This window comes from Spermophilus citellus (assembly GCF_964194105.1).
Source record: "Spermophilus citellus genome assembly, chromosome: 14".
Taxonomy (NCBI): Eukaryota; Metazoa; Chordata; class Mammalia; order Rodentia; family Sciuridae; genus Spermophilus; species Spermophilus citellus.
The window spans coordinates 51,852,366-52,140,723 of record NC_138194.1 but is presented as its reverse complement, the minus strand read 5'-3'; the positions used below and the strand labels follow the sequence as shown (position 1 = coordinate 52,140,723).

The following is a 288,358-nucleotide window of genomic DNA, read 5'->3' as shown; positions in this document are numbered from 1 at the left end:
AGGGATGCCTAGTCTCTGTAACATGGACACTGATTCTCACCTGTACATCCACAAATCTCTAATCCTCTCCTCGGCTTCCTCGGGTTGTCCCTTGGCAGCAGCTTTCTGCAGGGCCCCAAGTGAAAAAGGGGGAGGGTCCATTCTTTCCTTCCACTTTCCCTACAGCCACTTGCCCTCCGCCCTGGTGACCCTTCGAGTTCCTCCTTTCCTCAAGGAAAAAGAAATGAAATAGGCACCTTGAACCTGATTGTCCAGTCCTTCTGTTACAAAAGCATCCAAATACTGGCTCGTTGACGGGGTAAGTCAGTAGTCCCTTCAGAAAAGGCCAGAGGGGACAGCTATACCGCACCATGGGTGACTTCTCATCTCAGCCTTAGTTCCTACCCCTAGCACTATCCCATAGCCTCAGACTCCCTGGGTGAGGGGCCCAGTGGGCAGGTTTCTAGAGCTGGGTTCTTTTACCACAGCACTATTAGGGGCTCCCACATCCCAGTGGAAGTACAGCCATGGCTTCTACCTTTACCCACAGCCCCAACTGCTTCCTGCAGCCTCCCAGCTTCCATTTCTCAAGGCCAGAATCAGGCTTCAGTCTCCATGAAGATCAGGTTCTCCTAAGAACCCTCACTTTCCCCCTCCACCCCTCATGATGATGCTGAGATAGATGGAGAATCTGCAGCTCAGGCAGGCCAGCCTCCATCCAGGGGGGGAAAGGGCCACAGGTCTGGCTCATCTCTACTTTTGACTCACCCTGCCACACCATGCTTGGGATGGAGGCGAATACCTTCTGCAATGCACACAAAGAAGGAAAGGCAGACCCAAAACACTTTTTGCTCCAAGGACTCCATGCAAAATTCTTTAACGAATTTATCTTCAGCCATCTTGCCTTTTCTTTTATAGCCTGCTGCGGGGTGACAGGCCGGGCTGGTTTTACTATCCCATAATAAGATCAGTGTGTATTTGCCTCATCAGCACTTTTGGTTCTGCTATGGCTTGAATGTTCATTTTTCCCTTTAGAAAACATGTTGAAATTTCATCCCCAATGCAGCAAAAAGGTGGTGGGCCTTTGGGAGCTGACAGAGTCGTGAGGGCCCACTCTTGTGGAAAAGGCTTGAGTTTGAAGGGGTTGAAGCACCCTTTTGCTCCATTATCCTTTCTGTCATGTGAGGAAACACCTTCCTCCCCTCAAGGGGATGCAGCAAGAAGATGCCACCTTGGAAGCAGAAAGCAGCCCTCACCAGACATGAGGGTTGGCACCTCAGTTGTGAACTTCCCGGCCTCCAGAACTTCATTTCTGTTGTTTATAAGTTACCCAGTCGATGACATTTTGTTATAGCAACACAAGCTAACCAAGCCAGGACCTGTGTTAATTTCCTATTGCTGGTGTAATAAATTACTATAAATTTAATGACTTAAGCCAGGCTCACTGGTGCACACTCATAACCCCAGCCACTTAGGAAGCTGAGGCAGAAGGATCACAAGTTGAAGGTCAAGCCTGAGCAACTCAGTGAGATCCTGTTTTCAAAATAGAAAACAGAAAGGTTTGAGGCTATAGCTCAGTGGTAGAACATCCCTGAGTTCAATCCTAGTATCTAAAAAAAAAAAATCCTTCACATATAAGACAATGGTGAATGGTGAGTTATTTGTATAAACTCCATTTACTAATAGTTGCTGCAGCCTCCCAGCTTCCATTTCTCAAGGCCAGAATCAGGCTTCAGTCTCCATGAAGATCAAGTTCTCCTAAGAACCCTCACTTCCCCCCCCCCCACCCCTCATGATGATGCTGAGATAGATGGAGAATCTACAGCTCAGCCAGGCCAGCCTCCATCCAGGGGGGAAGGGCCACAGGTCTGGCTCATCTCTACTTTTGACTCACCCTGCCGCACCATGCTTGGGGTGGAGGCGAATACCTTCTGGAATGCACACAAAAAAGGAAAGGCTGCTGCTTTTTATTTCAAAATCCTCTGCTTTAAGGATTTTTAGAACATTTCAATATTACAACTTGACAATAATTTAGAAAAATGAATAATTCAGAAAGAAGAAAAGTTGTTGTCTTCTATTGCTCAGCAACTAGATTCTAGGGCACAACCACAGAAACTTGAGTTTTCCAGCCCAGGCCTGTTGGCTCCTCTTCTACTGGGAACTATGAGTTTGTGTCAGCCTTTCATCCAGACACACAGAGTTACCCCTTAAAAAACACACATTTTCCTCCCGGGTTGATGAATTTCATCTTGTTTTCTTACTCTGGGCCAGTAGTGATGGTGGAATTCGGCACTAATTTCTGTCTCTGGTCCTATTAACAACAGGCAGATACTTCCAGAGCAAAGCAGTCAATTTAGCTTATCCCTGTCATTGAGCTCTACCTAGAATTACTACATAGCAAGGATGGTATAGAACCAGACAGGCACCATGGGCTTTGTGGACAAACATAATTGCCATTAATGTTTCCATCTCCCAAAGCTATGGTCCCTTCAGGCCACTATCCGTGTGTGTGTCTGTCCACCAGCCTTGCTGGGAGGCAGTCAGGAGCTGCACGTATACCACTAGAACCAGTTAGAAATCAGCTGGAAAAAAACTCCACTAAGCCTCCTTGAGGTGGGGATTTAACATTTGCAGGTGTCAAATGCTCTATCGATGGCACTCTCAAAAGAATAGGGGACTCTTAAAAACCTCATTTTTTGGACTCACCCTGGCAATTCAGGTGCTACTTTAACCATCATTCTAGAATGAGGCAGTGTATCTCCCTTTCAGTAAGTTTAAAAGGAGGCTGAAAGAAACCTCCAGATAGTCGGATTAGAAGACATTGGTCAATTTTTGGCCATTAAAGCAACCAAACATCCCACCCACCACCCACCCTCACCCCATTTGCACACTTACTGGAACGTCTTCTGTCCTTATAGGAGCCTTTTACTGTAAAGAGTGGGCTGGCTGGAAGGTGAAGCTGAGGTGGCCCTACTCTTCCTCTGTAGCTAAGGAACTGGGTGTGAAACCCATCAGATGTCTGCTTCTAGGGCTCTGACCCTTCAGCTTTACCTTTCAGCAACACAAAGATGAGGTCACTTTCTCTGCAGGCACAGGGGAAGCACATTTCTGCAGCACCCCCTTGTCTTAATCCTATCTCTGAGAGTCTGTGCTCTTTTTTTCCTGACAGTCCTCAAGGGCCAGACCTCAGCTTCCCTGCCAATCTCCATCCTCAAGAGGCCCCCAAGGCGCTCAGCCTCCATTGTGGACTGCCACCAGGAGTCCTGATGGACACAGGAGAAGTCTGCCCCTCAGACCATTCGTTCCATCTGCAGGGTTTACAAAAATTGAAGCTGAAACCTGCTGTATTTCTTTTGAAAACACACCCTTTGAATTTCACAGACTTCAGCTCTTGGGATTCAGAGATGTTCAGATTTTACATATTTACATCTTTTTCTTTCAGCTTCTGTAGTTCAATAGTTGATGGGATTCTGCTGTAGCATTAGCTCTGTTGTTATGTTACCTCCAGGCCACAATCTAAGTAGATTGGAAATAACTTCCATCTCCTTTTTGAATTGGGGAAAGTAAATAGGGAGAAAACAGGAGATGACCTAGTCCAACAGCCTAATTTTATAAACTAAGAAAACTTTTCTTCTTAGGAAAAGTAGGAAAATTTTATGTGAAGACTGAACCTTTGCACCAACGTCCTTCATGTCTTCAACTGGAATTTTAAAACAATGTTCTTATCTCCACACTAGGAGGTCTGCCTCAAATTTAGTTATATTGAACTTTTGAAAGAACCCCAGGTTAAGTTAGCTAATATGTGTGCATGTAGACTCAATCATTTTTCACTTAATTACTAGGCTGTTTATTTACAGTTTGTATAAGGTATCCCCAGCTCCCCATGCCACCCACCCTAGCAACCCCAGCTACCCCAACCTCATTTCACCCAACCAAAATAGCTATTCCTCTAAATCCAAATCTGATCATATTGTTCCTCTGCTCAAATCTTGTTAGCTCCTTATCTTTGGTAGGCAGAATAATTGCCCCCGAAAGATGTCTATGTCCCAATCCCCAGAGCCTATGAATACATAAGATTGCTCATCAAAGGGAGAATTAAGGTTGCAGATAAGATTAAAATTGCTACTCAGCCAACCTCAGTATAGAAAGATGACCCTGGATTATCCAGATGGGATCAATCGAGATACAAGGGTTATAAAAGTAGAAAAGGGAAGTAGAAATCAGAGAGAGATTAGAAGATCATATACAGTTGACTTTGAAGATGGAGGATGGAGCCACTTCTAGATGCAAGTGGCATCTAGAAGTTGGAGAAAGCAAGGAAATGAATCTTTTCTCTAGAGCCCCCAGAAAGGAACATGGTTCTGTTAATACTTTGATTTTAGTCCAAGCAAGACTTATTTTGGACCTTTAACCTCCAGAACTAAGATAATAAATTTGTGTTGAACTAAGTTGTTGCAGCAGCAATATAAAACATCAAGGTCTTCACAGTGATGAAACTTTAAGTTTCAGCCTCATCTGCCCCTCCCACTCTACCCCAGAGCCACGCCGGGGTAGTTCCTCCATGCTCTTGCATGCACTCTTTGTCTTTCTGCTGGGAATTCCTGCCCCATTTTCTTATTTAGCTAATTCCTACTCATCTTTCTCAAATACTCCGAGAAGTTCTCCCTGATTGCTTCCTGAATGAACATAATACCTGGGTATAATCTTGGACATGAAGTTAAAGCACCCAGAGGTATCAGGGAGGTTCTATAACACAATGCCCTCAGAGCAGATCTTCCTCAGGTGGGTGGAAAATGGACCAGCAAAGTTAAGTTTGCATGATTAGAAAAGTGTCTTAAATCCTATACTGACAAACCTTCCCCAAATTGGCAAAAATGCACATTTCTCAATACTGCTATGAAAAAGAGGAAAGACCCTGACTTCTCCTTCTCTGAGACACAATTCCTTCCTCCCTCAACCTATAGTATTACCCAAAGTCTGTACCTCCAGGACCAGTCCCACCCCTCTCTCCCTACAGGCGATTTCCTTTAACTTTTTGACAAGAGGCAGCCTGTGTTGCTTTCTATGGATTCCAGATGTTAGTTGGAGTAGCCTGGCCAATGAGCTACAGATGATGTCAGTTTGACTCCTTTTTCCATGCACTGCAGAGGTTCAAAGTCTGCCCCCAATTTTTTCATTTATTCTCATGGTCCCTGGTAGCTCTGACTCATGTCTCTGCAGTTTACCAAGACACCTAACTATTCTGCTTTGATCATTGTGTGTGAAAGCCCAAGGGGGTTCAAGGTAGCATGTGACATGGGTCAGCTATTATGAAGACCTTTCTGCAAGACTAAGCCCGTTGGGCTGATGAGCAAATAAAGGCCATTCTTAATAGGAAAGGAAAGTTAAAGGAAATCACCTGCAGGGAGAGAGTGGTGGGACTGGTCCTGGAGATACAGACTTGGGGTAACACTATAGGTTGAGGGAGGAAGGAACTGTGTCTCAGAGAAGGAGCTGTCAGGGTCTTTCCTGCTCAGCTTCTCTGGGCCTGGTTTCAAAGTCTCAGGAAGCAGAGCTGTGATGAAAAATAAACAAACAAAAAACCAACTGTGCTTTTAAGGAACAGAGTGCAAACAAGCAGTATTCTGTGGCCTTAGCCATAGAGAAAGACAAACATGGGAAATGTTTGCTTGCTCTTCATACAAGGCCAGTGAGAAAGAAAACAGATAGAGCAGGTGTGCCTGGCTTTAAAGTAGCAAAGGAAGCCACATAAAGCCCTGGTGAGGGCCGCCTCAAAAAACAGAGAGGATCCAGAGCAGTCTGAGAACCTTGTGGAACTTCTAGAAAAGACTGGGGCAACGGAAGCTGCACTACCATGAGTTGGAAGGGAAAGATCTTCATGGATCTCATGCAACTTAAGGAAGTCATTCACAGTGTTTGCTTCCTCATCATGCAAAGCCAGGTGGGGACTTAACTACAGGTGTTCACAGAATGGTTTCATAACAGCCCCCACTTTGTGAGAGAAACATGGAGAGCCTCAGGAAAATGAAGACATCTAAAAAACAGCCTTGTAGTCAAGGAGATAGGGGGAAAGCAAAGGCCCAGACAAGAAGCATCAGCCACTTCCAAAAGGATAGACACAGATCAGTATAACAGAACTGAGAGAGTGGGATGAGGGGAACCTCTAATATCTATGGTCCATTGGGGCTTTTTGTTTGTTTATGTTTTTGTTTTTGTTTGTTGTTGTTGGTTTGTTGGGTTTTTTTGTTTTGTTTTGTTTTGTTTTTTTAACCAGGTAACTAAGACAATTCAATGAAGGAAAGAATAGTCATTTCATAAACAATACCAGAACAACTGATTATCCACGTGTCAAAGGATGACATTGGAACTATTTGACCCCCTGTACAAAAATTATCTGACCTTATATCTGAAAAGTAACTAAAAATGAACTGAAGATCTCAGTGTAAGAACTACAAGACTCTTAGAGAAAAGTAGGTATCAATTTTCATGACTTTGTACTTTAACTAGATATGACCCAAAAGCACAAGAAACAGTACTGTGGATGTAGGTCAGTGGTAAAGTACTTGCCTGACATGCTCAGGCACTGGGTTTAATACCTGTACCACACAAGCCACAAAGAGAAAACAAATGAATTGGACTTAATCAAAAGTCTGGGGTACACCCTACTTGGGAGACTGAGGCAGAAATATCACAAGTTTAAGGTAACCCTCAGCAATTCAGTGAACCCTGTCTCAAAATAAAACCTAGTACTACCAAAAAAAAAATTTGTTTTCATTTTCTGATTCAGAAGTCATTATCAAGAAAGTGAAAAGACAATTCACAGAACTGAAGACATTATTTGTTAACTACATAACAATCAGGGACTTGTAGATAAAATATAGAAAGAACTTTTACAAAAATCAGTAATAAAAACTTTTTTAATGACCTTAATAAATGAACATATAAGCTAGACACGGTAGCACACGCCTGTAATTTCAGCTGCTCGTAAGGCTGAGGCAGGAGGATAACAAGTTCAAAGCCAGACCCAATAACTTAGCGAGGCCCTAAGCAACTTAGCAAGACCCTGTCTCAAAATAAAAAGTAAAAGGGGATGGGGATGTGGCTCTGGGGTTAAGCACCCCCTAGGTTCGATCTTTTGTACCAAAATAATAATAATAATAATAATAATAATAATAATAATAATAATAACATATTTGAGGAAATAAAATATACAATTGGCCAATAAGTACCTGAAAAATACTCAGCATCATTAGCTATCAGGAAAATAGAAATCAAAATTGCAACAAGATATCACTTAGTACCTATTAGGATCCTCTAATGAAAAAAAAAAAAAAAGGAATATCAGTATTATTCATAACATCCAGTATCAACAATCCCAATACATATTAACTGATGGACAGATACATAAAATATAGCAATAAAATGGAATATTTTCAGCGATAAAAAGGAGTGAGGTTAGTAAAATATGCTCCATTACAGATAAATCCAGACATAGTATGCAAAATGAAAGAATTCAGTCACAAAAGGCCACATATTGTATGACCCTATTATATGAAATGTCCAAAATAGTCCATTTGGCTTATAAAAGACAATCTAGGGGACCCTAATCTTTATAAAAATGTTCTATATTTTTGCTGTAGTGCTAGATACACTAGCCTACAAGATGTCAGCATAGAAGGAAATCGATAAAAAATTCATACAATCTCTCAGCATTAATTCTTAACTCTAATTATCCCAAAATAAAAAGTTTAATAATAAATAAAATGATATAATAATAAACTCCCCCCCAATGAGCAGATGAAAAAAAGGGGGAATCATAGTGTACAAAAGACAAAAAGCTCAAACTAGAAAAATTTAACTTAAGCAACTGAAACATATTATACTTATTTCTCACTAGAGTATGAATAAAAATATCCAATCAGTTAGATAGAGAAACATGAGGTTTAAAAAAAGAATTTCTAAATGAAGAAAAATTGAAGAACAAAGCAGCAAAGTTATAGAGCTAATAAAACTAAAACAAAATAAAAACTGAAGAATCCCAAATTACTGAGTGAATACAAAGTTAAAAAGGCAATTGCATAGAAGACATTGTATATACTAGATAAACGTAATCCAATACAAGAATGATAGATGTGTGTGAATTTGAAAGTCCCCAAAGATATATTCCAAGATATAATACAAGAGAATTATCTGAATTTTAAGATATTACTGAAATTGCAGTTAAAAAGTGATATAATGTTCCAGGGTTATTTAAATGAGAATATCAGTATCAAAGTTTTCCTAAGTATGCTACAAACTTTAAGAAACTCTTAAGTAAATACTAGGCAAAATAATCACCTACATGGAGGAAAATAAAGTTGATTTCAGATTTGCTGTAATGTCATTCACTCACACACACACGCACACACACACACATGGTAGGACTATGGAGTCAGACTTGCTCTCTATAAAATATGACCCTGTATACATTTTACCCCAGACGAGTAAAAGCAATAGAAACTACAAAGCAGAAGACGGAAATCAAATTTATGTCACAACGATACGACAAAAAAAGGAGCTCATTTTCTAAAACTGTAAGTCATATGAAAGTAATAGTGAGATATGATAAATAGTGAGATATGATAAATAGATATGATAAATAAAATATGGATATGAATCAGCAATTATTTTTGTGTTCAAAATTTTACCATAACTCTACATGGTTTATGAAGATAAAATTGATGTTTAGCAAAGTTAACATGCTCTGAATCATACAGTTAGGCCCTTAATTTTAAATATATTCTACCCAACTCGGAACTAATATCTGCTTTATAATAACATGTAATCTTATATCTAGATGGAGAGATTACACACAGTTTCAATATTTTTCTTTCTGTTTATTTTTTTCCTAAAGTTTTAATAATGTGGCTTTAAAAAAAAAAAAAACTAGTGACCTTTATGCTTTTTCGTATTTTCTACACAAACAATAGTATAATTGAAAATAACAGTGTAAGTTTTTTCTTCAAAAATAAAATAATGCTCTTTAAAGATTCCCACTAAAGTTTCTTTTTTATAGAAACGATATATACTTTGTAATCCTTGGAATTTTAACCGTCTTGATGCCAATATAGCAGTTGTTATGATTGGTCATTTCTTAGCTTAGTACATACATATAGTTTTTCTCACTTCTTTATTCTTTTGGTGGGGAGGGAGGTTAAATACAAAATAAATACAGCAATAATATTCGCAAATTCAGAAACTAAATTGGCTATGTTTAACTAGTCTAGACTGTTGCAGTCTGTTTGTCGGAAATCTGTCTAAGCCTTCTGTCTTTTTTTCTTTTTTAAGTGAGTAATCTCTCTCTCTCTCTCTCTCTCTCTCTCTCTCTCTCTCTCTCTCTCTCTCCCCCCTCTCTCTCTCTCTCACACACACACACACACACACACACACACACACACAAAACCACTACTCTTGTGCAACCCAATGAGGCTGCATGGCTGAAATTCCAGAGGGATCCAGGGCTCACCCTGACACAGGGCAAATACCACTCTCAGTGGATAAAAGTCTTTCCACATAGAATACACCCACCATGAGTCTAGTCAGAAATCAGGCTTCCCTGGAAGGAGACAGAAGATCCACACATGAGATGGCAGACTGAACCAGCGCTTCCAAGTCTCTCGCCAGACAAGCAGCCTCTGTCTGTCAAGTTCCTTGAACTTTGAGTAACTGGCTGGGGTGCCAAGCCAAGAGCTCGGCCAAGTCCCTAGCAGAACCCTTTTCTCCCCACCCTCCCCTCCACCTCCAAGCCAGCCAGGAATCAATGATGAGGAACCTGCCAATTTTCTGTCACTTGGAGTGTTTCCAAACTCAGGATTGTATTCAGGGAACCAAAATCCAAGAGGCCTGTTTATGAAGAGCAAACAGGACTTTTTTTCTTCCTCTTTCAAAATATTGCTAAAAGAATGCCTGAAATGCTGTAAGGAAATCGCATACTTTAATTTGTCAGGTCAGCAAAAGTGGGCAGTGAATGAGAAAATGCTCTTGTGAGCTGGTGAGCTTTTCTTCCTTCCTCTCCCTTGCATGTATTTGTGTTGGGATAAAATTGTCGTTAAACAATTTCCTCTGACTCAGAAGTTTTTAAACATAAAGGAACTAAAAGCACAGTAATTTTTTTCCCCACTTGGGGGTTGTCCTCAGAAGTCACTGAGAGAGGAGAGAGTAGGAAGTTGAGAGATTTAAGATCCCAATTGATTTTAAAACTGAGGCTTAAGAAACTGCCCCTCAGAAAGCAGTGTGGAGATTCCTTGGAAAGCTGCGAATGGAACCACCATTTGACCCAGCTATCCCACTCCTCGGTTTATACCCAAAGGATTTAAAAACACCACACCTCAGAGACACAGTCACACCAATGTTTATAGCAGCACAATTAACAATAGCTAAACTGTGGAACCAACCTAGCTGCCCTTTAGTAGATGAATGGATAAAGAAAATGTGGAATGGCATATTATTCAGCATTAAAAGAGAATAAAATCATGGCATTTGCAGGTAAATGGATGGAGTTGGAAAATATAATGCTAAATGAAGTAAGCCAATCCCAAGAAAACAAATGCTGAATGTCTTTTCTGATATAAGGATGATGATTCAAAATGGGGATGGGGGAGGGAGCATGGGAGAAATCGACAAGCTTTTGATAGGGTAAAGGGAAGGGAGGGGTAGGGAGCGGGTATGGAGGTAGGAGGGACAGTGGAAGTAATGATGAAATAATAATTTCAGACACATATGAAAACACGAATGGTGTGACTCTAATTTGTGTTCAACCAGGGACACGGGAAGTTGTGCTCTATTTGTGCTATATGAATTGAATTGCATTCTGCTGTCATATATAACACATTAGAATAAAGAAAATTTTAAAATTAAGAAAGAAAGAAAGAAAGAAGAAAGAAGAAAGAAAGAAAGAAAGAAAGAAAGAAAGAAAGAAAGAAAGAAAGAAAGAAAGAAAGAAAGAAAAGAAAAGAAAAGAAAGAAACTGCCCCTTGGGGCTGGGGTTGTGGCTCAGTGGTGGAGTGCTTGCCTAGCATGTATGAGGCACTGGGTTCAATCTTTAGCACCACATAAAAATGAATAAGTAAAATAAAGATACTGTGACCATCAACAATGAAAAAAAATATTTAAAAAAGAAAAGAAAAGAAACTGCCTCTCATACCTAAATAGGAGATACAGTTACACTTTGGTGATTCTAATAAGTATTCTATTGTGTCAGAGTCTTCTAAAGATTTCACAGTGTGGGGCTGCTGGTTCCCTCTCCCTGCTCCAGGTTTTAGAGGGGATTCTATATGTGATCCCTTTGATCATTCCTAAGATGAGACAAGAGCTAGCAATAGTCTTGGGGAAAGTGATGATTTTTACCAGAACCAGAGCTCAAATAACCTTGCTCTAACATTTTGAAAGATCAAAAGAAATAGGCTTTCTTTCTTAGATGTTAAAAAAAAATTCATTTCTAAAAATAAGAAAAAATAATTGGATACTTAAATCACCAGAGTCCTTTGTAACTTTAGTCATGGTGAATGGTTGAAACTCTTCCCTAGTTTATAAGAACTTCAGTTTCCCTAAAATTTGGTTGTGAAAGCAAAAGTGACTGGTCAAGTGGATGCACCTGGAGTTAAATTGAGTCCCCAGTCAATGGGACTTAAGATCTTTCCTGAGTTCCCTTCACTGTAGCACCGCCAAGGATATTCCCTGCTTTCATGACTGAAGAGATATTTCAACCCATGTTCTTTATGGGGAAGGAAAAATTTTCCCTGAAAAAAACAAACAAACAAACTTGGTTTGCATAGATACAACTCTATCTAATACAAACACAAAAGAAAAATATTGCTGCTACTAAGATGAACCCATTAAGTATCTCATTGTAAATCATATAACTCCAATGGCTTGCAAGAGAGTTTAACTTCTTGGAGGTATGGCTTTTTGTCAGTGTATTGAAGTCAATAATCTTTGCATTATCTCAGTTGCTTTCTCAGAACAAAGGGACAATTCATACCAGAAGAGCTTTCAAGTCTCTCTGCTTATTTGTATAACCCAAATATAAGCTCATCTCTTGTGGCCTCATCTCTATGTTCAGCTGCCTGGTAGGAATTAAAGAGCATTGGGATCCTAGCTTTCATCTCTCTTGAAACCCCCCCTGCCCCCCCAACCCAGTTCTCTCACAACCCCCCAGAGCGTCTAATATGCAACATCCAAAACTGTCTCAGAAAAGCCCACCAGGCGTTTCTCTGCCCTTTCACCCTGACCCTATTTCTCTCTCTCCTTTTATCCCACTTTCTTCCCACCAACCCACCCATTTCTCTAGCCTGCTTTCCTTGAGCATTCCCAATTCCTTCTCATAAACTATCCAGAAACCCAACTGGCAAGGACTCTCAATTAATAATTGGAGACCCAGTTTTGGAAGAAAATCCATGGTGGGGTAAAGGGTTCAAGATGGAACCTGGAAACATTGGCCCATAAACAACCCAACCCACTGGACTTCAAGACAGAAATACAGCTTATAAATACAGCTATCATTCTTTATCCAATCCCAGAGTAGCTACTCAGGTTTCTTTAGCCCTAGCTACTGAAAATCTGCAGTTTATTTTCTCTTCCCAAGGGAGCATTTGCCTGAAAGAAGTTTCTAAGTACCCTACCTAAAACAGGGCCAAAGAGTAAGATAGCTATGAATTGCAGGGATCTGTTATACTCAAATATTATTTTTTCCTCCCTTTCGTTTTGACCCCAAGAATTACAACTTTTCCCTGTGTGTAATGTGTATAATCACTCCTAGCCTAGTGTGGCCAGAATATTGGGGAAGGGGAAGTGAAGGAGGATTAGGAATGAAATGGATATGAGAAATAGGTGACTTCTCATGAAAACGACCCAGAAAGCCACATTAGGCTGCAAAACTGGCTGCTATGGTTTGGATGTGAGGTCTCTCCCAAAAAACTCAAGTGTGAGACAATGCAGGAAGTTCAGAGGAGAAATGATTGTGTTGAGAGAGCCTTAACCCAATCAATGAGTTAATCCCCTGATAGGGATTAACCGAGTAGTAACTGAAGTGGTAGGATATGACTAGAGGAGGTAGGTATTGGGATGTAACTTTGGGGTATATATTTGTATCTGGAAAATGAAGACCTCTTTCTCTCTCTCTGTTTTCTGATCATCATGTGAGCTGCTTCCCTCTGCCACACTCTTCCTTCATGATGTTCTTCCTCACCTCAACCCCTGAGGTCTGTGGATTGAGACCTCTGAAACCATGAGCCCCCAAATAAACTTTTCCTCCTCTACAATTGTTCTGGTCAGATTCTTTAGTCACAGCAACAAAAAGTCTAACTAAAACACTGGCTATGGCTAATTATTCTTTCACTCTGAACTCACACCTTGGAACGTACTTATCAAGAATATTCTAGAATCAGAGCTGCTGCTGGACAGAGAAAAGGTCAAATATTGCATTCTTATTTCCTGAAATCTACTACACTACTTAGCAAATGTGTCCATCCTAACCAAAGTGCCCCAAGAATGCTTTTGTATTTCACTCAGAAATGTTTTTTTTGGTTTTGTTTTGTTTTTTAATGAGGGAAGCCCTTGATGTGAACTTGGGTTACTTCAAAAGGTAGAACTTTCATGCTGCACTGAATTCATTGACCTGATTCTTGTCACAAAATATCAGCCATCCTATTGACTTTAAGTGGGCTTTGTAGAAATTATCTCATTGCTTAGAATTTTGCAAAAAGGTTGCTATAACTTTCCCTAATTTAATACACTCATGCATGCACCTTTTCCATCCACATCACCTCTTCTGTGTCCTCCTACACAATTCCTGGACTCATTCCTCAATACCTGGCCTCCCAGGCTTCAACTTATTTCTTTCCCACTAGCTTTTCAATCCTGACTTTTTGGACCCTCTTTCTATCTTCTCCCAGGTTTCATACCTGTCCATACCATCAGCGACAACAATTAGCAGTGCTTACCATGTAATTTAAGACTGAAAACTCCATGAGGTCTGTTACCAGGATCTCTCTCTCTTTTTTTAATTGTGATAAAATACACATATCCAAAAAAAAGCTTACCATCTTAAAGTACACAATTAGGTGGCACTTATTACATTCACAATACAATACAAATGTCACCACCATCTAGTTTTAAAACGTTGTCAAAGTTTAGAACCATTTAATTTTAGAACATTGTCACCCCCAAAAAAAAAAGTCCTGTACCCATTAAGGAGATAATTCAATCATCCACTCTGATCAGTCCCTAGAAACAGTGATCAATTTTTAATCTCTATGTATCTCCCTATTTGGGATATTTCATACATATTAAATATGAATATGATTCAACATTGTATGGTTTTTGTGTCTCACTACTTTAATACAGTGCAAAGCTGCAAAGGTTTGTCCATGGTCTAGGATGGTAAAGTATATTATTCCCTTTCATGGCCAAATGGTGTACCATTGCATGGACATAACACATTTTGTTTGCCCATTTACTAGTATATCAACATTGGGCTTGTTCTACCTTTTAACTATTATAAATATTACTATGTTCACATACATGTGTTTGTTTGGAAGACTGTTTTTAATTTATTTAGGTATATACCTAGGAGTAGAATTGCTGGGTCATATGTTAATTCTATAGTTTACTTTTTGAGGAACCACCAAATCTTTACAGAAAAGCTGTACCATCTCACATATGCATCAACAATGTATGAAGGTACTAATTTCTCCACATCCTTACTGACACTAGTCATTTTATCTTTTTATAAGAGCCATTCCACTGGCTGTGAAGTAGTATCTCATTGTGGTTTTGAGTGGTACTTCTCGGGTGGCTGAAGACATTTGAACATCTTTTCATGTCCTTTTTGGCCATTTGTGTATCTTCTCTAGAGGATAGATGAGTCCCTTCTCAATTTTTTAATTGGGTAGTTTGGTTTTCTGTTACCATAATCTAATTTTACAAACAAGAAAACTGAAGCACAGAGCCATCAGGCCATAGAGCACTCAGGCCACAAGAGGAGCAAGTGGCAAACTTGAGATTTGCACCCAGGCTGTCTGGCTTGAGGGATCTGAGTCCTGTGCTAGAACTCCTTGTTACACAGATTCCTACTTTCTCAAAATGGCTGAAAGGAAGTCTACATTGTCACCCCAAAATCTCTGTCCAGGAGGACTGGTCCCTATTGTTTTAAAAATCACCATTTAACTGCTTATATTAGTTTTTCTCTGGGTTCATCTGGTGGTCTCCTTGATGGAAGGGAAGAAACAATTGATATTTGCCATATCTTTTTCATGGCTCCATGGATTTTCAAAGATAGTACAATTTTTTTTTCATTTCATGCTTATAGCAACCCTGGAGGTGGACTAAAGACAGAAAAGTGAACTTTCATGATCCAAGCAGAAAGCAGGAGCATTTGAACCAGGACCTAGACCCACATGACTATAAATGCTTTCTTTCAAAAAACACACACACTGCCAGAAACACGGGGCTATATACCCTCTGGGTGAGTGGGCGAAGGCCTCCTGCAATGGCAGTGTTGATCTGTTGTTCCAGAGTCAAAATCCTCACTTTAGGTTGTTGTCTTTCATTAGCTATAATGGTCTAGGCCAAGTTCTAACCTAAGACTTGGTGTTCTCGTTAATGAGAAAAAAAAAAAACATTCACAAGAATATAAAGTGAGACCTGTCAGACCCTAATAGTGCTCAGCATAAATGTAAGATGGTAATGATGACCATGAGGAAAAAGGATGGTTTCAGGGGTAACCTTTTTCTGGCCCACTTTACTGCTGAAGTCTGCTCCTACCCATGGGCTAAATTGTACCTCCTCTGTCAGGACCAAAGGAAACACATCCCTGTTCATAGGAAAAATATCATCAGTGGTTTCCAAAGAGCAAAAACATTCCCTGAAAATAAAGAACAAAACAGACAATCTAGTGTCTATGCTTCAAAAAAAAAAAAAAAATCCAAGTCTTGCTGATCTCATTGCTAAAGGTGGGTAAAATGAGAAATCTGGCTCTGATTCAAGCGAGCAAATTCGATAAAGAAATTAAGCGGATGGATACAATTAGGAGATTAAGCAGAACTACCTTCTATAGAAGAGCTTTGGATTCCTCCCCTACCCATGACCACTACCACATCCCTCCTGGGGAATGGCCTATCTGGAACCTGTGTGAACCTACTGATTTATTTGGACTTTCTCTCTTTCTTTTTGCTTGGCCAGTTTTGTTTTTTGCTTGTTTGTTTGATTTAACCTTCATGCATTTGACACTTTCAAATCAAGGTTTCCTGTATAACACTGATGTTCAGTTGTGCTGGTATACACAAGAAAAAGGGGTCCATAATGGTCAACTGGGCAACCAGAAACCTGAGTTATTGCAATTGCTTAAGCCTTGCTGGGTCTCTTATTCCTTTACATATAAAATGAGTAAGTTAAATGTGGGCATGTTGGTGTACACCGGCAACCCCAGCTACTAGGGAGACCAAGTCAGGAGGATCCCAAGTTTGAGGCCAGCCTAGCAATTTAGCAGGAGGCCCTGGATTTGATCCTTGGTACAGGAAAAGAAAAAAAAAAAGGAAGTTGCATTGAATGACCCAACAGGTCCCTTACAAAGTGACTGATATGATTTTCATTAGATCAGGACTACATTGTGGATAACTAGGAATAATCAACATCCAACATGATACATTATATTTTGATGGCTCTAGAAAGTAAGTAGTGAGGGGTTGGATATGGGTAAAACCTTGGTGGAAGAGGTTTAGTATTTGTTGGTGAAGATAAATATATGCAAAATCCTGCTAACTTAGGAAGAGAAGGCTACAAAATGATAATTTATTTACTTACAATGGAGAGCGAGATTAGCCCAACTTGGGAATGCATTTGCTGTTTAGGTTGTGGCTGTGGTTGCTGAAGAAAAAAAGCTCTAAAATGCTTTGGGGGAATCTAATTTGAAAGAAACAAATGGATTACATTTTCCTAATTTAGCAGTCAGTTAACTGTGACTCATCCTTCTCTCTCCGCTCATGTGACCAGGATAGTAAATACAATATTGACAAGAAAATCCAGCCCTCGGTCGGCAGATGCCAGCCCTCCTCAGACTGAAGCTGCTGTTGAAATGGGCTTGTTTCCTGTTTTCTTTGCACAAACCAAATTGCAGGGACTGTGCCAGTGTCTATTATTGTGTCCGACGTGAAAAGGGACTGATTGCTAATTTCTAACTTATGAACTGCAAATATTATGGGGAACACTCATGCCTGCTATCCTCTACTGCTTTTAGACAGGCCTAAGTCGCAGTGAATAGAGATAAATGGACGCTTATCCTCCTCCGATTCCTCAGATGATCTGCCCATACTTTGGAAAAATCTCATTCAAGGTTCATTTTTGAGCAGCAAGAACTTTGAGGGAAATGAGTGCAGGTTGAAATCCCAGCACGGCCTCTTAATGGCTGTGTGACTTTGGAAAAGTTACTGAGCTTCCTGTTTCCCAGTTTCCTCATCCATTAATGAAAAGGAAAAATGTATTTCTTCCACACAATTGTTGAAACTAAATAGTAATATTTTAAAAGCATTTTATAAGCATTGTCTCTGTTGAAGAATCCCGAGGTGGTAACTACCTCCAGCATGGCTAACATTCCTTGGTGTGAATTGTAACCAGGGTAACAATACAAACACATCCCTATCATTGAAAGGGACAGAATACAAAGACATGCACCCATACAGTAGAAAGCCATCGAGCTCCCTCCACTCCCTATAGGATGGCAAGGAGGGGGTTTTATTTACTCCTGGAGAAAGCATGGAGTCACTGTGCTTTGAACCAATGCTCTCCTAGGGAAGTTGATATTGCTGCATTGGGGCAATGAGTTGGTAGTGCACATACACAAAGGAAAGCTATCAGTCATATGTTTGGGCCAAATATCAAAGCACACCAGGAAGCCCTTTATACCTTACTGATGTGGCTCCTGGGCTCTTCCATTGTCTAATGAAAGAGTTGATCCTGGAGTTGCAATTGACTGAAAGCATCCACAGTCAAATTGGAGATACTTCTTTTCTCTTTTCCTTTCCTCTCTCCTTCTTCCCAAACATCTTTCATGATAGCCTTTCGTAAAGGTCAACTTCTGGACACTGATGATTTATATTTGGAATTCAAGAATATGAAATCTTCAAGAATCTTTTAGGAACATGCAAATACCACCATAACAAGTAATAGTCACACCCTAGTGCTGGAAGGAACGTAAAGAGAATCTAATACAACACCCTTGTTTTTCCAAATTCAAAAATGAAAACCCCACAAGTTTCTGTGATTGGATTAAAGCTACCCTCTGAGATGGTGGTGGGGGTAGGAGATGATCCTAGCTCTCCTCAGATCCAATCAATATCATTTCTTTCCCTTGCCCATTCAAAACCATCAACAGCTGTGAATACCCGTGGGAGACACATCCATGCAGGAGACACCGACCCTCGGACCCAAGAAGGGTGGGTGAAGCTCTGCCACATTTCTGGGACTGAACGCCTCGCCACCCAGCCGGGGAGTGTGACTGGGTCACGTGTAAGGTTGGTCTCCCACACTCTGGGCTCTGGAGAGAGCAAGCTCAGGAAAATTACTGCCATGAGAGGTCCTATGCAGTGAGGGCTGCCTAAGATCCTTGGTGGTTAGAAGTAGAGGAGACACTAAGAGGAAAGGGAATGAAAAGGAGACACGAGATGGCCACAAAAATGTTCTTTATCACATTTACATTGCCAATTCAAATGTATTTCAATCTGGATTCTTCATAATGTACAACAGAAATGCACCCCATGCTAGTTTATGTTAAAGATAATTTATTAGGGCTGGGGATAAGCTCCATGGTAGAGCACTTGCCTAGTATATATGAGGCTCTGGGTTCAATCATCAATCACACACACACACACACACACACACACACACACACGGTAATTTATTATAAAACTACCAGAAGCTCAGAGAATTGGCAGGCATTCGGGCCATTCAAGGGCAAGCTCTCAGGATCCCCAGCAGGAGTTACCCTGCTGGTGGGCTGCATTTCTGTTGGAGGATTCACTGATACCCACCCACCACATCTTCATGTCACTTACCAGTCAGGGTCCCAGAGAAGAACACTGATTGGCCAAACAGATCACCCGCTCACTTGCTGGCTCTGTAACTTCCCTAGGAGGAGGCGGATGTTGCCCTCCATCAAGACAACAAACTATGAAGAAAAGGCAATTTCCCCAACTAAAATAGGGGCTGCTGTTTGGATGCTGGACAGATAGCAAGTGACAAGCAGTCATTAGAGGCTCCTCCCCAGAGTCTGAAGTGAAGTTTATAGTGTAGAACACGTTGAGAACATGGATAGGCTGACTTGCCAGAGGAGTCTCCTGGGAGAATTCATTCTGAGCAAAAAAGACCCAGACTCAACGAGGTCAACCAGGGAGCAAGACATCTTAGTGGGTAGACAGGGAAAATGATTCCAGATACAGGAGGGAATCTGTCATGTGGTTTTGGGGCCCTGGCCTGGACCACATGCACTCATATTTGAATTGTATGGACAGCAGAGAAGCTGTAAATGAAAGGTGAAAGAGCTTCTTTAATATTTTTAAGAAAACTTGAAAACAATAGCTCTAGGTGTCAGAGAACCAGGGCACTAGAAGCACCATGAGGATATGACAGGTGTGAGTCCTTCTTCCCTATTTTGCCAATGACTGTTGTAGGGACAGATGAGGCAAGGCACCAAAGATATCAGGAAACAGTTTTATTTGGCTATAGCCAGGTTCAGAGGGCACAGCTTTTGCTGTACTCAATCAATTCCCTGAACCTTGAGTTCAGGTGGTTTCAGAGTTTTATACCCAGCATGTAAGGGGAGGGGCTTCATAGTCTATAGAAGTTCACATAAAGCAGCTTTTTATTTTACTGTTCTGGATAAGTTAACCCTTCAAGGACAACACCTGAGAAGGGGAGAGCTTCTTCTCCTCTTTCTTTCCTTCCGCTGCCAGCTGTTACCATGGAACCCAATTGGTAACTTATCTTAGAAATGTAGACATCTCCGTGAAGCCCCAGCTCAAGGCTAGAAGCCTTGTTTACACATTTCTACAAACTACTCTACTGGATACATGTTTGTGAAAAACGAGTAAGGGGGTGTCCAGCACCTGGAGTGCTGATTTCTTCCCGGCCAGCGGCCAAGTAAAACAGGGCAACATGAACATTGGAAGTTTGTCTACATTGAACTCTTTTGTAGAGACTCGTTTGCCGACAGTCCTAAAATCAGCCATGGTGAAGATTTCTGGAGTTAAGACTTTTCTGTGGAGAAAGGGGGTGCCACTTCATGACCACTGTACAACAACTCCCTTCACCCACCTCAGTTAGAGGGACCCTGCAGAGTAGGCACAGCTCCCAGCAGGACATATATGTGAGCCCATGTGTTCTACCCCTCAGTGACCACTGCCTGTCTGTGCAAGTGAAAACACAAGTTATTGACTTCCAAGTTGTTCATAATGTGACCTTGACCTTGTTAGAATTCTCAGTCTGATGATGCAAAATCCAGTATGTTCTCCAAAGCAAACCCCTGTGGAGGGATGAAAAGCAGAGACTAACTAAGATGTACCAGGGGCTTCCCTTTGCCCACTAGCTTGAGTGATCTTGAGCAAGTTAGAGAATGCCTTTGACATTCCATTTCCTTGACTGTAAAATGGAAACCTTAATTCTATGTGAAGATTAAATGAGATGAAAGGTCAAATTTAGCCTAGCATACAGTAGCACTCAATACATGCATGATAAATATCTAAATAACAATAAAAGTACCTGGAATCAAGTCTACTTACAAAATATTATAAAAATCTGGATATACATATGACAAAGAAGAAAATCCAAAAGATTAAAGAGAGAAAAATTTAAAAATTCTAAGATCATGTAGGGGATGAAAAGTCATGTCCATCATAAAAGGTCATGGCCATTGCCCCTGCAACAAAAAACAGGTTAAAAAGAAAAAAGCCTAATAAATTGATCCAATGATAGTTTTATATAATCCAAGAGCCTTCAGATTAAATATCCAAAGACCCAAGGTAAACAATTCATTTTGATGGTTAGGTTCTATAAACTATAGACATCCATGTAGACATGTGATTGGGCAAAAAAGGTCATAAACTAATGTATACACAGATTTTGGAAGCCCAGTCCAGCAAGGCTGTCTGTTCAGATTCTGGTTGGCCTCCTGTCTACATTCTTTCCTTCCAGGTATGGAATAGGGAATCTTAAGATCTACAATCAAAGAAGGTCAGAGAATTTGTTTATGGCCAGCTCTTACATAGGGCAGGAAAATTAAAGTAATACTATTAGGATATCTGGCTTTGAGGAAGAGGGTTCTGCTTTCTATGATCCATCTGCCTCAGTGAAGAGGAATTCTAGTTTCTATGGTTGACCTGGGAGAAGGGATGAGATAGGAGGACAGGAGAAGGTCAAGGAGTAATTGTTTCTGAGGACTTTGCTTTGGGGTATCATTGTTCTGATCTCCAACAATTACCAAACTGAACCACTGGCATATTTTCAGGTTTTAAAGTAATGAGCGAAGGAGACATTTAGAATCAGACAATTGAAAAGAGAAAAAAAGTTCCAGACGATAGTTAAATTACTAAACATATAACAAATTCAAAATGGAGAACATACAAAAAACATGTCATTTAGGAATACTTGGGGGGGGGTCTGTTATCTTGAACATCTTTGCGATCAGCGAAACAGAGATGCAGGGAGACAGCAGGCTCAAAATCAACGCATCTTCACAAGCAGACTGATATTCAAAGAGGAATGGAGCAGAAGTCTTTGTTAATCATAATAAAGAATTTGCTGTATTCAAATGAAATAACAGCAAAGTGGAAATATGCCAGGGCAATACCAGTTTTCCAAGCAGGAATAAAGGGAACGCTAGGAAATTACAGAGCCTTCATCTCAATGTCTGTAATTTGCAAAATAATGGAAACAATAGCGGGGTAAGTTTGCCAAATGCATTTACAAATGAGTATCATTCCCTTTAATCAAGCTAGAGATAACCAACAAGACTGGATGGAGGATGGGGGACTTATAAATTTCTTTTTTCTTGATGGGGCCTGTGACACCATTAATAATTACATGTGACTTATTTGGCTTCAATGTCCAGATCATTTTACATAGAATTTACTTTCTCATGTGCTTATTAAGGAATCGAACAAGAGGGAAAGTAAAGCAAAGGAAGAAACAAGGTATTAAGTATTGTCTCAATTAAGCGGACTCTTACTACTTTTTTTTTTCTTAATGCCAAAATGTGGCATAGAGCTAAAAGGGCATTTAAGAAATCACATAAATTATCATTTTAGGATTGAATCAAAACCACCTAAGGTAAATTATTCCTAAGGATCACAAGGACAGGTTGTTCTCTGTACTCTCTCACTGTCTGCTATTTCACCACTCTTTCTTAGAACACCATTCCTAACTGAAACTTTGCTGCAATTTAAGCCTGTTTCCATTGCTAGTCTTCAGCAAAGATATTGAACAGCCTGACCCCTCTCCCCAACACTAGAAAACCTGCATTCAGTTCCCACTGACATAGTCCACAGGCTAAATAATTTTTCCACTGGTTTTATATTAATCAATCTAACTTAAATACTTAGCTTAACAGCAGAAAAGAGTCTTGAGTTTCTAGGAGATAGACAATCTAGGGAAAATTGGATCAGACCTGGGTTCAGTAGCATGGTAGTGAGCAAGATCCTTCAGCCTTTGGATTTCTGATTGGTGTCGCTGATAATTAATGATTTTCCCAAAGGTTTTCAATGCCCAGTTAGTACCTCCTTGGAAGTTTCATGCCATCAATGTCCATGGCAGATATAAGAACCACTGTCTGCCCTCTGTGGTTTATCTCCTCTCTTGATGCTTCACCCTGCTTCATATTTGAGTCATTGAGTCACTGAGCTTAAAATTTTACACACACATACTCACACACAAAAAAGAACCTTTTCTATCAGATGGAAATATGCTCATCACTACTACAGATCAGTATCTCCAAGCCTGCTCTGTAATCTGTTCTCTTCTTTTCAATCTACAAACATATTCAAGACTCAACTTCTAAAACCCTCCCCAAACCCAGCATCCCATTTTCTCTCTGCATGTCTTAAAAAATAAGGGTCAAGATGCAATGACCTTCACTCATAAGTCCACTTCTTCTCATTCAACCCTACAACTAGTCTCCCATTACCAACAATGCAGGGAAATACCTTGACAAAAATTTCCAACTTCCATATCTTTAACTAAGCTTTTCTAGTCTCCCTTTGGCGATGGATACTTTCTCCTTTCAATTATGAGATCCTCCCTTCTCCTGGCCTATGTGCTTTACCAGTTAATCATGTTACTCAAACGATCCCAATTGACTGTGGTCTGTCTTGGCTTCTTCTGTCTTCTCTGCTCAGGAGATTTGAACTTCTCCCTTGGCTCTGACACCAAAATTTGGGAAGATTTCATATTTGCATTTCAGTTTTTTCTTCTCCTGCTGACGTGTACCCAACTGAAAAATCCCATTTAAGTGTTCATTTAAGTGTTTACCTGGAATGATTTTCTTCTCCTCTCTTTCTGACTGTCCCTCTTCCTTTTCTATTCTCTCTTAGTTAGTGACATCACCATTGACCCAGTTTTCCCATGGCAGAAACCTGGGATTCATTCTGGACTTCTTCCTGTTTTTCACCTGGTGCATCCAACCAGTTACAGGTACCCTCAAATTATTCCCCAAACCCTTCTTCCATTCAGCTTCTCTTCTTCCTCTCCCATGCCAATCACTTGCCTTAGGTGCTCACTTCTTGTCTGAATTCTCATGACCACTTTCTGCCTGGCCTCTCTACATCTAGCCCGGCCTCCACTCTGCCAGTCTTCCATGCTCCTGCTACAGAACTTGCTCTAAAACTAAAACCTGATCATGGTCTCTCCTTCCAGCTGTCTTTCATAGAGCACCCCCTGTCTGCTTAACTGCTGTCAAAGGGACTCAAAGCCCTTTACAGTCTCACATGGCTGCCTTCCCCTGTGTCTCAGCTTCTCACCTCCAGCAGAACCACCTCATCTTCCAGCTATCATTCTAAACATAGCATTTACTTTCAGCACCACGTATCTTTGTACCCCAACCTCATTGCCTAGAATATCCCTCAAAGCCCAGATTAGATGCCACCTCCTCCACAAAGACTCCTGAGACTCTGTCCAGGTGGGGGGGAGGTGGGGGGGTCATTAATCACTTCTCTTTTCTGCCTGTGACTCCTTCACATACTTATGCTATTGACTTAGCATTTCACCCTGTTAATATTTGTTGATATGTCTACTTCCCCTTCTGAACTCTGAACTTCTTGGGGATAGAGTCCAGGCATTTATCTTTGTATTTATCTGAAAGGTTCTTGGATATAGCAAATGAATTGAGTTAAATTGAATTGAAGACAAAAAATATTCTGCAGAGTACTCATGGATGTGGAGGGCCGTTGATGTATTTGCCTGATTCCTGCTTAGTATGTGAGTGATTTGATGTCTGGGACTAGTTTGTGTGTTTCAAGCACCTATTACAGTGTATAGTACATAGGAGATATATGAGTAAATGTTTGCCAAATAAATAATGGTTTGGATAAGTGTTATAGATTGGTCCCCGTGTGGCCATTTTTTAAATCTGCTTGGTCACTGCATAAGAACATGTTAATGGATGATTACTTATTATTTTTAAAACAGCAACAACATCTGGGAAGTATGGCAAGCCAACACCCTTCTTTGGGAACTGTGCTAGTAACTAACTAAACCTATAAGGGTCAGCCCACACAACTAAGCCCCTGCCCCAATTTCAAGCCTCAGCTGATTCAGCAAGGAATCAGTAGGGGTGGGGCATGGGTGGGTGAGGCACAGAGCTCTGGGCTGTCTCTTTGAACTAAAAGATCAGGCAAGGTCCATGTTGGGGTTCAGAGAGCAAAAGGTAATGCAGGCTTGTGAAAGAGACAGAGAAAGAACATGCACGGATAGGAGAGAGGGAAAAAGGAGAGCAGGAGAAGGAGGGAGGGCTAGAGAAACACAGAAAGACAAAGCAGAGAGAGTCAGAGACAGAGAGAGAGAAAAGAGGTGGGAGAGGGAGAAGAAAAGGGGCAGGGAGAGGGAGAGAGAGAGACAGGGTTTCTTGGGCCAGGTGCCAGTCTTTCTGAAACTTAGCTGTGCCTCCAGACTGCTGGTCTTCTACACTACCCTGGGTCCTACTGAAGATTTCCCTCCATCTACTATTTATAGAACAGCCAATGGTTAAAAAAAAAAAAAGCAAAAAGCACCTCAAATCTAGCAAGTTCATCAGGACTCTTGTATAATCTCTCCACCTGCCATGTTCCCTCTGGCTACAGAGCCTTGGTGTGTGATATCCCTTTCACCTAGAGGAGACTCACCCACTGGCACCCCAGATCCAATTGCTCTTTTGTAACATGGTGGTAACTTTACTGATAAGATGCATTGATTGCCTCTCTGCTTAAAAAATGTCTTCTGTAGTTTTCCAATAATGCCACTCAAATGCTTAGCACAGTGCCAAACACACTCAATGGCTTGCTGAAGGAAGAAAGAAACAAAGTATCAAAGTCACTGATAATGTTCTTGTTTCAGACTTTCTGATAAATCCCCAAATACCTGCTTTGACTCATTCTCCCCAGAGATTTGTTCTTTCAGGTTAATGAGCATCTTCTAGGTATGTTATCATGCACACTTTCAAGCAGGGTCAAGATTTCTGTGGTGCTCAAAACACTGTACACAAGCAGGTTTAGATAGCAGAAGGGAAAGAGAATAGCACCAAAGCAAGCTTCTTCAAGCTTACTTATGAGAGAGAGAGAGAGAAGGGAAAGGGAAAAGTAGAGGTAGATAGAAGGGAAGAAGGGGAAAGGAGAGAAACCATAAGCATTGAAGTTAGTTTAAAATTACATAACTAAATTTAAAATCACACCAAAATTAGCATATGCTTCCTTAAGGAGTTTACAATCTCCTTTTCACTAGCATGCCAAAGAGAGTTTATCCTTTTCCTCCCACACACAGATATCGAGTGTGACTTGTTTTTTCATGATGTTCTGGGAATTCAAGTCCAGAGAAGCATCTGCTACTTTCTCCTAACACCACCATGAACCCTGCAAGTGCACAGCTGGCCACCTCCCCATGAAGCCCAGCCATAGGGTGCTCCACCTGAGAGGAAGAATGGGAAAGAAAACAGAATGTGGGGCTGGAATTGTAGCTCAGTGGTAGAGCACTTTCCTAACGTGTGTGAGGCACTGAGTTCTAGCACAGCATAAAAATAAATAAATAAAAGAAAGGTTTTGTGTCCATCTACAACAACAACAACAAACAACAAAGTGTGTTTTCCCTGCCTCCTTTTAATAGAGTTCCAAGACTCACCCCATTCACTGAGTTGAGTCCCCATCTCCCTCACAAAATGAGGTGTGTGAGTGTTTGTGGGAATTTTCACCCATGTAGAAAAATGTTTACATTGCTGTATCTCTTTTCATCTCGGTACGAGAAAGTAGTACATCCAAAGAAAGCACTAAAATACCCATGTGCCTTCCAATGAGATCAATGAATTCCCTTTCCTCCCTCTGAATATCTTAAAATTTCCCCAACAGTCTTCAAGCTCTTTCCTTCCCAAGGAGAAACACTGCCTCCCCCCTGGCCCTGCATCCTGGGACATCCCCCCATCACCTTTGTTAATGACTTCTCTACTCCATAATGTTGCTTGGATTAGCTCTAACCCACGGTGAGAACCACGGTGACCACTGCCTGGATGATGTTATCCACTGTGTTCCCCAGGTAGTCGATGCTCACTTAATTGGTTTGCAGTTTACCACTTGATATTTACTCATAATGTTAATATTCTTAATTGTGCTCAGGTGCTTATTTGTTTATTCAGAGCCTGATGACCTCAAGGAAAAGAACATTTGATTCAATTCAATTCAAAAAGCATTCACTTCAATATAGCACTGCCTGAAACATGTGAGGGCATACTGTGCACACAAAATAGAGTCACTGCTGAGAACATGTTCTAAAGATATGAGACACCATCCCTGCCTTGGACATATTTATAGACACCTAGATCTTGAGGAAACAAATTAAATATATATTACATAAACTCATATGAATTGATATATACAAATATTTATATATTCATGTATGTATTTGTATATATTCATATACACAAAGCAGTCCAAGTGATTTTAGTTGACTTGTAAACGTATATATGAATGTGTAAAGTGCACATGTATCTATACAAATAGCTACAAGAAGAGGGAGTTGGAAAACCTTCCCCGGAAGGGCCACATATGAGCTGGGCTCAGATGATAAAGAATTCCTCAAGGGGTGGAGGAAGAAATTCATTCTAGGTAAGTGAAGAATCCCACAAAAGGTAACAGGAGGCATACAAAATGTGAGGTTCTGGGGAGCAGCAGAAGTTGGACATGAGTGGATGTGGGGATATGTTTTAGTGAGAAGCTACAAAATGGGTACTAACAGACAGGCTGGGACAAGTGCCTTTGTTCTTTATCCTACAGGCAATGTGAGCCTTGGAAGCCTTCTCAGCAGAGGGAAAATCGGAAGAATGTATGTTTCAGCAAGATGAAGCACGCAGCATTTGGAGGGTGGTTGGAGTAAGTTGTTTGTGGAAATCTAGAACAGTCTGAGGATTGCCAGGGACTAGACGGCTGATAAGCTGAATGTAGGCAGAGACAATGTAGGAAGTGGGAGGTGACTGAGGGGCATCTTAGAGAAGAATGAGCAGAAGAACTGTGGAGTGGGGTCTAGAGCAGTTGACGGGTGGCCCCTTGAAATGGTGCCTAGCCTGCTTATCGACAGAATTCCTTAATCTTGTAGAACCTCTGGTGACTCCGTTTCTGCACCTATTATGCAGGAGTAGCACCCTGGTTTTGTGGGATCTGAATCTGAATTAATTTTGAGAGTCCTCTTAGGAAAAAAAATTTCAAAATTGGTTAAAAAATGAGCATACATTTAGAATAAAAAATCACAAATCTAGAAAATGACACAATAATTTTGTTGTCACTATTACTACCAGACACACTTCTCCAGTATTGTTTCCTTTTCTATTGAAGTCAAGTTATATAACATGAATTTAGCATTTCAAGGTGGATAGCTCAGTGGATTTTAGTACATTCATTATGTCATGTAGCCTTCACCTCTATCTATTTGCAGAACATTTCCATCACCATGAAAGAAAACTTGTCCCTCTAAGCTATCAGTCACTATTCCCCACTTGCTGATCCCCTGAGACCACTAATCTATTTTCTGTCTCTGAATTTTCCTATTCTGGAACATTTCATATGAATGGTTACCATGAAATATTTGGCCTTTGTATCTGGTTTCTTTCACATAACATAATATTCTCAAGGTTCATCCATGTTTTATCTCTAACACTACTTCATTTCTTTAAAAAAATTGTATTGAGGTGAAATTCACATAACATAAAAACTATCCATTTAAAATGAACAATTCGGGGCTGGGATTGTGGCTCCGAGGTAGAGCGCTCGCCTAGCATGCTCGGGACCCTGGGTTCAATCCTCAGCACGCATAAAAATAAATGAATGGGATAAAGGTATTGTGTTCAACTACAACTAGAAAAAAAATATTTTAAAAAAAACTAAAATAAAATGAACAATTCCATGGCATTTAGTATATTCTCAATACTATGCAATCACCACCTCCATCAAAGTCCAGAATATTTTTATCACACTAAAATGACATTACACAGTTATTCCCAATTTTTCCCTTTCTCAGTTCCTGGTAACCACCATTCTACTCTCTGTATGGATTTATCCTGGATATTTCACATAAATGGAATCATACAAGATGTGACATTCTATGTTGCACCTCTCTCACTGTCTTGGGGATTCATCCATATTGTAGCATGTATTCATTACTTTTTATGAATGCATAATATTTCATTGTATGAATATACCACACTGTGTTTATCCATGCATCTGATGATAGCCATTTAGGGATTTTCTGCCTTTTAGCTACAGTGAAGAATACTTCTGTTAACATGTATGTACATCAAAATTTTGAATATTTGATTTCAAATCCTTTGGGTGTATTCCTAGGAGAAGAATTGCTGGTCCTAATATAATTCTGTATTATACATTTTGAGGAATTACCAAACTGTGGTTCACAGTTTTACATTCCTACCTGAATATACAAAGGCTGTAATTTCTCTACATATCCACCCTTGTTTTGTTCCTTTTTTATTATTATTATAGCCATTATAATAAGTATGAAGCAGTATGTCATTATCATTCTACCTTACACTTTCCTAATAGCTAATGATGTTGGACATATTGATATGTACATGTAGCTAATTTGTATTATTGTCAGAAGAAACATCTTCTCAAATCTTTGCCCATTTCTTTTATAATTATTTTTTAGGTGTAGTTGGACACAATACTTTTATTTTACTTATTTATTTTTATGTGGTGCTGAGGATTGAACCAGCACCTCGCACATGCTAAGGAGAGCTCTCTACCACTGAGCCACAACCCTAGCCCCTACCCATTTCTTTTTTAAAAATTATTTTTGTTTAGTTGTATATGGACTCAATGCCTTTATTTGTTTTTAATGTGGTGCTAGGATCAAACTCAGTGCCTCACACTTGCAAGGCAAGTACTCTACCACTGAGCTACAACTCCAGCCCAATCCCTTGACCATTTCTAAATTGTCTTTTTGTTGTTGAGTTATATGAGTTCCTTCTCTATTGTGGATATTTGACTCTTAATATATACATGATTCTTGAGATGGTCTTTTTAATTTCTTGGGAGTATACTTTGACATTATCAATTTTTCTACTTCCTGCAGATCATCTGTCTAGTTGTGATAGCCATTATGGAAAGTGAAATATTAAAGTCTCCTAAAATTACTGTTGAGTTGTCTTCTTTCACTCTCTTAGAATTTTTTATCTGTTTTTAGGTGTGTACATGTTTATAATTCTTATGTCTTCTTAATGGACTGACCCAACCCCCCCACACACATTATTATTATTATTATTATTATTATCATCATCATCATCATCATCATCATATCATGTCCTTTTTTGTCTCCAGTAACACCTTTTTTCATTCAAATCTGTTTGGCTTTATGTAGCCACTGAAACTTTCTTCTGTTACCATTTGTGTGGAATATCTTTTCTCATTCATTTATTTGCAACATATTTATAACTTTAAATCTAAAATGAGTCTTTCAAGTTGCATATAATTGGATTGTGTTTTTAAATCCATTTTGACAGTTATTAAGAGAGTTTATTCCACTTAAATTTAGTGTAATGCATTTTGTAATTTATTTTCTGTGTGTCTTATACCTTTTTTATTTTTTAACTTCTCCATTATTTCCTATGTTAAATAGACATTTTCTATCATACATATAAATTTGTTTGTCATTTTCTTATTATATTTTTAGTTATTTTCCTAGTGGTTGCCCTGGAAATTTAAAATTTGCCTCAATTTATAATAATTTAACTAAGATTAATATCAATTTAATATCACCATGTCAAATCTTTGCTTCTACATAGTTCCATTGTCTCCTCTCCCCCACAAGTATGTAGTTGTTACAAATTATATCTTTACATATTATAGGTCTGTCAGCACAGATTTATAAATATTGCTTTATATTATCTTTAAGTCAGAAAAAAGAAGTTATGAAACAAAAAATCTATATATACACTATCTTTTATTTTACTCCTATGTTTACTTTACCAGGGATATTTATTTATTTTTTGTATGGCTTTTAGTTACTATCTAGTGTCTTTCTGTTTTGTTTTGTTTTGTTTTGTTTCAGCCTGAAGAACTTTAGCATTTGTTCAAGAATAGATTTGCTAGCAATAAATTGAGTTTTTGTTTATCTAGACATACCTTAATTTTTCTTTACTTTCAAAAGATACTTTTGCCAGATATAGAATTATTGGTTGACTGGTTGACTATTTTCCTTTAACCACTTTGAACTTATCCCACTGCCTTTTGATCTCCATGTTTTTTTGATGAGAAATCAGCTGTTAATCTTGCTGAAGCTTTTCTCAAGGAAGTGGGTCATTTTTCACTTGCTCTCAAAAGACTTTGTCTTTGCAGAACTTGATGATAATATCTCATTGTGGAGCTCTTGGAGTTTGTCCTACTTGGAGTTCATTGCAATTCTTGGATGTGAAGGTAATGTTTTTTTATCAATGCTAATTTTCTGCCATTCTTTTTTCATTTTTTTCCCCTTTTCTCACTTCCTCTTCTTCTGAGATTAGCATTATGTATACTAAAATGCCCCATGGTTCTCTAAGGCTCTATTAATTTTTTACTTCACTTTTTTTTTCTTTTGCTTCGAAGACTGCATAATCTTTAGTTGACCTATTTTAAGACCCTGATTCTTTTATCTGTTCAAATCTACTGTGGAGCTTCTCTGGTAATTTTTTTTTATTTCAGTTATTATCTTTTTTTCCACTCCAGAATTTCTTTTAAAAATAAAACATTATCTTTTTATTGATAGTCTCTACTTGGAAAGACATCATTCTGACACTTCTTGTTTTTTTAGATATGATTTCCTTTAGCTTAAAATAGTTTATTTAAGCATCATTCTCTAGTAAGTTCAATGTCTGAGTCTCCTCAGGGATAGTTTCTATTAATTTCTTCCACCTCTCCCCCGCCCATACTTTCTTTTCTTTGCACGTTTCATAATTTTTAATGAAAACAGGACATTTTGAATACTATAATGTGGCAACTCTGGAAACCAAACTCTTTCTCCCCGTGGTTTATTGTTGCTGCTGCTCACTTTAGTTATTGTTGTTTGTTAATTTAATGATTTTAGGAACAACTTTGGTAGCATCTGTGTCCTTTGTCATTTGTGGCTTCTGAAGTCTCTATTCTATAAGATCAATAGTCAGATAATAATCAAAGGATGATTTCCTTAAATGCCTGGAGCCAAAAATCTGAGCAGATTTTTACCAAGAAACTCTGTGTGTGAATTGGGAGCTGCCTTCTACCCTCAGCCAGGCAATTTTCAATTCTGCCTTAGCGTTTACTTCCTTCTCCTACAGAACCTCAAGGTCAGCCAGAGGTCAGAGCTTAGGGCCTTATCAGGTCATTCCTAAACAAGCATGCCATTTCAGAGTCTCAGGAACATGTGTGAACTTTTCAAAACTTTTACAGAGATCTCATTTCCCAGACTTTCCTCCCAAACTTTTTGGTTTATGCCAATTATTATCTATCCCTTCAGGCAGTACCAACTAAAACATTATCTTATGCTTTTGACAAATGCCTCCCTCCCTCCCAGTAGCTTTTAAACTGGAACTGTTCCAAATCAAGCGCAACAAAGATAAGCCTTTTGAGCTGTTCCTTCATGGAGCCACTAGATAAGTTTTTTTAAAAAGAAAATAATTATAATTATTTTTAAAATGAGGTCCATTTTTGCCCCTTCACTATTTTGTTTCAGGAATGCAGACATTTTCTTCAGGGCTTCCTTGGAGCTGAAGTATGAGTTAAAATGCCACAAAGCTATCATTACTGAGGTTTGGGTTCCTTAAATAAACATTCCTGGTGGCTGTAAGACTTTAATTAATTTCCAGAGTTCTAAAAAGTTGATTCCGATAGTTTGTTTTTTTTTTTTTTTTTTAGTCTTTTCTTTGTTTTTATGAAGGAGCAGACTGAACATGGAGTCCCACGCTCCACCCTTTTTACTGATGTCATTTCTTTCTGTATTGTTTTTGGTTACTTCTCGATATGATAATGATTTTTATAATACAATTTTCCATTGAAATAGTAGAAAGATAACCCAGCTTTTCCTTAAGTATAGTTGATTTTTTAAAAAATTTACTAGCTGGGCATGGTGGCACATGCCTGTAATCCCAGTGGCTCTGGGAGGCTGAGGCAGGAGGATCACAAGTTCAAAGCCAGCCTCAGCAAAAGCTAAGCAATTCAGTGAGACCTTGTCTCTAAATAAAATACAAAATAGGGCTGGGGATGTGGCTCAGTGGTTGAGTGCCCCTGAGTTTAATCTCCGGTACCACCCCCCCACACCCCAAAAAAGAAATTACTGACAGTTTAAAATTATTTCTGATAGCTGATGTACAATATCATATTTACAACCTCCTCCAGCCCTGCTCAGGCAAAGCTTTCTTGATAAAGCCATCCCTGGAAGAACCACAGCAATTTGATCAGAATTGATATGGTACCTGCAGCTAGGATCTCAGCAGCTAGTTAGGATTGACCAGGCTCTTATGCTTCACCCCTACTTCTCCCCTCACTGGGCCAGTCCTGGGGTTAAAAGATAAGACATATGGAAAATTGGGTCCCAGTGCACTATGTGAAGGATACAGAGCAGCCTTAGTTTCCATCCTTCCAAGGATCAAAGATGAGGTCCAAATGCTCCCAGATAACTGTCAAAGGCAAGTTTTCACAGGAGACCAGGTAGATACAGAGGTAGGGCTGTAAGGTGTGGAAATAAACAAACAAAATGCTCATCCATTGATGACTGTATAAACAGAATATGTTATAGCCATACCTTGACATGTTATTCAGCAACAAAAGTAACATTCTGATAGATGCTACCACATGGATAAACTTTGAAATCATTATGCTCTGTGAAAGAATCCACTCAACAACAACAAAAAAACCCCACATACTATATGACACCACTTATATGAAATGTCCAGAGGGGGAAACCCTACAGAAACTGAAAGTAGACAAATGGTTATCTGGATTTCAGATACTAGAGGCAAGAATGAGAGGAGACTGCTAATCTGGGGGAGGAAGAGTGGGGTATGATAAAAATGTACTAAAATTAGATTATGGTGCAGGTTGCACAACCTGTGAATATACTGGGGGGGGGGGAAAGCACTGAATTAGAGAGTTTAAATAGGTGTATTAAGTTCTGGGCTGGGGTTGTGGCTCAGTGGTATAGTGCTTGGCTAGCATGTGTGAGCCACTGGGTTCGATTCTCAGCACCATATATAAGCAATTAAATAAATAATAAAGGGCCATCAATAACTAATAAAATATAAAAATAAAGTAAAAAATAAATAGGTGCATTAACTTAGGAACATGTGAGAAGCATCCCAAGCCAAGGCAGTACTCCTGTCTCAGGCCCATTCCAGAGCTGCTACTGCTTCTCCTTCTCTCTGCAGGGTGGCACACAGCATGGGACGGGCCCTGAAAGTGACAGGCCCTATAGCTTCAGCTGCATTAGCTCCTTGGAAATTCCTTTGGATACGCCCCAAGCGCCCTCCTTTCCTTTCCCTTCCCTTCTCTCTTTCTTTCAGTGGTTTATTTCAGGATTCCCAAACTTTTTTAAAAAAGAAATGTCAAGCTAAGGTTGTAATCAGTGGTAGAGCATTTGCCTGGTATTTGTGAGGCCCTGGTATTTGTGAGGCCCTGGTGTTTGTGAGGCCCTTGTATTTGTGACAGGTTCAAGCCCCATCACTGCAAAAGAAAATAATAATAATTTTAAAATAATATTGACAGATACATACTCTGTTAAAGTAACCATGTCCTCTGTCCACCCCGCACCCTGACCCCACCCCGTCACTGCTTTCTGGCTGCCATGAGGTGAGAGCTTTGCTCTCTCACACCCTCTTCACCATGATAAGGCAGAGGCCTCACCTCAGGCCTAGATCAATGGAGCCAAGTGACCATGGAAAGAAACTTCTATGAGCCCAAATCAATCTTTCTTCCAATTTATTTCTCTCAGGTGTTTTGTCACAGTGATGAAAAGCTGACTAACTCACCATCTTCACTGGGTGGGAGCAAGCTCACGGATTAAGCTGAGGGAAGGTGAGCAGAAGGTGCCCAGGGCCATAAAAGGAGGAGTGACATTTATAACAAGTGTTAACACAGGAGCTCCTCAATTTAAAACAACCCAAATCAATCAAACCATTTTTTTTTTTTTTTTGCTTTTCAATCCTTTTATTATACATCCCAAAAGTGACAGTGATATGAAGGGCAATAGAAAATCAGTGTGACCTCAGAAGCAATCAACCTGAAAGACTCCTTGGTAATTCTACCTGAGGGATACCTCTTTTATAGGATTCCCCTCAACCATACCTGTAGCTCAGATGTCCCCTTCCAACATGAACTGACACTTCTTCCTGATTTTCCATGGCCACTTTCAGCATAATGTTATACATTTTCTTGAACCATTTTGCTTTTGGTTAAGTCATGGAAACTTACAGAACTAGAACATTCTGAGAACTCTGGTGAATTCGAATTCTGAAGGGAGGAGCAGAGTTGGTCATGTGCAGGTTCTGTCATCAGCATCACCATCATTTATGTAGAGATTCTGAGGCGGGGGTTGGGGAAGACATGAAAAGGGTTTTTGTTGTTTGGGGTTTGGGCTTTGTTGTTGTTATTGTTTGTTTGTTTTTGTTTTGTTTTGTCAAGAAACTCACCACTCAAAAGGATATTGTACTATAACAAAACCTGCCAGCTGATCTCCAACTCTGCTTCACATTCATCCTGGACAGATTCTATTTCCCAGCCTGGTTTATTGTTAGGGGGTGATTCTTTCACCGAGGCCAGTAGAACATGGGCTGAAATAATGTGTATCATCTCCAGGTTTATCCCCTACCAGACCCACTGTATTCTTTTCTCTTTCCATCCGGCTGTAATGGAAATAATTTCTAGGGAAACACGAGCAGCTGTAAGTTAAAGATATTAGAGCCAAAGCCAAAAAAAAAAAAAGGGGGGGGGATGAGATTCTATATGGCCCTCAGAAGAATGCCCACATTGGACTATTAACACAAGGGAATTTGGGTTGCATTGGGCACTGCTGTTTGGTAGTTTCTCTGAATCTAAGGATGCCCTATAGTTGTCTGCTTTTCATTACTATCACAAACTACCAGCAGCAGTCTAACTTTGTTTTTAAAAGAAGTTTATTTAGTTCAAATTCTTTGGGGGAGACTAAAAGTCTCAATAACAGAGCACTGGCTCTGGCAAGGGTCCCATGATAAATGATGAAAGTGAACATGGGAAAAGAATCACATTTCTCTCCTCCCCTGCTTCCCACTAAGGAGTAGGGGTTGAACACAGGGCTAAGCAAGTGCTCTACTACTAAGCTACCTCCCAGACCCCAAGGATCACATTTTGAAACACAAGAAGCCAGGGAGCCTGGAATTCCTTAATCCCTTCCTAGGGAGCATTCCCAATGACATAAGGATCTCATATTAGGTCTCACCTTTTAAAGACCCTATAATCTCTCAATACCCTTGGGACCAAGCTGCATCCCATGAACCTTGGTGACCACTGAAACTGTAGCCAAACTATAGGCTACCCTAACTAGCACAAATGAATTTTAAATAAGCCTAACCATATAAACATTTGTTACTATATTACAGATTACCCCCAAACAACATATATTCATTATCTCACATTTTCTGTGGGTCTGGGATTCAGGTATGACTTACCTATCTCTAGTTCATTGTAATCAAGGTATCAGCTAGAGCTGCACCTATCTCAAGGCTGGGCTTCTGGGGACTTCACTGCCTGGGTCATGCCCCTAGCCATTGGCAGCACTTAGTTCTTTGACAGTCATTGCTCTGAGGTCCTTGGATCCTGGTCGGCTATTGTTAGCTGAAGGCATGGATTCCTTCCCACCAGGTTCTCTCCACCAAGTAGCTGACCACACAGCTGCTAGCTTCCCTGGACAGATGAATGAAGAACCAGTGAGGAGGCTAAAGACAGCCAGAGTCTCTTCACAACCTAGACACAGAAGTAACATCTCATCACCTTGGCCATGTTATGTTGCTAGAAGCAAGTGGCAAGGTGTACCTTTTCTCAAAGAGATGGCATGTCATTCAGTGGCACAAGTACAAGAGGTGGGATGTACTGAGGCCATTGTAGAGGGTGCCCACCTCAGTTACCTTGCGTGATTCTTTATTCCTGAAGATTTGTAGAAACATCCAATTTTTAAAATGCTCTAAAACTGCACTGTTCAATATGGTGGCTATTAAAATTAAATTAAAAGTTGGATTTCTTAGTCACATAGTTACAAGTGCTCAGGTGCCTAGTGTCTACTATATTAGTGAGGGCAGATAGAGAGCATTTCCAACATTGCAGACTATTCTATTGCAAGAACAAAGCAAGTGAATAAACAAACAAATCCTTTCTTGAAAAAGCCAAGTTTTTTCTGAGAATTGTAAAGCAACAAACATTTGTTTTCTGAGGCACCCAGACTCTTTTCTGCCTGTATTGTTACCCATATTGTTTCTCTGTGTCCTTTCAGGAACTTAGTTTTAACCAGTCTCTAGCTGTCCTGAAAACCTACTCTCAAGAAAGAAACACATCACACTAAGGTATAAATGGCTCAGTTTGTGTGTGTGTGTATGTGTGTGTGTGTGTGTGTGTGTGCGCGCGCGCGCGCGCTGGGGATTGAACTCAGGGGAACTTTACCATGGAGCTACATCCCTAGCCCTTTTAATTTTCTTATTTTGAGACAGGGTCTTGCTAAGGTGCCAAGACAGGCCTCAAAGTTGCTATCTTCCTGCTTCAGCCTCCAGAGTAGTTGGAAATTCAGATGTGTGCCACTGAGCCCAGTTAAGTGATTATCCTTTAAAAAAAATATTTTTTAGTTGTAGTTGGACACAATACCTTAATTTTATTTACCTATTTTTATGTGGTGCTGAGGATAGAACCCAGTGCCTCACACATGCTAGGCAAATTCTCTACCACTGAGCCACAACCCCAGCCCTTTAAATGATTATCTTTTAATCTCATTATTTCCTCCAGGGTATTTTCATCCTGACAAGAACAACTCAGAAGCAATACAATTTTAATTGTGGCACTTTAGATATCAGCTCCACTGATTGGGATGTTCAATTTTATTTATTTGTTTGTTTTCTTTTGGAGGGGGTGCCTTTGGAGTCTCCTGAATGCTTTGAAACTTGAAACATCCTTTCTGTAATGAAAATACTTGCCCCTAATCTATCTGGATTTTTAACTTTGGTGTGCACATATGATTTTTTCCTCAAAGTAGAGACTAACCTGGATCTGGATGTGTTTTAACTTAGCATCAAAATGTGCAAAAAATTAAGCTGTCTGCACGTATTTATAACCAGGGATCCAAAAGTCAAGTGAACTGCGTTAAGACATTTAATGCTTAGCTTTTCCTCCTGGAATAAATGAATCTGTCATTTCACTTGTTTGCTCCAGAAAGACAGCCTTTCAGTCACAGAGGCGGAGCAGAAGTTCTTCTGACAGGGAAGACAAAAAGTACAGAAAATGACTCCGTTGGTCAGTAACAATGTGATTTTCCACCTGAGCTCACAGGCCCATTCTTGGAGTCTGGTGCAGAATATTCACCTCCGCGCGACTGGAGCAGGGTGGTTGCTGGTACAAACGTAATTTGCCACATTGTCTCCATGTGATCCTTTGGAAGCAGAGGGAGCTGTCTCTAATGACAGGTCACAAACATTCCCGACTAAGGCTCCTTTGCGCCTGCCTGGGCCGGGCTGGGCGCTGGCAGCCTTGCCATTCAGGCGCTTGTTTTTGTTATGGAACAAAAGCCTCACTCCCAGCTGTGGCGCCAAAATCTAGCTCGCACTGTACAAGTAATTGACAGCTCCAAAGCTAGGCATCGCGGAGGCCAGGATCGCTCCTCCAATAGCAGTTGCTTCTCCCTGCGAGCCCCGCTTGTTTACAGGCAGCCTGCTGCCGGCGGGAAGGAGGCGACGGGGAAAACCAGGACCTGGAATGGCTCGGAGTGGGCGTGCGCCCCAGAAGGAAAGGGAAAGTGCAAGGAGGCCCGCTGCCAAGGAGGAATCAGCCTGGAAACCTCCAGCCGGCCAGCCGCAGCAGGCACGTTGGGAATTTATTCGGTGCACTCCATTAGCCTGCAAGAAATTCCCCCAGCGAGTTACTCCTGAATCGCATTAACGTCTCTGTGATTATAGGGCGACCAAGTAGCAGAGAATGTGTCCCCTTCACTCTGACTCTCTAAGTCCTCAATGCCTTGTTAGGTGCTCCGGGGTGACACAAAGGTGAGAGAAACTCAAGGAGTAGATGGCTTAAATGTTAGAGATGTTGATTGCTCCCTGCACATCTTCAAAGCAAAGTGTCATTATGAACATCATTAAAGCGGGTTTACTGAACTTCCGGATCCAGGGGCTTAAACATGGATGTGTGCCTGAGGAACTTCCGGATGCTGCAGCCTAAACATGGACGCCTGAGGCACTTCCGGATCCTAGAGCCTAAACATGGACATGCACTTGAGGCACTTCTGGATGCTATGGCCTAAACATGGATGTGCGCTCTAGGAACTTTGGATCCGGACACCTAAACATGGATGTGCACCTTTGAAACTACTGGATCTGGATCAGGGGCCTAAACATGGAAGCCTGAGGCACTTCCGGATCCTAGAGTCTAAACATGGATGCTGAGGAACCTCCGGATCTGTGGGCCTAAATATGGACGTCTGAGGAACTTCTGGATCCTAGAGCCTAAATATGGCCGTGCACCTGAGGCACGTCTGGATGCTACGGCCTAAACATGGATGCGCACCTGAGGAATTTCCGTATCCGGGCACCTAAACATGGACGTGCACCTTTGAAACTTCTGGATCCGGATCCGGGGGCCTAAACATGGATGTCTGAGGAACTTCCGGATCCAGGGGCCTAAACATGGATGCTTGAGGCACTTCCGGATCCGAGGGCCTAAACATGGACGTGTCCCTTGAACTTCTGGGTCCTTGTGCCTATAAAAGGCAGGGCGTGACTCTCAGAAGGGACGTGGCCCATGAAGGGGAGCTGAGTATGGGGCCTGTTGGGGGACAGACTGAGCTGTCACACCCTGAATTTGAATGTGACGGTGGCATCACTTCCCAGCCTTCCCCTGGGTGTCACTTCCTCCCCTTCCAAGCGGTGCCGGGGAGGAAGTGAGACTAGGTGTAGGGGCCAGGCCACTGTCTTTCTCCTCACTTAGCCAGGCGCCCAGCCCGGCTGGGGATGGGGACGTCTTATGACACTAGCTGCCTCCTACATCCCTGCCCCAGGACCTCAGGGACCACAGGCGGGGAGACGTTGACATGATTCTCCCCTGGACATCGACCCTCAGCCCTGGGGTCTGCCCAGGGAGAGCTCTGTCTCCCAGAGGGTCAGGGGGCCCCTGTGACCTGCTGCTCCTTACCTACTGTCATCCTGGGCGAGCACAGGTCAGGACACTAGATGCTACTGAGAGTGACATCTCCTGGATGGGCGGCTGGGGACTTTGCCTCTGTTTCCAGGCCTCAGATACCAAATGATCCCTCCCAGAGACAGAAAATAACCCCACACTGCCCAAGATGTATTTTTAAGCTTTGGATTCTGAAATTTTCCTGCTGCCACCTTCTTTCTGAAGCCAGTTTTTCAACAGAGACAATATTCCGGGGGCGGGGGGATACAACAACATGGAGTCAATCAAACCAAGCTGACACATCTGGTCCTCCAAGAGAAATCTGGATTGGGGGGAGAACAGCCATTCTCAACTGGAAAAATAGTGACGTTCCCTGGTCCTTATTTTGTGTAAGAAAAATAAATAATCTGATGTTAACTTATCAAAAAAAAAAAAAAAAAAAAAGAAAAAGAAAGAAATCTACAAAGTACCCTTTTCATCGCATCTAAGCAAGCACCAGTGGTATCTTCTGTTTTGTTCTTTAGTCACTGCTAACTTAATTGTCAAAAAGGATTTTTACTTTGACCCAGGTGACATCGAATCTCTGTGGCTCGTTCACTCAGATCTTTGACGGTGACAGGGTGACTCTCATCTTTACATTCCCAACATGTCACCTGACCTAGATTTAATGACTAAAAATGCTATGACATTGTTGTTTTTGTTTTATTAAAACATTATAAAGAAAAAAATAGGGTTTATTAAACATTGAATTGTGCGTACTGCTGTTGTGTACTGATCTGTGTTAAGTAAAAAGAACGTGTACATGCCTTGGGTAGCTAATAGATTAACATAGCTAGGGGAGATCCTGGAATGTACTTTGCAAAATGAATATGCAAGATCTATATCGGTTATAGACCAGGCAACCTAAAACAGATTAATGCCTGATCAGTGGATAGTGGAGTACCTAGCTTGGGGGTGGGGAGCGGGACTAAATGACTTCTTGGTTTCTGAGTTGGAGGAAGTATAGCTCAGCGCCTGCATTGCAACTCTGGAGCCTGCCCACCTGAGCTCCTTCATTGATTCTTCACATGTTGATTTTATGATTTTTAGAACAAAAAAGTGGGGGGGCTTCTATGAGTCTCTGTTCTTTCATCAATAAAATGAAGATAATACATCTAGATAGACCTGCTGTGAAGATTTAATGTGATAATTTATGTAAAATGCCTGGCACTTAGTAAGCATACAACAAACAAATGTGGTTATTTGGTGCCAAAATATGATAGAGAAATTTCTGGAAATCATGGTATGGTGATAAGCCACCAAACCATTTCCTCATGAAGAGGAAAGCATTCAGGACAGTATATCTAGCACACAGTGTTAGGCATCAGTTAGTGTTGATGCTGCTTTTGCTGCTCAGCACATCAGACAAACACAGTTCCTGCCAGGTACTAGTTATGTTTCTTAGTCTCTGTGCCTTGGTTTCTTTATCTGTGAAGTGGCTATAATAACAATACCACCAGTAGTACTACTGAGGGGATGGAGTGAGAAAATTCAATGTGAAGAAACTGGCCCTTGGCTGCACTTAATAAATGTCACTATGATTATTGATGCTTTCAGCATCTGATGGAAATTAGAAATTATGACTTGGTGGAAGACTATGTTCTTCTCATGGTATAATGTAAGGACAGGAAGAGAATGACATCCTTCTTAGGAACATGCCCCGTCTTTCTTCTGTTTCCTTTAGAGGAAGATGGTATTTTTCCCATAAGAGATGGGTCTTCTTTTCTTCTCTGGGCTCCTAAATTCCTTCCCACTGCCACACAGGACTCGGCATTCTAACATCAGCCAGACCTGGCTTCTCTGTAGCAATACTTTTCTTAATTTTTAATTTGAGATCTTTGTAGATTTGTATGACTTACAAAAAGTAACACAACTCCAATAACACTGTATCCAGCTTCCTCCAATGGTAACATCTTGCTAACCATAGTACAGTATTATAAGCAGGATATCGACCTCAATAAAAGCTACCTTATTCAGATTTCATCAGTTTTATATGCTCTGTATGTGTGTTTAGTTTTATGCAATTCTATCACACATGTAGATTTATGTGCATTGCAGTCAAGATGCAGGACAGTTCTATCACAAGATATCTGACGTATCTTTTACCCCATAATGTCACTGATACATTCCCACCACCAACAACAATTTTCCAGGAAACATGTTCCTCCTGAATTAAAACTCACTAAGAGCTTGCTTAGTCTATCACAAATAAATTCTGATGAACAGTAACGTAACTGTGGAATGGGTCATCCCCTAAGATAATGGCATTCTCAGGAGAGCTTTAATGATTGCATTTTTGGGGAATGAGCCAAAGGAGAATATCAGGAAGTAAGATGAAAGAGAATGAGGCTCAAAATTATCACTCAATTTTAAGTTAACATGAAAAATGTTGGGAGTAGAGAAAAAAACAAGGAGTCCAAGAGCAGACTGATTCATCCAAGTAGAAGTCACAACAGACACAACACACACACACCCTTTCAGAATGAAAATTCTTTCAAAAACTTCTTCTCTTATTCAACCATATTTCATTGGAATAAATAAGAAATCTTTCTGCAGCTGAAGGACTGGAACTCATTCCTTCTCCTTCTGTATATTCTAGGGCAGAAGCTTAACATCAGTCAAGGCAATGCCCTGGCTTGCATCTGGGAGGCAGAGTGCTCCTGGATTGTATGTGGTGAACCCCATCTTTTTAGGTCTAATGATCCTGACACAGTCTGCAAGTTGCAAAAAGCACTGACTGAAAGCTTGGCAGAACATGTTAGTGAAAAGCATTTCTTTTATGAATTTTGACATAATTAAAAATGCAGAATATTCCCCAAGAATCCTCCATCTCTCCTAAGACCTTTATTTCAGAGTCTGGTAACTACAGCATATAATCCTGGGAGTGGGGAAGCAGAGGTCTTGGTCCTCAGTTGATTCATTATAAGATTCTTCTGGCAACAGATCCGAAGCACAATTCTACTGGCTTTTTGTGGTAATACTGGCAATTGAAATAAGATAAATGTATTGGGAAGAGAAAGGTGTGAAGAAGCAGCCCTGCTGGAGGAGATGTTTGACTCAGATATTTTTACATTCTAAAGGTGGGATATGTGGACCAGCAGCACCAGCACTGCCTTGCAACTTATTAGGGTGTGGATTTTTCAATCCCACTTCACACCTTCTGAATCAGAATCTTTAAGGTTGTGTACCATTAATCTGTAGTTTTAAAAATTCTCCAGGAGATTCTAAAGCATGGTAAAGTTTGAGAGCAACTGGATCCCCCAACAAAAAAGATTAAAAAATAAGAGTGTTGGACAACTAGAATGGCTGATCATTCTTATCAGAACATAGACTAAGGGTCGAGTACCCTTTAAGATTCTAGAAAGACATATTTGAGCACCTATAAATGCTCAGCACTCTTCTAGGGACAGAGGAATAAACAAGACAGACAGTAACTCAACTAACTGCATGGAGTACCGATAATAAATGCTCTAAAGAAAAAAGCATCAGATTTGGAGTGCAGTTTTAGTAGGCTGGTAAGGAAAGTCCTCCTTAAGGATTTGTTATTTGAGCCGCTGCCTGAGTTCAAGAACTAGTGGGTCATGCTAAGATCTGGAGAATAGGCATTCTGACAAAGAGAATTGTGGCAGTGAACAGGAACATGAGTTTGGTGTGACTCAGAGATACTGAGGAGGCAGTATTTCTTCTCACTGTCAATACAGTGGGGGAGAGGACAGCAGGTTAGTGAGAGGTGGAATGGAACTAAATTGTACAGGGTCCTACAGGCAGGAAAGGAAATTTCTAATTCTCATGAGTGTCATGGAAAGCCATTGGAGGCTCTTGGACAGGGGAAGGACATAGTTTGTTTTATTGCAGACAATTTGCTGCATAGAAGTTTCCCTATGTGAGAAAAAAAGTAAGATCAATGACTAGTTAGGAGGTTAGTCAGCATGATTATGGATGACAAGCTCTAGATGAATATGGAAATGGAAAAGGTCATGAGATTGGTCAGATTTAGGATATATTTTGCATATCTGAGACTGGGAGAAAAAGAGGAATCAGGAATAATTTCTGTTTTAAGCTACTGGGTAAAGTTTTTTTTTTTTCGTGTAATAAAATGAGTGAAACTGGGGAAGGAATAGGCTTGAGGAAAAAAACCAAAAATTTTATTTTGGCCATGTTAAGTTTAAGATGTCTACTAAACATGAAGAGAAGGCTATCACATACACGAATCTGCTATTCAGTAGGTAGATCAAACTGGACTTTATTACCTTCTAGTATATGTAACTAAATAATACAACTATTCATTAAATAAGCTATAAATATGTAACATAAGCATTTCATAAAATAATCGTCTAAGTTTGCTTCCCCCCCATTCTTACCCTCCTGAGTCTATTTTATTTAATTAATTAATTTTTTTTTTTAAAGAGAGAGAGAATTTTTTTTAAATTTTTTTGTTTGTTTTCAGTGGACACAACATCTTTGTTTGTATGTGGTGCTGAGGATCGAACCCAGGCCACACGCATGCCAGGCGAGCGTGCTACCGCTTGAGCCACATCCCCAGCCCCCTGAGTCTATTTTATTCAAACTTCCTGCATGGGGCTTTTGCATCAGTACTTTCCCATCATTGGTCTTCTCACAGTTGTCCAGAGCACATCATCCTCACTTCCAGATTGAGCTGTTTGACTTGCAGCACTTTTTGAATCTGTGTATGTTGCCTCTGGGTACTTTATACCAACAACAAGAAATCCATTTACAGCTTGTGGTCTCCACACCCAAATCACACCATCTTGTTTTGAAAAGCGATATGTAGAATTCTTGTTTCAGTAATGTTTTAGTCAGCTTTTTTTGCTGCTGTGAGTAAAAGACCAACCAGAACAATTTTAGAGGAGGAAAAGTTTATTTGAGGCCTCAGAGTTTCAGAGGTCTCAGTTCATAGACAGCAGGCTTCATTCCTTAGGGCTTGAGGTAGAGCAGAACATCATGGTGGAAGAGAGTGGCAGAGGAAAGTGGCTCACATGATGATCAGACAGCAGAGAGAAACTTCACTCACCAGATACAAAATATATACCCCAAAGGCATGTCCCCAATGCCCTACCTCCTCCAGCCATACCCTACCTGCCTTCAGTTATCACTCAGTTAATCCTTATCAGGAGATTAATTCACTGATTGGATAAAGGCTCTCAAACTCCAATCATTTCTCCACTAAACCTTCTTGTATTGTCTCACACATTCGCTTTAGGGAGACACTTCACATCTCAAGTATAACAAGTAACATCAAGCAATGGTGATCCCTGGGAAAATGGCCAATCCAACTTAAATTTTTTCCTCTCTGAGTTTGCTGATTGCATTGAGTTGCCTATAAAAACATTCCAAACTATCATTGACAGAGATTGCATTCAACTAATGTGTCTCCTTCAAACAACATTTTATTGTCCAAAAGTAAGTATCTAACAGAGCACCTTTGTAAAATGAGAGAGGCTATAAAATCCAAATAAAAAACATTTCCCTCTCTCTTGAAAAATGATTTTTGGAGATAAAAACATCATGTATTCCAGCATGAATGGGTCAAAGCTGAAGATCACTGATACAGAACATTTGGGCCTTGGGACTCATGCCCATCTTCTGCAACTGGGGAAGTGCTAAGGCACTTGAGGAAGAATTCTCAGTCATCCTGGTGTATTCTGGCATTGAGTTCACCGTGAGTGCAGCTAAGATAATGTAACCCAGGGGATGCAGGAAGGAGGCTGATATTGCTTGCTTGGGTGCATAATCAGAGTGCCTTCAGGCACATTGGGTTGAATAGATAAATGAAGTTGGAGTGTTCGCTTTTCTTGGTGCCACTGACATCATGGTTTCTGGATTGAGAATAGGAGAAAATGTGACAACAGGAGAGTCTCTTCATAGATCACTTAACAGATTCTTGATTCCCCTCTCTCAGGATTGTTGTTCCCTTGCAATATGCCCTGATGACAATGCTGCTGCCACTGTTGAGTGCTGCCATTACAGCAGCCAAAACCTCAGCCCACAGCACAAGAGTTGTGGTCAGAAGTGAGACTAGCCTGGGCCCAAAACCTCAAATTGAACTGTTATTTTAATGAGATAATCCCTAGCGTTGCAATTAATGCATTCTCACTCCCCCAACCCCCCCTCAGTGGAGTTCCCATACTCTCTCCACTGTCCCTGTACCTTTGCTCTCAAGGTCATCTCTCCCTGGATGTCCCTTCTGCCAGTTCATTGTCTGGCAGATCTCCACTCACTCAGCTCCAGCAGGATCTCATCCAACAAGACTTCCTTGGGCTACCCTGGGTATCTGGCTACTTCCTCTTCCATGATTCCCTAATTCCTCTGCAGATAATGATTGTACCCATACCACAAGAATTTTGTAATGTGTTCATGCAGCACACTCCTGTTAAACTGAGGGACCTTTGGCATAGGAGCTGGGCATAGGGTCCACCAAAGACCTTAGGACCCTCAACATTTATTCAAGGACAAGTGTTCAAGGTCACATTTTATTTTATTTTGTGCTATTATATATTATAATATATAGTAACATACTTAATATTGTATAATATACATAATATATGTCAAATAATATGATATATAATATGTATTTTGGGGATTGAACCAAGGAATGCTTTACCACTGAGCTATAGCCTCAAAGTTATTTATTTATTTATTTATTTAGTCAGGGTCTTGCTAAGTTACTGAGTCTGGCCTTCAACTTGCTATCCTGTCTCAGCCTCCTGAGCCACTGGAATTGCAGGCATATGCCACCATGCCTGGTATTTTGTGCTATATTTTTAAATTTGGGTCTGATGTATATCCCCTCCATGGAAGGAGACCATAGGTATGGCCACATATATGTTGTCATTTGAAAGATGTCATAAAGGGTTCTCAGCCTTCAAATGTGATATATCCTCTGATAATTGATTTGAATCTCAAATTACTCCATTAAAAGTTATCCTCTCATATAGATTTCTCAAGAATCCACTGGCTATCTACAAATAACCTTGGGGAGAATAAGTCATCAAGTTCAATTCTTCTTAATATGCATAGGAATCACCTGGGGATCTTGTTAGACTTCAGATTCTGGTGAGAGTGGGAGCAAAGGATGAGGTTCTGCACTTCTAAAACATTCCAAGTGATGCTGCTGATGCTTTTTGATTGCAGACCACATCTTGGGTAACAATGGTCTAGCACGAGTCCTTCTCACTTTGGGTGTTCATCAGAATCACCTGGAGATCTTCTCCAAACAGATTGGTGGGCCCCACTCCCAGGTTTTCTGATCCAGTAGAACAGAGTTTGCTTTTCTAACAGATCTCCAGATGCTGCTGCTGCTGCCCTGGTCCATGGACTGTACTTTGAGAAGTACAGCTATTTAGCCAATGTGTTTTTCTCCACTCCTGAGAGAAACTGGAGACCATCACCCAGTGGAAACCCCACCTGTGGGAGCTAATGTCAGCTGCTCTTCCATCATGCTATGACTTGGTCTGGACCTATTCTGCTACTATTCCATTCCACTCCCATTACAGGGGCCAGTGCTGATTTCCATCACTCTATTTGAATTCATCAGCACACCCTCTCATTCACAGAGCAAATAGAAGCCCTTTGATTTGAACTAAATCAAGTTCCTGGTTGATCCACTATGTACAAAAATATCAGCATCACATCCATTCGAACCCCTTTCTCGTGTAGGAGACAAGTAAATGTCTCTCTGCCTGTGCAAAGGCATTCCGTCTGGGCCTGGGTCACAGGCCTGCTTCCCTCAGAGGTCTTCGTCTTCATTTATCCCTTTCAGTTCCTATTTCTTCCACATTTTAATTATATTTAAATCTTTCTTGTCTTCAATTTTTTTTTCTCTTTATCCTGCCTACTTTACTCCTTCCTTTGATAGTCACATTTCTAGAAAAGAAAATCAAAATCTGAAATGTATACTCATTACTTCCTCAATTCCCGGCAACTCAAAGAGGCTTTCATCCTCGTTAGTATCACCACCTCGGCACCAAATTTGTTGGCAATTTTCAGTACTCAATTTCAATTTCAAGGCACAACCACTTTCACAAATGTCCTTCTATGGTAATGATTCCCATATCAATCGAGATCCAAGCAGAAAGATGCTTGGGTAGAAGACGATTAAAAGCTGAGAAAATAAATAGGGGTATTGAGGGCATCCAGAAAATAGTAAGGACAGGAGGCTGCTCCCCTCCTAGCCTGGAAGAACAAAAGGAAGAGGTAAAGCCATCATAGCCAATGGCTCCTGTGACTCACAGAAATGAGCCATTGATCTATGTGGCTCCTCCCAGCTGGAGGAGATAAGCCCAGTGGGAAGTCACCCCAAGGGCACGAAGAGGGGAAGAAATTCCTTGTGTTCTGCTTTGCTAAATCCAATCTCCCACTAGTGCCTCTCTTTGGCCAAGTTCAGCTTGCAGCCCCTGAGAGGGGAGCCTGGGAGAAGCAGCCTGCAGAGGTTAGCAAGTAGTGACAAAGAGCAGAGGGTGGAGGGGTGAGGCACCCATCTGATGGCAAATAGGCTGAGGACCAGCACTCTGTGTGTATGTGTTCGGGGGAGTTGGGGAGTACTGGGGATCGAACCCAGGGCTTGCACATGCTAACCAAGGGCTCTACAGAGCCATACCTTCCGCCATGAGATCTACCTGTTAAGCACCAAGAAAGGATTATACATATCAACGTGGATGCTCATGAACAATTTCCTAATGGCACTGTCTCCCACTAAGCCTGCTTCACTACCTCACTGACAAAGTCCAAAAACTTCCATGAGACGAAATCACATAATTGTTCTTGGTTCCTTCTTTGCTGGTTCTGTCCACATCCTGTTGGCCACCAGGTTTTATTGATCTCTGCTTTATATACATTTCTCAAATCCATGCTCACCACCCTCCACTCTGCTGCAGCTTCAGTTCAGACCCTCCTCACTCACCCAGGCCAAGGTAAATCTCCCGAACTCTGTGACCATTCCCTCCTGGTCTATCGCCCATGCTGCTGCCATAATGACCAAGGTAACATGCACATTGAACCATGAATCTCACCTGCACAAAATTCTTTAGAGTTTCGCCAACAAGCTCCCAAGTCTTACCAGGAAGGGTAGGTTCTGACTCTCCCATAGGTCCTATCAGAGGGACCATTTCTAACATTCAATTTTCCCTTCTTCAAGGAAAGAGAAGGATCAAGAAAAGAAAGTGCAAAAGACCCTAAGATACACAGGTTAGCCTCAAAAGTACCATGGCCACATTTTATGGTATGATATAAAGCCGGAAACAGGGTCTGCCTCATGGGCATGAGACCTGAGCAACCACCCAGGGTTTCCTGCTTGATTCTTTCCTGTCTCTGTCTTGAAATTTAGACGAATTTAGGAGGTGGGCATGCACCCAGAGCCTTCTGAACACAAAGCTCACATTCTACTACTGAGCACCCCTCTCCCTGAAATTCATGATAACGTGGAACAAGGAGCCTTCACATTCATTTTATCCTGGACCTCACAAGTTATGAAGCCAATCCAGCAGGAATATCTACAGACTTGAGAAACACAGCCAAATGCTATTCCAAGTGATCGACCGCTCAAGTATTTGAGCTATAATTTGAGTATAACTTTGGATTTTATAATCCAGAAAATATAAGGTATGGAATGACTGTATAATTTATGAAAGGAATATAGAGGTTTGAGAACAAGCTGAACATGAATCAAGAATGAAAGAAAAGTATTTAAACTTATCACTAATAGAAGAATAATATAGAAGTAGTGTTTTTGTTTTTGTTGTTGTTGTTGTTGTTTTTAAAGATCTGAGAGCATAGCTCAGTGGTAGAATGGCCCTGAGGCTTGAACCCCAGCACATCAAAAACCAAACCAAAACAAAAACCCAAACCACCAAAAAACCTTCAAGAGACAACATGGGAGTAATGATCATGTGTGGTAACTGGAACTCTTTCCTGAAAACCTATTGGAAAAGATCTAGAAGAAAAAATATATAGGACTGGGGCTGTAACTCAGTGGTGGAGCGCTTGCCTCACACATGTGAGGCTCTGGGTTCAGACCTCAGTACCACATAAAAATGAATGAATAAATAAAGATATTATATCCATCTACAACTAAAAAGATATTTTTAAAAAAATAACAATCATTGTTTTTAATCATAACTAGCTATTACTTCTCTTCAATGAGAATTACATAAGGGAAAATGGCCACTGAGGCTAACTAGAAGAAAACTTTTTGTTTATTGTGGATGATTTTATATAGCATAGTAAGTTAGCAAAGAAGCAAAACTATTGCTGTATTTTTCTTGTTTCACATTCTTTGTTTCTTGTTTCTCTTTACTACTCTTCTCTTTCCTTCTCTTAATTCTGGAAAGAGCAAGTAAAAGCAGTATTTACACAAGATTTTGAAATTCCAGTTAGAGAAAAGGTCTTGGAAATCAGCTTTGGCCTCCATGTGCCAAGAAACAGCAAGATGTCAGGCGAATTCAAGAGCTGTGACTGGGTATATGGACAGGGCCACTGGAGGTGTGGGGATAGTGGAATCTGTATTCAGGCATTGGTGGGACAGACAGCTGCACAATAATGTTTACAGAGATGACAGAAATTGCAAGTCACTTTTGCATTCATAGAGAAAGAAATAGAACATTATTGAGACTGCTACGCCCACCTTGTGCATACTTTTTTTTAACACTACTTCTATATTGTTCTACTATTAGTGATAGATTTCCCTGTCTGCTTTAAATCCCTGTCTTTCATTCTCAATTTGTGTTCAGTTGGTTGTTCTCTATGGCCTCTCTTTGACTTGTAGGCAGTCATTCTGTGTATATTGTAGGCCAGAAAAACAGTCATTATACCTACATAGATTTAAGGAAAACTCTATATCCTAATAAGTAGGTGAGCCCTGAGGAATTTGTATACTCCTTACAAAACTGTCTCACTCTCATTTTTTAAAAAATATTGACAGGCATAACAACAACAAAAGGAAATTTATAACTAGGTTTTAAGAAATCCCAGAGGCATTTATATCAGCATGTTATAATGTTTCACTATAGTTTATAGCTTTCAAGACTCTCATAATAGGTTGCTGGGGTTAATTCAGGTACATTTCCCCTGGAATAGCTTGAGAGTAAAATAACAGACATAAGAACTAAAATGGTGCAGACAAAAATAGCATTAGAGGCAAAAGGTGCAGGTTAGGAGGTTTTGATATTTAAATCACCCTCAAACCTGAAAAATTGCCCAGTTGGAAGTCTGATGGAGGTTACAAATGAAAATTGTTAAATGTAAATTTTGAATTAAAAACATTGTGTTTTTAAAACTAAGTAGGTGGATGAGCAAATACATAGTTGTGATAGTTTGGGTTTGAATTTACAACAAAATATCATATATGTTATTTCTATTTTCTTAATTAGCTCAATCACCTAAAAGTGGATCTGCAAAGTGGAAAATGAGTTGTGGAGGGTCTGTGCCTGCACTGAAATATAGTAGCCATCAGCCACCTAATTTTAATTAAAATTAAAATGAAATAAAGTAAAAGCTTCAGTGCTCATTCACAGTGGCCACATTTCAAGTGCTCCCTAACTACAATGTGGCTAGCAGAGACTATCATTGTGTAGCCCATGTATGGGTCATTTCCATCATTGCAGAACACACCAGCAGATGAGCCACATGTATGTCCACATTTGTATTAATACATTAAAGGGACTAGGTTTTGCATTTTGGAAAGCATTGCTTACTAGAGATACTATTATAATAATTTTTATTATGCAAGAATAGAAATACTTCCATCAAGATGAATGACTTAACTAAGGGTTATTAACTAAAATGCAGACAAGAAGGCATGTAGTCTTGCAAGTTCAAATCAAATCTGAAAACTGAATTTAAGAATCTTCCCCAGGAATAGCACAGCCTTGTAGAATGGGGAATTTGTAATATTAAATAAGCATATAAACAAAATAACAGTGATTTAAATGAAGACTCTTTGGCCAGAAAGTTTTTAAAGGAAACAGGAATGGAAATAAAATAATGAGGGATAAGTCTAGAACAAGACATTAATACAAACATTGGAGGAAACAGTGATAAGAATTTGCAAATACAATCAGTGAATAAAGGAAAAAGAAAGGCCCGTAGGTAAATCAAGAGATCTGGGGAAGAAATTATGAAGAAATTTAAAGATAAACAATAAAGCTAAGGAAGTATTTGCAGAATATATGACCATAAAGTTTCTTTTTTTTTTTTTAAATTTATTCTGATTTGTTATACATGATGGCAGAATGCATTTCATTTCATATTACACATAGAGAGCATAATTTTTCAAGACAATGATTGTACACAAAGTATTTTCAAACCATTTGTGTCTTATCCATGTACTTAATGGCAAGAGCTCATACAAGTGGATAAGAACCACCTTTATCAGACTTATGGATGAAAGATTTTTAAAAAAAGAATTTGCAGAAGAGGAAAGCAGAAGTTGAATACACAGGGACCTTCTTTTCTTCTTTAATGATCAAAGAAATAATTAAAAACAAAAGGGGATTTGTGGAACACTTTTGGAAGTAGCACATGGAAGGAAAGATGTAATGAGACGTGATCAAAGTGAGGCCCAGGACAGAATACCAGCCATTGTGCATGGCTATCAGGGGTGAGCTGAGGTGACTTTTTCAGAGCGCCACGTAGGAAAAACCTATCAAGAAAATGTACAGGTGGATCGAACATGGCCGCCGGCGAGGAAGCAGCGATTCCAATGTCTCCACATTAACGGGATCAGAAAGACCCATTGGAAGAGCGGCAGTCTACCTACTGAGGAACTTCTAGCAAAATTCTGTTAAGAGGGGACCTGCCGGGAATTGGTAGGTTTATTAGAAGTGTCAGTTTGTCCCAGACAAGTGGATCTTGGCCGGCCACGCGGGCGCGGAGGTCCAGTCCCGCACCCACTAGCCGCTTCTGCGAGCGGCGTGGCCCGCCTGAACCCGCAGACGGCACCCGCCATTCCGCCGTCCCAGGAGGCCCCGCTCTCGCTCAGTGAACGGCCACTCCACCCGCCCGGATCTTAGCCACGCGGCTGCAGCTGCCCGGCTCTACAGGCAGCCCCCAGCGGCCCAGCGCAGCGAGAAGTGTCCCCGCCTGGCCCAGCAGACAGCCCGTGCCCTCCCGGCTCTACTAACAGCCCCGCCCACCCGGCGAACGCCCCGCCCCCCCAGACAGCGTGAAGGGAATCTAACCAACCCTTTACGAAATAGCGAACTGGGAACTAAAACCAGAGATTGTGTCAGACCAGAGACAAGCCAGTTCCACCCCTCCCTTCGGACACTCCGGCAAGGAGCCAGGGGCCACCATAGCAGAGAGGGGAAGTCACCAAAGTTCGGCCAAAGAGATTCCTTCCCAGCGGAATCTACTTTAGCAGGAGTGTGACTCCCACCCACACCAGATACAAACAACCGGGAAACTTCAAAATCTCTCCGTGGGCGTGACCGTAAGGGCCAAAGGACTCTCGACCCCCAACTCCCCCTACTGCCAGTGATGAGGGCGTGACTGTAGGGGCAGAGGGAAGCAGAGAAGACTCCCCACCCCCAACTCCCCCAGCCGCGAACTGAGAGGGTGTGACGGTAGGGGCGGAGGGAAACAGAGGACACTCCAGACCCCCAACTCCTCCTACTGTCAGCAGTGTGGTTGTGACTGTAGGGGCTGAGGGAAGCAGAGAAGACTCCCCACCCCCAACTCCCCCAGCCGCGAACTGAGAGGGTGTGACGGTAGGGGCGGAGGGAAACAGAGGACACTCCAGACCCCCAACTCCTCCTACCGCCAGCTGTGTGGTTGTGACTGTAGGGGCTGAGGGAAGTAGAGGGGATCCTCGACCCCCAACTCCTATTACCACCAGCAGCGACACCAATGGTCTTAGCTGCCAGATTCCGAAGGTGTGCCCACCAAAGGGGTCCGGAAAAATTAAACAATTGACTCCCGGACCACAATTCCACAGCACTGGGGCTTAGATGAATGACAGCGAGAGTGCTCAGTAGTTAGGGAAATAGAGCACTCGGTGGGGCTGAAAGTGTAACCAAATCCTTGGGGAACTGCCTCCGGTGAGCAGGACCTGGCTGGCTGGCAGGAGGAAGGGGAGGAGGGGCCATAGAAGTGAAACGGCTCTGGACCAACAGGATTGAGAGACTCCCAGGAACCGCCTTACAGGGATTGCTGTTGACACATTGAGGGCAAAACTCAGCCCGGAGGGCACAGCTTTGCCTACGGGAAGAGAAGAAAATGGATCTCTAAGACCTAATTTTATTTCCTATTTCATTTTGATTTTTTCTCTCCCTTTTCCCTCTCTCTCTCGCCATCCAAGTTTTACTGCTCTTCCCATTCTCCTCTATGCTATCTATCTCCCTCTCCTTCTTTCTTTTCAAGAGCACCTACCTTCCCCTTCCCCCCAACTTTCATCCCAAGCATTACGTCCTCCATTTCACGTAACTGTCTGAATACAAACAGGTGTGCGCCCTCCCCCCACGCCTGCAAGGTAGCCGGACCTGCAACCCACCAGCAGGTCAGGCCCAGCAACCTGGGAGTGGCAGAGCCGCCCCACGCGCCTGCAAGGTAGGCGCACCTGCTACCAACCAGCAGAACAGGCCCAGCGGCCTGCCGATGTGGTAGGCACAGTGCCCCAATTGGAGGAGGAGCAGAGCCCCTGCCCGCGCCTGCGCGGGAGACTTTGCAACTATACAAGAGTAATACAAATATATAGGGGGAAAATTCAATAACACAACAGTCTCAGTAAGCAGAAAGAAACACGAACAGTATGAAGAGACAAGGAAAGAAAGGACCACAAGCAATGCAGGTCAACTCAACGTTAGAAGAGGTAATATCTGCAGCAGATGGAATGTCAGATAAAGAATTCAGGAGATACATGCTTCAGATGATCTGGAGTCCCAAGGAAGACATTAGACAGCAAAACCAGACAATGAAAGATCTCTTCAACAATGAAATACATAAACAAATCCAGGAAGCAAAAGACCAAGTATACAGGGAGATAGAGGTTATAAAAAACAAACAAACAGAAATCCTAGAAAGGCAGGAAGCAATAAACCAAATTAAAAACTCAATTGAGAATACTACCAGCAGAGTAGAACACTTAGAAGATAGAACATCAGACAATGAAGACAAAGTATTTCAACTTGAAAAGAACATAGACAGCTCAGCAAGACTGTTAAGAAACCATGAGCAGAACATCCAAGAAATATGGGATAACATTAAAAGACCAAACTTAAGAGTCATTGGGATACAGGAAGGCACAGAGCTCCAAACCAAAGGAATGAGCAATCTATTCAATGAAATAATTTGAGAAAACTTCCCAGACTTGAAGAATGAGACAGAATCCCAAATCCTAGAAGCCTATAGGACGCCGAATGTGCATAATCATAAGAGATCCACACCTAGACACATTATAATGAAGATGCCCAACATACAGAATAAGGAGAGAATTTTAAAAGCTACAAGAGAAAGGAAGCAGATTATATTTAGGGGTAAACCAATCAGGATAACAGTTGATCTCTCAACACAGACTTTGAAAGCTAGAAGATCCTGGAATAACATATTTCAAACACTGAAAGAAAATGGGTTCCAACCAAGAATTGTGTATACAGCAAAATTAAGCTTCAAGATGGAAGATGAAATTAAAACCTTCCACGATAAACAAAAGTTAAAAGAATTTGCAGCTAGAAAACCATCTCTCCAAAAAATCCTCAGCAAAACATTACAGGAAGAGGAAATGGAAAATAACAATGAAAACCAACAGTGGGAGGTAGGACAGTAAAGGGGGGAAAATAATCAAAGAGGAAAACAAACCATATTCAGTAACATAAATAAACAAATATGGCTGGAAGGATAACCCATATCTCAATAATAACCCTAAATGTTAATGACTTAAACTCACCAATTAAGAGACACAGGCTAGTAGAATGATCACAAAACATGACCCAACAATATGCTGCCTACAGGAGATGCATTTGATAGGAAAAGACATACATAGACTGAAGGTGAAAAGTTGGGAAAAATCATATCACTCATATGGACTTTGGAAACAAGCAGGAACGTCCATACTCATATCAAATAAAATAGATTTCAAGCCAAAGTTAATCAAAAGGGATAAAGAGGGACACTACATACTGCTCAAGGGAACCATACACCAATAAGACATAACAATCATAAATATATATGCCCCAAACAATGGTGCAGCTATGTTCATCAAACAAACTCTTCTCAAGTTCAAGGGTCTAATAGACCACCATACAATAATCATGGGAGACTTGAACACACCTCTCTCACCACTGGAAAGATCTTCCAAACAAAAGTTGAATAAGGAAACTATAGCGCTCAATAACACAATTAACAACCTAGACTTAATTGACATATATAGAATATACCACCCAACATCAAGCAGTTACACTTTTTTCTCAGCAGCACATGGATCCTTCTCAAAAATAGATCATATATTATGTCACAGGGCAACTCTTAGACAATATAAAGGAGTAGAGATAATACCATGCATCTTATCTGACCATAATGGAATGAAACTGAAAATCAACGATAAAAGAAGGAAGGAAAAATCATGCATCACTTGGAGAATGAACAATAGGTTACTGAATGATCAATGGGTTATAGAAGACAGTAAGGAGGAAATTTAAAAATTCTTAGAGATAAATGAAAACACAGACACAACATATCGGAATCTATGGGACACATTGAAAGCAGTTCTAAGAGGAAAATTCATTGCATGGAGTTCATTCCTTAAAAAAAGAAAAAACTAACAAATAAATGATCTCACACTTCATCTCAAAATCCTAGAAAAAGAAGAGCAAAATAACAGCAAAAGAAGTAGAAGGCAATAAATAATTAAAATCAGAGCTGAAATTAATGAAATCGAAACAAAAGAAACAATTGAAAAAATTGATAAAACTAAAAGTTGGTTCTTTGAAAAAATAAATAAGATCGACAGACCCTTAGCCATGCTAACGAAGAGAAGAAGAGAGAGAACTCAAATTACTAGCATACAGGATGAAAAAGGCAATATCACAACAGACACTTCAGAAATACAGAAGATAATCAGAAATTATTTTGAATCCTTATACTCCAATAAAATAGAAGATAGTGAAGGCATCGATAAATTTCTTAAGTCATATGATCTGCCCAGATTGAGACAGGAGGATATAGACAACCTAAACAGACCAATATCAATTGAGGAAATAGAAGAAACCATCAAAAGATTACCAACTAAGAAAAGCTCAGGACCGGATGGGTATACAGCAGAGTTTTACAAAACCTTTAAAGAGGAACTAATATCAATACTTTTCAAGCTATTTCAGTAAATAGAAAAAGAGGGAGAACTTCCAAATTCATTCTATGAGACCAACATCACCCTGATACCTAAACCAGACAAAGACACTTCAAAGAAAGAAAACTACAGACCTATATCTCTAATGAACCTAGACGCAAAAATCCTCAATAAAATTCTGGCGAATCGGATACAAAATCATATCAAAAAAATTGTACACCATGATCAAGTAGGATTCATCCCTGGGATGCAAGGCTGGTTCAATATACGGAAATCAATAAATGTTATCCACCACATCAATAGACTTAAAAATAAGAACCATATGATCATCTCCATAGATGCAGAAAAAGCATTCGACAAAGTACAGCATCCCTTTTTGTTCAAAACTCTCGAAAAAATAGGGATAACAGGAATATACCTCAACATTGTAAAAGCAATCTACACTAAGCCCCAGGCTAGCATCATTCTGAATGGAGAAAAATTGAAGGCATTCCCTCTAAAATCTGGAACAAGACAGGGATGCCCTCTCTCACCACTTCTGTTCAACATAGTTCTCGAAACACTGGCCACAGCAATTAGACAGATGAAAGAAATTAAAGGCATAAAAATAGGAAAAGAAGAACTTAAATTATCACTATTTGCAGATGACATGATTCTATACCTAGAAGACCCAAAAGGGTCTACAAAGAAACTATTAGAGCTAATAAATGAATTCAGCAAAGTGGCAGGATATAAAATCAACACGCATAAATCGAAGGCATTCCTGTATATCAGCGACAAACCCTCCGAAATGGAAATGAGGACAACCACTCCATTCACAATATCCTCAAAAAAAATAAAATACTTGGGAATCAACCTAACAAAAGAGGTAAAAGACTTATACAATGAAAACTACAGAACCCTAAAGAGAGAAATTGAAGAAGATCTTAGAAGATGGAAAAATATACCCTGTTCATGGATAGGCAGAACTAACATCATCAAAATGGCGATATTACCAAAAGTTCTCTATAGGTTTAATGCAATGCCAATCAAAATCCCAATGGCATTTCTTGTAGAAATAGAGAAAGCAATCATGAAATTCATATGGAAAAATAAAAGACCCAGAATAGCAAAAACAATGCTAAGCAGGAAGTGTGAATCAGGTGGTATAGCGATACCAGACTTCAAACTATACTACAGAGCAATAGTAACAAAAACAGCATGGTATTGGTACCAAAACAGGCGGGTGGACCAATGGTACAGAATAGAGGACACAGAAACCAACCCACAAAACTACAACTTTCTTATATTTGATAAAGGGGCTAAAAGCATGAAATGGAGGAAGGATAGCATCTTTAACAAATGGTGCTAGGAAAACTGGAAATCCATATGCAACAAAATGAAACTGAATCCCTTTCTCTCGCCATGCACAAAAGTTAACTCAAAATGGATCAAGGAGCTTGATATCAAACCAGAGACAAGGCATCTGATAGAAGAAAAAGTTGGCTACGACCTACATACTGTGGGGTCGGGCTCCAAATTCCTCAATAGGACACCCATAGCACAAGAATTAACATCTAGAATCAACAAATGGGACTTGCTCAAACTAAAAAGTTTTTTCTCAGCAAAAGAAACAATAAGAGAGGTAAATAGGGAGCCTACATCATGGGAACAAATCTTTACTCCTCACACTTCAGATAGAGCCCTAATATCCAGAGTATATAAAGAACTCAAAAAATTAGACAATAAGATAACAAATAACCCAATCAACAAATGGGCCAAGGACCTAAACAGACACTTCTCAGAGGAGGACATACAATCAATCAACAAGTACATGAAAAAATGCTCAGCATCTCTAGCAGTCAGAGAAATGCAAATCAAAACCACCCTAAGATATCATCTCACTCCAGTAAGATTGGCAGCCATTATGAAGTCAAACAACAACAAGTGCTGGCGAGGATGTGGGGAAAAGGGTACACTTGTACATTGTTGGTGGGACTGCAAATTGGTGCAACGAATTTGGAAAGCAGTATGGAGATTTCTTGGAAAGCTGGGAATGGAACCACCATTTGATTCAGCTATTCCCCTTCTGGGTCTATTCCCTAAAGACCTAAAAACAGCATGCTACAGGGACACTGCTACATCGATGTTCATAGCAGTACAATTCACAATAGCAAGACTGTGGAAGCAACCTAGATGCCCTTCAATAGACGAATGGATAAAAAAAAATGTGGCATTTATACACAATGGAGTATTACTCTGCATTAAAAAATGAGAAAATTATAGAATTTGCAGGGAAATGGATGGCATTAGAGCAGATTATGCTGAGTGAAGCTAGCCAATCCCTAAAAAACTAATGCCAAATGTCTTCTTTGATATAAGGAGAGTAACTAAGAACAGAGTAGGGAAGAAGAGCATGAGAAGATGACTAACATTAAACAGGGATGAGAGGTGGGAGGGACAGGGAGAGAGAAGGGAAATTGCTTGGAAATGGAAGAAGACCCTTAGGGTTATACAAAATTACATACAAGAGGAAGTGAGGGGAAAGGGAAAAATAATACAAGGGGGAGAAATGAATTACAGTAGAGGGGGTAGAGAGAGAAGAGGGGAGGGGAGGGGAGGGGAGGGGAGGGGAGGGGGAATAGTAGAGGATAGGAAAGGCAGCAGAATACAACAGACATGAGTATGTCAATATGTAAATCAGTGGAAGTGTAACTGATGTGACTCTGCAATCTGTATACAGGGTAAAAATGGGAGTTCATAACCCACTTGAATCAAAGTGTGAAACATGATATATCAAGAACTATGTAATGTTTTGAACAACCAATAAAAAAAAAAAGAAAGAAAATGTACACACCCTTTGACACTGATTCCATTCCTGGTGTTAATCCTGAGGAAATCCTAGGAAAGATGGATAAACTTTCTGTACAAAGGTTGGCAGCACTGTATTTAAATAGCAAGGCATGGTAGAACCACAGCTCAGCTTGACAGAATATTCTGCAGTAAAAATTATACCATGAAGACCTTTTACTCTTTGTTTTAAAGTTAACTATGGAATATTTGAATACATTCTTTTTAAAAAGTAAAAAACAAAAATAAACAACAAAGAAAGTGGGAGACATCCTTTGCCTCCTTCTCCAAGCCAATTCACCACCCCAAAGGCTGGTAGATAGACCATGAACATTTTCTCATGGATCTGTCCTTCTGAAATCACACTGTGTAGATGTATATAGTATCTTTTGTAGGGTGTTATTTTAATCACAAATGAAATCATGGTGCAAAAAGTATTCTGTAACTTGTCCTTGTTACTAAAAATGAGCCTTTTCCCTTTTAGCACACAGCAACTGCTGAGACTCTCTTTAGTGGCTGCATAGTGGGTCACACACTGCCAAAGTCTTCTTTTTAAACAATTACCCTGCTAATGAATATTTATACTACTTTCAATATTCTACTTTTAAGCCAGAAGCAATGGTGTATGCCTATAATCCCAGTGACTCTAAAGGCTGAGGCAGGAGAATCGCAAGTTGGAGGGCAGCCTCAGCAACTTGGTGAGACCCTGTCTCAAAATTAAATTTTCAAAAAGGGCTGGGGATGTAGATCAATTGTAGAGCACTTGTTCATTATGTGTGAGACTGTGGGTTCAATTCCAGTAAAACACACACACACACACACACACACACACACACACACACACATACACACACACTATACTCAATGCTGCAACAAGTACTCTCTCTATGTTCCTTTGACCTCTTATATCAATTTCACTCCAAGATGGATAGCTAGAAATGGAATTTTTGCTTCAAATGGCAAGTGTATTTTAGAACTATGATAGACATATACACATGATAGATATATACAATGCATTTCTACCAGTGTGATAGGCAAATATTATATCTAATTGTTGTAATAATACTGAATTATTTGCACTTTGCTGCATGTACTAGTTATTGGTTTAAATTTGCAAATATCTTCTAACCAACTTTCATCTTTTTTTTAAAAAAAAAAGGGTCAAGATCTCTCTCTGTGGCCCAGACTGTCCAAACTCTGGGGTTCAAGTAATCTCCCTGCCTCAACCTTTGGAGTATTTAGGCCCACAGGTGCACACTACTGTATCCAGCTCTCATTTAGAAACCTTTTTGTGAGAAAATGTGAAGGTTATTTGGTGGGGTGGTGGTGGTGGTGGTGGTAAATTTATCAGCCTTTTCCCCTGACTCTGATTTGGTATCCATTTTTCAATGGTTGTCATTCCTTAGAGGTCGTAAAAATATTCATGCACATTTTCTGCTAACAGTTTCATGATTTATATTGGCCCTGCTAACTCTAAAATTCATCGACAAATTATGTGAGAGAAATGTTCTCATTATAAAATTAGGTGGAAAAAATTAGGTGAAACAAAAAAAGATGATATGTTGAAAATAAACATAGCAAAACAATTATGTGGTTACCTTTGGGTAGGAAGATAATTTCTGACTTTTGTTCCTTATAATTGTATGTTTCAGATTTTAGACAGTACTGGTTATAACTCATAGGAGCCTTTTATATTCTTTGCCTGCCCAGTACAATAAACATTTTTTTTTCTCCTTATATGGTTTAGTGAAGACCACTAATCACAGCAATTCATACTTGGCCATAGGAGTGGGCCCATGACCCAAATTGGCTCTGCCAAAGGTGGCAGAGCTCTCCTGTCCTGGCCTCAAGGCTTATGGGTCTGTGCCCACCGCTGTGGCCACCGCTGCCTGTGAACCTGGGTTTAGTTGACCAGATAATGAAACCACACACACACATACGTGTGGCAAGAGAGAGGGGGAGACACACACAAACCAAAGACCAAGCATTACTTACATTACAACCATCTGTGGTTGAGTTACCTGAGTTTTTAAGTCCCCCTTGCTTTTTTTTTAATGAGTAGGATTTCATTTACTGCTACCAGAAAGGACCTGTATGGGGAAAAAAAAAATCAATAGGACAAGGAAGATGGAAAAGTTTTAAAAATATAAAAATATCATTAAAATACCATTAGTAGGGAATGATTATGCATCTTGGGTTGAGCAATCTCATTTTTTTCTATTCCTTTAAGAAAGTTTTTTTAAATATAATTTTCAAGATAACATGAAGATTTTTAAGCTGGGACTCAACAGAATGGAAGCCAATCCAGCTGGCAGAACAGGAGATGAATCACCAAAATGACTTTGTGTGTAAGAGATACATTTGTCTAGATAGGTCATGTTGGCACTTGACTGAGAGAAATGATCCTTGACACGTAGCCGAGTATAGCATACAATCCTCATTTTGTGGAAAGGGAAATTACTACAATAGTATAACAACTTAGCAACTACTTGATGTGTACCCATTAGGCATCTTATTTTTTTCCATATTTTTATTGGTACCTTACAGTTGTACATAATGTTAGGATTCATTGTTACATATTCATATTTGCATATAATATAACAGTGTAATTTGGCCAATTTTATTCCCCAATATTTCCCTTTTCCCTCCTATCCTTCCTCCCCCTGTTACATTTCCTCTTCTCACTAGGTGTCCCTTGGATTTTCATGAGACCTCACCCCCGCAACACACACACTTTCCTTCTCTTTCCTTTTTCTTCCCTAGCTTCCACATTCCACATATGAGAAGAAACATAGGATCCTTGACTCTCTGAATTTAGCTTATTTCACTTAACATAATGTTCTCAAGTTCTATCCATTTTTCTGCAAATGACATAATTTCAGTCTTCTTCATGGCTAAATAAAACTAATATATATATATATTATATATACATATACATATATTACATATACTTGTATGTACATATATGTATATACGTATATATATCACATACATATATATGTATGTATGTATATGTGTATATATATATACATGTATGTATATGTATATATATATATATATATATATATATATATAGAGAGAGAGAGAGAGAGAGAGAGGCAGAGAGAGAGAGAGAGAGGCACCACATTTTCTTTATCCATTCATCTACCTAGGCTGGATCCATAGTTTGGCTATTGGGAATCATATCGCTATAAACATGGATATGCATATATATGTATCACTGTAGCATTATAACTTTAATTCCTTAGGATAGATACCAAGGAGAGGTATAGCTGGATTATATGGTGGTTCCATGCCACACCAATTTCCATGGTGGTTACACTAATTTACAATTCCACCAACAGTATAAAAATGTTCCTTTTTCTCCACATCCTCTCCAGCATTATTGTTTTGTATTCTTTTTTTTTTTTTGAGAGAAAAATGGTTTTTATTATTTATTTTATTTATTTTTTATTGGTTGTTCACAACATTACAAAGCTCTTGACATATCATATTTCATACATTAGATTGAAGTGGGTTATGAACTCCCAATTTTACCCCAAATGACTACCATTCTAATTGGAGTGAGATGAAATCTCAGTGTAGTTTTGATTTGCATTTCCCTAATTGCTAGTGATGTTGAACGTGTTTTTTTCATATATTTCTTGGCCATTTGTATTTCTTCTTTGGAGAAGTGTCTGTTCAGTTCATTTGCCTATTTATTAATTGGGAGATTTTTTTGGTATTAAGTCTTTTGAATTCTTCATTTATTCTGTATATTAATCCTCTGTCAGGAGAGTAGCTAACAATGATTTTCTCCCATTCAGTAGGGTTGCTCTTCACATTTTTGTTTCCTTTGCAGAGGCTTTTTAATTTGATGCCCATTTATTAACTCTTGACATTATTTCCTGAGCTTTAGGGATCCTATTGAGAAAGTCATTGCTTGGGCCTCAATGTTGGAGTGTTGACCCTATGTTTTCTTCTAGGAGTTGTACAGTTTCTGGTCTAATTCCTAGGAATTAACCTATTTTGAATTGACTTTTGTGCAGTGTGAAAGATAGGGTCTAGTTTCTTTCTTCTATATATGGATAACCAGTTTCACTTGTTAAAAAGGCTATGCTTTTGGCTGGGCATGGTGGAGCGTGCCTGTAATCCCAGTGGCTTGGGAGGCCGAGGCAGGAGGTTCGAGAGTTCAAAGCCAGCCTCAGCAAAAGTGAGGCGCTAAGCAACTCAGTGACACCTTGTCTTTAAATAAAATACAAAAATACAAAATACAAAATAAGGCTGGGAATGAGGCTCAGTGGTTGAGTGCCCTGGGTTCAATCCCCGGTACCAAAAAAAAAAAAAGGCTATGTTTTCTCCAATTTTTTTTTAAGTTGTAGATGGACACAATATCTTAATTTTTGTTTATTTTCTTATGTGGTGCTGAGGAGCAAACCCAGAGCCTCAGGTGTTACAGGCAAATGTTCTACCACTGAGCTACCAATGTATGCTTTTCACACTTTAGCAAATATCAGATGACTGTAGATGTGTAGGTTTATCTATCTTCTATTCTTGTCCCTTGGTCTATGTGTCTATTTTTATGCCAGTATGATGCAGTTTTTATTACAATAGCTCGATTGTATAATTTGAAGTCAGATAAGTCAGGTATTATGATGCCTCCAGCATTTCTTTTTGGGCTTAGAATGGTATTTTCAGGTCTTTTATTCTTCTAAATAAATTTTTTAAATGTTTACATTTTTTTTCTAATGCAAAAAATGTCATTAGCATTTGATTGGATCATCTTGAATCTGTTTATTGCTTTTGGCAGTATGGCCATTTTAAAAGTATCAATTCTGCCATTAGGTATTTTATTAATGAAGAAATTATTAGCAAAATAAGTAGTAGCAAGCAAAAGCATAATTTCATAATTTCTGTACTTCCAATGAAGCAAAGAGAGTCATAAAATTAAAGGTGACATTCCTGGGAACAGAGATGACAATCCTAAGACATAGACAACATGCAGAATTCACTAGAAGAGATGTTCACAAACATATTACATATTACATGAATTCATTCAATATACACACCTGCACTGGCATATGTGGTTCAATCTGTGGTTTTTAATAATGGGTAATTGGCTTACACTGAAAACATACTTCAGGTTGATATAATATGGAACCTAAGAGTTAAAAGACCTTAAAGAGTACATCTCATCCATTTTAGAGTTGTGAACTCTGCAGTGATCAGGGGATTCAACTAGTGTCCTATGGGAACTCAAGGCCAAAGTCTCTGGAAACTCAGTCTGGTATTTTTTTTTTCCTCTCAAGTGCCAACATGAAATGACTGGTAAGGAAACCACAAAGGTAAAATCACACACACTACACCAGAACTGTAAATATGTTAGAGAGAGAGAGAGAGAGAGAGAGAGAGAGAGAGAGAGAGAGAAATATCACAGCCCTGTAAATTCCAGCGACTCAAAGCCAGACTTAGCAACTTAGCGAAGTGTTGAGCAACTCAGTGAGACCCTGTCTCTAAATAAAATACAAAATAGGGCTGGGGATATGGCTCAGTGATTGAATGTCCCTGGGTTCAATCCTTGGTACCCCCTTTCCCCTCCAAAAAGGGCTGGGGATGTAACTCAGTGGTATAGCACCCTTGTTTTTCAATCCCAGGACCAAACAAACAAACCAAATAAAACAAAAACCAACAAACAACCCCCCCCCAAAAAAAACTTATTAAGTTAATTTGCTCATGGAAGAAATGCCTGTCTGTGCGGAAATTTCTACTTGACTCAGACAGGCTTTCATTTGAGGTTTGTAATAGATGAGCCATTCTCTAAATCTTCATCTATTTTTTATACGATGGGGTGACAGTCATCATCTGAAGTCACTTTTAGGTTTCCCAGAAGTATGGAAAAATGAACCTAATCTTACTTTCATAACCTTCTTAAAGGGCAAAATTTCACTTTTAGTTTTAAAATAGTTTTTAAAAGGAGTCACCACTATCAACAAACCCAACAATTTAAGTTCCATGAGGACATAAAAGACTATCCATGGGTGGGTGAAAATGTGCTCTATTTCTGCCCTTGATTATGGTAACATCTCGTGAGTTTTTTTTCAAGATTATTATTTTTCTGAAATTTAAATTTAAAAAAAACTGAACAAGTCAAATGAAGCCTGATTTTCCAGTATTTTTGAGGCTTAAAACTCAAAGGTGAATCACTGAGGATCAGGAGACAACACACATCAGGCAACCAGTTCTCCGTGGTTATGGGTGACATTTATTCCAAAGCCCACTCTTCTTCCTCATCAGTGCCTTTCAAACTGAGCAGCCAAAGCAGGCCAGACAGTAGAGGAGGGTGGATTCTACCCAAGGGAAGAAGACAGAGTTCACTGCTGCAAGTCTTCATCCAAATTTCACATTAAGCTCCATACCATTCTTTTTTTTTGGGGGGGGGGGTAGGTTACTGGGGATTGACCTCAGGGGCAGTCGACCACTGAGCCACATCCCCAGCCTATTTTGTATTTTATTTAGAGACAGGTTCTCACTGAATTGCTTAGTGCCTTACTTGTGGTGAGGCTGGCTTTGAACTCACGATCCTCCTGCTTCAACCCTCTGGACTGCTGTGATTACAGGTGTGCACCACCACGCCCAGCTCCATACCATTCTTATGCTTGTTTTGGTATAAGAAAACAAGCACCCTCCACTTCCCCACTTCTGCTCTATTTTTTTTCTCCAAAGCTTATTACCTCTATGAAGTTATATGTTCATTTATTGTCTTTGATTGATTGTTTCCCCCTGCTGTCCCCATGAGGGCTATCTTGCTCACTGCTGTGCACCAAGAGGAAGATCTGGCATGTACCAGGACTCAATGAATATAAGTGGAATGAAAGACGGACTGTTTTAGATAATGATATGTTAAACTGACTTCCCTGGAAGGAGCATCTTCTTTGCCCCATGGTGCAGAGGCACACCTGCTCATCCTTGGTGGCAGGTGCTCCTAGTTTGGGAAGATAGACGTGCTACAGTTAGGGAATGTGGGGGAAAGAAGTGACAATGATTCCTCTCAGTTTTTTTTGGCATCATATTCTTGACTTCTGAGTCCATATCATGAGTGTAGTGTGTCATAGACTGAGATATTTTTTTCTTGACTCCTGATGAATTGGTCATTCAATTTTTATTTCCCACTCAATGTCCTCGGATTCCTTTATGGTAGGATTCAGTGGCCTGCACTTGCCTGGATAATGCTGTTCTCGCTGCCCATCTAAATCCTTGTGTCCCTCAAAGCTCACCTTGGGCCCCATCTCTTTTGTGACATTAGCCTTCATTTAATGGCCGGACTCCCAAGATCAATTCTTTTTTCTCACTCAGGGGGCAGCCTCTGTGTCTCTGTAGAGTCGGGGAAGGATGTGTAGGGGCTCTGCTGAAGAGGCCTGAGAGAAAGAACAAGCTGATTTCAAAGCATAGACGGCAATTTTGAAAGAGCATAACAGTGGACCATCTCCCACTAAACCACAAATACCAATCACTGACACTTAACTCTGCCTTTTCTTTTAGTTCTCAGGAAAACATTTGCTTTCTATCATCTATAGCACTTTCAGACACAAAAATCATTATCCTTGACCTGACCAGGGCCTCTTGACAAGATATGGCTGGGCTCGAAAACACGTTTTGCTAGTTCTTGATATTTCCAAGCTTATTTAAAAGAGGGTTCCCTGCTATTTTCCAAGAGTAGCTGGTACTACCTTATTTACACATACTGTCAATATACTTAGTGTAAGTCCTTACTTCCACTTGTGCCCAGTGCTTTTCTAAACTGCATGTATTAATTCATTATCTTCCAAAACAACTTTACTATTATACAGATTCTGTTTGTATCCCCATTTCACAGATAAGGAAACTGAGGCATAGAAAGAGGGTGACTAAGGGCTGACACTGTGAGCCTAACTTCCCAGCCCATCTGCCTCACACCTTTGTTCTCTCCCGCCACCTCCCTGTGCCTATCTGCTTCCCATGCCCGCCTGACCTTTACTCTTTGTGTTCACAGTAGATCCAGATTCCTCTCTTCAATGAGATCTACTGTCTCCCAAATCAACTAAGCTAAGTTTCTTTCAATTATGATAAGATCACTTTAGGATTATTTTGAATTCCTTGCAAACACTTACGGATATTGATTTATTCACTTCTTTGCTGGCCTCTGCTATTTCATGCTTTGATCAGAGGCACACACATTTCTTAAAATGCTCCAACCCTTTTCACTCTCTAAACTCCTGAATGGAATATTTACAAATGGAAAGTTCAACCAGAAAATGCCATGATCTGTGTGGGGTTTGGAGAATATGAATCCCATGGTGGTATGTGAAGTGGGGCAAGGGAGGGTACGTGGATGAGAAACAGGATTTTTGTAATTTAGAAACTTTCACTTTTGGTGTCATGAAATGCTGTAAGAGCTTTTGGGTATGGAAAAGAAGGGGTGGATTCAAAAGGCATTTCAGAAAGAACAATAAATTGGACTTGTGGGCAATTGCTTCTAGGAATCAGGGAGAGAAGGGAGTTAAAATGATATTGCTATTTTGGGCCTGAATGATTATAATGAGTGTCATTACCTGAAATAGGTGTATCAGGAAGCTACTCTGATTCATGGAGAACAAAAAGTTCATTTTAGAATTTTGTCATCATTCCTCTTCAACAGTTAGAAGACACCATAAGATAGCATGTAATGAGTCCTCCTTTAAGGGTCTATCAGGGCACCTGATGTTAATGTTAAATCTCTAACAATAATTAGCATAGTGTGAGGACACCTTTTACTCTAGCCTCACAGAAGTGCCTGCCAATGTATTTGATGAATTAGATCATCCCCAGGCTTCTTCAACTGAGGTGATTTGGGGGGTATGATTTGAATGTCAAGAGTAGGTTTACTATATGGCCTAACTCCAAACAATAGTAGATAGTAAAACTCTTCATTGTCACACCTAAAAATCCTCAGAAAGTGGCCAAGTTGTTCATGGCAAACTGATTATGTGCTTGATTTCTAGGCTTGGTCTTACTTCATGTTAAATTTTGTGAAGTAACAAACATCTTGAACTCTCCCCCGGTGTGTTTTTTCAAAGGCCTGGACGGTGCCAGCAGAACCTACAGATTGAATGGTGAGAGCAAGTTTTCTGGGAGTTAGTTGTTACAATCAGCTACTCAGGGTAGAAATGTAAAAAGTCAAAGCTGAATGGCTTAGACTTAGCAGGTCCACAAGTGCTCAAAGGCAAGGCCTAGAATGGTGTGCTCACCATTGGGAGATGGGTAGACATTGACAGAAGAGTGTTTCAAAAATTCAAAATGACTGAAGATTCATGCTGGCAATTGACCCCAAACCTCAGATTGGCACACTTTCCCTCAACTTTATGTAAGCTCAGTGTAGTTGCCAATGCACATTAGTGACCACTAAAACGACTTTCAGCAAATCTCTACATTCAAAGTCTAACTTGACCGACCACCTTACTTCCAACAAGTCTGTCCTCCTTCGTGCAGAGTAAGGGGTTAAAGGTTAGCCCGGGCGTATGTGCAAGCTGCTTCGAAGGGCCAGATTTTTGGAGACCATGGGTAGGAAAGCTAAATCCAGTCCGGGTTTTGTCTGAACGGGGGGGGGGGGGACCGGAGGGTTGCGAGGAATGGCTCGAGAAGAGGGGGGCGGTGGTGGAAAACACACCACACAAACAGCTCGCGCCCAGGGACGGCAGCGGTAGGCCCGGAGCGCGCGGGCGCAGCGGGCCGGGAGAGGCGCGCGCCGGCCCGGCCGCCGGCCGCATGGAGCGCAGCGCGGCCCGCGGCTCCCGGGCGGCGGCGGCGGCGGAGGCGGCAGCGCGCCGCTCGCTCACACCCACCCCCGCCCGCGGCCGCCGCGCCGCCCCGCCGTAGCCGCCGGCCGCCGGCGTCCCCGCGGGCCGGTCCAGCGAAGGCGGCGCCCGCGCCTCTGCGGCCAGTAGCAGCCGCAAAGCCCAGGGAGGCGGCTCCTGCAGCCCCTCGCCGCCCCGCGACCCGGGCGCCTGCAGCCAAAGCCGCCGCCTGGGGAGGAAGAGGAGGAAGAGGAGGTGACAAACTCTCCGGCTCCACGCCGCGGCCCGCAGCTCCGCGCTCAGGCATGCAGGCGCGGCGTCTAGCCAAGCGCTCCAGCCTGGGCAGCCGCCGCGGGGGCGCCGCGCTGCAGCCGGCTGGGCCGGCGTCCGCGCCCGCCCAGGAAGCAGCCCTGCACGGACTCCCGCCCCCTGCCCCGGGCCCGGGCCCAGTCCTGGAGAGCTGGAGGCCGCCGCTGCCGCCGCCGCGCAGCGCCGGGACCGGCCCCCCTCGGGCCGCTGGAGCTGCCGCCTCGTCGCCCGTGCTGCTGCTTCTGGGGGAGGAAGACGAGGACGAAGAAGGCGGGAGCAGGCGGCGGAGGGGACTCGGTAGGGTGGAGGAGAAGCCCCGAGGGGGCGCGGAGGAGGAGGATGACGAAGAGGAAGACGAGGACGAGGAGGTGGTCGTCGAGGTGGTGGACGGCGACGACGACGAGGAGGATGGCGAGGAGCGTTTCGTGCCCCTCGGACCGGGTCGTGCGGTCCCCAAGGGCCCGGCCCGGGGCGCGTTGAAGGTGCGTGCTGGGTGCGGTGGCGCTCGTGGGACTCGCCGGACCGGGGAGGGGGACTGGCCTGGGCTCCGAACCCCAGGGCGAGGCGCCTGGCTGAGGCCAAGGACTAGAGACCCGGCCGGGAGGGGTGTGTCAGGCGGCGCCGGCGGCAGCGCGGGGCAGAGCGAAGGAACTGTCGATTTGCTTGCGCCTCGGGGCCCCCTGCACCTCTCCCAGGCCGCCTCTCCCGCTTTGCTTACAGGCCGGGTCGGGTTTCTTGTCTTGTGTGGGTGTGAGGAAAGGACACTTCTCCAGGGTAGGCAGGGGAACTTGGAGGTCGGACGAGGTGGGTGACGATTTGCGCCTGGTGAGGACGGGCGAGGTGGGTTGGTGGTGGTGAGATGTTTTATTCTTCCTAAGGATGCTAGACTGAACCCTTCTTATTTTGAGGACTATTCAAGCTTATTGCAACTATCGAGCAGCTTTTCTTGTCAATCTCGCAACCCCTTCCTTCACCCGAGAACAATTGTTGATGAGTTTCCATCGCAGGCACTTGTGAGGGAACCGGTAAGCCCAGTGCAGCAAAAAACAAGCCATTGGTTTCCGCATGTATTTTGCTAGCAGCTTTTGGCATTGCCCCTCGTCTCCCGTGTTTAAGCTCGACCTGCGTTAGCATTTTTCCCCCTCAAAATTGCAAAGAAGGAAAAAGGAAATCGAAAAGTGGGGAGGGGGGCAGTTGGAGGAGAGGGATTTGGTATTTAAAATGGATGTGAGTTTCAGCTGAGAATTCTAGCGAAGTCCCCCTGTGCACTGAAGCCCCAGGAGATCTTTCCGTTTGTGTATCTTCAGGAGATAAGGGGTTTATTATTACACAACTGACTGGCTGGGCTTTCAGGCATGCGATTGGACAAAGCCAACCACGTTGAGGTTCATGCACCGTGTATGTTGCTAAGAAGTTTTGAGGGCAGCAAGTGGTAAGCGATGAAGTGAGCGATTTTTCTCAAGAGTGGTTCTTAAAATCAGCTGAATAACTATTTCTTGGGAGTTTTCAAGAGGTATTTTCAGAGGAAAAAAGACAAACAAGTGAACTTAATAGAAACTAATTTTTTTTAAAAAATCTTTTGATTCTTGCCCCCCACCCCACCCCAAAATGAAAATCAGCTGCTGAAGCATGAAATAGTATTTCCAAAGAAATGTTAAACATTAGCAATTAGAATAGGCTGAGAATAGATGTGGGCACAAATTTCTTTCCCAGACCACCCTGGAAGTTTGATCTCTGAGAGGGAGAAATGTTCAGCAAATAGTCATTTGGGATGATAGTTTTTGACAGCTGCTTGTTGGAATCTGGACTGTGATCACACTCATTACCATGGTCTGCTGAAAAGCCTGTATTGTATGGCCACAGGATATAGCTGGATTTGAATTAAGTCACATGGTATCAGTGACACTGAATAATAAGAGTAGTGACTCCGTAATATTTTTGTTCAGACATACTGAAAATGTGTCTTGTGGTTTGAATAGTGATTGCACAATTTATAATAGAAAAATTAACAATAACTTATGCTCTGTGATCAAAGCAAATTCAATGTAGGAAAAGAATCAACAGTATAAAAGCAGAATATCTAGGGTGTGATAGTTGACATTATCAAAAAAGATTTTTTCACACCTCCAATTTTTAAAAATCCATTCAAATTTATAACATTGCTTGGCTCACAGCTTTTCAAAAACTTATATAATAAATGTGTTGAGATATAACTATATTTTTTTCCTTTTAAAAACAATTGCTTTAAAGACATTGTGACACTCCATCTGAAGAAATTTTGTATTGGAATATCACAAAGAATTTTGTTATAATGCATATAAGAATGCAAACAGGTTCTGGGGCAGAAGCTCAGTGGCAGAGTGCTTGCCTAGCATGTGTGAGGAGGCACTGGGTTCAATCCTCAGCACCATATTAAAAAAATGAACAAAATAAAAGTATGTTGTTCATCTACAACTATAAAAAAAATTTAAACCAGAATGAAAACATGTTGTATTCATGCATTCATTTGTTCAACACATATTTATTGAGCACCTACTGTGTGCCAGGCGCCATTGTCAAACACAGTGGAGAATCTTCCTGATGCTCACATCTCATGAGAGGTGTCATGACAACAATCAAAGATATAATTAAATAAGTGAGCATATGTATAAGCATGACATGTGAGGATTTTGATGAGTGCTCTGAGGGAAATAATATCTTAGAGTTTGGGCTGGGCTGAAAAGAGAACATGGGAATCTCTCTCTTAGGAAGGGACATTTGATCTGAGATCTAGGATTTGCTTGGGGGGAAAAGGTCTTTCTAGGCACAAAGAATCGCAATTGCAAGTCTTGAAGTAGAAAGGAGGAAGACAGGACTGTGGCAGGAACTTGGTAGGAAGGCAATATTTCACAGAAGCAGGTCTGGGTCAGCAATATAGAAAAGGTGGGCCTTTTTGAGGTCGAGTGTGAAGTCTCTGGAAAGTCTTTGGCAGTAAAAGCTTACCAGGTGATTTGCATGTCTCAGATCATGTTGTGTGAATAGAGAGCAGCAGTGGAAGCAGAGAGATCAGTTAGGTGGCAATGGCTGCTGCGGTCCATGAGTGGTGAGGACTGCTTGGAGTTAGAGGACAGCAAGAGTGGAGTTGAGATGAATTCTGCATCCATTGTGAAGAGCAGCCTGCCAGAACTTATTGATGGATTGGGTGATGAGGTAAAGGAAAGGAAGGTAATCCAGGATGAGGCCCTGATATAAAGAGTGGTTAGTTGTGCCATTCACTGAGATTGGGAAAACTGGGAGAGCAAAAATCAAACGTTTTGTTTTTGACATCTTAAGTGTGAGATGATGATTCTTCCCTCTGAATGAAGATTGCAGTTAGGCCAGTGGCTGTAGGATGTGGAGCCAGGAAGAGGTCAGGGCTAGAAAGAGAGGTTTGGGAGCCATCAACATGTTGATGTCATTTAAAGCCCAATGCATAGGTAGTTCCACTGGGCAAGAGAAGAGAACCTTGAGCAGGTGCTGGGGCACAGGATGCTGTAAGTTTGGGTCTAGGAGAAGCCAGTGAAGATGGTTGACAGGCAGCATCCAAATAAAAAAATATAAAGTCCACTATACCAAGAGAAGAAATAATTCCAAAAAGTGGTGTGTAATGAACCTGTTGAATATTGCAGGGATATTGAATAAGAAAAAGAGACTTTTTCTTATTCAATATGGCACTTAGGGTTATCCTTGAGAGAGGAAGTTTATGATATGACTAAAAGAGCTAGCAGCAAATGGGAGGTGAGGATGTAAGGGGATTTATGAAAAAAAATTTTGACAGGTTTTCTTGGAGAACAGAGAAGGAGGGAATAGGTAGAGGGCCTATGTCTAGGTTTGTTTTTATTGTTAAAATGAGATGTAATAGACTGTAGTGACTAGAGCATGATGGAAATTATCTAGAAGGGTGTGAGTATATTAGTTTTCTGTTACTGTGTAACAAATTACCATAAAGTTTTTGCCTTAAAGTAGTTCTCACAGTTTCAATGAAGTAGGAGCCTGGTGTCAGCTTAACTGAGCCTGCTGCCATCAGTCTCACAAGGCTGAATTTAAGGGGTTAAGTGGATTGAGTTCTCATCTGGAGGTTTGACCAGGGAAGATTTCACTTTCAAACTTACTCGGGCTGTAGGCAGAGTTCATTCCCCTGCATCTGTAGGACTGAGGGTCCCAGCTTCTTGCTGGCTATTACCTGGAAGATGTCCTTAGATCCTGGAGCCTCTCAAACTCACCCTGTCTGTCCTGCAGCTATTTGTCCTGTGGGCTTCAGTAAGGAGAAGCTGGCAAGATGGAGTCTTCCATAATACAGTGTAATTGCAGATTCCATCATCTTTGGCATATTCTTTTGGTTAGAAGTGAGTTGCAGATTCCACTCACACTTAGGGGAGGGATCATACAAGGTCCTGAATATCCAAAGATGAGGGTCATGGGTGATTACCTTAGGGAGAAACCAGATATGCAAAGAGGAGAGGAGTAATTGCAGAAGGAAAGTTCTTGGGGGAAAATAGGAGAAGAATCTAGAACCCAAGTAGAGGATTGGCCTTTGGATTCTTCTTCCATTGAGATGGAGAGATGGTATAGAAGACGAATCCAGATGTGGGTTTATTTTCTATATTAGATGATATTGAGATGAAGTAGTACTTGGTGAGTAGCCTCTATTTTCCCCATGCAGGAGAAGAGGAAGGAACTAAGGGTGAGGGATATTTGAAGTAAGAGTTGAAAGCATGAAATAGTACATGGCAGAGCAGGAGAGTAAATATACTAGGGAGACACACATAGAGTTGCCAGACAGTATCAAGGACCTATCCAAGGTTTGTGGTTCTGCATTTGTAGTGTAAGCAGTCTGTCTGGGTATGTGATTTTTCCCAACATTCTGTTGCCTCAAGCATAAATAATCATAAAAATAATCCCAGCTAATTTTTATTAAGTGCTTACCATGGCCGGTACAAGTTGACGTGTGTAAACTTGTTTAAACTTCATTACATCTCCATGGATATCTGTGACATAGCCAGTCGGTATTATTGTTATCAGTCTTATTTTACAAAAGGCATAACTAACTTACTTGAAAATGCACAGCTGTTAGGTGGCAGAGCAGCAGTTTGCACCCTGGGCAGTCTAATTGCAGGCTGGCACCCTTGTGCATTACACTGTGTTGCCTCCTGTAGAGAAAGCAGAGAGCTGGGTTCAGCAGGGGCATGGTTTCACCAGGTTGGTGAGCAGTGGAAAGGAGGAAATTGTCAAGGATGTGAGTATGTTGATGGGATATGGGATCTAAGAATAGTGAGGACAGGAATGGGTGGGGCGAGAGATGGTGAAGACCTCCTGGATCAGTGAACTGGAGAAAACAAAGGGTAATCCGATAAAATCAATAAAACATAGGAGTGAAATACATGGCAATAGTTTCCAAAGTACTATTAAAACAAGTATTTGCAGAACCTCATGAGACAGGAACTGTACTAAATATGTGAAGAAGGATCTTAGGAGAACTTCTGACTTGAGAATCGGCATGGCCCTATTCTCCAAGAAAGAATACTGATTTAGAGGTGAAATATCACACTCCAGACAGATGGCCACAGTGGGAAGCATAGGTTTGCATCTATAGCTGGGGATTTTAAATACAGCCCTTGAACTTCCTCATATGTATTTGGCATTTATATTGCCCATTCCTTGCCCATGGTTGAGGGAAAAAAAGAATTGATGCTACCAAGTATCTGCAGTTTGTTGATTTATTATATTAGTAGACACTAATTTAGGCATTAAATGAAATAAAAGAACAACTTTGTATTACATGGTTTTCAATTTCTGAGCAAAGAAAGCTATACATTTATCCGCCTTGATAAGATTCCTGGGTACATAACACTCCTCCCCATGTGTCCCCATACCTGTTGGTCCCTTGTATGAGAAATATTAAGTAGCACAGTAAACACTACCTTCAACTACAGTTTAATTAAAAACAACAACAACAACAACAACAACACAAAGACCCTGTCAAATAGAGGACAGATAGAATAATAAGTTGCTATTCAGTGAAGGCAAAACAGTAAGGGGCTAAGATAACAAGGCCTACAACTGTGCTCCTCAATAGGGCATTAGCAGTTTAGGAATCAGAACCCAAGAATCTACAGAGAACATTATCATTTTTATGAAATGATAATTTGTTGGTTTAAGAAACTTAGGAAAAACCTAAACAAAAGACTGCCAAAACTCCTATCAAGATTTCATTTATCAGCCTGGGAATGTAGCTCAGTCGTAGAGTATTTGCCTATCATGGTAGGGCACTGGGTTTGAGCCCTAACCCCTATACCCTTCCCTCTACCCCCCAGCTCCCACCGAAAGATTTGAAAAGCTGGGAAAGAATGGCTTTAAAATTAGGTGATAATATATCAGAGCTCCCACTTTCAGTGCTCAATAAATATTAATCAAATGGAATCTGCTTCCTATATGTCAGGACTTCAGGGGTGGTTAGCACATCTATTAGATTATCTCTTCAATATCAAGTGACTTTAAGGAGCCTTTGGCAGGGACTCTGCAGCAAACACTGCATTCCAATTTGCTAACAAGTATGTGTCTTGCAAATGGTCTGTCTTGTCTCTTTCTTGGCTCATGCAAAAGGCATATGTGTAAGATACCAGACAGAGTTGTCATTCATTGAATTAAGGCTGCTGGAATTGGAAAGGAAATAGATTATCTAGTAATACAAGCCCTTTGCTTGACCACTGAGGGCACCCAGACCATGCAGGGTAGATAGAATGCTTTGTCTAGCTTGGGATGGAGTGCTAGCAGATTAGGTGGGGCTCTACTAGTGCACTGCTCTACTATCCCCGAGATACCACCCACATTTTTGGGGTTAGTTCCTTGTGCCTAAGAGCAATCTGTAGTTCCCTCCCTGAGAGCTGTAGATAAAGAATCATAATTTTCTGAAATGTTCCGGCACTCACTGCTTATGAACTTCTACTTTTGGAATGCTTGTTCTTCATAAAGTTTTTCAGGTAGAGGCTGCCTTACATGTGGCTGTGGTATGATATGTGGGACCCTATATGAATCCTACCTGTGCCTGTCCCCTCGCCCTGTGAGAGTTCCAAGAAACACATAGAGAATGGTAACAAATTGGAAAAGAGCTGCACTTCCTTGTGAGCCAGCATCCCTGATCCCTCTGGTGGTGCTCCCTGGCAAATTTGCCTAGAAGACATAATTAATAGTCAAGCACTAACTAGGATCTCTTCTCTTTCAACATTATACTATCAGTTGCATGGAATGTCCCATAACATAAACATTAGCAAAAAACAAGAAGTCAAGCTTCATCCTGAATCTGCTTATCCTTGCCTCTTTGAAGGAGTCAGAGAAAGCCACAGCCCTGTGGCTTCTGGGTCTTTAAAAAATCTGGGGACTCTCTTCATCAGTATCCATTTGTCAGATTAATGTGTTCTCCGACCTCAGGAGGGACTTGGAGGGAAAAGGAGTGGGAGCCTATTCTTCCCTCCTCCAAGGTGCAATATCCGAACCTGTGATCTGTATGAAACAGTCTTGTCACAATGACTTGATGTAATGCTTGCAAAAGCCAAAGAAACTGGACCTTTTAGTTGCCCTGTGCAATATCATTTTCAGGTACATGCATGGTTTCCATTAGACTTTCTGAATACTTGAAAACTTCCATAACTAACCCCTGGCTTAGCAAATCCATGTTATTGAAACAAGGATTATTTCCTCTGGGTTTTCTGTCCCTGTTTCTATTTACTTTCTTGGTTAGGAGATATTTATTGAAGGCCACTTCTTACAGTGTTTCTGATACACATGTGGGAAGCAACAGAGAATAAGGGCTTATTGTCATCTTCAGGGGTCCTGTAGTCTAACATAACAGTCTTGCCAAATTGTATAAATATTCCAAGTCCTTTGTCTTCTTTTCCTTTAATAAGATCATGATGAGATATTCCCAGACATCTCACTGGACCACCACAATTTGAGATGTAACTTTGACATATACCTTACAACAATTGCAGCCAAACAATCTATATGAAGACAATGATATGACAAGACCAGGAGGTAATTCCTGGTTCACCAAAGAATAATTTTAAATCACTGAATTGGCAAATAACCTATTTACTGTGTGAAATGGAACAGAGTATAACATTGAAATACGTGGTAGTGGAATTAAGGTGATTAAGTTCATACACTTCATTGAAGATATTATTTTGGAAAATCTAGAACTTATATGAAGGATAGAAAGGTTTGGCTCTAAAATTTTGAAGTAGAGAGTATATTTGGGGATTAGAACTTTGCAGAAGCATATAAGAGGGGTTCATTCATATTGCAGGACACCACAGGGCCTTGAGATGAAAAGGAGGTGAACGTGCCACCCTGGTATTGCCCCAAGGGCTGACTTAGCATGGTCTGCATGCTTCACCCAGAGGTTGCAAGGAGCATGCTTGCTTTCCTTATATTCTTGTCATAATGGAAGGTAAAACGAAAGTCATATCTCGGTAATTGAGACTAATTGGGTGGCTAGTGGAAATAAGTGAATGTCAAAAATACTCCAACATTTAAAATTAAATCCAGTCTTTTGAAAGGTTATGTACCCTGAAATATCATTTGATAAAACCTGTGGTCAGGATAATTGACCTTCATCTTGGGCTTATTGGTAAGATGCCAGAGAACAGGCTTGAGTCAAAGCAAGGGATCCCACCAAGGTACCCCTACCTCACTCTCACCTCTTTGAAGATCAAGAAGCTAGGTAGGGGAAGGGGTTATGGCTTAGTGGTAGAGTGCTTGCCTAGCATGTGTGAGGCAATGAGTTCAATTCTGAGCACCACATATAAACAAATAAATAAAGGTTCATCAATAACTAATAAAAATATATTTTTTTAAAAAAGTTAACACAACTTTAAAAAAAGAGAGAACCAGCTATGTAGCACAGGCTCTGGGTTCAGATTCTGGCTTCTCTATCTGCTAGTTCTGTGGCCTTACCAAGTTACTTAATACCTCTATGCCTTAGTGTTATTTAAAAAATTGGGATAATATTATTCCCTCATTGGTAATTGTTACTAAATATAGCCCAGAGATCTACCCAAATTAGACTTGGATGGCAGTTTATTTCCTTTATGGTTTTGGAGAGGATTTATTTGAAGATTTTGTTCAAGAATCCCAAATCCTTTAAACTTTTAAAAAGTTATTTTGGCTGTTCCAGCCTCCTCCCTGTTTCATGCTCTCGAGGTATTTCAGAAAGCTGCTTCCTAAAGTAACTCCATTCATCTGAACTCCGTGGTATTCCATGGTAATATGCAGTGAGCTTTAATCTTCTCTTTCAGCTCAGGAGGCTGTGAGTCATTTATCTACTTGTGCAAAGAGGACAGAGACATTCCATCTCCTGTGTTCATCAGTCTGTTCAGACGATAGTATAGCTCTTGGTGTTGGAGAAAACCTGGCTACCATCCAAAAGGGTCGAAAAACGCTCCTACCCCCACTGAACATTGCTGTTGAAAGCTGCTGTGGGAATAAAGTGATGTCCCCTTCCACCTCTGCCTTGCATGTGACTGAGGCTTTCTAGGGTATGGGCTTGATCTTCCCATCCTCCTTTGCACTGGTGTCTGGGGCATGGTCTCTTGTTTGGAAAAAAGGGGGATTTGGGGGGTAGAAGAGGATAGGCAGCCCAAAGTGTGTCTACTTCCACTATTAAAGGAGATGTCCAAGGAGAGCAAGGAAAACTCTGTGGCTAATCAACATTGGGAAATTCCAGTTAAAAATAGATAAATGTTGGTTAAGTTATAAAATATTTCAAACAGAAAATTAGAAGAGTAATATAACATCCGTAGACCTATAGAGAAGTTACCATATATTCAAAGGGCCATTTTGAGTTTTTAGGGTGCTGAACGTAGGTTGTGGCATTTCCATATTTATTGAGCTGCAGAGGCTTCCCCAGATCCTCCAGAGCACCCTTCCTTTGGGAAATATTTTGGCTTTCCAATTCCTCTTCTCAATGGAGGAAGTTGTGGAAAGCGTCTCAGAGCTTGAGATAAATAACTAACATAGTCTCTGCTACTGGGAAACCTGAGGTGGGATGGTCACTGAAGCCTGAGCCAAGGAGGTTGAGGCCAGCCTGGGCAATATAGACTCTCTCTAAACAAACAAAATGTGCTAAGCAAATGTTCAAAGCACTGAGAAGAGTTCAAGTGTTATTAGCGGGCCATGCAAGCTTTGAAATATTTTTCCTCATAAAGGTGATAACTTCTTCAGTATCAACTTTCTAGAACAAGGAATATTTCATGTGGTAGATTTTCACTTGTTTAGCTGTGAACACTGTTCTCATGTGTGAAGTTGAGAAACTAGTAGGGAGCTCTGCCTTCCCTTCCACAGACCAGGCTCCAACCGTGGGTCTAGTGGTTGAGACAGTGGGAGAAGTGTGATCATAACAGAATTACAGAGTGTCAAGGGAGCTAAAATCCACGAGGTGTTCATACCCAGGAAAGTGTGTTTATTAATCTGTTTTTCACATTCTAAAAGAGAAATGATTGAAAGTGCTGGGACAGCCTAAATGAAAAGAATATTGAAATTTACTAGGATATTAGGATTGACATAGCATCGGTCAACAACACTTTTTGACTTATTATAGATAACGGGGTTAAGCATTTGTGAACACTGAATACCATGTCTATTAGGTATTGTTAAACTATATTTCCGTATTCCCCAGCATTCAGTGCATTACAATTTAAGGAGGGTTCTCATTACTCACCTCATTTGACCCTCTTGATAATCTTTTCGAAGGAGGATATCATTATTTTCATTTCATAGTTGAGGGAAATAAGCCTCAGAGACAAATGGGGCAGTTTCTGCAGAAAGAAATATATATGAGGTAATTTTATATCAAATGACATAGATATTTGTCAAACATTTCAGAAAACAGTTGGGACCAACAGATTTAAAAAATAATTGGAATTGGTACCTAAGCAACAATGGAATTTTAAGGAGAGAGGAGACTTTATTTTGGAGTCAATTATAAATTAAAACAATGTGAAATACAGTTTTCATAGGTTGTCACAAATGCTTTCCCGTAGCTTGTAAATTCTTTGCAAATCGGCTGCAAATGCTTACTGAAAATCAAATTCTAGTAATTTCTATTAATTTGAGTTAGGATCCAAAGTTTAAAGAAGAATTTTGCTTTTGAAAATGTTTATAACTAGCAGGTTTGTGTACTTCCAATTCAAAACTGATCTCACAGAATATTAGAAAAATAATGGAAATATTAGAATAGGATCATAGAACTTACAGAAACAACTATGTGAAGAATGTCTACTTGACGTTCTTGTTTCATCATTTAATAATTGTAGTAAAAGCTCTCAGAAAAGGGGAAAAATGGACACCTGAACTGTGTAAAGCCTGAACAGTTTCTTGGGGGTGGGGTGGGGAGAAAGAGATGCTTATGGGAAAGGGAAGATTTGAAATTACCCAAGAGTAGGGGCTTCTATTTGCATTTCTTGTTATCCGAGTATTTGTTGGGTGATAATAGGTTCTGAAAATGTGCTTTTAGTTGTCTGTTGAGTTACAGCAGTACTTTACACTCTTTATTCTTATTCCAACAGAGATCTCTTTTCCAGTATGTGTTTCTCTCCATTTCCCATATTGATTTCTGTATTTGATTTTTTTTTTCAATCTAGCACAGAGGTTATTTGGGGGAAATTATTCTTGCTTTAGAAATTATAATAGAAGTAATATAATTTTCATTGTTTATAAACTATGCCTATCTATGTGTTAAAATTAAGATGCCTCAAAGATCTTGGTTAAGTTCAGTGATAGATTGATAATTCATTTATTTTTTCCTTCTACCCTCCTTTCCTTTCATTCTTTCTTTTGCTATGTCATTCAATTACATGGCTGTTTCAATGGACAAAAAAAAAAAAAAATATTCACCAAGCTCCTAGTCTTTGCAACTAGGACACAGAGGAGAGTCAGTCTTGGGGAGGGCCCCTGTTCACATTCTAGTTGGGGGGACAGTAAAATTTCATGGTGGTATGTTACAGAAAGAAGATACAGGTTGGAAAGAGGAATCAAGGGTTCTGTCTCAACTATTTCAAGTTGAAGATACTGTTACACCTGCAAGTAGAGATGTCAGGTAGGCTGGAGTTTTGTGGTGAAGACAAAGCTAGAGACAGAACTTCAAAAGTCACGGCTCTCAGACAGTATTGAGAGTGTTAGGATTAGATGAGAACACCTAGGGAGATCATGTTGGTAGAGAAGGGAAAGTCACCAGGCCTGGGCTCCAGAACACTTCAAATGTAGTGCTCCTCCATCTGTGTCTTTCTCTCAGCAACAGGATTGTGATAGAATTCACCAATCCTCACTGTCTCCTTTAAGGTATATCATTTAGCACTCTTTATTACAGTCACAGTTGTGCAGTCATCACCGTAATCTAATATTTGAACATTTCTTTCACCCCTAAAAGAAGCCCAGTGCCCACTGGCAGTTACTCCTGCATACTTGCTCTAAATACTACGGACTCACAGCTGCACTGGTGTTTTTCTTAGTTTTCACTGCCAAGAAATCTTGTTTATTCATTGTGTTTTTTCAGGAAGCTAAAACAGAGATTAGAGGTTCAGCATGTGTGGAATAGGGGATATGAGGAAAAAGAAGAATCCAGTCCAACAAGATCAGCCATCTGATAAGTCTGCTCCAGTGATGGAGTCACCATAGCCCAGGGGGACCGGTCTCCTGCAGTTCAGGAATCAGAGGACAACAGTGGGTCCTTATTTCCGTGGGTCCTTGAATTTCTTGTAAATTCAAGATAAAGCCTTAGTTCCTAGTAGTAACTGTGGAATTGAATTACATCCAGTCTACATCCTCTTAGATAATCTCTGGTTACTTTGACATCAGTTTCTAGCATCACAGACAAGTTGCTGAATGAATTAGGTAGACATTCTTCTTTCCTGTCTCCCACTTCTAGTTTCTATAGGGAAGCCCCCTTTCCTACCACCCACCCCTTATTTCTCTCTACTCCAGGATTGAGAACAGTATCAGAGTTGCCTCATACACAGCTAGCAGTGAAAATGTTTGACACGAATATAATAAGGAATGGACCTCAACCAGAGAGGTATGGATAGGAAATGAGAGCTAGAGAGTTCTTAATTTATTCAGGTTTTTAGCATTTACGGTACCCCAAGAATTAAGCACGTTGATGTTTTGGCTAAGACCAGGATTCTACTTTTCAGGACAAAAGATCTTAGTCCAAATAGTAAACAGGGAAGGAACATCCTGAGAGTACAGATCAAGACCCCAACCTGAGAAAAGATGCCCACAGTTATATTTAGATCCTTTGCCATGCACAGAATCTTTTGACAAACATGCTTTGGTTACCTTTCTTTCAATAGAAAAGGAAGTTTGCAAACAACAAATGCCCTAAAACAACATACAAAAGAACAGCATATATGTTCACACAAACTAGACTACATACTTGTGATGTTTGACAAAGCTCAGAGAGATCCTGAAACTGCAGAAGACTGGACCCAGGATCAGATGCACATACCCTGCTGTATTCTATTTTATTTGCTCTATTTCAACACTAACAGTGATCAACAAAGTAGGTTTGCCCTGATCAAACACATTGTCAACAGAACCCTCCCTTTTCTACCTTCTCCATTGGCAATCTGAACAGTGGTCCTGGTACCCAGAGGAAGCTCTCGTTTAGAGTTGTATCAGTAAACCACGCAGAAGTAAAGGGTTTTGAAAAGTAAGAATTCAAGATTTTGCTTCAGACATGCATCCCAAACAGCATGGAAGGAGTATAGAAGTCTTAGTCTTAAAATAGTGCTATCCAACACTATCTGGAGATTTTTATACAAACAAATGTGTTATTGTACTCACATATGCAAATGCATGTACACACACACACACACACACACACACACACACAGAGAGAGAGAGAGAGAGAGACACACACACACACCCGTATGCAGCATAGGCTTAGCATGATCCAAAGAAGAGTGTTTTATTTTTTAATTATAGATGGACACAATGTCTTTATTTATTTTTATATGGTACTGAGGATCGAACCCAATGACTCACATGTGCTAGGCAAGCACTCCACCACTGAGCCATAACCCCAGCCCTGAAAAGTGAGCCACTGTCCTAGAAGTAGACATTTGGGTCAGAAGTCCTTATCTGTATACATATGTACCAGCCCCATTCTCCTTGTTTCTCTGTGACCCTTTCACCAACCATGACCTCTTTTAACCTCTCTTTGTTGCTTTTCTTATCCTGTTCACTTTTTTAGTCCAAAAAAAAAAAAAAAGGTACAAAAAGGTAAAGTTATAGTCATTGTGGGGGTGAAAGTTTCTATTGTGCAGATGTGGAGCTGCCACTGACTTATCCCTGAGATGCTCACGAGGCTGAGAACAGAGTGTAAAAATGAGAGCCTCTCAGATTATTGTACTGAAAAATACAAGATCAAAAGTTTAGGGGCTGGGGTTGTGGCTCAGTGATAGAGTATTTGCCTAGCATGTGTGAGGCACTGGTTTCAATCCTCAGCACTACATTAAAAAAAAAAAATCATAAAGGTACTATGTCCATCTACAACTAAAAAAAGTTTTTTAAAGTTTTTATTAAGAAAATAAAGAAAAACTTAAACTGTACTATAAATATCATTTGTATGTATTTAGTGTTGTTGGCATCCTTGGGGAAGCATTGTCCAGAGTGGAGATATAAAATCGTGATAGGCCAGAATGGCATGGAAGTTAACCCCAGGCAGCAGGCCTACAGCTGTTATCCCTTTTTCTGCTATCACAATCCATTACTCTGGATAGTTCCTAGAGTCCTGCATCAGTAGTGGGTTGTGATGGAGATAAGACAGGGAAAAACCCTGACCTGCTGCCGATAGAGTCCCTTCTGCAAAAAGTTTTTGGAGAAGCTCAGTTTGGTCTCCTGTTTCATCTTTTCAATTCGGCATAAGACATATATCCATCCCTCTTCAGTAGGAAAATAAGCCCTGCATGTTGATGTGTGCCTGTAGTCCCAGTTACTTGGGAAGCTGAGGCAGGAGGATTGCTTAACTTCAGGAATCTGAGCCCTGTCTGGGCAATGCAGTGAGAATGCACCTCTTTAAAAAAAGAAAAGAAACAAAAGGAAAACAGAGACTACTTTCTTTCCCTAGAACCTTAAACCCATGATCAGATAAGAGCTATTTCATAATGTAAAAAGAATCAATTTACCAAGAAGACTTGTGTCCTGTTATTTATCTCATTTTAAGTACTGGGGGAGCTTATCTTGCCATCCTGCCCTCCTGGTTCTCTGTACCCACCTATCCCACTGCGCTTCCTTCTATGTTCTGTGACTAAGAGAAGAGGGGAGAGGGATTTCAGAGTTCATGTTTTGTTTTTTTCTTTTTAGCAGTAGGACTTGATACCTTAGATTTTGAAAGAACTGAAAGATAAATAAACTATGAGGTTTTGTTTTTTGAGGGGTGGGGTACCAGGGATTGAACTCAAGGGCACTTAACCACTAAGCCACATCCCCAACCTTATTTTGTATTTTATTTAGAGACAGGGTCTCACTGAGTTGCTTAGCCCTTCGCTGTTGCTGAGAATGACTTTGGACTCATGATCTTCCTGTCTCAGCCTCCCAAGCCACTGGGATTACAGGAGTGCAACATTCTGCCCAGCTGTGGTTTTGTTTTTATAAATTTTTAAGCTTCCTAAATATTTATGCATCTAATAACAGTTTCAAAATATATTAAAAGTCCACATAACCAAAGAGAAATAGACACATCCACAATTATAGTTGAATGTTTTAATTTTAATTGCAGTTAGATTTCTTAATTATTAATGGGACTAGTAGCCATAAAAAAATAATACTATAAGCCAGGCCGGTTGGACCACGCCTGTAATCCCAGCAGCTCTGGAAGCTGAGGCAGGAACATTGCAAGTTCAAAGCCAGCCTCAGCAGTTTAGTGAGGCCATCAGCAATTCAGTAAGACACTGTCTCTAAATAAAATACAGTAAAGGGCTAGGGATGTGGCTAAGGGTTAAGTGCCCTTGGGTTCAATCCTGGTACTGCCCCCCACCAAAGTAATACTATAGAATATTTGAACAACATTGTCAGCCAACTCATTTAATTTATGGAACACTACACTGAACAATTTAAAAATAAACATTCCTTTTAATTGTACAACAAATATTTGCAAAGTTACATAATATACAAAGGGAGGGGGCAAACCAAGCCTTACCAAAGGCTTTGAACCACGATGGAATTCAATTAGAAATAAGTAACAAAAATGTAACTGAAAAATTCTCTAACATTTGAAAAACAATATTTTCTTAATAATTTAGTGGATAATGAATAAATCACAGGGTGCTTAGGAAATAGCTTTATCTGATACCTGCAAATGCAGAAGTTGTAGAAGTTAAATTAGTGCTTAGAGGGAAGTATATCACTTTGAGTCAGTTATCTAATCTTCCAAAGGTGGTAGACAAAGAAGGTGAAGGAAATAAAAATGATATGGTAGAAAATCAATGAAATATAAACCAAACAAACAACAGAGGAAAAAACGTATGAAACCAAAAGCTGATTCTTTTCGAAGCTCAATAAAGTAGGTAAATCTCTAGCTGTACTGACTTTAAAAGGCAAGAAAACTCACAAATTGCCAGAATCAACAATGAAAGAAAGGACAGCCTAGAGATCTTGCAGACTTTAAAAGGATAATTAGGATTTATTACTTTATGTTAGTAGGGAACTCCATGGCAATAAACTTGACAAATGGGTTAAACCGGCAAATTCTTTGGAAAACATAAATTAACAGAACTGATCATGAGAATTAAAGGCTATCTAAAGAACTCACCATCTGTTAAACAAGTGGAATTTATAATTAAGTACCTTTGCACATAGGCCTGATGGCTTTCCCAGGGCAATCTATCAAATACCGTCATGTACCACATAATGGCGTTTCAGTCAACACGGACCACATATATAACATTGTCCCAGAAGATTATATTATTTAGTGACATTGTAGCTGTCTGTCTATATGTTTATACTCTAGGATGTTTGCACAATTACAAAAATCATCTAATGATGTATTACCCAGAACATATTACCATGCATATTAAGCTGTGAATGACTGTACTTAAGATAAAATAATAAAAATCTTACAAAAATCTTTACAAAAAAGAGTAAGATGATATCCTTCCAGAATGTTTTATGGGACCAACATGACCTTGACACTAAAATCATACAATGACAAGAACATTACAAACTTTCATGAGTGTAGATAAAACACTAAAAATACTAACAAATTGAATGTAGCTATTAAGAAAATTTATAATTTGGTATGACCAATTTTTCCCCCAGGAATGTAAACTTAATTAAATCCTTAATAATCATTTGATGCAAATCACGGTATTAATAGTTTAAAAGGGAAAAACCATATGATTATCCCAATAGGTGTAAAAAAAAGCATTCAACAAAGTTCAATACTCATTCCTGATGAAGAATGGTACAAGGTTGTAATCCCAGCTACTCAGAAGGCTGAGGCAGGTGGATCACAAATTTGAGGCCAGCTTTAGCAACTTAGGCTCTCAACAATTTAGTGAAACACTATCTCGAAATCAAAAAAAGGAGCTGGGATATAGCTCAGTGGTAGACTGCCTCTGGGTTCAATCCCCAGTACCTCCCTCCCCACAATGGCAAATCACAAATAGGATATAACTTCCTTAAAATTATACATATATATAATCATATATGTAAAATTATATATGTATATATAAAATTATATGTATGTATATATACCCTACAGCCAGAATACTTAATAGCAAGATGTCATTTCCTCTATCAATATCAAGAAAACAAGGAGGTCTGCTCTAATGCTTTTATTCATTATTGCCCCAGAGGTTTTAACCAATGTGATAAGGCAAGAAAAACAAAAGGCATAAAGATTAGAAAAAATGTAAATAAAACTTTTTTTTTTGCAAGATGGCACAATCATATGCAGAGGAAATCCTAAGGAATCAATAAAAACTAAAGTGAGATATTAAAAATACCATTTATAATAGCATTAAAAACTAAACACTTCTGGCCGGGCACAGCGGCACACTGTGCAGCAGCTCAAAAGACTGAGGCAGGAGGATCATGAGCACAAAGCCAGCCTCAGCAAAAAGCAAGGCACTAAACAACTCAGTGAGACCCTGTCTCTAAATAAAATACAAAAAAATAGGATTGGAGATGTGGCCCAGGGTCAAGTGCCCTTGAGTTCAACCCCTGGTATCCCCCTAAAACCAAACCAAAATAAAAAACAAAACTCTAAACTCTTCTGGATAAAATTAATGAGGAATGTGTGATTTCTGACACACTAATAACAATAATGTGAAAGTAATGAGTAAGAAGACCTAAATAAATGAATTGATATGCCATGTTCAAATAGGAAACTCATTGTGGCTAAACTGTCAGTTCTCTACAAATTACTTATAGATTGAAAATCGCAGTCAGAAATCTCAGATCTTTTTTTGTAGAAATAAGCTAATTTTAAATGTATATGGAAATGCCAAATAACCATAATCTTTGAAATAATTTTGAAAAATAACAATTTGATGGGCATGATGGCACTTGCCTGTAATCCCAGCTGCTTATGAGGCAGAGGCAGGATGATTATGAGTTTGAGGTCAGCCTGGGCAACTTAGGCCATGTCTTACCAAAAGAACCCAATAACAACAACAACAACAACAACAACAACAAAACCACAGAATGAAATTTGAGGACTTACTCTACTTAATATCAGGACTTACTATATATTGATAGTAGTCTAATCAATGTGAAACTGGTGCTACAAGATAAGGAAGTAGATTAGTATAACAAAATAGATATCCCAAAATAGATCCACATTGGAATGATTTGCCAAAGAAAGTCAGTGAAGTCTTTTCAACTAGGAGTCTGGAAAGACCATTCATATGGAGGGGAGAAAGAAAGAACCTCACCTACCCATGATTTGCACCATGTACAACAGTTACTTCAAACTGTATCATGGATGCAAGTGTAAAAGATAACTTATCAAGTTTCTGTAAGAAAACAAAGAATATCTTTATATCCTTAGGGTAAGAGTTTTTAGACAAGCACCAGATAACACTAATTATAAAAGAAAATGTTGGTAAATTAGATGTTATCAAAATGGAAAACTTTTATTTATTATTCTAATTTTTATATATGATAGCAGAATGCATTACATTTCATATTACACATACAGAACACAATTTTTCATATCTCTGGTTGTACAGAAAGTATAGTCACATCCAGAATTAAAAGCATTTACTCAAGAGATATAACTAAGAAAGCAGATTAAATAATAGATTAAATTTCCTCTAGTGTTTCATAAAGGGATATCAAAACATTTATTTAATGTTTTCTCTTGTACTAGCTACAATACTGGGTGCAGAGAATATGCTTTTGAACAAGAAAAGTCATAGTCTTCTTGGAACATCAATTTAGAGGGAGAAGTAGTCAAATAAGCAATTATAATGTGAAATGAGAACTGCACAAATAGTGAAAGTATAGGATACATAACGTCGTTTTCATTTACAAATGTGAAGACCTGTCAGTGGTTAATAATTTGCGAACTTGCAAAGCCGGTCTCAGCTCAAATTTTCTGCCTTCTTGCCTGCCATTTGTTTCTATCCTGGTAGGCAAAGGGACTGGAATTTTAAACTTAAGCTTAGTGGCTAGGATTAGATAGTAACTTATATTCTGATTTCAGTTTACTATGAAGAGAAGTGAAATTGTAGCTATTTAAAGAAATTTCACTTTAATGTTGCTGTCTTACAATCCCTGTTTGAAAGTTAGTTTTTTCAAACAGTGATACCAATGTCAAAGTTAGGCACGTTTCTCTAATTATATTTTCTTGCAGAGCAGATCCCAGTGAGTTGAGAGCCCTGCTCAGGCAGTTCCTCTCATCTTTGCTTTGCTAAGTATTTTTAGTGTCTTTTTAAGTTGGTAAAGTTGACAGGAAGGCACTAGGGAGTAGAAGCAGAGAAAAACTTAGGACTCATAGCATATCTCTGGGGAGAGGAGCTTTACTCTTTAAGGTAAACATGTAACAGGAATGAATGCTTTTGTCCTTCTTTTTACCTTTGGATTCATGACAGCAAAGCATTGATTGTGCTTTGTGGTTTTTACAGTGCTTTGCATTCGTTAGCATCATTTCACATCCATAAGGAGTATAGTTCTTATAATCCTTACAGTTATTATTATTTCAAATTAATCATGAGGCAACCAGGGCCATAGAGTTTAATGACTAGTTCAAGATGATTGAATAAATGACAATTTAAAAATAATTTCTTTCTAAAATTTTTTCTTTATCTCATCTTCATTTTATCTCCTTTATTCATCTTCTTTCTTTCTTTATTTGATCTGCCATGTATTTGTAGAGTTTCATGGTGATATCTTCCATCATGTAGAGCCTTTTTGGGCGGATGGGGCAGTGCTGGGGTTTGAATGCAACATGCTAGGCAAGTGCTGTACCTCTGAGCTACCTCCCCAGCCCAGATATCTTCTGTTGTTACTCCTCCTGCTTAGTCTCCTATTTACTCATGTCAAACTCGCGACATTCAGCTGGTTTTCCAGTGATTTCCAGGCCATCATCATCATTGTCTCCTCTTCCCCCAGGAAACACCTATTGATTCCCATTTTGTATGGTACTAGTACCCAATAAAAATACTTGGTACAGAAGAGGATGCTCAATAAATGTTTGAATGAATGGAAAAGGAAAGAACAAACGCTTCATTACATACATAGACTCTGATAATGTCCTCTATTTCCTTTCTTCCCTGTATTTCATTTGTTACCAGATCCTGCCTATTTTTCCCCACTGTGTTTTGTTCTTTTTTCTGAAATTACACACTCTGATTCCTGAAGTCTCCTCATTGCTTCCTTTTTACCTCCATTTCTTCCTCATTTAAGCCTGTTTTCCACAGAACTACTAAAATAATCTTGGGTTTTATGTAACTTTTTCTTATTATAGAAGCAATACTTGTAGAGCATTTTAAAGACCTGGTAAGGAAAAAGAAGGAACTAATAATCCTCTGGAGTTTCACTCATCTTTCAGATTTTTTGCTGTGTGTATTCTTCCAGACTACAATGGTGATGTCACTTACATAGAGAACACTGATTTAGCAAACTCTGTTCTTGGTGACTACCTTAAAACATAGACAAACAAGCTAACAATGCTCAAATAGCCAAAACAAGTGCCAAAATATAACTTGTATACTTAATTCAAGTCAGAAAGCCTTTATTTGGTGCTATCGCATGCAAAACTTCATGCTAGACACTCTGGAGGCTCAAAAATAGAAATGATTATTAATTCTTAGGAGTTCTTAATCCTGTGGGAAATCCTGTGGGAAACACAAACCCAATGCCCTGTTGGCTCTTTCCTAGGACTCAGTCCCAGCATGTATGGTTATGTGTTTTCTTGGCACAGAGCAGATTAAAGTTGGGAATTAGCAGGAAGTGTGTAAGTCCCTTCTACTAACATCAGTGTCTAAGAGCAGCAAGAGTGAAACTGTTGATGAAGGAAGTAAAGTATATATCATTAAAATTTTAAAAATATGCATACATATTTATAACACCTTTTGAGTCCATTTAATGTAATGACAAGTAACTTCTGAGGCCATATCATTAGGTTACAGTTCAGTGACATTTCCACAATGGTGATCTCACGCCACTAAGAAGAGTTTTCTAGGCGCAATGAAGAGGCAAAGAAGCAACTAATGCATTTCAGAGAAAAATCACAACAAATATTATTAAAGGGGTAGAAACTTATTTAATTAATGATTGATATGGCATATACGTATTAATGTCAATGGGATTACTGTACAACTCTTTCTACCATAAGTTTGACAGCACAGAAGCTCACTCCCAAATAATTGCATCATTCTCAATAGTTATCTTATGGTTCTCCTCAGGAAAGCCCTCTTTTGGTTGCCTGCCCTTCCTATCCTGGTATGGATCTAAAAGATCCAAGAGATAATATTCTAGCCATAGTGTCCAAAGCACATTGGACATTATTTCACTGGATCCCTTTCTTCCCTGTTGCTCTCTCAATGGGATTGCTACTTTGATTCATCCAGGACGAAGCAGGTTATGTTGCTCACATGGCTACTAACCCGATCGGATCCTGAATGAGCATGCATGTTCTCTCTTAGGCCTCGCTTTCTAAAGGTAGAGAGAGGCTCATACTGGGTGAGCTGAAAATATTTTTTAAAAATAATAAAATAAATAAAGCTTTAGCCTTTGTCATTGGCTTGTCCCATTTTCCTATGCCATAAACAGACTTGCCTTTGAATTCCAAAAACAAAGTAGTCCAGTGCAGCAGGCTGATGACTAGAGCTGATGAGGAATCACCAGAAATCTTGCCTATTTGACCTGTAACCAGCTGTACCAGGCATTTCCCCATCATCCCCACCTGAGTTCTTTTGCTCAAGTAAAGGAAGAAAACATGGATGAGTTCTGTAGTAAGGAGCTCAAAAGTGTCCTGGGAACACAGAAAAGGGAAAGTTAACTATGTAGGGGAGTCAACGATGTGATAATTAAAGGTTGAAAAAGAGATAGTAGAGAATGAGGTGAATGGTACTCAAGCATCCTAGCAAAAAGCAAAAAAGAGATCCAGGAATGAGAAGGAGTCTGGCAGAAGTACAGGTGGAGGTAGGGAGGAGGCAGGATTATTGCCAGATCTGTGTCAGCCTTATCATCTTTGCCAGGGACATACTATACTAGTGTCATGCATCCTGTAATATGCACTTCAGTTTTATCGGGAAGTTTTATTTGGGGATGCACATATTATGAAAAATTTTAAAGTGGGATTAATATAAATAAATAAACAAGAAGCTGTGGAAAGGTGATACTAGAGAAAAATAACAGCAGACAATAGAAAGACAAGTTTGTGAGGAATATAATCCCATGCAACCTGTGTGACATAAAGCAACCAATAGGGCTATAATTTTAAGAAAGCAATCCATAGTAAAAATGATTATGAGTATCTGTTGTTACATATAGGAAAAGCAAATACAAATAAAGGTACAAAACCGGCAAGCATACAGTAAGTTTATGTGGAATCCTAAAAAAAAAGGCATTGTAGCATATGAATGTAATAAAATATTTCAGAAAATATTGATACAAAACAAACTTCATGGAATACCAATGTTATGCACACAGTATGGTTCAAACAAATATTTTATTGGGAGCAACAGAAAAATTGAATTTAAATCTTCCTTAAGAACCTATTTTTCCAAAATCCAATAAATAGCCTGAAAATCCACCATCCTTGTCAGAATCCAGGTGATGTTCTTTGTTTCTGGAATTCACAGCAGTGTAGATTGAGTCAGTGGCACATGTGGAACAGGGCTTTCTAAGTCCTTTAGAATGTTTGGCTGTCAAATTTATATTGCTGATCTGGGACTGAGTATTATATCAATGCCTTTGTCACCTTTGAGCCACAGGTTACAGTGGTAATAAATTTAAACCTAGAGTCTAAAGGATGTACAATTCACCTTAGATGGGTTAGATTTGTTGTGTATGGTTTATTTCTGTGAAGAAAAGGATCTGTATTTCTGGGATGTTTTGTGCTTCTGGCTTACTGCAGGGACAGTGTATTTGTAGCAGGGGGTGGGGGTGAGGTAGCATGGCAGTGCTGGTATCCTTTATGGGTCACCTTTACATCACTGTAACAAATGCCTGAGATAAATTAACAGACAAGATTTGTTTTGGCTTACAACTTTGGTGTCAGTCCATAGTTGATTGGCCTGAGACGAGGCAGCACACTGTGCAGGGAGCAAAACTACTCATCTCATGGCCAGGAATGAAAAAAAGTGGAAGAGGAAGGAGTTGGGGTCCTACTATTCCCTTTGAAGGCATGCCCCCAATGATTGGAGCCTTTTACAGGTTGTAACCCCTTCCAGTAGTGCCAAGCTGGGAACTAAGCCTTTAACATGCAAGCCTTTGGGGGCCAGTCCAGATCCAAAGCATAGCACCATCCATCTCCCTTTGTGGTCAACCTTCTGCCCATAAAACAGGATCCTAAGCATAGACTATATTTGGGATAAGTCTGGGCAGCTGGAGAAGAGGTTCTTTTCTTACGGGTTTCTTCCATATAAATGAGGTTACTTGCTTTAGTTTTATTCTGATATTGTAGTAGAATTGTATAACAAACTCACATCTTTTTCTCCCCCACCCCTGTGAGTTCTTATTAAATTTAAGCTAGAACCATATGATATTTAAATTTAGTGCTTAGTCCCTTAATATTATTCTATGTCTCCTCATCTATATTTTTAGCCTCTTGAACGTATCTTTAACATTCTTTTTTAGTGGTAGATGCACACAATACCCTTATTTATATATTTCATTATTATTTTTTGTGGTGCTGAGGATCAAACCCAGTGCTTCATATGTGCTAGGCAAATGTTCTACCACTGAGCTACAACCCCAGCCCTTGAAAGTGTGTGTGTATGTGTGTATATACATATCTCACACACACACACACACACACACACACACACACACACAAACACATATATTTTATTTTTTTGATACCAGGGGTTGAACTCGGGGGCACTCAACCACTGAGCCATCTCCAGCCCAATTTTGTATTTTATTTAGAGACAGGGTGTCACTGAGTTGCTTAGAGCCTCACTTTTGCTGAGGCTGGCTTTGAATTCGAGATCATCCTGCCTCAGCCTCCTGAACTGCTAGGATTACAGGTGTGCGTCACCTTGTCTGGCTGATATTTTTTAATCCCTTAGTAGGACTGAAACAGTAGTCATTGCTTCTTATTTGTTTTAAGGATTATGGTGTAGTGGAAAATTCAGAGGCCTGAGTCTTATTTATGATCTCTCTCTCTCTTAACTAAAAATGTAATCTTGAGCAAATTCCTTTACTATTTGTGCCTTTATTTATTTACTTGTAAAAATGAAGGTAATTTTATTTGGTATTCTTCGAAGCCTTTAAAAATGCTTCGAAAGTTAGTTGATTAACCTACAATGGTAAGAAATAACACAGAGAGGTCCCAATATAGTCTTCATTCAGTTTCCTCCAATGGCAGCATCCGGCATAAATATAATACAGTATCACAACCAAGAAATTCCACATAGATACAATCCACTGACTCGTTCAGATTTCACCAGCTTTACAGGAACGTGTGAGTGTGTGTGTGTAACATTATCATATTAGATTCACATGAACGCAGCAGTGTAGATGCAGAACAATTACTATGTGCTAGACAGGGATATCTCATGTTGCCTTTAAATATCCACAAACCTCTCCGTCCTACCATGATGTCCCAAAGCCCTAATGATCCCTAATCTGTTCACCATTTCTGTTATTTTGTCATTTTTGAGAATGTTATATAAATGGAATAGTATAGTGTATAACTTTTCAAGGCAGATTTTTTTCTTGCAGCATAATTCTTTTGAGAACCTTCTAAGTTATTGTGTGCATCACTAGTTCATCTGTTTTTGTACTGAGTAGTATTCTGTAATATGGGTATGCCAGTTTGTTTAACCATTCAGCCACTGAAGGACATTTGGATTGTTTCCTGTTCTGTTGTGTTATGAATAAGGCTGCTCTGCACATTTGTGTACACATTTTTGTGTGAATTTTTCTTTTCTCTTGAATAATTGGCCAGGAGTATGATTATTGACTCTTACGGTCAGTGTGTTTGGTTTTGTAAGAAACCTCCATGGTTCCGTGGTGACTGTGTGTTTTACATTCACACCAGCGATGTATTTTGAGTTGACTTTTTGTAGAACGTGTGAGGCTTAGGTTCATGTTTCTGTCTATGAATATTCAGTGCTTCAGTGTCATTCCTTAAACAACTACCTTTCCTCCACCGAACTGCCTTCCCACCTTTGATAGAAATCCGTTGGGTGTATTTGTGCAGGTCCGTTTCTGTTTTCTATTCCATTGGCCTCAGTGTGTAGTACCACATGGTGTTAAGTGTGGTAGCTATACAATATGCTTTAATTAGAGTGACTCCTATCACTTTATTCTTTTTTATCAGAGTTGTTCTGGTTATTCTAGGTCCTGTGGCTTTCCATTTCCATTTTGGAGTAAACATGTCTATCTTACAAAAAAAACTTGCTGAGCTTTTGATAGAAATTGCTTTAAACCTATAAATCAATTTGGAAAGAATTGACTACTATGTTAAGTCTTCCAATATATTACCACCTGTGTCTCTCCATTTATTTAGGTCTTTATTATTTTTTCATGTGTTTTGTTTTGTCATTTTCAGGATAACAGATACTGTATGTGTTTTTGTTAGATTCATAGCAAAGTTTTCTTTTTCTTTGTAGTAAGTGGTATTGTTTAAAATTTCAATGTCCATTGTTTATTAAAAAGGGGAGACACTTTTTATTTTTAATGTTGCTCTTATTATTTACATTGCAACCTTGCTGAGCTGGTATCTTTAGGAATTCTTTAGTTGTCTGAAATTCTAAAAGGATATTGACCAATTGTTCTTTATCCCCAAGTGAAGTTGAAATGAGTGGAAATGGGGTTAAGTTTTTCTGTTGAGGTTTTGTTCAAGCTAAAGAAGAGTTTATTAACCAAAAACAGGACCACTGCAACCGTCTGCCTAGAAAATGTCTTCTGTGAGTGTTCTGATAAGAGAAAAATTCACTGCTTGAGTTAGATTTTATTTATCTTGGTATGGAAAATAACACTTGACTTCAGATAATGTATTTAGTCTACCAGTAAACTCTCCAAATTTCCTGATTAATTTCAAAATGATATAACAGTGCTCTCAAAATAGAAGAATTAATAGAGAGACAACTTTGTATATTCAAAGCTGACTTTGTAAGTCTGAAGGTCATTTAGTTCTTATCCTCTAATATAAAACATTAATTTATATTTTAAAGTGTCTGCACAGAAATGAATGATTGCTGCTGGGAACTATATGCAAGATTCTCTGAAGAGAAATTTCTAGAAAACATCATAGTCTGCAAGCCCTTGGTTAGCTAATGGGGACATCAGTGGTATCGGTATGGCCCTGGATTATCTAGGGAGACATGTAAATCTCTGCAAAACCAAGAGACTGATGTAGTCATGAATGATTCTTGAGAAATTTTCCTGATAAGAATCTAAGACAATGGGTTGGGGGTGGTAGAGCGCTTGCATGGCATAAGCAAAGATCAGGGTTTGAACCCCATACCACAAGAAGAGAGTACAAAATAGCTGGGTGGTCGTTCCTTCAAAATCCTGAATAATATACATAACACTCAGCAGCATAGAAAATAAAATACATTATTTTATTTATTATTACTAGAAGTTAATACTGTCAAATAGTTTTTGATATAGCAGAAGTTACAGGCCTAACCATTTTAATTTAAAGATTTTTATTAAAATCTTTGAGACTTAAGTACATACCTCCATGCCCCCTGAGGATTATGAACATGGTAAGTTAGCATCAAGAGTGTATTTTAATATGGACACTTTTCTGAAATTCAGCCATTTACACCTGAATAAAATTGCCCCAGGTTGTCACAGTTTTGTGTTTTTCCCATTTCTGTGCTATTTCCCCCTGACTCCCATTTTGGGGTATTAAATTGTGCCTCTTTTTCAAAATCTTATTTTATTAGTAAGTCTAAATTCATGATTCTAAAGATAGCTCCTTACCATTTTACTGACAGCAAAGTCCACAGTCTTTATGACTGACAGTAGTTACTTCATCAAAGCTGAAAGACCTTTCAAATTCTCAGCAGTGTTCATAGGAGTTTGTGTCTAAACATGTGGAGGATCTCTACCCTTGAGAGAGGAGTGCACAGTGATAGAGCATGCTAACTCTTTTCGACATGACCTAAGTCAGGCAAATAGCGAGAGAAAGGTGAATAGCACAAGCTAAATCAAATTCCGGAACTTCTTAAATGTAGCCAAGACCCTTCTTATCAGCAAGGTCAGTTTCCGCTGTGAGGAAATAGAAGTGCAAGTACAGGAAATGGTTTGGATCAGGCTTGGCATTGGACCCCGCTGACTCTCGGTGTTTCCAGGGACCTCTGTGGTGTCAGAGTCCATGCAAAAGCAAGGAAGAGCATGGCCTGGGCTCTATGGGGCCTGGTGTAACTTCATAATATGTGTTATTCTGTGTATGTTAGTTTTTGATGGTCTTCTATAAGGGACAGAAATATACTCTAAGCAGGTAGAACAGATGAGCTCCTCCACAAATTCCGTTCAGAGCCCTTCATGGTAAGCACCTCAAGTGCTCAGACTTTCCACTAAGACTTTTGATTTTCTCCACATAAAATTGTAATAACATGGGCTGGAGCCGTGGCTCAGTGGCAGAGCGCTTGCCTAGCATGTGTGAGGCACTGGGTTCAATTCTCAGCACCACATATAAATAAATAAAATAAAGATCCATGGACAAGTAAAAAACATTTTTAAAAAATTGTAGTAGCATATTGAGTTTTGGAAGCATATTTTTAACATTAAAAGAAAACTAAGATGAAGTAAAATGAGAAAAACAGCTTTTACTTCCTGCCTTAAATTTTGAAACATCAGCCAGATCCCTGACACCCAAAGTGGGTTGGTAAATCTACTTCTTTGCACATATCTGGTTGGGAAGTGACAAAGATGAATGTTTGTGTCCCCTCAGAATTCCTATGTTGAAACAACCTCCAAAGTGAGGAAGTATCAGGAGGGGGGCTGTTGAGGGATCATTAGGACATGAGTGCAGAGCCCTCTTGAATGATATTAGTGCCCTTTTAAAGAGACTTCAGAGACCTCCCTAACCCCTTTCCATCACATGAGGACTCGGTGAAACCATGGTCATCTCTGAACCAGGAAGTGGGCTCCCATCAGTTACTGAATCTCCTGGTTTCTTGATCATGGCCTTTCAGCCTTCAGAACTAAGAAATAAATTTCTGTTGTTTATAGCCACTGGAATATCAGTCTGTGGTATTCTGTTATAAAAACCTGAGCTGATGAAGATAACTTCTTCAGATTTTTCTTCCCAGACCTCTCTGATTTCCCCTATCTCCATGTACCTCACTATTGGAGTGCTTGTTGCAACTGTGATAATACATAGGTTTGTGTAATTCTTCTATTTACGTCCCTTCCCATTGCACTTCAAGCTCCATGAGTATAGGGATTTTTGGTGACACAAACACACACGTGTGTATCACTATAATCCCTTATGCCTACAATACTGAGTAAATATTTGTTGAATGAATGACTACTTTTCTGGCAAACATTCTTTTGAAAGGTCTACTAAAATATCTCTATTCCTTATTATTTCTAGGAAAAAAGGAGATTGGTGTATGTGTGGGTTGGAATAAATATTCAAGCTTTAGAAATTTTATCTTCTTTGAAAATCTTTTATACATCTTCTTTTATAAAGAGTTCCTTGAAAATGATCTTTAAATAAGAAAATTAAGAGGTTTTTTAGCTGGGAATTAATGTATTAACATATATTGAAAATTGTTCTATGGCGATGCAGAAGGTGTTGATATAGTGTCTATCACTTGTCTGCTGATTTCCTGGAAGAATGTACATGTTTCTCGCTGTAAACAGCTTATTTGCCTTTTGAAGCTAGAAAGTAAATTGTGGCTTTTGAATATTTTACCTTCTTTTGGTAGAATATCCTTCAGATAGTTGATGCATGAACAAAAGACTTCAACTGTTTAAAAACTGAATGCATGACCTTTGACATTCATAAACACATTAATCATTTGTTCTTCTTAGGGTCTTGTGATAAGTACTATTTGGCTGTCTGCCAAGTCTTATTTTGTATATCAGGACTATCATCAGTACCACATGGTTGGGTTTGTAAGGAGAATTCTATTATAAGAAGTTTCTATTACTTGTAAAATCCCACATCTAAAAATTCTATGAAAGTACTAAATTAAATGATACCATCCTAGAACAGACTCTTAGATTCCTTTTCCACTGCTATAACAGAATGACACAGACTGAGAAATTTTAAAAATACAAGAAATTTCTTATAATTTTGGAGTCTGGGAAGTAGAAGATTGAGGGGCCCCATCTGATGAGAGCCTTCTTGCTCTCTCCTAACATGGTATAAGGTAGCGTGAATACAAAGTCTCTTTTATAACAAAGCCATTCCCAAGATAACTAGCCTGCAACCAAGATAATGGCCTTCGTCCATTCAAAAAGGGTGGAACCCTCATGACCTAACCACCTTCTAAACTGTGGCAATTAAATTTCAACATGTATTTTGGAGGGACATTAAAATCATGGTATATACAAACTAATAATAAAGTTCTGTTTTTTTAACTATACATTGAGTCATATCATAGGCCAAATATATGAGGAGTAGTGGTAGAAAATAATTTCTTTACATTACCTGCAGTGGTAAACAGCCCCGGGTATGTTTTAGTGATAGCCAAAGGAGAGAGTGTTTTCTGGCTTGTTTCTTGAAGTTGAAGGTAGGATGTCAGCAGGCAAGTTGGCAAATATCTGTTAGGTTTGCTTTCTAGCTCATGGGCTTGTTCTCACTCTGTGAGGATGCCCGAATGGAGGAGCCCCTTGATTGGAGGAAGGTTGCTGCTGTAGCTGCTGCACACATGCTCAGGGATATAGAGCCAGGCAAACAATGGTGTGCCTTCCAGGGGTGCTTCTCTTTCTGCTTCTGCCCACCAGTCCACAGCTCCTATTTCCCATGGTTTCCTGAATGTAGTTAGAGCTCAGGAAGGGGGATGATAGGGACAGAGGACGGAGACACTGAGGACACTTTGTTGGGCTCAGGTGAGGCCAACAATTCTTAAAAGGTAAGGTGGCTTTCATTCTCACTTCTGGTTTTACCACTTCCAACTCAAGGCTCCCAGAGGCCTCCCTCTGTCGGGTCCATGCAAGCACAGCTCTATTCTCACTAGCACCTCCTTTTGTGTGTGTGTGTGTGTGTGTGTATTATCCCTTTTATACACTGAGCCCATGTCAGATTGCCACTGTATTTCACTCTTCATTAACTGTCACACTGGATATTAACCACAGTCACAAACTAATTCTTAGTGAGATATAAGAGAGAGAAGGCTACAGTTCATTGCCTATTTGCCATGAATAAAGTCAGTTATTTTACTAGGTATTTCCATTTGATCCTTTCAACTGATCTGTCATCCCTGTTTAATGGATGGGGACCATACCTTGAAGCACAGAGATTAAAAAATCCAGATCAGCCTGCCTCCGAGTCAGAAGTTATCACAATAGTTCCCAAGGGGAAAATAGTGGTAGCGATAGAAACAGAAGTACAGAGATTGAAAATATGTGTTGGGGGAAGCAGACAGAGATAGAAAAGAAATCCAGAAACATATGGTGGTGTGGCAGATACTGTAGATTGGCTCCTTGAACATCTCTACCATCCCCTTCTGTATTATTTCCCTGTACATCTGTAGCTGGAATTTCCCAGAGTACCTTGCAGCTAGAATTCTGTGTGCAACTTACATTTTGCCAAGATGATGCACCCACATGGTGAGTGCACCAGGAGGCAGAAGTGAGATAATGAGGGGTGGCCAGCACCAGAGGAGATCTTCAGGCAAACCCAGTAGGAAAGGTTCCTGGTGCAGTGTTGGAAGTGCTGACTTTCAGTCCCTGATGTCTTGGGAAGTGAGTGGTGGAAGATAATGTTCCAGTAGATTTTGCTAGTTCAGTCTTGGGATGTGGTTTGACTTTTCACCTGACCATGCAATTGTCCTATTGAACATCCAGTCTGACTCTCTAATCTTCTAGTAGATTCAAGAACTGCCAATAATCTTATGCTTATATTGGATAGTGAATTCTGTTGTCTGCAAGTAAGAATTGGGAATGGTTACTGCAATAATAGAGCCAAGGAAAAAGGATGCTTCATGGAAACAAGTTGTTGAAAAGGGAGATTGAAAAGTGCTTATTAAATTTAGTAACAGGTAGTCCACTTGGGACCCTTGCAAAAATGTGTTGTTATTGTTTTGGTGGAAATAGAAATCAATTACAGTAAATTGAAGTGTAAACAGGAAGTAGTGAAGTACAGATAGCTTAAGGAGACAAGTCTATTGATAACTTGACAGTGACAGGAAATCCAGCAGAAGGATAATACTTGAGTAGAATCAAAGATCAAAAGAAGATTTCTTTCTTTTTTTAAAATATAAGAGATACTGGAGCCAGGCATGGTGGCACACACCTGTAAGACCAGCCTCAGCGAGTTAGCGTGGCCCTAAACAACTTAGTGAGACCCTGACTCCAAATTAAAAAAAAATTTTTTTTTAAAGGGCTAGGGATGTGGCTCAGTGCATAAGTGCTCCTGGGTTCAATTCCCTGTACCAGAGAGAGGGAGGGAGGGAGAGAAAGAGGTTGGACCATGATTGACTGCCAATAGGAAGGCAGATACGAGAGAGAGCAGATGATGAGACAGATTTGTGAGACCTTGACTCTGTTATGTAACTTCTTTGTGCCTTGGTCTCATTATCTATGAAATTTGGATAATAAGATCTTTCTCCTACGATTTTCTGGGATAGGAATGAAATAATATGTATGAAGCAAATTTTCATGCAGTGTCTTATATTTGGTAAGGGCTTAGTAACTGTAGCTATTATTATTACTACTACTATTGTTAACTTTTTGCCCTCTCTATATTTAAAGTATTGTGAATATGCAATAGCAATCACTGCTGACCTGATTCTACAGATCTTCTTTTGGGCTCTCACTGGCCCCATTGCCATATTATTTTCCCTTATTTATGTTAATTAAGCAAACATTTATGAAACTCCCAGTATGTGCTGGGTATAAATAAGATTGGGTACTTGGGTTACAAAACTGAGCTAAATTTGTTTGGAGCCTCTGAGTAGTATTTAGAACACAGGGGGTGAGAAAGGAAATACATAAATGCTTTATCCCAAGTTTTATATTGTATCACTCAAGGTCCTAATAGAGGAGCAAAACCATCAGAAGATGTGTATGTATGTGTTAACTCATTTATACATGTGTGTGCGCACTCTCCCCCCACCCCCCACTGCCCCTCATATTTATTACGGTCAGCTTAGCAGCTCACAGGCAGCAAGGCAGGGTTCCCTGGAGCACAGCAACTACTTTTTTTTTTTTTTTTTTTTTTTTTTAAACAGTGCTAGGGATCAAACCCTGGGTCTTGTGCATGCTAAGCACATGCTCTCCCACTGAGCTGCATCCCCAGCCTGGAGCACACCCCTTTATGAAAAGGTCTTCCTATACTCATTTATCATACATTAGCCCAGTTCTTTTGAATCATCTCCCTTCTTATGGAAAGTCTCAGCGTTGAAGTAGGAGATACTTCCCTCTCATATTCCCATCTACTCTTTTGTACACCATTAAGACCTTTATTATAGAGAATTACATTTATGATGAACAGATATACAAATTTATTCTAATATGTGTCGCCGAAATTTCTTGAATACACTCGAGCTGCATTTATTAACAGATTTTATTTAGTCATCTGTTCATCTAGGAAAATAATTGTGAATTAACAGCACAATCCAAGCTTAAATGTGTATTCATCAGTTTTCAACTTTAGTTTTTAATTTCGCTTGCTGTTTACTGCCCAAAGGAATGATAAATTGTATTTTAAATGAAATGCATATTGAAAGAAAAACCCTCAGCAACCAATATTCTTTTTTACTTAAAATCTGCTTCTAATATGTTCTGAAAACTTAAAGATGTTGTATGAGACTGTGACAACCATGGATGAATTTGAAAAAATTGTATTTCTAGTTCTTATTGCCAAAGGAATTAAAGGCACTGGGTTAGTTAGTACAACTCTTTTGGTTGGAAGAAGTTGAAATCAGTTTAGGTTAAAAAAAAAATCAACCAACCAACCAGAAAAGGTGTAGTGGGGAAGGTGATGATTATGATTATGGGGAGAGAGATCTGAGACCAGGCCTCCAAGCTATAAGCTCTCTAAACTGCTAGTGGAATTTGATGGGGGAGGAGGCAGTTCTTTCCCATGCCTGTCCCAGTACCCCCTGCCTTCTCTTCCTATTTACTTAAGAAGTCCCCCACTTCTCCCTTTCCTTCACCCTCCTCCCCTCTTTTCCTGATTTTCTCTACTTTCTCCTGGGCACAAAGCCTGACTTGCTTACCTGAGCAGTCTCTGTGACCAATTAACATACAAGTCTGGGTCTCTTCCAGATTGTCAGATTCCTGGAAGATGCCAAGAGAAATTGTGCAATATTCTTTTCAAGAATTGATTTGACCTTTTGTTTACATGTATCAGAAGTTCATTCTCCAACACACCCGGAAGTTCTATTGTAACTGCTCTTTTTGAAATGTGTGTGTGGTTTGATCAGAGAAAGTATATTTCAAAGTGCGGTCTGGTTCCCAGTTCATCTGCAAGTAACTGTTTAACCCATGAAGAAAACCAACTCTGAAGTACTGACTCTGCAGCAGTGTGTTTATTGGACTTGCCCTGTTGTGTTGATTAGACTGGGTGCTAACAGAGGAGCTCAAAGATTCCCTGTAGGGGAGGAGGAAAGGGGGCTTTTGGAGAGAGAGAGATGGGCTCTAGTAGGAGCTCAGAAAAGTTCCTATGAAGTTTATGTCTCCAGAGCAGCCCCTCTGTTTAGTGTTGCTGGGGTTGAGTAGGAAGGGTTCAGGTGAGAAGAGACTGTGGGATCCCTTAGGAGTTGCTCCAGTGGGGAAAAGTCCGAGACAGAAGGTCTTTACTGAATCCAGTGTCCCAACTTCTCTGGGCAGGCAGCAAAGCTGTGTGTAGCCAGCACAGGTATTGGTGGGGGCAGACCTTGTGTATACCAGCTTTTCCTCAGTCCTCAGTAAAACAGCTGTCTGTACTCCTTCAGAAAAAATTTACAGAACAACAAGAAGACAAAAAAACCTTGGGTAGGGCCTGAATTCTGTCTGTACAATATAGCCACTATAATCTAAATGTGGAAGAAATAAAGGTGGCATTTATTATTATTATTACTTTTGACTGTAAATGTTAGCACTCACTAGGGGGGTGAGTGGACTGGGTTTACTGTGAACCACAGACAGGTGAGCAGAAGTGCTATAGGGAAGACTCCATTGTCTCCACAGATTTTATTATAAAGTAATGATTGCATTCCTGGACATAAAGACTTCCATAAAATAAAGTTGAAAACTTTGATAAGGAGAAGATCAAGATGGTGATCATTCTGTATTTATTCTTTACCTATTTCTTTCAAAAATTATAGTCCAATCTACTATTTCACTGTTTGTAGCTTAGGAAGTTACTGAGGGGTTCTGTGACCTCACACTTGACAGCTCTAAGAACTTAGCATCCATCCTCCTCAGACTTCTGTTAGTAAGGCTGCCATTTAATGCATTTAATCACCTGAAACTTATTAATTTATTCCACAGGAGGGTCCACCACCCTGTTTCAGATATTCTTCTAATGTTTCAGGGATACATCAGTAACAAAAGCAAAAAAATAAAAAATAAAAACCAAAAACCTAATATTATGGTATAAGAGCCCAGACAATCAGCATGAAAATAATTATACAATTTGTAATAAAATGATAAGTACTACAGATCATATATATATATATGGGAATAAGCAATGGGAAGGGAACATTGAAATTTTATATAGGGTAGTCAAGATTGACTTCAATAAGAAAGAGATTTTTGAGCAAAGACAAGGTAAGGAAGCAAGCAATATATATATTTGAGGGAAAACCTTTCCAGGAAGATGGGGCAGCAAGTGAAAAACCCCTGAGGCAGTGATGTGCCTGGCATTCCCAGGTAAGAGGATTGTGTTAGCTTTTCATTACTGTTACAAAGTACCTGATACAATTAACTTAAAAAGAGGAAAGGCTTATGGTTTTGAAGGTTTCGGTCCATTGTTTTTGGTCCTATGATGAAGCAGAACATCATGGTGGGATTGCATGGTAGAGAAAGCCCATTCACCTCATGGCCAGGAATGAGCAAGAAACAGGAAGATGTCTCAATATCCCCTTCTAGGGCCCACTCCTCAGTGACTGGAAGCCCTCCCTCTAGGCCTCACCATTTGGAGTTTCTACCATCTCCCACTAGTGCTACCCTGGGACCAACCTTTAACATATGGGCCTGTGCGCGACATTCTAGATCCAAACTAAAGCAGGGATAGAGGTGAGAGTAGGTAGGAGAAGGGAGTAAATTGATAGAAGGGACAGATATTATGAGGCTGTGGAGGTCACCTGCAAGGACTAGCTTTTGTTCTGGGGAAAATAGGGAGCCATTGGAGTTTTCTGAGCATAGGATGGCATGACTGACTCTAGGATAAAGGGTTAAGGCTGGCTTAAGGAGGAACCGGGGAGTTGGAGGGGGTAGGGGAAGGATGAAAACAGGAATCCAATGAGGACATTGTCCTACAAATTTAGGCAAGACACAATGGTGGCCCCACACACATTTAATGTGTATCATTACACGTTATGAAAGCTGAGTAGTAACTGGAGGTGGTGGAAAGCGATTGGATTGTAGACATACCCGAAGGTAAATCCACAGGATTTTCATATGGATTGGATGTGATTGACTGAGTTAAACTTTGAATTATCTAAAACAAATGGAATATCTAATTAACTAATGTGATTAGTTCAAAATTCTGTATCCTGAAGTTAAATCCAATAAAGTTGACCCACATTGATATTGATTTTTCCCCTCTGTCCTTACATTTGGTTGGAAGAAATGTATAAACGAACTTAGCTGAGCTTGAACTTAATGTTGGACTTTATAGAAATGGCTATTTTTATTCAAGCTTTTTCCTGAAAGGATTTTTTTTCTTTTTTTTTCTTTTTATTGGTTGTTCACAACATTACAAAGCTCTTGACATATCATATTTCATACATTAGATTGAAGTGGGTTATGAACCCCCAATTTTACCCCAAATGCAGATTGCAGAATCACGTCGGTTACACATCCACAATTTTACATAATGCCCTATTAGTAATTGTTGTATTCTGCTACCTTTCCTATCCCCTACTATCCCCCTCCCCTCCCCTCCCATCTTCTCTCTCTACCCCATCTACTGTAATTCATTTCTCTCCTTGTTTATTTTCCCATAGGATTTTTTTTTTAAATGCTTAAGTTGTGTGTTCTCGGTTACATAATGTTAATAGAAGGTCTGAAACTTCGCCAAGCATTCTTTTCACTAGAGAGTTTTGCAATAACTTTCCATCCTAAATGTACTTCTGACTAATCTGCCATTAACCAGGCCAAGTCATGCTTTGTTGAATATTAATTTGTCAGAAAATTAAAGTTGAAACTTGCTATAGTAAACCCAGCACTAACAACATTGATTGCTGAGATAGTGCAGTTGTGTGGTTTGAATGTCTAATGCCAGAACCTCATGGAGTCTTAACTCTGTCACATTAAGTTTTACTTCTAACCCCATCACCACCACCACCAAACTAGTGTTATTTTTATAGATACACTCTGTCTCAGTGTAGAAAAATAATGCACTTGAGAAAAAAAGCAGTCAAACAAACACTTCAGTTTTTTCAGAGATAAGGGAATATCCCCTTCCAGGAAATACCTCTACTAAGGCTAGTTAGTAGTTGGGAGCAATTATCTTTATTTTTTTTGGAGGGAGGGTATACTGGGAATGAACTCAGGAGTGCTCTATTTTTGAGTCATATCCCCAGCCCTTTTTTGTTTGTTTGTTATATTTTGAGATGGGACCTTGCTAAACTGCAGAGACTGGCCTTAAACTTGCAATCCTCCTGAGCCACTGAGATTACAGGTGGGCAACACTGCACCTGGTGGAAGCAGTCATTTTTAAAGTGGTTCTATTATTGGAACTGGATAGACTGGCCATCCAATTTATTTAGTGTGTGTGTGTGTGTGTGTGTGTGTGTGTGTGTGTGTTTGTGTATACATTCCTGGCATAAGATTTGAAGAATTTAATCTGGAGTAAGAAATAGAGTTCTGTCAACTTTTGTGGGATGTAGATTTTTCAGTTCACTCAAGATTCTGATCTTTGAGCATGAGTCTTAACAGTGATGTTTTAAATTAATAGAATCAGTTGTTGCTGCTATTAATGTAAGTTTTGCTTTTCCTTTTGTGACATGGTTCCATGATCCATATGATGGTTGATGTCACTGTCATCAGTCCTTAAACATCTCATGTGTATTATTATGTATTATAAAAGCAACTTCTTTGAATAAATCCTAATGTATGATACATACTCTTAAAATGGAAAAAAAAATCTTCTCAAATTTGTCAGGTGTGATTTCCTGGTTTCCTGGTGAATGGCAGAATCTTTGCAGAGTTCCTTAGACAGGGGACCACTCACTTTCCTTCACTGTCTTCTCCCTAGGAGAACTTCATGCCCTTTTCCAGAGTTTCTGTAATACTTTCTTAGCATCCGGAAAGTCCCCAAAGCAAATGGGTTGTCTTTCTGCAGATTATTCCTGGAAAATCCACTTCATCTTTAGAGCCAGCTCCATGGATCTGATAGGGTTGAGGTAACTGAAAACAATTTCCAGGAGTTAAGTGTTGACGCATGCTTTTTGGCATCTGTAGGGAGGTTGTTAGGATTGAGGTTGCCTGGAGTGTACTTGGGTATAGATGGAAGGATGGATTGAGGTTGCCTGGAGTGTACTTGGGTGTAGATGGAAGGATGGAGTGATCAAGTAAGTGGGGTGGTGTCGGAAGCCGTCCTCTTTCCTGTTGTGCTGTTAGAATCTTCCTATGAAAACCAGATGTTTTGTATTGAGAAAAGCTGATGAGCTCCAGTCCCTGTCTTAGAAAGTTGCATCCAATTTACAAAGGACACCATTTAGAGAAATTCAAGCCTGAAATAGATCCTGTGAACTTCTTGTTAAGAAACTGCAATTTCCCCAAGTATATAATATTTACACATACACTGATTATCTTCTGGAAAAACAAAAGCTGGTTCATTGAAATAAAAATTCCGAGTTTTATTTGTCGGTTGGTAATTGGTAATTGGGGGTATTCTCATATAATTGAACATTGAAGCTTTTGTTTCTTTACAAGAAATTACACTGGGTAATATGTGTGTTGATGTGCTATAGGAAGGGCTTGTGTGCTGGGCAGGAAGAACGAATCCAGTGGTAGTTATTGCAGCATAATAAAGCTGAAAGGTGCTGATAATGTTAGAGTGCCTGTGGATACATTATTTTAGGCAATTCATTTTTTTTTTAATTTAAAGACAAGGTTTCACTGAGTTGCTTAACGCCTCACCGTTGCTGAGGGTTGGCTTTGAACTCACAATTCTCCTATCTCAGCCTCCCACCCAGCCCCTGGGATTACAGGCATACACCACTATGTTTTTTTTCCTTTAAAAAATACACATATATGGCTGGGCTGAGGCAGGAGGATTGCAAGTTCAAAGCCAGCCTCAGCAACAGTGAGGTACTAAACAACTCAGTGAGACTCGGTCTCTAAATAAAATACAATATAGGGCTGGGGATGTGGCTCAGTTGAGTGCCTCCGAGTTCAATCCTTGGTACAAAACAAAACAAAATTATATGTATCTAACAACTGAAGCTAATAGAACAAAAATATTATATAAATGTTAGATTTGAAAAAAGTTAATTATATAAAAAAGTAATTTCTAATAATAAGATAACATTGTAGTTTTAAAATACCAAACTATATATGGGTATTGAAAAAACTTACAAACAAGATGGTGAAATTTGGTTATATGTCTGTCCCCAAAGAAAAAAGTTAACATTTTAGAATATCCTTTTAGAATTATTTCTTTACATATATGCATTTCTTCTAAGAGCACATATTCTCATTTGTAATCTCCTTTTTATAATATACATGTTAAATTTCTTCCTTGTGTCAGTTAATGTAGAGATATGTCTTTGTTTTTTAGCACATTATTTATGTATATTTAGCCCCCAAATTATTGATGAATACTTAGTTTCTGTTTTTTAATACTTTAGCATTTCTGTGATAAATATCTTTGTGTAATCTTTCTTTTTCCCATAAAGGTAGAACAAATATAATTTATTATTATAAATTATTATTATTTATTTATTATATTTGTTCTATCTTTATGGGAAAAAGAAAGAGTTAGATTTTGCTATTTTTTTCCAGGTTAGCCTTCTAAAATATGTACATTCCCATCAGTAATATTTGAGAATGCCAATTACCTTATATATTTTTTTAAAAAGGGTAGAGCATTTTTCTTATTTTCTGCAAATCTTGAACTCTGTCTCATTATTTTAAATTCTCTATTTTTAAATAAAGCCCTCCTCTACTCTTCTTACTTAAAAGTGGTTACTCTTTCTATGTGTCTGTCTAGCTATATATGAAACAAAGTGAAAGCACTCATTTGACCCATTCAGTATTCTGTTCCCTAAAGTGTGTAGCATCTTGGCATTTAATTATGTTTTTTAAATCCAGTGAAATCATCCTTAACATGATTTACAACTTGCATACCTCTAATAGGTCATGTTACCCTTAATAGACTATGGGTATATTTGGATGTCCATCTACTTAGTGACTTCATGGTATATCCATTTTGTAGGTATCCCAATACTTTGTACATTCATTAAAGAAAACTTAGGTTGTTTAATTCAGCAATTCCACACTTCAGGAATTTTTCCTGCAAAATTCTTGCACAAAGCACATAAAGATATGTTTAATATTCATTTTTAATGACAAATTGAAAATATTTCAGTGTCTATCAAGAAGGAGTTGGTAAAAATATACCATTTCATGAACTGTTATAGTGTTTAAAGTTTACTATATGTACTATTCATATGAAACAATGCTCATGATATATTGTCAAGTAATAAAAAGGTTGCACACAGAGGTATTTAATGCATTGTAGGTAATTTGAGATTTTATAATAAACTGTAAAAATCTGTTCTCTCTAGGAGTGGACCTGACTACTCCTAGAGAGAGGACAGTGGTGAAGAATAGCAAGCTCTCCCTTACACACTGTTTTTCATTGAATTTTATCAGGTGTATATTTTGTAGTAAGCCTTTATTACAGTGAAAAATATATTTAAGTTCTACAAGACATTGAAGAGTAAAATGTTTCAGTGAGACTGCACAATCTCTTGGATTGCTCCTGCTTAATTGTTTATGAGTTCACAAAAACAGTTAAATATAAAGTAGTATTTCTTATCGATACAAAGTTTTTCATTCACAATGTGGTCGAAGAATGAGAAGAGAAAGTAAATAGCCCTATTGAGGCATAATTTACATTCCATTTTTTTAACATACATTCCATTGTTAAGAATACAGTTCACTGAATTTTAATAAACTTGCAGCTTATATAGACATCACTGCAGTCTAGTTCTAGAACATTCCTATCGCTTCAGAAAGTTCCCTCATGTCCAGTTGCATCAGTTTCTGCTCCCACCTCCATCCATGGGCAGTCATTGGTTTGTTCCCTGTAACTATAGAGTTCCCTTTTCTGGAAATCCCAGACAAATGGGTTTGTATCTTCTTTTTGCTTCTTTCTTCTACTGATCTAATAAAAGATCCAATCAGTGTTCATGTGGAAAAACTGGGGGTGGGCCTGTCCCCCTTCTGTTCCTGCCAGCCTTTCTCAGCCTTCAGCTGTGTCCTTCACCTCACACTCCCTTGTCCAGCACTCCTTCAGACACCACCCTGTTTCTCTGGGCCATTTCTGAGCCCGGCTATCCAAGATCTATCCAAGGTTTGACATCATGTATTCTTTCCACTTTCTTCTCTCCTGTGAACTCTCCTGTTTTATTTTTTAACTTTTCAATATGATACTTGATATGAATAAAAGGACATTAAAAGGGACATATAATACATAAAGGTTAAGATTTAAAGCACAGAGAGATTATGACTATTTACACCTGCCATCCAGCCCCTCCACCAGCACTGCACACAGCATAAGGCACAAAACAATGGATTTAATATCTACTCATCTCCACAGTTATTTTTGGTCGTCTTCGATCATTTCTAGTCACTGTAATTCCACATTTAAACCAGAAGTCAGGGTTCAGTTGCCTTTACAATCCATTCCATTGCTAAAATCCCCTGGTTACTGTTGAGCAATTAGTTTTTTGTTTAGAAAGTATTTCAGAAGATTTATATCTTGCATTGTGGAATACTACTATAATTTATTATGAAACCTTAGCTAAGAGCATGGCATACAATTATAACAACATTTCTGTAGGAAATGTATTCAATTTGTATTTATTACTTAAGGTTTTTCTCTCTAAAATTGCAAAGCTAAAAACTACACTTCCTCTAATGTGGTGCCCCTCCTTTAAATGTTGGATGAAATCCATTTAATCAAGTCCAGTTGGCCCTAGGAGAAGCGAGGATCTCAATTATTATCTCAGATTAATACTGCTGACTACTTACATATTTAATTAGTGTAATAATACCTGACACTTGAGGGAACCAATTGATAATCATCAAAATTGAGGCCTTCATTGTTGTCTTTTTTGCCTTGTGTTTAGAGGATTCTAGTTGCAGCGTAGGCTGGAACAGGGTTGGTCAAGAAGTGGAAACCACCTCTCTATCACCTCCACATACAGACAGAAAGAGATGAATAGAATATTGGTTAATGATGGATATTTTAAATATTTAATTCTATTCACCAATTTTCTAAACTACGTTTTTATAGAATTTTCATTGTCTTTTTAGAAGTGTGAACATTTTTTTTTATTCCGTTCTGTGTATATTGATATCATTAAAACAGCACTTAAAAGCAGACATTTGTTTTCCTTGGCCCCTTATTTCATTAAAGCATTCTAAGAAATGTGGTGACTTTTTAATGAGTTGCAAGTGGACCCAAAGTGGCTAACATTTGCCTGATGGAAAAACCACGGGAAGGTGGACTTCCCCTTTGCCTGACAGGCTGAGACGAGAGGATGTGATGCCCTTCAGACCTCTGTGTGTTCCTGTGAAAGACATGTGCCAGCTAAGTGGATTTTGAGTGTTCCCTAAACTATGGAAATTCTTCTATATGGGCAGGTCCTGTGACTTCAACACACATTCATCTGAGTTTTCCTTTAGTCTGAGAATTTCTATCATTAATACTAGACTCTGCTATGAGTAAAATCACATTCTCATTCTATTCCGAAAATGCCTTAAGTTTATAGCTTTGGATTCTGTGAACCTCAATCTAGTTGAACAAAGTCTTTTCACTTTTTCTCCTACCTAAAATTTAAAAGGAACAAAAAAGTGTATCTTCTGTATAATTGGGTGGATGACTCCACAAATGCACTCTAGAGATGAACTTCACAAAAGGGGATGGACTGACTTAGGAGGGCGTGGGAAATGTCTTATAGGTGTGCGTATTCTGAAATACACTTCACTGATTGGTGAGGCTTCGGACTATCAGATCCTCTGACTCTTTTTTTTTTTTTTTCACTTAAGAGTCGAAAAATTTTGCTCCAAACTTCATTCAATAGCAGTTACCTTAAAAAGACCTTCAACTTTTATCTTCTTTTTCAATGATCACAAATTCAGAAAAAACGAGATTCAACTTACTGAGTTTTAATTTTGCATTTGTCTTAAGTACTTTAATCATTGCATTTAGTTTAAAATGATAAGAAAATTTAGTCTGGCTTCTTTATCATAAGGCTTTAGGAGACATTTTAAAAAGATCTTAATGATGGTGGATAAAGGATAAAAAACAATTCTCCCTGAATGGCAGTATGGTTAAGGTCACTGTTAGTAGTCAAAGATAAAGTGTGGCTTTACTAAACATGATCATGAAACTGAAATATTTAAGAATTTACTTATGCTTTTTCAGTTTTAAAAGAGAACACAATATTCAATTTTTTAAAAATTAGAGGTCTTATGCTTTCAAGTCTTCAAAGAGAGGCATTTCTTATGATTGTGATGCTTTTGTTTGCGTTATGAGAGATGCACCAGTTGTCTATGACTTTGCAGTGTTGGTTATGATTTGTGTAAGAGTTTCTTGTTTCATTTCACAGGTGGGGAGCATTAAGCGGGAAATGGCCTTCACATTTCAATCAGAGGACTTGAAACGTGACTCTAGTAAGAAAATGTCTCATCACTTGTTCTCCTTGGCCATGGAGGAAGATGTGAAAACAGCAGACACCAAAAAAGCTGGTCGGGTCCTTGACCATGAAAAAGAAAACACTCGTTCCATCTGTCTCCTTGAGCAGAAACGGAAAGTCGTTTCTTCTAATATTGATGTCCCTCCAGCAAGGTAAGAATTTTTGCATCTTGTGTGTGTCTGCCCCAGGAGGCTAGTAGAGAGCATGCACAGTCTCTGCCCCGCCTCTCTCCAGGACAGACTTACCTCGGGTTTTCTGTCTGGAGTTTTTTTTCTGTTGCTTCTCTGAAGTGGATCAGGTGGCCCTTGCTCTTCAGAATGGACTTTGAGGATGCTGTAGTTGAAACTCTATCACTTTGGAAAAGAATGTTGTTATATTAGATTCTGATAGAATAATGAGCAAAAGAATAAATATAAAAATATATATGTAATGATGAAACATGCAATGTAGGAATAGTAGGACTTAAAAGCGAGGAAAACAGTATCTTTGAGAAAGGAATAAATGATCCTTTTTCTACCTGTTCACTTTTTGTAATTAGAATATTTATTTCTATTTATGTTCAACCAAATGTATCTTCTCTAAGAAATTACCTATTATTCTAAACTGCTACCAAATTTGTCAGACCTCAAAAATTATAGGCCTCTTTGTTTTTATTAACCTTTAATTGATAATTTTCATATTCATTACATCTGTTTAACTAGGTAGAATTATTTGCTTTTCTATTTTTTTTCCCACATAAAATACACGTTAAATTATTTAATTCCTCTTACTGTGCTTCGTTGTGAAATGCTATCTCACACCCGGAGCCTGGTAGGTGCCTCAGTTTGTATCTACTAATTTGTTGATGCATAGGAAAGATGACATGTTGACAATTTGAAATGTGAAGAGTTATGGTTTGGTTTCCTACCTAAGCTATAGGGCAAGGATTAGACTTCCCAGTGTCAGATAGTTTAGTGATAACATGCAATTCTATAGGATTTATTTTATGTAAAATTTTCCGATAGACCATTGTGTATGTTAAAAGGCCTAGAATTAATAATTTTAAATTGCCATGGATTATTCTAGGTATATTTTGACTCAATTTCACCCACTTAGAGTAACTTCTGGGGAAGATAATAAAAAGAGGAGAAAGGAAATGTGTTCTGCCTTTTCTGAGTGTGGTGTGTGTAATACTTTCTACCTTCTCATGTTCACTGAGTGCATATAAAAGTACAAAAGTAAGCCAGTATTATTGTGTGGTTCTTAAACACTGGGGCAAGATTAATTAGGTTTTTAATCCATTCATGTACAGAAAAAATTCCCCAATAGCAAGCTATAATTTAGATGTATAAAGATATTACAGGAAATGCTAATCAAGAAATTCATTGTTTGAGGTCTCCACTGACAAACTTGTTTTCATGGCTATAGTAAAAATTTAATGATCACAAATATTCCAGCAGTTGGTAAAATAAACTGGTCATGAACAAATCAGAAATTTAGTATAATACAATGAGATAACTCTAAAACTCTTTTCTATTTGTTTATTATGTTATTTAATAAATGGCAACTTACTACTGTCTAAACAAATGATCAGTATTTTGTTTTAAAGAGACTCTTTCATTGGCAGAAAGAAACAATATTTTTTTGTTTATTAAGGTGCAATATAATTATATCTGGTTATGCATAAATAATGGGGTTTGAATAAATCTAAAGTATAGTGAAATTTATTGGTAATAAGAGATCTACATATCTTTGCCTTATAAAATATATAATAAGTAGGTACATATGCATGCAATCTATATGTGTATGATAATCTATATGATTATTGCAACTTACTCTCCTAAACTCAGACATTAAGTTTGGGTCCATTCTCAGAGGCAGGATAACCATTTTAGACCAAATATCATTGATACGAAATCCAGTTTAAACATCAGGTTCCTGTAATGTTTCTCATTTTACATTTTTCTCATCCCCACTGTACCTGAGAGTTGAACTTTACTTTCTATGGTTTGTAAAGTGAAGCTTGAAGTTATTTTCTATAGTTTGTACAATGAAAACAACAAGGATATTTTATTTGCTTTTCCGCATCCTCAGAGAGGCCTGAGAGCCCCTACCTGTACTCCTCTTACACACTGCTGGTTGGAACATCACTGATCTCTCCTGCTTCTGCTCAGCAGACGTTTATTGAGCACCTGTTATGAGTGAACCTGGTACTTGGTAAAAATAAATAAATAAATAAATAATAAAAAAGCAAATAGGAGAGGGTGCCCACCCTCTAAGAGCTTGTAGTCAAATCAGAGGGACAGATACATAATAGCTAGTTTCAAGTAACATTCCTAATTTGCTCACTCCTCATTAGAACTAAACAAATTAGTAATTAAAGGAGCATGCTTAATATTAAGAAAGACTTAATTTGATACATCTGTTTAGAAGCCTAATTTATTCATGTCTTCATCAAATAGGAATGGGGTGGAGAAGGAAGAACTCTGCATTTGAGGTCTGTTTTCTAAAATCCATGTTTGGTTACCCATTTGCTGAGGACCTGTTTAAAAGTTGCTAGTTTCAAGAAGTATAAATTTAAGTAAATAAGTTATGAATCCAGATTTTAGGCAGGGTCATCAGAGAAGCAAATGCCAAGACAGGATTAACATACAAGCACTTCTTTTCCTGGGAGAAACAGGAGTGGAGAAAAGAGAAGAGGATTGGAGAAGAGGGGAAGAGGATTGGAGGGAGATCAGAAGTCAGACCTGAATGCAAGTCTGAACCCAGAGAAGGGAGAAGAGGATGGATGGAGGTGTTCTAGGCAGCCCCACAGGGAGACCTGCATTAGTGTCCTTGCTGTGATCTGTTATTGGTTGGGAGAACCTAGAGCATTTTGACCTGGGCACAGATGCAGCCCAGCAGCTGGACCTTTAGTCAGTCAGCTCCTTGTTGTTCAAGACTTTCCTTGCCCCCACAGATTGTTCTTGAAAGTGCCCTAGGCAATATGCCCTGGAGGCAGAAGCCAGCTCTTTGGAAGCTCAGGGTCTATAACTACAGACCATCTGGAATCTTCACTTTTTAATAGGACCCAAAACTTCCTGTGAAGCATAGTAAGTGATTATTGGCCCAAGTATTTCATGATTAATTCCTTTTTTTAACATTTATTTTTTAGTTGTAATTGAACACATTCTCTAAGTCATGAAAGAACACAAACTGTCTCTCCCTTGTGAGTTGCCTAGGCTTGGTAAGGGACAAATCGTAAGGTCTGAGAATTCACTTACCCTTGGAGTTGATGTGTATTGCCAGTTCATTTCAGGAAGAGACAGTGCTTTCTTTTGGGGGTGGTGGAAGGGTGGGGGGTTGGGTGGGGCAAATACACTGTAGAGTTGAGGTACTCAAAATATTTCTCAAATTATCCCACACACATCAGAGGATAAAACAGAGAAAGGGCATTGGACATAGACATGTCCAAGCAGTGTTTCTCTTTGGAAATTAAGAAAATTTTTCCCACCTTTCAGGAATATTTGGGAGCAGTAATTTAAATTGAGGGCAACATATACTAAACATATCGATACTAACAGTAGGGACAGCAATCTCTTAAGTCTCTAAAGGACTGATCTCTCTTTAAGTTTTTATAACATTGATTCAGGAAGATTGTGAATTGAGAATAAGGAATTAACTAATTATAAACAGGTAGTATATTTTAAGTCTCTCTAGGGAAAAATATAAGCTTCATTGATCCTTATGGAGAGTTAAGAAAAATAGGCTTTAAGAATATAAAAGCAGGAATTTAAAAACAGCACATTAAAGATTCATCCACATTGTAGCATCGAATACTTCATCTTTTATTTCCAAGTAATATTCCATTCCATGGATATAGCACATTGTATTTATCCATCCATCAGGTGATGGACACTTGAGGTTTGAAAATTAGGCAAGAGACAGGTCATGTTGAGTTATGTGGATTGTGTTTAAAATTTTTTAATTATATTATTAAGTCAACAGGAAGGATTTTGTGGAGGAGAATGATGTGATTCCTTCATATTGATAGAAGGTTACTCCTGCTGTCATGAAAAGAATGGGTTGGAGGGGACAAGAATGGACATAGAAAGCTCCCTCAGGAGGCCACTGCATTAGTGCAAAAAAGCTATCATGGGAGTTTGGACTGGAGTGGGGATAGTTGAGATGGAGAGAAGTGGACAGATCTGAGATATATTTTGGAAGTACTAGTGAGGTTTGTTGGTTGTGAGAAATAGAAAATGACCCTAGCTGATTTCACAAAGGATAGGATTTTTTGTTTGTTTTGTTTTCAAAGATTGTGAGATCCCAGTGTTGCTTGGAAGGCTGGAGAACCAGGTCAGGGCAGAGACAAGAGGGTGGGCACCTGCACTTGGGTTTTCTGGCTTCTAAAATGAGAAACGTGTGTAGGAAATTATCCAAACCCAGGAAACAAGTTCAGCCATTAGGCATGGAAAAAATTGACAAATAACTATTTAGATATCACAATTTCCATTTTATAACAGAGACAGACAGACTCAGGGATGTTAAGTGACTCACCCAGGAGCACCTACTGCACACCTAAGTAAGATTGTGACCCCAAATGAATTCTCATTCCTCATCACCTCCATTAGTATCTAATAAGATAATATTAATTTGTTGTCATTTTCAACTATGATGCTTTAAAATAGACTGATACTTTTAATATCCTCTAATATCACTAGCTCTCTAGCTTCTAAAAAATTTCAACAGTTAGGCAAACATTAGATATGCTGGATCATTAATGCATGACATTTGTTACTCCATTTTTGCCAGATATTGTTTTTTTGGAGGTACTAATGCTTAAATTCATTGGATTTCACCCAAACAGCAATTACAATTTGATTATGCAAAGCAATAACTGCCTTCTAATTATAATTCTAAAACTAAATAAATCCATTAGCAAACCAGTTTTAACAAGGGATAAAGAAAAATTTGGCCAAAAATATTCCTAGACCTAATAGCAGTTTGTTAGAATACTACAGATTGTTAGTTTGCTGTTGGAAGAAAACAAACCATATGGTATTGTTTGTTTTGCAGGGTTTTAAAATATAGTGATGTCATATTTATCACTTGCTGGATAGAATGAAATCATTCTCTCCTTATCAGTGGCCATTCTGGAAATCATATAGTTCAAAAGAATTTCACAGACTTGTTAACTTTTGAGTTCAAAGTTAGAAAGTGACTTCAGCTATAAGCCATGTCCTATGTAGGATGGGAAATTGTGATTGGCTTCCATTTTCAATGCTGGTGTCTGCATTTTCTCCACTGTCTCTATATAATATATAACATTACAGGAAACTCTTCCATGTACAATTTGAATCAAGTTAAATAAGAAAGAATTGCTCTCTTTGATTTCCAAATCTCTAGAAGTCCAGCCATTTCTGGAGAAAATGCTTAATGTTTTTAAATGAGTTAGAAACTCTTTAGGTCTAAACTTTGTAATTAATACGAAACTAGTGAAAAGAGGCCACTTGAACATTTTTAAACATTTCTTTAAAAAACAGTGCATTTTCTTTTTAAAAAATATGTTGGGGGGGGGGGGCGCAGGGGTCGTGGCTCAGTGGCAGAGCGCTGGCCTAGCACGTGTGAGGCACTGGGTTCAATCCTCAGCACCACATAAAAATAAATAAATAGAGGTATAGTGTCCATCTACAGCTAAAAAAATATTTTTAAAAAATGTATTGGAATGGGAATATAGATGTACTCACCTTTGTTAGAAAAAATACTGATATTATATGATTTGTGGACTCCCCTTGAGAACTGAAACAATCTCCATAAAGTAGCTATAACAAATATCTTCTCCAGGAAACCTTCATCAACTTGTCTCCCCTCCCATCATTTCAGTAATTCAAGTCAGCAAGTAACTGTTGTCCTTGCTTTCTTGCTATAATCTGTCTGTTTGCTTCACTGTTGCCAAAATGCTCTTTCTAAAACACAGGTACAGTCCTGTGGATAGAGCAATGGAGGCAGGAAGATGGAGGCAGGTTATGAGAGTGCCGTGAATGTAGTCAAGTCCCATCTTGCTGGGGATTTACATTCTAAAGTCAACTCGTAAATTAAGATTAGAGACAGAATTATGCTTTACAGTACATCTATCATCCATGGAACCAGAGCCCACCAGGAAAGACTTGAGATCCATCTCCCTTCTCATTCTGGGGCAAAGTTTCATTGAATGGAATGGTCAGGATTCTATTTGTTGTTTTTTCTTCCTGCCAAGTGCCTGTAGATGATTTCTGAACTTTAAATACACACGTGCTACCACTCCACTTTCCTAGTGTTCTCTGGCAATGTGAAGGAAATCAGAAGGGTAAGTCAGAGAGCCTTTCTAGATAGTTGTTCTCTTTCCTTTGCTAATAGTGGTAACACTGATGTTATCTTTTATTTTCTTATGAATAACTTAGGAAAACTTGTGTTTTAGGACACAGATCTGGCTCATGTAATTTGTGTGTGAGAGTGTGTGTCTTTTAAAGAGAACTTGTCTGTGTTAGCTTTAAATTAAGACTTTAAAAAAATCAACAACTTCCAATAACTGTGTTCTGTAGCCCTTTTATCATGAACAGAGATTGGTAACAAATTAGAATGTGCCACCTGTTTAGAATTACATTTTGAATTTAGAATCTTAGTCATTAATATGAATTTTTAAAATAATTTATGTCACTTTGCTGTTAATGAAGGATGTGCTTTCTGGATCAAACTGGAGTTATAAAGTGAAATTTCTAAAGTGTGTTCAGGCATTTGTAGGCATCTCTTCCAAAGAGTTCTTGGATAATTAGTAAATTCCCTTCTGTAATCATCCTTGACAGTTAAATGGAGAAACCTTAACCCAGACTTCAGGTGAAATAGTATAGCTGTTGAGAGGTGGACTGTTGGTTTTGTTGCACAGGTTGGATATATGGGAATGTCCCCAAATGATTAGGAGTGCCATTATCTTGCTTTTGTTGTACCTGTGCCACAGGTTGCCTCTGCAGAATGGGTTTACATTTATATTTAATGCAACATCTTTTTTTTCTCCTTAGGCTTGTTCAAAACTTTAATAATCGGGTAATAGAAACAATTGAATTCTCTGCTACCTACCACTCCTCACCTACCTGTCAGTAGAGATTCTGTACTCTGCTTTTATTATAGAAAGTCAAATAATAATGAAACTGAGCATTGGTCATTTATTTAAAACTAATGTTTGAGCTGTACTAATCAATAGATATTTAATGTGAGCTATCTATGTAAATGTCATGATTTTTAATAACTACATTAAAAACAGAAAAAAAGAAATAGGTGAAAATAAACATGAATATTGTATATTATTTAGTATATCCCAAATAGAATTATTTCAACTTTGTAATCAATATAAAAACTTCTTGATATTTTACATTCTTTTTTGCATGCTAAGTTCTTAAAATCTGGTATGTATTTTACTCTTACAGCACCTATCACTTTGGATCAGGCACCTTTTAAGTGATCCATAGTTGTCCTGTGACAACTGTAGTGCACAGTGCAGCCTCAGAGTACAGCATAGGTTAATTTTGTACTTCAGCTGAATTTCTCATTTATCCCTAAGATAATAATGTTTCCCTTGATTTCTTTGCTATTTCAACACACAGGGAAAACACCTCACTCACAGTACTAGGAGTAGAACAGTCTTTCTGTGTCTATTTTGTTAGAGTTAGAGGTGGAGAAAGAGGCATCTCCAGTGGGGAAGGAGGCATTTTGGTGTCTATGGGTGAAGGCATATTTAGTTGGAGTAGCTGGAAATCTGCGGCATGATTCCTGTGTGCCCCCTAAAGGGCAAATGACTCCCAGTAGTGCATAACTGATATTTTGCTCAATTATAATTATTATGAAGCTGTTTAAATTCCCTCTAAATCAAAGAAAGGTTAAATGGGTATCATCACAGTTCTGGTTCTTTAAAAACATAAAAGCAGCTTCATTTCTAGAGTTTGAGAGGACCTCTTTAGTTATTACCAGATCCTCTGATGTTCTCCACAGCAGCATCAGACAGAAGTTCAGGCATACCAAATAGACATACTGTAGGTCTGGATCAGGGTTATCACACCGAATGCATTTGCTTGTGCCTTTTCTTTATATATATATATATATATATATATATATATATATATATATATATATAGTAACTTAAAAATATTAATATATACTACTTTTAAACAAGGAGATGTAACAGATGTATCAAATATTTTTTAAAGAGCCCTAAGTACAGAGGTTTCATTTTGTTATTGCCATCAGTTGTGACTGATTCTTCTTTTATTTATTTTTGTTTTGTTTTAACTTTTTTTTATTAGGAAACAAAAGCAAAACAACAGAATTCCAAAAAAATAAAATACAGAATTCTAGTTTCAATTCTAAACAAATACGAAATCCACACCAAGAACTAAAAATCAGTTTACCAACATTTACAAAGAAAGGGGAATGGCTAAAATGCATTCACAATGATTATTTTTTCTTCATTAGCCTTGGATTTGCATCTCTTTTTTCTTTCTGCTTCTCTTGAACTAGGACAAAGAATTTCTTTCTCATCTATCTTTTGTTAAATATCCTGTAACTGTAGAGGAACTTTTTTCTTTCTATGTAGTTCTTTCTCTGTTCCTCAACATATATGTGAGCCTATTGAGCTTAAAGATGTGAACACAAAGATGAGTCCATCAGAGATCCTGTCCTAGTTTAGGGAGTTAAGACACAATAAATAATCAATAAATATAAATAATTTTATGCAAAGTATAAAGTCATACAGCATGAGTTAAGTATAGATACACATAAAACTAAGAAAATTTCAAGGAAGGAGAGATTACATTCAGCTAAAGGGATTGAGGAATGTTTTATAACTATTGCATTTGGCTTACTTATGGACTCTTCCTTCCTAATAAAGGCTTTAAAGTGGGCCTATCCACCACAGTCCCAACTATGGTGGTCTTGATTTCTGGAAAGTAATCTTTAAACACTAAGATTTAAAACTCCTTAAACTTCTATCTCTCCAAACAGTTCATTTCTTAAAATGAGCCAAAAAATACTAGTTACAGTTTACATAAACAGTAGGGTGGGGACTTAAGTTAAAAGTTAATAATCATTTCTATAAAGTTTAGGGTTTTGTTATTTTTTAAACTCCTTAGTCAAATCATATGTGAAAGTCAGAAGAGGCCTAATCATTAATCCATGATTTCATTTATTCAACTGGGCAAGACCTACTTGACTTTAGGTGCCTTACCTTATATGAATAAGAATGAAAGGTGAAATAAATAGTTTGATATTTAAAAGTCAAGTAATGAAAAAGTAAATGGCCCACTATGAAATGATATCTATTAACCACAAAATTCCTTGTATGAAAAATTTTAATGAGTTATGAGCCAATGAACATTATTACAGACTTTAAAACCTATTGTTAGTCCTTTCTTTCCTATATAAAATCAGATAAATAAAAACAGTCTATCTCAAGTATGACAGACCATCGTCTGAATATGGTGAATAGTAATGTTTGCTTCCACATCTGCATACTTCATTAAAAGAACCAAAGAGTGAGCTCCCAGTTACCCAAGGCAACACAGTAAATTCAATTACACATTTTTTCCTGATCATGGTTGCAGTTGAAATAGAACAAATACTACTTTGCCTCTCATCCATAGCACAAGCACTTTTCCCTTATTTTTTTCTTTACCGTCAATATCCTTGTAAGGTAGTGAAGGGAGGGAGCAAGAATTTTCTATTTTGTAGATGAGAAAAGTAGTGAGTTTTAGAATAATGCTTCTCAACTTTGGTGGCTTATTGGAATCACCAGGAAGTTTTAAAATATCCTTTAGGCCAGATCACATCTGGACAAATCCCCACCTAGAACTCTATTTATAGGATTCTTCTTTTAAAGTAGGGATTCCTATAAATAGAGTTCTTAGGATATGGGACCCAAGCATAAATTTTTTCTTTTCCAGTGGTATTGACGATTGAACCCAGGGCGCTCTACCACTGAGCTACATTCCCAGCCTTTTTTTTTTTTTTTTTTTTTTTGAGACAGAGTCACCCTAAGTTGCTGAGTCTGGCCTCCCAGTTTCAATCCTTCTCCCAATTTGCCAAGATTACAGGTGTGTGCCCCTGAGCCTGATAAGCGTAAATATATTAAAAGACTCCAAAGTGAGTCCAAATACAGGCAAGGTTGAGAACTATTGGTTTAAGTGATTTATACTCAATCTTCAGGTGCAACTATCTTCTACCTAAATGCTCTCTCAGCAACAATGAAAAAAGAGATCTCCTTGAATATGGTAGCAGTTTGTTTTAATCATCTGGACAGTCACTGCTGGTCTCTAGTAACAAATTCATCCATCAGGATATAAGTGAAGATTCTTTATTCTCCTGATGCTCATGCTAACTATGAAACTCCATTTTACAAAACTTGCAAAGGGGATATCAGGGAATTCAAATCTTTGATATAAGAATGGCTTGTTGTTAAATATTTAGGCAATTATTGGACTCTAGGTTCAATATGGAATGAATAACCATGTTTTTGTTTTCCAGTAAGCACCTTCAAAACTTTGTTGTAAACGAACATTTACTAACAAGACAAAATAGAAGTTATAAACAAAATTCTTAGCAGATGCTCTTGGGATTGACCACATCACAACCTGAAAATGAAACAAGTACTTAAAGGTCTTTATCACTTTCTAACTAGTCAATCTTCATGATTCTTCTTTTAAATATTAGCTTTTTTCTTTCCTATAAATAGAGTTCTGGGTGGGGAAGTATTAAGGGATAAGCCTGGAGATTCATTATTAATTTGGAAGACTTATAGAATTTGATTTTTATCTACTAGGTATACAGAGCTATTTAGTGGATGCCATTTGATTGACATTTCTGAAAAGTCATCTGGTGTCATGTGTGGATGAGAAGGTAGAGAGGAAGGACGTATAAGTTGTGATATTGAAAGTAGAAGTTATAGTTAAGAGTCCATATAGAAATCAGAGGGATCTTTGTGAAACCGTTACCCAGGACAAAAGCATCAGAAAACAGGACTGAGCTCAGAAGGAGGTGAGGTGTGCAGGCTCCACAGAATGTGGCAGGAATAAAGCCAGTGAGATGGGGTGCTTAGTAAGGATGCTGGGCCCTCAGGATGGCTCTTGAAATTCTAGACCAGGCATCTAGTTTGAGAAAGTGGTTGGTGACGCTAATCAAAACACTAAATAACTCAGGAGTAACACAAAAGAAAGTAGATATGGAGAGAGGGGAATCAGGGGTTTGGTTTTAGACATGTGGAATTTAAGTTGCCCTTACCAATAAAACTGGTAATGCCCTTCACCAAAGGCCTATAGGCTTTGGAAAAAAACCAACTAGACACCAAATGTATTTGTAGAGAATGATATTTGCACCAGCTTGGTCAAATCATAATGTAAATAATTGAACTAGAAGTGTTTACTATTTTAAGATATTTTGTTTCAAAATAAATAGCCACCTGCCTATGTCTTGATTTTCACGTAATGACTTTTCCTGAGGCAAACATTACTTTTTAGCTTAATTTCTAAATGTTGAAAAGCTTTTGATTGCCCTTCCACACTCAGAATTTATATCAACTGGGTTTGGAACACATTTACTTCTTCAATGGAGCTCATGAACTCAGCTTTCCTAAATCAACCCCCTCCCCAAATAGAATTCATCACAAGATAGATTTAGTTTTGCTGTACTTTCTAAGAATTATAACTTATAATGTCATTGACTGTTTACTTTTTTTTGTTGTTTTTTTAATTTGTTCTTTTTAGTTACACATGACAGTAGGATGTATGTTGGCAGATTATGCATACATAGAGTATAACATTCTGTTTAGGATCCCACTCTTGTGGTTGTACATGATGTGGAGTTGCCCCAGTCATGTGTACAAATACGAGGCTATCATTGACTGTTTTCTACATCTGATTTGCCACACTGTAGTTTGAAAAAAAAAAAAAAAAGGTGGTAGCTTTCATCTGCAGAATGTAAGATTTCATCAAATCACAGTAGAAGCTTAAATTTTTGTTCCCTGGGACTGATTCTACCAGGATAACTCTGATCTTTAATGTTACTTGGATGTGATCAGACTTTACTGAGTTCTTCTAAGGCTGCTAAATAAAACTGAATCTTAAATACTGGTAAGTGTGAACTGGTTTTGGAGGAACTTTTCTTTCTAACCATAGTTGATAAGTATATTAACTAGGTGGTTTTCAAAATATCACCTCAGTTCATTGCACATGCAGTGTAGTTTCACAGAACCAGGAAGTGTTAATGATCACCGTGAACTCTCGATGCTGAGAGTGCCAGACAGCTGCACCATATTTATAAGCAGGGGCGGGTCTGGGGCGCACAGCATTTACCAGCATTGTGCTTCTTAAGCATATAGGAAGCCCCACGGCTCATCAAAAGTATATTGAAGAATCGTATTCTCTCTCATATTTATCTTTCAAGGCTCACAACTTTCCCTTTTGATTCATTCCCAGCAAACCAGTGAGCTGCGTTTTCCACTTATCTTCAGAAAATGTTACAGCCTCAGATTTGGAGTTGAAGGGAAATACTGCTGCATTCCTGAAAGGAATGCACTTTGTGACTCGGCACCAGCGTGTTAAGCCTCAGTTCCACCTTCCTGTTCAGTTAATAGCTGTACCTTTCTTTGAATGTGATGTAAACAAAAGAAAGTAAAATTCACAACTTTAAAAAAAGAAATCTACTTCCAGGAATCGCAGAACATTTGGAGAATGTAATTCTCTTACGTATTTCTCTATTGGTGATAAAAATAGCCTAGAAAATAGAACTGGCAGTTAGGAGTTTGAGGGTTCTGTTGTTCTGTATCTTATGGAAGTCCCCTGGCCTTGCCCAATGTGTCCTCAGGGCCAGGCACCTCTCCTGCCTCTCTTCTGTGGGAACCATCTCTGGCTGTGCCTGTCTGCTCCCCAAGCTAGCCATGGAGTTTCCTTTCTCACTACACTGTTGGTTCAGACAGTGGAGTAACCGGTTCTTCCCCATAGTCAGGCTGCATAGAGTAAAGCAAGATGGTTTAGGACTTCCCTGCTTCCTTCAAAATAGGAAGATCCTTACTAATCTGCTGAGGGGGAAAAGAAGTAAAAGTTAATTCTGGAATTTTAAAACATTCAGCATTTATTTACAGAGTTTTAGTTAGATTATTATATTACTGAACTAAGTGGTCCATATTTTTGTAACCACACAAATAGATAAGAAAAAAGAAGACAGTTCCTTTCCTTGATGGATCACACTGTGGTATACTTACATACACTTGTATTTTTATACTTCAACTATTTTTCAATGCAAACAAACAAAAATACATTAAACAGAGCTGATATTGCCCACATTTTCTGCTATAAATGTTGGCTCGTTGTCTGTTGGCTAACTTCTTTGTTGTTGTTGCTAATTTGAGATACTTACCGGATGCCCACTTGGAAGTAACAGTTGTGATATGCTATCCTAAGATCTTCCTTATATAGAATTCAATAAGCTTTTTTTCCTCATTATTTAAAAAAAAAACACACTTTTTCACTGAGAGAGGTGTTCCTTCAAATCTGATAAAGTGGGTTCTTAGCCAGTACAGTTGGTGTTGAGGGTTTCTTGCTTCATTCATCACATCATGGCAAATTCCACTTAGCAGTGTCAGACAGTGGCCCCAAGACCTGCCTGAATAAGGCACTCAGAGACTGAATTCTCCACTATCTTCTGGACAAGCAAGAGTTCAGACCAACACAGCAAGCAAGGAACAGGTTCCCAGAGCTTTTCATGGATGTTCGTGGTGTTAGGGGCTCAGAATGTTCTGTGTTGACTCTCTCCCTGTGTCACTCTCTTTGTGAATAGGAGGAGATGTGATTGTGTTGGAATCATGGTGTTTGTATTTCCTGTGAAGCCATGCCCAGCTTAGCTGAGTCTAATGTTGGCTTCCTTTGATCTCAGAAGTGAAAGCATACCAGTTCACCAATTAGATCCAGCATAACCTAGCAAAGCTGTAGAGTTTCTGCTTCTGTCCTTGAAGTGTAGGAAAACTATATGCAAAAATGAGAAGCTATTTCTTTGTACATACACAGTATCATCCTTATGCTACATCTGAAAGTGACCCAGTGGTCCAGGCATTTGCCATAGAGGACACTGCTGTTTGGTGTCAGCCTCATTCTTTATTAGCTCTAGGCAAAATCAGGCAGAATTTACTGTGTTTGCAAGAACATAGCAGTGGCATGGAAGCAGTCCCCACACTTGGTTAGGGGGTTCTGTCTCCCCATTATTAATCTATTAGAAACTCTGTTCGATTTACTTGAGAGGAGCCAGCCTTAGTGGGAGGGGGAAAGACAGCTTCAAATGATAGATAAAGAGTTTTTCTGAGTTTACAGCTGCAATTTTGATGTCCAAATGTGCTTGATTCCTTATTTCCTAAACTCTAAGTAGTTTAATTATATTACTTCTAATTATCCACATAACGAAGAAGCACAAACCTTCCCATCTTCTGCCCTGGGCTGGAAGTAAAACGGGATACTTAGTCCCACGATACCTATGAGACGTACTGAACTCCTCTCTCTCTCTGTGTGTGTGTGTGTGTGTGTGTGTGTGTGTGTAGGGAGATGTTGAGTGTGGTGGTCATTATGTTATGCCAAAGTCAAATTTAGATTTTCTGGAGCAAAGGGAATTGTGAACATCCTGAAAATCATTTGCTTTATCCTCTTTATTTGAAAGATGAGAAAACCAGTAGAAGAAAAAGCTGAGTGTAGATTTGAATGATGGACTTAAAACACTTTCTAGAAATCTCATTTTTCAAATTTTACCACATTTTCATTTGCGAGGCAACACTTTGCATTCATCACGCATGGCTTTCTGTGCTGATGTGCTGATAGTCTTCTTGTTCAAGAGGAAGAGATGCCACTTTCAAATGCACCACCTGCCTTGCCAAGCTGGGATGCGGTATTTTTCCACTGAGGAGGACACTTGTTTTCTCAGTCAGAACACAGCAGTGCTGTTTGAAGGCAGCACTGATGATGGCAAAGGATCAAAGGTGGGAGGCGGTCGCAGGTGGCAGCTTAGGGGGCAGTCAGTGCAACCAGAGTGGTACGCTGCTGTCTGCAGATGCAGGAGCTGAGGCAGAACAATTAAAAATCAGAATTAAAATGAAGAGCAAAAAGCAGGTGTCTTTTTATGTCCACCTGACCACGCAAGGAAAAACCAGACCTCTGTTACTATAATCAGAATTAAAAACAATCTTTTGGGGGGGAAAAAAAACAATCTTTTGGAAAATGTGATGCTTAATCCAATACATGGAATACTAAACAAATTATCTTTGTTTCCTGTTTCTGTGCCATTTGGGCACTTGAAGCAAATGAACAAGCTATTAAATAAGTGAGAAAGGAAAAAAGCAATAATCCTACAGTGGAAAAGATGCTATCTAGTTTTTATGTTATTCCTTGACTCTCAAGGACTTTTGCTTCTCTTAATTGAGTGAAATTACTCCCAAATAACATTTCCTGTTAACTTACAAGGAGATGTGAGAGGAAGACTCGGCTCTCCGTGATTCCAGAAACCACAGGTAGTTGATGTGTCACAAAAAAGCCTGCACCTCAGCTGGTGTGAGTTCTAGGTTATGGGCTCAGGAGTGTAATGTGGTGCTTCATCAGAGAACAGGCTTTTCATTACTCTAGTGGGTTCTCTATTATTCTCGGGACTGCGGCATTACAAGCCAGAATTACCAGGGAAAAGCATGGGTTGGCTGCTTGAAAGTCTGCTTAAGTGACAGGCTTGAAAGTTCTGCACCAGGCAACGATCTGTTCGGTTGAAAAAGAATAAGGTTTTATATATGCTTAGTCTTTGCCTACTTGGGTGGTAAGATATTTATTTTTACTGCTTGATAAGGTTACTTACAGTTACATCTCAGTAACATTTTAGAAGGAAGAATTGTAAGCCAGTTGTGCAAATAGTAGTCACTGCAGTGGTGATTAGAAATAGGAATTCCTGGGATATCAGGTGGCATAGCACAGCCACACATATATAGCTGTGATGAAGTTTTCAGCCTGATGCACAGTTTTGCATTTATGGTATTAGAATAGCTTTTCTTTTATAGAATCATGGTGATAGGTTGTTTTTAATATTTAAATTACAGGCAACATAAAGTGTTAGCAAGTGCATATAGGTTTCCAACCTTTTTAATATTTCAAGGTCTTGGAATCCCATATTCTGGAAACTAGAGAAAAGAGATTGTCCCCCAAAATTCAAGAGACATGGATTCTTTTATTCCATTCACTGTGTACCTTTGGTTAAAACAAACAAACAAAAAACTCCTTTTCTGTCATCAGGATTTTTTTTTTTCTTCTTGTTCCTTGTGCCAGTCAAGCTCTTAAAGTCCCTTCCACAAGGACAAAGAAACATTAGGACTCATCATTAAGTATTGCCTCGTCTAGAGGTCAGGCCTAAAAATTAAAAGATTAAACTCAATTCAACTTTAAAACAATTTATGATTCAATGGTTTATCATAATGCTATATTGCAATTACTCCCGCACCTTGTTATACATATTGTTAGGTGGCATCCTATCCAATATGGGACGTTAACATTCATTTCCAGGTTTATTTGTGTTCTATGAGGGTCCATTGTTTTCTGAGGAGCAGCAGTTATGGTTTTCCACTTAAGTGATACCAAGTTTTATAGCAATCAAAGTCAGATGTTTCAATGTGTGTTTAGTATCAGCACTACCACCCAGTCTGCCCACAGAGGCATTTGGTGGTGTCTGGAGGCTAATTTCAGTTGTGCAAAATAGTCCTGCATAATGCCCAATTCTCCTGCCTCAAGTGCCCCTGTGTCCTCATTGAGAAATGCTGGTTGATTTAATATTTGTCAAAAGCTGTTGGGATAACCGTTGAACATAATTTGATTATTTTATCAACTACACAAATACTACTTATTAATATCATAAGACACTGTAGTTTGGCCTCAGATGAGCCTTATTGTGATTCAGAACTCTCTTCAGTTGCAGTCTTTGGAAGCATTTTATTTCATTGTTTAACTTAACATACTGTAAAAGTGTATTTTCGATGTTCCAGTCAGTCCTGGATATATTTGGCTAGTAGTTGGGAGAAATAAAATCTTCCTGCAGGCTTCAGTTATTAAAATAGAACCAACCACCCACACATTTTATTACATTCTGTGGAATGTTTTGAATGACAGTCTAAGTATTTTAATTGGTCTCCAGCTGATTTATAACCCCTTGTTTTATGTTTCACATTTTATATCTCAAAATTACAAGTTACAGTACCATTTTTATTCCATGCCATTAAAACAGTACAAACAGCATCTTTTAAAAAGAAAGAAAAGCAAGCTTCATTGAGAAACCCAAGGGTCATTCATTTGCATGTTCTCTTCATTTTGGGGATTTGGGGCATCTTATCTATCCTGCTGATTGTGACTCTTCACATAGCTCTCAGTGGGATGGGGAGATTCCCCCACAGCTGGATCCTCGCCACACCCAGGAAATAAGATCTGTAACTCATCTCCTAGTTGGAACAGACTTTTGGTTTAGTTTTTACCCCATGCACTTCTGGCCCCCTACAGTGATTCATGTGCCATGCATGCATGCTGTGACTTTTCACTTTTGTTGTCATAAAACTTTCATGAAAAAAAATTTGCTCTAAAGTCTCTTCCTGGGACCATAAAGACTAGATGGGGAGGAGGGGGAATCCTAGAGTTTCTCCTGTAGCTCAAGTTTACCTGCAGTCTCATTCTCAGTCTCATTCTCATCAACAAATCTCTTATTCAAAATGGTTAGTTCTTATCTACTTGTTTGGTTTGTTCCCTGGCATAGCTTTGTGTGTGTGTCAATAGAGCCCCTAATGGTGCATCTGTTTGCAAAGACCTTGGCCATTTGAATGTTTGATCTCCTTCATGTAGGAGCTTTAGTTTTTATGTTGCATTGCTTTCTCCCTGATAATAAGTGAAACATGTTGGGAAATTAAAATAAACGTTTTGCTTCTTTCACGGTGGTAGCTTAATGCTCAAAAGAATTGCTGGGCCTTCTAAAGAGCATTTGTTGGGTGGCTGTCATTTTCACAAAAGATTTTGAAATGTTGAGCTATAAGATGAACAGCCATTTCTTTGATGAGCAACTTGATCTAATTGTTCTTTTCACATGATTGTTATTAAACTCAAATTGCCGGTGATGACCATCTGAGTTTATTTCTTCATAATGCTAGCGGAATTGAAGAAGCTGGAGGTGACTTGTATTTTTAAGAAATGATCAGCCAGGCAAAAAGTCAAAACTCACCGAAACAATATAAAATCTCCATAAGTAATACATTTATCTTCCTCTGTGGTATGTGTACATCTAGCAGATTTCACTTTTATTGCTTAGAACCTCTTAACTTGTTTTGCTTTGTCATCTCAATTTTGCCCAATTAATGTGAATTTTTTTATTACTTATATCAAGTATGAATATCAGATGTTGTCTATACAGTGATTCCTATTCTTATGTAACTCTTACTATGATGTCTTTGTCACATTATTTGAAAATTTTCTCTCTCCCTGTTTATATTGGATATGCTCCAATTATGAGCCAATGCACTCAGCGAGCTGGAGCTCAGCACTTGCTCTTCTTCCACTAATGAAGAGGTGACACTGCATCAGATAACCAGTTGCTTTCTTCTGGCCAGCTCAAGTCTAATAACTGTTCTCAGTTTTCACCCTGGCACATAGATGGCAATCGATAAAATGACTGAATAAAACTTCCTTAATATATTATGTTGTTTTATATTGTTGATGATCCCTTTTTATTATTCTTTTCTGCTCACTCATGCATTTAATTGTGTTTTTATTATAATGGAGTACACAATCATTTTAAACAATTTATAAATATAAATAACCAGGCAGAAGTAGACAAAAAGCATCCATAAATAAGTCATTTGGTGATAACTACTATTAATACCTTTATTTATTGTTCTACTCATTCCTTTATATCTGCATATCTTAAAAGCATATTTATTCTGCATGATGGGTTTATATCACACAATGTTTTGAGTTTTTAAATGTATGTTGTAATTAATGCATTGTGAACATATTTCATGAATATTTACATTCATCTAGGACATAATTTTAATGGAGAAAGAATTGCATTACATCATGTGCCATTTTTTATTTTAACAAGTATTTTACTGGATGATTCTATTTCTATGTTTCCATTTATTTATTATTACAAATAGCACTGTAGCTAACTGAATTAGTTATCTAGTGCTGCATAACAAATTACTCCAAAACCTAATGGATTAAAACAACACACACATCAGGTTCTGCACATCAGGAATCTGGGAGTGGCTTCAGTGGGTACTTCCAGATCTATCACAGGTATACAATTAAGGTGTGGGCCAGGGTTCGGGGCTTCTCTGAAAGCTCAGCCAGGGACTGATTGACTCCTAAGCTCCTATGATTCCCAAGTTCCTCTCACTTCAGCAAAGCCAGTGAGAGGAGTCTTTCTTTACTCCTGATGTGTTAAAACAATCTTATGCATTTTCTATGCTAGGGATAGAATCTGAACAAGACAGAAGTCTTAATCTTTTTGTAGCCTATCCATCACCTTTGCTATATTCTCTTTATTAGATGCATATCACAAGGCCAGCCCACATTCAAGAGGAAGGGATTATATGAGGGTGTGACTACTAGGAGACCCGGATTCTTGGGAGTCATCTGAGTATCCCACCCACATTAATCACATTACCTGTGTTGTACAGTTAAGCCTTGTATGTATTCTTATGTATTTCCAAACGGTGAACCTGAGAAGTACTCCTGATTACAGGACATGCATACTTTTGGTGTACTTTGATCTCTATTGCCAAATTACTTTCCAGAAGTTAAGTTTGCATTTCCTCTAGCAGTTATATCCACCAGCTCAGAGGACCTGATCATTTTGTATCTTCTTTGAAATCTTCATTGCTCTAATAGATAAAAATGAGACCACCTTGAATCTCTTTCCTCTGCCTCTCTGGATGCTGAACCTTTGAGCACTCCTGCCCACTCTTTCTGTGTCTTTTTAATCTTCCTACCTCACATAAGATGCATCCCACCCCCAAGCTCTGCCTTCTTCCATTTTTCTTTCTCCAGTCAGTGAGCAAATGTTTGTGAGCTCACTTACTCTCATAAGATAGGCACCCCAGTTGTTTCCCAAGATTCAATCCAGCCTGACCTTCCACTAGGCTCCACTCTGTAGTTCCAGCCACCTACAGACACGACTGTGTGGATGTCCTAGGTGTACCTTCAATTTATTACATCTAGTTGACCTGTTACTTCCTTGCTCCTACTTTTTCCCACAACACTGGCTCCCTTCTGAACTGTCCCCTGCTCACATCAATGCCACCATTCCTCTAGCCCAGATTATTGTGGACAGAGCAGCCTCAGCACATTCTCCCTGCACATAACAAGGGAATGTTCCTACTGACATGCAGGGGTCACTTTTGGAAAAGGGAAACTCAGTGAGTCATCTTCTCCAACAAGCCAGAGATAAGACAGTCAGTCGTTCCTGCAGGCTGATTCAGTAAGTCATCATCCCCTTTAGAAGAATGCCCTTAGCTACCAAGAATCCCTCACATTTCTTGCACCTGGGACAGCCTGCTCTTCTGATCTTTTGTGACCCTGGGCCCTGCGTTTCTCACCTGCCTTGAGTAGAGATGGTGGCTGTTTCCCTATTCTGGACAGACTTTGCCGTTTATTTCTGGTTAAGGATCTCCAGAGTTAGGGACTATCTAGCTAGTGTTATTGTGCCTCACTTTGATACACCTCTCACAAGTGCAGTGTGAGCAGGAGGTCCTTGCTAGTTACCTCCTCCTCCTTAGAAAACATAAGTAGGTTTGCACATGGGACATGTTCTTTTACATTCTGTACTCTCATCTTAATTCTACTTCTTCACCTGCACATATCATCAGAACAACCCTTTTTCCTCTTGATGAGCCCTAAGAATTTCATGCAGTAACTATCCAAGCTCACATTAGCTGATCCTGTTTTACTGTGGTGCTCCTTTTTCCTTCCCCATCCCCACCAGACGCTGCATCTTAAATACTGTGCGGGCCTGTCCTCCATTCACCCTCCCACCCAAGACGTGGGCCTTGTCATGTCCATTTCCTTTCTCCCTTTTCACCAGGGGGGTCTCATCATGGGTTTTTAGTTGTCTGCAGCTCCATCAGGATTTCCTCTTTTCTTTTTGTTCCTTCCTTCCTGTTTTTGCTGTCCCAGAACATGCTCCTCCAATAATCTTAGTTTTGTGCCTTCAAACACCAACCCCTTGCCCACTTTGCCTAGTGTGGCTCTCCAAAAACGTTTTGTTTTGTGTTTTGGTACCAGGGATTGAACCCAGGGGCACTTAACCACTGGGCCATATCCCCAGAACTTTTAAGTTTTATTTAGAGACAGACAGGGCCTTGCTAAGTTGCTCAGGGCCTCACTAAATTTCTGAGGCTGGCTTTGAACTTGAGATCCTCCTGCCTCAGCCCTCCCCCGACACCCCCTCCCAACTGCTGGGATTATAGGCGTGCACCACTGTACCCGATGTTTACTGTTTATTCTTGAAGTTGAATCATGTTATTTCTAGTTATAATTTATTAACTTCATGGAGTTCTTCTTGTTTACTCTTTCAATCAATTTAATGTAATCCATTATAATACCTCTTTTAATTTAAGATGTATTATATTTTTGAGGATGTATCAATTTAAAGATGATAATTAAAATTAGACATGATGATCAATAGCTAGTTCTACTTCCAGAGCTGAATAATTATGCTGACACCTCAAGTGCATGTTGATGTCCTCATGTGGGTTCTCAGAATGTTACGCTACTTTTTAATCATTCCCCACAACTAATTATTTAAAAATGGTATTTTTTCCCTTTTGCAGAATTATTCTAGTTTTTTCCCAATGGTGGTTTTTGGCGTATGATTCCATACAATTTCCCTTGGTTTTAGCATAGGTCATTGTATAGGAAACCTGGTAAATTGTTACAAATAATATTCTTTCTACTTAACACTTTATAATACTTTAATATATGTTGTATAATAAATAAAAGCAATCACTATTTTAATTTTTTTTTTTTTTTGTTACTAGGGTTTGGAGCCAGCAGCACTTAACCACTGAGCCACATCCCTCACCCTTTTTATTTTTTGAAACAGGGTCTCTCCAAGTTGCTTAGGGCCTCACTAAGTTGCTGAAGCTGGCCTTGAACTTGAGCTCCTCCTGCCTGAGTCTCCTGAGTCCCTGGGATTACAGGCATACACCACATTGCCCAGCACAATTTTAATTTTCAAATACTTTTAATTTAAAATGTTTTTAATGTACTCAATTGAAGTACTTACTTTCAGGAGCACGAATTTATACAAATATAGCCAAGTGTGTTTCTAAGTAAAAGTTCTTACGAGATCTTCTTTCATGAACATATAAAAATGGGTAGTGATTAATATACTAGTTATTTTAAGTGGGTCTTTAACAATTCTTAAGGGCACTTGACACTGTTTTTATCAACTAAAGTTGATTTGGCAGCATGTAGTAGACTAAAGATTGGCACATGTACTAACTACAGAGTAGCTTAAACAAATTAGTGTTTTTTTTTCTCTTCATGTAATAAGTCTTAATAAACCACTTCATACAGGACGTCATAAGGGGCTCAAGCTTTGTGTTACTTCATCTTCCATCCTCCTTCATAGGAGACTGTCATCCTGACATCTGAGATCCCTTTTGCAGCTTTTGACATCACGCTTTTTTCCAGGAAGAGATAAGATGAAAAGGCAAAGAGCAAAAGGTAAAGAGTTGAATTTGCCTTTCTAAATCTCTTTCTCAGAATTCCTACCCCATGCTTTCCAGTGATAACTCCTCGGACAGAATTGTTCCTTGGCCATTCCTACATCCTGGGAAATGTAATTTTAAAATTTTTGTTTTTTAGTTGTACCTAGACACAATATATTTATTTATTTATTTTTATGTGGGGCTGAGGATCAAACCCAGTGCCTCACATGGGCTAGGCAAGCGCTCTACCACTGAGCCCCAGCCCCAGCCCTATAATTGTTTTTTTTTTTTTTTAAACTGGGAAAATTGCCATTCCAGATGAAACAAGTATTCTTAAAAGAGAAAAAAGGTAGATTGACTATAGAATTGGTAGCTGGTAGTGTCTGCCATTCTGTCCCACTGATTATTTTTTTCAAAAGAATGAATTTTATAATCTAAACAGAAAAGATTTATTTAGATTTATCTCTAGTATTTGCTGGATTTTTATAAATAAAGCAAGTGAAGTTTTGCTTTATTGGTTTTCTTTTTTATGTTTGCAGAAGTATTCAACCACTTGTTCCAACATTTTTTAAAATTATAGCACTGCATATTGTACAAGATTCTGATTATCTTGCATGGAATTTTATTAATAAAAATAAAATGTGTCATAAATTCATGCTACCTAGTGTTTTGATATTGAAATTTGCAAATACACTTGAAATCCTGCTAATATGGGAAAATAGGAACCTGCTGAATCATTATGACTACAATATGGCAAAGAAACTGTTCCTTTCTCTCATCAGAATGGGTATTCTTTGTTGAAAAAAAATATTGTAATTGAGATTTTATACAAAATAATTTTTAAAAAAATAAATTCCTTTGTTTTTCTTCTTACAACATACTGGTGATGCTTGTCAGACATTTTTAATTATAAGCTTCATTGTGAACTGACTAAATTAGTTATATACCACTGATACCAGAAACAGGAGAGAGACACTGAGCTGCTATGCTTGTCAACAGAAAATATACTTGGAAGGGACAAACACAAGGCAATAAAGATTTACCTTGTTAAAAAAGAAAACTTTTTTTTAAATTAAGAAGTCGGCCTTTCTCACTGACTCAATTGAAGTACATTCTTTTTATTTAAATTCCTGATGATTTCTTTCTGCTTAACTTATAAGAATATAGTTACGTGTTACACTATATTTTGTTAAAAGCTGAGCTTAGAAAGACCTTTCATCTCCTGAATGTTGTGGGATTTTGTTATTGTCTTCTGAGTAAGAAAGCCTGGGCTGTTGGCAATGTGATTAAGACCTTTATCACATTTAAGGAACGCAAAAGTGTGTGTACCCTTGTGTGCAAACGTGCATGTGTACAAATGTGTGTGTCACACATGTGCTCCCATATGCATGATTTTTGAGGGAATGGGAGGTAAAAAGAGAGAGAGCCTGGCAGCTTTTCTGAAAAAGGTGTTCTGAATTGCCTGATTTCCTTGGATGCTCTCCCAGAAGCTTCCCATCAGATGAACTAGCTCACAGAGCACAGCAGATATAAAATAGTGCTCAAAATCTCTTCTCCGCATGAGGTTATTGCAGTGGTTCAAATATTTGCCATAATCTTAGCAATTAAAGTATATGCTATCCACCTCTATTTCAGTCACATTTATTCAATAAAAATAAGCCTCTTCTGTTCCTTAGTAAATTTTACTACTGAATTTAACAACTAATGGTGACTTACTAAAAAATGTGTTTCTTTTGTATGATAATGATCAAGAGTCTTATTTATTCATTTCTTGATAATAAATCCTGATCTTTGGAGCTGTCAGCACATAAGCTTAGCATATAAGACCATTTTTTTAAAAAAGTTATTATAGGTAGGATTGTTTTATTTATTTAAAAAAAAAGGGTTGGAGATGTAGTTCAGTGATAGCCACATATCTTTGCAGTATAGCAAAACATTTTTAAAATAAAATACAAAATAGGCTTGGGGATGTGCCCTAGTGGTTGAGTGCCTCTGAGTTTAATCCCTCATACAAAAAAAAAAAAATGTAAATGCTTTGATAAGTAAAGAAAATGGATAAATCTCCTGTGCAGAAGATGCCAATTTATTTGACTACTCCCAATCAAAGGAATCAGGATATAATTCTCCACGCCTTCTGTAGAGGCTCTTCATAGTGACCTTCCAAAGAGTATAGTAGGGAAAGGAGGAAAAAAAGAGTAATGTTGGATACATGACATTATTCATATTGTCAAAACTCTTAATAAAACCAGAAAGAGTGAACCCTTTTGTAGACTGCAAATTGGTGCAACCAATCTGGAAAGCAGTATGGAGATTCCTTGGAAAACTTGGAATTGAATCACCATTTGATCAAGCTATCCTACTCCTCAGTTTATACCCAAAGGACTTAAAAACAGCATACTCCAGTGAGGCAGCCACATCAATGTTTATAGCAGCACAATTCACAATAGCTTAATTGTGGAAACAACCTAGATGCCCTTCAAGAGATGAATGGATAAAGAAACTGTGGTTCCATTGTGTGTAGACATACCACAGTTGCTTTATCCAAAGCCAACCTCAGTAACTTAGCAAGACCCTAACTAACTTAGTGAGACCCTGTCTCAAAACAAAAAACAAAATGGGCTTGGGATGTGGCTCCGTGGTTAAGTGCCCATGAGTCCAATCCCTGGTGCCCCCAAAAAATTTTTAAATAAAAATAAGAAGGGCCAGGGATGTAGTCAGCAGAAGAGTGTCTCTGAGTTCAATCCTGAGTAATGCTAAATAAATAAGTAGATAGATAGATAATAGTAATATAATAAATGTCAGTAGGAAATAAATTATGCCCTCCCCTCTAGTAGGCAAAGTGAATGAATGGAAGGCACATTACCCAAAGGTTAACCAGGTTGCTAGGAGTCAGAACATGTAGTCAGAACAAGATGGGACTTAAATCAAGATAATTTAAAGAGTCCAACACTGGAATGTTCTTGTCTTTCTCAGACAGGCTTTATCTGCTGGGCAGTGCAGGATGGGTAAAACAAGTGTCTGTCTGTGTCACCTTCATTTGTAGTCCTGCTTCACATCCCTGTCAGCCCCCACACCTCAGCTGAAGCATGTATAATGTTCAAACTGACTTCCAGGAGTCCAGCTGTACAGACTTTACACCTACAAGACTTTTGACCATTGTGCTTTGATTTCTGTAGTTTAACTCTTGAACTGTGGTATTTCTCTTATTTCCAAGTACTTCCTCAAAGCACTACTGACAACTCCAGCTCCTTCAAATATTCTTAATAAAACCTATTTTTTAGGATCTTTCTTACCGTGATCTTCCTCTCCTCTGATTACCTTCCCCTCACTGAATACCATTTCTACTGTTTTACTTTATCTTTCCTTTTAGAACCTAATGCCCAGAATGCGAGAGACTCTACATACCATCTGATTGTCTCAGAGGACAGTGGACTCATATTCATCTGGACACTGTAATTGTATTAATGCAGCCAAAATTCTATTAAGTACTTCAGCAGCCCCATCCCACTAGCTCTCTTTGAGGCTTGTAGTTAAAAACATCCCTGAGGCCTTTATCCTGTGAACTGCAGCATCCTGCAGCTGCTGGTAAAGCCTTCTCTCCTCCAACTTGTGCTTTTATAATTGAATCTCTTTAAATGTAAATGCAGATAATTACATTTGTCCTAGTTAAATTTCATCTTGTTATTTCCAGCCCAGAGTTCCAGCTTGTTGAGATCTTATTGAATCTTGGTTCTCTCATAGATTTCTCTTATGCATACTTGCCTGTGTCTCTAACCCAGGTAAAGAAGGCTTGTAAATTAACATCTCCCACCTGGGTAACTCAAAACTTGGGGGGTGTGGGGTGGGGGCGGTACAGAGAGGAGACAGCAGTGACAATTGCCCAGGGATGGAGAAAGCAACTGTCCAGTCTCCAAATAGCCCCTAATATCCTGGGTCACAGTTCACAGTCTTAACATTATGAAATGTGTTGAAAATCTTTTCTTACTAATTATATTTAACAAGCTGCATTTATGAAGAATTTATTCTTATAAATTATAGTGAATCTGAGACTATTTCTGTCATTCCTCCTACTCTTTCACATTCTCCAGACATTTCTTCAGTGGGATAAAAAGGGGTGGAATTCAACTAGCGGAAACCAGGCATTCTCGTCTAGACTATAAACTGGGTTTGCTCATCACTACTCCAGCATGATTTTTAAGTCCATTTATTTTTAAGTCTAGAGTATGCCTGAAGGGCCTTGTTCCCAAGAATGACACCCTTTCATATGTGTGGTGGCACATCATGGGCAGCTGTTTGAGAAGAGACCGCCAGTATGCTGGGGATTATCCGGGTCCCTCAGCTGTTCCTCTTCTCCTTTCTCTCCTGCTGGTTCATGACATGCCACTGGCTTGAAAAATCTCAGCTCTCACATTGAGAGCAGTCATTTGCAAACTGCAGCATGTTAAAGCTGGGGTTGGCAAACTATGGCCCATGAACCAAATCTGGCTCACCACCTGTTTTTATACATCATTTAACGGTGGTGGGGTGGGGATATCAAAACAAGAGTATTTTACGACATGTGAAAATGATGTGAAATTCAAATTGGAGTGTGCATAAATAAAATTTTATTGAAAAAACAGCCACAATCATTTGTTCATATATGAGCAGTGGTGCTTTCGTGCTACAATAGCAGAGTTGAATACTCATGATGGAGACTTTATGGCCCATAAAGCCTTGACTATCTGGCCCTCTATAGAAAAAGTTTGCTGACTGTAAGTTGAATGATCACCTGGAGAAATCTGCATTAAACTCACCTGGGATAATTTTTTTTTTAATTTTTAGTTGTAGATGGACACAATATTTTTATTTATTTATTTTTAATGTGGTGCTAAGGAGCAAACTCAGTGCCTCACACATGCAAGGCAAGTGTTCTACCACTGAGCTACAACCCCAGCCCTTACCTGGGATGATTTTGAAACTGGATGCCTGAGACCCAGTCATGACCAAATGAATCAGAATCCCTGGAGATGGTGTCCAAGAAAGTGCATTTTAAGCCAGCTTTTGAAAAAGGCACCCAGAAAAGCCCTGAGACAAGACTAATAATAATAGTGAGCTAAGGATATGGGAAAGGGAAAGATCCTGCCTTGCTTTTTCTGTCCAACTTCTTGTTTTTTAATCCTATTTGCTGTAATTTGTCTTCACACTTTATAAATTACCAAGGTCAGTTTCTGAGTGTCCAATTCAGCTCCCTTCCGGATTTCTCTGTTTGGTGGGAAGAAGGCTGTATTCATTTCTTAGGGCTGCTGTAACAAATTATGAAATGAAATGACTGAAGTTTATTCTCTCACAGTTCTGAAGACCAGAAGTCCAAAGTCTGGCAGGGCTGTGCTCCCTCATGGTGCTTGGGAGACCATCCATTCTTGGCCTTGGTCAGCTTGAGTGCTGTTGGCACTCCTTGGCTTTCGACTGCATCACTGTGACTTCTGCTGTGTGACCACATTGCTTTCTCCCCTTTTCTTTGTCTTTTCTTGTGTCTGTATCCTCAGGCTTATCATTGGATTTAAGACCCACACAGATAAACCAAAAAAAATCTCGCTCCGTACCCTTAACTTTATTGTATCTGCAAAGATCTCTTTTCCAAATTAAGGCCACATTCATAGGTTTGGGGATTAGGAAGTGACATACCTTTTTGTGGACACCACTCATGACAGATTCTTTTGTTTTCCTCTTGCCCCAACGACTGATCAGATTTCAGTTTTTGAAGATTCTCTCACCTTCTCCAGTCCTACTTATACCCTTCTGATCTCATTCTGACGTAGGAATCCTCATTTAGAAATTTCTGATGGTTTCCTTGTCTTGGAAGAGTTTAGGACATTGTTTCTGGCCTGGGGTTTGGGGTTTCTGCAGTCACACTGCCAGTATATTTTTCATTCTTTCTCCCTCCTCTTCCCTACCTGTTCCTCACCCTCTAGCCACAGGGTCCTGCCTGCCTGCACCCTTACTGCACCTCCCCGTTCCTGAGCCCACTCGCACTGCTTCCTCCTCCTGGTTCTTTCTCCATCCTCATCTCCACCGCCTCTGTTCTTGTACCACCTAGATGCAAACATCATTTAAAGCCCATTTGAAGTCCTACCTTGCTGTGAGAGCTTTGCTGCTCGTTCCAACTGGATGGGCTTTCTGCACCTTATGTGGCATTTATCTTGTTCTCCCTCATCATAATGTCTGTATGTCTGTTATGACCCTACGATGCTCCCTGTGCCCTGGTCAGGACTGAGAGACAGGGTTGCATACTGGTTAGGAAGTTGGGCTCTGATTCAGAATGCCCAGTGCAGCTCAGGTCTCCAGTCAACCACATACCCTCAGACAGGTGATTTAACCTCCCCTTGCTGTCGTTTTCCATCACACGTGGTGTTGCGAGGATCAGATGACATAAGGCATGTAATAGTAAGCATACAGTAATTGTCTATTATTATTGATGTACTTATTTCTGTTTTCTAATACAAAGATTTTATAAATAGGTATTAAGTAACTGTTTGTAGGATTTAAAGAATTAAATTCAAACCTGAGATAATAAATAAGTATCCTGTATTTTTCTGTTCAGAAAAATATTTGCCAACTCTAGTAGTTGTGACATATCTTCAGTAAGAACAAATATGAATCAACCTTTCTTTTGGAAGTGTTGTTAGAAATTCTGTTGTAGTGTTCTTTTTGGTACTATTTCTTTTTATAGAATAGGTGGTTGGATGCTAAATACTATTTTTATTCTTAGTGATAAAAATAAAAACCCAGGGGCCACATCCCCATCCCTTTGTATTTTTTGAGACAGGGTCTCAAAAATAAAGTTGCTGAGGCTGTCCTCAAACTCATGATCTCCCTTCCTCGGCCTCCCAAGCCTCTGGAATTACAGGCATGTGCTGCCATGCCCAGCTGAGACTTCTATTTTTATAATGTTCATTGATAAGTGCCAGGGAAAAGAAAGGGAGCACGGTCTATGAAACCTGCCAGTAATCAACGATTTTAACTTTCTTTTCAGAATATAGTGATATTAATGAAGAAGCATGCCCTTTTGGTAAATTCCACTAAAAGGAGTCCTAGAAGTGTGCATTGTTTGATGATTGATGGTCTAACAAACTCTGCTCTGAGGCTGCGGGATTCAGGCAGAGAACATTCATGGCTATGATGGCTCCAGGAGGTGCCCAGCTCTGGCAGATTCTGGGAATGGAGATGCCTAGAAGATGGGCAATCTTTAAGCTTCCAAGCCCACTTGGTGCACATAGTCCTCAAGAAGATTTAAAATGTATGTTTCAAAATACCAGGTCGAGGGGCTAGGGTTGTGGCTCAGCGGTAGAGTGCTTGCCTCTCATGTCCAAGGCCCTGGGTTCGATCCTCAGCACCACATAAAAATAAATAAATAAAATAAGGGCACTGTGTCCAACTACAACTTAAAAAAATATATTGATTTAATTATTTAAAAAAATCTTTAAAAAAAATATCAGGTCGAGTTGTCATGGGAGAATACAATAAAGGAACATGAGCAGAGCTCCAGATTAGAACCAGATCTGGAACCAACTTCAGAGGGGTTGCTATCCTTGTGTGACTCGGCAGCACAGATGGATTGTAATGCCAGCTTGATCTGTCCCAGTGAAAAGGCTGCACTTTTATAAAGTAGACTCATGATTAATCTAATTGTCAGTTCTGGTGTTGGGCTTTCTGGTTTTTCTCACAGGATTGTGTTCTTTGGAAGTTCTGTGGGATTTTACTGAGCAGTCCTATAGACAGGCTACACTTAGCTAATGCTAAACTTCTTCCAGACACACATAAATCCATTTGTTCGTTGGGGAGTTTCTTCTCGCTTATGAGTCATTTATCTTGGAACTCCATGTACATTTTCCCCAAGCAAAGTTATGACATTAACTTCTAAGGATGATTTTTTAAAAGCCAATTTAACCCATAATGGAGTCAAAATGTAATGCATTGGCAGTTTTAAAAAATTTAAAAAAAAAACAACTTTTACACCATATTGTTTGACAGTCTTTGCCCCATCCCCACTATCCATAGCAGGCATCCTCCTACCCAGCAGGCATCCTACTCCTCAAACAACCAAGATAGAATTCCAAGTAGATATTTTCATCAAAGTCTCTACTAGGATGTAGGTTTGGAAAGTCTGTTGGTTGAAAGTGGAAACTGGATTTTAGGGAAACTGTAAGCTTCCTCTGGAAGAGGCCAAATGTGTGCCCTGCACTCTAGTATATTAGGTTTCTTACTCAATGGATATTGGACTGCTAGTGCCTAAAGCATGATTATAATGATTTTGCAAATAATAACTAAAGTTTATATAGCAGCCACTGTACACTAAGCACAGTTCCAAATGACATATATATAAATTCATTTAATCTTTACAACAATCTATGAGATTTGTTATTATCATTTTCTGGTAAGACAGGTGCTAAAATCATATAGCTAACCAAGAGAACCAGGGTTCAGACCTAGGCAGGCTGGCCTCAGGATGGGTAGATGTGAACTAGCCACTGATTCTTCCCTGTGTAATCTTAAATGCCTGTTTTTAGTTATTCCTCTACTCTCCATTGTTGTGACTTCAAGAAAATTAGCTGCACATCTTGTGTTCCCCCAGAGTGGTCATTGCTCACCTCTGTGTTTCCCAGTGCTGCTCTTGGCCTTTGAGTTGCCCTAGCTCATCTGGACTTGATGGCTGATGGTCAGTCCTTTCCCAGAGTTGCACATTTTACCCTGGGGTTTCCCAAGCCCCAATTTCTCCCGTTTCCCCTACTCATCTACCTCTGCTCACCTCCTCTCCTCACCTACGCTGCCCTGAGTGATGGTGTACCCTAACCCTGCCAATAGCTAACGCTAGTCCAGTGCCGTTCGTGAAAACAAAGCAAAACAAAATGAAAACCTAATAGCATACAACTTATTCTTAATGCTGCTAATGAAAGAAATACAAGTTTAATCAGAGCAATGCAAAGAATGAGAATGGAAATTGAGATTTATGGGATACTACAGGAGATGTCTTATGATATTTTCAAGGACTTTAAGGGTCCAAGGAACTGCATCTCTATTAAGGCTCATTTCACTTAGTTTCTTATAGTGCCATTGTGCAGTTGCTTGTCTTACTTTTTAACTTGCAGATGGGATAAGAAAGGCTATTTCCCAAGGTATTTATAACAGAATTATCTGCATGAAGTCACTCGTGCCCTGAGAACAGTTGTCTATGGTGACTTTGAATGAGGTGTGACTGATGAGAAGGGAAATACTGCGTTTAAGGAAGGACTGGTGAGGGGCATGAGGTGGCTTGTGTGAGATGACAAGACATAAGCTGATGAAAGGAGCAGGGACACTGGTGTGGAGGGTAGGGATGGCAGGCTGTAGGGTAGCACCCACCCATTTAAGTGACTGTGTAACTTGACTCCACCTTGAGTCTGTAAGCTCACACTTGATTGTAGACAAAAAATATTTTTAAAATTTCTGTGTTCTTAGTGCATTATTGTTTTCATTTTAAAAGTTTCTTTAAAAATGAAAAAAATACTAGATTTGAACTTAACAAAGATACATGAAGCACAACATAAATGAACTTAAAAAACAAAAATGCAATGATTTATTCCATCAAACAAGAGTTATAAATTAAAATCTCATATGATTAAGTAATTATACATCCTGGTTTTCAACAGGATAAAATGTTTTTGGAATTCTTTTAGTGTCATCTTATCCTAGTGTCTTTAAATTAAGCAGGATGGTCACTATCATTTATATTTAATATTGTTTTGAAATGTTTTCATCACATTAGTAAGATAATTCATATAAATATTGAGAAAAAAAGATAACATAATTATTCTTATAATCAGCTATTTTGATTGCATATCTAGAAAAATTAACAAAATAATGTGAAACTGATAGAAGTCATTATAGGTTAGTAAAGTGACTATAGATAAAACAATTTTAAAAAGCTGTTGCCTTCAGTAAGAGGCAGCTCTACTTTATAATCAGTAAGAAAATATAATTTTAAAAAATTCTCAATAGAGAAATAATGTAACTAGGAGTACTCTTAATGATCAGTGTATAATTTACATGAACATTTAAAAAAATTATTACAAAAGAAGATGACAAAAAATATGTATTTATTATTTTCCTTTAAATAGTGTAAAGGTGTCCATTCTTCATAAATTGGTTTTAAGGCTCAATGTAGTGTTTTTTCCTGAAATATTTTCAAATTTTACTTACATTATAAAGTACTTATCAAAAATACAATAGAACTTTGGAAGTGGAGGTGCAAATGGGAAAAGGAAGAGATGAGGCTGAGGTTTAAAAAGATTCTAATCTTGTTAAGAATAATATACAAATGAGAAAAACCTATCAAGCAATCCAAAATTTTTTTAATTCAAACATTTTATGGAATTTATGTATCATTAAAATAGCAAGTAGCAATAACAATCTTTTTTATTTCAAAAAGACACATCACTCTTAGAGTTTTTCATATCTGATACCAGTTGTATTCATCTTTTATGACATTTTGTCAAACATCAGCAAATGGTAAATCCTGATTTTATTCCACATTGATATGAATTTATTTATAAGTGTTTTTTGCATATTTTTATTGCTGCATTATAGTTATACACAATGTTGGGATTTATTGTTACATATTCATACATGTACACAATATAACAATATAATTTGTCCAGTATCATTCCCTGGTATTCTCCCTTTTCCTCCTTTTCTCCCTCTTGCTGATCCCTTTCTTCTACTCTACTGATCTCCCTTTCATTTTCATGAGATTCTCTTCCACCTTTCTTTTTCTTTTTCCCCTCTACCTTCCACATATGAGAGAACACATATGACCCTTGACTTTCTGAATTAGGCTTATTTTGCTTTGAATAATCTTCTCAAGTTCCATCCATTTTCCTACAAATGACATCATTTCATTCTCCTCTATGGCTGAATGAAACTACATTGTGTATATATATATCACATTTGTCTTAAATATACATGACAGTAGAGTATATTTAAGCAAATCCAAATTTAAAAGCATCTGTGAAACAACTGGCCTGGACTTTTAAAACACATCATGCCATTAAGAGAGAGAGAGAGAGATGAGAAGAGATGGAGAAAGGAAGGAAAAGAGGGAGGTCACAGAGTGTTAAAAGATTCTAAACAGACATCAAATTTAATGAGTGATTCTTGTTCAATCGGTTTTTATAAAGCTACAAATCAATTGTGAAAATTTGAATATTGATTGTGTATTGGACAATAGTGGTAAATACAATAATGCTACTGTGGTTCTAAAGGAGGGTGCTCTTGTCCTCAGGAATATATTTTAAAATATTTAAGGATGAGATATCATGATGTTTTTGTGGCACTTTAAATAATTTAGGGATATAAAGTATGTACCCAAAGTATGTATTATGTGTACACAAATACAGAGAGAGAAAAATAACATGTGACAATGTTAGTAATTGCTAAATCAAGGTGATAGGTATACAGTTCTGCATATATTATTACAGCTTTTTTGTATATCTGAAATTTTTCAAATATAGAATGTTGGGGGTCAAAAACATAACAAACAGGAGAGATGATATCAAGGAATACTCTTAAAAATATATAATAATGAGAGCCACCAGCCTTGCCAGATCCAGAATTCATTGAACAGGTAGATGTTGACTGCATACTATATTCTGTATTGCTGCAGTTGTTAAAAATAGTAATGGCACAAGGCCAAATAGTGATCAGTGGACTGAAATACACAAAGACCTGGCATAACTATTTCTCACATGTTAAGTCAATAGGAAAGGGCAGGCTTATTCATGAAATCATGATAAGAAAGTCTTAGAAGTTTTCAAATAAAAATCAACTTTGACCTTCTTCTCAAATACTGATCTAAATTAAATATTGTATAGAAAGTAAAAAAGTAAATATAAAAATAATTGCAGCAGGGCTAGCGCTATGGCTCAGTGGTAGCGCACTTGCCTGGCATGTGTGAGACACTGGGTTCAGTTCTCACTACTGCATATAAATAATTAAAATAAAGATCTATCAACAACTAAAAAAAAATTTTTTTTAAAAGAATTGCAGCAGAGTGGTAAATGAGATCATAAGCCTAGAATAAGCTGAATAAATCACAAAGAATCAGAAATTTTAACTACATAAAATATAACCCTATTATATAAATATTAAAAAACTGATTTGGAAAACAATTGGAAGATTAATAATTTTGTAATTATAAGGATTGATTATTTTAAAAGACCCATATCAGGGCTGGGGTTGTGGCTAAGCGGTAGAATGCTCACCTAGCACATTCATCGAGGCCCTGGGTTTGATCCTCAGCACCACATAAAAATAAATAAATAAAATAAAGGTATTGTGTCCAACTACAACTAAAAAATAAATTCTGAAAAAAGACCCATATCCCCCTTCCAGGCACTATGGTGCAGTACCTGTAATCTCAGCAGCTTGGAGAATGAGGCAGGAGGGTTGCAAGTTCAAAGCCAACCTCAGCAACTTAGGAAGGCCCTAAGCAACTCAGCAAGACTCTGTCACAAAATAAACAATGAAAAGGGCTGGTGACGCAATTCACAATAGATAAACTGTGGAACCAACCTAGATGCCCTTCAATACATGAATGGATAAAAAAAAATTGTGGCATATATACACAATGGGATATTACTCAGCAATAAAAGAGAATAAAATCATGGCATTTGCAGGTAAATGGTTGGAATTAGAGAAAATAATGCTAAGTGAAGTTAGCCAATCCCCCAAAACCAAATGCTGAATGTTTTCTCTGATATTAGGAAGCCGATTCATAGTGAGGTAGGGAGGGGGAGCATTGGAGGAATAGATGAACTCTAGATAGGGCAGAGAGGTGGGAAGGGAAGGGAGGGGGCATGGGGTTAGAAATGATGGTGGAATGTGATGGACATTAGTACCCAAAGTACATGTATAAAGAAATGAACTGGTGTGAATATGCTTTGTATACAACCAGAGATATGAAAAATTGTACTCTATATGTATAACAAGAATTGTAATGTATTCCACTGTCATATGTAAATTTAAAAATTCATTTAAATAATAAATAAATGATTCCACAAACAAAATAAAAAATAAAAAGGGCTGGTGATATGGCTCAGTAGTCCCTGGTACCAAGAAAATAAAAAGACCTTAAAACCCCAGAGGGGTTTGCCATTCACCAGTGGCAAAGGTCAGTAACAAAGCACCAAAGAAATAAAGAACTACTAATTAAATCATTACTAATTATGCAGTGAATATTTCAGCTCTAAAATCACTCTTTTTTTTTTTTTTTTTAAATAAAACAGTGACTTGCTGAGGAGGGTACAGACAAGTTCCTAATCTCATACATTGTCAGTGTCATTACAAATCTATACAACTTTGTTGAGAAGGAATTTAGCAGTTTTTATGTTGAGTCATAAAAACCCATTGATTCAGTAATTCTACATTCAGGACTCTCACTTAAATAAACAATCCAAAATATTGCTAGGGTGAAAACTAAACAAAAACTTCCCACTCATATTATTTATAAAAGAGAAACATTGCAAGCGAACTCAATATTTAGCAATATAGGGCCATTTAGAGAATTGTGATGCCCACAGGACATCAAGCAGCTGCTGAACACAATGGTTACGGAGATTATATGGAAAAATTGTTTTGAGTTAGGAAGTTTTAAAAGATGAAAATTTAAGTGTGCAGTACAAGCGACATAAATTTTAAAGCCAACTTTATGAGCAACTCTTTATCATTAAGATAAATATTCATTCATCCTGCCAAAGCCTCTATTCTCTATAGTATATTTTCCCCCCAGGGAAGAAAAGTAATTCAGTGTAGTCTCCCATCTAAAGCAGTATTTATATTAGGGCAAATTTTTTCACCGCTTGCCATTTTACTCCAGAATTATCCAGAAGGATAAGTATTCATTTAAAGAACGATATTTTATCTTTGTTCTGCAGCATCATTTTCTCATTTTTCCACCCTATCATTTCTATCACAGTCGAGTAAATGAAAAAATAAACTAAAGGAATATATTTTTGGCAAATGGGTTTGTTTGGGATATTCAACTTGGGGGAAGGTTACCCTTGTAAAATTTTTACCTGCCTTAGAGTTGGCCCCATCAGAGTGCAGATTCACAAGTCTACTCTACACACCCTGAAAAAATAACTTCCTGAAAATGCTTTATTATTTACTTGACCTTGAAGCACTTCACCGGGCTTCTCAGGTGCCACCATTTGTGGCATCCAAGATCTGAACAGACACACCTTTTTCTATTGTTTCGCCTAAAAGTAAAACTAAAAATTCTGTACATTCTACATAAAACAAACATAAAGTAGAAAGATTAAAGAAAGCAGACCAACTAGAAAACTCTGACCCTGAGCACTGCTTCATATGTCCCAGACTTGCTAAAGAAGTTGACCTACCAGAAATGCTAATGGAATAGACCCCAAAAGCTCCAAGAAAGCCTGTTCTCTCCTAGCCAAAAAGTTCATTCTATCAAGACCAAAAAAAAAAAAAAAAGCCTTTAAGACGATAACAACTGTACTCCAGCCGAACATCACAGAAAACAAATGTGGACCCACCCAAACCCAGGCCAACAAAGGCTGAGTAGGGAGCCTCGACATCTACCCTTTAGGGAAGTACCCCAGCACTACTGTGGAGTAGGTTAGAGAAGGCTAAGTAAGGAGCATGGATTTTCATCCTGACTGGGCAGTAATGAACCTGGTATTTCCATGGTATTAGTGATCTCTCGTCTCCACCAGCAGTTACAAGGAGCCCCATAAATGAGCTGTCAATAGACCCAAGCAGGAAACCTGGACTTCCACAGCCACCTTGCAGCAACAAGACAGCACCTCCCTCCTTCGATTATCCAGAGCCATGTCAAAGCCAGTTAAGAAAAAAAAAAAAATTTTAAATGACCTTGAGTCTTACATTACAAAAATGTCCAGTTTTCAATTCAAAATCACTCTAATACAAAAAGCCAAGATCTCAGACTGAATGAAAAAGGTAATCGGTACAAGCTAACACTGAAATGACAGAGATGTTAAAATTATCTGACAGATTTAAAGGAGTCATGGTAAAAAATGCTTCAACGAACAATTATGAACATGCTTGAAACAAATGAAAAAACAGTAAGATTCAGCAAGGAAATAGTCTCTGCCGAGAACCCATAGAGGCAAAAAAGTAGCAAAATATTTTTTATGTGCTGAAAGAAAAGAACTGTCAATCCAGCATCCAAACCCAGAGAAATATGAATTTCAAATCAAGGCATTCTCAGTGTAGGAAAACAAAGAGAATTTGTCCTCAGCAGACCTACCCTAAAATAGTGGCTGAAAGAAGTACTCTTAGTGATAAAACAAGGAACTTTATAATGTCATAAAGAAGAAAGAACATGGTAAGCAAATATATGTATGATAGTCCTTCTTCCTTCTCTTGAGTTTGCTAAATTACATTTGTTGCAATAATATTGTTACAATAATAATGTCTGATGTAGCCCTGAATTTTTGTAGAGGAAATATATGAAGCAATTTAGAATGACGGTGAGAAGTCTGGTCATAATGGCATATGCCTGTGGTCCTGGGTACTTGGGAGGCTGAGGCAGGAGAATCGCAAGTTCAAGGCCAACCTGGGCAACATAGCAAGACACCTATCTCAAAATAAAAATAAAAAGGACTAGAGGTGTAGTTCAGTAATAGAGCACCCCTAGATTTAATCCCCAGGACCCCAGACATACACAGACCACAACAACAACAAAAATGGAGGAGAGTAAAGGGAGGCAAGATTTCCATATTTCATTTGAATTGGTAGTGATGCCAGTAGAGTGTGTTAAGTTATGTCCATATACTGTAACAGCTACAGCAAGTAAGAAATCTACATAAAGAAGTACACTTAAAAATAATCTGGAGTTGTGGCTCAGTGGCAGAGTGCTCGCCTAGCATGTGTGAGGCACTGGGTTCGATTCTTGGCACCACATACAAATAAATAAAAATAAAGATCCATTGACAACTTTAAAAAATTAAAAAAAAAACAATCTGGATGATTGAAATCAAGATTCTCAAAACTGTTTAACCCATAATAATAATAATAATAATAATAATAATAGCTGTTATTATTATTAATATTATTAACCCATAATAATGGGGCATATCCATGCTAATTTTATTTAATTTTAATTATTCTTATGTGTGTAGCAAATATTGTACAGTTTGGAATTGAAACAGTTTAACCAAACCAGAGTACCAGAGTGCACATGAGTATAGAGTTCCTTTATTTTAAATAGTTTCAACATTAGTGATCATATATTTCAATTGTGGCTAAATTGGAATGAACAATGAGCACTTTTATTGAGCTTAATGAGTTATTTCTTAATTATTTTGGTACTGGGGATTGAACCCAGGGCACTCTACCACTGAGCCAAATCCCCGCCTCCCCCACACACCTTTTTTTTTTTTTTTTTTTTTAATTTTGAGACAAGATCTTGCTAAGTTGCTTAAGGCCTCATTAAGTTGCTGAGGTTGACCTTGAAATAGTGATCCTCCTGATTCAGCCTCCATAGTCATTGGGATTATGCAGCTGGCTGCACTTCCTTGTCTTAATAGGGAATTTTATAATCTTTCAAGATGCTTGCACCATCATGGACCAATTGACTCAGCTGGGAAAGATAATCATATTCTATGACTTTTTTTTTCTAGTTCACAAATTCTAGTAGACCAAATTGTTTTATGACACAGACTATAGGTTATTTGTGTATTCTTCAGGCTTATCACAAGTCTAGCCAGCACACATTAGATTTCAATAAATATTTGTTAGGCAGTTGGGTGAATGGATGAGACCAGTGGTATGTTGATAAATATTTAACAACTAGCTCTCCAGAAGAAAATGGAAGCTCTCGTTTGTGTCATTTGCTGTTTTCTCTGACGTAAATACTCCCACAGGAAAGGAAGATAACAGGGAATGAGATCAATCAAATTACATTATGTCCATGTATGAATATGGCATAATGAATTCCATTACTGCGTATAATTATATGTGCCAATTAAAAAGAAATAAAAAATTACTGTCTCATGGCCAGTTTCCCATACTGTCATGGCACCTGAATTGGATGAGAAGTTAACAGTTGCCTTTCCCGAGCCAGTACTAGCTGACCTTAACACACCGAGGGATAGAACTGATTTTGATAGTGTATGATGCTAATCTTGTTTAATCCAGTTAAAATTATAATAAAAAACTGGGCCTCAAGTTACTGTCCAGTCCCTTCCTGTTAAAAGTAAGTAGTATTATGTTGGGGGCTGGGGTTGTAGTTCAGTGGTAGAGTGCTTGCCTTGCATGTAGAAGGCACTGGGTTCAATCTTCTCAGCACCACATAAAAATAAAAAAAAAGGTATTGTGTTCACCTACAACTAAAAAAAAATATTAAAAAATATAAGTATTATGTTGGTACAGTGGATCCAATGAGAATCAGTAGTCAATTCAAAGCAGAATTATGACATCCACCTAAAAAAATATGGTTTATTATTGGTGAATATAACCTTTTTGTGTTCATGCAGGGCACTGAGAAAAGTGTTGAATATAGTCATTTACTGGTGTCCAATTCATGGGAGAAGCAGGCTAATTTTTCTTGGCCAGCTTTTCTACTTCTTCTTCAGGGTAATTTACTTATGGAAGGTATGAAAGGACATACCATAGAAAATATATTTTTTTAAGGAGTCTGAAAGCAGTTTCCAGGTGGTTTCAAACCATGATCTTTGTTACAGGGTAGGAACCTGTGGTGAAGCTGAGACAGCCACAGAGGCCCCCTTTTTACTGGTTCTTGTGATCACACCAGAAAGATTTCAGATGTGTCACTGAGAGTAGCATGCATGATTTATTAGAAGGGATTGAAAAGGTGACATTCTCACCTCTCAGAGAGGAGGATGGGGAACTTAATCCTCCCTCCAGTTTTATTAAGGCCACAGGGAAGTTTCCAGAGAGTCCCACCCAGTTCTAACTTTTGACTGACAGCGTGGGAACTACATGGAGCTCCTGGAAGAGAGGATGATGTGGTGCTCACAAAGTTAAAGTTTTTAAGGAAACTGAGTCTCCTTGTTTTTTCCTCAATTCCCTGCCCCCTTATCAGTTTATTGTCCTTTGAATAGTCCTCAGCAAGCATTTTTTGTAAGGATCATCATGTTTTCATTGCCTGGGTGATTGAGGGTTGTGACAGTTTCCAGGCCACCTTGGAGAATGTGACATGATCTTGAAAAAGGAGTTTTTTGTTTTTGTTTTTTCCAGAGGATGTATTATGGCTGGGGAAGGTTTTGACATGCCAGGCCCCCATCTTTCTGGTGCTTCCTTGTCAATAAATTTCCCTATGGTTTTCAATTGCCCTTCATTGTTCCTTCTCTGGTCACCCATTCATGGCCCAGAACCTACCTAACAGGCTTGTTTCTTCGTATTAAAGTGTCACTTCTAACATGTGAGCAATCATGCTTACCCACTGCTTGGTTTCAATCTTGTTGAATGTTTCTGAAAACTATCTCATAGACAGTACCTTCTTCTCTTTTCTGCAGCTGCTACATAATCCACACTCAAAGCAGCACATGGGTCATTGGGCCACAATCTGCTTGCTTTGGCATGGTTTGTTTATTCCAAAGGTATCTGTACAGTTGGGTTGCTATAGGGATGTCCACAAAAACCTGGGGGAAGAAAGTTGCATTTCTTCTAAAGTTTAAGGTAATTAGTTGACCCAGGTGCTATTAAAATGAATACTGTAAGCAAAGGAACCCCTAGGAAAAGGGGTTTGATGACCCTGATTCCAGTGTTCAAAGGAGAGTAATTTTGAAAAGAGTAAAAAGGCTGAGTAGAGGGAAGTAGGAGAATTTTTTTGTAACCATGCTCATAGGAGAACATCTAGAGTATTCATTAACATATTAAGGCCTGTTTCTTTGGGGCATTAGATTTTACCTGCTCAATATTAATGTTTACAAAAAAACTGGACCAAAAATTCCTAATTCAATATCATTGCTTGTACCAATTTCAGACATGAAACATAACTGTTTTCTTTCTACTCTTCTGTTTCCATATTTTCTTTAATTGTTAATTTTATGATTAAAAGTCACATGTGGAAATTGAGTCAGTTTTGTTGATTATATAATGATTTTAATTATTCTTATGTGTGTTGCAATATTGTAGTCTGGAAATAAAACAATTAAACCAGAGTACCAGAATGTACATGAGTAAACTGAGTTCCTTTATTTTAAATAGTTTCAACATCGGTGACCATGTGCTTCAATTGTGGTTATAATTGGAATGAATGCTTTTATTGTTCTTAATGAATTATTTCTTAATTAACCCAGTTAATTATAAGCCTTTGAAAAATGACAGGTTTGTGAGGGGGGCATCCTTAAAATAAAGGTCAGATTCTTTATGTCTCTATCAACTCTTGGGACCTTGAAGTGATGCTATATGATAGATAGCATTCACAGGAATTAATGCAGAAGGTCAAATTTCAGGAAATTCTGGCATAGACTTTGCTCTTACAAAGTGGTTTAACCTTTCTTGGTGTAGTTTCCTCATTTACAAATGAGAGTCACACTTGATAACCCGAATATTTCTATTACTTTAACATTCTGCAATATATCAACCAGCTGGTGTGGTATGAGTTAGAAAAAGAATAATCAGTTTTAAATAATTTTTTAAAAAAGCAGAGATTGTGGCTCAGTGACAGAGCACTTGCCTATCATTTGTGAGGCACTGGGTTTGATTCTTGGCACCGCATATAAATAAATAAAATGTCCAGGAATTCAAGCTCCCATTCGCCTGCTTCCTACAGACAAACAGCTGTGATTCAGCACTAATCCATCCGGCTGAAACAACTGGTCAGCCCTTCTCATCCTATGGAGGTAAATGCCAACCGAGCCTTCATAGGCCTTCATAGGTAGTGGTCACAGGTTTGAAACGGAGCTTGGGTGAGACAGTAAGGACCCACCCGTTGCATTGGTCGCCCGGCAAAGGGAAACGAACTGTCACCATTTGCAAGAGATACCACCATGGCAGAGAACTGACGTCATCAGACTGCGGCAGAGGAGATAACTTCATTGAAACCTGCGGCTACAGGTGTGTAATTCCCTAGCCTTCCCTCTCCACACATCGTGGAAACCTTAAGGGCCCCTCCCAGCTCTCCCGTAAGGGCCCCCCCAGCTCTCCCGTGAGCACGATAGCCAGCCCGAGGGAATCAGAGGTGGCGCGGGACTCGCGGCACAGAACTACCGCTCCCACCAGGGCTGACAGCTGAGGTCTCTTGCACCAGCTACCAGGGGAGTGGCTACCGGAGGGCAAGTAAAATTCGCTGAGGATTCTCAGCCCCAAGCTCTACAAACTTAGGGTCTGAGGGAATGGCAAACTGGAAGAGTATGCCCAGTCGTTCATGAAAACAGGGCTCCCAGGAGCAGCAGACCTGGCGTGTAGCCAGTATTGTGGTGAGCGGCACCCGTGAGAGGGGCCTGGCTAGAGGAAAAGTGGGAAGTGACTAGACACAAGAGGAGGCCCTAGGCACTCAGGATTGGAGACTCGCCCAGTCTGGGAGGAGCTGCTGCACAGTGATTGGTTCCCGCGTATTGACAGGAGAAACTTGGCCTGGTGGGCACAGCGCCACCTACTGGAAGAGAAGTTAATCAAACTCTAAGACTGCATTTATTAGTTTTTTTTTCTTTTTTTCTTTTCTCTTTTTTTTTTGATTTGGGTTTTTCTTTCACTTTCATTTTTCTTTCTTGTTGTTTTTTTAAATTTTTTTTACAATTTTTTTAAATATTTTTTCTTCTAATTATAATTTTAATTTTTTTTTATTATTTTTTTAATTTTTTTTCTTTTTTTATTTCCTATTTTTTTTCTTCTTTTGTCTTCTCATTTCTTTTCAATTATCTTATCCCCCCTTCCTTGAATTCTACCTGCTTACTCTCATTCTCTTTAGTGACTTCTTCCCTTCCCTTCTAATACCTTTCCTCGCAAGCATCAAATAAATTTATAGGAGTAAACAGTAACTCAGCAGTCAAACAGAACAAGAAGTAACATGAGCAGCTTCAAAAAGCAAGGAAGAAAAGGAGTACAAACAATGCAGGACAGCCTAAATATTCAGGAGGAACTAGATTCATCAGAAAAATGGTCATATAAAGAACTCAAGGAACACCTTAGACAGATGGAATGGAACCTTAAAGAGGATACAAGACAGCAAATTCAAGCAGCGAAAGAACACATTGAGAATGAATTACATAAACAGATAAAAGAAGAAGTTAAGCATCTTTATCAGGAGATAGAGATTATAAAAAATAATCAAACAATAATTCTAGAAATGAAGGAAACGATAAACCAAATTAAAAACTCAATTGAGAGTATCACTAACAGAGTGGAGCAAGTAGAAGCCAGAACGTCAGATAATGAAGACAAAACATATCATCTTGAAAAGAGTCTAGCCAACTCAGAAAGGCTGGTAAAAAATCACGAGAAAAACATCCAAGAGTTATGGGATAACATAAAAAAACCAAACTTACGAGTCATCGGGATAGAAGAAGGTACAGAGATTCAAACCAAGGGAATGAGTAACCTGCTGAATGAAATAATTACAGAAAACTTTCCAGAAATAAAAAAGGAAACAGATATACAAATTGAAGATGCGTACAGGACACCGAGCACACAAAATCACAGTAGACCAACGCCAAGACACATTGTTATGAAGATATCCAATATACAGAACAAAGAGAAAATATTAAAAGCTACAAGAGAAAGGAGACAGATTACATTCAGGGGTAAACAAATAAGGTTAACAACGGATTTTTCATCACAGACACTGAAAGCAAGAAGGTCATGGAACAATGTATTTCAAACACTGAATGACAATGGATGCCAACCAAGAATTCTGTATCCAGCAAAATTAAGCTTCAGGTATGACAACGAAATAAAAATCTTTCATGATAAACAAAAGTTAAAAGACTTTGCAGCCAGAAAACCAGCATTGCGAAGCATTTTGAGCAAAACACTACACGAGGAAGAAATGAAAAACAATAACCAAAAACATCAGTAGGAAGTGCCTCGGTAAAGACAGAGGGCAAGGGGAAAGATAATCATGGAGAAACAAACTAAATTTTTTTTTTAAAAAGGATAAATAATCAAGCATGGATGGAAGTACAAACCATATATCAATAGTAACTCTGAATGTTAATGGCTTAAACTATCCAATAAAGCGACATAGGCTGGTATCATGGATTAAAAAAACAAATCCAACAATATGCTGCCTCCAGGAGACGCATCTGATTAGAAAAGACATACACAGGCTGAAGGTGAAAGGATGGGAAAAAATATACCATGCACACGGTCCTCGTAAGCAAGCAGGGGTGGCCATCCTCATATCGAATAAAATCGACTTCAAGACTAAGTTAATCAAAAGGGATAAAGAAGAACATTATATACTGTTAAAAGGAACCATTCACCAACAAGACATAACAATTATCAATATTTATGCACCAAATAATGGTGCTGCGACATTCATAAAACAAATTCTCCTCAAGTTCAAGAATCAAATATACCACAACACAATAATTATGGGTGACTTCAACACACCTCTCTCACCATTGGACAGATCCTCCAAACAAAAGTTGAATGAAGAAACTATAGAACTCAATATCACAATCAATAACCTAGACTTAACTGACATATATAGAATATATCAACCATCATCAAATGGCTATACTTTTTTCTCAGCAGCACATGGATCCTTCTCAAAAATAGACCATATATTATGCCATAGGGCAACCCTCAGTAAATATAAAGGGGTGGAGATAATACCTTGCATTTTATCTGATCATAATGGAATGAAACTGGAAATCAATGATAAAAGAAGGAAGTAAAAATCCTACATCACATGGAAAATGAACAATATGTTACTGAATGATCAATGGGTTACAGAAGACATAAAGGAGGAAATCAAAAAATTCTTAGAGATAAATGAAAATACAGACACAACATATCGGAATCTATGGGACACAATGAAAGCAGTTTTCAGAGGAAAATTCATCGCCTGGTGGTCATTCCTGAAAAAAAGAAAAAACCAACAAATAAATGAGCTCACACTTCATCTCAAAGCCCTAGAAAAGGAAGAGCAAAACAACAGCAAATGTAGCAGAAGGCAAGAAATAATTAAAATCAGAGCGGAAATCAATGAAATTGAAACAAAAGAAACTATTGAAAAAATTAACAAAACTAAAAGTTGGTTCTTCGAAAAAATAAATAAGATCGACAGACCTTTAGCCATGCTAACGAAGAGAAGAAGAGAGAGAAATCAAATTACTAACATACGGGATGAAAAAGGCAATATCACAACAGATGCTACAGAAATACAGAAGACAATTAGAAATTATTTTGAAAACCTATATTCCAATAAAATAGAAGATAGTGAAGACATCGATAAATTTCTTAAGTCATATGATTTGCCCAGACTGAGTCAGGAGGAAACACACAATCTGAACAGACCAATATCAATGGATGAAATTGAAGAAACCATCAAAAGACTACCAACCAAGAAAAGCCCAGGACCGGATGGGTATACAGCGGAGTTTTACAAAACCTTTAAAGAAGAATTAATACCGATACTTTTCAAGTTATTTCAGGAAATAGAAAAAGAGGGAGCTCTTCCAAATTCATTCTATGAGGCCAACATCACCCTGATTCCGAAACCAGACAAAGACACTTCAAAAAAAGAAAACTACAGACCAATATCTCTAATGAACCTAGATGCAAAAATCCTCAATAAAATTCTGGCGAATCGAATACAAAAACACATGAAAAAAATTGTGCACCATGATCAAGTAGGATTCATCCCTGGGATGCAAGGATGGTTCAATATACGGAAATCAATAAATGTTATTCACCACATCAATAGACTTAAAGATAAGAACCATATGATCATCTCAATAGATGCAGAGAAAGCATTCGACAAAGTACAGCATCCCTTTATGTTCAAAACATTAGAAAAACTAGGGATAACAGGAACTTACCTTGATATTGTAAAAGCTATCTACGATAAGCCTCAGGCTAGCATCATTCTGAATGGACAAAAGTTAAAGGCATTCCCTCTAAAATCTGGAACAAGACAGGGATGCCGTCTGTCACCACTTCTATTCAATATAGTTCTCGAAACACTGGCCAGAGCAATTAGACGAAAGAAATTAAAGGCATAAAAATAGGAAAAGAAGAACTTAAATTATCACTATTTGCAGATGACATGATTCTATACCTAGAAGACCCAAAAGGGTCTACAAAGAAACTACTAGAACTAATAAATGAATTCAGCAAAGTGGCAGGATATAAAATCAACACGCATAAATCAAAGGCATTTCTGTATATCAGCGACAAAACTTCTGAAACGGAAATGAGGAAAAACACTCCATTCACAATATCCTCAAAAAAAATAAAATACTTGGGAATCAACCTAACAAAAGAGGTGAAAGATTTATACAATGAAAACTACAGAACCCTAAAGAGAGAAGTAGAAGAAGGTCTTAGAAGATGGAAAAATGTACCCTGTTCATGGATAGGCAGAACTAACATCATCAAAATGGCGATATTACCAAAAGTTCTCTATAGGTTTAATGCAATGCCAATCAAAATCCCAACGGCATTTCTTGTAGAAATAGATAAAGCAATCATGAAATTCATATGGAAAAATAAAAGACCCAGAATAGCAAAAGCAATTCTAAACAGGAAGTGTGAATCAGGCGGTATAGCGATACCAGATTTCAAACTATATTACAGAGCAATAGTGACAAAAACAGCATGGTACTGGTACCAAAACAGGCAGGTGGACCAATGGTATAGAATAGAGGACACAAAGACCAATCCACAAAGTTACAACTATCTTATATTTGATAAAGGGGCTAAAAGCATGCAATGGAGGAAGGATAGCATCTTCCACAAATGGTGCTGGGAAAACTGGAAATGCATATGCAACAAAATGAAACTGAATCCCTTTCTCATGCCATGCACAAAAGTTAACTCAAAATGGATCAAGGAGCTTGATATCAAACCAGAGACAAGGCATCTGATAGAAGAAAAAGTTGGCTCCGATCTACATATTGTGGGGTCGGGCTCCAAATTCCTTAATAGGACACCCATAGCACAAGAGTTAATAACAAGAATCAACAAATGGGACTTACTTAAAAAGTTTTTTTCTCAGCAAGAGAAACAATAAGAGAGGTAAATAGGGAGCCTACATCCTGGGAACAAATTTTTACTCCTCACACTTCAGATAGAGCCCTAATATCTAGAGTATACAAAGAACTAAAAAAATTAGACAATAAGATATCAAATAACCCAATCAACAAATGGGCCAAGGACCTGAACAGACACTTCTCAGAGGAGGATATACAATCAATCAACAAGTACATGAAAAAATGCTCACCATCTCTAGCAGTCAGAGAAATGCAAATCAAAACCACCCTAAGATACCATCTCACTCCAGTAAGATTGGCAGCCACTATGAAGTCAAACAACAACAAGTGCTGGCGAGGATGTGGAGAAAAGGGTACTCTTGTACATTGCTAATGGGACTGCAAATTGGTGGGGCCAATTTGGAAAGCAGTTTGGAGATTCCTGGGAAAGCTGGGAATGGAACCACCATTTGACCCTGCTATTGCCCTTCTCGGACTATTCCCTCAAGACCTTAAAAGAGCATGCTACAGGGATACTGCCACATAGATGTTCATAGCAGCACAATTCACAATAGCTAGACTGTGGAACCAACCCAGATGCCCTTCAGTAGATGAATGGATAAAAACAATGTGGCATCTATACACAATGGAGTACTATGCAGCATTAAAAAATGACAAAATCATAGAATTTGCAGGGAAATGGATGGCACTAGAGCAGATTATGCTTAGTGAAGCTAGCCAATCCCTAAAAAACAAATACCAAATGTCTTCTTTGATATAATGAGAGCAACTAAGAACAGAGCAGGGAGGAAGAGTAGGAAGAAAAGATTAACATTAAACAGAGACATGAGATGGGAGGGAAAGGGAGAGAAAAGGGAAATTGCATGGAAATGAAGGGAGACCCTCATTGCTATACAAAATTACATATAAGAGGTTGTGAGGGGAATGGGAAAATAAACAAGGAGAGAAATGAATTACAGTAGATGGGGTAGAGAGAGAAGATGGGAGGGGAGGGGAGGGGGGATAGTAGGGGATAGGAAAGGTAGCAGAATACAACAATTACTAATAGGGCATTATGTAAAATTGTGGATGTGTAACTGACGTGATTCTGCAATCTGCATCTGAGGTAAAATTGGGGGTTCATAACCCACTTCAATCTAATGTATGAAATATGATATGTCAAGAGCTTTGTAATGTTGTGAACAACCAATAAAAAATGATAAAAAAAATGTCCATTGACAACTAAAAAAATTTTAAAAATAATAATAATTTTTAAATAAAAGGAACATGAACATTTCAAAATATCAGTACTATAGATCAGGAAATTGTTGTATTAACCAAGTCTCCTTTGATTTGAGATAGCAATAGCTCAATTGCTTGCTTGAATCCCAAAGATAGTGGAGTGTAAAATAAGGCTTCTGTGACCTAAAAAAAAGGCAGGGGTGCACTCAGACTTCAGGAACTGTAGCAGCAATGATTGGAAGGAACCAGACTCTCCTGTCTGCCTCTGCTTCTTTCTGAGTTTCCACCATGTTATCTCTTGTAGAATGGCTGCCTTCATAGAGCAAGGGACATGGTCATTGAGAAGTCCTGCTTGACTCTTAACTGCTTTTAAAACTGAAAGTGTTTCTGGTCTCCTGCCTCACATTAAGACAAAGTCCTGGAGGAGGGTGCTCATTGGCATAGCTAAATAAGATGGCCAATGTTGAATTAGTCACTGTGAGCAAGGAAGTGGGTCATTTAAGATGAAGCCCCACTAGAAGCCAGGCATTGTGGCGCATGCCTGTAATCCCAGTGGCTCCGAAGGCTGAGGTAGGAGGATCGTGAGTTCAAAGCCAGCTTCAGTAAGGGCAAGGCTAAGCAACTCAGTGAGACCCTGTCTCTAAATAAATTACAAAATAGGGATGGGAATGTAGCTCAGTTGCCAAGTGGCCCTGAGTTCAATCCCGGGTACCAATAAATAATAAATAAATAAATACCCACCAGAATACTATGACTGATATAAGGGGAAGTAGCATATTATAGAAGAAAAGGCAATATTTACCTAAATAAGGGGAGCAGCAGTTGGAAACAGTAAAGCTCAATGAGTTTTTTTTAAATTTGTTAATGAAGTAGTCATTTAATATTTCTTACATATACACTAACTATACTGATGACTTGTTGCTCAGTTAATGTGGCCACGATTTACTGACCACATAAATAGTGGTGCATGCCTGTAATCTCAGAACCTCAGGAGACTGAGGCAAAAGAATCACAACTTCGCAAGGTCATAAGCAATTTAGCGAGACCCTGTCTCATAATAAAAAAAAAAAGGTGGGGGGGGCTGGGGATGTGGTTCCGTGAGTTTAATCCCTGGTACCAAATTTTTTTTAAAAAGTGGCTATGATTTTACTCATGTATGTTAGAACTTACCTGGCCCCTAATGGGTAATCAGTAAATGGTAGCTGTTATTTTTATTTTCTAACCAAGAGATTAAATTCACTATTAGAATTTTTATTATCAACTATTTGAGAGCCCCACATAGGTTCATGACACAAATTTACCTTTTAACTAAATATGTTAGTCCATTTTGCTGTAACAAAATACCTGTGAATGAGAAAGTGATAAGAAATTTATTTCTCATGGTTTTGGAAGCTTCAAAGCTCATGATAAGGCTTATTGATGTCTGAAGGCTGCTCTCTATTTCCAAGATGGTGCCTTATAGCAATATGGTAGAAAAGCAAAAGGACCTAACTAGTTCCCTTAAGTCCTCTAAAAAGAGTACTAATGTCATTATGAGTAAACTGTCTCACTAGTCATTTGCTAAAATGCCCCACCTCTTAATTCTATCACGGGTCCCAACATATGAGTGTTGAGGGGACACCACCTTAGAGTCTGTCTGCCACACCAAAATGTTGACTTAAATCATATTCAACCAGTCATAAACTGGTACATAGAATGAGATATTTTGCTAGTGAAAAAAAAAAAAAAAAGCCAAGGTTTAAAATCTTCAAAAATCTATGAAGCTGGGTCCCGGATCGTTCAGTGATAGAGCACTTGCCTAGCACATGTGAAGCCCTGGGTTCTATCCTCAGCACTGCATAAAAATAAATAAATAAAATACAGGTATTGTTTCCATCTACAACCAAAAACAAAAAAACTTTTTTAAGTCTGTGAAGCTGAACATTCTAGTGAACTGATCAAATAGATGCGTAAAATCCCTAATTAGCTACTATAATGCTCTTACTCATTTAGTATTTCTCAGCATTCCTATTGTGAAGACTAACTCATAAAAAGATGCTGAATTGATTAATGTTTTTGAAATCTATTATTTCTGTGTGGTGTGATGTAGTACAGTGTACCAACTTAAAGTCAGAAAAAAAACAGGATCACATACTTGCTATGTGACCTTGGACAAGTTACTCAAATTCTCCAGGCCTCAATCCTCATCTGTAAAATGAGGATAATGCTACTGTATATTATTGCATCGAAGGTACCATGGATTTTAAGACCAGCATTATTTTCTGTGTAATTCACAAAGAAAATTACTGCCAATTATGCTATAAGTGGATTGATTATAAAATGCACACTGATAGCAAACATGCTAAAATGTGAGAAAAGTGCACTTTAGAATAGATGAAATATGGTGTCTGTCTTGCCTGATTTTTATAAACTTTGAATTAGATAAAACACAGAAAACCCTTAGCATACAGTAACTTTCATATAGTAAGAATCTAATAGATATTTGCAATTTTAATATTAGCAATTATAGTCTTCTTGCAAACTGCTGAAATGAGTTGTCGTATTTTTCTTTCTTATCTAATATTTGAAACTGGGTTACAGAACAGATCTACAAAGCTATTGTTAGTTTTTACAAATAAGGAATGGGATATTAACAAAATGACTGTATCAGACCAAATGATGTATAATGATTTGCAGTTCTGCCCAAAATGCTTAATATGGGTGACACTTAACAGAAGCCTTTTGGTGGAGAGTGTGCTTCCTACACTTCATCTCTTAAATGAAGGTAGAATAAAGCCACAAATTATGCTTAGTAATTCAACAGGTTGAGAGCCAGCTTTTAATGCAAGCTCTGCTCTGTCTGCTCCCGTGATAGCTGATAATTTGGTGACTAGCTGAGCAATTGCTCTATAGTGAACTGAAAGAAAGCCTTTGTGCGTGAGGCTGGCAGAACTTCAAAGGATAATGAAGATGTATTTGAAGTAATGCGATATCGACACCAGTTGCTCTAAAGGCTCAACTATAACATAGTGTCATAGTAAGCCACAGGTTGGACAGGAGGGCATCTGTTAAGTTGACTGCAAAGCCGAGTGAAGTTCAATTATATGGAAGGACAGCTGACCACCTATTTGCCTCTTTGGACACCTTAGAGACTTCATAATGCTTTCCCCATTGTATTCCTTAGCACAGTATTCTTGCTGCTGAGCTGCCTGTGTGCCTAGCTCAACTGTAAGCTTGGAGAGAGCAGGGACTACAGCTGTCCTGCTCCCTGTTCTTTCTGCAGTAAGTAGTGCATAACAGAATGAATACTGGATAACAGAATGAATACTGTTTAACCCTAGGCAGAGAAGTGAATTATGCATAATGATGACAAACTTTTCTCTAAATTTAAATGATAATCATATTTGTTTGTATATATCAATATTTATTTGTTAAAATTATGCTTTGTGATTTATCATTAATAAGGCAGGTACTTTAGGTTATTAAACCGCATGAGTTTCTGGGAAATAGGTATGGTGACACCTGGAAGAAGATAATAGGGAAATCCTTGTAATCTACCTGTTCCTCAGTTATGCTCAACATGGATCAATACATGAATTTGTTTGTTCCCAAACATCTTCAGTGATAAGCATGTGACAGGGGGCAAGTCACTTAAGCTTGTAGTCTGAATTGCCTTGTTTGTAAAATGGAAATTCTCATAGTTCCCCCTCATGGGGTTGATACGAGGATAGCATGAAAATATATCTTTAAAATACCAAAGACTATTCCTGGTACATAGTAAGCAGTGAATGAGTGCTGAAAAACATCATCATTATAATAGAAACTCATTGTTTATATATTTGAGTGCAAAGGGATTGTTGGTTGTTCTTAGGAGGAATGAGATACATTGCCTTTGAAAATTTCTCTCTTGAGCTTCTGGTGCAGCAAAACATGTTCTTTGAGGGGCCTCAACAAAACATACCTCTTCAGCTACATTTTGCTACCTTACTATGCTGTTTGGGGGTGTTAGTTTTTGTGTGTGCATTTCTTTTTTCTTTTTCTTTTTTTCTTTCTTTTTTTTTTTTTCTGATGCCCTGGGACTGAGTTTTGGAAAATGGTCCAGTCCAGTCATGTGAAGCCAGGGTGCCAACCAGGATTATCTGAGAGAGAGAGAGAGAGAGAGAGAACAGGTAAATGCCTGAATTTTACCAGGAACCAAGTAATCTAAATCTTTGAGAATGGACCTGGATAAGCACCCAGTGTTGACAACCACAGACTTAGAGAAGCTGGAATCACTGCATTTCTAACAGACATGTTGGTCTTTCTTAGCTGAACCTATTCAATTCTGGTTTTTTTTTTTAATGTTTTATTTGTTTTGGGTTTCAGTGGAGTTGCTAAGAGATACTCTGCATGTCAAGTGAATGCAAATCTTTAATTGTAGTAGGGTTGGGGGCACCATGGGAATAAGTGACTTGATTTAGTTGCTTCTTGGTACTAGAATCTCTGGTGGACATTTACATCATTATCTTCTGCTAATTATTGTTTTTTTTTAATCTAATATATGAAGTTAGTCTAATCTAGATAGGCTCTTTGCTATGATGACAAACAATTCCCAAATCTCACTGTGCTTAAAAAATGAAGTTGCATTTCTGCCTGAGGCTTCATGCCCATCTAGAATTCGGGTAAATGTGGCGAGAAAGGGAATATAGAGAACTGAGAACCAACACTACAGAAATGACACCTGTAACTTCATCTCACATCCTCCTGACCCAAGCGAATCTTATGGTCCTATCTAACTTTAGGGGACCAGGGTTTGCAATTCAGCCTCTTTGTTAGCTTCCTGTTAATATAACAAAATATCTGAGATAATTAATAATAAAGAAATAGGGTTTTGGAGGTTCCAGTCTATGATCAGTGGACCCCATTGCTTTGGGCCTGTGGTGAAGTAACACATCATGGTGTGGTAGATTGTGGCAGAGCAAAACAGCACATTTCATCAGCCAGGAAGCAAATGGGAAAGACAAAGAGGATGGGACTGGGGTCCCATAATCCCCTTCATGGGTGTGACTCCAGTGACCTCTGCACCTCATTTCTTGAAGATTCACATTTCTTGAAGATTCACAGTACCTTCCAAAAGCACCACACAGGGGACCAAGCGTTTAGTGTGTGGACCTTTGAGGGATGCTTATCCACATCTACACCTAGAAGAAGTGAACAGTCTTCAAGACTCAAATGCTAAAAATGTTTTTGTTTGGCCACAAGTCAATTTCTTTTTGCTTGAGCCACTTATATAATCCCCAATTGGAATAGGTATTATATAGAGTATTCTGGAACTTCCAGAAGTATTTGCCTTTCATGTCAAATGAAGTTACTTTGCATATGTACCTTTTGTGTTTGTTTTTTTTTTATCATGGTGACAGAATGCCTGGGGAAAGTCAGTGTAAAAGAGGAAATATTTCTTTTGGCTCATGGTGTCAGTCACTCGGCCCCATTGCTTTGGACCTTTGGCAAGCCAGAACATCATGGCTGGAAGCACGTGGTGGAGCAGAATTATCAGTTCACCTCATGGCAGCCAGGAAGCAGGGAGAGAGTGAGAAAGGAGGGAGCTGGGATCCCAAGGTGACCTACTTCCTCTTTTTAGGCCCCACCCCCTAAAGTTTCCACCACCTCCTAGTAACACCACCAGCTAGGGACCAAGTCTTCAACCCAGGAGCCTTTGAGGGACATTTAAGATCCAAACCATACCACATGATATTTTTAAGAAATTTTATGAAGGTTTTTTTTTTTAATGTAATACTCATTTTAATTTTGTTGTTATAATTTTAGCCTGGGGAATGGCTATAGAGCTGCAGATATTTTTGTTCTTTCCTTTTCTGTATTTGTTAAACTAGTTAAAGGTGACTGCTTGTACCAATGCTAAGGAAATACTTTTCCAAACCACTCAGTGCTCTTTCTGCTTGAATTGCACTGATGGAAGATGTTGACTGTCTTAGTTAGTGTTCCACATTCCTAATCTGTCAGCATGATGACAAGACATTAAATTAAAAGAAATGTCAAAAGAAGTTAAGAAAATATGATTATAAGAAAAAAAAGTGAACCTTAAGGTTTGAGAATGGACAGGAGGGATACTTGTTTTTGCTCATCTCTGATTCAGTGTGGCCTTCCAAGTTTGGAGCCAGTGGGAAGAGGACTTGCAGTTACTTGCTCAGGAGGCACATATCAATGTCTCTGCCTGTGTAACTTCTGGGGAAGAACACTGATATTCCTAAAGGCTTGGTGTTCTTGTGGCAAAACAGCAAAATGCTTGAGAGCGTTTCTCACAGGGTGGACATCTGAGGGCAGAAGAGTCCTGGAGACAGCCTTGTGTGTTCTCTTCCCATCCACTTGGAGACCAGCTTTGGGATTGAATTTTACTCTGGGATGATCACATGTTTGGGGAAAGTCACAGCTCCCCGATTTTAGTTTAAGCACTTCAAAACATTCTGTCCTTTAAAAAAAAAATGCTTCATTGCTTTCCTTTTTTTTTTTTTTTTTTTTTAACAAAATGTCCCCTCAGAGAGAGGGACACATTTTACTTATTAGAATTGGGAGAAGGAAAGCATTCTTCAGAGCCACATCCCATGTTCGGTGCTTTTGAAGAAGGAGTGATGTTTGACACAGAAAGGCATCAATGAGGAAGGCCACATTTAACTTTTTTGGGGGGGCTCAGCAGTGAAACCAAACCCGTTTTTCGTGTCTTTTTTTTTTTTTTTTTTTTTTTGGTCTGAGTGGCAGAAAGCCCAGGAATATAAGTTTGCATTGCCAAGAGATGGCTCTAAATATAGTGCTGGGTGGGCAGGAAGATTGTTTCCTTATGAATGCAACTGGTGTGTGCTGCGTGCTCCTCACCACCCTCCAGTTGGGAAAGACTTTGGCTCTGCTAAGTCTGGAGCTCCAGGCTTCACTAGAGGAATTTAGAAACATGAGCCTGGGCAGGTTTGCTTTGCACGCACTTCTCCAGCCAAGATATGCAGATCAGATAGTTACTACCTAGCTGGTTGTTTTTATTCTTCAGGATTTAGGAATGTAATTAAACACATAACAATGGCCAGCTTTCCTAGACTGGCAAGCAAGCATTGTGCATGTCTTGTTTAAACACAGACTGTTGATGAAAGGTATAAAAATACGTTGCTTTGCCTCGCATTTGCTTGGAAATACAAGAGGATTTTGCTGGCCACTGTCTACCAACCAGCTTTGAAACTTGAATATTTTTACCTGTTCATCAAGGTAACTTTTTGTTCTTTTCTACCAGCTTACTCTTGATGCAACTGAAAAGAAATTGAGCTAGTGGAATTATGAGACTGGCTCGAAAATCCTAACTTTAAAAGATTGTTTTTTCAGTTTTCTCCAAAAGCAGAGCAAGCCAGCACATAAAGAGCTTAGTTCAAAAAAACTCCTACTGTTCTCTTGCCCTCAGCAATTAAATAAAATATACTTTGAAACCTCAATTTATAAATCAGATTGCCCCAAAGGGAGGGGGAGGGAGCTAGCTTGATCATTGTTTTGGTACAGTTCTTTGATAAAGGTTTAACTTTATCTTAATTTGTTTGCTTCTTTTTATCTTTTTTTCCTTGGCAATGGATATAAAGTGACAGCTTTGCAGATTAACGTTGATTTGGTTTTTACGGTAAAAGCTTATTTTGCCTCAGGAAATACTGCAAAGTAGCCAATGCATGTTATATAATGAAATCATCTGTGCTGAATGTATTAGCATTGAGCAATTAAACTCAGTGTGTAGTTGGTTCTAAAAACTCCATGCATCTTAACAAGAGACCATTAACTCAATAACAAGCAATAGGAAGATCTCATCCAGGAGATTACTGGCTGACAGCAAAGCATACCACCCATATCACTCAAAGGGGAGAAAAACAGTGACCTAATGATGACCAGCTCAATGATTTGGGATGCTGAGAGACCACACTTCAGCATCAAGCAATTTCTGGGATCTTCACCTGTACTTTTAGAAAAGCCCATTGATTGGGAAAGTGCATAAGAGAGATGGCTACTAGGAATTCATTGGTGTTTTATGTGCATTTTCTTTTACTCTTTACAGTTATCTTCCATGTATATTTGAAAACAATACAAATATGTGGTAGGCAATTTGCCTCCCTTGAAACAGGGCCTGCCTCATAATTAGTAGTCAATAAATAGTTTCCACTAAGAATTAAACACTGTTCAGGCTCACAAGTTGGAAACCAAGATGTTGTTTCTGTGCCTCTTTACAGGGCTGTTTCTTTAATCCCTGTGAACAAAGACCAAGAAAGAAGTATCAGACCTACCCAAGGAGTCCTTCATTAGTCAGGGCAGAGTGCCCAGCAGCAAGGAGCTTGCTTAGCTTTGTGTGATCACTAAAACAGTTGCAGGCTCAAAGTCCTTGGCCTTGTTCTTCATGAACATTATCTTATTAAAAGTTAGTAATCTAGTTGCAAGAATAAACATTTTTCCCATGTAGGATTTAGTAGTTATTAGCTGATAAATATTTTTTCCCTAAATGAAATTTTATGCCAAAAGGATTGTTTTGGAACAAACACCCGAGATGTTCCCAGAGATTCCACTTCTAAGATTTTTCCTTATTAGAGTTATGCTGTCCAGGATAGTCATCATGTATGTCCGTTGAGCACGTAAGATGTGGTAGTCAGAATAAGAATGTGCTTGAGTTTTAGGAAACATGTTGGATTCTGAAGATATGGAGAAAAGGTATTAAAATAGGTTAATATTCTATATTGATTTCATGTTCAAATGAGATCTTTCATACGTTATACTAAGTAAAAGGCATTATTAAAATTCATTTCTCTTTTCCCTTTTACTTGTTTGATGTAGCTAACGTAAAATTCAAAATCACTTCTTTGACTTGTGTGGTATTTCTACTGAGCCGTGTGCTGCCTTAGAGTCTGAAAAGATCCCACCTTCTGGGTCAGTAAAAGTGAGAACACCTAACCCTCAATTCCAAGGAAGTAGGCAGTCATTGCCTCTTCTAGTGGATTATATTCATTGGGGTGGCTGTGTGGCATCATTTTCTGTGCCAATCCTGGCGAATATACAGCTGCCTGGTGGGGAATGTACTAAGGAGGATGAGGCATACAGCGGCTAGGTAGAAAAATATGCCCTCAAGCCCCTGACCTGAACTCATCTGATTACCCAGGAGTTCTTGATTGACCTAAAGGACCATTGAGTAGAAACTTCCAAGGCAGAGGGCTGGGGCTATGGCTCAGTGGTAGCACACTTGCCTGGCATGTGTGAGGCACTGGATTCAATCCTCAGCACCACATATAAACAAATACATAAAATAAAGATGTATCAACGATAAGAAAAAAAAAATAAAAAAACTTCAGTTGAAACTTCCAGGGCACATGGCTAAGTTAAGGTGATTCTTTTAGAAGGAATGCCTTAGAGGAATTGACACAGCACAGGTGAGAGAAGATCTGCACACTTGGAAGAACAACACAGGATGGCCAAATTGGGCCTAACAAATCATCTCTATTAAAGGGGTTGGGGGGGTCCTAGCTTGGGGATTTAACTTTTCTCTGGATTTACTACATTTGAGGAACTAAAAAGCCCCCAGAATGGATGATATTATCTTAAATGCTTCAAAACACCCTGAGATGGAATCCCTGTACTTCTCCTTGCTCCCCAGCTGTGCCTCCCAGAGGAGCCCTAGAAGCTGGACAAGACATCTTGACCTAGCCAATCTCTCTTTCCTGCTTCCCTTCTTAACTTCCCTCCAAAATTTGGTGTCTTTCCTGTCTCTAAGCTACATTCCCCTTATGGATCTCTCTATAACTTTTTTCCACTTTTCCTACTGAAGAACAAATTGTTTTCTCTCATTTGTTTGTTTATCCAGTTCTGGGGATTAAAGCCAGGGCAAGCACTCCCCTGCCGAGCTACATCCCCTCTCTCTTGCTGTTTCCTCCAGTCATTGCCCATTCCCCTACCATTCCCAGGAATCTAAGACATGGATTTTATACAGTGGTTAAAAATGTACCTAATGGCCAAGCATGGTGGTGCAGGCCTGTAATCCTAGAAGCTCAGGAGTCTGTGTCAGGAGGATCGCAAGTTCAAAGCCAGCCTCAGCAACTTAGCGAGACCCTAAGCAACTTAGCAAGACACTACCTTAAAATAAAAAATAAAAAAGGACTGGGAATATGACTCAGTGTTTAAGTGCTCCTGGGTTCAATCTCTAGGACTGAAAAAAAAAAAAAAGTACCTAATGCATTGATTTGGGCCCACAAAACCTTGTGAGATTCCTCCAGAGCAGAACTAGAACTCCCAAGGTCACAGGCTGATTGTGATGGCATTGATGTCTGGGCTGAATAGCCCAGATACCTTGTGTACCCAGAAGCTGCCTCCTATAGTGGTCAGCTTATCTTTTCAAGGAATAAAGAAATCTCTCATTCTCACTCCCATACACACTTCCCCATTCACATGAGGGGGCTCTTGAGCATATGTACATTGGGGAGAGGCCCATTTAGACTCTGCAGGGGCCTCAATTTTATTAGCTCTATCAGGGATATTATTTTGCATGTATACTTTTATTTTTGGAAGAGGCATCTCTATATCAGATCCTTTCTCTTCTGACAATGCAGGAAACATCTCCCACATCTGGTTATATTACAGATGTTTCTGAAGATGGAGTAAAACATTCACATAAACCCTTGCCATGTCTGGTAATTCTCTATTTAACAAGTATCATAACCTCCCAATAGGAAAATGAAGCACCTAAAACATTTTTTTTTTCAAAATCTACTTAAAAGGTTCAGGGTTCATGAGGTCAGAGTGGCTTTCATCACAATTACTGAAACAACCATGAAGGCCTTGGTCAGCGTAAGCACCACCATGGGATGAGGATGTGCTTAATGTCGTCTGTATTCCTCTAATGTTCTTTATCCCAGTTCATTTTAATTTCACTGTATTTGGAAAGAGTGATTTCCTAAGTTCTTGTCCCCAATCCTACTTCCTACTTCTGTTGTTTCAGAAGTTTTTTTGTAGTATATAAAATAAAATAGCAAATGCAGATCAAAAGCCTTTCAGCAGAGGTGGTGTTTCCTGTTCTACTTTATACTTCTAACTATCTGTGGTATAAACTGTATTCAAGTCTCATAAACAGAGATTTTCAATTAAATTGAAGATAAATTATTAGGTGTTTGATATGTTCCAGACCTGCAAGGATCTTGACTCCTCTGGAAGTCCTGAGATCAGTGTGGCCTACCACAGAACTACGCTGCAAACCGTGGGTTTAGCAAATCTCATGAACTTGACTGAAAGTCAGGATTGGCCCCATATGATTAAAAACAATTTATTCAATTACCCAGTTTCTTCAAGCAGAAAGCGTAGAAGTGCTGGCATTGAGGAAACAGATGTGGCAAGTCCCAATTAAGCACATGTGTTAGGAAGACAACATATTGTCAAAGACAGTATAAACTGGATCCAGGATTACACAACAGTTTTCCAGTTTAATACTGTTGCCCTTAAAATAGAAGCAGTGTTGCTTTATGTCATAAAGGATTTTATGGACTGAATTGTGTTTTCACAAGTGTATTAATTTTCACCTCACTGATAATGTGGATTTGTGAGTACCTTATGCCTGTTTGTTCTGCAGATTGCATTTAAATGCTCTTCTTTCAGGAAGCCTTCTCCGACCCTGTCCTGGGCTGAATCTCCTTGCCACTCAGGACTAGGTGTGATGCCCCCCACAGCACTGGCTCCTTATTTCTCTCACAGTGCTAAATTTCCCTGCTGTCCTCCTTGGCCTTGTAAAATATGTGAGAGCACAGGTTCTTCTATCTAGTTGATTCTTGTGCTCCCAGACTTGGTACAATACCCCAAGGTGCTGAACTGAATTGAGAAAAGGAAGCAGAAACTGATATTTAGAAAACTTAAATATTTTTCCCAAGGCACTAAAATGTAAACCTCATGAGAGTGAAGACTCGGACTGTCACATTCAGTACAATATCCCCCACATTGGAATAGTAGTTGGCCCCGATGGGTCTCAAAAATGATGAGTGAATGAATAATATGGGTGAGTAGAGAATCAGACATAAACCACCAGGTCTGCACTGGGAAATCCTGAGCTCTTTCTGTTTTGTCCAAAACTGGGAAAGAAGATCACACATTTGGTTTGATAAGCTCCTCCCTCATGCACAATTCTGTGTAAGTCGCTGGCGCACTCATGATCTCACTGAATCTTTACAACGGTCCTGGGAATGTGCTCACATGAGGTTACATTTCTCTTGAGTAACTATCTAGAAGTATGAAGTAGGTATACTTTGCTTAATTTTATAAGGAGCTGTCAAACAGCTTTCCAAAGTTATTATACCATTTTACAATCCTCATCCAGTCTTGAGAGAGTCTGAGTTGTAGTAGGAAATTAAATCTGCTTTCCCTTGACAGAAATATATTTAATAAGCTAAGAGTGCTTGAGACAATTTTGATGTTTTTCTTATCTTTCCAAAGGGCCTGCTTGTTCTTGTTTTGTACACTCTGTCTTTAAAATCTTGTTTGGTTCTGAGCTCATGTTCCACTTCTTTTGAAGTACAGTGTATTTGCAGCTGTAATCCAATATGTGGAATTTGGTAATGTTCATGTACATTTGCTGGTGCTTTAAAATGTAAAAAAACACTTCGAAAATTATAGAAAGAGGAATTACAAAGTGATTTTTAAAATGGACACATTCATGAATAGCAGTCCCCCATTGTGATATACATGCTTTCTAGCACAGATAACTGTGAATTTTACAGAGTTTGCTTCATTTTTCACAAGCTTAATGTGTATCCCTTATATAAAACTGGTTGAGAGGGGCAGCCAGTCTATAGACATGATGGACATTACAAACACTTAATATTACTAATCCTGGAAGATGTCATTTCTATACATGATTCAGTTTCCCATTACAGCATTTTTCTAGTATTGGAACTTGGCTGCATAATTGTTACAATCCCATCAACCAAAACTAAGGTATTTCTCCTGTCCTTACGAACTCCTTGAACTGAAATTTCTCTTCTTCTATTGGCTGTCATTAAACCCTAATGCAATAGATAATAACATAGCAGAAGAACTCCATAGGAGCTCAAAAAGGAAGTAAAATTATTTTGTTCCTCAATTATGAATTTAGAATCTGAAAAATTTTATAAAAAGTATATTGATGTGACAAGACCTATACTTAAGCAAAACTGAAGGAAAAAGCAAAAGTGAATGCTATATAATGTTGTAGAAACTGAAGAGATGTTTAAGATGTCTTCTTAAACAGAGCATTCCTCACTATAACAAGAATTTTAAAAGTTGATGATTCAAATTATAAATGATTGATTATAGACTTTTCAAAAGTAGAGTTTATCAAAGCATATAAGTGTTGTTTCTTTTTGTTTTGAACAATTTTGATTTTTATAGCCGTTTACTATCAGGGACTAAGTAAAAATTTAGGAGCTACTGAAGTTTGAGAATCAATATAAAATTAAAATGCATTATTTATCTTCTTGTTTAAATAAACCATGTAATGAACAACTTGAATATTTAACATTGCTTGATTCATATACATCTTCTCATTACCTCTGGCCTCTCCAGTGGTAAAAGGGATGGTCCATTAGTTAAGCACATTATTTGGAATAGAGATCACCCTTTCCCTGGCTCTGTGCATAAATGAATGTATTTGTGCCAGTTGAGTGCATTTGTGAATTGTGATGAAAATGTCAGGTCCTGGGTTGCAGCCAGATTAGATCATAACAAATTTAGCAGAGATGACAAGAAGATTTTTTGAATGGATATTTGAAATTTTCTGAAAGTCCCTGAGCTCTTCATTCTCATAAATGATTACATTCTGCAACAGGGGAGACTATATTTAATGATGTGATTAACAGTTTGTGACATATTTCACTGTGTTCCCTTGTGATTGAGTTACTCTCAAATAGCACCTTGGGGAGATGCATTAACTCCTTCAGAGCCCTATATGTAATTCAATGAGGTTAATTCTTTCAGTGTTACTATAATGTTCTACAACAGTGCTGTCCAAAAACTATATTGTGAGACACATGCGCAGGGTGGCACATGCCTATGATCCCAGCGGCTCCGGAGGCTGAGGCAGGAGGATCGAAAGTTCAAAGCCAGCCTCAGAGATTTAACAAGGCTTTAAGCAACTTAGTGAGACCCTGTCTCAAAACAAAAAAAATAAAAAGGACTGGGATGTATGTGACTCAGTGGTTGAGCTCCTCTCAGGTTCAATCCCTGGTACAAAAATAAATAATAATGAAAAAACAGGTGATATTAATTTTAATAATATAATTTATTTAACCTATGTTTAAAATATTATTATTTCAGTATTCAATCAGTATTTTTAAGATATTAATGATACATTTTAGATTCTTTTTCAAATCTTTGAAGTCTGGTGACTGTTTGATACTTAAGAATACCTCAGTTCGTACTAGCCAAATTTTAAGCCTAGAAAGATCTCTCTAACCTATTACATGGAAGCTACTCACTGGGTTTTTTTTTTTTTTTAACAAAAATTCCCAAATGTTTTTTTTTTCTGAATTTTAGAGTCATGTGTAAACTTAACATCATTGGAAATGGGAAGTTTTCTACGTTTTTTTTCCTAATTTAATTCTAATTCTTAACTGATACATAGAAACATAAAAATTTTACATATTAATGGGATACCATCTAATGTTCAATGCATGTATGCATTGCCTAATGTTTGAATCAGGTTAAACATATTTACCTCCTCAAATATTTATCAGTTCTTTATGGTGAAAACTTTCAAAATATTTTATTCTAGCTCTCTGAAATGCACAGTACATTTCCTGTAGTCACCATACTGTGCAACAGTACATCAGAGCTTCTTGTTCCTATTTAATTGTAACTTAGTGCCCATGCATCAAACTTTCTCTATCTCTCACACTCCCACCCAACTCTTCCTGGTCTCTGATAACCACTATTCTACTCTCATTTTCTATAAGGAAAATGAAACTTTAGTAATTATAAAAGCCAGTCCTTAGTGAACTATATACTGTGTTAAACATGTTGTACTCATTCATTATCTCATTTAATTCACACAGTGAGGTTAAACACCTGTATCTTTTTTTTTTTTTTTGCATGACAGTAGAATGTATTTTGGCATATCATACATACATTGAGTATAATTTCCCATTTTTGTGATTATACATGATGTAGAGTTACATATGGTCATGTATTCATATAAGAACATAGGAAAGTTATGCCCACTTCATTCTGCTGTCTTTCCTATTCCCACCTACTTCCCTTCCCCTCATTCCCCTTTGTCTAATCCAGTGAACTTCTATTCTTCCCTCCCCACCCCACTTATTGTGAGTTAGCATCCTCAGGTCAGAGAGAACATTTGGCCTTTGGTTTGGGGGTATTATTTCACTTAGCATGATTGTCTCCAGTTCCATCCATTTACTAGTAAGTGCCATAATTTCATTCTTCTTTATGGCTGAGTCCCTGTATCTGCTACACATGAGAAAATTAGGACAGATTGATTCACCTGTTTAAGGTCACTTGGGTAGTGAGTGGCAGAGTCAGGATTTGTATCTAAATTGCTGGACCTACCCACCAAAGGGTGATTCCTGGGCTAAGGAGGCCCATCACAGTTGAATGAAACTTCTTTACTTAGATTTAGACACAAAGTCGAATATATTTTAAAAAAACATCTTTTGGACATAGTCTTTGTGTGTGCTAGGTACCCCAGAAGATTCTGAAGATTCTTCTCTGAGCACACCAGGTTTGCAGAACTGTTAGTAAATAGAAAATAAAGAATGCACTTGAAATATTTGCTTTCTAAACTGAGTAAAATTTAATTTCAAAGGAAAGAATGACAATTATGAATCAGAATTGGCAGAAAAGTTGTACAGGATAAAGTAGCCTTTGGTCCTCGATATTCCAAGACCTGAGCAGGAGAGGAATCACAAAAGAAAAAACAAGCACCGTGTGGGAGTAGTGATGTGCCTGACTTCCCTAAAGTGGAGGTGTCGCTGAAAAGTAATGGGAAGTGATTTTGAATAAGTAGATCAGAACTAGATGATTCTGAAACCTTGAAGGCCTCAAGGAGGGCCCAGTGTCCACTGAAATTTTTGAACAAGTTGAAGTTGGGTGGATGTGTATAGAGGGAAAGGGAGGAAGAACAAGCAATTTTTCAGGATGATTCGGAAAGAGTAGACAACTAGAGGGTTGCACAAATCTGAGACATGTAGAGAAATCTGATGGTTAGCTGGTCGTGTAGATCCCCTGTCATGGATATGGCAGGCTGAGGGTCAGCTCCAGGTGGCAGATAACCATCAGCAGGTAGTCATGGTACAATAAACAACTTACTTACATTTAAATCTCAAATCTATAAATTGGGAATATAATTCTATATAATCCTGTAATTGCTGTAAAATTGTGCAACTCAGCTGGACCACATGATGAAATTTGCAAAGGCATTGTGATAATTGTTCATCTTTCTACTCATCTATTTAGGTAACTTAAGGTAACTGAATTTCATTAAGAAATAATGTTTTATCTGCAACATGTGCCTAAAATACTCCTTTTTAAAATGATATTTTCAAACCTAGCAATTAGTTTCTTCCTTTTTTTTTTTTTTTTTTTTTTTTTTTTTTAGTACTGGGGATTAACCCCAGGGGTGCTTAACCACTGACTCACATCCCCAGCCCTTTTTATTTTTATTTTGAGACAGGGTCTTGCTGAGTTGCTAAAGGCCACACTCAGTTGCTAAATCTGGTTTTGAAGTTGTGATCTTCCTTTCTCAGCTTCCCATGTGGCTGGAATTACAGATATGTGCCACCATGTCCAGCTGTTTCCTCTGTTTTTAATCCAAAGTACCTAAAAGTTTAAGTTCTGGTTTATATTATTCAACATTAGACATTGAATTTTTGTGATTGATAGCCTTATTACTTCAAAGATAAGATTTCCTTACGTGTTTGAAACATTTATTCCTTTCTGTCCAATAACTAATCTTTAGGTAGGCATTTTGATATAAAAGAAATATCAAACAATCCAGAAAACACTGGAGAATATTTCTGGTGGATTGTAAGCATCTCCATGGAACTGACTGAGTGTCCTCACAACATGACTCCTAGTTTTTCATAGAATTGGAGCCTTTCATAAAAGACTAAATATGAGGAGCAATGTCCTGCTTGTCTTGTGATCTGGGCTTGCAGGAATTTACTTCACATTCTCTGTAAACACTACCTGTTTCTATCAATAGTAGTTTTTCACATTTTATAATGACCGGCTGTCTTGTCATAAGCAATAGATTGGCAGCTCTTTACTACTTCATCTTAAAAATAACAATTCCCTTACTATGAAAATGGTTTTAGAGAAGTGATGTTTTAGACCCTTCACAGGGGGGAATAAAGTGACTATAATTCTAGGTTAGCTAATAAAATAGTATTTCTGCTTCTTATAAAGGTCAAAGTTTATATCATCCTCCCCAATATAGGCCATAAAGCTATACAAAATATACTAAAAAGAATTACAGGGCTGGGGTTGTAGCTCAATGGTAGAGCGCTTGCCTTGCACGTGTGAGGTGCTGGGTGTGATTCTCAGCACTGCATATACATAACTGAACAAAATAAAGGTCCATCAACAACTAAAAAAAAGAAAAAATTTTTAAAAAGGATTGCAAAAAGACATTAGAGGTGGTTGGGGTTGTAGCTCAGCAGTAGAGTGCTTGCCTTGTACACGTGAGACTCTGGCTTCAATCCTTGGCATCACAAAAGAAATAAATAAAGGAATTGTGTCCATCCACAACTAAAAAAAAAAAAAATTAAAAAGACATTAGAGATCTAACAGGGTAGAACTGTGGGAAAGATATGGAAAATGAAGAAGAATCCAGAGGTAAGCTTGCCATATGGGGCCGCTTTTCCACTCAGATGTCGGCTGCTCCTAGAATAGGTGACATAGAAACCAAGAAATTCAGCAGGGCTTTTGACAGCCCTGAAGAAGAGAACAAAACTTGTAATCCGTAACCCATTAAAGCTGGGGATGAAGCTAATAAAACTCCCATATTTTGGATTGGGATACCAAATGGCTTCTACTGGGAATAGAATGAACTCTGAGTAGACTGGTCCTCTCAGAGCCTGAAGTACAATTTCAGTTTTAATCCCTGAAATTATATCAGATTATCTCAGAGCTGGTTGAGATAATAGTAAATTAGCAAATTTACTATTGGCTGTTTTATAAACCTGCCAATAGTAAAGTGTCTTTCTTTTTTTAATATTTATTTTTTAGTTGGACACAATATCTTTATTTATTTTTATGTGGTACTGAGGATTGAACCCAGGTCCTCGTACGTACATGCTAGGTGAGCACTCTACTGCTGAGCCACAACCCCAGCTAAGTAAAGTATCTTTCAAGGAAGCAAATGTCATCAAAGTTTCAAATTATTTTTACAAGTTATCCACTATTTAGCTAATAATAATCAGGTTCATGAAGAGATACTATGAATTGAGGGGGGGAAAGGAAAATTACAGATAATGGTAACATGGAGCTCCACATAATAAATTTATTAGACAGACTTTGAAAAAAAATGTTTAGTGTGTTCCATTATATGTTTTAAAAAATGAGAAATGTTATAAGAGAACTAGAAACTCTCAAAGTGAACCAACTGAAAAATAGAAGAACAGAAATTAAAACCTTAATGAATGAGTAGATTAGCTATTTGATGCTGTATAGCAAATCACCCTAAGGCTTAGTGACTTAATACAGCAATAATCACTTAACCTGTCTCTTGGTTCCTATGAGTCAGGAATCAAGGAGGATAATTGGGCCAGTTCCTGTTGGAGGTCTCTCTCGAGGCTGCTGTCAGATCTCAATAGGGTCAGTTGTCTAAAGACTTTAACTGGGACTGGAGCCACCTGAAGGGGGCAAGGTGCACATGGAGGTCAAGTTGGTTTCTTGTGACATAATTTTCTCCAGGGAGCAGCTTGAGTGTCCTCAAGACAGCGTGATGGTAACTGATTTTCTACAGAAAGAGAAATCCAAACAAGCAAAGAAAAAGCTTCAAGGCCTTTGGTGACTTAGCCTCAGTAATGGCACATTGTCATTTCTAGTGTATTCCACTGATCACACAGGTCAGCCCCAAGCTGCTATAAAAAGAAACTACCCAAGTGTGTAAATACTGAATAGTGAGAACCGTGGCAGGGGCCCCTGCGCTACCATGATGGCCTTAACCACAGATTAGACACAGTAAGGAGAATTAGGAGGAAAGGGAATGAATAAATACAACAAGCACAAAGAGACAAAAAGAAAATTCAGAAGAGGTAATGTGTTAAGTAACTGGATTTTCAAAGTAGAGAAGAGAAAAATTAAGGCAGAAGTGGTAGACGAAGCAATAGTGATTGCGAATCATCTAAAACCCATGAAAGATATCAAGGCACAAATCCAAGAACCCTTCTTAATTCCAAGCAGGATAAGAGATGATGCAAAACCATAGTCTCTCCCACGCTATGTGCACACATAATTGGACTTTATTTAATATTTTTAGCCTCTAAAGACATTGTTGATTTGAACAGGGCTGCTCATTTTTATGATTTTGGAAAAGTCTTGCCTTGGTGTGATATGAGATTTTTGCATTGTGTTTGATTATTAATTGTTTTAGTTCTTGGTAACTAACCTTTAGATCAGCCTTAAATATTATAAAAAGGGGATATATAAATATACGTACTATATTTGTTATTATACATTATTATACTGTAATATATTATATATATAATAACAGAGACTAAAACTCCAATTAACTTGATATTATCTAGCTAACATTCAATTATTACTTTCTGGCACCTTTGTACGTATATAGAAAGCTGTGATCATTGAAATTTGTAAGAATTATTTTGAATTATTAAAATCCCTTCAGTGTCTTTCCTTTAATGTTGTGGTATATTAATGATAGTTTGGGTTAAATACATCATTATGTAATTAAAACGCTTAAAATTCAATTGTACATGGATAACTTTAGTAATTGCGTGTAATTGAATAGCCACCTATACTATTCCTTGCTGGTATCTTATCAGAAAGAGTTAACTGAATATACAACTGGCCCTTTTGTTTCAAAGAACTGCCAGTTTTGCTCTTACTACTTATTTTAAAAATGATAAATACTTAATAGAATGTACCAAAGACATTCTGGTTAGCAAACTCCCTAAATGTTGGTATGAAATGCAAAGCAGCAAATGCTATTTAGAGATGGAATCTGGTTCTTTGTTCATGACAGGTAGGGACATCCGTTTGAGCTTCAAATGTCAATCCAATGGCAGTCATATGTACATAACTACCTAGAATTAGATAAAACCCATGACCTCTTAGATGATAGTACTCTTAGGTACTATAGTTTGGATGTTGACTGTCCCCCAGAGTCCCATGTGTTAAAGGATTGGTCCCCAGCATTATGCTATTGGGAGGTAGGGCCTAATGGAAGGTCTTTAGGAAATAAGTATCATGATCATAAAAGATAATGGGATTCTGGTCCCTTCCTCTTCCTTTTTGTCTCCTTTCCATGAGGGGAATAGATTTTCTTTACCATGTGTTCCTGATGTGCTGCTAACTTACCATAGGCCCAAAGTAATGGGGCCCCCTGATCATGAATTAGAACCTCCAAAACTGTAAGCCAAAATAAACCTTGATTATCCCAGTTACTTGTGATAGTGACAAAATCAACTGACATAGCTGGCCTCTTTCGCCTAAAATAAAAACAAACCTCAAATGAATTTTTTTTCTTCAAACATGAATGCCCTTTAAATAAGTATCTTTCTTAAGGCAGTTCTAGTTATCAAGTTATATGATTCTATTTATTTCTACAAAGTTTAATCTAAACTTGAGCATCTGATACATCCATATCACATCTTTCATTTCCAAGTCTATAACAAATTTGATTCAGGTTGTTTGAGTGATTTCATTACAAAGATTAATTTATCCATATATAAATGGGCAAACCACTAGCTTTACTATGCCAGGGCAAAGGTTCAGAAGTAATGTTGTTTGCAAAGACACAGTTTGAAAAAGTGGGAAAGAAGATGTTCCTGCAGTTGGAGAACAAAACCTAATCTCCTTTCTTAGAAATTAAAATACATTGTTAACTATTAGTAATTTTTATTTCCTATCATATAGGACCTCAGTTAACTAAATCTATAACTATTTGTGAAGTATTGCTAAACCAATATGGCATGATTTCAAATACGGTCATGGGATGTACAAGCAAAAATTTTCTGGATCCATGTGTTTTCCTTTTAACTGTAAGAAATGACTTTGTAGGATTTGCATTTTTAAATATACTTCTTTGTCATTCAACCTAAGTTTAAAGGCATCGTATGGCACAGATTTTGGTGTAGTTAATATCAAACTTTCCAGTTTGTTTAACAGATGGTAGAATTGGACATGCAGTTTTACAGCGAGATGGCAGGTATATGTAGGCAGCACACATCTACATGATCCTCTGGGTAAAGCTGATCAGAAATTTGATCCTGGCTCCAAGGGGTTCCAGTAGTAATCAAACTCTATTCTCCATGGGTGAGATTTTATCATACCTAATCAGCCCAGCCTTAATGAAATCTCACACATGGAGGACAGATTCTGTCTCTATTCAGACTCCCCCACTCCACCCTCCACCCCTGTGCCCACCACCACCTCTGCATTTCCAATTATCAGCAGGACAGCTGAATTGGAGTATTCAGTCACCTGCCAGCCAGACTGCACTTCCCCAGCCTGCAACCAGTGTCAGAATAAAAAATGTTCCAAAGAGAGCAGGCAGGGAGTGAAACGGGACTGGTGGGAAACCTTTCCAAAAAAAAAATTTATAAGAAAAGTGATTGGCTCCCACCTAACACTGTGAACCAGGACTGCTCTGACTCAAGAAGACGATGCCAGGCTGCAGATGTGGTGGAAGGGAGTCTGGTCCCTATTCTCATCCTCTGTGCCCTCCCTTCTTTGAGCCCCCCTGCACACCAGGGGATGGGTTCAGAACTGCCCATTCCCTCTCCTGAGCCCCCCAACAACTCTGTAAGGGATGTGTCACAGACTCTTGCCACCCACCTTGTGGGGCAGAGCTTCTACCCAAACCTACATCATTGGACCCCCACTTTGCCACCCTTCCTCCCTTTCAGTAGTTTGCAGCCCACCTTCTCTAGCCCCTCACTTGCCTCCACCTGTTTATCCTCTTCAGTTACCATGTTTTCTTTTCATCCTTTTTTTCCTCTTACTTCATTCATTTTTCCCCTAAAACCCTGGTTCAAAAGGTTAAACAGTGGTTATTTGAGGAGTTAGGGAAAGGAATGATGAAAACTGCAGGAATATTCCATTTCTTCCTTTCCACATTTCTTTAAATATTTTCACAAAATTTTAAAGAATTTTTCATACAAAGGAAAAAGAATAAATCAACATTTAGTAACTGTCTCCTATTGCCAGGTTCTATAGTGGCTGCTGTATTTGTATTTTCACTTCTATTTTACTCATTACTATATTCCTAAAGACAGTCCCACTTCATAGAGAAGAAGCTGAGACTCGGGTATTCATAACTTGTCCAAGGTTACAGAGTAAATGTAGAAACCATAATTCAAACCCAGATCTATGGACTGGGTTTTACAATAGCATGTTGCTTTGTCTGTTTTACAATAGCATGTTGCTTCAGAAATGGTCAGTCCTGGCTGCAAACCCCAGACTTCTCAATTATTTTGTTCATTTGGACAAGATACTTGACTTCTTTGGATGTTGTCTTCTCTATAAATTAGGAATAATGATAACTACAATACGGGGCAGTAATTATGGTAACTGAGCCATTCATGTGCCTAGCTCATGGGCAACTGTAGAAATACTACTCCACCTTACTCCTGTTACAAAATGGGAGTGTCTAACGAGGGGAGAAATGCCAGGCACCTATGCTTTGGTCATCTGTGATTTCTTGGTAGGAACAGTGTCGTACATCCTTCAGAACTGCACCTATGTAGTGAGGCCTAGAGAGCAGTGTAGCCTGGTAATCAGCAGAACAGGCTGTGAACCAGAGTCACACTGGCTTTGCCAATAACTGCTCTCAGATCTTGGACAACTTACCCACCTCTCAGGACCTCTGTTTCCTTATCTACGAAGGGTGTATGTGTGGGAGATGGCGATGCCTACTCTGTAGGGTTGTAGTAGGGATTAAATTAAGTAATATTCGTAAAACATCTAGCATAGTTCCTAGCATAAAATAAGTTAAATAAATGATAATGATTATTACCATTATTTAATACTCTTGCTGTGATTATTTTTAATACACTTGAGCTAAAAATCTTTGAAGAAACACAAAGACTATGTGTCATATCATTGTAACTGGATCCTGTTTTTTGAAGAATGCCAGTTACCTTTATAGTTTGATAAGTATAGTGATCAGTGACTTGTTTACTGATAAGCTATTTTTCATTTGCACGGGAACTGATAGTAATGTAGGCAATGTGTTATGTATCCCACGACACCCTTGAATAAAATGCCATTTCCTCAGGAACAGCTAGAAATACCGATGCTAATTTTTCCTGTACTCAGGAAAAGCAAGAGCGCTCCTGCTGCAGTGGGCTGGAAGGAGCTCTCCAGAAACATTATGTCATCCTAATTTGCACTGCCAAGGGATGAGCTCATCGGGGCGGGGTCTCACGGGGCTGCAGCTGTGCCAGTTCCTCACTTGTATGATGTGCATCCTCCAAGCTCCTCTCCCTCGCTACCTCCTCCATCCACCCCCTGCCTGCCTGCGCCAAACAAGAGGCTCTGCATGATGAATTATTTAAAACCCGAAGCGAACTCCTGCAAAATATAACCAGGCGTCAGAAGGCGTGCGCGCTCTCTCTCTCTCTCTCTCTCTCTCTCTCTCTCTCACACACACACACACACACACACACACACACACACACACACACACGAGCAAACTGTGCAATTTAGTTATTTTGTTTTTTACTACTTTTTTTTTAGAAAGCAGTTGCAGAATTGCTGTTATCAGTGAGAAGAGACTTCTATTTGTTATGTTTGTTCTCTTTGCTTCTCCTTCTTTGTCTGAGAGCAGTATCTTTCCCCTCTTCTACTTAAAATAACAGCTTGATCCATGACTGAACAAATGCTGGGGCTGAGCTGATCACAGGTCTGTCCGTGAGCCACATGGCTGTGGCAAAAGGAAAATATGTGAGCAAATTTCCACATTCTTTTTATTGTAGTATGTATTATGTATATCTTTATTTATACTCTTGCCATTTTACCTGACAGTATAGGTAGTGATTGAAAAGTCAGGAAGTCAGAATCTGGATTCCAGCACAAATGCGTATACTATCTTTGTGACAGTGAGTGCTGTTTCCAAACCTTACTTTCTCCATCTGTAAAATAGGGATAATAATCAAGCCTAAGATCAAAAGATTGTTGCATGTTACATTAAAATGAATATTGCATGGTAAGCATCATACACAGTGCCTGCTTCATAGAATGTTCTCAATAAGTGAGTCATTAGTAATAAGATGCACATATTTAACTGCTTTAATAACCATTAGAGATACAGAGGATTTTACCATGAAATGAAAGGAGGATGTTAAGGTACTATATAAAATATTTCCAAGCAAGTTATTCACTCATGAAAAAGGCCTGTTTTGTTTTGCCTTTTATATGGAAATTTTCAAATATACACTAAAATAGAATCTCATACTGAACCCCCATACCATCACCCTGCATCAATAGTTATCAGCATTTGGGCAGATTGTTTTCATCTATTCTCCACTCTTTTTTAAAAAGTGGTGTATTTTAAGAGCAAATCCCAGACATTATATCATTGTACCCATAACACTTGAGTGTGTACCTCCAAAAGAGAATTTTATTTTAAACTTAACCACAGTCATTATGACACCCACAACATTAGAATAGTTCCTCATCGTCATCTAATGTCTAGTCCATCTTCAAATTTCCTTAATTGCTCAAAAATGTCTTTTTACAACTTTTAAGAAAACATTCCTCAGTGCTTAAATTTTTTATAAAAGGGATTTCTAAACATGTCTGTCATGTGAATTCTTGCCTTTTCAGAGTTGAATTTCAAAACTGATTTTAAAATACATATGTTGGCATTTATATAGCAGGAAAAACAAAGATTGCTAATTTGCTTTTATCATTCTTAATTTGAATCATTTAAAGTAAGAGGCTCTATAATGATTAGGGTAATGAATAAATAACCAATGTGTTAATTTTTTAACATTGGCTTTATATCTGTGATTCAGATAGTCAGTATTTCATTGAGCTTCTTATATGAACATGAGACTTAAAATCTTACTTAAATCAATGCATAGTGAATAAATAAGATCAAAATTTATTGATTCACTTCCTGCGGTAGGTATTCATCAGCTTTTTTTCCCCTGCAATTTAATGTGTATAAATTACCACCTGCATTGGAAATTTGTTGAAAATATTTAATGTTCAGTATTGCCAATTGCTGTTCTTGTTTAAATATGAACAGTTAATCTATCTTTTCTGTTTGGCTTCAGATGTGCTTGGGATTCATATAACCAGTATTAACTGTAAACCCCAAAGAGACAAGAGTTTGATCCATAAAAATTTATATGTACATTCTTTTTTTTTTATTGGTTGTTCACAACATTACAAAGCTCTTGACATATCATATTTCATACATTAGATTGAAGTGGGTTATGAACTCCCAATTTTACCCCAAATGCAGATTGCAGAATCACGTCGGTTACACATCCACAATTTTACATAATGCCCTATTAGTAATTGTTGTATTCTGCTACCTTTCCTATCCCCTACTATCCCCCCTCCCCTCGCCTCCCAACTTCTCTCTCTACCCCATCTACTGTAATTCATTTCTCTCCTTGTTTATTTTCCCATTCCCCTCACAACCTCTTATATGTAATTTTGTATAGCAATGAGGGTCTCCCTTCATTTCCATGCAATTTCCCTTTTCTCTCCCTTTCCCTCCCATCTCATGTCTCTGTTTAATGTTAATCTTTTCTTCCTACTCTTCCTCCCTGCTCTGTTCATAGTTGCTCTCATTATATCAAAGAAGACATTTGGTATTTGTTTTTTAGGGATTGGCTAGCTTCACTAAGCATAATATGCTCTAGTGTCATCCATTTCCCTGCAAATTCTATGATTTTGTCATTTTTTATTGCTGCATAGTACTCCATTGTGTATAGATGCCACATTTTTTTTATCCATTCATCTATTGAAGGGCATCTGGGTTGGTTCCACAGTCTAGCTATTGTGAATTGGGCTGCTATGAACATCAATGTGGCAGTATCCCTGTAGCATGCTCTTTTAAGGTCTTGAGGGAATAGTCCGAGAAGGGCAATAGCAGGGTCAAATGGTGGTTCCATTCCCAGCTTTCCCAGGAATCTCCAAACTGCTTTCCAAATTGGCCGCACCAATTTGCAGTCCCACCAGCAATGTACAAGTGTACCCTTTTCTCCACATCATCGCCAGCACTTGTAGTTGTTTGACTTCATAGTAGCTGCCAATCTTACTGGAGTGAGATGGTATCTTAGGGTGGTTTTGATTTGCATTTCTCTGACTGCTAGAGATGGAGAGCATTTTTTCATGTACTTGTTGATTGATTGTATATCCTCCTCTGAGAAGTGTCTGTTCAGGTCCTTGGCCCATTTGTTGATTGGGTTATTTGTTATCTTATTGTCTAAATTTTTTGAGTTCTTTGTATACTCTGGATATTAGGGCTCTATCTGAAGTGTGAGGAGTAAAAATTTGTTCTCAGGATGTAGGCTCCCTATTTACCTCTCTTATTGTTTCTTTTGCTGAGAAAAAAGTTTTAAGTTTAATTAAGTCCCATTTGTTGATTCTAGTTGTTAACTCTTGTGCTATGGGTGTCCTATTAAGGAATTTGGAGCCCGACCCCACAATATGTAGAACGGAGCCAACTTTTTCTTCTATCAGACGCAGAGTCTCTGATTTGATATCAAGCTCCTTGATCCATTTTGAGTTAACTTTTGTGCATGGCGAGAGAAAGGGATTCAGTTTCATTTTGTTGCATATGGATTTCCAGTTTTCCCAACACCATTTGTTGAAGATGCTATCCTTCCTCCATTGCATGCTTTTAGCCCCTTTATCAAATATAAGATAGTTGTAACTTTGTGGATTAGTCTCTGTGTCCTCTATTCTATACCATTGGTCGACCCGCCTGTTTTGGTACCAGTACCATGCTGTTTTTGTCACTATTGCTCTGTAATATAGTTTGAAATCTGGTATTGCTATACCGCCTGATTCACATTTCCTGCTTAGAATTGCTTCTGCTATTCTGGGTCTTTAATTTTCCATATGAATTTCATGATTGCTTTATCTATTTCTACAAGAAATGCCGTTGGGATTTTGATTGGCATTGCATTAAATCTATAGAGAACTTTTGATAATATTGCCATTTTGATGATGTTAGTTCTGCCTATCCATGAACAGGGTATATTTTTCCATCTTCTAAGATCTTCTTCTACTTCTCTCTTTAGGGTTCTGTAGTTTTCATTGTATAAATCTTTCACCTCTTTTGTTAGGTTGATTCCCAAGTATTTTATTTTTTTTGAGGATATTGTGAATGGAGTGTTTTTCCTCATTTCCACTTCAGAAGTTTTGTTGCTGATATATAGAAATGCCTTTGATTTATGCGTGTTGATTTTATATCCTGCCACTTTGCTGAATTCATTTATTAGCTCTAGTAGTTTCTTTGTAGACCCTTTTGGGTCTTCTAGGTATAGAATCATGTCATCTGCAAATAGTGATAATTTAAGTTCTTCTTTTCCTATTTTTATGCCTTTAATTTCTTTCATCTGTCTAATTGCTCTGGCCAGTGTTTCGAGAACTATATTGAATAGAAGTGGAGATAGAGGGCATCCCTGTCTTGTTCCGGATTTTAGAGGGAATGCCTTCAACTTTTCTCCATTCAGAATGATGCTAGCCTGAGGCTTAGCATAGATAGCTTTTACAATGTCAAGGTAAGTTCCTGTTATCCCTAGTTTTTCTAATGTTTTGAACATAAAGGGATGCTGTACTTTGTCGAATGCTTTCTCGGCATCTATCGAGATGATCATATGGTTCTTATCTTTAAGTCTATTGATGTGGTGAATAACATTTATTGATTTCCGTATGTTGAACCATCCTTGCATCCCAGGGATGAATCCTACTTGATCATGGTGCACAATTTTTTTGATGTGTTTTTCTATTCGATTTGCCAGAATTTTATTGAGGATTTTTGCATCTAGGTTCATTAGAGATATTGGTCTGTAGTTTTCTTTCTTTGAGGTGTCTTTGTCTGGTTTTGGAATCAGGGTGATGTTGGCCTCATAGAATGAATTTGGAAGAGCTCCCTCTTTTTCTATTTCCTGAAATAACTTGAAAAGTATCGGTATTAATTCTTCTTTAAAGGTTTTGTAAAACTCCGCTGTATACCAATCCGGTCCTGGGCTTTTCTTGGTTGGTAGTCTTTTGATGGCTTCTTCAATTTCATCCATTGATATTGGTCTGTTCAGATTGTGTGTATCCTCCTGACTCAGTCTGGGCAAATCATATGACTTAAGAAATTTATCAATGTCTTCACTATCCTCTATTTTATTAGAATATAGGTTTTCAAAATAATTTCTAATTGTCTTCTGTATTTCTGTAGCATCTGTTGTGATATTGCCTTTTTCATCCCGTATGTTAGTAATTTGAGTTCTCTCTCTTCTTCTCTTCGTTAGCATGGCTAAAGGTCTGTCGATCTTATTTATTTTTTCGAAGAACCAACTTTTAGTTTTGTTAATTTTTTCAATAGTTTCTTTTGTTTCAATTTCATTGATTTCCGCTCTGATTTTAATTATTTCTTGCCTTCTGCTACATTTGCTGTTGTTTTGCTCTTCCTTTTCTAGGGCTTTGAGATGAAGTGTGAGCTCATTTATTTGTTGGTTTTTTCTTTTTTTCAGGAATGACCACCAGGCGATGAATTTTCCTGTGAAAACTGCTTTCATTGTGTCCCATAGATTCCGATATGTTGTGTCTGTATTTTCACTTATCTCTAAGAATTTTTTGATTTCCTCCTTTATGTCTTCTGTAACCCATTGATCATTCAGTAACATATTGTTCATTTTCCATGTGATGTAGGATTTTTGCTTCCTTCTTTTATCATTGATTTCCAGTTTCATTCCATTATGATCAGATAAAATGCATGGTATTATCTCCACCCCTTTATATTTACTGAGGGTTGCCCTATGGCATAATATATGGTCTATTTTTGAGAAGGATCCATGTGCTGCTGAGAAAAAAGTATATCCATTTGATGATGGTTGATATATTCTATATATGTCAGTTAAGTCTAGGTTATTGATTGTGGTATTGAGTTCTATAGTTTCTTTATTCAACTTTTGTTTGGAGGATCTGTCCAATGGTGAGAGAGGTGTGTTGAAGTCACCCATAATTATTGTGTTGTGGTATATTTGATTCTTGAACTTGAGGAGAATTTGTTTTATGAATGTCGCAGCACCATTATTTGGTGCATAAATATTGATAATTGTTATGTCTTGTTGGTGAATGGTTCCTTTTAACAGTATATAATGACCTTCTTTATCCCTTTTGATTAACTTAGTCTTGAAGTCGATTTTATTCGATATGAGGATGGCCACCCCTGCTTGCTTACGAGGACCGTGTGCGTGGTATATTTTTTCCCATCCTTTCACCTTCAGCCTGTGTATGTCTTTTCCAATCAGATGTGTCTCCTGGAGGCAGCATATTGTTGGATTTGTTTTTTTAATCCATGATACCAGCCTATGTCGCTTTATTAGAGAGTTTAAGCCATTAACATTCAGAGTTACTATTGATATATGGTTTGAACTTCCATCCATGTTTGATTGTTTATCCTTTTTTTTAAAAAAATTTTAGTTTGTTTCTCCATGATTGTCTTTCCCCTCGCCCTCTGTCTTTACTGAGGCACTTCCCACTGATGGTTTTGGTTATTGTTTTTCATTTCTTCCTCGTGTAGTGTTTTGCTCAAAATGCTTAGCAATGCTGGTTTTCTGGCTGCAAATTCTTTTAACTTTTGTTTATCATGAAAGATTTTTATTTCGTTGTCATACCTGAAGCTTAATTTTGCTGGATACAGAATTGTTGGTTGGCATCCATTGTCTTTCAGTGTTTGAAATACATTGTTCCATGACCTTCTTGCTTTCAGTGTCTGTGATGAAAAATCCGTTGTTAACCTTATTTGTTTACCCCTGAATGTAATCTGTCTCCTTTCTCTTGTAGCTTTTAATATTTTCTCTTTGTTCTGTATATTGGATATCTTCATAACAATGTGTCTTGGCGTTGGTCTACTGTGATTTTGTGTGCTCGGTGTCCTGTATGCATCTTCAATTTGTATATCTGTTTCCTTTTTTATTTCTGGAAAGTTTTCTGTAATTATTTCATTCAGCAGGTTACTCATTCCCTTGGTTTGAATCTCTGTACCTTCTTCTATCCCGATGACTCGTAATTTTGGTTTTTTAATGTTATCCCATAACTCTTGGATGTTTTTCTCGTGATTTTTTACCAGCCTTTCTGAGTTGGCTAGACTCTTTTCAAGATGATATGTTTTGTCTTCATTATCTGACGTTCTGGCTTCTACTTGCTCCACTCTGTTAGTGATACTCTCAATTGAGTTTTTAATTTGGTTTATCGTTTCCTTCATTTCTAGAATTATTGTTTGATTATTTTTTATATTCTCTATCTCCTGATAAAGATGCTTAACTTCTTCTTTTTTCTGTTTATGTAATTCATTCTCAATGTGTTCTTTCGCTGCTTGAATTTGCTGTCTTGTATCCTCTTTAAGGTTCCATTCCATCTGTCTAAGGTGTTCCTTGAGTTCTTTATATGACCATTTTTCTGATGACTCTAGGTTCTCCTGAATATTTAGGCTGTCCTGCATTGTTTGTACTCCTTTTCTTCCTTGTTTTTTGAAGCTGCTCATGTTACTTCTTGTTCTGTTTGACTGCTGAGTTACTGTTTACTCCTATAAATTAATTTGATGCTTGGGAGGAAAGGTATTTGAAGGGAAGGGAAGAAGTCACTAAAGAGAATGAGAGTAGGCAGGTAGAATTCAAGGAAAGGGGGATAAGAATAATGAAAAGACTAAAGAAGAAAAAAATAGGAACTAAAAAAAGAAAAAAATTTAAAAAAAAAATAATAATAATAATTTAAAAAAATTAAAATTAAAATTAGTAGAAAAAAATTTTTAAAAAAATATTTTGTAAAAAAAATTAATAAAACAACAAGAAAGAAAAATGAAAATGAAAGAAAAACCCAAATCAAAAAAAAGAGAAAAGAAAAAGAAAAAAAAAAACTAATAAATGCCGTCTTAGAGTTTGATTAACTTCTCTTCCAGTAGGTGGCGCTGTGCCCACCAGATCAAGTTTCTCCTGTCAATACGCGGGAACCAATCACTGTGCAGCAGCTCCTCCCAGACTGGGCGAGTCTCCAGTCCTGAGTGTCTAGGGCCTCCTCTTGTGTCTAGTCACTTCCCACTTTTTCTCTAGCCAGGCTCCTCTCACCACAATACTGGCTACACGCCAGGTCTGCTGCTCCCGGGAGCCCTGTTTTCATGAATGACTGGGCACACTCTCCCAGTTTGGCATTCCCTCAGACCCTAAGTTTGTAGAGCTTGGGGCTGAGAATCCTCAGCGGATTTTACTTGCCCTCCGGTATCCACTTCCCAGTAGCTGGTGCAAGAGACCTCAGCAGTCAGCCCTGGTGGGAGCGGTAGTTCCGCGCCACGGGTCCCGCGCCACCTCTGATTACCTCGGGCTGGCTGTAGCACTCACGGGAGAGCTGGGAGGGGCCTTTACAGGAGAGCTGGGAGGGGCCCTTAAGGTTTCCCCGATGTGTGGAGAGGGAAGGCTAGGGGATCACACACCTGTAGCTGCAGGTTTCAATGAAGTTATCTCCTCCGCAGCAGTCTGATGACGTCAGTTCTCTGCCATAGTGGTGTCTCTTGCAAATGGCAACAGTTCGTTTCCCTTTGCCGGGCGACCAATGCAATGGGTGGGTCCTTACTGTCTCTCCCAAGCCCCGTTTCAAACCTGTGGCCACTACTTATGAAGGCTCGGTAGGCATTTACCTTCGTAGGATGAGAAGGGCTGACCAGTTGTTTCAGCCGGATGGATTAATGCCAAGTCATAGCTGTTTGTCTGCGGGAAGCAGGTGACCGGGAGTTTGAATTCAGCTGATCAGGGCTCAGTGCGTGTTCTCGGATCACTTGGATTTTAAATTGTCACTCATCTTATCCGCTGTTTCATTTAACTCGGCAGCTCACTCATGTGGTGAAGAGTCTGCTCTATGGTGCTCTGCGGGAGGCGGCCTACATTCTGTTTTTCATAAAAGACATTGTCTGTTTCATTTCTGAACCTAAGTTCACAGGATGACATCATATTCCTCCGTGACATATCAAAGCCATTCAAAAGACTCTGAAGGAGCTCTGGTGACTTTTCTGGTATCTCCTGTATCTTCCTCTTTTGCCTGTCCCCCCTACACCTAAGACTCCAGCTGCATTGGACAACTTGCCATTCTCTGTTATCTTTTCCCTATTCTTGTTTCCAAGCTATTCCACAGTCTTAAGGTAGGGCTGCCAAATTTACTAAGTGAAAATACAGGAGATGAACTTAAGTTTGAATTTCATATAAACAATGACTGTGAATTTTTAATATATGTCCTAAGCATTGCATGGGATATACTTATGTTTTTGTATAAATCATTTATCTGGGAGTCGTAGGTTTTATCTAACAATTCTAAGGAAACCTTTCAAGACCTGGCTTTTTCTTCCAGAAAGCCTTCCCTAGGGACTTTCTTCTACCCTGCCACCACAGCACTTTGCTAGAACCTCTAATATAATATGTCAGAATCTGACATTTCAGAGAAATGATATGTATGTGTCTGCCTACCACTTTGTAACACAAGCACCACGTCTTATTCCTGGAGTCCTAGGATTTCGCATTTGCATTTGGGTGAAGGGGTGGGAGGTCTCTAAAAGTATACAGAGCAGATCACGAAGGGCTTTATAAACCACACTTAAATATGTGAATTTAAATGATAAACACTGGAGGGCAATTGAAAAATTTTCAGAACAAGGATGACAAGATCTCAACTTCTGAAGTGATTGCTCGTCTGGCATGGTGAAGCACGGAGTAATTGGGGCAGGGAGGTCAGTTAAGAGATTACTGTCCGCTGGACACAGTGGTGCATGCCTGTGATCCCCGCTACCCAGAAGGCTGAGGCAGGAAGATTGCAAGTTTGGGGCCAATCTGGGCAACATAGTGAGACCCTGTCTCAAAAAAAAAAAAAAAAGTGTGTGTGGGTGTGTGGGTTTATTAGTTATTGATTGAGGTGGAAGTACTCAGCAACAGAGGTAGTAGAAAATCAGAGTGAGCGGGTTTTAGGATTATTTATGAATTAAAATCAATAGAACTTTGGAACTGTTGAGTATAAGGGGTAAGATAAAGAATGAGGCATGGACAACTCCTTGGTGTCGGGCTTTGACAGATGTCTAATGAGGGTTCCACTGTTGGCAGACAGGAACTCAGCTTTTGAAGGTCTGGACAGGAGAGTTTTGGGAGAGTCATCAGTGAATGTTGAGAGTCCTGATAATGGATATGGCTAGCCACATATAAAAAGGGACCTGAGAAGTGCCATTTAACAGACATGTATCCATAAATAAATGAAAGAAAAGCTCCATGGCCAAATGACCTCATGGGGTCAACTAGTAGCTATTTTACATCCAGTGTTTTTATAAATAGGGATGCCATTGGTTTTATTTGATTTATTATTAACATTATCCTTGACTCCCTAAAATGAATGTGCATTTATGGCCACCTCAATATTTCATCAGGATTTTCATAAATTGAATATAGTAGATAAAGTATAATAGATTGAATTGAGTTGTGGGAAGTAAAAATTAAAAATTTCAATATTATCATATAATTATTGATTATGGGATATGCTTTAAAAGTAATTCCTTCTAAGAATCTTCAAAGCAGTACCATTTTTTATGTTCTTGCATGAAGGTAGTACACATATTCCCAGGAGACTTGGAAGGGCAAAAGTGGACGTGTGAGCCACTACGAACTGGCATTTTCCTTATTAATAACCAATGATGAGAAAGATCTTTTGAAACATGAGAAGGGTAGATTATCTGTTCACCAACTTCCAGAAGAACCTGTGTTTGCCATTCCAATGCTTAAGCTCACAGGGAACAGGGTTTTCTACTCTAGGTCAGTGGTATCTAGAGCTTTGCCCAGGAGTCCTCTACAACAATTTAGAAAACAGTGTCCCCTCTCACAGATTTTAAAGTTCATGTCTTAAACTGTGCACTATAGGTCTAAATAGTACAAAGACTGTAATACTGATACTTTAATTTCAAATATTGTAGCATCACTTTCAAAGTATCCAATGGAATCTAAATACATATTCGATACCCACCATCATCCACTCTTTAAAATCCACAAAAAGCTCTTTTAACTGCCCAAAAATTTTAGTGCTCCTTTTCTTTTTAATTAATTTTCTATTTCACTTCCTCCACAGAACTTTATCCTACTATATCTTTATTTGTTTGTTTTGTTTTGTTTTAATTAGTTGCACATAATGGTAGAATGCATTTTTACACTTCATACGTAAATGGCATATAACTTTTCATTCTTCTGGTTGTTCGTGATATATATCCTAATATATTTATACTGTGAAGGTTTTTGTTGTTCATCTTATCATACTTCTCTAAAACAAAAATATATTTACAAATTAAAATATTTTGCATTTACCTTGTTCATATAATTCTGTTACACACATTTTTATACGTAGTGATTCACCCAACATATATTCATTAATAATTTGAGAAACAAGTGACTACAAAAGATTTTTTAAAAATGTAAACTACATCACTTAATGAGTTTGAGGGATTCTTAAAATTCATGTCTAGATAAATATTATATAGTACTATAATGAGACACTTCAGCATCAGTTCTATTCATATATTTTTAAACATTTTTTTTTTAGTTGTTGATGGTCAGAATACCTGTATTTCATTCATCTTTTTTAACGTGGTGCTGAGAATCAAACCCAGTGCCCCGCACATGTTCGGCAAGCGCTCCACCACTGAGCTATATCTCAACCCTTGTTCATGTGTGTGTGTGTGTGTGTGTATACGTGTGTGTATGTATATGTATGTGTGTGTGTGTGTATGTATGTATATATATATATATATAGAGAGAGAGAGTTGTGGATGGACACAATACCTTTTTATTTTATTTATTTATTTTTATGTGGTGCTGAGAATCAAACCCAATGCTTCATACATGCTAGGCAAGTGCTCTACCACTGAGCTACAACCCCAGCCCTCATATATTCTTAATAGGAATACTGAAAAAAAAACTTGTATGCATGGTTACATAGATGGAAATGGAAGGACTTGTGTTATATCAGTGTCACTCAATTATTTGAACTGTCTCCAAGAATGGCACATGTCAAATATCATGTATCACATATCATCAATGCTATTTCTAATGTTCCAAATTTATTAGGTTTTCCTTTGATATACTTGAAACCAAAAAATTGGAAACCATTTGAATTTCAAAAAGGTCATTTTTATCCAGTGTTTACAATCATTCACATTTTATAACATCAATATTTTTTAAATTGACTCCTTGGTTGCCACTCTGGAAGTCTTGCTGTCCTGGGTCAATTCACAGAAAGATGGAAGAAAAGTTGCTTTTTTACTTAAAGTGCAAGAAGATGGTTTGGGATGTGGACAAAAAGAATCTCCTCTCTCCAACAGTAAATTTATACTTAAATCAGCTATAGGAAACGAATACCGTAGATCCACTTTGAGTTGAGTTTAGTGCATGGTGAGAAATAGGTATTTAATTTCATTTTGTTGCATATGGATTTCCAGTTTTCCCAGCACCATTTGTTGAAGAGGCTATCTTTTCTCCAGTGCATGTTCTTGGCACCTTTGTCTAATACAACATAATTGTAATTTTGTGAGCTAATCTCTGTGTCCTCTATTCTGTATCATTGGTCTGCCAGTCTATTTTGGTGTCAATACCATGCTGTTTTTGTTACTATTGCTCTGTAGGATTGTTTAAGGTCTGGTATAGTGATGCCACCTGCTTCACCCTTCTTGCTAAAGATTGCTTTGCCTAATCTGGGTCTCTTATTTTTCTAGGTGAATTTCATGACTGCTTTTTCTATTTCTATGAGGAATGTCATTGGGATTTTGATTAGAATTGCATTAAATCTCTATAATGCTTTTGGTAGTATAGTCATTTTGACAATATTAATTCTGCCTATCCAAGAGCAAGGTAGATATTTCCATCTTCTAAGGTTGTCTTTAATTTCTTTCTTTAGTGTTCTGTAGTTTTCATTGTAGAGGTCTTTCACCTCTTTTGTTAGGTCGGTTCCTCTCTCTCTCTCTCTCTCTTTCTCTCTCTCTCTCTCTCTGTGTGTGTGTGTGTGTGTGTGTGTGTGTGTGTGTGTGTGTGTGTGTGTTATTGAGGCCATTGTAAATGGGATAGTTTTTCTTGTTTCCCTTTCAGAGGATTTGTCATTGATATATAGAAATGCCTTTTATTTATGGATGTTGATTTTGTTTCCTGCTACTTTGTTGAATTCATTTACTAGTTCTAGAAGTTTTCTGGTAGAATTTTTTGGGTCTTTTAGGTACAGAATCATATCATCGGCAAATAGTGCTAATTTGAGTTCTTCTTTTCCTATCTGTATCCCTTTAATTTCTTTCATCTGTCTAATTGTTTTGGCCAGTGTTTCAAGAACTATGTTAAATAGAAGTGGTAAAAGAGGGCATCCTTGTCTTGTTCTGGTTTTTAGAGGGAATGCTTTCAATTTTTCTTCTTTCTATTTTTAAAATTATGTTGACCTGGGGATTAGCATTGATAGCTTTTACAATGTTGAGATATCTTCCTGTTATCCCTAGTTTTTCTAATGTTTTGAACATGAAGGGGTGCTGAAAACGTACTTAAAGTTAAGCAGAATAGAAATGAATTATTACTTTAAAAAATAATTTATTTCTTTGAAAGACATATTGTTTTAAAAATTGATGATAAACTAGGTGCTGTAAACACTACAAAGGATGAAAAATCTTTATTTAAAGAAATACTTATTTTTCAGTTGTAGTTGGACACAAAACCTGTATTTTGTTTATTTTTATGTGGTGCTGAGGATCGAGCCCAGGGCCTCGCCTGTGATAGGCGAGTGCTCTACCGCTGAGCCACAACCCCAGCCTGGATGAAAAAATCTTTAATATGCTAAGTCTTATGTACTTCTTTTGCTTGGTAAATATCTTTAAATTCTTGTTTCATTTTAAATCATATCTAAATATTTCACATAATTCATGATTTATGCAATGATCATTCACATTGAGAGGTTATCATGTGCCAGAACTGTCCTAATTAATTTGAATTTATTATTTTAAAATGCTCACTACAGCCTCATGAAGCAAATATTTTTTTCATCCCCATTTTATAGATGAGGAAGTTGAGATACAGAGAAAGTAACCTGTTCAAAATCACATGGGCAGCAGGTTCCCCAAGTAAGTCTTACTCTGGAGCCTATGATCTTAAATAAGTATGCTCCAAGAACTTGGCCTACATTGCACTTATAATTAGAGTTAAAAACAAAACATGTTTTTAGCATCTGATGATTTTCTTCAAGAAGCTGGTTTGACTGACTGACCAACTGATTAAACTAACCAAGCAAATGTGTTAAGAGGCCTTCCCCTGGACTGTAGGTGCTAAATAATAATCATATAGATTATTTAGAAATTATAAGCAAGACTGAGGTAGGGCATCTTTTATTCTACAAAAACTGCTCGTTTGGTTACAAAAGTGTAATAAGTCATTTTATACACAGTGAAAATAGACATTAGAATGTTTTAGGCAAATCCAAGTAGGTTTTTAACCAATAAGGCTTTTAACCCAATGTTATATATGTCTCCCATTTCATTATACCTTTGAAAAACAATTCTCAGAACACCTTTAGGCAAATCACAGAGCAAGCAAACAATATAAATATCTATATATTTTAATTAAACTCCTGTGCATGTTCTAGAACAGAACATCTGGTACCACTTATATCCTCCTCTACCCAACCTTCCACTTCTTCCCTGCTTCATTTAGCATGTCTAAAATACACAAACCACAAGCATCTGCATATTTCCCTTCTTTTTTTTTATAAAGGAATCTCAAGTTCCCTTCTTTACTTCCTTAAAGTTACCGCATCATTCCAAAGTAAACTTAGTTTTATCAAAATTTAACAATAATCACACATCTCAGTTCCAGCAGTGACTTCAGGCCAGACTATGGAGGCAGCAGTAGTGAGCACAGAGGAAAGCATGTCCTCCCTACATACCTCACAGTCGAGCGGAGTGTGTAAGCAGCAGCGCTGCATGGTGGCCCAACAAGCCGGGAGGCCACACAAAGCATGTGGGGCTCTGAGAGTTGTGCCTCATTTATGAATTAGCCCTGTGACCTCTGCCTGGCTGGCTGAGTGGCTTCACCAACTCTCTCATTAACTGGTTGTGTGACTAAGATTGGTGAGATTAACCAGTCGCTGGTTAACCTTCTGAATGGTTGTGGCTGACTACAGAGATTTGGTTTCAGCTTTTTGAGTTTTTCCTTCTAGATGAGAAAGGGGGAACCAGTGAAATAGAAAACTTCTTGGTATTTCCTACCTTAACTTTTAGAGGAATGAGGAGCTTTCTATTGGTTTTCTGTCCTACCTGCCCCCATGGCTTTGACAGTTCTTGCTACTCTGCCACCAATGTAATAGCTTAGAAGGGAAAAGATTATAGGCATCAGGAGAATGATCCCTTTCCTTACCCAGGTACTTAGCCTCCTCCAGGCTCAGTTATGGAAATAGGACATTCTGGACCAATAACAGAACATGGTTTATATAGAAAGGACACAACAGGAACTACTGCACTAGTCTTGAAAAGTCACGTCATAATGTAAGCATTGTCTCTATACAAACATTTATGAAAAAAAAAGTTCAGAAGTTCTTTTATAACCTGCATGACCTTAGCTGTCAAACTTTGAGAACAGATAAGAACATGGAGTGTCTTGGTGGTAGGGGCTAACTGCCATATGTCTGACTGCCAATGGAGGCGGAGCATGGAAATATAAATCTCTGTACAAGAAGGCTTGTCAGCCTCAGACTCATCCTGGCCTGAGGCTGCTATCCATAGAGGGTATATCTGGGTGACAGGGGAACAGAGCAGGAATCGCCAATGGGAAGCAGTGGTGTCCCAGGTTCAATCTGAAATTTAAATCCTAGCTTTGCCCATTAATAGCTATGTGACCAAACTGTGGCCAAATTAATATCTTTAAAGCTCTTCACTTTTCTCATGGTGTTACTGTGAGGATGAAATGGGACAGCGGGTGTAGATGAGACCAGTGGCTGCATTCCATCAATGCTTAGTTCTTTCCACTTCAACTAAGCTAAATGATTTCCTGTGGTCACACAATCAGTTATGTGGAAACCAATCTGGGTCTGGAAGGCGAATTCCGTTTTCAGACTGGAGTGTGCTCATTCCTCATGTGCTCAGTAACCTTCTGCCAGCTGCAACAGTGATCTGCTTCCTCCCTGCCTTCGGCTCCTAACACATGTCCTAAAAACAGTGACAAACCTCCATTGTAAACATCCATGAATTCACTGAAATCTTTGGTGAAAGAGAAGAAAATGCCCCTCTAAGAAGATCTGTGGGAACAAGAAGCCCTTCTGAGTATACAGTAGAAGACCTCAAATCTGCTATTTAGGAGTGTTGGCTCCTTTGTCCTAGTTCCTCAAAGCTTTGTGATAATTGACCTGTGTCACATTTTGAAAAAGAGTAACCCTGCCATTATTGACCTAGTAACTAATAGTTATTTGTGTACTAATCAGTAGTTATTGTTGCTTTGATCTTGCCTGGAAGCATTTCAGGAAGCTTGTCAAATTGTTTTGGTGCCACCACATGGAGCACGGGAGGCAGTCTTTGATGATAATCAAGACGTCACTAACTAATGACTTCCTCTGTTGATTTTAAACCTCAGGGAATTGTTTTGTTATCCACTTGAAACCAGCAAAAAATGAATAGTGTGCTCAGAAGTCATGAAGAAATACAAAGATGAAGATCACATGATTCCCGTCTACCAGAAGTATCCAGTTGGGGCAGACAATCAGACACGCCCATGGAAAATGAAAGTACAAAACTGTACAAAAATTTTCTCAGTGAGCTGTTGGCACAGTAATGCTGAGGCACAAACCACCCCAAACATACTGGATTTTTAAAAAATGGTTATATATTCTCATTCATATGCAGGTTAGCTGGAGGTCAGATGATTTAGACTGGACTTTGCAGCGCTGGGTTTCAACCTGCAGGTTGGGTACAAGTTTGTTCCATATAACTGTCATCTGCCCTATATCAGCAAGCTAGCCAGCATGCATTCTTCTCATAATGATGGCAGAAGTTCAAGAGGGGCAAGCAGAAACCTGCTATGCCCTTTGAAGCCTACATGGACACAGAATGGGCACACCATTGTGTCTGTCTGGTTTCACTGGCTGGAGCAAGTTCCATTGCCAAGCCCAACATCAGTGTGGTGGGGAAGAATGCTCCACCTCAAGGGGAAGAAACTACAGTGCCAACTAATAAAGAGCATGGACACAGAAAAGAGGGAGGCACCAAGAAAAACAATGCAAACTACCACAGTAAGATAATCAAAGTTCAAAGTGTTGGCAGGTACAATATAGAATTAATTCATTCTGATGGGAGAATGAGTTGTTTGTTTCTGGAGAATGTGATATTTGAGATAAGCTTAAAGAAATTCAATAAGTCAAACTTGGGGTTTAGGCATTCCAGATAGAGTAAACACCATAAAGAAAATCCTAAACTTTCAAAGGTGATGAAAAATCTGAGGGAGTGGTTGAATCAGGATCATTGAAAGGTGGAAACAAATACCACATAGGCTCATTTTAGCAATTTGTAAACATTTTGGTTTTGCTGGATAATTTGTTGAATGCTGTGAGGCTTTACACATGTACACTTAAACATTAATGTGCAAATTAAGCCCTGAAGATTCTACGGTAGAATCTGCTCATGAGTGGCCTGGCATGCCATGCCAAAGGGCTCGGCCTTCATTCAGCAGGTGAGAGAAGAGTCATCAAAGATTTCTGTTTTAGACATGAAAAAGCATGGGAAGAGCTAAGTTTCAACAAGGTCACATAATAAGCAGTTTAAAGAATTAATTAAAGATAGTGATGGAAAGGAAGAAGAAAAAAGAAACTAGAGTTACGCAGACCAGCTAGTCAATCAGTTATAATCCCAACAAGAAGACAGTGCCTAGGAAGGGGTACAAAGAGGGGGGAACAAGGCCAGGCATGGTAGTCCACACTGTAGCTATTTGGGAGACTGAGGCAGGAGAATCCTGGATTCAGTGGACCTGTGGTTATAACTGGTTGACTAGCTGGTCTGGCATAAACTTGTACACATAGGAACCAGTGAATAGTTAACAGAAGACGAAATTTAGTGAATGAGCAGGACTGTGTGTGTGTGAGTGTTGTTGTGAAAGAGCAACAGGAGAGCTGTGTGCCTTCTCACCATAAGTCATAGCCCTGCTGTTAATGCAACGACTGTAGAATGGCAAGTGGACTATATATATATAGTTGGACATTAGACATTTCACACATAGATTTTGTTCTTAAACCTTTGCCTGCTAAGGAGGCTCTCCATTAGCTAAAAGTGTCAGAAAAACTTAAATACTGGAGTTATTTAAAGAGTACAGAATGCCTTTGCAATTCAAAAGTGGAAGTGTGATAAAGCTTAAGCAGTATTTTAATCGGCCTTTCCTAGTTTTCCCTGAGGCAGATGAACCAAACCAGCAGAGGAAGCTGACGGTGAAGAGCAGCAAGTAACAAATCTTGCTGATTGGCATTTAGGTATCGTTCCTGACAGTGCCTGTCTTCCACTTAGAATTTAATATAAAGCTCCTTCTGTAGATTAAGACTGATGAATATTGTAATCCCAGTTTGAACAGACTCTTGAGTTCTTAGTTTCAGACTTTAGGAACAGGCACAAAATCCTAAGGATGCACCACAAAGACCAATGGCAAAAGTATAACTCTTGTTATGATTCAAGTATGAGGTGTCCTCAAAAGCTCATGTGTGAGACAGTGAAAAAAGTTTTAGAGGTGAAATGATCAGGTGGCGAGAGCCTTAACAGTGCATTAATCCACTGATAGAGATTAACTGGGTGGTAACTGTAGGCAGGCAAAGTATGGCTGGAGGAGCTAGGTCACTGGGGGTGTGCCTTGGGGGGTTATATCTCATCCCTGGTAAGCGAGAGCTCTCTGCTTCCTGGTGGCCATGTCATGTGCTGCTTTCCTCCTCCTTACCTTTCCACTGGGATGTTCTGCCTCACCTTTGGCCCAGAGCAATGGAGCTGGCCATCTGTGAACTGAGACCTCTGAAACCGTGAGCACCAAATAAACTTTTCCTCCTCTAAAATTGTTCTTGCCGGGCCTTTTAGTTATAGCAGAGAAAAAGCTTGCTAAAACAGCTATTTTACTTGAAACCGCTAAGTTATGAGCAAGAAACCATTCATAACAATGACTCAAAATGACTTAGTGGAAGCGTTCTACCTATGCAGTTAGACATATGTCCAAAAACTCTTCCTGTGGCTCAGGACCCAACATTGTAAGATTCCTTTGTACTCTCCATTATCGGTTGTTTTAAATGGTAGCATCTTTTTGAATGCTTGAATCTAGATGCTAGTGTGTTCAAAAGGAAGTCTTTGGATGATCCAAGGGTAAAGACACTTAGATAATGTAAGATTTCTTACTATGAGTTGTTGATTTCATTTTAAGTGATCTGATGTCCTTTGACCCTACCAAGAGAAAGAGGTGCTTTAGAAAACAGGCTGGGACTGCCAGCCTACCAAAGACTGGCAACCCTGCTACAGACATGCATCCCAACCTGAATGGACAACACTGGCTCATTCTTCCTATGAATTATCAGGAGTATGAGTGCTCTTCTCCCCAATAAGCAATTCTTAGGTGCTCTATGAGCTCCTATTGGCAACTACCAAACTATATTCTTAGAGTCCTCAATTAAAGAAGTCCAGAGACAGGTGTGATGGCATACAGGTGTAATCCCTGTGACTTGGGAGGCTAAGGCAGGAGGATTGCACATTTGAATTCAACCTGGGCAACCTAGTGAGACCCTGTCTCAAAATAAAAAGTAAAACAAAACCAAAAAGGACTGGGGATGTAGCTCAGTGGTAGTGTGCTCCTGGATTCAATCCCTAGTACCCCCTCACACATATATACACAAAAGAAAGAAGAAAAGTTCAGTTAGGTATGGAAACACAAGTTACTCATTACTCAGAAGGTTAAGGCAGGAGGGTGTTCGAGTTCAGCCTCAGCAATTTATCAAGACTTATCCTAAAATAAAAAGGGCTGGGGCTGTAGGTCAGTGTTAGAGCACCCCTTGCTTAATCCCCAGTACTGGTGTAGGGCAGGGAGGAAAGAAAAGACAAAGCAGACTGGACAGAAGGGGATTGATCCTGCTGACTTGTGGGGACAATCCAAAATGCTTTTGACCCAAAACCCTGAAGGCCTTTGAAGTTGAACTCCCACAGTTACAAGATGTTACATGACTTGGTTCAATGCTCTTCTCTGGGGTTTTTAATGAAGGACAAATGAAATAAATTAGAGGATATCAAGGGGTCAGTAGGACAGGAGCCGCCAGTCATGAGAGGTTTTTCATCTGTTCACCTCCTCAGTAGTTCTTCATTGAACTGCTTTTCACAGACTCCTGGGAAGTTCGTTGGTCAGTTGTTTGTTTTTGTGGTACTAGGTATTGAACCCACGTATGCTCTTGGAAAGTTTTCCAAATATCAACACTCCAGGCCTTACCCTAGATACTCTGATGCCATTAGTCTGGGATGGAACTATGTTTGGATGGAACATATGACATCTATGTTTTTTAAAGTGTTTCGAGGAAGTGCAGGAAGGTTTGAAGAATGTAGGATTAGACCAATCTTACAAGAAAAATCCTGGACAATAGAGCTGGGGGACTTCTGGCCTCATTCCTGCTCTTGGTCTTCATCCTCCCTAATAGCACCACATCCCCCAAACAGAAATATGATAACACAACACAGGGGGTCGAGGAATATGCCACTCTAACCCAAATAGCAAAAACACTGCCATAAACCAGTTGTTGCCAGGGAAATTGTCCTAGCACTGGGCACTCGGGGACCTACTGAAGGACCGTAGAGCTTCCCTGTTGGAACTTATGTCCCTCTAATAAGAAAAAGAAATAAAATGCTTACTTCAGGGAGCAGTGAAACATCCATTTTAGATAGTCCTATTGACAACAAAGCAGAGGGCAAATGAATCCATGTATTATGTGGGATTAATAAGTTGATAGTGATCCTAGAAGTGCATCCTGTATTTCAGCCCATGAGGCTAGGGGAGTAAATTATTCTTTTGCAACATTATCTCATCCCCTGTTGCATCTGAGAGACATCAGTACCTGAATACAGAGTATGTTTATTTGGCCTGTATTTTAATGAGTAATTTAATTTGATGAGTCAGAGGTTTGGTTTATGCAGCCAAGAAATATGATTGCTGTGCATCCATAATTCTTTTTCATCTTAGAAATCACTATTGTTTCCATGGAATCAGTTGAATTGATGAATATTAAGTCTGACTTCTGTTTGTGTTCATGGAGGCAAAATGGCAAAAAAAAAAAAAAAGAAAGATCAGTTGGTAATAGAGAGATTTTGTGTTCAACAAAATATTTATACTGAAATATCATAGTCCTTCCCCTAGCCACCTCCTGCCACTACCTCCCTATGAAACCTAAAGTGGAACCTGTATGTTATCCATAATTATGCCTATGATTTATCAATCAAATGGAAACTAATGGTATCTAGGAGAAATTAAATTTGGGAGACATCTTTTCTTGAAGAAAACTGTTAATGTAAACATATGAAGCTAGGAAACAACACAGGGGGTCGAGGAGTATGCCACTCTAATTCAAATAGAAAGACACAAAGGAGGCTGGCCAGAGGAGATCATTAAAGCATCCAGCGGTCTTGTAGAATGATTCAGGTTTGCCTAGAGTTACCAGGAGCTTCTTGTTTCTGCTAGTACCACCCTGGAGCCTTGGTAGTAATCAATGGCTCATTGATCAGGCAGGAATTAAAAACAAAATTGAACAAAACCAAAGAAACCAGGAAGTTTGATACTCAGGTGAACTTTTGAAAAAAGTCTCCTGGGCATAAGAACTTATAAAAGAAGCAAAAGTTTTGAATTGTTTAGAATTTGTCATTGATTCATTCATATGTGCAACAAATATTTGTTGGATGCTACATGTCAGACCTTGTTTTCAGCTCTAGGGGTCCGGCTGTTTTTCATCAGTATTGATGGACTTTCATCTCAGAGGTGATACAGATTCAGGAAAAGAATTTTCCTCTGGCACATTTCATTTCCATTAGTCTCAGTAGGACTTCTTCATCAGTCTCAAATATCACTCTCCTTTGGCTTCTTCTGAAAGATAGAAATTTTTATAGAAAGGAAGAGCATGCATATAACACTGTGGCTGCTGGTGAAAGAATGTAGACAACACCCAGATGGTTGTTCTGTATGGGGATAAAGTGGCAGCAGTGTTAGCAGACCCTTGCTGTATGATCCATTGAAGTAGTCATTTTTGGATTGCCTTGTATTGGGTTTTAGACCCAAAGCAAGATAGCTGAGTGAGGCTCAAGGCCCAGCCATTACCATGGTGCCTCCTTCTCATTAGTACACAAGAGTCCTCTTTGATGTTAGCCTCAGAAACAAGGAGAGCCCTTTTGAGAGTACAGCACTTGTTGAAATGAATTTTAAACTACGGCATTTAGACATGACCACCTTCCAGAATAACAATGGAGACATAAATGCTATTAAGGAAATTCTAGATTAAAGGGGTTCCCCTAAACAACTTAGGACTATTTGAAATTCTCTTGTTTACTAGCTTGATTCTGTATGAACTCTGTTTTCCACAACCACTCTATGTGCGCAAGTGCCTTGTCTTATTTAACTTCCTAGCTCATACTCCTGATCCAAAGTTTAATAAATATCCCTTAACTGATATGAAAAAGTGAAAATGAATATGATAAATTCCCCATCCCAGAGCTTCCAACTTGGTGAAATGACAGCACACCTTAGAAGGTAACATTTAAGAGGAATGAATTTGGATTCTAATATTTGGTCCCAAATTACCATCCACACAAAGGCAGGAGGGGAAACTCAGTTTAACAGTAGCCCCCGAGAAATAGGGGATCTAGGAGACTGTAAACTCATTGTGAATCAGCAGTGTGATGAGCACATGCCACTACCACTACTAGAAGTGATTTCCCCAATATAATCAGTAAAGGTGCCAAGACCTTTCGAGAATAGTCTTTCAAGAAACATGGTGCTGAGACCATTGAATATCCATAAGCAGAAGAAAGAAATTAGACCTCTGCCCTAACCATATACAAAAATTAACTGAAAACAAATCAAAGACCAAGATGTGTGAGGCAAAATTAGAAAACTCTTAGAATAAAACAGGGGAGTAACTTCCCCATTTACAATAGCCTCAAAAAAAAAAAAAAAAACACTTGGGAATCAACAAAAGAGGTGAAAGATCTATATAATGAAAACTAGAATCCTAAAGAAAGAAATCAAAGACAACCTTAGAAGATGGAAAGATCTACATTGCTTTGGATAGGCAGAATTAATATTATCAAAATGACCATACTACCAAAAGCACTATTCAGATTTAATGAAATTCCAATAAAAATCCCAATGCCATTCCTCATTGAAATAGAAAAAGCATAAATTCATCTGGAAAAATAAGAGACCCAGAATAGCTAAATCAATCCTTAGCAAGAAGAGTAAAAGCAGGTAACAATCACTATACCAGACCTTAAACAATCCTACAGAGCAATAGTAACAAAAACAGGATGATATTGGCACCAAAATAGACTGGTAGACCAGTGGTACAGAAGAGAGGACACGGAGACTATCCCACAAAATGACAATTATCTTATATTAGACAAAGGTGCCAAGGACATGCATTGGAGAAAAGATAGCCTCTTCAACAAATGGTGCTGGGAAAACTGGAAATCCATATGCAACAAAATGAAATTAAATCCCTATCTCTCACCATATCTCTCAAAATGGATCAGAGACCTAGGAATAAAACCAGAGACCCTGCATCTAATAGAAGAAAAAGTAGGCCCTAATCTCCATTATTAAGGAAGTTGGGATTAGGCCCCAACTTCCTTAATAAGACTCCTTTGGCACAAGAGTTAAAATCAAGAATCAATAAATGGGGTGGATTCAAAATAAAAAGTTTCTTCTCAGAAAACAAAACAAAACAAAACAAAAAAAAACCTGTTAGGTGAACAGAGAGCCTACATCTTGAGAGCAAAGTTTTACCCCTCACACATCAGATAAGAGCACTAATCTCTTGGGTATATAAAGAACTCAAAAAGCTAAACACCAAAAAACAAATAACCCCATCAACAAATGGGCTAAGGACCTGAACAGACACTTCTCAGAAGATGATGTACGATCACTCAACAAATATATGAAAGAGTGTTCATCATCACTAGCAATTAGAGAAATGCAAATCAAAACCACTCTAAGATTTTATCTCACTCCAGTCAGAATGGCAGCTATTATGAATACAAACAACAATAAGTGTTGGTGAGGATGTGGAGGGAAAGGTACACTCATACACTGCTGGTAGGACTGCAAATTGGCACAGCCAATATGGAAAGCAGTATGGAGATTCCTTGGAAAAACAGCATACTACAGGGACACAGCCATATCAATGTTTATAGCAGCACAATTCACAATAGCTAAACTGTGGAACCAACCTAGATACCCTTTAATATATACTCAATGGAATATTACTCAACAATAAAAGAGAATAAAATCATGGCATTTGCAGGTAAATGGATAGAGTTAGAGAAGATAATGCAGTGAAATTAGCCAATCCCAAAAAACAAATGCTGAATGTTTTCTCTGATATAAGGAGGCTGATTTATAGTGAGGTAGGGAGGGGAAACATGGGAGGAATAGATGAACTCTAGATGGGCAGAGGGGTAGAAGGGGGTATGGGGTTAGAAATGATAGTGAAATGTGATACATCATTATCCAAAGTACATATATGAAGACATGAATTGGTGTGAATATACTTTGTATATAACCAGAGATATGAAGAATTTGTGCTCTATGTGTGTAATATAAATTGTAAAGCATTCTACTGTCATATATAAATTTTAAAAATTAATTTAAAAAACAGGGGAGTACATTATATGACTTTGGATTTGGCACTGGTTTCTTATATATGACACCAAAAGCATAAGTGACAACAGAAATAAAATAGATAAATTAGACTTCATCAAAATTTTAGTGCTGGGCCAGGTATGAAGCTCAGTAATAGTGTTTGTTTAGCGTATGTGAAACCCTGGGTTCAGTTTTCAACATTGTTAAAAATTAAAATGTAAAAAGAAACAAGAATTTTAGTGCTACAAAAGGACACTATCAAGCAAGTTAAACTAGTTCACAGAAGGGGAGAAAATATTGCAAATCATGTAACTTATACATGTCTAGTACCCAAATATATAAAAATTCTTACAACTCAATAACTTGAAAAATAACCCAATACAAAGTAAGCAAAGGACTAGAATAAATATTTTTCCAAAGATGATATACAAAAGCACATGTAAAATAAGCATGTGTAAAGATGCTATTGTTAACTAGATGTAATACAATAAGAAAGTATTTGGCTTCTATGGTCATTATTTCCCATAATATAATATTTATTTCTTCCTAAATGTATATTCTTTAACCACTCCCTGGGTTTCAAATCTGAAGGAATATAGCTGTATCCTCATATGTACAAGTTTTATAGTTCTAGTTTCTGTTTGTGGTAGAAGTGTATCATGTATGTTTAATTAAAAAAAAGTTTCTATAAATGGAAAAAAAAGATGCTATTGTTATCATTAGTTATTAGGGCTATGCAAATCAAAGTGGTGATGTCCACTATGATGGCTCTAATGAAAAAGATCGACAACAAGTGTTGGGGAAGATGTGGAGTTACTGGGACCCTCACCCATTGCTGGTGACATTGTCAAATGATGTAGTCACTGTGGAAAACAGTTTGTCTTTTCCTCAAAAGATTTACCATAAATTCCATCCTTAAGTATATGCTTAAGGGAATTTAAAACATATGTTCACCCAAAGTCTTACATATAAGTATGCCTAAAAGTATTAATCATAATATCAAAAAGTGGAAATAACCCAAATGCCCCAAAAGTTGAAGAATGGATGAAGAATATGTGGCATATCCATACAATGGAATATCGTTTGGCAATAAGAGAAATGAAGCACTGATTCTTGCCACGTGTGGTTGGACCTTGAAAACACTGTTAAGCTAGTCATAATCAAGTGTCCCGAACGAGTAAATTCATAGAGACAAAAAGTAGACTGAGAGTTGCCTGAGGCTGGGGAAAGGGTAGAGACTGATAATGGCCATTAAGTTTTTTTCTGGGTTGATAAAAATATTCTGGAAGAGCAAATGTTTGCCAGCACCTTCTCAATATGCTAAATTTTAAAAAAAAGAAACACTGAATTGTATACTTTAAAAGCATGAATTTTATGGTATACAAATTATACCTCAATAAATCTGTTAGTTAAAAAAAAAAAAAAGAGTCCCCTGAATAAGGTCTTCTTCATAGCGTACTGATCCCATCATGCCTGAAATAGTGAAGTCAGTCAGTCCTGGACCTAGGACAGAAGCAAATTAGAGCTCTTTTCACCCATGGAAAAGCAGCTTGGATAATTAAGACATTTAGGCTGTTCCAGGCAAAACATTGGAGACATATGGTACGTTTAGCCTGCTTTAAAAGCAAAAAGCTTATAGAGAACATTCTAGCCCTTCCAATTTGAATGACAGTTTTGTGGAAGAGGAATCAGAATTTCTCTCTGTCATCCTAGAACACTGTACGGCATAAGGAAAAGAATGGTGTTGCCCCAACACAGAGCAGAACTTTCTAAACAGGGAATTGTCTGAGAAAAGAAGGGCTCCCTCTGGGGATGGTAAGAGCAAAGCACCCTTTGTATTTATCTGGTGAGGTTTCATGGAAGGCACCAGTGGCTTCAAGTGACAGGTCTGACTTGGTGACTCTGAGTTAGTTCTCCTTTCAGTGGATTCGATCATTTAATCCCAGGAAACTCTTCTGGGTTGTAACTTTTTTTTACTTCCTTCATTACCTTGTGCTTTCCACATTAAAATATACTGATGTCTTTGTCCATTTGATACACTCTTAAAGTATCTTCTGCAATTCATCTGTACAACCAAGAAGTCAGGTAATCAACAGATCAAGAAATTTTCCCGTAGCCTCCTCCAGATCATTTATAAAGCAATCAGCAGTTTCATATGCACTCAGTGGTTGAAGTCCCCATTCATTCTCACCTCTTTCTTTTCTTTTTTTCTTTCTTTCACCTCTAAGCTGGTGGTTTGTTCATCACAAGGATCCTTCAATTCCATTTTTTTTAAAAAAAAAGTCTATAAAATGCAGCTTATGAAGGAATTTTTAAAGACTGAAGAAGAGTTCACCTTCAGTGTGTTTCCTGTCACTGTCTGAACTGGTTTGGGCACTGTTGAGTGTCCACCCTGCTAGTTAATATAGCTAGGCATCAACAGAGAAGGTGGAACACTGGGCTACTACCTTCACTGCTTCCTCTTTATCCATTCGCACATCTTATCTTCTCAAAGAATTATTATAGATGAATCTAGCATAATTTCTTTTTTCAGAAGTCATGGAGTTCTCTTAGTATTTTGTGGCTCACCCATTTAATTTTTCCAGCAAAAAAAAGTAATAAATCTGAGAACTAGTAGTCGGTACTTTCCGTTGTCCCCAGGAAACATTTCTTATAAAACAGTCATACCAGTGTTCTGCCCTTTTGCCCAGTCCATTTAAAGACAGGTTATAAATTATGAGGTCTTCGGGTATTCCCTTAAGTTCCTTTAAAACACTAAGTCTTTAACCTGCTGGAGGCTATGGATCAACTTCAGGGACTCTTCTAACCCACTGAAATAATATACAAACTTGCTTATGTGTGTTAGGTACATTTTTCTTTCCTGATAGAGTTTACACCTGATCATCCATTCCTGGTGAGTTTCTCTATACTTACTTTGAATGACAAAATCATCATTAGCCAACGTCCCTGAGACTGCTGCTGTTTGCCACTGTCCACTTCTATGCTACTGTGCTACTGTCAAAATCATCACTGCCATATTAGGGTCATGTGAACATTCAGCCCATAACAAACACACACTGAGGTGTCCCAACTACCTGGACGGGCATCCAAGCTCCACCACTTAACTCCACCTCTGTGACCCAGTGTCCTCATCTATAAAAATGAGGATAATAACACTGTTGCCCTCATAGATTTATGAGGATTAACTGAGTTAGCACAACAGCTAGAACAGTGGCTGATACATGGTAAATTCTGTATAAATGTTCACTGCTATGGCTTACCTGAGCAGGTGGACTGTATCCTAGGTTTGACCCATTAGGCCCATAACCCATAGGAATTAATAAAAGTAACTCTTTGGCAGATACTGGCAGGGTCCCCAGAGAGTTCTGGAGATGGGAATTCCTAGATCTGTGGCTGTCTTATTCCTCTGTACCATGAAAGTGGATATAACCTGGGTTTCGTCAGGAAAAACACATAGGCAGAAAAGTGGTCTTCAAGGCTGCATTTCAGGGAAGCTGTCGAATTTTTTTTAGCTTTGTTTTAAATGAATGTGGTCCCAGGATAAAACTGCATGGTGCAGAAATTATGGAGAACACAGAAATGCAACACATGGTTCTCCTTTCAAGAGAAACCACTGCTTTTGTTACTTCTGCTGCTGCTGTTGATGCTGATGCTGTGGGGGGACAGTGGTGGACACCTCCTGCTGCTGCTGTTTGGGATCCACAGCAGCCCCCCAGGCCATGCTTCCCCTGTGCTCCTACCCTCAAGGACCTTGCAGGGCAGGGCTGCTGGAGCCAAGCCACTTTGTCCAATGTGGGACTTCTCTAATGGGCAGCTTTGCTCAGGCCACCCTATTGATTTCAGCTGAGACTTTCTAGCACTGAAATACTTCCTGCCTAGCCTTGCTTTCCTTACTCTTTTCTCCCTGTCTGGAGGCTGCAGGCTCCTCCTACCTTCTCATTCTCCCTCCCCCTTCACAACCATCTTCCCCATATATCTCCTATAGAATTCATCTGTCTTGGGGTCTGCTTCTCGGAGAAGTCAAAGTGACATGTTACCCCCGGGCTGAGTTCGGGATTGCTGACGGGGACGGAAGCGGTACAGCCCCACCCCCCACAAGGGACACTCCACTAAGGTAACCAGCGGCCACCATCTTGGACAGCTGAAGTATCCACCGCCACTGTCCGACAGATTGCAACAACAAAACAGGCACAGAGTACAGTTTGAACTGCCGAGAATCATCACTGAGGGGAAATCTGGTCTAGCAGGAGAAACCAGGAGCCTAGAGGCAAGGCCCTCGCGACTGGGCAGCTGTAAACTGCAGGCCCACCGGCGACAGTTCACCCACTGCCCGCGTAACTGGGCGGTAGGAGAACGCCCTCCCGTTGGTGACGGATCACCTGCCCGCGGCCTGTGATACTGGGCGGCTAGAGTCTACCCGCCTGCCACGACCGGGAGCTGAAACCACACAGAGACAGTCCAGTCACACCCCCCCATTAGGGCACCCCGGCAAGGAGACTGGGGCCCGTCATAGCAGAGTAGTGTCGTCACTGGAGCTCAAACGTCGGAATTCCTTCCCAGCGGAATCCACGTTAGCAGTCATACTTCAACAACACAAAGGAGAGACATCAGAGTAATACAGAAACAAAACAAATCTATAGAGGAGAGCAGAAACACGACAATCAAAAAGAGCTGGAAAGTAACGTGGACAACATGAGAAAACAAGGGAAAAAAGGATTACAAACAATGCAAGACTACTCAATTCTACAGGAGGACATAGAAACTTCAGAAACAGGTACAGGGAAAGAACTCAAGGCATACCTAACTCGAATGGAAAGGAATATTAGAGAAGACATGAGACAGCAAGTCCAAGAAATAAAAATATATTTTGAAAATGAATTAAACAAACAAATTAAAATGGCAAAGAACGAGCTCTACCAGGAGATAGAGATATTAAAAAAAAATCAAACAATAATCCTAGAATTACAGGAAACTATAAACCAAATTAAAAACTCAAACGAGAATATTACAAATAGACTTGATCAAGTAGAAGTCAGAACATCAGATAATGAAGACAAGGTTTATCAACTTGAAAAGAATATAGTCAACACAGAAAAGATGCTTAATTCCCACGAGCAATCTATTCAAGAGATATGGGATGTCATAAAAAAACCAAATCTGAGAGTCATAGGGATAGAAGAAGGCACAGAGATTCAAACCAAAGGAATGGACAGCATATTAAATGAAATAATTCTAGAAAACTTCCCAGAGATGAAAGATGGAATGGATTGCCAAATCCTGGAAGCCTACAGGACCCCAAACATTCAAAACCATAATAGACCAACCCCAAGACATATAATTATGAAGATAGCCAACGTACAGAACAAGGAGAGAATATTAAAAGCTACGAGAGAAAAGAGGCAGATTACTTTCAGGGGTAAACCAATTAGGTTAAGGACAGATTTCTCATCACAAACTTTGAAAGCGAGAAGATCCTGGAATAACGTATTTCAAACGCTGAAAAATAATGGATTCCAACCAAGAATACTATATCCAGCAAAATTGAGCTTCAAATTTGACAATGAAATTAAAATCTTTCACGATAAACAAAAGCTAAAAGAATTTGCAGCAAGAAAACCAGCTCTGCAAAGCATTTTGAACAAAACACTACAAGAAGAGGAGGTGAAAAATAGTGCCCAAAACTAACAGCAGGAAGTATCTCAGTAAAGGGGGAGGAAAATAACCAAAAAGCAAAACTAACCAAACTAAAATAAATAAATAAAGAAGCATGACTGGAAATACAAATCATATCTCAATTGTAACCTGAAATGTTAATGGCCTAAACTCACCAATCAAGAGACATAGGCTAGTAAACTGGATCAAAAAAACAAATCCAACAATATGCTGCCTTCAGGAGACTCATATGATAGGAAAAGACATACACAGGCTGAAGGTAAAAGGTTGGGAAAAATCATACCACTCACATGGCCCTCGGAAGCAAGCAGGAGTGGCCATACTCATATCGAATAAAATCAACTTCAAACCTAAGTTAATCAAGAAGGACAAAGAAGGTCACTATATACTGTTAAAAGGAACCATCCACCAACAAGACATAACAATCATCAATTTGTATGCACCCAACAATGGAGCTGCAACGTTCATAAAACAAACTCTCCTCAAGTTCAAGAGTCAAATAGACCACAACACAATAATTATGGGTGACTTCAACACACCGCTCTCGCCATTAGACAGATCCTCTAGACAAAAACTGAATAAAGAAACTATAAAACTCAACAGCACAATCAATAATCTAGACTTAACCGACATATATAGAATATATCAACCATCATCAAGTGGATACATGTTCTTCTCAGCAGCACATGGATCCTACTCAAAGATAGACCATATATTATGCCATAAGACAACTCTTAGTAAATATAAAGGCGTGGAGATAATACCATGCACCATATCTGACCATAATGGAATGAAATTGGAAATCAATGATAAAAGAAGGAAGGAAAAATCCTACATCACATGGAAAATGAACAATATGTTATTGAATGATCAATGGGTTATAGAAGACATAAAGGAGGAGATGAAAAAATTCTTAGAGTCAAATGATAACACAGACACAACATACCGGAATTTATGGGACACAATGAAAGCAGTTTTAAGAGGGAAATTCATTTCTTGGAGTTCTTACCTCAAAAAAAGAAAAAACCAACAAATAAATGAACTCACACAACACCTCAAAAATCTAGAAAAGGAAGAGCAAAACAACAGCAAATGTAGTAGAAGACAAGAAATAATTAAAATTAGAGCAGAAATCAATGAAATTGAAACAAAAGAAACCATTGAAAAAATAGATAAAACTAAAAGTTGGTTCTTTGAAAAAATAAATAAGATAGACAAGCCCTTAGCCATGCTAACGAAAAGAAGAAGAGAGAGAACTCAAATTACTAACATACGGGATGAAAAAGGCAATATCACAACAGACACTACAGAAATACAGAAGATAATTAGAAAGTATTTTGAAACCCTATATTCCAATAAAATAGAAGATAACGAAGATATCGATAAATTTCTTAAGGCATATGAATTGCCCAGATTGAGACAGGAAGACACACACAATTTAAACAGACCAATAACAAAAGAAGAAATAGAAGAAGCCATCAAAAGACTACCAACTAAGAAAAGCCCTGGACCAGATGGGTATACAGCGGAGTTCTACAAAACCTTCAAAGAAGAATTAATACCAATACTTTTCAAGCTATTTCAAGAAATAGAAAAAGAAGGAGCTCTTCCAAATTCATTCTATGAGGCCAACATCACTTTGATCCCAAAACCAGACAAAGATACTTCAAAGAAAGAAAACTACAGACCAATATCTCTAATGAACTTGGATGCAAAAATTCTCAATAAAATTCTGGCGAATCGAATACAAAAACATATCAGAAAACTTGTGCACCATGATCAAGTAGGATTCATTCCTGGGATGCAAGGATGGTTCAATATACGGAAATCAATAAATGCTATCCACCACATCAATAGACTTAAAGACAAGAACCACATGATCATCTCGATGGATGCAGAAAAAGCATTTGACAAAGTACAGCATCCCTTTATGTTCAAAACACTAGAAAAACTAGGGATAACAGGAACTTACCTCAACATTGTAAAAGCTATCTATGCTAAGCCTCAGGCTAGCATCATTCTGAATGGAGAAAAATTGAAGGCATTCCCTCTAAAATCTGGAACAAGACAGGGATGCCCTCTATCACCACTTCTATTCAATTTAGTTCTCGAAGTACTAGCCAGAGCAATTAGACAAAAGAAATTAAAGGCATAAAAATAGGAAAAGAAGAAATTAAACTATCGCTATTTGCGGATGACATGATAATATACTTAACAGACCCAAAAGAGTCTACAAAGAAGCTGCTAGAGTTAATAAATGAATTCAGCAAAGTGGCAGGTTATAAAATCAACACGCATAAATCAAAGGCATTCCTATATATCAGCAACAAAACTTCTGAAATGGAAATAAGGAAAACCACTCCATTCACAATATCCTCAAAGAAAATAAGATACTTGGGTATCAACAAAAGAGGTGAAAGATTTATACAATGAAAACTACAGAACCCTAAAGAGAGAGATAGAAGAAGATCTCAGAAGATGGAAAAATGTACCCTGTTCATGGATAGGCAGAACTAACATCATCAAAATGGCAATATTACCCAAAGTTCTCTATAGGTTTAATGTGATGCCAATCAAAATACCAACGGCATTTCTTGTAGAAATAGACAAAGCAATCATGAAATTCATATGGAAAAACAAAAGACCCAGAATAGCAAAAGCAATTCTAAGCAGGAAGTGTGAATCTGGAGGTATAGCGATACCAGAGGTCAAACTGTACTACAAAGCAATAGTAACAAAAACAGCATGGTACTGGTACCAAAACAGGCGGGTGGACCAATGGTACAGAATAGAAGACACAGAGACTAATCCACAAAGTTACAACTATCTTATATTTGATAAAGGGGCTAAAAGCATGCAATGGAGGAAGGATAGCATCTTCAACAAATGGTGCTGGGAAAATTGGAAATCCATATGCAACAAAATGAAATTGAATCCCTTTCTCTCGCCAGCCACAAAAATTAACTCAAAATGGATCAGGGAGCTAGATATCAAATCAGAGACACTGCGTCTGATAGAAGAAAAAGTTGGCTACGATCTACAAATTGTGGGGTCGGGCTCCAAATTCCTTAATAGGACACCCATAGCCCAAGAGTTAACAACCAGAATAAACAAATGGGACTTACTTAAACTAAAAAGTTTTTTCTCAGCAAGAGAAACAATAAAAGAGGTAAATAGAGAGCCTACATCCTGGGAACAAATCTTTACCCCCCACACCTCCGATAGAGCCCTAATATCCAGAATGTACAAAGAACTCAAAAAATTAAACAATAAGATAACAAATAACCCAATTAACAAATGGGCCAAGGACCTCAACAGACACTTCTCAGAGGAGGACATACAATCAATCAACAAGTTCATGAAAAAATGCTCACCATCTCTAGCAATCAGAGAAATGCAAATCAAAACCACCCTAAGATACCATCTCACTCCAGTAAGATTGGCAGCCATTATGAAGTCAAACAACAACAAGTGTTGGCGGGGATGTGGGGGAAAAGGTACACTTGTACACTGCTGGTGGGGCTGCAAAATGGTGAGGCCAATTTGGAAAGCAGTATGGAGATTCCTGGGAAAGCTGGGAATGGAACCACCATTTGACCCAGCTATTGCACTTCTCGGACTATTCCCTGAGGACCTTAAAAGAGCGCACTATAGGGATACGGCTGCATCAATGATTATAGCGGCACAATTCACAATAGCTAGACTGTGGAACCAACCTAGATGCCCTTCAATAGATGAATGGATAAAAAAAATGTGGCATCTATACACAATGGAATATTATGCAGCACTAAGAAATGACAAAATCATAGAATTTGCAGGGAAATGGATGGCATTAGAGCAGATTATGCTAAGTGAAGCTAGCCAAGCCCTAAAAAACAAATGCCAAATGTCTGCTTTGATATAAAGAGAACAACTAAGAACAGAACAGGAAGGAAGAGCATGTGGAAAAGACTACAGTAAACAAAGATGAATGGGGGGAGAGAAACGGAGAGAGAAGGGAAAGCATATGGAAATGGTAGGAGACATTCAAGGATACATAAAATTATAAGAGGCTATGAGGGGCAAGGGGGAGGGAAAAAAAGGGAGAGAATTGAACAACAGCAGGGGAGATAGAGAGGGAAGATGGGAGGGGAGGGGAGGGGAGGGGGGATAGTAGGGTTTAGGAAAGGTAGCAGAATACAACAGACACTAATATGGCATTATGTAAAAATGTGAATATGTAACAGATGTGATTCTGCAATCTATATTTGGGGTGAAAATGGGAGTTCAAAACACAATTTGAGTCTAATGTATGAAAGATGATATATCATGAGCTATGTAATGCTTTAAATAATCAATAAAAAATTAAAAAAAAAAACAAAAAAAACAAAAAACAAAGTGACATGTTATTTCTTCCTCTGAACTTTTAGAAGTTTTATGCATACATACAAAGGAAAGCAGGTGATTAGTTCTATGCTAGACAAACCTTCATGGAAATAGCATAAAAAGTGAGAAAAGAAATGTTAATGGAGTTAGCAACGTGTCATATGGAACACCCCCTACCCCTGTTTCAGTGCAGAGGATTGAACTCAAGAGTTTCAAATGTGCTAGGAAGTGCTTTCCCCTCTGAGCTACATCCCTAACCCTCCATATTTTCATAATCATTTTTAATTGGCTCATTTTCCCATAATGTTTCAAATATTTTCTGTGCTGTAGTCTGTATGCTTGCTAATTCCTTATCCTAAGCTTATAGGTTCATTTCAAGTATATGGAAAGGCAATTTTATAAGCCTTCCCAATGATTCAGAAAAAGAAAACAATGCAGGTAGCCAGTGAACTGTGGACTAATAGGTGCCTGTTTGCTCTTTAGAGCTTTGTGAGACCATAAAATCAAAGTATACATGGATGGGCAATGCCAACATAGTTCAATCAAAGTGCTATTACAGTAAGCATGCCTATAAACTGTTGTTCTGATGGTATGATAGCCTAAATGAATGAAGAATTATCAGCAGAGGTGGAAATGATCATTTATACCTGATAGCTCTACACCCATTTTAGTGATGCTTTTTACATTAAATATTAATTCCAGCATCCTAGGCTTATAAGCCTTGTATATTGTTTTCAGAAGAAATGCGAAATAGTAGCTGTGCTTCTTTGCTTTCCCTGGACCGCGGACTGCACTTGGCTTTAGCCTAAGCCCTATTTGGCATTATTAACCTGTATTCATCCACCTCTTATTACAGGAAACTGGATATGGCCTGGCCAGTGGCCACCCAGCCATGTCACTAATCTGCTATTATGCCTAGCAGTAACCTTTGCATTGTGTTTCTAACTGTATCAGATTCGTCTGCCCTTTCTTTTGGGGAAGTCATGTTCCTTAAGCACAGAGTATACAGAGTTAAATGTGCAATTGTTCAGCCTTTGGGTGTTCAATAACTAGGTTTGATTTTATAGTTCTCAGGTGCTATTATGAACAAATGTAAAGAATTTCAGAATTACCATTTTCCGGGAATAAGGTACTCCAAAGGTCTAAATTGATTGGTCATCAAATAATAGCTGTTTGAAATGATAGAAACATATTGGCAATGTGGTTAAGCCATAAATAAAAGAACACATGAAATACAACCAATAATATCTGGTGTGGATGACAATCCTCCAGAGAGGAACACAGAGGCATCTGTTCATTCCTCAATTTCGAACATTCCAAGTATCTTATGTAGAGCACCACAAGTTGTAGGGCAAGGGAGCCTGCCTAAAAAACAATCATTGAATTGAGGCCTTCTTGAATTTTATTAATAGGAAATAATCTTCAGTAAAAGCCAGCTCCAGACATAAAATTACCTATAGTTCACTTGCAGAAAAGAGAACCACTGTCTCATTGATCTGAAAGGATTGATTTTAAATAAGAATAAACTGGCTCAGGACTAGCCTATGAAAGTGAAGATAAAGATTAGAATAAGTACAAATATCAGGCTGAATCAGATGAAATTGCTTTTTTGTAGACAGATCAGTGAATGTTGGTGATTTCATATGGTTCAACCTAGTAGAATAAAACAGGTATCAGTATAGGGATTAGAATTTGGATATATGGGTTGAATTGAAATTTAATCATTCAAAACATTTTAAACATGTTATAAAAATACTATTTAAAGAATATCCACAGAGAATCTTTTGAAAGCAAAGCACTCCTCTTTAAGTGGGTAATAGGCCTATAATTAATCTAATTTTATACTTTTATATACTATGATCTCATGAATGTGGATTCACATATATATATGTGTATATATATACACACACACACATACATATATGTATGTGTATATATATGTATATGTAAAAAATTCTTCTCATAATTTTAGATGGAATACAAAAAAAGTGTAATCTAAAATGGATCGCACTTGGTTCTCATGAATATTTCAATTACAGAAAATCGCATGTGTGTCTCAAATTTAAAGCAAGGTTATGGAGATGATCATGAAAAAGGATTAGTGTTAGAAGAAGACCCCAGTGGGTTACTGACTGCAATAGGCCTGGCCAACTGGCCGGATATCCCTTAGAAAGTTACTGAAGTCTCCACATTTGTAAGGTAGGGCAGTCAACTCACAATGGCAACTGGAAATAGTGTACCTTAAGTGTCTGGCATCAGTGGCATCAGGAATGACAGTATTAGCTATGAGCAGAAAGAAGATAGTCTTTTTTTATTTTTTATTTTTTGGAGGATTGTGTTGTTTCCTTTTATGAACTCAAATATGGAACTTAAGCAATCCTCTTAAAAGGAGATTGATTCAGTCAACATCTTGTATCAGTTTCTCCTCCTCTTCATAGCATAAGGTGGTAGGCATTGGCCCTGCCACAGGTATATCCCCAAGTGGCTCAAATCTGCAGACAGGTCCTAGATAGGTTGGAGGTGAAATAAACCTAAATTAAAAGTAGTAGTAGTAGCAGCAGCAGCAGCGGTAGCAGTAATAATAGCAACAGTAGAAGTAGCATCTATATCCTCAGCCCCAGAGCATGTAAACAAATTGACTGGCCACTTGACTGGAGTCTGCAGTTTTCTGCCCAGCTTGAGCGGTCATTCCCAAAGGACAGGGCCTTGACCGCAGAGCACATTGCTGTGCCTTTCAATACCTGGACAGCCCTGGAGGCAAAGCTGTAGACTCTCCACCTCACGCTACCCACTGATTCTGGGAAGCCTATTAGGGGTGGCTTGGTGGCCAGAAATGACTCCTCTCTTTTTCTTTTTTAATACTTATTTTTTAGTTATAGGTGGACACAATATCTTTATTTTATTTTTATGTGGTGCTGAGGATCAAACCCAGTGCCTCACCCTTGCTAGGTAAGTACTCTACCTCTGAGCCTGAGCCCCAGCCCCATGATGCCTCTCTTTGAAAAAATAAAAAAGTGACTGCCACTGTCACTCCCAGCCAATCTGCTGCCAACATTATAGTTACTGTTACAGGTAGGAGAAGCAGTAAAAATAAGAAATACAGTCTTTTTAAATGTAATCTTAAAAAAAATCTTGTCAAAAGTCACATTATTTTCTTGCAATGGCAAACCAAAAAACACTGGATTTGTTTTCTCCCAACTACCCTCATAAAATAATGTTATCACCATAAAATGTAGATGGCAATTCTTTACATTAGTGGGGCTTAAATGGATTTGAGGCCTCCAAGCAGTAAAGTAATTAACCCCACAAATTCATCAGGAACGACCTGACTTGGACACAAGCATAAGAGTGAGAAATGCAATTTTGATTACAGTTTTCTTCTTGAGGATAACTGTGACATTTATCAGACAGACTGTTAACCTACAGACTCCCTGAATGACACAGGGCACCTCAATCCCATTAGCTTGGACCTTGCTGCCCCAGCACAAATGGCAGTCCCTGCCTCACAAGGTGCTCCCAGGACTGCAAGACTGAGTGACTGACAGCCAGGACAGACAGCAGCCCTGCCAGAGGCAGCCCAGCAAAACCTTCCTGGTGACAGTGTGACAGCCTTGCATTGGCCATTGCCGAGTAGCAGGAACATGCTGAGTGGGATGGAGAAGGAAGAAAAAGCTTTGCCATCTCAGAGAACCAAGAAGGAAAAGGCTGGCTGCTCCTAGACAAGAGACAGGGCCCAGGGGGACAGTCACTTCCCACTCCATCTTCACCTCCACATACAGCACATGGGTCCACATAGAGACAGATATGCAGACTCATGCCCAGGTATACACAGGTCCAAGACACAGATATGCATGTGCATTACATACATACATGCAAAAGCTCACACACACACATAAACAAGACCCACACGTACAGATTCAAACATTCAGAGGTCCAACATAGACACAGAGGTATGCATGTATACAGACACACACAAAACACACAGTAACAAAAATTCAGGTGCTTGCCAAGGCCCCTCTGTCTTTTTTCATCGCATCGTATCTAAATGGCAGCCCCAGATGATGCTCACATGTGCACAGAGGGCTTTGTGTTTGGAGAAAACCACACGGGTTTTAAAACTGGCTTTGTGACTCCCAGGAGAACACATTGGCTGCAATCAAAAGCACCAAACCTACAAAGCAAAAAGGCCATCAAGGGATGCTGGCGATGCTTCCCTGAGCTGCATTTTGCAGCCTGCTCACATCAAGAAGTCCAGCTAATCACACAGAATTGTTTTCAAGGGATTTGAGACTTATTATTTAATAACGTTCTTGCTGACATTCTAAAGTTCACTGGTGGGTCTGGGAGGCTTTGTGAATATAGAAGAATTATCACAGACACTGGAACAAAATCAATTTTGCCAAGATAGGCCAACATTTTTTAGGACCAGTTCAAAAATATTCATGTGAACAATTTATTTAATAGCTGGGTATATCAGGAATTGTTTTCCACAAGAGAAACTGAATAAATCACCAGGTCTAGTAAGATGAGAGAGCATGAGCAGAGGACAACTGCAAAAGTTTTTCAGATGTGTTTCTGTGCCTCTCCCTGCCACCCCTCAGAGACTGTCACCAGCATTAATTAATGCTACTCTGTCCCAAAAACCTCATAAAGAATTTACTCTAAGCAAGGATTAGTTCTAGTTATTGTGACTAGAGAAATGCAACACGGAGCCCTGATCTTCATAGGGAATGGAGGCAGAGGAGAGCCCAGGAGTTCAATGAGACAGTACAAGGAGTGAGGACCCCAGCATAACAGTGCATGCAACAGGTGGAAAGAAGCTTCCAATAGTGGGACTGGGCTGAGAACTGAGAGAGGGCAGACCCGGGTCAGATGGAGCAGTGGAGGAAACTAGTTGCAGGTGAGAAGAGAGTGCAGCTTCTTTGGGAGAACTGGAAAAGCCTGGCGCATTGTACTTGTGGGGAAATGGGCCAAGACTGGGAGACCCTGATCAGAGAGGGCCAGACGTTGCTGCACAGGAATTTGGGTCTCATCCTGGAAAGCAGGAGGGAACTCCCACGAGGGGATTTCTCACATCCCCATTACTGTTAATTGCTTCATCACTTTTTCTGTGGTCCTGGGAAATCCAGGGCTTGCTTGAGCATGCTATGCAAGCACTCTACCACTGAACCATATCTCCATTCCTACTGCACACTGTCGGGTAAGCACCCTTGTGTTCTAGACTCCTTCCACCTTTCCCCTTCCTTGACTCTTTTGACACCCTGATCCCTTCTCTTTTGTTAAAGGCTTAAGCCACCTGGCCACAGCTTTCCTCTCCTCCTCAATCCTGCCATCACCTAGATCCCACCGTTAGTGGTCTAGTGATCCTCACCTCTGCCTTTAAGACCACAGAACACTCTATTTCAATGGGCAGTTGCCCTAGTCTTTCCTATAATCTTAAAGGAAATATCAGCTAAAATTAAATTAGAGGAAGTAACATTTACCACTTTTGCTACAAAATTACTTTAGAAACAAAATGAACTTTTTGCACTTAATCATATTTAATGGTTACTGACTCTCATAAAACTCTTCATAAAAGCTTTCCTGGAATTCCAAGATTGGGCATGGTTACTGTAGCCTTTCCAGTAGAGAAGGTTTTATTTTCAGATGTTATTCCTTGTTTTAAGATGATCACAAGTTTTAAAAGTGACTAAACTTAGTCTAGACAGCAGATTTCAGTAGTTGCTAAGGAACTGGATTAGTGCTAATTTAAGGAAGGTATTATTCATTTTTATTTCCATTTGTTACTACAGCACTTTAATTGCAAATGAATGTCTTTTATGGCTCCCTAGGATGTAAAACATCTCTTCTTAGCTGGTGGGGCTAGCCAGGGGAGACCATGTTTGTATGCACCCTGCAAACAGAAAGCAGTCAGGCATGAAGTGGCTCAAAAGAATAAAAGACTTCCTGAGACACAAATAATAGCTGAACTTGTAAGCAAGGCCACGGCTGAGCGCTCAGGGTCACACACTCAGGGTCACATCCACTGTGCTCACCCATGCATGAGACCCCAGGCCTTGAATCCATGTCTGTCAATGCTGCCCACACTTTGCTGATTGCCTCTGCATGTCACAGATGATGTCATTCAGGAACCTGCTGACACAGTCACCAGGCAATCAATTCCTCAGATAAAAGAGTGGTTGTCAGACCTAAGAAACTCATTTTCCACACGGCAGCCAGAGTGAGCTTTTCAAAAAGCAAATCTGATAGCATCACCCGAACCATACCCAACCTCTCCCCATCCCTCTCCACTGGGAACACTCCGGTGCCTTCTGGGCCTTGAAAAAAGATGAAAATCCTCACAGAAGGTGGAAACTGCCTCCCCTCTGCTTCCCAGCTGTCCTCTCCCCAGGCACACTGTACACTGTCCATACTCAGTCCTGCCATCCCTTTCCTAGGCAGCCTTGCCCTGCTCTTCTCTCACCTGGAAGCTTGTCCACCCTGAGTTAAATGGCCACCAGACTTACTTAACAATCTCTGCACGAAATCCATGCTGCTCCTCCTAGCATATTAAGTTTGCAGGTTTACATAGATGCGTGTGTAAGAGCGCGAGTGTGTGAGGGAATAAGGTCTGCTCCTCCAGTAGCCTGGAGCTCAGGGGAACAGGTACTCTCTTATTGTACAGAGGCTGTAATTCTCTAATCTACTGCAGCCTCCAGAACACAGCACGTGCTCCAGCCGAAGGACTGAAAGCAGGAACTCCCAAGCATGAATCCAGGCAGCCACTCTAGGCTTTGGCTATTTGTGGAGTTGGCCAAGACTCAGGATGTAATGAGATATACCTTTGCCACAGCACTGACTTGGAGCCCTAGTGAGGGCCCCAGCGCTGCTTCTCTACCTGCCAGTTCCCTCCTCTTACAGAGGAATTTACATGGTTGTAATAACAGTTTTGTACTTTTTGAAAAATAACATCATCTACCCACCACATTCCCCTCAAAAAGAAAAGCAACAACTCCTAGTGCTGGTGCTGAAAAGAAGAGTGGAATAGTCTAACACTTGCCCCTTTCGCGGGGGGGGGGATTCATGCCTTGCGTGTATTTGTGAATTTGAAGATCGATAACAGTAAACATCGTGGAACTTGGACTTCGGGGAGGCGCACATTGGTGCTCACATGTGTTTTCTCATTTAATCCTCTCAACAAACCTAATTTTATGCTCCTTATGCAGATAAAGAAACAGTTAAGAGACTCAGAGTTAAGGAATTTACCCAGGGTCACACACATAGTAATGCAGAGACTGGCTCTAAAGCCAGCCCAGCTCCCTCATTCCAGAGCTGCAGTCTGAACCATTGCCTTCACTGCCTCTCCTGGAGAGGTAAGAACACATCCTTAAAAGAAACCTGTTATCAGCCTGAATAGAATCTGTTGTGTCCCTTGGAGTCTGATCCTTTTGAGTTTGAATTGAGACTTTACTCAGGGGAATAACCTGCCTTTGGTTTTCCTTTCTATTACATTTTCTTTTTGACATATTTCTAAAATAAAAAATTGATCATCTCTCTCCAAGGTTCCTGTATGTTTAGTGCCTTTTCTCTTCTTACAATACAAGAAACCACTCGGTGTGAAACATGAGTTCCTATGACCACGCCCAGGCTTGGTCCCCCTACCACCACCTCCCCACCACTCCTTCTCTTTGGAATCCTACAAAGTCTCTGAGCGAGCCAAGGTGGCCTACTTCCCTCCCCACATGTGACCTCCCTTCATGAAATCCTGCTCATCCATGGAAGCCAGGTCAGCTTGGAGACAAATGGCTTGAAGAGTGATAATGAGCATTACTATTATTTTAAAATAACAACTCAGTCCCAGAAAGTCAAAGGTTGAATGTTTTCTCTGATATTCAGAAGCTTATCCAAAATAGGGGGAGGGGTAAAAATGTATATATATTTTTTAATTTAAAAAAAAAACAAGAAAGGAAAAAACAAATGGAGTCAGGCACGGTGGCGCACACCTGCATTCCGAGTGTCTGAGGATGATCGAAAGTTCAAAGCCAGCCTCCCCAACTTAGCAAGGTACTTAGCAACTCAGTGAGACCCTGTCTCTGAGTAAAATGTAAACAAACAAACAAAAAAAAACAGTGGGGGACTGGGGATGTGGCTCAGTGGTTAAACAACCCTGGGTTCAATTCCCAGTACAAAAAAAGAAAGGGAAGTTGTTCATCAAAATAGAGGAAAGATCAGTAGAGTAGATGAGGGGGATTGAGGAGAAAGAAGAAGGGACAGGAAAAGGGAAGAACAGTGGAATGGATGTGACTTAACTCCCAAATGTGCGTGCATGGATGTGTCCACAAGACACTAATTTAAAAAAAAAAAAAAAGAAAACTGTAAATGGATTGAAGAGGGATAGGTAGAGTGGAGGGAGGGTTAGGGAGAGTGCTTGGGACTGAATCAGAGTGGGTTGGGTGCCATGCTTTTGTGATTATGTCAAGGTGTATCTGGTATTGTATCATGACTAAAAAGAATTTTTTTAAAAACGGAAAATAAATTTTCAAATATGAATTTCCACAATGTTCAAGAAGGAAAGATTAATTGAAAAGGTCTCAGCCTTTAATAAAACTATGTGATCAATAAAGTTTTCAATAGTAGATTAAAATTTAATTTCAGATTAGGAGAGAATATTTAATATCACCTCTAGTGTCTTTCTGTTCAACAATTTTAAATCTACCAGAAGGCCTTTACAGCAGTTTTCTCAAAGTGAAACAAATTCTACTTTGTATATCATCTCTTCATGTTTAATTATAAGGATTTGAATTTGAAGCACCAATTAATCAGTAATTAGATAGTACTGTACCAAAAGAAATTAAACAAAGATAAAAACAAATATACAACTCAGCAGAAGGCCATATCATGTGGTAGCATTTCATGTAGCATGGTTAAAATACTCCCTAAGAAACACAGTTTATCTGGATCATTAGCCATGTATTCCTTTGATTTTGTTGTTGTTAGTGGCCACCAATGCATTGGGAAACTTAAAGGTACGTCAGATAGAGATGCACTCTGATTACACTAATGTTTATTCTTCTTTTCATTCTTCATTGAAAATCTGCTTTATAATACTTAATAATTGTTAAATGTAATAATAGATTTTGACAATGCAAAATGAATGCATATTTTATAATGATGCATTCCCCCACTGATCTTCATATTTTAAAAAATTCACATAAAGCAGCTTTTAAATTTTATCAGACCACTAAAATAAAAATATTTACCTTATATGTAGAAAATCAAGAAAAGATCCAAAGCAAATTGAGGAAGGAGGGAAGAAAAAGTCCCTAAAACCAAAATGTAGAAGAGGGAAAAGGCAGGCCTGTCCAGCAAGTCCCTGTAGGAATCAGGGGAGAAAGCAAGGAGACTGTCTCCTTACAAAATCATGTCTTTCCCCTGTACCAGAGTCTCACATCCTGGTTCTCAAACCTTTTGTTAGAGAATAAGAGATGGATGGACAGAGAAGTCAGCCTCTCCTATAACCTAGTCTTGGAATTACCAATGGAAGTACCTGCCCAGTGTACTTCACGCTGTTATGAACCTGGAGCTGGAGAAGCCCAGTGCTCTATATAGCAGTCCATCTAGTGAGCCTTTCTCCTTCAAGGTCTCCAGCTTTTTCATTCCCTCTGTGACCAGGACTGCATGAGAAACTGAGCCAACAAAACAGTCAGAATTACCTGAAGGTGCTTTTCATTCTTTCCCTGGTACCATTTCAAGAGATTTCATTGCTGCAGGAAACTGGTATCACCTGCACTCACAAGTAGCAGGATGTCATAAATTGCAACTACTAGAAAATCTTAAATCATATGCCAGATAAATGAGCAGGGTTTCCTTCCTCTTAAGTGTATGAAATTGTCTCTCAAACTTCTGTGAAGGGAATTTCACTGTGCACTCTCAAGTTCGCTTTAGAGAAGTATATTCAATTGCCAGCATCTGAAACAAGTAATTTGTCTTTTCATGCAACAGTTCCCTGAGAAAGAGCATAAGGTGCTTTGAGAAGAATTATAAAGGAAAATTTCAAAGCTTTCCATCTTTTTTGGTACCTTGAGTTGAAAGAGTAGGCTTTGCTGAATAATTTAGTATCCAGGTGGATATCAGAGAGCCAACCTGGAATGATTTTTGTAACTTGATGAAATTAATTGAGTAGCTTCTCCATTTGGGAACCACTTTATTTTCTCCAGTTTTAAGAATTTCTCTCCACTACTGTGTTGTAATGCAATGGTATGAAGTTCTAAAAGTTCTTTGGTTTTATAAATTATACAGCACACCTGTGAATGAAAGCCACATTTGCTGAAGTGAGAATTCATTTGCGGATATGGCTTATTAATCCTCGATTGTGCTTCTTCAATTCTTCCCTAATTGGAAAATGTTCATCTCTCAGGAAGTGGTATAATTTATTTGATGTGAATGTACTACAAAATTTTTGCCCCTCGGTTTTCACTGTCTTATTGAAATCGGCATAAACAAGCTGAGTCTGACCACCATGACCATTACCTTATGAAACTTTATTCAGGGTTAACTGACCAAAATCAATGAACTAGAGCCACCTCTCCATCTCAGAGAATGATTACTAAGGGCTCTTCTCTTTAACAACATAGTAATTATTCCTGTGACCTATTCTTCCTCTAGCAAAGTGTAAAAAAGAAACAAAACTGAAGTTTAAACACCCCTATTGCATTTCTCCTCCCGTCTCATCTCAGTAAATGGCTAATGCTCAAGCCAACACCTGAAACCATCCAGTCTCTCTCATTTGCTCATCTCCCTACCCAGGGCAGCAGCCAGACCCACCAGGTCTCCTGCTACTTCCCCTACCCTGGTCCACATCACCACTTTCTCTCATCTAAACTCCTAGCAATCATTTCCTAACTGCTCTCCCTTTTCTATTCTGCTTCCCCTAACGTCCATTCTTCATATGGCAGCTCAGGTATTACTTTACAAATATGAGTCATCTTGTGTCACTAGGCCTGCTGAAATTTCTTCCAGTGACTTCCCATTCCACTTAGAATAAAACTGAAATACCACTCCGGCCACCAGACCACACATGCATGACCAGCTCTGCACCAGTCTCCCCTTCTCACTGATGGGTCACTCTTGTGACTTGCCACGCACCTTCTTGCTGCCTCACCTCCACATGGGCTGATGCTTCTGCTCGGTGTGCACATCACCTCAGGACCAGCTCCTTCTGGCCTCCACACTTCACCTCATGTGTCACCTCCTCAGAGAGGCATTTCCTGACCACCTTAAGTGCAGCCCACCCACAATCATGTTCAGGTCTTCCCTTTGTACAGCCTGCCAGTGTCAGATGTTATTTTGTTCCTTTTGGTGGGTTTACCTACTAGTCATTGTGTTTCTTCCCATCAGCCTATGAGCTCCATGAAGGCAAGAACCTTGTCCCCTGTTCACCAGCTGTCACTTGTGCCTAGCCCATCAGCACTCTCAATAAATGTTGTGAGATGAACAACAAATGAAAGAATCCTTCTCTTCATATGTATGACTTTGACTGAGTCATTTAACCTCTTCGCCTTCAGCTTCTTCATCCTTAAAATAATTTTCATGGGGATAAAAAAAAAAGTAAATGGGGTGGCCTAGCCCACAGTAGGTGCAAAGTGACACAGTTAACAGTGCCCCCATCCTGTCTTACAGGAAATCTTCAGAGGAACTGGACATGGACAAGGTGACAGCAGCGATGGTACTCACCAGCTTGTCAACCAGCCCTTTGGTTCGAAGTCCTCCTGTGCGGCCAAATGGTAAGCCTAGGGCGTGGGCTTAGGAAGTGTTCTTGCCACCAATGACAGGGCCCCTCTTTAAAGATTCTCCTTCCTCAAGTGAACAATTGATCGGTGAAGGAGAGAAAAATGCAAAAGAAATAGAGACCCCAGGGCTATTGGCCTCCTCCACGTCTTCCCCGAAACCCCACTGAGTCTTGTCCTGCACCCATTCACCTCACATTTATACATCTGGCCTCCACACTTCACCTCGCACATCACCACCTTTCTGCCGTGTTTTCCAGAACATTTCTTTGCAGTACTTGGGTTCCTTTTTCCCAGGTAAATGAAGATTGGCCTAATAAAGTTATTTTCCCTAGCATTATTTCTATTTGATGGGGAGGTAGTTGGATTAAAGGACTCGGTGAAGACTAAATATTATTTAAAAGCATTATTCCAGACTCCCGAATCAAACAGGATTATCTAGTCCACTCATTAATTTTATATTTATCAGGTTCCATCTGGATGATTTGAATACATCATTGGAAAATAGTGTCCACACTTCCAGATAGTACACAATCTCTTTGGGAAAACAGACTATGAATCATAGCCACATTCATGGTAACATTTATTTATTGAGCATTTACTGTTTGTCAGGTACTATGCTTACTTTATTTTGTATAATTCTCCAACAATTCTATGTGATGTTGTTATCACTGTTTTACAGATGAGTGAACTGAGGTGCATAGGGATTAATTGGCTTGTAAATGGCAGAACTGAAATTCTGTCCCTATCTTTCTGATTGCAGATCCTGCTCTCTTAATGATAATATAATAGTTTTTGCATCATAAAATACAGCATGATAAATCAGGAGGACAGGCAGTGGGCAATGGAGTTGGATAGATGAACCAGGAGCTTTACCCTGATGGGTCATGCCTACCTGGCTAGCAGTTGGGACTTTATACTGAGACTGTAAGAGCTACTAAGTATTCAGAGAGCAAAAAGATAGGGTCAGGATTACAGAAAAATAATAATAAGCCATACAATACACATAGGTGGCCAGAACCTTGGTGTTCACAGTGCAACTGAATGAGACACAATTGAAAAAGTGAAATAATGGAGAATCAACAGAGAGGATGAAGGACAGGATGTGTCAGGGATGACTTCCAGGCAGATGGTGTGCTTCAGCAAGGGATAAGGAACAAAGGCAGAGAAATGGATTTATTGGTGAACGTTTAGGGTAAGAGATGGTTTTGCTGAAGATGATAGGTCTAATTTGAAGCATGTCTGGGACAGCCTAAGATCATTGCACAGGCAACAGCTGGTGAAGATCTGGGTGTAGCCTTGGGACTGAGATCTGCACTGTTGGTATAGAATTAGAAGGTAATGTGTTGAAGCGGTGAGTCAACACACGGTTAACACACAGTTCTCTCTTGAAAGAACTGTATAGAAGCAAGCCCCATGATGAGGCTGCCATCATGTAAAAACTGGCAGAGGAAAGACAGCCCAGGAAGAGACTAAGGAGTGACCAGAGAGGTAGAGAAAAACCAGGAGAGTGAAGTTTCATGGAAGAGCATGTTTCAAGGAGAGATGTCCAATGTTTCCAAGGGTCAAGCATAAAAGGGACTGCATTCTGCATCAGGAAAATGTCACTGGCAGCTCTGACAAGAACATTCACAGGGAATTACCCATGGGAGGAAGCCAGATTTCTGTTAGCCAAAATGTAACATACTGAGTCCCCCAAATGGTATTTAATAGTGACAGAAAAACCAGCATAGTCAATCATGAGATGGAGCTATGGTTCACATACAGTTTGGTTGTAAACTTGAGGTGTTCATATAAATTTGTGGGACATCCACTCAGTCCTCATCCAAATCTATTCCAACCCCATTAGAAGTGGAAAGAACTTTTAAGATGCTGGGAATTCAAATATTGGAGTTAATAAATGCCCAGAAGCTTGATTTACTGTAACCTGGGTGACTCCCCTTACTTAGGTACTGGAGGAGGCCAGGTTCTCTTGAGATTAGGCTGGCCTCTCCGGTTGGTTCAGTGAAATGACTTCTCTCTGGGAGGCCTCTTGGCAAAAAAAGAATCCTGATTTTGCCTTTCTCAGTCTCTCAGTACTGGAAAAGAAGTATTATACTAAGAGCAAAACTAGAGGCACCCCCACAACATATTTTAGGGGAAAAGGTGGAATCCTTTATGAGAAAAAAGATATATTTTAAATTAATCATTATTTTTACCATTGGATTTTTTTAATAGAGAATATTTTTAGTGCTCCTTTGTATTTAAAGGTTAGAATTAAAATAAACCTTTTGATCCTTCAATGCAAACTTTTGTTAGCATAGTAATAGAGTAACTCGGTGTTCGTTTATGGTTTAAAAAAAATACCTACTCAACTAATAACCCCAAATTGTCTGATATCTCTCATTTAGTCTGCAACAGGAAACACATTTCTAAATAAGCATTCATTTTTAGGAATTAAAAAAATGTTCTCCAGAGTTATTGTGTATCAGTGAATTTTTGGAAACTGTTGTGATCCTTTCGTTGCCTGGCAAGGATCATTCTATCAAGAGGTGGGTTTGCAAAGGGGGTGAGTCCAGCAGTGCCTCTCTGCATTCTTGGCAAACACTTGTATAAGATATGGAGACAACTGCCCAGTAAGAAAAAAGTGAATCAGTTCTGACTTGTCCTGAAAAATTCAATTCTGTATCATTTTTTCCTTCGGATTTAATAGTGTTCCTAAAGGAATTATCACTCACCGATAAGCAAATTAACTTTTGGCAATGATGTGAAGCAATGTAATCACAACTATATTAATAGTTCTCAAAATAAATTCAATTCCTCACACTTAACGTGATTACACATCTAGCACCATGAACTTGATTCTGTTGTACAAGTGCATACCGGGGTGTGTTTATTAGCCACCTGGGCTTTCCAAGTGAGGTTTTTCACACCAAGCAACATCACCTATGGCTGTCCATGGGCTCCCCTTGACGTGCTGTTATCCTGAATGGAGCTTTCTTGATGATAACCACTAAGGTTATCGGTCTGTTAGAATATAGGGAGTGAGATGATAATTTGGCTTTTCTGCTGGCAGGGTGTGAGCCTCTATAAATGACCATTTGATTTTAGCACCTTGTTATAATGAACTGGGCCACTTCATTTTCATTTTAAAACATCATGCCTTTAACTAAACTTTTTGCTTGACATAGTTAAGGTATATGCTGGAAATCTATAATTAGATAAGGTAGTTGAGTTTCTCCATGAATGCTAGTTTGACTTCATTACTAATTACACAGACATTAATAGTATTTTTAATGAGTCATTTGGGGATTTTTTTCCCTCCTTGTAGTTAGAATAGTATGGTTTTAATATATTCAAAATGCACATAAATATGGAAGAGAAGTTATCCAGAAAGAAAGTAGAATTCATACAAATGCTAATTAAGATTGGGCATTTTGAGAAGTAAAGCAAACCTTCGGTGATTAAAAACACCCTCTCCATTAGCAAAACCTTCCCATAGTGTTTTCCACCACAAGAGGAAAGGTAAAATTAAACACCAATCTTATCACTTAATTATTGCCAATTCTTACCTGATCCCAGTTTGCCAGAGAAAATATAGGACATGCATAGGATTCACATGCACTCATTAAATCAGTGACTAGGGCTTGGACCCCAGACCCACCAGGATCACACTTACTAGTCAAGTGGCAAGTCATCTTAAATTCCTGCTGCCTCAAGTCCTCCTTTGTAAGATTGGGAAAACCTTTCCTCTGAGAGGCAGATGCAACAGTGCCTGAGCCTTTGCCAGTGAGCTTTGGTGGTGATTGATTGGTACTGGTGATTGAACCCAGTGGGGCTTTACTACTGAACTACACTCCCAGTCCTTTTTATTTTTTATTCTAAGACAGGATCTCTCTAAATTGCTAAGGTTGGCTGGGAACATGTAATCCTCCTGACTCAGCCTCCCAAGTTGCTGGGATTACAGGCAAGTGCCACAACACCTAGGATGCCAGTGCACTTTGTAAGACGTAAAACACACATAGAATGTAAGGCACTATTATTTGACAGCTTGAGAAATGGCTTCAGGTGACTACCAAAAAATAATTATTTCTTTTAGAGTCTTAAATCATAAACTGACTTCCTATAATGTATTCCTAAAATCAACAATTTAATGAGTCCTTCCTTCTTAAAAAAATTGGGATGGGGTGGGGGTGGTGGACTGTGTGACCAAATAATTTGGGAGAATTCTGTAAATAATATCCCTCCCAGATATACTGCAGTCAAATAAATCCAGAGCTCCCCAAACTTCATGAACAAGAAAGTCTCTTTTTTTTCACACAATCCCAAGGAACTAGTGCTGCCCATCAGAGAACTCAGAAGAACCTATTTCATCACATGATTAAAATAACTATATGTTTATAAACTATAATGTGACTGGGGGAGGGAGGATATACAAATAGGATAAAAACTTACATACCCACCTGTTGTAAATTACTGAGCGGGATGGCTAACAGCACCTGGCCCCCGCAGAGCAGCCCCACTGACGTGCGTTTGTGTGCCTGCAGAGGGCCTCAGCGGATCCTGGAAAGAGAGCGGGTGCGTGCCCTCCAGTACCAGCAGCAGCGGCTACTGGAGCTGGAGCGCCCCCAGCGACCAGTCCAACCCGTCCACACCGTCACCGCCGCTGTCCGCCGACAGCTTCAAGCCCTTCCGCAGCCCCACGCAGCCAGACGATGGCATTGACGAGGCGGAGGCCAGCAACCTGCTCTTTGATGAGCCCATTCCCAGGAAAAGAAAGGTGGGTGTGCCGCCGAAGGGACACTGAGCATGGTCAGGGTGCTAATCTCGCCTTGCTTCCATAACCTCAAGCAGACTGCCTTCCCCTTTAATGGACTTAGAAGTTTCTAAGTAAACTTGTCTCAGTTAAAGACAAAAATACCTGAAATATCAATATGTTACATGCCCCATCTTCTAGGTCTTACCGGTATTTGAAACGGACTTAAACGTCATTTGTTAATTAGTTCACTCTCTTCGTGAGAATAATTTTTTTTCACATTGTAGAAAAAAAAATTGTTAATATCTTTTTCTCTTCCCTGCTTCAATCATCCCTGAAGGATTGTTAGGAAGAATACTTTGTATCTCATTTTTGTACAACCAGATGTGAAATATACGTGAAAGCTGACATAAAACATAGGCACATTTAACTTACTGAAAATGACCACTAAACAAAAATTTAAAAGGAGATCTAATTAATCAATAAAATAAGTTAATTGGTTACATTTTTATTTAGTCCTCGCTGCAGTCCTGTATGGTAAGCCTATGGAACTTGGGCATCAGGGACTTCATACATTTATCTGCCCCTGTTGGAATGGGCCAAAGCCCCCAATCAAACCCAGATCTTTCTGAACATAAAGCTCATATTCTTTTCATTCTCTTCAGCTACATTTAAATTATTAATTTTGCTCACAGTTTTTTTTTTCAGAAGCATTTCTATTTCATGGAATAACAGAATACAGCTAAATGTGGAAAACATTTTGACATCATATTAAGTTATCATGTCAATAAGAAGCTGGTTTTATATATTTGTTTTTAAATTTGTATCAGTAGTGTCATTATTAATGACTATCCACAAAAATCCAGGGCAAAACCTTAAGGAGTACAATGCATACCTTTTTTTCCTCTCTGATTCATTTCCAAAAGGCAAACAAGAGATGGCACTGGTCCAACCCCTTCCCTCTGGCATCTCTCAGCCTTGCTCAGCATGTGTGGCAGTGGAGGTGGTACAGGAACTGTCTCTGGCTGTGTAAAAGGGCCAATAAGGGCCAGCTTTCTTGGTTCAGATAAGAGGACATCAGTGTAGCCTTCTGTCGTTCCCAGAGGCAAAGGCCTAAAGAGTTGTCATTACACCCTAGTTTATCATGTAGCAGTGGAGTCATTCTGGCATCCTGTGGGCCCTGGGGATACTGGCTCTCATTGACCTGTCAGAGAGAACACTGGCACTTGCATCCAAGGGTACCTCCTGGCAGGACAGTAGCTGGGACCTGAAGTTTTGTCTACTGTTTGGGCTGCCCAGGTTTCTCTCTGGAGGTATCTGAGAGTGTAGTCCTGACTCTCATCAGTGCAAGGATTCACAGCACAGAGAACCACCAGTGCTTTCAAAGTCTATTGCTGAGAGCTGTCATAAACTTAGTTTCTAAGGTATCCACTGAGCCACACTTGTTTATACTCTTGCATTGCATTTTGGTTGCATTTGGTCACTTGTATTGAAGGTCTGCAAGTTTTGGCTAAATTAGGGAATAGTCAAGTCCCCAAAGGAAAAGAAAAGTAGCTTCAGTACAAGATGACATTTAGTTGAAGGGCACAGGCCTCCTCTGTAAGGAGGTCTGAATGAAAAAAGTGAGAACCATGTTTATCCTTCCTTCTTTATGACTTCTCCCTCAATTCGATAGGAATTGATCTGATTTTTAATTCTAGGATTTTACATAGATCAAGTTGTTGTCTTGGTCTTTTGGACTTAAAATTACTTTTTTTCCAATATCTTTATTTTTTTTTTAATGTGGAGCTGAGGATAGAATCCAGTGCCTCATGCATACAAGGCAAGCGCTCAACCACTGAGCTACAACCCTAGCCCTTAAAATTACTTTTAATAGTGAAAATAGCAGGAATGTGGTACCATTGGTTTTTTAAAAATTGATTTAGTGAACCAACTTTTATGGGGTACCCATCAGGCAAAATGCTTCATGTCCTGAGAATAAGGTTTAGCTCCTTCCTTCAAGAGTTGAAAGTTAAGTGGGTAGGAAGTGAAGTGTCCAGAGGCCATAATAATGGTACATGATCAATACTGTCTTAACGATGTGGTAGAACAAAAAAACTAATACAGTTATTTCAAAGCATTTAAAATTACATTTTCTAAGAGTTAAGCATATTAATTTGCTTGAACTAGACAACATGTCCTAGCTGGTGGAACTCTCTGAGATCAATTTATATTCCTGTGTATTTACTCAGATTCATAATATTCATTTGAAATCATGATCAGTTGTAACAATCATATATCCTGTGGAAATTGAGAACTTTCTAGATCAGGTTCTTCCAAATTGCAAGTCTTAATTCCCTAGTAGGTTGTGAATTGATTTGATGAGTTGTGAATAAGTACTCTTTAATTAGCAGGACAAACTAGAATGTACTATGTATAAAGGTCAGGATGTTTTCATTTCAGTCCTATATTTGTGTGTGAGTGTAGACTGCAAAATGTGTTTCTTACTGTGGCTTATTGTCAAAAAAAAAAAAAAGTTGAGAAGCTGCATGTTCTGTGTTACAAAGAAGTAATATGATATATGATAAATTAACATGCCCTCATCAGAAAGCAAAAAATTCCATTTTCTAAACTGAACTTCACTACCCTAAGAACCTAAGAAAATCTCCTTCCCTCTCTGATCATCAGCCTCTTCATCTGTAAAACAGATGAACAGGTATTAATCACACCTCTCTGGAGACATTCACAAAGGTCAAATGTGAGTATAATTCTGGGATGAGGCAACATTTTAACAGACCTTGTAGGACTTTTAACAAAGCAGGAGGAATTCCCTATGTCTGAGTATGACTTGTGATTATGGAAGCTGCCTAATCCCTCCTCCCATCTCTCCCCAGAGCATACACTCACTGCCTCTTCTGGAGATCTGTGTTCCACTTTATGTAAATGAATTAAGAATACTCAGTGCACAGCGCAGATAAGGCATTGCCTTTTACTATGACTAAGAGATACATTTTCTAATAATCACATTTCATGTTTTGTTACATGTTTATTTTTGGTTACAGTTTACCAAATACTTTTAAATGTAGCATTTCATTTTATCACACCAAAAATCTTTGGTACACCCTTATCCCATTTTACAGAGGAGGCTCCTTGATGTTACCTGAATTGTCCAAGTTTGTATAGCAAGATCAGCTTAGCTGAAAGAACAAAGAGGAAACTCTGCAGGCAGATTAATTTGAAGGATCAACATTTCCCTCTGCCCACAGAGGAAAACAACATGGAGGGGAAATAATCAAACAAAGCTACATGGCAAGGTAGGAGCAGGGTGCAGAAGGTTCAGAGAAAGGAACTCAGGCTACCTTCTGGGGAATTTACTTCCTCCTGAAGCATCCGTTTCTCTTAAGAGGACCTGCAGCCAAGGGAGGCGAGAATGTGTGAAGGGAAAGTCTGTTCTCCTGGCTCTGTAGGTGAGTCAGCCAACTTTTTCCTGGCCAGTTCTAGCAGAATTTTTCCTTTGTGATTTCAGATGGGGCCCTGAGAGCCAGGACTCTGAGACTTTGGGGAGTTGCAATTCCTGTCATGACCACAGGGTGATGCAGTAACCCTAAATACGGCTACTGATTACCTCGAAAACAAATTCTATGGAAAGCTAAGAGTTGACCTTCAATTCTGAAAGACCCATAGAAAACCCAAAGTGCTGATAGTTATTTATGTGCTCCTTTCCATACCTGACTCCTTATTCTATCAGGTCCTGGATTCTGTGCCTTCTGAAAGTGGCATGACAACTCCAGTATTTCTGTGACCTTAAGCAAATCACTTTGCCTCTCTCAGCCCCAATTTCCTCATCTATAAAATATGGATAACAGTAGTACCATGTCTGTGGGCTCTTATGAGGATTTTATGAGAGATGTGTAGATCAATAAATGTTAGCCACTAATCTGTGCTCACCTTTTTATCCACTTGACAACTGACTGGGAAGACCCCTCAAGCTGAGTGAGGATAGCAATGACAATGGCAGAAATTAGAGTGTAATACAAAACCTGACTCGGGATTCAGCCTTCCTCATTTTCACTTATTTCAGATATCTTGACCATGAACAGTTTTACCTATGTATTGAGGAGAATTTCAAGTCAGAGCAGAAAACGCTGAGTTAACATAAGGTGCTTCAATAACAGCTGTACAGCAGTACATGGGGGGGTGGGGATTCAACATTTGCTACACTCTGCATTTTCAATCTTTCAGAACCAAAAAGCAATGAATCACTTTAAATTGTGAATGATTGCTCCAAAAAAAGAAAACAAACTGATAAAACCCTCGCAAATAAGCGTGTTGCCAGTTTCTCCACTGAGTTAATTCCTAACCCGTTAATTTTGAGCAGAGAGTGCCTCTCTCAAGAAGTGCTGCTCCAGAAATAGACCCACTGTTCCAACTGCTGGCAACTGCTGGGAGCGCGGGGCTCCCAAGAGCAGCTTGGGGTCAACCGTGCAATTTCACTGAGCTGACACAGCATTGTCAGCCAGGGCAGCTAATTGATGGGCTCATGAGAGGACCAAGGGAAAAGAAGAGTGAGGTGTAGGCCTTTAGTGACCAGCCATGTGGTATTTAAGACCCCAGCAATGGAGTTCCAAGGACTTCCAGTATCATCTAACCCAGCCTCAACCTTTCTACATTAGAGGACCACTGCATCTTATCTAGACATGTACAGGTGAACCCAAAGATGAGTTGCATTTCTAGAATCCATTGATTGAGAATATATGGAATGACTGGGGATTTCTATTAATTCACAAATCCATTTGTTATTACAGAAATCATTTTAAATCATTCTTACTAAGGTATAATTTCTATAGAATAAAAAGGATCTATTTTTAGCATACATTTCAGTGAGTTTTACCAGTGTCTCCACCTGAATAATCACTTCACTCAAGGCAAGCACCACTTTTACCACTCAGCGGTCATAGGCACCCCCACCCCCACCCCAGCCACTATTAATCTGACTTGCATCGCTGGGGATTAATGATGCCTATGTAGAACGTAGAGTCCATGGGATCATAACAGCATGTATATTGGGGGTACAAAATAACAAGTGTTGTCAACAGGAGCTCTCCTTCATTGTTGGTGGTAATATAAAATGTATAACTACTCTATAAAAAAAGAGTTTGGCAGTTTCTTACAAAGTTAAATATATACTTACCATATGACGCAGCAGTTCTACTCTTGAGTATGTATTTACCTAAGAGATAAGAAAACACATGCTCACGGAAAGACTTGTAGACAAATGTTTATAGCAGCTTTATTCATTATAACCACAAACTGTAAACAACCCAAATGTCCATCAACAGATAAATGAATAAGCAAGTTGTGGTATATTCACACAGAAGAATACTACACTACAATAAAAGGGAAAGAACTACCAGTACACAAAACAATGAATCTTAAAAATATTCAGACATGAAAGAATATATTCTGCATTATTCCATTTATGAAAATCTTTTTTGTTGTATTTACTCATCACCACAGCATTAAGCCAGTGCATATAGGTGGGAGATGTCTAATCTATACTTGTCATGCATTTGAAATCACTCATTACTTGGCACTAACCTCACACACCTTGAAAACCCAAAACTAAATTTTAAAAAAACTACTCATCTCATTTAGTCCTCTCATTTTACAAATAAAGGGGGTGGAGGGAATCCCACAAAGGTAAGGTGACATGCATAAGGCTGAGGGTCTGAGTAGACCTCTTAACCCCGAAAGAGCCATCAAAGCTTCTGCCAAGAGGTGTGAATTCCTATGAGACAGGCTGAGGAAGCATGTACAATACAGCACAGAGTAATTAGACCCTCTCCATCTCTCAGGGATACTGATCTACTCTGGAGAAACTTATCCATAGCAGCATGCACTCCAGCATGTACCCACAGTCAGCTATATTAAAAATACATACTGAAAGATCTTATTCGCCTAAGAAAAGGCAATGTGATACTGACCCCAGGCTGCCTAGGTGGTAATGTGCCTTCTGGAATATACCCTTCATTGGACTTTTTCCATAGCATGCCACAGAATACTTCAAAAAATCAAGCCATGATTCTACTCCTGGAATTGAAGGTGACCATCAATGGTCAGCCTGTAGTCCTGTGTATCAGTCTAGATTTTGTCAGGAAAACAGAAGCTACTCCATATATCCCAAGTATGAACCAGATTAAAAACTGGATTCAGGCTCACCAATGGAAGGGTAAGCAGAGAGGTCAGGGAGACCAGCTTATAGCCCAAAGCAGTTGGTCTCAGAGATGGCCTGGAAGCTGCTCAAAGCTAAAGAATGCCTAGAAAGTTCTGTACAATCGTTGGAGCCCACAGCTCCCAACTCAGGTGTCCTTAAAGAGCTTGTCTGGATGCTTCTGTGCATCTCATATCAGGCTTATGTGAGATTCCGTAAGTCTGCTGTGATTGCCTGGAGAGTCACCTCCTCATGAGGCTGTTGTAAATGTTAAATGAGATAGATGTGTGGAAGTTCCAATCAGTGGTGCCCTCCCTCCACCCTTCCTCAATCCTCTCAGCTGCTTGATGTGATGAGGACTGTTCTGTTAGACCCAAAGTCGGCTGGCATTGGCTCTAGCGTTCCGCAGAAGTGCTTTCCATTAAGGGTGAATTTTCAGCTGTTGTTCCATGCGTTTGCGGACATTCCAGCTCTGTGAACATCTGTTAGAGCCTTGAGGAGAAGCCAGGATTGGAACACAGATGGGCTGTTCATACTTGGCTTCTGTGACTCTGCCAGCAGCTTTGCTTGGTTTGGCTTTCTTGGGGGAGCTTGGACTGGTGCAGCAAACTGGATGTTGTTTATTTAGCTATTTTTTCATGCTCTCCTCCTCCCGTGGCTTGCTTTCCTTTAGTATAACAGCTAGTAGTCTGTCTGTAGACAAAGTATTGGTTTCAAGTGGATGTAGTGAGAGAACTTTGAAAAGTCCTAAACTGCCATTTAAGGGGCCTCATCTTTGATGCAAGAATGACCTTGGGAGCTGGGAATGTGGCTCCATGGTAGACCACTTGTCTTGCATGCACAAGGCCCTGGGTTTGGTCCCCAGCATTGCAAAAAAAAAAAAAAGGAAAGAAAAAAAAAAGACAAACATCCTTTTTTAAATAATTAAGCAATTTTTTGTAGTTATAGATGGACAGCATGTCTTGTTTTTTTTTTTTTTTTTTTTTTTTTTTAATGTAGTGCTGAGGATCGAACCCAGTGCCTCACATGTGCAGGGCAAGTGCTCTGCCACTGAGCTACAGCCCCAGCACACAACTTCACTTTTAAGACCACTTAAAACTCAGTTGTACAGCATCAATGTAATCACCCCACATTGGCACCTTTAAGGTTCTTTCTAATTTTTCTCAAGTCTAATAATAAATATGATGAATCTTGATACATGTATCTTTGTAGTCATTTTGAATTATTCTTAGGATAGATCCCTAAAAGTTGAATTGGGTCAAAGTTATAGGCCATTCCAGATTTAGAGATGACAGGTATCTATGCATGAGGAAGTGATGGGCACAGAACTCTGACAGGTTCAGATACAATGGGATAGTAAATGTGAGATGGGCTGTTCAAAAAGAAGGAGGAAAGGAGAAAGACAGCTGCCTCTCTGTGGATTGAGGAGAGCTTCCTCCCCCAAACAGTTTAGTCTTCCCACTATCTCTAATTATGTTTCTAAGTCCTCATTTGCAACTGTCTGCAGATCCACAGAAACTTCCTCTAGCTATCCCTATAGACTGCAATGCAGCACAAAGGCCTTCCAATTGCTATGTTAATGACCCAAGTCATAAATTAGACCATATTTTTTTCCTGTAGCAAATTCCCCATTCTCTTCTGGTAGATCTGCACTTTCTTTATATAGTTACTGGTGCAGGGTATGTAAGGTTGGAAAAGAAACGTACTACATAGAATAAAGAGAAAAACATCTGTAATTCAGCCCTCACTAGGCAGGGAATCAACATGGGCCTCCCCTGTTCAATTACAGCTAAAAAAAAAAAAAAAGGGAAAAAGTCTTAACTGTGCTAGGAAATCTCAAATTCTACAGAATAGTAACCTTTTTGGCAAACATGTTTGAATGCAGATCATTTACAAGGTGAATTTCACAAAATATTTAAGCATATTAAGATGTCACAGATGTGGCTCATCTCTGCAGGCCCTAAAACACAGCTTTCTCAAGATTGCACACAGCAAATGCCTATTGAATCAGATGTTGTATTAAGCACTGAGATAAGACTGTTGGGCAGTAAATTGGGGTTCCTACTCCAAAAGAGCTTCCCATGCTTAACCCATATCTCTAGTACTTCCCTGGTACAGTATCTCCAATATCTACCTGGTACATCCACAACCTGCCTCTTTCAAACTCAGCAAAAGACAAAAGAGAAGGCAAAGCTTATCAGGATTCTTTATATCCATTACTTAATTCTCTTTAGCTCACCCATCTTTGGAGCCTTAAGCAGGGAACCTAAAGAAGTAACGTGCAACTGAGGAGGGAATAAATAATTGCAGATAGTATTTATCCTAATTCCAGGGGACATAGAGAAGAAGTTGCAAGATATGTCAGCACTTTGTTGATTGGGGAGAGGACATTATGGGTCAGCTTCCTGGTATGTTGGGTTCTGATACCTCGACTTGAACTAATGAATGAAAACTAAGGAAAGGAACTGTACCAATGACATTGATTTTTCTGTAACCAGGATGAAGCTTTACTCCTTATCAGTTTAAACTATAAATGCTTCACTATTAGTGCAGGCAAGGAACAAGCAACTTATAATGCTTGTTTTGGCACAAAACTACCACTGTGATAATAATTTCCTAAAACAATCCCCATTGGAGACCTTAAAATAATTCCTACAGTATAGAAGGAATTTGGCTTTATCTTGTGTAATACCATTAATTATACAAGACTTTGTCAATCTGACTCATTGGTAAAAACGATCAAATGGCACTGCCTAAATCTTGTAATTTTTTAGAATCTTGTTTTACTACCATGAATGTGCAAATAATGTGTCTTTCCCATTTTACCCCACTCTCTCAATAATTATGTCACTTTCTCTGGACTCCTCAAGCCTCCCAGACAGCCTCACTCTACACTGAGCTTTGAACTTACTTCCTACCTCACTGAAAAATCAGAAGCATTCATTAAGGAATGCTTTTTATCCCCCTTGCACCAAATTGGCAAACTAGCTACATCTAAATCGTCCTTTTCCTGCGGAGAATGTCCCGTCTCATCCAAGGCAGTCATGGGCGCCTTTTTCATCTTCTGCAAAATTCAACCATTATCTCTACTGCACTATCGATTTCTCCTTGTGTTTGCCAATCATTCCTATTTACATAAGAACTCACTGCAGTATCCATCTTCCAACTCCCCCCTTGACTGCTCATAGGTCAGCAGAATTTCTGGGAAAAATTGGCATCTACTCTCTTCATTGCTCAAATATCACTTTCCAGTCTATCCCAGTCTGACCTCCATCCCCACTCCTCTGCAAAACCTGCTACAGTCTGGGCCACCAGTAGCCCCATATGCCGAATCCAAGGGACACTCCTCAGTCTTTCTTCAACAATGTTGGTCACATCTTCCTTCCTGAACCACTTTCTTCTGTTTATCCTTTTAACACCATCCTGGTCCCTCCTCCCTCTGACTGCTGCTTTTCGTTCTCCAACCTGGAACAGCACAGGCAGCAGTGTCTAGAGTGCTCTGATCATTCTAGCTGCATTTGCCTAGATGATCTCCTCCGGACCCAGGTTGTAAAATGTTCCTTCAGCTCCTGATTCTAAATTCATATCTCTAGCCCTGACTTTCCTGAGCGCCTAGTTGCTGCTACCTTTTGATATATATAATAGGAATGTCAATTTTAATATAACCAGAACACCATCCGTCCAGTTGTTCAAACCTAAAACATTGGAGTCATCTATAACACCATCCCTTTGATCAGTCCTCATATTCAATCCAAAATATATTATGGGCGTGTTCACTTGGTGCCCTTATTTGCTCTCTCCCCCAAAACAGACTAACTTTTTTGAAACAGAAGCAATGCAGTGTTACTCTCCTCCTTCAATAACTCTTCTTTCAGAATAAAATCAAAATTTCTTACTCTCACCTACGAAGCCCTCTAAGATCTGGCATACCTACCTCTGCACCTTATCAGACTGCTCCCTCCTGCACTTCCCTCTGAACACCATCCTTCTTTCTCCCCACCCATTATTGTCAATCTGTTTCCTGTCTTCAAGACTTGGAAAAGTCTAGCTCTTAGCTTGGCTGATTCTTCTCCAGCTGTGCAGTGACAGCTCAAAAGTCACCTGGTAGAGGCCTTGGGCTGCATCTGAAACAGTTATCAAATATTATAATACATTGCTTTACCACTACAATTTCATTTCCTGAAAATCAACCTCTTCTTTTTTTCTGTTCTCTATCCCATCACCTGGAATATTCCTTGCAAAACAGATATTTAGTTCAATGGATGAAAGAATATGGTCAGCAAAAAGGTTAGAAATAAATTAAAAAGCATTTTAATCTATTATGACTTTGAATTTGGACAATCAGGTACTGTAATTTTGATTTGAGTCTTTAATTCCCTTAAATGGAAGATATTTTCTATAGTATAGCTTTATCACTTGAAAAATGGGCAAAATGCACTTGTTCATTATATTGTTAAGTTATGTACTATAAATAAAATAATGCTTTGAAGAAAAAAATTCCAAAAAGAAATCCTTTTGTGGACTTTGAGGTTGGGTAAGATTTAAGTTCTCCCCACCCCCACTTTTTTTTTTTTTTAACTGGGAAATGAACCCAGGGCCTCTTAACTGCCGAGCCATATCTCCAACCCTATTTATTGAGACAGGGTCTCACTAAGTTGTTTAAGGCCTTACCAAAATTGCTCAGGCTGTCCTGAAATTTGTGATCCTCATTCCTCAGCTTCCCTAGTCACTAGGATTCCAAATTCCCCTTTTGACTCAGCTTACATGCCATGTATTTAGAGTCATGACCCAAGGAAATCAGGGAAGCAGAAAATTACAAACTGTCTGCTTAGAATGAACAACAGGACTCAAGAGGATCCCATAAGGGCTTCTGACTTATGCCTTTGCTCTTGGCCTCTTTACATCCCTCTAACAGCTCCGGCTTCTTCAGCTCAGCACTGTACATTGCAGAAGGAACATCACTGAGCACCGAGGGGCTGCACAGTGAAAAGGGAGGTCAGCCCCTTGAATGCTACTTGCCTTGCAGAGCCTCTGGTATACATTAGACCCATGAGCTCATGAAACCCACAGAAACTGGTGGGCTTCTTCCATGGCCAAGAATCTGCTCAGACTGCAGCAACATGCTGCTACACTCTGTCCTCTGCTCGCCATGCTAAAAGCAGCCCTTCTCTAGACTGGCCCTCATTAATTCTGGAAGTTTCTAAGGGCTTCTTCAGTTCAGAAACCTAGAGGAAGTCACCAGTGGGGGTGCTTGTCATAGACACCTGGATGCTGATCCCATCAATAGCAGCCAGATGAGCCATCTTCTGAACACGTGAATGGTTACCTGGTTGAACCAGGGGTACGATGATGGGAACCACAAGGATGTGATGGCAGAAGTTCTAGTAGACGGAAGCTAAGCTACATCTTTCAGTTCAGGGAAGGGGTCACCACTGCTGTTTGTTGGTCAAGGGAGGCTTACTGTTAGGATAACCCATTTCCAAACCTCAGCACCTCAACACAATAAGGATTTGTTTATTTTTCATGCCTAAATCCAATCAGATCAGTAGGGGTAGTAAGGGAGGTGAGGTGTCTCTGCCCCCACACAGCCCTCCAGGGACCCATGCTCCTTCCTCATAGTGCAGGGGCTCTTAACCTGAAGTCACAGGTGCTCACAGGGTGTGTAGAATTTGTGGGCAGGGTCTAGGACTTGGATAAGGAGGAAAGCATATCCTTCTTTTTCCTGTAAACACAATTTAACATTTCCTGCAGTTCTGCGGTTGTGATTGAAGGCATCAAGCCATAATATTAGCGCCACCTGTGACTTTAATGCCAATAGAAATCAGATATTCCATATCACATTATAATTTTAATAGATATGTGAAATACTGTTTATGCTTAACACTACTCTGAAATCATAGCTATTATTAGACCTACTTCAAGATCTTGTTATTTAATCAGTGAATTAGAGAGTGCATATATTATCACAAAATATTTTAAATATTTTTATAACTGTATAACAATATACTTGCTTTTCTTTTTAATTCTATGTATTTTATTTTTAAATGTTAAAAAGATTATTCTGAGAAGAAGTCCATAGTTGCACCAGACAACTAGTTCATGGTAGGCAGAAGATGAAGAACTCCTGATCAATGATTCTGCTTTCCCCAAAGTCCTTGTGTGTCTTCTGCATCTGGTCAGTGGAATAGGTTGGGAGGTGATACTGGGAATTACTTTAGGTTTGAGGCTTAGAAGGAATGTGTCACCCTTTCCACATTGCATCAACATAGTTCAGTCACAAGATCCCTCTTGGCTACAAGGGAGGATGGGAAATGAGGTCTGGCTATGTGGCTGGGAAGAAAACATACTGGGACTTGGTGAGCATATGAAAATGACTCTCACCTTGTCCATGGGAACAGTATGCAAACAGATAGCATCCAAATGAGAAGAGGCTCCCTGGAGAAATTCATTCCCTATCAAATTCATTCCAGGAGGCATACCATAATACTAGAATAGCTGCTGTTCATTAATGATTACTCCTGTTGGTATTCTGCTGATTGGTTTCCATGACCTCATGTAATTCTCATAATAACCTTGAGATAAGTATTATTGTTATTTATTTCTTATAAATAAGAACACTGTGGACTTGAGAAATCTAAAATGGTGTCCTTAATCACTGTGCTGCATTATTTTTTTGGAAAAACACTAAGACTCTCATTGAAGAACATGGAATTTCATACTGATGGGTAGGATGGACTGTAGAGTCAGACTTTCTGGATTCATAGTCCAGCTTTGCCATTACCTAGATCATTGACTGGGCACTTTTACTAAAGCTCTATATGCATCTGTAGAACAGATTAATTTTAGCATCTCCATTTTGCTGATATCAACACTTAGAACAGCTCTTGGCACCTACACCAGTATGTGAGCCACTGTTATTGCAGCTTAATGCCACTGTGACCACCTATGTGAATATGATCTGAAATACTAGAGCAGGATTCGGTTTTCATGAAGAATTTGGGTAAATGTCTGAGGTCACCAAGATCCTCACCAGCCCAGGAAGGTCCTACAATGGTTACTGCTGAGGTACAGTCAAGAATTGTTAGCTTTCTAAAGAAGTGGGGGGAGTGTTAGATGATAGAAAGTGAACATCAGTGAGTGAGTTTTCATTTTAATGTTAGTTTTCTCTGCCCTTCCTAGAACTCAATGAAGGTGATGTTCAAATGCCTCTGGAAGAACTGTGGCAAGGTGCTGAGCACTGCGGCAGGCATCCAAAAACACATCCGGACCATTCATCTCGGGTAAGGCAGCCCTCCCTTCACACCTAAGGTAGACTCTGTTGATTCAGGGTAGGCCGCTTGCACCCAGAGACTGCATGACACAGTGCCTCAGGAGTTCTGGACATGGGGCCAGCTGGCTCTTCCTTATCTCTAGAGAGATGGCAAGTTCCAAGAATAGGCCAGGATGTCCCAGGACAGAGAACAGGGATTTAATGTAAGACCTGATTGACTCAGTCACATTAGGCAGGTCTCTGCTCTGAACCCCAGTTCCCCCTGAAAATGACTAGTTCTGCACCATCATATAGGAGGGTAATAGATCAAATGTATGTGAGAAACATTTATAAAGTATACAATACCAGAATAAGGGTTTCCTAAACTGGGGTCTATGGTTGTGTTTCAAGGGGTTTCTTGACCCCCCCTAAAATTATCTGTAATATGAAATGTGCAATTATTTTTTGCAGTGGAGAATATTCATAACTTTGAGTCTCAAAATCCTATATTGCCTATAAAAGATTTTAAGAACCACCACCCAGTCAAGCCTACTGCTGCACTTCTTACAATGCCTGATGGTATGGCTCAATCTTTCTGTGGCTCAAATTCGTGCTTTATTTATAAAATTTATACTTTTCCTTGTGTTATATGACAACTCTCTTAAGGAAAGATAAAATGAAGTTTGGGGCACCACAGTCTTTGAGCTTACAGCAGGAGCACAGTGGTGTTTGGCAGTCTCCAGCTTTTGTCCTGTGGCTATCTGAGACTGACTTAGCAGGGACCCTGAGAAGCTGTACATTACAACCAATGTGCATAAGACAGATACAAGCACCCAACAAAGCCTTCATGTTTAGATACAGAGGAATCCTTTTGTCAAGATGGGTGTGGAGAAATAAGTGCAATGGTCATTTGCCTGGTGAGGGATAAATTTAGGAAATACATCATCCATAAAATGTAGTGTAGGCAGAGGGGAAAAAAAGGAATTTTGCTAATCTGTGAGGGTCAGCTCCATGAATGACTGTGGAGAGAGCAGTTATTTGGCTCCCTAACTCTACAGGGTGATGTATGGGAATACACCAGATTGGGGTGGCCCCCAGAGGTCACCAAGCACTGTGTGTCTGGCACGGTGTGACTTGGGCTTTTGCTCCCTGGCCATGGTGTGCCTGTATGTGAAGTAGTGCTGCATTAAAATATAGCTGTGCATATCACCCCCACTTCAAGACAATTCATAACATAACAAGAGTTATTTAAAGGTTTAGAAAGAACTTCCTGAAGCAATATCCAAGAATTGTTAGCTTTCTAAAGAAGTGTGTGTGTGTGGGGGGGGGGGGTGTTGGATGATAGATGCTGGGTGTTTGTCTTAAAGTTCATTCATCTGCCCAGAAAATTGAATCCTTTTCAGCCCCACTTAGAAGCACACACACACACTATATAAATATATACCATGAGTGGTATCACAAAATTTTCCTGTGCACTCCCAGGGTACACTCACAGTGGGTGGAATTCAAAATTCAGCCACTTTATTTGCTTCCCTAGGTATCCCCTTTTTACTGATGTGCTCTTAGAATTGCTCAGTGAACTGTGAACCCTGCCAGCCACCACCCCACCCCCTAGGAAAGGTCCTTGTAGGACTCTAAGGCCAAACTATGTTTATGAAGCCCTGTGTCTGAGTGCACTCATGACTGGGAAAGACAACTGCCCTCACCTTAATCCATGAGCATCATTATGTGACTATGGGGACACAGCATTTTTAACAAGTACTAGCTGTGTATAGGTGTGAGAGGAGAGCCTGTCAAAGCCCAGAGAAAACATGTCTTGCCTCTGATGTAGCTGCAGTGCACACCATGCCAGTATGAAAAGCGCACTGTTTTTCTCTTAAATCACACTCGGTTCTTGTATACTAAGGGCTGATTCTGATTTATCACCCTGGAGGACTCACCATCTCCCCCAGGTCTGTGTGTCTATTAGTAGCACTTGGCAACGAGCAGCAGTGCAGCCTGCCTGTAACTGGAAAGGAAGTGGGACAGGAATAGAACAGATCCTCATTCTTCATCTCTCTCTCTGGGGTCTTCAGTGGTATGCTGGTCAGCAAGCCAAGCCCAAACAGACCTGATATGGCACAGAGAGCTCAGGGGAAATGGAACCAGACTGGGAGAAGCCACTGATTTGGCCAAACAGAAAGTCCTGGGGAGGGCAGTTTATTTTAGGTTCCAGTAGGGATCATTAGTAGAGCAACACGTTTGTTCTGAGTCAGTGATCTGCAGCTGCTGCGGATATGTCCATGAAATGAGGGGTGCCGTGGTCTCTCTCGGCCATCCCATAGAACCAGGTGCCAACAAGCCAAATAAATATTTTCTAAGCAAATAGTTATTTTATTTTACTCAGAACTTTCGGTGGGAAAGTACAATTTTTCTTGACTCAGGAAGAACTTTGAAAGCACCTGGAAAGATACTGAAAATTGAAACCTTTTAACATAGTCCTTGTTTTTATTTAAAAGAAAAAACACATCAAATTTATTATGCGTCAGGTACACTTGTGAGCACTTTGTTCATTTAGTCTTCATGTCAAAGCAGGCATACTCATTATCCCCATTTTATAAGTGAAGAAACTGAGGCATGAGGACCATGTGTAAGCTTCCAAAGTCAAACCCGCTATTAGGAAGTGTCAATCAGGAACTGAGCCTGTGAAGCCCAACTCCAGAATCCATGGTCTCAGTCCCTGCAACCACAACATCAGCTAAATTCATCGTTCAACATTTAACAGGTACCTGCTCACACCAAATGCACTGATGTGTATGTAGGGACAAAGGTCAACAGCAAGACATATCCCTAGAGAAGAACAATCAGAGTGAGATCGCAGGTAAAAAAAAAAAAAAAAAACTACAGGGCTGCAAGTGTAGCTCAGTGGCAGTGCACTTGCCAGTCAGGCAAAAGGCCCTGGGTTCCATCCCAGCACTACAAAATAATATGATAATTACAGAAATACAGCAAGTGGTGAACTCAAGGGGTGAACACACTTTACAGGGAGCGCAGAGAACTAAGAGGAGTTAAGTCCTGATGCCTCACCTTCAAAACACATCCAGACTTTGACTTCCCGTCGTTTGGAGCACTGTCAGCCTGGCCCCGCCACTGCCAGTGTTCATCTGATGGCAACAGCCTTTGACTCCTGTCCTTGCCCTCCTGTCCTCTAGTCAATAGCCAAAGTGACTCTTTTTAAAAAAATGCTTTTAATTTCTCAAAGTCCCCATTGGCTTCTATCACATCCAGAATAAGTGCTAAAGCCATCACTGTGGGCAGTGAAACCCCACTGGTCATCCGTGCTGCCATGCCTTGAGCTCCAGACACTAGCCTCTCTCTACTCCTTGGAAAGCACCAGACTCACCCGGGAGCCTCATGTAACTCTTCCCCCCAGTCCTTCCCATAGTGGTCTCTCCCTCACGTCATTCAGGCAAGTGTCTGCTTAAATGTCACCTTCTCAGAAAGGCTTCCCTTGAACACTCTAGGTAAGTATCGTGCCCCTTCCCAATCACTTACATTGCTCAAGGACACTCTTGTGCTGCTGAATTTTTCTTTCTGGGACTTTCTGATATATTAAACATCTGTCTCGTCTATTAGACAGTGAGTTCCAACAAGGCAGTGTCTATGTTTTATTCACTATAGTATAAGGAGGCTCTAGAACAGTGTGGATAAACTAGATTGATTGATTGATTTATAAATTATTGTCATAAGATTGAACTGATGAATAATTGAATGGATTTCTTTATCTTAGTCCATTTTCTGTTGTTGTAACAAAATTCCCAAGACCAGGTAATTTGTAAGAAATAGAAGTTAATTTGGCTCATGGTTCTGGAGGCTGAAAGTCCAAGACCATGGTACTAACATCTGCTCAGCATCTGCTAAGGACCTTCTTGCTGCATCATAGCACGGTGGAGGACATGATGTGGGGAGACAGAGCATGCTGCTAGCTTGAGTCTCTCTTCCTCTTCCTATAAAGCCAGTAAAGTCATCATGGTGGCCCCACCCTGTGGCCTCATCTATCCTAACTACCTCCCAGAGGCCCCATTTCAAAACACCATTAATATAGATAGTCCCCTCCATTTTAACGTACGGGGACTAAGTTTCTGACACATCAACTTTGGGTGGACATGTTCAGATGAAAGCAGATGTCAAGAATGACCTCCCTAGAATTGGATATTTGAGTATTGCAGGATAAGCAAGAGATTGCCAGGCAGACGAGAGAGAAGAGAAAAGCATCCTAGACGGAGGACTAACATGTGAGATTTCAAGGCTGAGCACATCTGTTTGCTCTCTTCTGCTTTAGGCGTGTTGGAGACTCTGACTACAGTGATGGAGAGGAAGACTTCTACTACACGGAGATCAAGCTCAACACAGACTCAGTGGCAGATGGACTGAGCAGCCTGGCCCCAGTTTCACCCTCCCAGTCCCTGGCTTCCCCTCCTACATTCCCCATCCCAGATTCCAGCAGAACAGAAACTCCTTGTGCCAAAACCGACACCAAACTGATGACACCATTGAGCCGCTCAGCTCCCACCACCCTCTACCTCGTGCACACCGACCACGCTTACCAGGTGACTGGCACGGGACTGGGAGAGTGATAATTCTGACACTGACCAAAAGCTGTAGCCATCTGACCTGGAAATAGATACCTCAGTGGAAAACAGCTCACATACTGCAGCTCGGTAGCCAAGTTTACTTTTCTTCTCCTCTTAAAGCCAACATCTCACATATATGGATGATTATTCTTGGATTCCCAGTGCTGGCTGAAGGTTCCTTCCCTTAATGGTTGCTATGAGGATTAAAATCTTTAATATTGTAAAGCCCTCAGAATGATGCCTGAGACATCATATAAGTATCTGCTAAATAAAAAGAATAAGTAAAAAGCTAAGCCTTGGAAAGCTTTGGTACAATGACAGAATCACTCTGAATCTGGGACCTCATTATACCCTGCCTTTTAAATGGGTAACTAATTCTCAGACTAAAGTAGTGGTTTCCAGTGTCCCCCAGGTCAATGTGCCAGTATCACCTGGGAACTGGTCAGGAAGGGAAATTCTTGTGAATCCCCCAGTTAAAACTCCTTCCCACCCCCAAGGTTCTCAACTACCTCATGTAACCCTTAAAAGTCTCCTTTATGTACTTGTAATGGTGTTCTCCCAGCCTTGTTTTACAGAAACTTTCCTTTTAACTGAGTAGTATCCACTCAAATTGATACACCAGATTGTCTGAATCTTTCTCTGATCCTTAGCTATCTACTTTTTGGTCTGTCCAATTTTTTCACTATCATTAATAACTCCACTATGAACCTCTCTGCCTGACTTAAATTCTCAGAAGAGAAACTATTGAGTCACCTGGAACATGAATGAACAGTTTTTGAGTCTTGCTGTGTGTTGCTGAAATACTTTCCATGGTCCCAGATACAAAACCACTATTACTAGTCAATATATTTGTAATAAGAAAAACTAAGCCTACAGAGGAAGAATTCAGCCACTTATTTAGCAGTGTTGAACTCAAGAGCAATGGGATAGAGCGCTGATTAAACTACTTGGTGCAATAAATTTAATTCCTGACCCTTGTTGGTCAAAAAGAATAATTCATTCATTTGTTTTTAATGTGTCACTATTGCCCTCCAGAAATCATGGACTTGAAAAAATGAATTAAATCATTTTGCTCATCTATGTAATAAGAGAATTGGAACCCACACTAGGTGATCTAAAAGGTCCTTCCCAAAGGAAGTATTCATAATATTGGGACTGTTCTGTTTCTAGTCATTATAAATATTCAGCACAGAAAATTCTAATATCCCAGCCCCACTAAAAAAAAATCATCCCTAATCCCAACAACCAGAGGTCCCCTTGGTTAATGGTTTTGGTTTTTTGGGTTTTTTTTTTTTTTTGTATGTCTTTTAAGATTTTGTTCTGTGTCTATGAATAGACACTTTTTTTAAATGGAGGAATCTGGGGACTCTATAGTAGCACAGTCTTTACTCTGGTTTATTTTTTTTCTGTAAATGTGTTAACATTTCCCATGCCAATCAGCCTTCTTCAACAACAGCATTTTTAATGACTCTTTGGGTATGTCATGATGTGTTTACCTGTATTCCTATTATTGAATATTCATGTTGTTTCCAGGGGTTTTAATACACATAATACATAATTCTGCAAGGGACATCCCTGTATCCATTTCTTTAGAATGAATTCTTAGAAGTGTAATAACTAATTCATAGAATACTAAGAATTTTGATACATATTACTAAAGAACACTCCTAAAATATACCAATTTGCACACCATTTCCCAGTTTACTCAACAAGTTTATATTTCCAGATTTGATAGGGAATAGTAGTATATAGGTGTCCTATCATAAATATGTGTATACATAATAAAATTTCTTCTTCAGAAATTGACAGCCAAAAAGAGTCTTGTTGGGCTGAGGATGTTGCTTAGTGGAAAAGTGCTTACCTAGTGTGCACAAAGCCCTGGGTTCAATTCCCAGCACCACAAAAACAAAACTACTTCTTGATAGATTGCTTAGATATATATATAAGAGAATCTATTTCTGGCTACTCCTTTGACCCCGTTTAATCTCTACCTATTAGATAATTATTCCAAGTTATTCATACAGCTGGACCATTCCTAAGGCCCTACTTTGGTAAGGTAAGGAGAGCTTAAGGCTCCAAGGGAAAAAAAAAATCTTTCATAAGAACTTTCTCTGTTTCCTGTTTAACAGGCCACACCCCCCGTGACTATTCCAGGATCAGCCAAGTTCACCCCTAATGGCAGCAGCTTCAGCATTTCTTGGCAATCTCCTCCAGTCACTTTCACAGGCATTCCAGTAAGTAGAAAAACAAAGAAGCCAGAAATCTGGGCAAAGCCAAATGTAAATTTAGAGGACAAATTGTAGAAATGTGCAAGTAAAAAACAAAATCCAGAATGCCAAAAGTACTCTATTTCTTAATCAATATTTATAAATTCATCAGCAAGGTATCTTGTGGCTCAGACAGATCTAACTTCTCTGCGAAAAGATGTTCCACTGTTGTTTTAGAAAACTTCTAGAAGAGTTTTTAACTGGTGACAACAACTTATTGGAAATACAATTTTTTGAGTTGGCAGTATGTTTGTTTCCAAAAGACCATAAAATGAATAGCTGAACTCACCTTGTATGGAAAAGGTGACATTCGTCATTCTAAAGAGCTATAAAATTCAGTCCTTTGAAATTATTGTTCTGTTGGTATCTCATTTGAAAGTTCAAAAGTAGATAAATTGAACTCTTCTTTTTTTTTCTTTCAAAGCCTGAATCATCCATGCTGATGGACAACTTTAAAATAAATGAGTACTAAAATACAACCAGATTTAAGAAGTACATAAGAATTAACTTGACATATTAAGTGATTTAGTCTGATAAATCACCATGAGTTAACTTGATTCCTAACCATTTATTTAGAAACATAACCGGGTCTTATAGAGCTTATCACAAAATAGCCACAGACTTGTGCACCGTTGATGCTGGCAGCGGTGTGTAACTTCTGATAAGGTTCAGAAAGTGGTTTATGATAACAGATGTTACCTTATTTTCTCTTCTGCACCCCTCCCCACAAGGACCTCACAAAAGCTTCTTATTGTCAACCACTGGCAACTCCCAGAGGTTCCCAGTAAAGTCTAAAGCCTCCTGTGGAGCTGATAAAAAAATGACAGTGGCTGAATGAATTATGCTGTGCTCTGCCAATGAATATTTATTAAATCCCATAGAGCACTAGCCAACAATAAAAATCATCCTGCTGGCAGCGATTTGGGAAATGGTGGCTTCCAGAAAACACTCCTGGAATGTGATTTTAAACAATATCGTGGAACTGGAGTCGTTATGAAAGTTGCCTGTTTGATTGAACAGTGGTAACTGCGGGCAGCTCTGGAAGAGTGAATGACCTTGTTACTAGACATTAGAAGAGAACAGTTCAGATGTGCAGGTATTAGTTTTGCTTCTAGAAAAAACATGGACCCACTGGTGTATGTGTGAGAGATTAACAATCTGTCCTTTTAGGGGCTTTTTCCTGGATAGACATATGGAGGCCCAGAGATCATCTTCCTATCTTGACTGAGTCAGCCCTTCTGTGCTAACCTAGAATGGCAGCCCCAACTACAGACTTGCCATCTAATTTCTGCCTTGGAAGGAATTAGATGGCTTGGAAAGAACTTCAAGAGCACATACCATGTTGGTCATTTGATGTAAAAACTTTCCTAGTGTATAGGTGGAACAGCCCTGTTCAAACTCCTTTTTAGATGACCCTGGTGACCAGCCAAACTGGAGTTACTTTCCCCCTTTGCTTTCTTAATCACACTGTCTCCTGAGCTCTAGAGAAGTCAATGAGTGGTTTCTTACTAGCTGCCTAGAAATGTCTTACACAGTAGGATGCCAGCCAGCAGGCCTTGTGGTGTTTGTTTTCCAACAATGAAATTGTAAAGCTCTGGCATGGACACTGTGTACATCTCTACCCGAATCTCAACACAGAGGAGTTTTTGCAGAGTCCCTGGTTTCCCTGTGTTGGTTACCAGGGATATTATAACAGAAAACTTAGACAGAAAGTATCTACGGTGGCTGAGTTAAGTAGGTATTTAACTAAACTTCTATGTCAGCTTCTAATTTATTCCTTCACCAGAGAATTCCAAGTCTGTCCGGTTGTGTAATCTGTCATAGCCATGACTGTAGACTGTTTTAGCAGTCAAGCGCTTGCCATTCCTACTTTACAAACAGGGGTATTTTCCTAGACTTTCGTGTTACTCTACAAAGGCAACACGACACTAAGAACATTCACTGTGTTGCCAAATCCCCTATTAATACTATTTTGTTTTTTAAGAACAAATGGATGCTTGCCATCCTATTCCTTCTGTGGGTGAGTAGCTTTCCTAACAGTCTGCACCACGTAGAAGCAGGACTGCTGCACACCCCTGTGTGTGTTGGTGGAGCTCTCTGACCTGCCCAGTGGTGCTTGTCCTAGGCCCTGGAGGTCAGGCAGACTCTAAGATGGAATTCCTCCCTCCTAAATTGGTAATAGTTTCAGACAGAAGAGCTCAAAGTTTTAGTGAATTAGTATTAATGTCTTCAGTTATGTCCAAACTGTAGAATAGAGCAGTTTCTATATTATAAAACACTTTTAAAACAAATGCCCCAAGGTTGTCAGCCTCATTTAGGTTTTCTTTCCTCTCTCATATTTGAGACTTGGTATTGAAGAGAGATTTCGAACACTTTCTAGAGAATGGGAAAAATCTCCTTCTGAGAAATCCCAGGGTTTGTAGGATTTTACTTATTCCTTTGTCTGTGCTAGATTTTCTTGAACATTAGGTTTTAATGAGTTCCCTAAGTAAGACCCCTTCCCCGAGGTGGGTATCCAAGAAGGCTGATCTGCATATTTACAAGCACTGTAGTTTCAGTCTTTTCTAGCCTAAGGCTGCTAGGAAGGGGAAAGGAGATCCTCATTAATTACAGCTTTTTTTAACCTGTTTTTCTCTCATGGCCTGCCTTTAGTTCTAATTATCTCCATGCCTTTCTCTGTCTTTTTATGACAGAAAGCTAAAATCTCTTGGCTCCTTCATTAGTCACCTCAAGCTACCATAACAAAATAGCATAGACAGGATGTGTTAAACAGCAGAAATCTATTTGCTCACAGTTCTGGAGGCTAGAAGTCCCAAATCAAGGTATCAGCCAATTTAGTTCCTGGTGAAGGCTCTTTCTGGTTTGTAAATAGCCACTTTCTGACTGTGTCTTCACATAGTTTTCCTGTGTGTGTGTAATACATAGCAAGAAAGAATGAGGGTGGAGAAGGGGAGGAAATCAGAATAAGAAAGAAAGTACACAACAGCCAATTTTCTGATGGCTCTTCTTATCAGGGCACTAATTCTATTAGATTGGGGACTCATCCTTATAACCTAATTTAACTTAATGCTTTAAAGACCTTATCTCCAAGTATAATCACTCTGGGGGCAGGTAAAATTTCAAAGTATGAATTTGGTGGGGAGTGGGTGCCACGGGCATAGCAGTACTTAAATGTTAGATTCTTAGTTGGTTTGGGTTTGTTTTTTCAATGCCTTGAGAAAGGGTTCAAATTAGTATAAGAGATCAAAACTAACCAAAGGTCTTTTCTGTTTGAGAAACAGAAAGTTACAAAGTAATTCCTCCAACACATTTACAGAAGTATGACATTCACATTTTTGCACTCAGGGAGGCTCATCTGCACATCCTGACTCTGGCATCTATGAACTCTGACCTCCAACCAGTCACTTGACCTTTGTGAAGGAGTGACCTCCATTCTCATTCTACCTGGTAGATCTGTGTGGTGCAGCACTGTGCCTGGCGTATGGCCAACACTGTGGAGCTCTTATTATTACTGCCATTGTTACTATTAAACAGGGATCAGAGGAAGTGGATTGTCCCTATTTAGGATTGTTTCATATAACACAAATATACTCAACACCAGGGAAAAATTAGTTTAGAGTTCTTTAAGCTCATCTGAGGTTTCACCTAATCAGTAGACAAATTAGGGACATGTAGCCTATTTTATTTACTTAGAAATAATGTTTAGTACATCAAATACTTAATAAAACATGCTTCAAGATAGAACTCAGAAAAGGTTAAGAAATAAAGACTAAAGTGTAGAGACTACTGGAGAGTCAAAATCAGGATTGTATTTTAGGACACACATTATTTTCTTCAAATTAGAATCATTTATTGAGAGAGAATGTTAGTACATCTTTTAAAAAAATATTTTTTAGTTATATGTGGGCACAATATCTTTATTTTGTTTATTTTTATGTGGTGCTAAGGATTGAACTCAGTGCCTCACATATGCAAGCCAAGTGCTCTGTCTCTGAGCCACAACCCCAGCCCAATGTTAGTACATCTCTATGGGGTACATTGTGGTAATTCAGTATTTATATACACTGTGTAATAATCAAACCAGGGTAATTAGCATTTCCCTCTCTCCAAATATTAATCATTTATATGTGTTGGGGATTTCCTATTTTTCTGGTCATTTGGAATATATCACAGATTATTTTAACCTATGGTTACCCACCTGTGCTAAAGAAGAACCAGAAGTAATCCTCCATTCTGTTTTGGTGACCTTGGGCTTCTTTCTGTGCCTCCTCCCTCCTGCCCTTCCTAGGCTATAGTGACCACTATTATTTCATTCTTCTTTAAGGTTGACATTAGTTTCCACAAATGAGTGATAATGTGCAGTACTTGTCTCTGTCTGGCTTATTAACAGAATGGCCACCAATTCTGTACATATTGTTCCAAATGACAGGAGATATATATATATGTATATATAGATATAGATATTTAGTTGTAGGTGGACACAATACCTATTTTTTTAATGTGGTGCTGAGGATCTAACCCAGTGCCTCACATGTGCAGGCGAGTGCTTTCCATTGAGCCACAACCCCAGCAGGATTTCACTTTTTTAATGGATGAATAATGTTCCATTGTGTATATATACCAGATGTTCTTTATTTACCCATCCACTGAAGGGCCTCTGGGTTGATTTTTTTTTTTTAAACCAGGGGTGCTTTACCACTAGACCACATTCCCAGCACTTTTTATATTATATTTTGAGACAGGGTTTAAGTTGCTTAGGGCCTAGGTAAATTGCACAGGATTGCCTGGAACTTTTGATCCTCCCACCTTAGCCCCCCAAGTCACTGGAATTACAGGCATGTGCTACCACACCCGGCTCTGTTCTATATTTTTTTTATTGATTATTTAAAGCTTTACATAGCTCATGATATATCATCTTTCATACATTTGACTCAAATTGTGTTTTGAACTCCCATTTTCACCCCAAATACAGATTGCAGAATCACATCTGTTACATATTCACATTTTTACATAATGCCATATTAGTGACTGTTGTATTCTGCTACCTTTCCTATCCCCTACTATCCCCCCTCCCCTCCCATCTTCCCTCTCTACCTCCCCTGCTGTTGTTCAATTCTCTCCCTTTTTTTCCCTCCCCCTTGCCCCTCATGACCTCTTATACTTTTATGTATCATTGAAGGTCTCCTACCATTTCCATATGCTTTCCCTTCTCTCTCCATTTCTCTCCCTCCATTCGTCTTTGTTTACTGTAGTCTTTTCCTCATGCTCTTCCTTCCTGTTCTGTTCTTAGTTGCTCTCTTTATATCAAAGCAGACATTTGGCATTTGTTTTTTAGGGCTTGGCTAGCTTCGCTTAGCATAATCTGCTCTAATGCCATCCATTTCCCTGCAAATTCTATGATTTTGTCATTTCTTAGTGCTGCATAATACTCCATTGTGTATAGATGCCACATTGTTTTTATCCATTCATCTACTGAGGGGCATCTAGGTTGGTTCCACAGTCTAGCTATTGTGAATTGTGCCGCTATAATCATTGATGCAGCCGTATCCCTATAGTGCGCTCTTTTAAGGTCCTCAGGGAATAGTCCCAGAAGTGCGATAGCTGGGTCAAATGGTGGATCCATTCCCAGCTTTCCCAGGAATCTCCATACTGCTTTCCAAATTGGCCTCACCATTTTGCAGTCCCACCAGCAGTGTAAAAGTGTACCCTTTTCCCCACATCCCCGCCAACACTTATTGTTGTTTGACTTCATAATGGCTGCCAATCTTACTGGAGTGAGATGGTATCTTAGGGTGGTTTTGATTTGCATTTCTCTGATTGCTAGAGATGGTGAGCATTTTTTCATGTACTTGTTGATTGATTGTATGTCCTCCTCTGAGAAGTGTCTGTTCAGGTCCTTGGCCCATTTGTTGATTGGGTTATTTGTTATCTTATTGTTTAATTTTTTAAGTTCTTTGTACATTCTGGATATTAGGGCTCTATCTGAGGTGTGGGGAGTAAAAATTTGTTCCCAGGATGTAGGCTCTCTATTTACCTGTTTGATTGTTTCTCTTGCTGAGAAAAAACTTTTTAGTTTGAATGTGTCCCATTTGTTTATTCTTGTTATTAACTCTTGGGCTATGGGTGTCCTATTAAGGAATTTGGAGCCCGACCCCACAATATGTAGATCGTAACCAACTTTTTCTTCTATCAGACGCAGTGTCTCTGATTTGATATCTAGCTCCCTGATCCATTTTGAGTTAATTTTTGTGGATGGCGAGAGAAAGGGATTCAATTTCATTTTGTTGCATATGGATTTCCAATTTTCCCAGCACCATTTGTTGAAGATGCTATCCTTCCTCCATTGCATGCTTTTAGCCCCTTTATCAAATATAAGATAGTTGTAGCTTTGTGGATTAGTCTCTGTGTCCTCTATTCTGTACCATTGGTCCACCTGCCTGTTTTGGTACCAGTACCATGCTGTTTTTGTTACTATTGCTTTGTAGTACAGTTTGACCTCTGGTATCTCTATACCTCCAGATTCACACTTCCTGCTTAGAATTGCTTTTGCTATTCTGGGTCTTTTGTTTTTCCATATGAATTTCATGATTGCTTTGTCTATTTCTACAAGAAATGCCGTTGGGATTTTGATTGGCATCGCATTAAACCTGTAGAGAACTTTGGGTAATATCGCCATTTTGATGATGTTAGTTCTGCCTATCCATGAACAGGGTACATTTTTCCATCCTCTGAGATCATCTTCTCTCTCTCTCTTTAGGGTTCTGTAGTTTTCATTGTATAAATCTTTCACCTCTTTTGTTAGGTTGATTCCCAAGTATCTTATTTTCTTTGAGGATATTGTGAATGGAGTGGTTTTCCTTATTTCCATTTCAGAGGTTTTGTTGCTGATATACAGGAATGCCTTTGATTTATGCGTGTTGATTTTATAACCTGCCACTTTGCTGAATTCATTTATTAACTCTAGCAGCTTCTTTGTAGACTCTTTTGGGTCTGTTAAGTACATTATCATGTCATCCGCAAATAGCAATAATTTAATTTCCTCTTTTCCTATTTTTATGCCTTTAATTTTTTTTGTCTGTCTAATTGCTCTGGCTAGTACTTCGAGAACTAAATTGAATAGAAGTAGTGATAGAGGGCATCCCTGTCTTGTTCCAGATTTTAGAGGGAATGCCTTCAGTTTTTCTCCGTTTAGGATGATGCTAGCCTGAGGTTTAACATATATAGCTTTTACAATGTTGAGGTAAGTTCCTGTTATCCCTAGTTTTTCTAGTGTTTTGAACATAAAGGGATGCTGTACTTTGTCAAATGCTTTTTCTGCATCCATCGAGATGATCATATGGTTCTTGTCTTTAAGTCTATTGATGTGGTGAATAGCATTTATTGATTTCCGTATATTGAACCAGCCTTGCATCCCAGGAATGAATCCTACTTGATCATGGTGCACAAGTTTTCTGATATGTTTTTGTATTCGATTCGCCAGAATTTTATTGAGGATTTTTGCATCCAAGTTCATTAGAGATATTGGTCTGTAGTTTTCTTTCTTTGAAGTATCTTTGTCTGGTTTTGGGATCAAAGTGATGTTGGCCTCATAGAATGAATTTGGAAGAGCTCCCTCTTTTTCTATTTCTTGAAATAGCTTGAAAAGTATTGGTATTAATTCTTCTTTGAAGGTTTTGTAGAACTCCGCTGTATACCCATCCGGTCCAGGGCTTTTCTTGGTTGGTAGTCTTTTGATGGCTTCTTCTATTTCTTCCTTTGTTATTGGTCTGTTTAAATTGTGTGTGTCTTCCTGTCTCAGTCTGGGCAAATCATATGCCTTAAGAAATTTATCGATATCTTCACTATCTTCTATTTTATTGGAATATAGGGTTTCAAAATACTTTCTAATTATCTTCTGTATTTCTGTAGTGTCTGTTGTGATATTGCCTTTTTCATCCCATATGTTAGTAATTTGAGTTCTCTCTCTTCTTCTTTTCGTTAGCATGGCTAAGGGCTTGTCTATCTTATTTATTTTTTCAAAGAACCAACTTTTAGTTTTATCAATTTTTTCAGTGGTTTCTTTTGTTTCAATTTCGTTGATTTCTGCTCTAATTTTAATTATTTCTTGTCTTCTACTACATTTGCTGCTGTTTTGCTCTTCCTTTTCTAGGCTTTTGAGGTGTTGTGTGAGTTCATTTATTTGTTGTTTTTTTCTTTTTTTGAGGTAAGAACTCTAAGAAATGAATTTCCCTCTTAAAACTGCTTTCATTGTGTCCCATAGATTCTGGTATATTGTGTCTGTATTATCATTTGACTCTAAGAATTTTTTCATCTCCTCCTTTATGTCTTCTATAACCCATTGATCATTCAATAACATATTGTTTATTTTCCATGTGATGTAGGATTTTTCCTTCCTTCTTTTATCATTGATTTCCAATTTCATTCCATTATGATCAGATATGGTGCATGGAATTATCTCCACACCTTTATATTTACTAAGAGTTGCCTTATGGCATAATATATGGTCTATCTTTGAGTAGGATCCATGTGCTGCTGAGAAGAACGTGTATCCACTTGATGATGGTTGATATATTCTATATGTGTCGGTTAAGTCTAGGTTATTGATTGTGTTGTTGAGTTCTATAGTTTCTTTATTCAGTTTTTGTCTAGAGGATCTGTCTAATGGAGAGAGCGGTGTGTTGAAGTCACCCATAATTATTGTGTTGTGGTCTATTTGACTCTTGAACTTGAGGAGAGTTTGTTTTATGAACGTTGCAGCTCCATTGTTTGGTGCATACAAATTGATAATTGTTATGTCTTGTTGGTGGATGGTTCCTTTTAACAGTATATAGTGTCCTTCTTTATCCTTCTTGATTAACTTAGGTTTAAAGTTGATTTTATTCGATATGAGTATGGCCACTCCTGCTTGCTTCCGAGGGCCATGTGAGTGGTATGATTTTTCCCAACCTTTTACCTTCAGCCTGTGTATGTCTTTTCCTATCATATGAGTCTCTTGAAGGCAGCATATTGTTGGATTTGTTTTTTTGATCCAGGTTACTAGCCTATGTCTCTTGATTGGTGAGTTTAGTCCATTAACATTTAAGGTTACAATTGAGATATGATTTGTACTTCCAGTCATGCTTCTTTATTTATTTATTTTAGTTTGGCTGGTTTTACTTTTTGGTTATTTTCCTCCCCCTTTACTGAGATACCTCCTGCTGTTAGTTTTGGGCACTATTTTTCAATTCCTCCTCTTGTAGTATTTTGCTCAAAATGCTTTGCAGTGCTGGTTTTCTTGCTGCAAATTCTTTTAGCTTTTGTTTATCGTGAAAGATTTTAATTTCATTGTCAAATCTGACTGAAGCTTAATTTTGCTGGATACAGTATTCTTGGTTGGAATCCATTATTTTTCAGGGTTTGAAATACATTATTCCAGGATCTTCTCGCTTTCAAAGTCTGTGATGAAAAATCAGTCGTTAACCTATTTGGTTTACCCCTGAATGTAATCTGCCTCCTTTCTCTCGTAGCTTTTAATATTCTCTCCTTGTTCTGTACGTTGGCTATCTTCATAATTATATGTCTTGGAGTTGGTCTATTATGGTTTTGAATGTTTGGGGTCCTGTAGGCTTCCAGGATTTGGCAATCCATTTCATCTTTCATCTCTGGGAAGTTTTCTAGAATTATTTCATTTAATATGCTGTCCATTCCTTTGGTTTGAATCTCTGTGCCTTCTTCTATCCCTATGACTCTCAAATTTGGTTTTTTTATGACATCCCATATCTCTTGAATAGATTGCTCGTGGGATTTAAGCATCTTTTCTGTGTTGACTATATTCTTTTCAAGTTGATAAACCTTGTCTTCATTATCTGATGTTCTGACTTCTACTTGATCAAGTCTATTTGTAATATTCTCATTTGAGTTTTTAATTTGGTTTATAGTTTCCTGCAATTCTAGGATTATTGTTTGATTTTTTTTTAAGATCTCTATCTCCTGGTAGAGCTCGTTCTTTGCCATTTGAATTTGTTTGTTTAATTCATTTTCAAAATATACTTTTATTTCTTGGACTTGCTGTCTCATGTCTTCTCTAATATTCCTTTCCATTCGAGTTAGGTATGCCTTGAGTTCTTTCCCTATCCCTGTTTCTGATGTTTCTATGTCCTCCTGTAGAATTGAGTTGTCTTGCATTGTTTGTAATCCTTTTTTCCCTTGTTTTCTCATGTTGTCCACGTTACTTTCCAGCTCTATTTGATTGTCGTGTTTCTGCTCTCTTCTATAGTTTTGTTTTGTTTCTGTATTACTCTGATGTCTCTCCTTTGTGTTGTTAAACTATGCCTGCTAACGTGGATTCCACTGGGAAGGAATTCCGACGTCCAAGCTCCAGTGACGACACTACTCTGCTATGACGGGCCCCAGTCTCCTTGCCTGGGTGTCCTAATGGGGGGGTGTGACTGAACTGTCTCTGTTTGGTTTCAGCTCCCGGTCGTGGCAGGCGGGCGGTCTCCAGCCGCCCAGTATCATAGGCCGTGGGCAGATGATCAGTCGCCAGCGGGCGGGCGTTCTCCTACCGCCCAGTTACGCGGGCAGTGGGTGAACTGTCGCCGGCGGGTCTGCAGTTTACAGCCGCCCAGTCGCGAGGGCCTTGCCTCTAGTCCCCTGGTTTCTCCTGCTAGACCAGATTTCCCGAGTGATGGTTCTCGGCAGTTCAAACTGTACTCTGGGCCTGCCATTTGTTGGGTGTGGAGGGTGGCTATTGGGAACCCCGGCACTCTATTGTTTTGTTTCCCTTGTGGGGGATAGAACTGTACCGCTTCCTTCCTCGTCTGAAATCCTGAACTCAGGCCGGAGGTCAGTGCGGGCTTGGCTGGCGGGATTCCACTGTGTCGCAGCCACTTATCTCCCTGCTTGCTAGTTAATCCCTTCTCTGCAGCGCCACACCTTCTGTAGCCGCGGGGCAGGCCGCGTGAATCAGACAGCCTGGATCTCCGGGGTCACACAGTTGGCTTTTGGGATCCCCGGCACTCTTTGGTTTTGATTTTTTCTGCTTGCCCCTCCCCCAGCGCTGGCTAGACAGGTTTTGTTTGGGCTGCTGATGGGAGGGGGTGTTGAAGGTCAGGTGCCTCTATTTTCCCCTTAGTCTTTATGCAGGCTCACTCTGATACTCCCTCCCCGGGAAAGTCTAGGAGGGATTTTATGCGAAATCCCCCTATGTATGGGGGCTGAGCTGAGTGACACACACCTGTTTTGTTGTTGCAATCTGTCGGAGAGTGGCGGTGGATACTTCAGCTCTCTAAGATGGTGGCCGCTGATTGCCTTAGTGGAGTGTCCCTTGTGGGGGATGGGACTATACCGCTTCCTTCCCCGTCTGAAATCCTGAACTCAGCCCGGGGGTCAGTGCGGGCTTGGCTGGCGGGATTCCACCGTGTTGTCGCAGCCACTTATCTCCCTGCTTACTAGTTAGTCCCTTCTCTGCGGCGCCACGCCTTCTGTAGCCGTGGGGCAGGCCGCGCGAATCAGACAGCCTGGATCTCCAGGGTCACACAGTTGGCTTTTGGTGTTCTATATTTTAGTAGAAAGAGCAGTGAACACTGCTGCAGGAAATTTGGGACTGCAAGTACCTTTTTGCCATAGTGAGATCATCTCCTGGTAGTAGAATTACTAGATCATAACTGTAGTTGTTAGTTTAAGGGGGGACTCTTCCATAATGGCTGAGTTCCCACCAGTGGTGTTTGAGAGTTCCTGTTTCTCTGCATTCTCTCCAGCATTTGTTGTCTTTTTGATGACTCACCACCAGGGTGAGATAACTCATTGTGGTTTTGATTTGCATTTCCCCTCAATTAGTGAGATTGAGCATTTTTTCATGTATTTAGTGCCTATTCATATGTCATTTTTTGAGAAGTGTCTGTTTAGTTCTTTAGGCCAGTTTTTCATTGGATTGATTGTGTGTTTGGTTCAGAGTTCCTTATGTACTCTGGATATCAATCACTGGATGAATAGTTTGTAAATGTTTTCTCCCATTCTGTAGGTTGTCTCTTAGTTATGTTGAATATTTACTTTGCTGTACAGAAGCTTCTTAGTTTGATATAATCATTTGTCTAGTTTAATTTGCTGCCTGTGCCTCCGAGGCCACACAGTATTTCCATCAATTATATGGCAGGATGGGAGAGTAGAAAGAGCAGGCGTCTAATATCCTTCAGAAGGGGGTTCTAAGACCAACTGGTATTGGACAACCAAGTTCCTCATTTAATAACTGTGTGGCCTTGACAATGTATTTAACTTCTGTAAAGGGGAAATGATAGTGATGCTTTTATCATAGGGCCATTGTGAGGATTAAATTAGAAGGCAGTGAGAATATAGCTCAGTGGTAGAATGTGCTTATCATGTGCAAGGCCCTGGATTCAATCACCAGAACCACACACCAAAAAAAGTTCTATAATATATGGGAGGTGCTTAGCTTAGTTTGTACTTAGACCATATACCAAGCTCTCGATAAATTACTGTTATCGCTACTTTTTCTTGTGGGATGTGGTGCAGTCCACCTCTCTGTTCAAAGCTTAAATTTGTCTCCAAGATGCAAATATGATCATTTATTTTGCATGTTTGCTGGAGGTTTAGGAGAGATAGTAAATAACCAATAGCTTGTCACATTTGCATGAGCTTAATAAATATTAGTTACCTACTGCAGTCACTCCCTTGGTTTCCCTACCCTTATCCCCTAGTAAAATAAGAAGATAAAACATGATGTTCTTGCTATTTAAAAAAAATATCAAGAAAACTCAGGTCGTACAAAGCCTTCCACAGAACTAAGCCACATACCACGTGTGAAGTGGGTCCTCTGTGTCTTGTGCTGTGTCGCACCCTGTAGAAACCCAAGCCTTTGGAAGGGGGAGGGGCTGCACACAGGAGGTGCATGCCTTGAACTCCAAATTAAGAGAGAATAAAGACTGTCGGTCTCACAGTAGGTCCATATTCCTCAAACTGTGCTCATGATATTTTCAAAAACCTTTCTCTCATGTCTCCCTCAAACCTACCATTGCACCAGTTTTCCCATCTCTTTAAGTGGCACCCCACTGTTCCCACACCCCCAGCCACTCAGGCAAGAACCCAGGATCCATCTTTGCCTCCTCTTGGTTCATCTAAAGATTTGTCTGCATTCTTTGTTCCACATTCATCCATCTGCAAATTCTAGTTCTGCCTCTAAGCGACAATCCCCTTCCATTCATCCCCTTCCCACCGCTGCCATATCGACCCTAAACCACTCATACATGTTTGCCTCCAAAAGGCTCTTAGATAGTCTATAGGTCTCCTTTCCAGAATGTCTCATATCCATTTCCCAAGAACCAAAGCGATCCTTTCAAAGCATTATTCAGATATCTCACAATTCTCCAATGGATTCCTATTACACTTAGAATGACAAACATTCAATCCCATCGTCCATCCTTCTACCCTCGCCTCCCTCAGAGCACCTTCTGGGAACCTGTGCACTTGAAAATCTTTGTCATTGCACTGTCCTCTGGTATGTCCTGCAGATAAAGGGTGACTGCCTCAGCGACCTTCTTTTGCCATCCTAATGTATATTCTCTCCTTAAATTATACTTTAGCCTGAAGAAAGTAAAATTACGGTAATAGGACTTATCCCTAAAATGTATTGTCTGTCTGCCCACGAGAATGTAAACACCACAAGAGCAGAGGCTGTTTTGCTCACTGTTGTATCTACAGAATCTAGTGAAAAACCAGCCTCTACCTCAGAGCAAAGCCTGTCCAAGAAAGGGACATGAACTTTGTCCTTGGAAAAACCCACAGAGCACTCCTAGGCACATTCCCACCCTGCTAAGTTGTTTATCTACAAATAACAGGAGAGATCTGCTGCCCCAGGTGTCCCTGACTCAGTCAGGCTAGGTGGAGATCCATAGCAACCCCCTAGCAGCCACCAATCAGCATGAGACAGGGAAATACCTGGGATGCCAGATGACCCTCCCAGTAGTTTATGGTGGTTGATAGCATATTGGGAAACCATGTAGTTCAGCACATACACCCCTCTTGGCTCAAACCAATCAGTTCAAACCAATACCCCTTTTTTTCTGACCAATCACCCCTACCCAACTTGTTCCCGCCAGTGAATGTGCTAATCATGTTTTAGAGTTGTTATTTGATTTTCCCGCGGTGTGTGATGATTTGCTGATATATGGGAAGTCCCTGCCCTCTCCAAAAATGTATAAAAATGTTGCAAACCCTGGGCTCGGGGCCTCTCAGCGTCACCAGTTGCTATGTGTGCACGCGGAGGACCGAGCTAGCTCGCAATAAACGCCTCTTTGCTGCTTACATCGATCTTGGGTCTCTGGTGGTCTTTGGGGGTCCTGAATTCGAGCATAACACTAGAACAGTGTCTAGTATATGGAAATTACAGCCAGCCCTCTGGATCTGCAGGTTCTACATATGCAGATTCTAATTACAGATTAAACTTTTTTTTCAATTGCATCTATACTGAATTTGTACAGACCTTTTCTTTTTATTCCCTAAACAGTACAGTTATAACAGTTACTTAGGTAACATTTACATTGTAATTAGGTACCATAAGTAATACAGAGGTGATTTGAAGTATATGGGACCATGTACCTGAGTTACATGCAAATAGTAATGCCATTTTGTCCAAGAGACTTGAACATCTGCAGGTTTTAGTATCCACAGGGATGCTGAAACCAATCTCACTTCAGAGGGATCACTGTATTTACTAATGCTGAACAAAGAACATCTGATAATGTCATATCACCGCATGCAAAAGAGCTGTGGCAACTTTGCAAAATCTAGGATTGTGTTTATTGTAGCCAATGTAACCAGCCTCAGTGTCCATCAATGGAAGAATGGATAAAGAAAGTTTTATTTCACCATAAAGAAAAATGAAATTATGGCATTCGCAGGAAAATGGATAGAACTAGAGACCATCATGTTTAGTGAAACAAGTCAAACTCAGAAAGTTAAGGGTTGTATTTTTCTCTCATGTCAAGCCGAAGAGGAAAAAAGAAAAATGGGGGCAGATCCCATGAAAATCAAAGGGAGATAAATAGAAGGAAAGGGTCCAAGGGTATTGGGGAGAAGGGGTAGTGCTGGGGAGTGATATTGGCTGAATTATATTGTTATATTGTATACATGTACAAATATGTAACAAAGATCTCATCAATATGTACAGCTATAATGCACCAAAAAAATCTAGAATCTTCCTTGGCTTATGGAAGTAGTGACACTGGCTCGTCAACTAAATTTTTTTTTTCAATTCTCTACCAGTTCTGGTATTCTTAAGATTTTATGAGTTCTACAGAAATCTTTAAATTGTATTGTCCTGATAATTTAAAACAACTCACGTGAGTGTATTCTGGATCATTTTCAGTGGCCATTAACTTCTGAACATTTGTTCTCTGTTTTGCATCCTGAAAGCCAAGTGCATTATGAGAGGGGAGGAGGCACATTTCTTCTCATGGAAAGACCTTCAGATCTATATACATGAAATGTATTTTTTTTAAATCTGTATGTTGCTCATCTCTGCTGGCTTTCAAGACCAGACCAGCAGTAAACAATAATTCAGACTCATGGCAACAGTCATTAAATTTTAGGTTTGATTTACCAGTATAAATTTTCATATTAATGTCTGGAAAGACACTGATATGCATTCCTTCATATTGAAGGAAAGTAGGTAGTACTAGTACCTGCCGCAGTCTTGGCTGGGCACAAGATCACGAGCCACCACACACCTTGTAGATTCAAACAGCAATTCTTTATTCCCGAACTCACACCGGCCTCTACACACACGTTCTGGGGAAATCCAAGTTCTGCCGCACAATTCACATCCCAAATTACTTTCTCAATTCCCCTAGAACTCAACGGGAACTCAGGCAGCAGGATACGCCCTATTCCCAGCAGCAATAACCTTAAACCTGGAACTTCCCTAAACCCAGATTGTCTTTTTTTTTTTAAGAGAGAGTGAGAGAGGGGGTAGAGAGAGAGAGAGAGAGAATTTTTAATATTTATTTTTTAGATCTCGGCGGACACAACATCTTTGTTGGTATGTGGTGCTGGGGATCGAACCCGGGCCGCACGCATGCCAGGCGAGCGCGCTACCGCTTGAGCCACATCCCCAGCCCCCAGATTGTCTTAAACCGGGAACGCCTTAAACCCAAATTATCCTAAACTGGGATACTTCCTAAAACCTGCAGGATACACCCTAAACCTGGATCCACCCTCGTCCTTGAGCAGGGTCACCTTTCTCAAACACACATGCAATGTCACAGCGAATTTCCAAGGCAAGTCCATTTAACATGGGGTACGCTGGCAAGGAAATTTTGATGCGTCATTCCTACTTGGCAATGGCCCTCAGCAAGTACCTGTGCTAGAGAGTATCAGCTGTCTGTGTGCACTACGGGGATGCTCCCTTGCCTGCTAATCGGTGATGGTGTTTCTATGACCATGTTGTCTTCTGGGTGATTTTTTTTTTAAGTTGCTAAATGTTTCCTCTCCTGAAAATGGCAATACTGCTTGCTTACTTGAAACTTCATTTTCTTTTGTTGTAAAAATTGGATTTTTGTAGCACTTGAGAATCCCATGAGCTGGGAAGATGTTTAGTGTTATGGGAACAGGTCACATAAAGAGGTTTTATGGATAATCCAAGAGGAACCAAGGGCAGCTGGGGCCCTCTCATTATGACTAAGCAGCAGAAGTACCACGGTTGCACACCCTGGCTCTACCATCACAAGTTCTATGACCTTGGGCAAGTTAAGTAACTTCCCTCTTCCTTGGTTTCCTGATCCATAAAATGGGGCCAATCATATATGTATGGCATGAGGTAGTTGTGAAAATGAACGCTGTTGGCAGCAAGGCTGGCACATGGTGGGTACTCAGTGCTACACGGATCACACATGTTCTTAATTGGCTCAGGCTCTTGCCGTTGTTTCTGCTTGGTCCCCAGATTCTGCTGCAGAGATGTCTTATACAAAAAAAAAATCCATTTATTTAGTGGCTGAATGATCTAATTGATACCTAGGTCTACACTGTGTTGTCACCATCTAGCTGTGTGATCTTTCAGCTGCTCTAGATATTTTTCATACTCTAAAATAGGAATCATGAAACTTACCCTACTTGACAAGAGTTCATGAGACCTAAATGAAATGGGAATAGATTTTAAGGTTTTAAAATATTATCCAAATGATAGGCAACTTGGAATGCATAAACACGAAGTCATGATTTTTAACATCTTACTGGTGGGCTTTTTCTGTTTGGGAATGCATTTAACTTCCACCATGAGCATCCCCCATCCATTTTAACTTGTGGTCTCTGTAGAAAACATTTCATCTCCATGCCTAATGGTCAAGGCCCATTGCTCACATGGCAAAGGCTAAATAAATGCATGGGATGGAGACCCTGCCCTGTCAATTTGGTTTTCCGTGTATTTACAGGTGTCACCAACACATCATCATGCGGTGAGCACAGGAGAGCAGAGACAACATGCCCACACGGTCCTGTCCTCCCCACCCAGAGGGACAGTCAGCCTAAGGTAAGATAGCTCAAAATTCTCACCACCTCAAGGGAATTACCTGAAAAACAAATATAGCAGAGAACCCAGAAATGTGATCTTACGTAAAGTTTCTCCAAAATCCACCCTTTCTTTTATTCTCATGGCTTTTCTTATCCATTAACTATTAATGGAGATTTGTTGCTGGGTGGAGGGGGCGGTGGCTTGGAGTAAGTTTTCTTGCAGAATTGGATGTTAAGTTCGGTCGTTCTGGTTAAGGTTTCAGTTGTGGCATTAATCCTGGTGTAAAATGAACAAGGTATAGTTTTTTTAATCCTGATCAAGGATCTCCTTAACCGGGATCAGAGAAATAAGGGAAAACTAGGAAGTACAGATTTGAAACCTGAAAGAGCAGTGTTGCTCTCTACTGGTATTTCTTGTGTTTACTCAATTTTATGAAGATGGCCACATATACATGTCCACAGATGGACAAAGAGAAGCTCAAGGTTATAGTAGCTAATTGTAACAGCCAAGCATAGTGGCCAAGAAAACATCCAGTATATATTAAAGTCTGAACCCAGACAGAGCCCCTTGGATGTTTCCTTACTTTTTTTTCCTCATTCTTTCGAACTCTCCTTAGAATGCCCACTGAAAAAAAAACTCCCTCTTGTCTGACTCACAGGAAGCCCAGGGGAGAGGGCAAAAAGTGCCGGAAGGTGTACGGCATGGAGAACCGGGACATGTGGTGCACCGCCTGCCGCTGGAAGAAGGCCTGCCAGAGGTTCATCGACTGAGTAGCAGAGGGCGGCCCCAAGCTGCTCCTGCCTCCCGTCTTGCTGCAGGTGTTAGGAAGAGCCTTTCCTTCTGAACAAAACCTCAAGACCCAGGGAAAGCCCTTCTAGGAGCCTTTGTGGAGTTACAGTAAAAAAAAAAAAAAAATATCACCACCTGTGCTGCTCTTACTGAGAACCCAGCCTAGAGTGGCTAGAACATTCCCCCCACCCCTGTCAAAAGAAAAGTCAACTTAGCCATGTATTGAGGTCTTAAAACTATGGACTTCTGTAACAACTGAACCAACCAAGCCCATTTTACCTAGAAAGGAGGCATATTTTGATAAGCTTTCTGAATTATGGCATTTCCGAGAATTTTTTCGACCCTTAGGGGGAAAAAGAAATCACATTAGCTACAACATTATTCAGTAGCATTTGTACAAAGAACAATACCCACTTTGTGAATAGACTTTTCCCCTTTTTTTCATTGACTTTTTGAAGCAGTACACGTCATGATGTGTTGCAAGAAAGAGCAGCACTCTGGGTATCTTTTCTATGTCTGTTTTGTTTATTTTTAAGAATGGCCCCAGATGGCATAAGCTCCAAAAGCAATTGGCAATGGAGTCACCAGCGGCCTGCAGTCCCAAGTTGAGTTCAGGAAATGTAGCTGCCACTGTTGGAAACCATCGAGGAATCTTCCTTGGATCTGTAAGGAGCTCTTCCCCCAAGAGGCAGCACAGCTAATTCTCCACCTGCCACAACTCAGACAAGAACTGGCATCCATAGCCATCTGGGTAAGCCTTGATGCTTCTTTCAGGGATGTGATACAGACTGCAGCTCAGATCTGTGTGTTACTGCTTGTCCATCAAGACTGTAGCCAGGTTCATGGGTCATGGGTCCATCCCTCAAAACTCCACCACTGACTGATTCCCAAAAAAGCAGGGAACTCGACTCTCCCAGCAGGTTTGCATTGGACAGCAGGGCACAGCTGACATGTCCCCATCTGTTCAGAAAGTCACCTTCCAGTCTGCGTGCACTTTTATAGGTTTCATGCTTTAGTGTGTCTGGGAGATGGGTTCAAGAACAATATAAATATTATATGGATAAATGGAAGGTCTGAACTTTTATTTTTCTTATAAAAATATTGGGCTATTCATTAATTTGCTCAGAAGGGAACATACAGAACACCAAAAGGAGAATGCATGTTGGTATGGGACTTTCTCGAGTTAGTAGGGCCAGGGCTTGCACTGTGTTCCATTTGTTGGGATTTCTAACCAGTTGTACTTGTTATTTGTTTTGGTGTTAGTAGTGTGGGTAGCAGCTACCAAGCCCTTTAAATTAGCTCATCCTCGATTATCTGCCCTACCTTCAACTGCCCTGCTAAAGAGATATTTCTCCTATACCTATGCAAAGAAGAGCACCTTATAGGATGCACTGTATAGGGGTGGGGACATAGGATCAGCCATAGGAATGTTAAATGAAATTGCACAGAGGAAAGCTTAATATATGTTTAAAGACTGTACATATGCTTTTTTAAAGAATAGAAAGAAGTCATCTAGTAATTACAGATACCCTTTTCTATTGTAAGCAAGGGATATATAAGGAGGTTCTACAGTGCAACATCCATAATTTGTGCATTCATATATTATGGTAAATTTATTTTTTAAACTCTCATATGACTTTTTAAAAATTATTCCTTGGAAAAGATCCCAGTCTTTTCCTTCATTTATTTTTTTAAAAAAACACATTTCAAGAGAAAAGAAAAAGAACATCTAATTTTACATCAAGATTACTAATCAATCAATATAGCCACACCAGCTGTACTGTATGTTTTGGAACTTACAAGGTCAGCCAGGAACAGGTGTATTTTTAAATGCAAAAATGTATTGGGTTTCCTCTTCCCTAGCATGTCCTTTCTTCTCCTGGTATCTTATCAGTTTGCCTATAGCACCACTGCTGTGAGATGCTGCTCTGGCCTGGTCCAAAAGGCCGTAAGCAATGAGTATATCACCCAGTGTTCTGGAGGAGGCAAGGCTGGCCAATTATTTGAGCAGGTTCACCATGAACTTAAATGAAAGGGTGCAATTGTGGCCCAGAGGTTTTTCTCTTCAGCAGATCTCCCTGTCACTTGATTCTTGGATTAAGTCACAAAAGATTAAAGTGATCTGTGTTGAATTCATTCCCTTCCAAGAATTTAGAACACAAGAAGGGATCTTTGCTGTGGAGTAGTCTTGGAAGAAGGCCCTGTAGATGTTACTCTAAAAGATACAACCCATGAGTACTTCTGAGCTCAGGCCTAGCTATGCCAGGCTCAATCAGTGCACAGGTGTAAGCAGAACCTTTCTTCTGAAGCCTTCTTCACACACATTCTGCATCTCCTGCCCAAGTGGGGGCGCCTTTCTGCTGACCAGTCCAGAGCTCTGTGTACTTTCCTTTCTGGCTTCCAGATGCGGACGGACCCCAGTACCTTCCTGCTCACAGACACCTATTCCCTGCACCAAGACATGTAATAACTAGGAGACCACCAAGCTACACCTGGCTGGCCTTGAAGAAGACATTATACTTTGTACAAGCTCTGAATTGCAATATGCAGCTGCTGATTGTACAAGTTAAATTTTTTAATAGTTATTTTGTTATTTTTGGAACCAAATGAAGTGCCAAATTAAGCCAGACTTTCATTTCACGCCATCTCTGTGGAACCAAGTTCTTTTATGTCTGCATTTGGCAGGGAGAAGGGTAAGAAGAGCAGTCCCAGGGTAAGCTGGCGAGCCTTGTCCATCCCAGGGAACTCAGAGGCCTGTCCAGGCAAAAGGAGTGGCAATACAATGGATTCTGGTCCAGTGAAGTTCCGACTTTTTTTTTCCCTTCTTTGATGCCCCTTCTTTTTAAAAAGTTCTCTCATTTCTCTACAAAGGAGGCGTTTGATATTCACCAACAGGGCACATACCAGTTAGCTGCAAAGCAAAAAGTGTGTATCAGGCAATAGCCTCAAGACTTAGTTCTTCCCACAGTAATGGACACTCAACTTGTGGGAGGCAGTGATGCAACTTGAAGAAAACACCCAGATAGCAAGTGTGTCAGGGAGGAAGATTCAAGAGGCCTGCGGACACCTGGCCCCTGTTCATCTTGGGGCTAATCAGCCAATAGTGACTGTCTCTGAGCATTACCCACGGGTACAGGGCTGCTGAGCATCTCCACCTCAATTGCTGGAAAGTTTCCTCCCTTGGTTGGCAAAAGCCAGTGTCGGGAAAAGAGTGGTGGGTTTCCAACCAGGAATGTGCATGCTCAGCTAAAAAATGCCTATCAGTAGCTCCATGTACAAACAAGGTACCCTTCAGCGGACAATTCCCTGCCATAACCATGTTGCAGATGGAGAAGTTCAGTAGAGAATGATGCTTGTTATAGTTCTTCAATTTTCCAAAAAACTTTTCAAAGATGGTCACATGTATGCTGCAAAAAATTTCTGAAACTGATATGTCCTCCATTAAATGTCAAGAGCATTCAAGTTGAAGTCCTCTGTCTCTGATGTCACACTGCCCACACTTTTGCAAGCAGCCATGGGTTCTGAGTTAGCCAACACTGCTGAATTCCATTTTTCCCTTCCTCAGATTCCATTGGAAAATGACATGCAGCATTCACTTGAGAAGGTTTAGGGAAAAGTGGCAAAAATTGTATATAATGAGAATACCTTTAGAATTGTAGCAGAATACTGTAAATATTATTCATTTCCTCAGGGAAACAAAGGCTATGTGAAAATAGGAGAATTCTGAGACTAGGAAGAATTTTATAGTCTTTTCTAGTTGGAATAGTTTTTTTTTTCTTTTCATGTGAACATGATATCATTTCAAGACAAATTTATGTGACCTGGACAATACCAACTTTTGTAGATGTGGGGAAAATGCCCCATGAAGAAGCTTTGTCTTTGTAGCTGGCCTGCAATGAAGGCTGACATTTGAACCACAGGCGTGGTGCCTGGTGGGTATTCATAGACTCAGTGAGGCTTTTTGAATGTAATTGTGAATACAGAGCCTTGCCATTTCTTTTTATAATCACCCAGTGTGGTGACTGTTAATTAGCGATCAGCAGAATTCTATAGGTAATAGAAAGCCGTTAAAGATGTGCATTTTGCTTTACTAGCATGTTAAGGAGCAAACTGCCATGGACTTTATGGACAAGGTGCTGCTTTTTCTCACAACCCTGTAGGATGTCTACCAACCACATCAGCTGTAGCATTGGCCTGTGTGAACACAGGGAAGAATTTGTGCATACTAATGAATGGAAACAGCAGGATTCATGAATATGAATGAGAATGTGGATCATTTTAGAGAATGTGCTGGGCACATGGGTCAACTGGAAATTTCATTTCTCTAAGCAAGGAACCCTACCAGCAGCACACAGACTCACCCTGTTCCTCCTACCTGTGGGGATCACTCCACCTAGGAGCTGTTTCATTCTGTCTTTTAAATTGTAACTAGCCAAGCCTGAAGTCAGTAAATGAAAGTAGCACTTTTAGATATCAATACAATCTCTGAGTAATGTACACCAATACAGCAAGAAAGCATCAAATGTATTTAAGACCTACTTCTTATGACTGACTTTGAAAAAGCCCATATCCAATGATATACATGCTTTAAAAGGTGTGTCTCTCATAGGACCAGGAACAAATATGGGAATTGTACTTCCAGTCCTATTGTGTAAATAGTTCCCTTTTTTTTGGAGACAATCTCATGTTTTATAACTTTTGTTGTGTGGGTCTGAAAATCACATGGTAATGTGTTGTGGCAAGATGTAATCTTCAATAATAATTATAACTTAATTTTCCAAATGAAACAAAACACTTCTTTAGATGTCTACAATTCTAAGACACGACACTTTTATAATAAGCATTAGTACTGAACTCTTCAAGTTAACAGAACTGGAAATATTTTACAAGATGCAGTGTTTTTGTAATCACAAAAGAACATGAACATTTTGTGGGAAATGACCTTGGTTTTATACATTGTAGCTTATTTTTTAAAATACAGTATTTTACCAGACAGGAAGTGTTCATATTATACACAATTCCTGTTCGCTGAACAAAGGGCTATGCCTCTTTTAAGCAAGTGTTTTGATGCATATCTTTTCAATTAACCCTCTGTAGCAAGGGTAGAAATGCAGATCAGATGGAATGGTTATTTACAAGAGAATCAAGATCACAACACCTACATCTTTATCATTGCCAGAATGTTTTCAAAGCATTGAGGAAAAAAAGACACTTGAAGAATCATCACACACATTTTAAATCTTAAAAAAAAAAAAAAGAAAGTTGGCAGATATGCTTATAGGCCATAGGAGAGAGATTCTTATAAATTCTTTAGTGTAAAATGATGGATTCTGTCATGAGACACATTTTCCACTCAACCTACCAGCACCACAAACCTGCATTTACTTAATATCATTTGGAGGAAATTTCTAAAATCATAGTATGTACATCCAAAGACAGAATTCTTAGGAGATGAGTAGTGTTTAAAGTAATGCTGTCCTCAGCACTAACTTTAATTTCCTTATCAGAATAAGTGCTTGATTTTTCACTGTGAAGAACTCACAGGCGCGCGCGCACACACACAAAGTGACTATTCCCATGAGTCAGGAAACAAGGAAGGGAGCTGTGGAGAGTTTATTAACTGCACAAACGACTGTGAGTTTTGCCAAAACCATCTCATAATACTGTAAACTTTTTTCAAGCCCACTCACTGTTAAAATGAGAAAGTGTCTTTTCTAAGATTTTAGTAATCCAGAAGCTAGCCTAATTAGCCAAGTATGCAGATAAGAAAAATTGAGATCACATGGCCCCATGCTGGTTGGGCAGCCCCTATGAAGTGGTCATTCAGAGCTTGGTTTCAAATAGATTTTGGACTGTGCAGACCTGAGGACTAAAACGCATGGAGTTAGGGAAGTTCACACACAGCCAAGGCTTCCAGTCTTTGAGATGGGGCAACCTAGAAAACTCCATCAGCATTCCCTCAGTATATCTCCACTGTTAACTCGGGCCTCAAGTGTTTATTGCTGTATAGTTTAGAACCAATGAGTCTCATTTCATCTTTAAATGGAAGCTTCCTAATGGTATATAATAGGGGTTGCAGTTGCCAGGCAAGATCTGTGTAAAAGATCAGTGCAGACAAAAGAGGGACACTGTGGAATGGCATCAGTCATGTTGAACTGGAAAGCACACACCCACTTAGGAAGACCCACACTCAGCTCTAGACAATCAGACAGAATTCAGGCCCAGCACTGCTTGATCCTCTCACCTGGAAATGTGATACTCCCTGACATTCAAGCTTTGACAACCAATGCAGATTCTTAGCCAACACTGTGCAGACCAAAGACAAGCTATTTGTGGGCAGATGTAGCCCCAGGCTGCCAGTTTCAATGGTTGGAGAAAGTAGATTTCACATTCCATGGCTATCAGGTCAAGTTCTTCTGTCAGCCCCACAAACTCACATGTTGGCACTATCTGGGCAATTAAAATCAAAAGGGGGCAAGAAGTCATTTGTCCCCAGAAATTATCCTCATGGAAGGCTTAAAATAGAAATGTCATATCCTTAGACTAGCCTTGCCTCTGATCAAAAGGTACCGAGTTACTCCCCAGCTCTGGTGAGAGCTGCCTGTGGCACACCCAGGCCATGCCCCAAAGCATTGAATAACTGTAATCCTGATTCTTACTGTTTTTTATTACCGTGACCACTGTGACGAGGGGCTGGCAAAGAGCAGCCTGTGCCTTCAGAGAAGGCAGCCAGGAACCCCCTGAAGTTTTAAGGTAGCACACATTGCCTCCTTATGCCAAAGCCCTCTCCACACTCCTTCCCAAACCATCTTGCCTCACTCCAGTATAAAATTACTGTTATTTTTCACCTTTGATAGGGCAAAGTCCTTGCTTCAGAACTGGTAGGCACTTAGGTATTTCAAAGTATCTCCTCACCTTAACAGAGGGTTTCTACATAGAGAACCACAGCTGCTTTGAGGATAAAATCAAAATGAGAATAATGGGGAAAAAATAATGAGAACAGATTAGAAGTTGCTAACTTTCAAAGGGACTGAGTTACTTTAAACTGTGTCTTAGGTTGGAGTCCTGATGATATTGTGATAATTGTAAATGGCGAAGGATGTCCTTTAGATACATTATTTCACTTGATCTTCATAAGAAGGGCAGTGTAGAATGAGCATATAGAGAACCACCATCACTCACCTCCAGAACCAGCCCAGAGTCATCTTGGGCCTGTGAGTCAGCCTCACTGATGCCTGCAGAGAAGGAGGAAAGGGCTTTTTTTCTTCCTATATCAACTTAAATCGATGCCAGAGACTATAAAACCAGCTTATAATTTGTAATAAATCAAAAAGTAACTGCAAACTCAAAAGTTGGGAATGCCCATGCACAAAGCCCCGGTTTCAATCCCTAGCAATACACACACACACACACACACACACACACACACACACACAAACTTGGGAATGTCTAGTGATGTTGTTAAATCCTGTTTAAATCTGAATCAACCTAAACACCATTGGCAATACCTGAGATTTCCTTCACTGTGAATGATTCAAATGCTGTCCAGTACATAAATGAACTTCATCATCTCCCATTATTTTGCCAGGTTTCACACCTTGAATGTAAAGTCACAGGAGTTCTGTCATAGAGTTAGAATAAGCCTCAGAAAGCCTTTTGGCCTGTCACCCACTTCGTTAGCAGGTTTTTTGATGAATGGCACTTTTATTATGTCTCTGAAGTAATACAGTGCCAGAGGAGCAAAGGGTTTAGCACTTTTCACCTCTTACGGGAAAGAAGCCCTTTGGGTAGTGGTTAGCACCAATACCACAACAGTGACCCGACCTAAAAAGACACAAATGTTAGGGAACAAGAAGAAAGCTCTGTTTCCAAAAGCAGATCACTACAGATTTTGAAAGGTTGTGATCTGGGGCAGATTATGATCAAATCATAATCCTTGTTTTTAAAAAAAAAAATTCACGTTGGGCACCATCCACATAATTATTAACTATATCAACTTAGAAAGGGAAGGTCCCCTTTATTTATATTACGAAAATGCTAAAAATTAATTCTGGAGTCAATTAGTGACATTTTCCTACTAGGATCAATTTCCCACATTTTTAATTCAGAAAATTATCTGAAGTAGAAAGTGGCAACTCCTAAAAAAGGCAAGAGTGCTGTCAAAAAAGAAAATCTTCTTTGAGGGGGCAAAAAATAGCAGAGATGCTCATCTACATCCCTGTCTAAAGAGGGAAACCAGCACTCTGAAGAACTGAACTTTTTCAAAGAGAGGAAAGAGGAGTTCCCATTTCTGGTTACCAGTCTTGCTTTCCACCCTCTTGGCAGCACCTGCAGATTTGCTAGTGGTTGCTTCTTCTCCCTTCTTCCTAGCCAGAGGCCAAACTGCTGTTTTGTTCCAAAGCTGTGGATGGGCTATTCTTGATCCTTTGCTCCCGATTGTTTTCCCTTAAGTTTAGGCCCAAGAGGATACATACATATTGCTGGGACTGGTATGATAGGCTTAGTCGATGCAGCTGCCCCCTTCCTGCAGGGGACAGATTTCCATGCAGGTGACTATGAGGAGAGAGGCTCAGTCAGCATACAACCTACCACACTGTCACAAGAGCTCTGTTCAAACCCACGGATAGAGAATAACAAGGTATGCACCTAATCCTTTCCCTGTGCCTCAAAGCCCCATCCCACTCCCCCACTGGTCACCTGTCCCACCAGTCCCTTCCCCGTGCACAGCTAATTGAGCAGAACAAAGAACATGCACTGGGATCCATGTTAGGAGAAGCACCCAAGGGCAGAGCAAGAGGGCTTCACGTTTAATTACTCCTTGACCCCTGCCCACAACTACAGAGCACAAAAGCGGAATTGGCCTTTATTATGTAAAAAGGAAGTAGCTCCTGCACAATATAACTGTTTAAATTTTATATTTATAGAAAGAAAAAACAACTCCAGTCCACTTACATTGTTAAGCACTTGTCCTGCACCCCAGCACAGCCTGCTTCCCATGTTTTGGGCACAGATAACTGACACAGGGAAAAGGTGGCACTCTGGGGGCCTGTGGCTGCTGGAGTCTGAATTCCCCTCAGGGAGCTACAGTAGCGCTTAATGTTAAACTACCCCCTGCAAAGAGTAAGCAATGCGTAACTTTGCAGATTATTGACCCTTATTTTACTTTTTAAATCTTTTTTTCCTATTCTCTGCTTATTGGAAATAAATGGTTATGATTTGACCAACCCCTGTGATGACAGCAAAGTTGCTCCTTCCAATAGTATCCCAAGAGTTTTGGGAAACTCCTCAATCACTGGTAGAAAGCTTTAGAACAGACTTAGATTTGTAAGAAAGAACTCAGTACCGCCCCCCCATTCACGAGTTCCATGGCTTCAAAAACTGAAAATGCCCTGAGTGTAAAATAACTCAGGAATGTGGATCACGTCTATAAAAATATATATATGTATATGTATATATATATATATGCCATTAGTTCATATTTTCCTATGATGCACCCTGAAATTCCTATTTTTATAACTAATGGTTGGACAATGGTCAGCCATTTAAACAAATGCTCTCTGGACTAACCAGACCCTAATATAGTTTCCAAAGTGTTTCATATATCAAAATCCTATATGCTTAGAAAAAGAACTCAGGATAAGAAAAAATTGCTAGGTCCCAAAGGGTTCATGACTATCATCAAATGTAACTTCCAAGTGGCCTACACTCATTTCTTTCAAGGGAGGGACTAGGGAGAGAGAACAACAGTAATCACAAAACCTCTATTGCCCTTACTCCATGGTAAAGTTTAAGAGAACTCTGCTTTTAAAAATTAAACCATCTTTCAAATTGTTTTCTCCACCAAATCTAAAATACTAAAATAAAATTATTAAATATTTTAAAAGGGGTAGTTAGTGGAAATGCTATCCATAGAAAGCATTGCTTTTCAGTGCCTGCTAAGCAAAAATATATGTGTGTGTACATACATACATATATGAAAAAACAAGAAGCATTCCTACCTTTGGGACACTGGTATCAAATGACAGGTGTGAACATATACAGGCACAAGTTCAAAAGCTGTGTGGCAATGCTATCCAGTGTTCAGAGATCTTTTGAAATACAATCTTGCCACCATTCTGGGGTAAGTACTTGCTTACAAAACTCTTAATATTAGTGAATGAATGTATAAAATTACAAACTATGCATTTTCAAGAGTAACATGTATTTTGTATCAAATCCAAGTAAATTTTTTTCATAGAGACTTATCATAATTGCAAATTATCCAAAATGAACTTGAATGCATATCTTCGAGGGCATGTGGGATACCGCCTACGTTCTCCCGGCTGTTTTTAAAGACAGTGCAGTGGAACTTTCCTGGGAAACTCCAGGCTCTAAAAAATAACCATTCTCACAATTCTTACCATTCTGAAGAACCATTAAGATGAATAAATGGGAAATGGCTTATATATTTCTTCCTAAGCATAAGTGGAAATGTTGCCTTTTAAAAATGTGCCCAGGTCCTCAGAAGTGGATGTTCTAGCAACACTGGATGAATAAGCAAACAGCTGCATTAAGTTAGTGAGTACTACATCAGATAAACATGGCATAGGTTTTGTCTGTTGTGCTTAATTCTCAATCCAAGAAAAAAAAATTTCAAAAAGCTTGGGTTATGTGGTATTAAAGGACAAAATATAAAAATATGGTCCAACAAATCATTTTTTTCTTTTTTCACAATTACACGGAGATGACTCCTTATATTTTGGAAAATTCTTATAGACTATACACAAATCTCTTCAACCCTCTTACTGATTTTGTATTTCCCTGAAACCTTTTCTCCTAATAATTTGTCTTTGCTCCTTAATTACATTACTCAGCACACAAAAAAAATATTATTTCCCTCATCTGACATTACAGATATAAAGAACTCTGTTCTCTGCCATTCTGGTTCTCTTCTGTGTCTACTGAGAAAGTTTCTTGACTGTTTGTAAAGTAGGGGAAAACACTCTTCTAAGCCTGGTATTTGAGGTCATGGTGGATATGTTTGCTACCTAATTATAAGTTAGTTGGGGAGGGGCAATGTGTCTTTTTTATATGATTTTTAGCCAAATCCAGATGTTCTGATACTACATTTCTGAATACTTTTCTGACTGTAAATACAGCCCGTGGAGGTTCAGGTTAATAAACCTTTTCTGTGACTGTTCCTCAGCCATGCTCCTTGCCAGCTTTTGGCACATTGTACATAGATTTGTCAAATTCTTAAATGATGTTGTTTTTTTTCTAAATGCTGTTCTCTAAAACAATTGTTGTTTTTTGTTTGTTTTTTGCTTTCCATTGTTTGGACTTTATGTGTTAGTTTTACAGAATGTTTCCTAAATATTTAACACCAGGAAAAATATTTTAAAATAAACTGGTGCTAATTGGAACCGAAGAAAAATTTCAGCTTGAAGATTTTCAAGGGAAAACGTTCACACCCGTTAACCTGCACTTTCCCAAGGGGACAGCTGGCATCTACTTGAAATGGGCATCAGGAAGACCACCAAG

At 39.2% G+C, this 288,358-nt stretch overlaps 1 protein-coding gene across 1 annotated transcript; it reads left to right on the top strand.

Annotated features, from left to right (window-relative positions):
• The first annotated feature begins 70,215 nt into the window (after positions 1-70,215).
• ZNF704 (zinc finger protein 704) lies at positions 70,216-284,244 on the top strand. The gene is made up of 9 exons (XM_081266841.1): positions 70,216-70,831; positions 114,167-114,405; positions 233,389-233,492; positions 238,022-238,254; positions 251,600-251,700; positions 255,991-256,258; positions 258,412-258,516; positions 275,970-276,067; positions 276,708-284,244. The coding sequence occupies exons 1-9, from the start codon at positions 70,346-70,348 to the stop codon at positions 276,817-276,819; spliced, it is 1,746 nt and encodes a 581-aa protein (XP_081122967.1). The 5' UTR covers positions 70,216-70,345; the 3' UTR covers positions 276,820-284,244.
• The last annotated feature ends 4,114 nt before the right edge of the window (positions 284,245-288,358 follow it).

Bases quoted from the DNA above. Each gene is read 5' to 3' on its own strand.
- ZNF704 (XM_081266841.1), top strand. From the start codon at position 70,346: ATGCAGGCGCGGCGTCTAGCCAAGCGCTCCAGCCTGGGCAGCCGCCGC. The intron at 233,493-238,021 runs GTAAGCCTAGGG...GTGTGCCTGCAG, and splicing joins TCCTCCTGTGCGGCCAAATG to AGGGCCTCAGCGGATCCTGG. The intron at 251,701-255,990 runs GTAAGGCAGCCC...CTTCTGCTTTAG, and splicing joins ATCCGGACCATTCATCTCGG to GCGTGTTGGAGACTCTGACT.